The 280302-nt window shown below is 49.7% G+C and overlaps 10 protein-coding genes, 1 long non-coding RNA gene and 1 pseudogene across 35 annotated transcripts; 3 read left to right on the forward strand and 9 right to left on the reverse strand.

Moving 5' to 3' along the window:
• Positions 1-11452: 11452 nt before the first annotated feature.
• LOC132655370 (uncharacterized) lies at positions 11453-13681 on the reverse strand. Of its 2 annotated transcripts, XR_009593182.1 has the most exons (5): positions 13547-13681; positions 12981-13091; positions 12294-12445; positions 12031-12113; positions 11453-11930 (listed from the first exon to the last, which is right to left on the reverse strand). It is a non-coding gene; the product is annotated as an uncharacterized LOC132655370 (long non-coding RNA). The 2 variants fall into 2 exon arrangements; XR_009593181.1 differs by having other exon boundaries at positions 11453-12113.
• Positions 13682-26768: 13087 nt separating this feature from the next.
• Positions 26769-33947, forward strand: LOC110550326 (uncharacterized). 6 transcript variants are annotated; one of them, XM_060386315.1, is made up of 8 exons: positions 26769-27047; positions 27388-27510; positions 30418-30501; positions 31011-31099; positions 31496-31681; positions 32226-32363; positions 32481-32673; positions 33185-33947. In XM_060386315.1, exons 3-8 carry the CDS (start codon positions 30483-30485, stop codon positions 33466-33468), a joined length of 909 nt encoding a protein of 302 aa, XP_060242298.1. In that variant the 5' UTR covers positions 26769-27047; positions 27388-27510; positions 30418-30482; the 3' UTR covers positions 33469-33947. The 6 variants fall into 6 exon arrangements, with proteins under 6 accessions (XP_060242298.1, XP_021495813.2, XP_060242297.1 ...); XM_021640138.2 differs by lacking the exons at positions 26769-27047; positions 27388-27510 and adding an exon at positions 28285-28931; XM_060386314.1 differs by lacking the exons at positions 26769-27047; positions 27388-27510 and adding an exon at positions 28609-28714.
• A 2399-nt stretch (positions 33948-36346) lies between these two features.
• Positions 36347-41456, reverse strand: Tmem235 (transmembrane protein 235). The gene is made up of 4 exons (XM_021640505.2): positions 41143-41456; positions 39969-40049; positions 39288-39425; positions 36347-37700 (listed from the first exon to the last, which is right to left on the reverse strand). Exons 1-4 carry the CDS (start codon positions 41318-41320, stop codon positions 37459-37461), a joined length of 639 nt encoding a protein of 212 aa, XP_021496180.1. The 5' UTR covers positions 41321-41456; the 3' UTR covers positions 36347-37458.
• A 4523-nt stretch (positions 41457-45979) lies between these two features.
• On the reverse strand, positions 45980-53015 carry Birc5 (baculoviral IAP repeat containing 5). The gene is made up of 4 exons (XM_021640542.2): positions 52745-53015; positions 52240-52349; positions 48527-48644; positions 45980-46504 (listed from the first exon to the last, which is right to left on the reverse strand). The coding sequence occupies exons 1-4, from the start codon at positions 52853-52855 to the stop codon at positions 46415-46417; spliced, it is 429 nt and encodes a 142-aa protein (XP_021496217.1). The 5' UTR covers positions 52856-53015; the 3' UTR covers positions 45980-46414.
• An 8884-nt stretch (positions 53016-61899) lies between these two features.
• Positions 61900-74421, reverse strand: Afmid (arylformamidase). Of its 5 annotated transcripts, none has more exons than XM_021640168.2 (12): positions 74284-74404; positions 72966-72992; positions 72117-72207; positions 68298-68402; positions 68176-68224; positions 65693-65778; positions 65529-65601; positions 65304-65401; positions 64943-65021; positions 64720-64861; positions 64191-64295; positions 61900-62400 (listed from the first exon to the last, which is right to left on the reverse strand). In XM_021640168.2, the coding sequence occupies exons 3-12, from the start codon at positions 72163-72165 to the stop codon at positions 62368-62370; spliced, it is 819 nt and encodes a 272-aa protein (XP_021495843.1). In that variant the 5' UTR covers positions 72166-72207; positions 72966-72992; positions 74284-74404; the 3' UTR covers positions 61900-62367. The 5 variants fall into 5 exon arrangements, 3 of the variants coding, with proteins under 3 accessions (XP_021495843.1, XP_021495826.1, XP_021495852.1); XR_009592689.1 differs by lacking the exon at positions 72966-72992 and adding an exon at positions 62813-63002 and having other exon boundaries at positions 62258-62400; positions 74284-74421; XR_009592690.1 differs by lacking the exons at positions 61900-62400; positions 72966-72992 and adding exons at positions 62407-62559; positions 62813-63002 and having other exon boundaries at positions 74284-74421.
• Tk1 (thymidine kinase 1) lies at positions 74418-83197 on the forward strand. The gene is made up of 7 exons (XM_021640530.2): positions 74418-74600; positions 74683-74714; positions 75544-75654; positions 78762-78855; positions 81747-81836; positions 82401-82520; positions 82600-83197. The coding sequence occupies exons 1-7, from the start codon at positions 74535-74537 to the stop codon at positions 82783-82785; spliced, it is 699 nt and encodes a 232-aa protein (XP_021496205.1). The 5' UTR covers positions 74418-74534; the 3' UTR covers positions 82786-83197.
• A 1155-nt stretch (positions 83198-84352) lies between these two features.
• On the reverse strand, positions 84353-89127 carry Syngr2 (synaptogyrin 2). Its single transcript, XM_021640189.2, has 4 exons — positions 88974-89127; positions 86133-86370; positions 85661-85800; positions 84353-85573 (listed from the first exon to the last, which is right to left on the reverse strand). The coding sequence occupies exons 1-4, from the start codon at positions 89070-89072 to the stop codon at positions 85376-85378; spliced, it is 675 nt and encodes a 224-aa protein (XP_021495864.1). The 5' UTR covers positions 89073-89127; the 3' UTR covers positions 84353-85375.
• A 2284-nt stretch (positions 89128-91411) lies between these two features.
• On the reverse strand, positions 91412-98241 carry C7H17orf99 (chromosome 7 C17orf99 homolog). Its single transcript, XM_060386198.1, has 6 exons — positions 98205-98241; positions 97369-97401; positions 95127-95414; positions 92567-92836; positions 92314-92401; positions 91412-91619 (listed from the first exon to the last, which is right to left on the reverse strand). Exons 1-6 carry the CDS (start codon positions 98239-98241, stop codon positions 91613-91615), a joined length of 723 nt encoding a protein of 240 aa, XP_060242181.1. The 3' UTR covers positions 91412-91612.
• A 3477-nt stretch (positions 98242-101718) lies between these two features.
• Positions 101719-109519, reverse strand: Tmc8 (transmembrane channel like 8). Of its 3 annotated transcripts, XM_021640237.2 has the most exons (16): positions 109409-109519; positions 108686-108933; positions 108425-108573; positions 108059-108208; positions 107784-107869; positions 107106-107242; positions 106718-106865; positions 105620-105790; positions 105336-105475; positions 104352-104475; positions 104003-104100; positions 103688-103871; positions 103470-103600; positions 103228-103386; positions 102603-102681; positions 101719-102245 (listed from the first exon to the last, which is right to left on the reverse strand). In XM_021640237.2, exons 2-16 carry the CDS (start codon positions 108844-108846, stop codon positions 102000-102002), a joined length of 2163 nt encoding a protein of 720 aa, XP_021495912.1. In that variant the 5' UTR covers positions 108847-108933; positions 109409-109519; the 3' UTR covers positions 101719-101999. The 3 variants fall into 3 exon arrangements, with proteins under 3 accessions (XP_021495912.1, XP_021495886.1, XP_021495903.1); XM_021640211.2 differs by having other exon boundaries at positions 101719-102242; positions 103470-103871; XM_021640228.2 differs by having other exon boundaries at positions 103470-103871.
• A 436-nt stretch (positions 109520-109955) lies between these two features.
• On the forward strand, positions 109956-124432 carry Tmc6 (transmembrane channel like 6). Of its 10 annotated transcripts, none has more exons than XM_021640261.2 (20): positions 109956-110101; positions 112298-112436; positions 112535-112653; positions 112799-112894; positions 113213-113374; positions 114839-114944; positions 115066-115162; positions 115259-115516; positions 116103-116293; positions 116760-116904; positions 117219-117374; positions 117562-117713; positions 117807-117986; positions 119942-120037; positions 120195-120270; positions 121296-121429; positions 121519-121695; positions 121791-121869; positions 122938-123005; positions 124117-124432. In XM_021640261.2, the coding sequence occupies exons 2-20, from the start codon at positions 112381-112383 to the stop codon at positions 124217-124219; spliced, it is 2451 nt and encodes an 816-aa protein (XP_021495936.1). In that variant the 5' UTR covers positions 109956-110101; positions 112298-112380; the 3' UTR covers positions 124220-124432. The 10 variants fall into 10 exon arrangements, with proteins under 10 accessions (XP_021495936.1, XP_021495921.1, XP_021495974.1 ...); XM_021640246.2 differs by lacking the exon at positions 109956-110101 and adding an exon at positions 110860-111018; XM_021640299.2 differs by lacking the exon at positions 109956-110101 and adding an exon at positions 110860-111018 and having other exon boundaries at positions 112538-112653.
• A 2930-nt stretch (positions 124433-127362) lies between these two features.
• On the reverse strand, positions 127363-243430 carry Tnrc6c (trinucleotide repeat containing adaptor 6C). 4 transcript variants are annotated; one of them, XM_060386318.1, is made up of 22 exons: positions 242997-243428; positions 204364-204463; positions 203116-203137; positions 190211-190537; positions 178087-180678; positions 169327-169539; positions 164862-165028; positions 161922-162002; positions 159816-159873; positions 157303-157445; positions 155454-155603; positions 153877-154014; positions 149293-149412; positions 146217-146300; positions 145735-145975; positions 140945-141112; positions 137708-137899; positions 137128-137271; positions 132508-132702; positions 131535-131605; positions 130804-130943; positions 127363-130230 (listed from the first exon to the last, which is right to left on the reverse strand). In XM_060386318.1, the coding sequence occupies exons 1-22, from the start codon at positions 243065-243067 to the stop codon at positions 129870-129872; spliced, it is 5778 nt and encodes a 1925-aa protein (XP_060242301.1). In that variant the 5' UTR covers positions 243068-243428; the 3' UTR covers positions 127363-129869. The 4 variants fall into 4 exon arrangements, 3 of the variants coding, with proteins under 3 accessions (XP_060242301.1, XP_060242300.1, XP_060242302.1); XM_060386317.1 differs by having other exon boundaries at positions 155454-155627; XM_060386319.1 differs by lacking the exon at positions 155454-155603.
• On the reverse strand, positions 165903-166003 carry LOC132655493 (U6 spliceosomal RNA; annotated as a pseudogene).
• Positions 243431-280302: the final 36872 nt, after the last annotated feature.

Raw genomic sequence — 280302 nt, forward strand, 5'->3', positions numbered from 1 at the left:
AGCTGCTGGGCTCGGCAGGGTTAACTAACACCCCCCTGCTGTGGCCTTCGAAGTTGCCGCACCCCTTTGAAGCCAGCCCAGGAACCCCAATGGCCCAGCTGCCCTGCACCATCCCAGCAGGATGGAAAGAGAGAGGCTGCTTTTTCCGAGAAGGATGCTTCGGGCACTCTATTACGTCTATTATTTACGGTCAGTTTTAGGGACATGGAATTGCAGCTGTATTGTTGGGAGTAAATTTTATTTCCATGGCTTTAAAGCACGCAAAAAAAAAAAAAAAAAGGACACTAATTCCATTAGCAGCTGAATGTTGTCATAGTTCTGTAGAATGTAAATTTCCCTGTAATAACAACTGTGAAATACCAAGAACCTGTTGCAGCAAGATTGTTGGAAAATGACTGCTGGGTCCAAAACACAAACTATCATCCCGTGCATGGCTGCAAAAGGGTCCAAGGCTGGTGAGCACGGATGGGCTGTGTGAGTGACACAGAGCAGAGGTGATGGAAAGCCTTGTAGCCTTGTACTCTCTGATGGAGACTGAACGAACAATTCTCTGCTCAAGCTGTTCAGTCCTTGTTGGCTTTTCTTTGTTTTAGGGTGTGTGCACGTGTGTGATGCCTGTGTATACACCTGCACATATAGGCACCTAGGTGCACCTTGACAGGTGCATTTTTTTTTCTTTAGATGGGATCTCTACTCTGGCCTGGAAGCAAGTGAGTCTGGCCAGTGAGCCCCAGGAATCCTCCTGCCTCTGCCTCCCTAGCGCTGAGATTACAAGCATACATCATGCCTGGCTCTTTTGATGTGGATCCCGAGACTCGAAACCAGGTCTTCATGGGTGCAAGACAAGCACTGATCATCTCCCCAGCCCTGTTCTCTTTTGTTTCATTTAGACAGGATATTATGTAGCTCAAGCTAGCCTCCAATTGACCACAAAGCTAAGGCTGGTCCTCATCTCATGACCTTCCTGTCTCTACCTCCCAAGCTCTGGGATTAAAGCATGAGCTACTGGGCCTAGTATCTTGCTGAGATAAGGTCTTATGCTGTAGCCCAGGCTATCCTAGACTCATTAGACAGACCAGACTTGCCTATAACTCCTCCTGCCAATCCTCCAGCTTTAACTTCCTAGTGCTGGGATTATAGGGATGGGCCGCACACCATCCCTAGCTCTCTGTTTTATCTGTCTTTAGCCGTACTGGGGGTGGAACCCAGGGCCTCCTGCATATGTGACAAGCGCCCTAGTCCTGAGATAGACCCCCAGCCCTTGTCAGCCCAAGAGGACAATCACGAATGAAAGTCAGGCTGGGAACCAGGGAGGGAGGGAGGAAGAGTACCAGAGAGGAGCCAGGGTGCTCGGGTATGTGGAAGCTTCAGACAACAAATATGCTTTAATGGTGGCAATCGCATGTCTGAAATCTTAACTGGGACTTTTGGTTTTGGTCTGTTTGTCTTATTAGGCTTGGTGAGTTTAGGCTGTCCTGAGGAAGAAGGCTGGATCTCCAGGGAGCTCTTCCAGTGGCCCTAGTGGGACACTGGGGACCTTAACAGGGTCAGGAGACAAGGCAGGGCCTGGTTTACCCGGTTCCCTAGCAGAGTGTCGGCTTGCCTTCCTGTAACAAATATCTGAGACAGTCAGCAGATTGAGAGGAACCGTGCCTTGGTTAGGGTTTCTAGAGTGACCTGAAGGGCTTATCTTATACTTCAGGTAGCCTCCCTCACTGAGGGAATTCAGGACAGGAACGGAAGCCGGGCAGGAACCTGGAGGCAGGAGCTGAAGCAGACATACATAGCCCAGGGGTGACACCACCCACAGCTGAGCTGTGCCCGCCCACATCAGTCCTCAATCAAGGAAATGCACCCCCAGGCTTGTCTGAAACCAAGCCAGTGTAGGCCTTTCTCAGTGGAGGTTCCCTCAAATGACTCTAGCTTATGTCAGGTTGACATAAACTCACTGTAAAGAAGGTTGGTTTTGTTTCCTGGACCCAGAAGCTTCATCTGCAGTCCTTTGGCCCTGCTGCTTTCTGCTTTGTGAAGCCGGGACCATCACAGCGGGGAGCACGTGGCATTCTCTAAGATGCTCATGTTACCTGTGTGGCAGCTCACCAGCTCTCCCAGCACGTGGGAGGCGATAGGAAGACTACAAGCTCCAGGCAGGCAGGACTCTGCCTCAAAACAGCAGCAGCAACACCAACACCCAAAGCAAACAAACAAAAAAAACTTCACAAAACCCCAAATGGGATGCCAGAGAGAGGATCAGCAGTTCACAGTGCTTGCTGCACAATCATGCAGACTGGAATTCACACCCCACACACCAAGCAGGCCATCCTGCACAGAGCTGAACCCCAGCTCTGAGGAAGACAGCGGTGGGGGATTGCTAGGGCCTGCAGGCTTCCAGTGGCAGCCTCAGGCTCAGGGGAAAAGCCTACCTCGAAGGAACAGATGGGGGCCGGGCTCATCTGGGGCCCAGCACTCAGGAGGCAGAGGCAGGCGGATCTCTCTGAGTTCAAGGCCAGCCTGGTCTCCAACCCAAGTCCAGGACAGCCAAGGCTACACAGAGAAACCCTGTCTCAAAAAAACAGAAACAAAACAGAAAAAAAGAACAGATGGAAGACACCCCACGTCCTTCTCTGGTCTCTGCCTGCACTCAGCATGCACTCTTGAGTGTGTAACACAAACGTACAGACACAAATCAGTCTTCTTGTTGTTTTGAGGCCACAACTGGCCCGGAACCCATATAGACCCACATGTCTCTGCTTCTCGAGTCTGAGATTAAAGAACACGTGCCACCATGTTTGGCTAAATAAAACTTAAAACAGGGGCTAGGCATGCTTCTCAGTGGTTGAGTACTTTTCTGGAGCTGGTTATAAGATGTTGAAGACGGGGAGGTAGGCCCATCACAGGCCAGCCTAGGCCACACCCTTCCCGGAACTGAGGCAGCAGCATGTCGGAGAGGGGTCAAGTCCCAGCTCTACATTAAAATGCAGGTACACACCTATAATCCGGGTCTTCGGATGATCAGTGGTTCAGGGTCATCCTCTGCCATATAGCAAGTTACAGGCCAGCCTGGACTATGTAAAACTTCATCTTAAAAACAATCAATGAGGCGTCCGGGACGCAAACAGAGTGCTTCAAGAAACGATGGCAAGCTCAGCCTTGGCAGCTTGGGCTTGGCAGTTTGGGGCACGAGGGTCCTGCAAACCGGAGGCTACGGCTCAGCTGGGGCAGCATGGGCACCGTTGCTGGCTCCATCCGAGAAGCCAGCGGGGCCTTCGGAAAGAGGGCCGGCACTTCTGAGAGAAGACTAGAGAACTGGCCGCCCCAAAGAACCATCATGAAGATGAGAGAGAGCACCAGGCAAGGAGTATCGGAGGAGACTGGGTATCTGCAGAAACAAACTGAGCACCACAAGTAGCAGCTAAAATCCCTGAAGGAGAGTGATCATTCAATGCAGTCCCTCACAGAACGGCCTGTATCATTCCCCCCTTATACAGAGACTTAGTTTTGAGTGATTAAAATTTGGTCTGTGTGCTACTAACAGATAATAAAGTATCACTGGTAAAAACAAAAACAATGCACCAACAGCCAACAACTGTTCACATTATGCCTAATGTTAATGAGAGAAAAGGAAGAGGAAGAAGCTGGGGCCCCATGGTACCCCATGACCAGGAGCCCTCCAACTAGGTCCCATCTCCTATAGATCCTTCTCCCTTCCAATAACATCAAGCAGTGCATGGAGGGTAAGCCTTTGGGAATATTCCAGATTCCAAACTACAGCTTGGGAGCTTTGCGGGGGAGGGACAGGGATGGTGGAGTGCTAGCAAAGCCTCCCTTTATTTTGTGTTTTTTATGAGCCGGGATCTGGCTAACTTGCCTAGGTGGACATTAGCTTAGGCTCTCCTGCCTCACCCTCCTAGGCACTGAGGCCTGCCCATCAGGCCCGGCTCCTCCTCACTCCCAAGGCCTCGTCATTCCTTCCTCTTGCCTCCTCCTCCTGTGGAAGTTCAGACTCCACAGGCAGACGTCCTTTTTTGATTTGTTACGCTGGCCACCAGGAAAGCATGTGCAGGTATAATTTACTTGTCTGTGTGTTGGGAGTCACCTGCTACTGGTTCCCTGCATCCGGCCTATTGAGGCCTGGTTCTTTTTACCTCTCGGCATGCCTCAGGCTAGCCAGTCCTAGAGTTCCTTGCGGTCTTGTCTGCCATTGGCTGTAGGAGTACTGGGATCACAGAAGCGAAACATCTGTAATCTGCATCCTTTTGTGGGTGCTGGAGAAGAAATTTAGGTTGTGAGCCTTTCAGCAATGCTTTTACCAGCTGAGCTATCCCCCTGGCCCCCAAATATCTGCCAAATAAATGCATGCATGACGGAATGTTACCAGTAAGGATGGAATGAGCTAGCTGGTGAGAAGGAAGGAGGAAAAGTAGAAGGAGTAAGGAAATGAGGAAAACTCAGCTTGCTCTCGCTCAGCCGTGCGTGTTTGTAGCTTTGAGTGTCCCCTCTTCTACTCTGCGGTAGGAACTCTCAGCTCTACTTCTGATCCATTCTCCCGTGGGTGGTGAGCCCCTTTGCCAGCTGCACGGCCCCATGGGGATTTACCCCCTAAAAGCTGAATCCCCTGCATGGCTGCATGGATGATGGTGATGATGATGGTATTGACAGTGATGAAGGCGATGATGATAGTGGTGATGAAGATGGTGATTAGGTGGTATGTGATGGTGATGAAGGTGGTGCTCATGATGAAGATGGTAATGGTAACGATGATCATGATAAAGAGTGGTGACAATGGCTGTTGATGGTGATGAGTTTGGTGATGATAGAATGGTGGTGACTTCAGTGACTGGGTGGTCTTTTGTGTGTGGCTTGCTGGGGTAGGACTCCTCCATCTGCATATGCTTTGCATACTACTTTGCCTCCCTTCCTCTAGCCACAGCCTCAGTGGGAGACTGGATTCTGGACACGGTTCCCAGGTCTTACTTGTGTCTTCTCTGCTCTGTTTAATTGCTGCAGGAACTTAGGGTGGCAGGAAAGGCTGGGGTTTTTTTTGTTTTGTTTTTGTTTTTTTGTTGTTGTTGTTGTTTTTGTTTTTCAATGTGAAGCAGGGACAGAGTAAGCAAGGGTCTTGCCCTGCCAATACACTGAGGGTCACGATCTATGCTCCTAGCAAGAGGCAGAGAGCCCCTGGGAAGCCCCTGGAGAGAGGCTGGCCGGGTTGGGCCAGTCGGGTGGGGTATAAAGAGGACTGGCCCAGCACTCAGGCAGGGCTGACCATCCATCTAGACATCCTCCTGGAGACATCTTAGGGACTGAGTGAGGCAGGTCTGGAACTGATGTGGACATTCCCTCCTGTACTTCAGTGTTCCTCTTTCTGGAAAAGGTGGGCTTCCTGCTGGCCCTGGAACCCTGCCCAGAAGTCACCTGTGGGCCACAATGACTCTCTGCTCGTAAGTGGCTGCGCTGAGGGAAGTCCCAACTGCCTCTTGGGGTGAACTCTCCATGCCCTGGAGAAGAGAGAGAGAGGAGCTAGAGAGGAGACAGGAATGCCATCTTAGAGTACACCCTTGACCCCCCCCACCCTCCCACCCCCCAACACCAAGTGGGGGCCTGGGTAAGTCACCTGCCAGGAAAATGCACATTCACCCTCACAGCCTCAGACCACTGGAGTGGGCTCCTCAGAGACATCCCACCCCAGGCAGGCAAAGAGCCCAGTCAGCAGTTTAGAGCCAGGGCAGGTCGGGCTGGAGGTAGGCAGTTATTTGTGCAAGGTCCAGAGGGCATTGGGTGCCCCCGGCCCCTTATCGGATGGCACCAGTCCTGGCCTGAGGAGACCGATTCTCATTCCATTGGCTGCTAACAAAGACCTTCAGGTCAGCCCAGCTCTGAGTTCCTTCTTGTCTGCTGGGGTGGGGGAGGGCGAGGAAAGGGAGCAGGTGGGAGGCAGCACAGGGCCCAAGCTGCAGGCAGAAGTTGGCACCTTGGGCAACCCCTCCCCCACCCTGTTCTGTCATTACTGGAAGGGAGGAACCCTCCTGGGGTCTCGCTGAGCTGTCTGCTGGTAAGTCCCTTCCCCAGTGGCCCGTCAGCAACTCCCACAAGCCTGCTGTGCTGGTAGCCCCAGCCCGGCCCCCAGGCCTAGTCCTTGCTGCAGGTGGCTTTCTTGACGGGGAACCGGCAAAGGCCAGTAGCCTCTGCCTTTCTGCCCTGAACCTTCCTGATGCCAGGGGTTCCTGGGAAAGAGGGACTCTTCCTTAGATTTTCCAAACTCCACAAACAGGTGATTGTGTGAGCTGGGGAGCGGAGACAACTCCATCACCCTTCCCAGAAGGGAGGTAGCTCAATCTTAGGTGCTGCCTTTTTGCGGGGCAGGAAGCTCCCCTTCCCAAGAAGCCATCACCCCCAGGTAACCTAGTCTTTCCTGGCTCTACAGAATCTGAACTCCTCCCTTCAGTGTGAACCTTCCCAGCTTTGGGCAGGAGGAAGAGTCAAGTAGTGACCTGGAAATATCCATCTGACCCTAACAGGCACCTGTAGAACACTCAGCCGTCCACACCCTGGCCCTTCAGTGGACCTCAGGAGGTGAATAAAACAGTGGTGGTGGGGGGAACACTGGGCTCATAGCAGACTTCCAGCATGCCCTAGGGAGAATCCAGAGGACCGGGTGTCCAGACCTGGGGGGTTCTATGCTGAGCAGAACCCAGGGAGGCTGTCTGGATCAGCTTGTCCTGAGTCTGGAGCCCAGCAGTGAAGGGCAGGATTCCTCCTGAGCATCACCCAAAGGAGCAGGTAGAAGGCAGGTCCTTCCAGAGACCAGGGCAAGGGTCTGCCCTGCTCACTCAACTCTGGAACACTCCACTCCCAGGAGCGCCGTACAGAGTCCCAGACCTTTAACACGGGAGACATCAAAGATCCAAACAAGGTCTTCTGGGGCCACCAATCCTCCCAGTAACTGTGGTGCTGTGGTGACAGCTGCTGGGGTAGGGTTGCATGCAGACTCCCTCCACTAGAGCGCCCTCTGGTCCTGGGGCAGGCTGGCACTCAGCGGCCAGCAGGTTCCCAAGTTCCCGAGGGATCTCCAGTCCTCTGGGGTTTCTTCAGCCTGTGGGACAGGAGAAAATGGAGGGCACCAGTCAGGATGTGCTGCACTGCCTGAGGGCTGCTGGCCACCACCCAAACCCATTCCCTCTCCGAGAGTGGCGAGGGTGAGGCTGTCTCACCAGGGACAGGTTTCCCAGACTCACACATACAGCAACAGGAGTGGCCCTACACTAAATCTCCCCCTTGGAAACTGAGGACAAAGCCCTTTCCCACCCCAGCCCCTCCACCTCCATCATTTCTCCAAGGGATGAAGCAGTGACTGGAACAGACTCCAGACTGAGGTGGCAGGGTGCCACCTGGTCCCTGAAGGCAGAAGACCGGGAAGTCCCTCCCTGGGTATCCCAGAAAAGAGACTTCTCACAGACCACAGACTACCGTGGTCAATCAGGCCACTAAAGCCACCCTTGCCAGTACTAGCTCCAAGAAAGAGAAACCCACCTCAGACCAGCTCCAGCCAAAAGGAGGCTCATTGCACAGCCCAGGACACCCTTACCTACTAGGCCAGCTGCCATGAAAAACAAACACGGCGGACTGTCCGATGGCTCAAGTAGGTAAAGGCAATGATGGCCAAGCCTGACCAACTGAATGACCTCCCCAGGACCCATGCAATGGGAGGAGACTTCCACAAGCTGTCCTCTGACCTCCACGAATACAGCATGGTATACATGCACACGTAATAAATAAATGAATGAATATATAACTGTAACAAAAGAAAAAAAAAGGAAAGGAAAGCAAGAGCTGTGGCTGGGCTCAGTCTAGCGCGCATGAAGCTAGCGTTTCATAAACTGGGCCTGGTGACACCACCTGAAATCCCAGCACTTGGGAGGTGGAGGCTGGAGAGAATTTAAATTCATTCTTGGCAAGATACTTAGAGGCCAGCATAAGACCAAAGCAAAAACAAAGCAAACCTCTAGCCACAGAAAACAAGCGTTGGCACCGATATTGCCAGTCCTGGGACCTTTGTGTGCCTGCTTTGTTGGAGTGTGGAAGGTATGGCTGCTGTGGGAAGCCATGGCTGTGCTTCAGAGCGTGTGTACAGGCTCAGCATACAACCCAGCAATTCCACGCCAGCTGTCTGGAGCCGGGAGGCGCCCACCAACCCGTGAATGCACGTAGGAAATACGGTAGCCTGACAATGGGGTATGTCCCTCTGCCTTAAAGGGGAAGGTAGTTCCGACACAGGACAATGAGTTCAGTAAACCTGGGAAGATGCTATGTTCAAAATAAGCCAGTTGTGGACTGAGAGAGGTAGCTGAGTCCTTAAGGGCGCTTTCTGCCATGGCAGAGGACACAGGTTCGGTTCCCTGTTGGTGTACTTTTTAAACCATTTTATTTACGTTTCTTAATGCTTCTTCCTCCCTTCTCCACCCCAATGTCTTCCAACACCCCAACACGAGGAAGGAAAGGTTAGTGGGGATAAGGGGCATAGTTTTCCTCAGCTGCTTCCTGCTGTTTGGGTGGTCAGGTTCCTTAGGGCAAATCCAATCCTCATTTCAGAAGATTCCCTAACTTCTCCTAGTCATGTTGTATCAATAGCAACCAGGAGCAGCAGGAGGAGAGGGGGAAAAAGCATCAGCAGCCTTCTTCTTCCTCAGAGCCCCCTCCGTACTCTCTGCGCTCTGGCACTTATTCTCTCTCCAGAGTCCTCAGATTTAAACTATCTACAGCTGGCAAAGAGCGCCTCTCAGAGCCCGCACGAGGCAAATAGTCTGCTGCTGTGGACCATCTGAGTCAGTCCCACACCCCACACCTGGGATTAAAACAAAACCATGTTTACAGATCATAAACTGAAACGTCCGCAACAGTTCCCAGCGCCCTTGTGGCTGCTACAACTGTCTATAACTCTCACTTCCTCTTCTGAGCTCCCCAGGCCCCCGGCAGTCACACGGCACACATGCACACACATGGGGAAAACTCAAACATATAAAATAAAACAAATGGATCTGTACCAGTTTAAACTACTTGTGACAGGACAGAGGCTGTGGAGGTCCTTTTGTTTATGTTTTTTTTTTGTTTTTTTTTTTTTTTTTTGAGACTGAGGCTGGCCTTGAACTTCTAAAGCACTCACCTCAGCATCCTGAGTGCCGGGACTGCTAGCTGTGTGTGGTACTGGGGATTGAACCGGGACCCTGTGCATGCTGGGCAAGCAGTGAAGGCCCCAGCGCAGCCCATGTGAGGCCTCTCATACGCCTGAAGGAGTTAAACTGGCAGGAGCAGACGGTGAGGATGGTTGCTGAGAGCCGGGGAGCGCAAAATGGGGAGTTCCATTTCATGGGGACAGAGCTGTGCCTGGAAAAGACGAACGGCCAGGAGATGCATGGCAGTTACACAATTCAAATTACTTAATGCCCCTGAATTAGACACTTAAAAATGGTTAAAATGGCATGTTTTACCACAATTGAAAAAAGCTTAAAAATTACTTTACCAGGAAATGAAAGGCCGATTAGAGAAATATGGGGAAACATTAATAACCATGGAAATCAAATGGGGATTCCTTAAGTTTGCCGACAGTTCAGAACATTGTGCTGCTTTAGGTGAGGTGTCCCCTGGAGTCTGGGCCATTTGAATACTCGGTCCGTGTCCATCCCCTGCCCCCCGCCGCTGTTGGTGCTCTCTGGACAGTTTAGTAGGTGTGGCCTTGCTGAAGGAAGTTTGCCACTTGGTGGGCTTTGAGAATTTAAAGACTCACACCATCCCCAGTTCACACTCTGCTTCCCATTTATGGTTCAAGATGTGAGCTCTCGGCTGGTCCAGCTGCCGAGCCTGACTGTCACCCTTCCCTGCCCTGACTGGGACGGACTCCCCCCTTCTGGAACCACAGGCCAAATAAACCCTTCCTTCTGTAAGTTCCGTGGTTACGGTGTTTTGTCACAGCCATAGAAAAGAGATAACACAATGTTTTCACAATAAAAATTAAAGCTAGGGCTGGAGCCGAGCACTCCAGAAACGGAGGCAGGTGGATCTCTGTGTGAGTTCGAGGCCAGCCTGGTCTACACAGTAAGTTCCAGGACAGTAAGGACTAAGGGCTACAAGCAGAAACCCTGTCTCAAAACCAAACAAACAATAACAATACACACACACACATACACACACACACACACACACACACACACACACACACACACACACGCGGCTGGTGAGATGGCTCAGTGGGCAAAGATATTGTACGAATCTGATAACCCTAAGTTTGATCCCTAGAACCCACATAAAGGTGGAAGGAGAGAACCAACTCCACAGAGTTGGCCCCTGACGGCCACGTGTGCACACACATACATCAAGCACAATAAATAAAAGTCAGAGTAAAGAGAGTTGGCTTCTTTATTGCCTTGTGGAATGATGCGCCCTTACTCTGAAGTGCTCTTGAATGTTACTGTGTCTGCTATATGTGCGTGCGTGCGTGCGTGCGTGTGTGTGTGTGTGTGTGTGTGTGCACGGGCACGCGTGCATGTGTGGAAGCCAGCGGCTGATGTCAGGTGTCTGCCTGTAACGCCCTCCACCTTATTTTTCGAGACCAGGAGCTCACCACTTGGCCAGACGTCCACCCTGTGAGCTGCAGGACTAGGTTTGCACACACGTGCCCCTGCACCTGGGATCCAAACTCAAGCCCTCACGCGTGTGGCAGTCATCCCCGGCCCCAGCCCATCTTCCTCTAGAGACAGCCTTGGGTGGCCCAGGTGGAGCCAGGCGTGACCCTGAACTTCTGATCCTCGCCTCTCTACCCTCAGCACTCAAAGGGGAGGCAGCAGGAGGGCATCCCTGGCACGGCCCCACGCGGATGGTGGAGACGGATGCCAGGGCTTTGTGCATGCCAGGCAAGCGCTCCACCACTTGTTCCGAATCCACAGTCCTGGCTTTGAGCACGTCTCGGGACCCAGCCCTCGGGAGGCCAAGGGGAAAAGATGAGACATTCAAGCCCACCCTCAAGTGCACTGAGTGTCTGATGAGCACAAATGACACTGTACAGTGCCTGGATATCACAGGTAGTTCTTATCACCTGACCCTCCCATGGCCCCTGGGAACACGCCTACATTTTCTTTTTTCTTTTTAGTATTTAATTATTTTTATGTATATGAGTAATCTTTCTTCACACACACCCAGGAGAGTGAATCAGATCTCATTATAGATGGTTGTGAGCCACCATGTGGTTGCTGGGAATTGAACTCAGGACCTCCGGAAGAGCAGCCGGTGCTCTTAGCCACTGAGCCATCTCCCCAGCCCCAAAACTTTTTCTCACAACTGTTTGTTTGTTTTCGAGACACTGTTTCTCTGGGTAGCCTTGGCTATCCTGGCATTCACTGTGAAGACCAGGCTGGCTTTGAACTCACAAAGATCTGCCTGTGTCTGCCTCCTGGGCGCTGGCAGTAAAGGCATGTGTCTGTGTTTTCATTCTGTTTTTCTCTGGGTGCTGGGCACTGAAGCCAGGGCTGTGCATATGTGAAGCAGGGATTTTACCATTGAGCTGTCCACCAGCTTCTGGACAACTTTTGACTTTGTCCTGTCATCCTCAGAGGGGATGGATTCATGCGGAAGCATTTGATTGGTTGCTTTTGTCACACAGGGACAGAAGAGCCGAACACCTCTGTCAGGAGTGAAGGGTGGGCTGCACACAGCCCTGAGCTCCTGGCTGCCTCTGTTTCCCCTCGGGCACCTACTTCCTCCTTGACTCTCACCCCATGAATTCTGTGGGGCTGCCAAGCATCCTCAGGTTCCCAGTGCTCAGTTTCATCCATCTTGGGGAAGGCAGGCCTCTCTTTTTCAGCACCATTCGGGGCTTCGGAAGCTGGAGACCATCCAGTTACCACACCGATGTGCGTGCATGGGATGGGGGGTGAACAGTCCTAGAGGTGAGAAGAGGAGGGAGAGACTGACAGTCGGTGTCTCTACCCCAGTGTGGCCTCTGGCATGCATTTCAATCTTTCTGTCGGCGTGTTTACTAACTTGGTGGCTCAGCTAAGTCTCATCATGGAGGGCCTCGAGGACTGTTGGGGGTGGTGCCTGTGGTGCCTCTGGAGCCTCTGGAGCTGGGGAAGAAGAATAGAGAGGGCTGAGCAGCTGCCAGCTGGAGGGAGGGGGGACAGGATACAGACCCACATATCCAGAGGCTGCGACCACTGCCCCCTACCCCCCTTTCTGCAAGTACCCCCAACTGGCTGAACCCAAGAGAAAGCAGAGCACAGTCACAAGGCCCCATGGGAACCCACTCAGCACAGGGCGAGGAGGGCATGAGGAAGCATGGCAGGTGCCAGCACGTCCTGCCACCCAGGTTGTTAGGGTCAGAGCCTGGCTGGACCCGGGAAGCACCAACTAAGTAGGCTCAGTCTCCATGTCCCATCAGGCCAGTGAGCGAGACAAGCTGTGGGGAGAGCAGAGAAAAGAGATTTATTTATTCAGGGTGGGCATATTGGGAGGAGACACAAGCAGAACTTGTGACACCCCCCCCCCAAGCGCACCTGAAGGTCCTGGCGTGAGGTTTATGTGTAAACAGAGGGCAAGAGTTACCGGAGAGCTAAGCAGTCCTGGTCGGGCGGGGACTGGCTGGTGACCATGCCAGTTCCTCTCTCCTGTCGCTGCTCTAACAAGTTGCCATGACAGTGTGAAATCTCTTCCACAGCCTGTCCCTCTTCCTAGCATCTCTTGGGGAGATTCCAATTTCTTGGGGTTCATCATCTTAATAGTCTTTTAGCCAAAGGGAGGTGCATGAGTGTGTCTGCATGGAGTACCTTCCTTCCTGCCAGGACCTTTACTCAGACCCCGTCCCCTTATACTGTCCCCCAAGTGGCTGTGTCTATGCTTCATCTCAGCACAACATGTCAACATTGCCACTCCTGGCCGACCCCTGTGGTGTGGGTACTTTGGCTCTGTGAAAGGGGGCTAACTCATCCACTCACCTACGCACTCACTCATCCATCCAGTCCTCAACCAAGCCAGGGGCTGCCCTGAGTCTCTGCAAACCAGAATATCCCCACAGTGCTGGCTCTGTGAACAGGATCTATGGGGAGCTGTGGGAAGAATGAAATCAAATCAGTAAGCATGGGCCTGGCATGAACCTCCCAGCTCGGAGCAGGGGCTGTATGAAAGGAGAGCCACCACGGCTACTTCTCAGTCCAGGCTATCAGTCCCACCTCCTGGCAAGCCAGCCAGGCGCCACCCCGGCACTGTCCTGCCCTCCTCACCCACCCAAACTGTGTCCAGCTTCAGAGCTGTTTACACTCTGACCCTAGCTAGGAGGGCAGGAATGCTTGCTAGATTTCCAGTCTCTCCCTTCTTCCCAGAAAAGGGCTGGGACAGCGGGGGTGGGCTGGACTGGACAGTGGGAGCCAGCCTGGCCGTCCCCAGCATAGGTACTGCTCCCCAAGGGCTGACCCCAGCCTGTGCCTGGACTGCAAAGTTCTAGGGTGCACCCATCATGGGACAGACCAGACCCTCATTCCTCTTTCAGGGAACCCCAGCTCACCTTTGGGAAGACTTATGGGATAGACAGTGCTGCCTCCAGTACCAGAAGCGGGGTGCAGAGGGGTACAGACTGAGCGGGTTCAGCCTGCTCTGTCCCTTCCTGGAGGAGTGGGCAGGACGGACAAGAGGGTCAGGTCCCTGTCAAGCTGAGCATCTGACCCCAAGAGGGAGCAGAATTCGAATGAATGAAACGTCTGAGCATGCCCCAGCCGGGCCCACACAGGCGGCCAGTCCTTCCTTTATCATCCGCGGCAAGCATTTACAGTCAATAAGCGGCCTAATTAATTCCCTTCAAAGACCTCTCAATTACTCATCCGGCTACAGAGAACAATTAGAGCTTGCAGCAGCTCGCAGTGGAAGTGAGGCCCGCCAGAGCCGCAGATGGAGCCCCCTGGGCCTGCAGCCTCAGTGTCCCCAAGGGCCCCTTCCCTAACAGAGGCCTGGCCACGGGTCGCTGGGGCCCAGCAAGGTGGTGTCTTTGAGAAGTGTCATCCTCATCCTCAGCCCTGTAAGCAGCCAGCATCATCCCCCCCCCCAAGGCAGGGAAATCGGGGACCTCTGAGGTACCACAGCACACAGAAAAGCCAAACTCCAGGCTGTAGGGACCTTTCTGCCTCCAGGAAAAAGAATCTGAGCCGTGGGACAGGGGAGGAAGCCAGACAGGGACTGCGGCCCAGGCCAAGCTAGACCAAACCCACTGTCCCACTACAGCCGGGTCCTCGGAGGCTGGAGCATGGCTGCCAGTGGGCCCCAGAAAGGCCTCCCTGAGGCCCAGGGGGCTTGGCTAAGCCAAGGACAGCTTTGGCTTCCCTGCTCCAAGTTCCAGCCTTGCTCAAGTCGCTAGCCAGAACCATGTCCCTGCCCACCTTTACTCCTAGCCATGGCCCCCACTACTGGCTCCTGCTTCCCTTCCCCCCCAAACAACAGTCCCCGGCATATGCAGGGTTAACTCCCAGCGGCTCCGGCTGCCACGAGGGGGGTGGGGGCCGCAGGCGTGCCTGTCGGGAAGTATGGATCTCGGCAGTGGTTTTACTGGAAAAGCTGTAGCTGAAGGTGGGAGGGGGTCACCATGGCAACTTCTGGCTGTGGGAACAGGTTGGCTGGTGGGAACCAATTCTTCCAGGGGCCCAAGGGGACTTGGGTGGCCCTGGCTGCCCCAGGGACCCTACCCGGCCCCTTCCCTGTGGCTCAGCGAGGCAAGGAGGCCCTCCCTAACCTGGCATCACCGGTTTCCCCCCTCCCTCCAGCAAGGGCCTGCCGGGGATTCGGCCTCCAGCCTCCCTCTGAGAGCCCTACACCCCAGCTGCGAATCGATGCACCAATTACCAGGCTGGCAGGCCCCCCACCCGGAGCCACAGGGAATCTCCTGCCAGAAAGAGTTTTTCTCTAGGAGACAACAGCTCCCAAGCTGCAGGCGTGGGGGGGGGGGGATGTTCAATTTCAGGGAAGACTCCTGCCCTGGCCCCACACACCTGGAGGCTAGGGGGAACAGGGCAGGAGCTCACCCCACTCCGATCCCAGTGGTGGAAACTCAGGCTAAATCACCAATTGCCATTCCTTTCCATCTGACAGACAGAAATGGTGCGGTGCGTGAGCTGGGGCAGGTGTCCCCAGGGGCAGCTTCCAGGCCCACCCTGCCCTGCTCGCCCTCACTCCTTTGGGTTTGCTAGTAGCTGGTGGGATGAATGCTGTCCAGCTTCCTTTCCTGGGGGCGGGGCATCCTGGACCTCCCACCCAGACCCTCCTCAATGTCCCGCTCAGCAGCTGATGCAGCTGCAGACTCCTGAGGCCCGCTGGGTGCGGGCTCACAGACCCGGAGCTCTGGCTAAGGGTGCGTTGGTACAGCACACCCAGGCTGACCTCGAGGGTGGCACCGTTGGCTCCTGAAACCTCAGCAGCCCTAGGAGTCCAGGGGCAGGTGCCCGGCAAAGTCACTTCAGGAATCTCCAGGGGGGCTCCCCAAACCGGAGACCTGGCAGGGAAGGGTGGGCCACACCCACCGCACTCCATTAGTCCCAGTCCCTGGGGCCGCTGCTCGTAAATGGAATGACGTGAGCACCAACCCGAGTCTGTCATATGTCTGAGCCACATCTGCAACATAAACACGGTAAGACCTCTCCGGTTTCCAAGGGCTACACAGCATGAGGTACAAACAGGTAGCAAGGGTTTTGGAATGCAAGGTCTCGGTCCCCTCCCACGTTTGCCTTGGCTGGTTTGTTTGGACAAAACCTTGTTTGAGACAAACTGTAGCCCTGGCTGGAATTCCCTACACTGGGCAGCTGCGCCTCCATCTCGCACTCACAGAGAGCTGCCTCTCAAGTGCTGGGATTACAGGTGTGCACCACCATGCCAGCCCACTGGCTGGCCTTTTCGTTCTTTAAGATTCATCCATTTTTATACGCATGAGTGTCTTCGTGAATGTGTATCTGTGGACCGTGTGCGTGCCTGATACTCAAGAGGGGGATCAGACGGGAAGTGGGACTACAGACAGCAGACGGTTGTGGCACCATGCTGGGAACAGAGCCCAGGGCCCAGCAAGAGCAGCAAGTGCTTTAAAATATTTAATTTGTAATTATTATTATTTTTTTTTTCAAAACAGGGCTTCTCTGTGTAGCCCTGGCTGTCCTAGATCTCATTTTGTAGACCAGGCTGGGCTTGAACTCAGGGATCCGCCTGCCTCTGCCACCCGAGTGCTGGGTTAAAGGTTTGTGCCACCACCGGGCCTACCATTTCCTTTCTAAAGTTAAAGCATGGCCGGCTAATTTTCAGTTTTTAATGCATGTGCATTGTTTTGCCTGTATGTATGCACATTTACTCAATGTATCCCTGGTGCCCAGAAAGGGCACTGGATCCTCAGAACTGGAGTTACAGATGCTGTGAGCTGCCATGTGGGCGCTGGGAACCGACCCTTGGTCATCTGCATGAGCAGCCGGTGTGCTTAACTGGTGAGCCATCTCTTCAGCCCCTGGTTTAATTTTTGGAGATAGTGTTTCATTTTGCCTGAGCTATCCTAGAACACACTATGTAGCCCAGGCTAGCCTTAAACTCCCAAGCCTCTTGCCTCCACCTATCAAATGCCAGACTATAGGCATGCACCACCATCTCCTTTGGGCCTCGCGGTGGCTGGCTCCCGGTGCGGCTCTGGCCACCGAGCATACCCCAGGAGAGCTAATCCTTGGTGATAGCACCCTTCCCCCCTCAACCAAGGCGAAATGGGGGGTAAACCTGCCAGCTGTAGACTCCCGTGGTCACAACACGTACGTGTGGGGATTCCCAACATCAGTGCGCAGGATGGTCGACGCCCCCGCTGATGGGGTCCCTCTGTCTTGTTCCGCTGGGCCAGGCTGATCTGGGTGCTGCCTGGGCCTGTGCTCCTGTCTGTGTCCCGCCCCCTCGCCTACCGTGCACGATTGACTAGCTACGGAATCCCAGTAAAACATTTGGGAAGATAAGTGCCATGTATGAATAATTAAGACCACATGCATATTTGCCAACAACAACAACAACAAAAATAAAGAAAGAAATAAACCCCCATTCCGGGAATAGCTGCTCATGTGGGGCCCTAGGCAGGCTGTTCAGACCCTCCCCCAATGGACTCTACAGGGCAGAAGCTTCTATGACTCTACCCAAAGCCCCGGGGCCAGCTCAGAGAGAGCACAGAGAGGCTACCAGAGGGGACTGGTGCCCAGGGCTGGGGTCATAACACTAGAATACCCCTAGTCAAGGCTTCCCAAGCCGGCTGCCTAGAAGGCTCTAGAAAGTTGTTGGTTCCCAGTAAACACTTACCCAGGACGTGAGTAAACTGAACAATGACCTAGAGAGTCCAGGGCACTGTCCAGTTGTGGCCTGGCAGGAAGTCTGAGCCAGCTTTCAGAGGGACTCAGCTGCCTCCGCCTCTGCACTGTGTGCAAGGCTTGCTTCTGTGGTGTCCCTGCTTAGGAACCTGACATGGCCCAGCAGAAGTGAGCGGCTCTCCATGAGTTCGAGGCCAGCCAATGCTGCACAGAGATCCTGTCTCAAAGAACAAAGACAAACCGAGAGGGCCCCTGCTAACTGTAGGGGCTAATCCCCAATCTGTCCCAGGGCAAACACAGTGCCTATGCTCTGCCAACCTCATGACAGGGATCCTGCAGCCCTGTGAGGGGCATGGGACAAACAGCTGCCTCGGAATAAGCCAGGTGCAGGAGAGACCGGGAGAACGGGCAACCATGGGTGGCTCCCTGGAGGAAGAGTGGTATCTCTAAGATGGTGGTGATTCATCCAGGTACAGAGGGGAATGAGAGCTGGAGGATGTCCCCCCTCTCAGCAACGCCCCCTGCTGCCTGGCGCATAGCTGGCCACCCGCTGGGATACAGGGAAACCCAAACATCAGAGGCCCAGGTTCCAGGGCTGCCCTTGGAGCTTGTGGGCTGCTTCCTCTGCCTCCCTAGCCTGCTTCTTGATCAGTGAGAGTCACTGTTCTACCGCACAGAGCTCCCAGCCCTCATGTGATCTCCACCCTGTAACTGGAGATGAGGCCTTCTAAGCCCGCACCCAGCAGAGGTTAGGTGGCTGCTAGATGGGCTAAACTGTAAAGTTTGCTCCCAGCACCTTCCTCCCCAAAATGGCCGCTCACGTCTGTTTGCACCATTGCTGGGAATGCACCGCAGCCTCAGGGTTGCTCAGCACCCATGTGAGGAGGAATGCTCGGCCACGCAGCCTGCAGTCACCCATGCTTGGCCCAGCTTGCCTCTGGAATTCTGCCCTTCCCAGAAGCAGCTCTGCCTGAGGTCCCGAGGCCTCAATCACAGCAGGCGTCACTTCTGCATTCTGTCCTGTGCTGAGAAGACAAGTCCTGGGGTATGATCTTAGGGTCCCACAGCTCAGGTTCAGAGCTGCTTGGGCTTCTTTCTGCACCCAGCAGGGGCAATTCCCCACCACAGAGGGGGCCTCGCCTCTCTGCCCACATCACCTCCAGGTCACCTGCTCCATACTGTCTTCATCAAGCCAACCTGGAACTCTTCGTTACAGACAGCCCTCCAAATGCCTCAGAGAGAGGCCTTCCTCCAGCCTGGACACAGCAAACAGGTGCCAGGACTAGAAGGCACCAGACGTGGGGAACAGTGGCCTTCTTTCAAGCCTTAGGCTGCCAGACGATGCAACTACCTGCCAGTGAAAGCCAACACACACAGCCATGTGGGGCTGGCAAAGGCTTTTATCCCAGCGTTCAAGAGGCAGAGGCAGGAGGATCTCTGAGTTTGAGGACAGCCTGGGCTACAGAGCAAGTTCCGGAACAGCCAGGGATACACAGAGAAACCCTGTCTTAGAAAGAAAACCCAAACCGTACACATAGCAGTTTACAGGTGATGAGTCTCCGCAGGGAAGGAGTGCGTCCCGGATGGTACTCTTGCCTATAATTCTAGCACTTGGGAGTCTGAGGCAGGATGGCTGTGAGTTCTAGGCCAACCTGGTCTACAAAGTATGTGCCAGGCCAACCAGTGCTACACAGCAAGACCCTACCTCAAAGCAACAAAGGCCTTGTCCTCGAACAGCTCCAGGGACTGAACTGGTGTAGGCAGGGGATGAAGAAATGATAGACACAAAGACACACAGGCACACAGACGCAGAAGAGCAGGGATCCAGTGGATAGAGAAGCCCCAGGCTCTGGCACAGTGACCAATGTCTCTGCTGGTCCATCTAGGGACCAAGAGGTATGCCTAAAGTGACTTCCAGCAATGGCCACTGTCCATCCTCCACCAGACTGCCAGGAGAAGAGAGGTGGGATTTGTCTGTGGGAGGGAATGAACAGTATGGGAATAGGCTCTGTGGAGACAGGGAACAAATGGCTGGCTCCTTCTGACACCAGACTTCCTCCCCAAAGGGTAAAAGGCCAGCATATGGCAGCTCAAACTATGGAGAAAACGACTGATTGGAGAGCCTCCAGATGAGGTCTGTGGGAACCAGAACGCAGAAGGTGTTCAGTGCTCGGGAGGTATGGGACACGCAATGGGTGCTGGTGTACAGGAGGTGTGGGGCACGTGGGAGGTGTTCAGCACACAGTAGGTATGGGACACACAGTAGGTTTTTAGCACTTGGGTGGCATTACACGTGCCCTTCACTCGCAGTAACTGCACTGACCCATCGTGACTTGGAAGTGGCAGATGTGAACACCACCCCTAAGCTCCGGAAGATCCCAGCAGGAGCAGTGGTCACCGTGGGGTGGGTAGTTTTCCTACCGGTCCCAGGGCTGAAGGGCTGTGGGGCCAGCCACTGCCTAGCAACAGGCCGGTCTCATGCCACATGTTGGCCGTCTAGAAAAGACCAGGACAAGAACAGTTCCCACGGACTGTGTCTTGCTTCACACCACAGGGAAGTCCAGGCAGCCCTAAGTTGGGGACATCTGTGAGAACACTGCTCCTGAGCGAGGCAGGGCCTGCCTGTCCTAAGAACCGGGACTTAGGTAAGGGCTCACTGACAGTGGTTTTGTCCACAGTCTTCATGATCTGAGACGTCGAATGATTCTAGGGTCCTTGGGTGGCCTCCTGGGGTGGACAAGCCGGCCAGTCTGCATCTGCAGCAGAACCAAAGCCCCGAAGGCAGACTACACATGCATTCGTACTCATCTTCCAAACCTTCCCAGGCTTCCCCGCTGGGCTCTGGCCCCAGACTGCAGAAGCAGGGAATTCAGGGAACACAGGGGAAGGTCTTAAGACAGCCATGCCCTTTGGGTCCTCTGCCAAGAACACAGGGGCAGAGCCCACTCCTGCCCCCAGCACTGGGCCAGTGACTGTTGAGCCAAACTCGCCCTGCAGCTGGCCATCCTGCCCCAGAATCTGGCCCCTTTGTCCTCCTGCCTGAAGATCGGAAAGGACAGACCAGGGGCCCCAGAGGGGTGAGAAGCTTAGCAGGCAGGGTGCTGGCCCTGAACCTTGGTCCAGGCGCAGCAGCAGGAAGCTTGAGCGGCCTGGTGCCAGTAAATGAGATGCGAGAGATTAGAGGTCTTGCTGCCTGATCAGAAGGCGCCTGAAGTTAGAGACAAGTTCCTGGAAGAAGAAGGAAGTTGCACAGTAAATAATGTCAAACGCAGCACGGCCCAGGCCCCAGCTGACAGGAGCCAGGCTGCACTGTGAGCAGGGAGCTAGGAGGCAGGAGCCAAGCTGCACTAGCTAGTGAACTGGCCTGGAGGGAGGGGCAGGACTCCGGAGTGAGAAGCATCGCCCTGGGAAGGGACAGGTAGCAGGGAATGTGCAAAAGTATAGCCTGCTCAGCCACAGCCTGAGGCGCCTGGGGAGCTGGGTACCCTCATGGTCTCTAAGCCAGCAGGGATCAGGTGGGGCGCCTCCAGAACTCTGCAGGGGAGCTTGAGAGAGCTGCCCTCAACCCTGCAGCCTCCCGGGAGGCCCGAGTGGGGACTGCTGTCAAGTGCCCTATGCTCCGTCCTGTTCCAGCCCCAACCTGAGATTCTTGCAGGCTGCTTTCCAACCACACACAGGGGAAATACGCCCCCTGGATTTCCCAGGGTTCCCTCTGCTCCTCCAACCCTCTCTCTGCTGGGCTCCCACACTCCAAAGCTGCCCCTCAAGCTCCCTGGAGGCAGAGCCTGGCAGGGCCACCCAAGGGACCTCAAAGTAGCGGGACACAGTGGGGCACGCCTGTGGTCCCAACACCTAGGGAGGCATTGCTCTGTGAGTTTGAGGCCAGCCTGGCCTACAAAGTGAGTCCCATACAGCTAGAGCTACACAGAGAAACCCTGTCTCAAAAAACCAAACCAAACCAAACAAAAAAACAAGGGATCTCAAAGTGTGGATACTAGACATTGCAGTGCCAAAACATGTGGCCTCTGGGGTGGGAACAGAGCAGGAGGTGGTGAGGGTCATTTGAGCCTGGCTAGAGGGGCCACGGGGGTGAGATGGAGCTGGATCTTGGCAGGAAGTAAAGGCAGAATGGGACCATGAGCTGGTCATGACTGTGACATGTGCCCACTCCCTTGAGTGGAAGGAAGAGTAATGCATGACCACCTCCCCAGCTGGGCCGTGGGAGCATGCGGAGGGTGTGGTCTCCTCACCCGTGTGGCTGGCAAAGATGCTCCAAAGTGGCCGGTCTCAGTAGGGTCACCTCTCTCCTTCCCGTTCCTGTCATGGGCCAACAGGCAGAGCAGCGCCAAGGCTCTCCACCCTCAGAGCCCCTCCCACTCCCAGGAGTCCCTTCTTTAGAGGTCTACATCCGATCTCCTCACTCCTTGTCTGTGTGTCATGACTCTTCTTAGATGCGTGGCAACGAACCCAGAGGCTTCTGGCTCAGAGCAGTTGCGGTGACTGCAGACCGTCCAGCACCCTAGCTCACCAAGAGCCAAGAAGGTCTCCAGCACCTTATATGACCACATCGTCCACCCAGGCATTGGGGTGAGGCTCGCCCAGGCCATCTCCATCCCCCTGCACTGGTTCTGGTGTCCCTGGCCTCTACGGTCCTCTCAAGACCCTGGCCCTCTTCCAGACCCAGCTCAGCTGTTCCTTCTCTGGATCCAGTCCTCTCTGATCCCCACCCAGCTAGGGCAGAACATGATGGCCCCCTTGAAGTGCTTAGGGCAAGCGGAGGCTCCTAAGAGGGGACCAGACACCTTTCCCCCAAGCTACTAGTCCCCCACTGCAGAAGGTACATATGCACACACTCAAGATGCACACAGCACCACTTCCCCTTGCAGAGGATGATGGGTAGGAAGCTCTGCAAGAAGGCGGCGCTGAGGACAAGTTCTTAGAGCTAATCGCAATTGGGACTTGGTGGTGCACGATCTTTAATTCTGCACCAGAGAGGCAGAGGAGGGCAGATCTCAGCACCAGCCTGGTCTACATATGGGTTCCAGGGAGGTTCTCCTCCTGCCTGGGGGCTGTCTCCCACCATGTCACGAAGGCAGGAGAGACAAATGAGAGGAGGAGCATGCCTAGAATGGCTGGCGTGCGCTGTAGCGGGATCACACACCTGAGAGCCACTGCAGGGAGCTAGTTCAACTCAAATTCCAGAGAGCAAGGCTGTATAACCCCTGAGGACTCAGTGGGGGGCTCCAAGGATAGGCGCACTGGTTATAACTGGGCACTTCAAGGACGCTTGACTTGCATAAGCCTGCTCCTATCATATGAATGGGAACACAGCACCTAATTATCCTATAGGCGCAGGGAGGGGAGAGCTAGCAGGGAGCTGTGTCAGAGGCCTTATATCAAATGTGGTTAGGGGCATCTATGTCTAGAGACACTCTCCAGATGAACTCAGGCAGAGACAGGAGGCCCTACCTTAACACCGAGCTCAGAATGGCTATCCGGACTGGGAGGGGCGCAGCCTCAGACAGGATAGAGAGGGCTACGTAAAGAGATCTTATCTCAAAAAAATTAAATTAAACACCAAAAAATGTCAAAATAAATAAATAAATGCCATACAAGGGAAGAGCAAAGCCCAGAGAGAGGGGATCGGGCATACATTTCCCGGCTGGAGTAGGTTGCAACATACTATAAGCTAACCACTGAGTGGCTGGCCCTCAGGAAGGCAGGCCCTTCGCTTCAGGGGAGTCCAAACGGCCCAAACACAAAGCAAGGCCCTGCACGTCCCAAGGACACACAGACCGCATGCCTGCCTGCCCAGAGGGCTGGACTGAGTCTGATGACGCAAGTGTCATCCAGATAAACAGCAGCGGGGAAGTGGGAGCGCACACCGTTTCCATCCCTTGGGGAGATGGCTTACGAGGTAGCTGTGTGACTCACTGGTTCCACCCCAGGCCACAGGAGCAGAGGAACTCGGAGCCAGGAACCAGGACGCTCCCAGAAGCACCGACTCACGAAGCAAGCCCGACGCTACACGGCCGAGGGTTCCTTGAATGGAACTGTGCCGAGGGCCTGCAAGATGGTCCAGCAGGTAAAGGGGCTTGCTTCTAAGCCTGATGACTTGAGTTCAAGCCCCGGCACTTCTGGGGGGTGATAACTGACACCCGAGAGCTAAGGTCTGGAGTAAAAAGGGACATGGCCACCACAAAACAGGAAGGACAACCGAAAGGTGAGCAGGAAGATGCTTCCTAACCACAAGAATTCCACTTACACGGCTCAAAATCCAGCCACAGTCCACCGTACCCAGAGCCCTGCACATGTGCTGGCCAAACAGCAAGGAAAGCAGGTGGTGAGCGCAAAGGGGGAGAGAGGGGGGAGGAGAAGTTTCTGGAACCCCATGGTCCACTTTTTTTTCTTTTTCTTTAAAGACAGTGTTTCACTCTGTAACCCATGCTGACCTCAGACTCACGGCAATCCTGCTGCCTCAGCCACTGCCCCAGTACAGGGGATTACAGGCCCGAGCCACCACCACAGCCAGCTTCACAGTCCCCTTCCTGATGGGAGCGGCCACAACATGGAAGTTCATTTGCTGTTCGCATTTGTTTGTGATGACAGCGCACAGACGTGCTTCGTGTGCACATTTCATAGTTAGATGTCGTCACTGAGAGTCTGCTGAGCCCTGGGATCTGGCCGTGCCAACTCCCTCACAGCTGTGCTGAGGCGAGCTGATGAGGAGGGAATTGGCATTCTTGGGCTGGTAGGAACGGAAGCCCACTGCAGCCTGCCTGCACAGCAGGCCTTCCTGCTGCACCCCTCTTCTCCTCACTCCCCACCCTCGGGGCACAGCACCTGGTTTCCTGATATGTCTCAAGGCAAAAACAGCGGGGTCTCCCCATAGGGCACGCGTGCACAGGGACTTGGAGAAACTGCTTTCCCTTTTCCAACCCTCCATCGAGACAGGGAGCCTTGGCATGGGGGTGGGCTCTACGTGGGTCAAGTACTTGCCCCTGCGAAGCCCAGGCAGCACCCACCCTCTCCCAGCACCTGCCTTTACCCCTCCCCCATGCTGTAGTAGTGAGATCTCTGGTCTCCCAGGGTAGTAGGTCTGGCTTGAATGTGTGCCCCTCAGAGGGGTGGGCTGAGTGGATGGGAAGGACATTTCTCCCTGTGTGCTGGGGCCCAGCTGCTATCTCCAGCTCCAATCTGCTGCCTCTCTTTATCTCTGAGGGACCGCCTGGGTTCCCAGCAGCCTCGCCGCTGCTCACTTCCTGCCAGTGGCCCAGCATTACAGGAATACGCACACACAGCACACTGAACTAACGCAGCATGCGAGTGTGTGTGCGCACTTGTGCCCACACCAGCCTGGCCAGGTGCCAGGAAGTCACAGGTCCCCTCAGGGACAGCTGTCCCCCAGAAATCCTGGCCTGAGCTTCTTAAAACCCTCCCTTAAGTGTCAAAAGATGGCAAGGACAGGGCTGATCTTGCCATTCTCCAGACTGTCCTGGGAGGTGGGGCAGCACCTGCTCTCTGTGTGTATAGCCAAGGGCCCAAGATCAAGGGGCACTGGACCAAGTGTTTCTCTGCTGTCAGCCCCTGTCAGCCACACAGCTGCCACCAGGATGACATGACCTCAGGGACAAACATATAGACAGGTTGCCTCATGTGTCTCTTTCTCAGCTGCCATACAAGTCCCAGAATCGGGCCTGGGGCGAGGCTCACAGGGCACGACACAGAAAGCTCCAGGTTGGCCCTTTGTGCTGAGAGAATCAGCTACCCAGAGCAACTGATAGAAATGTGGGAGGAGAAGGGACTGTGTATATCTCAGAAAGATGGTCCACTTCTTCCCTTGTTGGGCTGGGCCAGGGGGCTACCTGGTGGAAGAGCATTTCAGTTGAGGTCACCAAGGACCTGTGATGCTGGCTGGGAGGGGGGAAGGGCCCAGGCAGAGGTGCTGGGGCTACAGGGGGAAGCAAGAAGCACACTTGGGGAACGGAATGTCACAAGGCAGAAAAGCTTGTTGTTGCTGCTGAAAAGCCCCCCCCTAGAGGGGGCTACATCAAGGGGCTGGGTCAGGGAGGAGGGGCTGGAGGGATGGCTCGGTGGGTAAAGGGTTAGTCTTGTAACCTGAGTGCCATCCCCAGCACCCGTGGAAAGCACTGTTATGGTGCCCGGCATTTGGAATGCCCACCTGAGGAGACAGAGACAGTGTGAGGCTGGATGGTTAACGAACCATCCTAATCAGTGAGTCCCACGTCCCAGGAAGAGAATAAGGTAGACGCACCAGAAGAACAACCCCTGAGGTCCTGAGGTCCACCTCTGGCCTCCATGCGCATGTGCACCTGCACAGAAGCACCCAAGAAAAGGGCCAATGATGGCGGCACTCAGGTCATCCTGCCCAGAGTACTGGCTGCAGGGAGAGGAGGAGACAACCAGCAAGGTGAGGTGACCCCATGACCTCTGCAGCAGGAACTCTCTGGTGCTAACAACTGCAGACAGGCCACAATTAGAGAAGAAGAGGGACAGGGTCAGCCTGGGGTCCAGGGACAAAGGGAGCTGGTGCTATAGGAGATTCCTTACCCTATCTAGGGAGGGTGGCTTGTCCCCCGCTGTCCCCAGCGATACAGTCTAGAGATGATTCAGTTAAAGGATTAAGAGGCCAGATAAATCTGGAGCACAGCAGGTATGGCTGTTCAGGTACCCGAGCAAGCCTCAGGTATGGCTAAGGAAAGCACACAACGTGTACACACAGAATCGTACACATATCCACCCTTAAACATGTACACGTATATACACATACTATATACTCATGCATGCACACAGAATCCATACAGATACATATGTGTGTACATATGTGCACACACACACACACACACACATGAGAGAGAGACAGACAGACAGACAGAGACATGCAACTGTCCTATTGCTCCCAGGAAGAATATACCTCAGTGGGGAGACTGGCCCGCTTGAGAGGGACAAAAGCTAATGGTCTAGCTATGTCACCTGTACGGGGGGAGGGGAGGAGTGGGGGGAGGGTGTCCTCAAGCCATGTGTCCTGTCCCCACTCTCCATGGCTGCTGAAGGCCTTGTAGTCTCTGAGAGGATTATAAGCAGGTGGCCATTCTCTGCTTCTGTCATCAAAGGGAGGTGCCTTGCTCTTTTGTCCCCTCTCTCCCCTGAGAGCTCCCATGGCTGCTCCCAGCCCATCCACCCCCCTTCCCATGGAGTCTTCGCTCCCGCCCCCCATTTCCCAGCAGAAGGGCTGGAGCCAGACAATGAGATAAGGGATTGTTTTCTAAGGACTGGAATTCGGGAACTAGGCAGAGCTTGTGGGTCAGGGCCAGAGCACCCCGTGGTTAGGAAGCAGGGAGCCTTTCTATTAGATGCAGGTCCCTGGAGCTCCAGGCCTGCTGGGTCTTGACCTCTACACCTTTTGAGTGTGGTTCTGCTAAGCTTATGGGAGAAGGGAAGAGTCCCTTAGAGAGCCCGCTTGTCCCTACAGGTGCCCTCTACGCTGCTCCTCCACACCTCACCTCTGCAGCCCCCTGGACTTCTGGCAGGGGACAGCAACTGACGTGATCAGTGTGTCCTCTACCCACATCACTCTCCCCTGTCTTCAAAAACTGATGCTTCCTCCAGGAAGCCTGCCTGGAGGCTGCTCATCCCACACACCACCTGCAGACACAGCAGGAGGAAGGCAGACAGATACACAGCAAGGTCAGTATATCCGAACGGTGCCTTGCTAGAATGGGGCCCCTCTCAGACCAGCCTGCTCCCAATAGACTCATATCAGAGAGGGAAGCAGCTGAGAAGCGCTGCGTTCCCAGCCCCCCTGGTCCTGGTAAGTCAGAGTGCACCCCACAATAGAAGCGCCAAGTTCTGGCGCTTTTGCAGCTCCAACATCCGGATAAACAGTAGAGCGCGCCACCAGCCAGGGACGGTCAGCTGCAGCCTCCCATCCTCACCATAGCTGGGCACCCTAACACAGCTACTGACTCATATCGAGGACTGGGCAGATTTCATTTTCCTTGCTATTGTTTGTTTGTTTTTGAAACAGAGTCTCACTCTAGTGCAAACTGGCCTGATGCTGGAAACTATCCTCAAGCCTCAGCCTCCCAAAGAACTGGGATTACAGGCCTGAGCCATCCCACCTACCTTTTGTAGGGGAATCAATGGAAGGGTAGGTGCTCTGTCACACGGCATTCTTGGGCATGACTTCCATGGAAGCATCTAGTCTGTCGAGGGCAATGGTGTAGGAAGGAGGGGCATTTCTAGATACCGCTGTGGTTCTTTTTCCCATTATGTCCTAGTAGGTTGTACCTCCAGCCCCTGCTCCTGTGATGCTAGCTCCAGGGTTTCCATCGCCCTCTTCTGGTCACAGTAGGTAACTACACTCATGTGCATATACTCCCCACCCTATACACATAATTTTAAAAGTTTTAAATTCTTTCCAACACCACCCCTTAGTTAGTTTTGTTGTTGTTGTTGTTGTTTTTGTTGTTTCTTTGTTTTTGAGACAGGCTCTCTCTATGTAGCCCTGGCTGTCCTCACTCACTCTGTAGACCAGGCTGGCCTCAAACTCAGAGATCTTCCTATCACTACCTCCAGAGTGCTGGGATTAAAGGTACAAACCACTACCACCCAGCTTAAAATTCTTTTTTCTAAACAGAGAGGCTGGAGATGTTTCCCATTTGGTAGCATGCTTGCCTAGCATGCACGAAGCCCTAGCACAGCATAAAAAAGGCATGGTGGCAGACACCTAAAATCCCAAGCAGGACGGTCCGAAGTTCGAGGTCAGCTAGGCTACTCCGTGAGTGCAGAACTGGTCTGGGATACAGAAGACCCTATTTCAAAAGAGAAAAATTAAAAAGACTCCGATGGTGGAATGCTACTCTTTACCAGCAACATGATTCCTGGACTTCAGATCATCGTCTGCAGCTTGTTTCCACCGGTGGAAAACAAGGATGTGAGGGGTGGAGAGATGGCTCAGCGGTTAGGATGGTACTGCTTACGAAGAGAATCTGAATTCCATTCCCAGCACCCGGGTTGTTTCCCAGAGTGGATGGGATGCTTAACTAAGTTAAGCGAGCATTGTCAGGTCCATGCTACAAGTCACCTGGACCGCAGCTGCATTTCCCCTTCAGCAAAGCAAGAAACTGTCATCCCAAATTCTCCTAGCCTGTGCAGGAATGAAACGAACTACAACTCCCAGCATGCTGCGGGGCTTGAAAAAAAAGTATAAACTTCCAGAGAGGACTACAATTCCCAGAGTGCTCCAGGACTGCCCAGCTCAGGTCCGTGCGGGGTCAGAAGAGTCCAGCTGCACGTATCTACTCCTGCTGGCACGGGAGAGACTGTCCACCGCGTTCCTACTGGCGAGGAAGGCGAGTGCCCCAGCCATGCTCTGCAGACTGGCCCGGACTGCTGTCCCAGGGCTCAAGGTGCCCTGTGCTCAGTGGTCTGGGAACTGGGCGGGGGTCCCAGCCCACGTGGTGGACCTGCGCAGCGACACTGTGACTCGGCCAGGCCCGGCCATGAGGCGAGCCATGGCCGAGGCGGCCGTAGGAGACGATGATTACGGCGAAGATCCCACGGTCCACGGTGAGCCGGGCGAATAGGCCCGGGGCAGGGGTCGTTGAGGTGACCCCTGGCGCTGTCCGCGGTGCTGACAGGAGGACAGCATGGACGCAGAGTGATGCCTTGCATCTGAAAAGGCAGCAGCAGGCCAAGTGGTGCGCTCTGCGTCCTTGCTGGTTCTCGGGGAGACCCTTGCTAATGCGGACCCCTGAGCGCCATACTGGACTTGAGGAGCCAGAATCTGCATTTTTAACAAGACCACCCTGTAATTTCTGTCTGCTGTCACCTAACTGCGCAGATGGAAGTTGTCCAGCCCTGCAAAGCCAGGCTCTGAGAGACCAGAGAAGAGCGCAAGGACCCACATAGAGAACAGGGAAGAACCAGGGTCTGAGGCAGGTCTGACTGCAGTGGCTTGTAACTACTCTCCTGCAGTCACTGACTTCACAGAGACAAAACCGACTGCAAAAAGAAAGCGCTTGCTGCACCTTCCCAGGGGCAGCATTTTATAACCCTAGGGAATGCTGTAAGGAGACAGCAAACCAAAGGCAACCCGGGCTCGAGAGTCACTGCTAAAGTAGACCTCGAGTGTTGCTGGGGTGTGTGCCGCTGCCGCCGGTTCAGAGATAAACCACAGATCACCACTTGACCCCTGGAGGCCTGTTTTTGGGCCCCGGGGTCACTGGGGGCTGATGAGGAATCTAGCGACAACAGGCTGCTACCAGGAACTTCAAAGATGCTGAGCTGCTCGGCAGGCACCTGGTGTAAACAGGTCACCACATCAAGGCTGGGAGGTGCTGGCCTTGACAGGAGTCTGAGGAGGGTGTCTTTTGAAAGGGGCGGGGGGGGGGGGTGCAGTTCTGGGAGGAGGAAAGAGCAGCGCTCACTGACCGATGAGTGGCTGCAGCCAGCCAGCGCTCAGGGTGCGGGAGACGCCTATGCCTTCACTCCAGCATTGGATATGGTGCCACAGAAAAGCCAGCACGGCTTTACACAGGCCGTTCCCTCACCCGCCAGCTGTACCCTTGATGCCCTGCCGCCTCCCCAGAGGCTCTTCTTCCGTGGTGAGGCAGAGAGGAAGTCTGCAGGGAAACCACAGGGCCTCACCTGCTGGGGCTGCTGGGAAAGAAAGAAAAACAGGTGTGAGGTCTGGGTGGGAAAGGGGGTGCAGACCACAAGAGAGTTTCGGTGGCCTGGGGCAGGAGATTGAGAGAAGCCTCCGGGTATGGCACGTGAGACCACAGAGGGCAAGGATGGCAGCTGGCCTCCGAGCCCCGCCCGTGGGGCCATGGGCTCCCATCTGAACAAATACACTGTTTTTTCTTCAGGGAGATGCCTAAGACAAGGTCTTGCTATGTCGTTCAGGCTGCCCTACAACTCAGTTATAGTCTTGTATTCCAGAGTATTGGAATCTGTCTATACCGCCACACCCAGAAACAAGTGCACATTGACCTGTGCCGGGTCCAGTGGCCCGGAGTAATGGCGGCGTTCTTGCTCTACCCTCCCCCCTCAGAACTGCAGGAAAAGGCTGCAAAGCTGCTCGGAGTGGAGCGGACCCTGTTTGTGCCCACCAACACCATGGCCAACCTCATCTCTGGTGAGCGTCCACCCCGCCCCTCTGAGCCGGGGTCTGTGGCACCGCTGGACACATTCCTGGATTTCTCTTGGGTGCAGCCAGTGGAGCACCTCGGCAGGTGGCAGTGAGGTCTGCACAGTCCCTGCCACTCCCTAGCTCTTCCTCCTGGCTGCTGGCCTTGCAGCCCTGGCCTGGGTTGTTCTCCACTGTGCTTGAGTCCTCAGCTTTCTGACAAGGTCCAGCTGCTGCTGGTGCCCTGGGCTGCCAGGCCCTGGGCACAGCATGCAGGAACTTCCTTGCTAGCCAGAGGGATCTGATGCAGGTTGGTGCCGAGCAAAACCACCCCTGAGCCGTATGGCACACCAGTCTTTCCAACGCGTGGCAGTGAGGTGTTTTGAGGGGTACTGTTTCCTAATCCACAGAGGCAGTCTGAGCTCACTGGGGGGCCTGGCTCAGCCTGGCCAAGCTGAGCAGGGGCAGAGGGACCTTCTGGACCCAGTTTCAAGTCCTGCCCTCCTCCCATGTCTCAGTGATGGGTCACTGCCGGCGCCGGGGTTCCCAGGTCATCCTTGGGCAGGAATGCCACCTCAACGTCTATGAGCAGGGCGGAGTGGCTCAGGTAAGGACCAGACACCACTCCCCTGGGGTTTTGGACATCCTCCAGGATGCTAAGGTAGGCCCTTGCTTCCCAGGCAGCAGGCTGGAACTGGGAGAGGGGGGAGACAGGATGGGGAACAGAAACTTGCAAGGGAGAGGGGATGGAGGGCTTGGGCCCAGATTTGCTCATCTGCCTTGGTGCATTACTGCCCCCTAGTGGACAAATAGCACACTAGCACTCCAGAGAGCAGCCAAAGGACAGCCGGCCTCTGAACAGAAAAGCAAGGGGCCAGCAGCCTCCTGAAGAGGCTCAGAGAGAAAGACTCTGGGTCCCAGGGGTGGTTCCTACTGCAGAGGAACCTCGCTACCAGAAGGTGACACCAGACCCACCTGATCCCGTGTCCTCTCCCACCTGCAGATCGCTGGGGTTCACTCCCACCCCCTCCCAGACCTGCCCCAAGGCACCCTGGACCTGAATGAGCTAGAGAGGGCACTGACTCGGGGCTTCGGGAGCGCCTACCATCCGGTCTGCGAGCTCGTGTGCCTGGAGAACACGCACAACATCGCAGGGGGCCGGGTCTTACCCATCGACTACCTCCGCCAAGTAGGCTCCCACCAGGCTGGGCCCCAGTGCCAGCATGCTCTTGGCCTCCTGTGTCCGCTGACCAGTCCTACCTCCAACACAGGCTCTGTGGGGCTGGAGAGATTGCCCAGGGGCTGAGAACAGTGCTCTTGCAGAGGACCTGAGTTTGGCAGGATCAAAACTGCCTGTGACTCTAGCTCCAGGGGACCCAGCAGCCTCTTCTGGCCTCCCTTGGGCGCACCACCACATGTGGCATATACCCACACGTACACATAAAATAAAAAGCGTTGAGACAACTGGAGAAGTGGCTTGGTGGCTCAAAGCACTTGCTGCTCTTCTAGAGGACCTGAATTTCATTCCCAGCACCCACACCAGGCAGCTCCCAACTGTAACTCCAGCTCCTGGGGAATCCAGTGCCACAACTATATCCATGTACAGACACGTCCTAGAATAATTAATAATAATATAAATATTTTTTAAAAAAGATGCCAAGCCCAGTGGCCCCTGGGAAACTCGCCCTGCCCACACCTGGCCCCACTGAACGCTGTCTGACCTTTGCCTCCAGGTGCGCCTGCTGGCCCATGCCCATGGAGCGCGGGTCCACCTGGACGGGGCGCGGCTGATGAACGCAGCTGTGGCTCTGCGTGTGCCTCCCGCCCATCTCGTGGAGCACTGTGACTCTGTGTCCTTCTGCTTCTCTAAGGTAGGCTGGCCTTCCAGAGCCTGCCACCCCTGCTGTCCTGGGCTGCAGCCTTCCCCCTCCCCCTCACAGGGGCAGGTTGTACAAGACGGCCCCAGGAGTTTCACCTCTCTCCCTTAGGGGCTTGGCGCACCAGTCGGGGCTGTGGTTGGGGGATCCAAAGACTTCATTGAGGAGGCCTGGCGCCTCCGAAAGGCCCTGGGTGGAGGCATGCGGCAGGCTGGAGTGCTAGCTGCGGCTGCCCTGGTGGGACTGGAGGAGTCCGAGGAGGTGCTGCCGAGGGACCATGAGAATGCGCGGAGATTCGCTGAAGGTGCCCGGACCAACCCCCACCCTCGCTCCCCTTTGCTCCCTCCTACCTGGGCCCAGATGTCCCCAGCAGGACCAGGGCCCCCACAGATCTGCACCCTAAGCCTCTAGCATGTGGAGAGTTAAAACTAAGCTTCTAGGATGAGCCCTGGGTCTTCCTGTCTCACCAGGCCCTCCTCCTCCTCCTCGGGGCACCCAGCACCAGGATGCAACCAGCAGAGTAAGGACCCAAGAAAGACTGGAGCCTCCAACTTGGGTCTTTTGTGCATTTTCTCAATTTTCATAACAGTCCTAGAATGTCCCCACTTGGAGCCCAGAGAAGTAGACCAGTTTGTTCACTAAGATACAGAGAGGAATAGCAGGATCCAGTCCATGTTCCAAACGCCACATCTTTCGGGGCCTGTTTCCCCAAAGCTAACTGGGCTGCCCTGCTGCCTTCCCTGGGGGTAGTTCTGGTGGTAGCCCATGGCTAAGCCCGAGGGTTGGGCTGTACTCACCATCGTGTCTGGCTCCAGGACTCCAAGAGCTGGCGTCACCCGTTTGCTCTGTGAACCCCGCCACCGTGGAGACCAACATGGTGCTGGTACACGTGGCTGGACTGCCCCCGACGGAGCTGTGCCAGCGCCTCCAGGCTGTGAGCGCGGAGGAGGTGGCACAGACTGGCCGTGCCGTGCGCGTGCTGCTGTTTCCCTGGACGGGACGGTCTGTGCGGGCCGTGTGGCACAGAGATGTGTCTGCTCAGGACACGGAACTGGCACTGAGGAAGTGGGAGTTCGTGCTGAGACAGTTGGAGCCCTGAGCTCAGGGGACCAGGGACCCCTGCCCTGGCTACGACTGAAGTGGGCAGTGAGCTGCACCAAGCCTGGTGAAGGCTGGTCGTCTCTGGAAGATGACATCATTCAGCCTCTGGTTCCCTCCAGTGGTGGCCTCATCCAGTCAGGAATAAGCAGACAGGATGGCATGAGATGCAACTGAATTATCCAGAGAAGGATGTGGATAAAGGGGACAGATCCTGGGGCTGGGAAGTGTAGCCTGATTGCCTACTGTGCACAAGCCCTGGGTTCAGTCTCCAACACTGTATAAACAGGTGTGTTGGCTCACATCTGGAATCCTAGCAGGGCGGAGGATGAGAAGTTCGAGGTCATTCTGAGCCACACAGAGAGTCTGATGCAAACCTGGGCTACAGGAGACCCTGTCTTCAAACAAACAGGTCCTTAGTGGCTGACATAATGGTGTTATCAGAGATGGGCTGTGAAATAAAGTATTGAAGGCCTTGTATTGGTTATTTTTCTGTGCTAGCTAAATACATGACAGAAAGCAACAGGTTCAACTTCTGGCACCCACACCGTGGCTCACAACCACCTGTAACTCCAGTTCCAGGGGCCCTGACGCCCTCCTCTGGCCTCCACTGTCACCAGGCATGCACATAATGCAGACATACATGCAGAGAAGATACTAATACACAAAAAATTAAAAATAATTTCAGTATTGGAACTGGAGAGGTTAGCAGTTATGGGCACTGGCTGCTCTTCTAGGGAACCTGGGTTCAATTCCCTGCACACACGTGGTGGCTCACAACCATCTGTAATTCCAGTTCCAGAGGACCTTATGCCCCACCTCCGGCCTGCACTGGCACCAGGCGCACACACAAAGTACACAGATACGCACACAAGCAAAAACATCCACACACATAAACTAGCATAAACCATACTCACGGATGCTTCATTCTGGAAGTACCAGCTCAGCTGTATGTCACTAAAACAGTCACCAAAAGCAGCCAACTTACTACAGAAACAGTTTCTCTTGGTTCCCAGTCTTGGAGGCTTCAGTCTGTGACTGGTGACCCTGAGGCTCTGTGTCCATGTGAGACAGAACATCATGGTGGAAGCGTTTGCCACGTGGACCTTTGGGGGACACCAGGATCTAAAGTGGCAGCCATCAAACGCTTCTGCGCTCAGCCTTCGAGAGGAGCCCAAGGGGAGACTGAGTGAAGCGAAAGTTCAGCAGAGAGCCCAGGTGGAGGTGGCGGGGAAGCCGCCAGAGCTAGCCTGCGCGGTTTGGTGGTGTGGGACCATCAAAGGGACGGGCAGACGGCTGTGTGGGGTGCACACGACTGTGTGGGGAGAGCAGTGCTCTTCCCCTTCCCCAGAGGTGTCTGGGGTCTAGTGCTTGAGGCTCCCACAGGCCGCAGAGCTTTTTTCCTGGGCCTGAGGTGGTAGAGCATGAAGCCAGTGCCTCCCTCCTGCTCGCCCATGCTGCCTTCTGGGGAGGGGCAGTGTGCACTGTGTTGTTGCCCACGGCTGCGGACGTAGCCTTCCCAGACAAGCCAGAGCCTTAAGCGGGCAGGAATGCCCCTCTAGCTCCAAGTTTCTGGCCTCAGGAACGGGAGGGTTGGCCGAAGCTGTGCTTGACCTTTCCTAACCAATGACTGCCCTGGGTGGGTCATCAGCCTCTTTGGTGGCCTGTCTGCAGTGTGCCCGGCTTTACCCCTGTGTGCCCAGGCAAGCCTCTCCTCACCCCAGCCTCAGCAGTGTGCCCCCCTAGCACCAGCGCTTGAGAGACTGAGGCAAGAGCTGTGAGGTGCTGTCTGCCTCTTCCTATGTATCCCTGGGTCAGCCCACACTTAGTGTGTCAGAAAGGGGCCTGAAGGGATACGGTCAGAATCTCCCCAGCATCTGAAGGCTGCTGCTAAAAACTATGGATGCTGGCTGAGGCGAAGTCTGCATCTGAGACACTGAGTCCTTATGGTTCAGGTTCTGGTGGTGGCATCAGAAGAGAAATGACTGGAGGCAGCCATGGCATGGCAGAGCAGAGTGTTTACAGGGAAGTGAGTTCAGAGGTAGTGAGCCCCGCACCGCGATGGGGCATCTTAGCTGGACCCACATTCGGCTGCAGGCCTGAGGCCCACGCATCCCCTGCCTGTGAGGCCTGGTTGCCACGGGGGCTGGCTCTTGTCCATGTGGGCAAGCTGCCCAGTAGTCTCTCGTTTACTGGATGTAAGGTACAGGGCACCACCGGAGCCTGCTGTCTGTTCTCATCGGCTCTGAGCCGCTAACTCCTCCCCGAGCGGCGATAACACTTGCCTGCCTTTCACCTGGGCCTCACAGCCCAGCTACCCAGTGAACCATGAAACAAGGCCTTGGGCCTGTTACCAAGGAGACTGGCCCATCAGAGCAGAGGCCTCAGCTGGTTCAGCAAGTCCCCTGCCTGGTCACATGCCCATGTACACAGGCACATGCCCTGAGGCAATGTGGAGGCCTTCACGGCCACTGCGTAGGTCTTCCCCAGGGTAGCCGGGAACCCTGATGCACCCACATTCTGTGGGCTAGCTCCCCACAGGCAGACACCTCAGCAAATGTTTCCTCTAGCCAGCCCAGGTCCTGTAGAGGCCCAAGGCTATCTCAGTCTCTGCACCTAGGAGGAAGGCAATTGTAGCTACAGGACATGACACTGTGATGGACACACACACACAAACACATGACACATGAGCGTGCGCTGGGGTGTGTTCACCCTTCTAATATAAGAAATGAGTATGTATTACCCGTTTTGAAGAATTCTAGGCTGGCCCTGGTGATGCACACCTCAGCCCGCTGGAAACTGAGGCAGGAGGCAACAATAGTGAGGCTTTGTCCCTGTGCCCACCCCACCATAAACAAACAAGCAAACAAACAGCTCTATGAGGAAAACACACACATCACAGATGATTTATTCAGACATTTGGCAGAACTCTTACATGGAATGGCTAAAGTTAGGATACAAATTAGAAGGGAGGTCTCCATCAGCTCCAGTCCTTTGCCCTCAGCGCGTCCCATTAAACCTTGCCAAGTGTCCCCTGATCCCCGGGGCTTCCCATATCCTCAGGAGCAATCAAAAGCGGCCTGGGGACACTGCGGGGACCAAGCCTTGAGAAGCGCTACCTTCCCTAGCGCATATCCCAAACTCAGGAATCAGGGCTGTCTGGGGCTTTGGGGTGCTGCACAGCCCCTAGCTTAGAGCCGTCTGCTCTCCAGTTACATAAACACGGAGTTCTCACCTGTGCTGTCCCAGGCTGCAGGCTCGGGCCTGTCAGCGGATGCGTCCATACCTGCAGATGAGCCGGGCCTCTATCCAGGCTACCCCGGGGGCTGGCCAGGCATGGCCCCAACTCAACCCAACAGTGGCAAGTCCCAGACACCCCCCTAGTTGCTGCAAAGAAGCAGCACCCGGCCAGCTGGGGCAGCAGCCTGCAGGAGGACAAGGACTGAGAACCGAAGGTCCGTCTTGCCTGGAAGCACTCAAGAAAGTGACCGTGAATGTAGGTTGTGCTCTCCCACCCGGCCTCAAGCCTCCTCCTCAACAACCTCCCCTTGGCAGGGGAAACAAAACAGAACCCAGGGTCCTGCCAAAGTGCAGTGATCCTGGACCTGCCACCTGTTCTCGGTTTTTGGCCTCGGTCTCCCACTCTACAGCACTGGGTGAGTGGTACCCATTGCCTAGATTGTGGGGGGACAGAGGGAGGGAAGCACTCGGCCAGTACCCAGCACGGAAGAGTGCTGCCTCAGCTCTGTCGGCTGGAGTGGGCTACATCCCCAGGGCACCCCCAGGCACCCAGAACCCTGAGGTGCCCCCGCCAGACTGTGCCATCAAGAGCACATGGGCTGTCTGGCTGGCTGCCTTCCTCATGTCCAGCTGGAGTAGAAATGAAGACTTCCCCAACACACCATCCCCAAGGCGCCTTCCCAGCCAGGATTCCAGCCAATGCCAGGGGTGCCTGAGCCTTCCTTCTCCCCACCAGCCGCCGCCCTGGGCCTCAGAGGATCACAGAGTGGGGCATCCCTGGGCGCTGACTCAGGCTGAGGAAGCGGGCAGCTGTGAGCAGGAGGGCACCACTGAGAGCCTCCGAGGCGCAGGAGCCCCAGGCCAGGGCCAGGGACCAGCCAAAGCTGATGTGCACAGCCTGCATGTGGCCCGCGCCATACAGGCGGGCTGTCTCCACGAAGGCCAGGTGTGAGTAGCTGACGTAGACGCTCAGCCCTGCCAGGGTCAGGGCACCTGGGGAGAGAGGCGCAGCAAGACCCTCAGCATGCAGCCCAGCACTGTCTCCCCGCCCCTCCCGGATACCTCCTCGTTTTTAGGACCAGCACTAAGAGTAGTGAATGCTAGTTTTGGGGGTGGAGTGGTAGGGGTTCCGATACAGTCCTCCACCCTGAGGCCTCCCCTGACAAAACCCCTTGCAAACGGTCCCAGGACTCGGTTATGCCAGAAGAGAGCACAGCTCTGCAGCCCACACTATCTGGCCTCCATCCACCCCAGCCCTTGGCAGTGTTGGGATGGGGGTGGGGGATGGATTTCTGACTGCCTGCAGCAAAGGCCACAGGTTCATCTGGGGAGGGTGTGAAGCAGAATCTAATGCATTGCACTCTGGAAGAGGTAGAGGCGGCGGTCAGCACCCACCGTGGAAGGAAGAACGGCCACTCTCTCAGGCCTGCCCAGGAGCCGACACAGGTGGCGCCCCCTCGCCTGCAGCGCCCAGCTCCCTGGCTGAGAGGAGACCTGCCTCTCAGCCTTAACCCTCTTGCTGTACACCTCCTGGCTGGTCCCCGCAGTGACAAATCCACATCCACTTGCCTCTCCTTCTCATATCCTGCCTCAGGGGACCGCAGTCCCTCCCGTCCTCCCCTCTGAGGGCAAAGTACCCTCTGCCCAGGAAGGTGGGGTCAGCCTCCCCGAGAAGCTGCCTTCTGGCTCTCTACCTGTGGTGGTATCTTCACTCCCAGAACAATGCAGAGGCTCCATGTCACCATGAAGTTCCCCAGTTATAACCCCATTACTGCTGACAGGCTTCCCTTGTCTTCTTAACTGGATTTTGCACTCACAGTCTCCCCAGTCAAGGCCACGGCAGATATTCTAATTGCCGAGATTTCATTCTCTGGGGACCTGGATCTGAATGTCTGCCTCATTAGTTAGTGGCTCTGGGTTCCCAGGCTCAGGCCCATCCCACTCCTAACAAAGGTCTCCCGAGGAGCCCAGTGTCTCCTGTAGGGCAGCAGGCTTGTCTGGGTAATCTCATCATTGTGGTCACAGCCATGAGAGCAGAACTGGCCCGAGACCAGGGAGCAGCACAAACCTGGCCCCAGCGATGAGGGCTGCTGAGGACTGACCCCTGCGTGACCACCTGCCCACCTTGGACAGGCAGCCCAGGGTGGCTGGAACAGACGGCATGGCCGGGCCGTGTCCTCTGGTTCCGGAAGCCTTGCCTTTCCAGCCTGCTGAGGTGGCCGTGAAGGGGGCTCTGCCTGGTGCTGTGGCTTCTCATAGCCTGGGATTGGGAAGTGAGAGCCGAGGACTTGCCCTGCCTGTCCGCTCTGTCTCAGCCTCTCACTTGGTATGAGGAGCAGATGGGGTGGAAACCCACACCCCTCTTTTTGCACCGTCTGCCCACAGAACTAGTCTGCAGTTATCGTGGAGACCCTCAAGTTTGCCTGGCCAAGATGCTCCACCCGGGTGCTCCTGTGTACCCAGGCCCCAGCCAGAAGCCGGGCCACTGGGCCAACCTTAGGGTTCCTTTGATGGTTGGGGGTGGGGTGGAGTGCACAATCTACAGTCCAAGATGACCCCCCCAGGGGATCTGTGACTCACCCCCCAGCAAGAAGTGGCAGCCAGTGAGGAGCAGCAGGGGGACGCTCTGGGACAGCGAGCTGAGCAGGCCGCAGACCCAGCCACACACGATGAGGATGAGGCTCAGAGGCAGGACCACCATGACCGTGCGGTGCAGCACTGTGGGGAGAGGGGCCTCAGGGCAGGCGGAGGGGCCTGCCTCCACGGAGGAGCCCAAGATAGCCTCGGCTTCCCCTGCTCAGGTCACCAGCGGGTCTGAGCAGAGGCCCACCTCCACCACAGTGGCTACTAGACCCTCCCATTGGCCGCCACCTCTTTCTGGTGCAGGCTTCCTGCAGCCAGGCTGAGGGAGGCTCTGCCAGTGCCCTCCCCACCCCACCCTCAGGCCTCTCAGGGGCAGCAGGCTGTCTATGGGTCAGTCCAAAAGGGGGGACTTGGGCCCCTGGAGATCTAGTCAGGCTCTGAGGTAGCTCACTCCCTCAGAGGCAAGGGTAGGCTCCACTGAAGAGCAGCTGAGCCCTGAAGACAGGGCTGGGGCTCCAGAATCTGGGATTCCATCTGGCGGTGAGGTCAGAGTGCTGTGATGGAAACGTCCTCTGGGTGCCGAGGCCTCAGAAGCAGTTTGGTGGGGCGGGGCTGAGGTGGCTGGGGCCCAGACCTGCCCGAAGCGTCAGGGACGGGTGGCAGCACCCCAGGACTTACAGAGGAGGTGCTGTATCGAGGGAGATGCTTCCAGGCTGTCACTGGCAAACGGGTCAATCAGGGGCATGCAGCTGTTCTGCCCTGAAAGCCGAGGTGCAGATGAGAGATGGGCAATATGGGTGGCACAGCCTTTGCATCCTGTCGGGACTTGGGGTCATGGCTGCAAATGGGACTAGAGAGAGACTAGGCCTCTCATTTAGTGGAGGGTCACAGAAGATCAGACCTACAAGGAAGTGAGTTTAAAATCTCCAACATTCAGAAATGCCCAGGTAGGGTCCCCAATAGAGATGTCACTCTCTGGAGCCTCCTGACTGACACTGTGTAGGCTTTCTGGTTCTTACACGAGCACAAGCACACATGCACCTACACACGCACATACACATGGGAGGTTTTTGCCAGGTAGATTCCGCCACAAGCACAGCATGCTTACACATACAAATGTCACAGCCCTGGGCACTCGTGCACACACACACACACGTACACACATGCATGCTTACAAACACAAGCTTTACAACCCCATGTGCTTACACACACATGCACACGCATACACATAAGCACATACAGACACACAATCATGCATTTATTCTTGCCTCTCACATTCATAGAATTCATATTCCCTGCCCCCCCCCCCCACAGTAGCATGTGCTCACACAAGGTCACACTCACACACACTGACACTGTGTTTCCAGGGAATCCCTCAGGCTGAGGCTGGTGACAAGGGGACTTGAGGGGCAGCAGGGAGCCCCTGGTCACTTGGATGAAGGGTTGAGGTCTTCTGGGGGGCCCAGCCATGCACACCTGTGCTTCCTGACCCTCCCCAGCCCCGTGGCCTCTCCTCCAGGAAGCAATCCGGGTCTCCCTGGCCCCTGGGCTGCAGAGGAAGAGCACACAGTGACCCCTGCCAGGCCCCAGAGGAAAGCACTCAGAACTTCAGGAAGCAGAGTGCCAGGCCGCACTACTCCCCAGCCACGGCCACGGTGGCAGCAGCCTGTCCCTCCACACCCCAGCCGTCACCCAGCAGTTTGAGGGGACACTGAAGAGGATGGAATGAGAGACCCCTGAGAAGCAGACCAAGATGCCGCAGAGACTCCAGCAGGAGGGGCTTAGAGCGGCAGGGGTTGGGAAACAGACAAGGGAGGGCAGGAGAACTCGGGAGTGTCTGGGCGCGGCTCACCTTCGCAGGTCCGCCAGAGCCCGGAATGCGAGTAGAAGTGCTGCGCGCGCCCCGGGCCGCCGGCGTCCGCCACCTCCAGGATGTACCAATAGTCGCTGGCCACCGCGGCTGCCAGCAGGGCGAAGCTGAGTAGGGCGCCCAGGGCTGCGCTCAGAAGCAACGCCGCCAGCGGAGCCATCGGGGCAAGGGCCGGGCAGCCCCGCACGGGATGCAGGGATGCCGGGCCGGGTGGAAAGCGGAGCTAGCGACTGGCTGCAGGGGGTGGCAGGGAGTTGGAGACAGGGGGAACTGTGGGCTGGGGGCAGACAGGGTTCCCGGACAGAACTGAAGCAGGCTAGTGAAGGTTGCGGCGGCGGCGGGAGGGGCGGGAGGCTCAGCAGGAGGGGGGCACGGGAGGGGTGTCGCTGCCAAGCAGGCTGGCTGGGAGCAGAGTTAGGTGGAGGGCAGGAGTGTGGGAGAGGCACTGTCCTAGGTTCTTCTGTGACCACTGCTTCCTCGAGCCAGCGGCCAAGTTCGCAAGGAAATCGGGGGTGGGGGTAGGGGGTGGGGGAGGAATCTCAAGTCGAGGCCGAATGGGAGACAGATGGGTTCAAATCCCAAGGTTGCCACAAACCAGTGGGCGCAAGCGTGAGCACCCTAGTGTTGGGGAGAGGATCAGAGGCCAGCCTGAGACTGCCGCCCACCTACCCACCCCCAGGATGTACAGCAGCAGCAGCCAGCAGCTGGACCACGGCACCAAGAGGTCCTAGGAGAACGCAGGGTGGGCAGACAGTCCCAGCTGGGCACATACAGGGACAGCTCAGAATGTGACACATGTCAGCTTGGGGTCCTGGTTTCTGTCGGTTTCCTGCAGCTGGGAGAAACAGCATTGCTTCTGTGTAACTCCCTTTGGGGGCACACATACAGAAGAACCCTGAGGACAGGAGTCTGATGCTAAAGGCTGAGAGGCAAAGGAGCCTCACCCAGGAGGAATCCAGGCAGCTGAAGCTGGGTGGGCTGGATTATAGTTTGGAGAACAGGGTGTGGAGGGGCGGCTCTGAACCACTGGCCCTGGGGTGAGCAGAGCCTGAAGAGAAGGGCCAGGGATGGTCTTTCTTTAATTTTGAAGTTTTGACGCTCAGGCCAGCCACGCCTTCACTGGGATTGTTTGGGTCTCTCTATATATATAAAATATTATATATATATAATATATATATATAATATTTCTCTCTGCTAAGCTCTTGGCTCGAGGAATATAGTCTGGAGATAAAAGCAATCTTAGCAAAGTTATTAAGACAATATTTCAAGTGGAATTCAGAGCAGAGTTCTTCCAGTATTTTATGAGCTGTTCTATCCATATGTGCACCAAGCCATGCCCAGCCGCATCTGCTGTGTGACAACCCCTCCAGCTGGCACTGTCCTGCACACACCCCTGCTCTGGAACCAGGTGGTAGGCGGCAGCCCAATCACCTGGGAAAGACTAAGAACCCAATGTGTGCTCAGAGAGCTGCAGCCCTCCCAAGACAGGAGGAAGCAGAAGGGAGACCCTCCCACCCCAAACTCTGCTTACAGCTAAGGAACAACCCCAGATCACACAAACTTGAGGTCACCTGGCAGTTACCCTATGCCACAACAGCAGCCTTGCTTCTGTTAAAGACTCCATGTGTAGAAACATGAACCGACATGCTGGCCGGGTCCTGTCTCCCTCCCGCTGAGGCCCCTGCCCTTGAGCTGGCTTGCAAAGATTCACGCTCCTGTGCAGCTCAGGCAGGTGCACTGCTGCTGTTAGGGCAGGCAGCAGCCATGCCCCAGACCACTGCTACCCTGGGGAAGTACAGCAGGAGGCATCCACGCCAGCTCTGCACTCATCCCGGCAAGCTCCCGCTGAGCAGCCTATCATTTTCAACCCTGGGTTCTGAGCAGCTCAAGGTGCTGATTACATTGTCCTCTGGGCAGCAGGTGCTGGTCCCTGGGGAATGGCACTAATGGATTCTGCCAGGGTACGGTCTCCGATGGACCCAAAGACTAAGAGGTGCTGCTTTAGAACCACCTAGTAGTCATTACACGTTGCCTCATCAGTATGTAAGCCATGTCAGGCCGGCTGAGTGCCTATCTCTGCAGGAGCTCTTCAAAGCCAGCATAACCCATCACCACAGACACTGGGTCTGGGGGAAGACGGTCAGCTCCTGAGTGACAGGAGCAAGTCTGTATCCAAGCTGCTCTTCTTCAACTAGGTCACATCTGCAGCCGGACAGGAGTCCATTTCTGTGGCAGCCATGTGGTTGATGAGCCTCCTGCTCCGAGCTAACTGCCTCCAGCCTGAGTCTGGGGAGGCAGCTGGAACTGTCGGCCAAATTATCCTCCAGCAGTTGGGCATCAGCTAGCTGACAGCTAATTTTACTGAGCTTGGCAAACGGCCTCCCACGGAAGATGAGCCTCCCTCAAATTACTGTCTAGCATGTCCATTCATCTACCCAGCATGAGGGACGAAGCTGGCTAAGCCCACAGATGCAAGGCAAGAAACAGCATTCTAAAGGGCTCTCCAGAGTTGGAGGGCACTGGCTACACACACATAGCTTTTCATCTTGAACAAAACATGGCTGCAGCCAAGCCAGTTCACACGCTAAGGAAGCACTGAACCGGGTGTCCATTTAAGACACGTGACCATAAGCTTGGTGCGCTGGCGTGTGCCTGTAATCCCAGCAGAGTCAAGGCCAGCCTGGTCTACAGAGTGAGTTCAGGACAGCCACGCTACACAGAGAAACCCTGTCTCAAGGGTGTGTGTGGGGGAAGACATGTGACAACCAGGGACCAGTAGTAACTGGAATAGCAGTTGGTCCTGAAGCAAGTGGAACCAGCCACCAAGCCAGGGCTTTGCTGTGGGAAAGAAGCTCCCATCCACATGGCCCCACCCCCTGCCACCAGACTGCTTGTGCAATGACCAGAAGGCACACCTCTCTCCTGCCCCTGCACTGGCCCTTGCTAGTCCAGCTGTCAGCTTCGGACAGGAACTCGGATGGCAGAAGGTTCAGTGGTGGCTCTTCCTGTTGCTCTGACACACTTACCCAGGCCCCTTGCTGGCATTTTACCTTCTCGGGGTGCTGGTCACAGTGCCAGTTCAGAATGCACTCACTAACATCACCGCTTTGGTGACTATGGGGCAACCAGTCGCGGGGGCTCAAACCCAGTTTGGTCCCTCCCTGTTGAAGCCTGGCAAGCCCCACAGACTGAGCCGAGAGGCAGGGAACTCGCGACTGTGCTGGCTCCCGACTTTATTCAGAGCGGTGTTTGCTCTCACTGTGTGGAGGCTGGGGTGGAGCTGGCCACCGGCCACGCTGGTCTGTTTGTATAGATGTCCTGTCACCTGGGCTCAGATGCTCCTGCTGGTGCTTGCCTGTGGCCTTGACCAGCTATGCAGACACAGGTCCTTGTCTCTCACAGCCATGTCTGCTTGGCTGCGCTCTCCTCTAAGTGGCCCGCTTTCTCTGATTTCTGTGTGGTGAGGTGGGACTGGAGACAAAGATCCAGCTCCTAATGACGCCGTGGTTCCCTTATATTACCTGAATTACTATTGCACAGAGCTGTCCTAAGCCCTCAGAGAGGCCACCAGAATGTTTTGGGTGGTTCTGGAGGCATTCTGGAGATAGCCGGGCCCCAGATGTCCAGAGAAGCTCCTGCAATGGCCTCCCAGGAGACAACCAAGTGAGCGAGGCGAACACACCACTGCTGCAAAGAAAAGCACAGTAGCCTGAGTGCTTTATGCATGACTCAGAGTGAGCCGGGGCCTTGCTGAGCTGCTGCAGAACTGGTACTGCCGTGGTTTCCCAGCAGTGGGTCACTCAGCCTGGCTGGAAGCCTTGGCAGGTCACTAGGCCGCCATTTCTAACACGGGTTCTGAAGGTCTTATTGGCTTCCTGTGCTGATCCTCCTGGAGTCAGTGATGTTGGGAACCCTGGCATGGCGGAACAGAGCAGACCTGCCTGGACGCTGGTGGAAGTTGCTTAAGCTCAGCCTATCCGCACGCTCTGCATGAATAGGCACAACTCTTAGCCCAGGCTGCCTTACTTCTGTCATTTCAGCCACAGGGTGGGCTGTGCTTTTTCCTGTGCTTGCAGGACAGTCACATGGTTTCCTGAGCAGGGGGTCAAATAGCCTAGCCTCACCTCAACCTCTATTTGCACAGCTTAGGATAACCTTGAACCCCTGATCCTTCACTCTCCAAAGTTCTGAGATTGTCAATATGTGCACCTCAGCTGGTGCCTTAGATTATCCTGATGTTGTGATAATGGCCCCTGAGGAAAGCGCTTGGAGGAGCAGCTCACTGTGGCTCACAGTTCAAGGTGCTGTCCACCATGAAGCCAGTGAAGCCAGTGAACCCAGGGAGTCGGCATTGTGGGCATGAAGCTGCTGGTCACAGTCAGGAAACAATGCGGAATGAATGCTGATGCTCAGCTCTCCATTAGCTCTCCTGAGACGCCACCTCAAGTAATGCAACCAAAACAGGTCCCCAAAGGCCATGGCCAAGGTGAGTCTAGACTGTCAAGCTGACAACACTGTCTATCCCAGTTGCCATGGGGGGCGTGTTGTAATCCCAGTGTCTTGTCACTGCTGTTCAACTCTGCGGTGCATGCTGGGACTGAAGATCAGACGCCACTGAGTCTATGACCTCCTAACATAAAACAAACAGCACAGGGCGCAGTGGCACAAGCCAGTGTCTCAGCACCCGGGAGGTGCAGGCAGCAGATCAAGTTCAAGACCAGCCTTGGCTATACAGAGCTCCAGATCAGCCTGGACCACAGGAGACCTTTCTCAAAAAACCACACAAACCATCTCCCCAAGACAGAAAGAGCTCATGGTGCACTCTTTAGAGGATTTTATTCTGTTTCCCGCAGTAGGAAGACTTGCCTCACAAGGACAGATGAATTATCGGTGCCAACATGAAACACGGCCACAGCGCACGGGATGAGTCAGCTGCCAGGTATGGAGACATGAAGAGCAGAAACGCCTTACAGAGGCACCCCCCCCCAACAGGTCTGTGACAGGACACTGCCCTCCTCACCCACTCCTTTCCGCACTGCATAAGTCCTGGTCACAACAGTGCAAAGCCACAAAACTAAGAGACGTAGCCACACAGGCTGAGCCACTTTCAAGCAAAAACAAAATATTCGATACAGAGTTTTAAAATACCATTGTCTCCTCCTCTAAGACACTGCTAAGAAGCCCAGGCTGGGCACGCTGGGACACGTGGCTTAGATGCAGCACATCACTCAGGTCCAGGTTCCCCAGCAAAGGCTCACAACAAGGCAGCCATCTTTTCAATGGAGCAGCGGACGGTCTTTGAAGTTTCTTGGAATTCTTTCAGCTTGCTGTTGGACTCCTTTGCCTGGAATGATGAATGGACACAACGGGGCTGGGTGTGGCCCAGAAGGGGGGCTTGCCTAGAGAGTGTGACACTCTAGTTTTTATCACCATCATGACAAAATGACAATAATCATTAAAAGGGAAGTTACCATTTTTTTATTCCTGGGAACAGAACTTAGGCCTCAAGCATAATAAGCAAACACTCTTACCAAGCATAAGCTGCAACTTCTCTCTTTTTTTTTTTTTTAAACTGGACTCATGTAGCCCAGTGCAGCCTTTATCTTTTAATTCTCCTTCAGCCAGACAAATTAGCTGGTATTGCACTCTAGGACTGTACCTATGCCACCAAGCCACAGATAGAGAATGTAACTTAAAAATAATAAATTGACAAGAAAAAAGCCTCTGAAAAATGGCTCCTCATGACAGGCACTCCACAGACTCAAGAGCGTCAACCTTAAAAACATTCAGGAATGCTGGGCTGTAACAGCACACAGCTTTAATCCTAGCACTCAGGGCACAGAGGCAGGCGGATCTCTGAGTTTGAAGCCAGCTGAGTCTATAGGGCGAGTTCCAGGACAGCCAGAGCTAAACAGAGGAACCCCATCTCAAAAGAAAGGAAGGAAGGAAGGAACAAAGGAAGACCCCAACAAACAAACAAATAAACAAACAAACAAAACAAACCATTCAGAGGGCTGGGGAGGGCTTAGCAGTTATGAGCCCTGGGTACGACAGGCACAGTGGTGCACACCTTTAATACCAGCGCTCAGGGAGGTAGAGGCAGGCCAATTACTGTGAGTTCGATTCTAGCCTGCTCTACAAAGCAAGTCTAGGATAGCCAAAGTTACAGAGAAACCCTATCTTGTAAAAAAAACCACACACACACACAAAAAATTAATTAAAAAAAAAGAAAAAAGAAAAAAGAAAAAAAGCACTGGTGGTCTTCCAGAGGGCCTGGGTTTGATTCTCAGCACCTACATGCTGGTTCACAACTGTAGGTAGCTCCAGTTCTAGGCGATCCAATGCCCTCTTCTGACCTTCACAGCAAATTGCTCAATACACATAAAATAAAGTATAAATAAAAAACTTTATTGAAAACACATTCGGGCCATGCATGGTAGTACATGCTTTTATATTCCAGCACTTGGGAAAGCAGAGGCAGGAGGATTTCTGTGAGCTGAGGCCAGTCTGGTCCACATAGTGAGTTCCAGTGCAGTCAGGGCTACACAGAGAAACCCTGTCTCAAAAAAGTCAGGGAGTGGTGTTTGCAGGTGAGTCTGGAGGATGGTTCCAAAGTGAGGATAAACATGGAGTAGTGCCTCTCTCCCTTGACTCTGCACCCAACCTTCCATTAAATGTTTATTGAACCCTATCTCTGCTTATAAAAAAAAAAACAAAAAACAAAAAAACAAAAATACTGTGTAATGAGGACTTTGAGCAGCAGGATATCTGCACATGCTCCGATCCAACACCTTCTTCACTGCTTCAGCACCCCTCTTCCTGCCGACAAACCATCATCCTCAGCAGCAGACAGTTATTTCACAATGAACCCAACAAAGGAACAAAACTTACAAGCTGAAGAGAAATCTTGATAAAGAAGCAGGCCCTAGTCTCTGCCTTGAAACACAGAGAACAGGGCCAACCTAACTGCTCTTGCTTGGCTGCACGGGAGCTGCCTCCTTGTGGACTCATGATGCCACTAGCCTTCCCAATTAACTCCATGTGACAAGGGGCAAAGCTCAGTGGCACCTCTACTTCAGTCAATACTCTCTATTGCACGTTCCCAAACCTCTACCCACATGGCTGCGACCCTGGGGGCTCAGCCTGTGACAGGGCTTGTCGCCTATCATGCTTGCCCTGCAGGCCTCCTTAGGAACCACCGTCCCTGAAAGGACAGGTCTTCACTGCACAGCCCCAAGCCACACTCCAGGTCAGCCCTGTCTGGCCTCTAACCCCACAAGTTCCCCATGTGGAGGGCACTTCCCTTGGCAGGTCCCCTGGGGCTTCTGGAGGACTGCCCTCAGTCCTTATTCTCAATCATACATACAATTTTGTTCTTGGCTCTTTCTTTGTCCAGTTTCAGAAATTCACTGAGGGTTAGTTCTTCAACCTTCTTCTTGACAGCAATGAAGGCACACCCAGGTGAGTGCTTTTTATGCTCCTCTCTAGAAAAATCAATAGACCAACATGTCAAAAAGCCATGGCTTGAGCCGGGCCTGGTGGTGCACGCCTGTAATCCCAGCAATTGGGGAAGCAAAGGCAGACAGATCTCTGAATTTGAGATCAGTTGGGTCTACAGAATGAGTCCAAGACAACCAAGGCCACACAGAGAAACCCTGTCACAAAAAAAGGAAATAAAACAAAAACTGTGGCTACTCATAACCTATAGCCTGTCTCCCATTACCATGGCTGTCTCTTGCCACACGCTGCTCTGCATTGCAAGCAAGGCATCAGACCCAAATGTCCCAGGAGCACCGCATACAGCCTATCTCTCTGCTATGTCTTCCCCATCCTTGTGATTAGAATATTTTTCTGGAGGCCTTTAGTAAGCTATAGGGAAGGTTGCATAATTTTTTGTTTGTCTGTTTTGTTTTTCCAGACAGGGTTTCTCTGTGTAGCCCTGGCTGTCTTAGAGCTCACTCCATAGACTAGGCTAGCCAAAAAATTTAGAGATCCACCTGCCTGCATGCACCACTACTGCCACCGAGCCCTGGAGTGGTTTTAATGAAAATGCCCCATAGGCTCATAGGGAATGGTGCTTTTGGAGGTGTGGCCTGGTTGGAGAAAGTATGGCACTGAGGGTGATGTTTCAGATGTTCAAGCTAGGCCTAGTGTCTCACTCTCTTCCTGCCGCCTGCTGATATGGATGTAGAATTCTCAGCTACCTCACCAGCACCATGTCTGCCTGCCTGCTGACCTGCTTCCGGCCATGATGATAATGGACTAAACCTCTGAACTGTAAGCCAGCCCCAGATAAATGCTTTCCTGTATAAGAGTTAATGTGATCACGGTGTCTCTTCACAACAAAAGAAACCCTAACTAAGGCTAGGCAGTGGTGGCACACACCTTTAATCCCAGGACTCAGGAGGCAGAGGCAGGTGGAACTCTAAGTTCAAGGCCAGCCTGGTCTAAAGTGTGAGTTCCAGGGAAGCCAGAGCTATAAAGAGAAACCCTATCTCAAAAACCAAACTAACAAAAAAGGAAACCCTATGATGCACCATAGGATTGGAGAGATGGCTCAGCAGTTAAGAGCACTGGATGCTCTTCCAGAGGACCTGAGTTCAATTCCCACACCCACCTATAATGTGATCTGGTGCCCTCTTCTGGCATGGAAGTGTACACACAGATAGAGCACTCATCTACATAAAATAAAATCTTAAAAAATAGGACACACCCATACACAAAACATCTAAAATTAAACTCATAGGAATTGCATGTCAGATCCTTTTAAAATCTGAGCCACCAGGATGGCTCAGCAGCTAAAGATGCTTGTCACTAAGCCTGACAGCCTGAGTTCCATCCTAGAACCTACATAGCAGAAAAAGACAAGACAGACAGACAGAAAGGTCTAATTTCTAGAAGTTGCCTCTCAACCTCCCCATAGACATATAAATGTGCATACAAGTGATGCAAGTGCATGTGTGTGCCCACGCACACGCGCACGCGCGCGCGCACACACACACACACGCACGCACGCACGCACGCACACGCACACGCACACACACACCCTCTCTCTAATAAAAAAAAAAGTTTTAAATCCTCAAAGAAACTGAGAGAAAATGCTTCATTTCATTTTACAGGAATGCTGATATAATGTCACCACAGATTCAGAACAAGGCTGAATTGGACAGGTTACTCTGGTGACTTTGCTGACTCACATTCCTCTGCAAGAAGAATATTCTTGAATCTGGGATGTCACTGCAGCTGGCCAGGACAGGTGAGAACACAGCCATACGTGTTCATGTGTTCTGTGTTTATGTGTACCACGTGTGTGCTTAGTGCTTGCAGAAGCCAGAAGGGGGCTCAGACCCTCTGACACTGGAGTTAAATGTAGTTGATTGTTAGGCAGTGGGTGGGGGCAAGAATCAAACCTGGGTCTTCTGTAAAAGCAACAAGTCCTCTTAACCATTGAGCCAGCTCTCCAGCACCATTACCTTTGACATGAACCTACCATAACACTTCAAGAATACCAACATTGCTGGGCGGTGGTGGTGCCCACCTTTAATTCCAGTACTCTGGAGGCAGAGGCAGGCAGATCTCTGTTAGTTTAAGACTACAAAGCAAGTCCAGGACAGCAAAGGCTACACAAAGAAACCCTGTCTTGAAAAAACAAAACAACAAACAAACAAACAAAACCACTGATATTTCTCACTGACCACCACACCATCCTCTTTAAGATCTAGACACCAAAACCACATTCAGGATTAAAAGCTGCAGCCCCCTCTTACCAGAAGAGAAACAATTTCTCTGGGTGAGAAAATTGAGGCTGTGGAAGCAGTCACTTTTGTCAGGGGGGAAAAAGGTGAGAAAACACAGAAAGGCATTACCGAAAGGCAGATATAGTGACCTGACTGAATACACACAGAGCTGTGTTGTTTTTTTGTCCACACATGTAACATCAGCACTCAGGAGGGAGTAGTGGGAGGCTCAGCCTGGGCTACATGATGAGGCTCTGCATCAAAAAAGTAAGGGCCAGAGATATGGCTCAGTGGTTGGAATCTTGCCCCCATGTACAAGGCCCTATTTAATCTCCAAGAAAAATAAAAACCAAACAAATATCTTGAAGAACAAAATCCAAAGTAATGGATAAAGCAAAGACTTTAAAAAGTTATTTTTATTTTTGCAGTGTGTGGATTACATTTCAGTAGAGATGTTTTTAAAGAATCACAAGCAGGGGCCATTGAGGTGGCTCCGCAGGTGAGGATGTTTTCTGCCAAAGCTGCTCACCTGAGTTCAATTCCAGGAACCCACACAGTAGCAGAGAGTTGACTCCCCTAAGCTGTCCTGACAGCCACACCCACCAGGACACCCACATGAAAACACACACAAAATAAAAACATAAATAGATGGGTGGGGGTGGCGCACACCTCTCATCCCAGCCCTTGTGAGTTTGGGGGCAGCCTGGTTTACAGAGCAAGGTCCAGGACAACCAAGACCACACAGAGAAACCCTGTCTCGAAAAAACCAACCAACCAATTACAGTAAAAATAAAAGCATAAAATAATAATAATATTAAAAAATTGGGGTTGGAGATAGTGGTTAGGAGCCCTTGGTGCTCTTCCACAGAACCTGACCTCAATTCCCGGCACCCCACGTGAGGGCTCTCTTAACTTACTATAAATAACTCCACTCCTAGGGATGGACATCCACACCCATGGCAGAAATAAAGACACACATGTGCACATTAACAACAACAAAAATCTAAAAGTCTCAGGCAGTGGCACACACCTTTAATCTCAGTACTCAGGACGCAGAGGCAGGTGGATCTCTGAATTTGAGGGCAGCTTGGTCTACAGAGGGAGTTCCAAGACAGCCAGGGCTACACAGGGAAACACTGTCTCAATACAAACCAAACAAACCTCAGACAAAACCATGCATGTTGGCAGCACCCACGAAATTGAGACAGAAATTGAGAATTCAAGACCAGTCTGAGCTATATAACAAGTTCAAGACCAGTCTGGAACCCCAGTTCAACCCAAAAGGTTCCCAGTGGAACTAGGGCACCAGGAAACCCACTGACAGTAGCCTGCAGGGACTTACATAGGGTTGTCATCTGGTTCCCAGCCTTCCAACTCCTTAAAGCAGAAAAAACACTGGGCCAAGTCAGGCTCATTCTCCGTAGGGCAGTGGATGAAGCCAGCCTCCGCCATCTGAAAATGACAGCTCGTGAGCAGAACCAACAGTCTGACCTTAATCCTATCTTTCCCGAAGGTCGTTCCGGGCCGAGAGGTGGGGCTGCCTCTCTAGGGGTAGTGGGAAGAGACCGGGTCTACAGGGCCTAACAACAGTGGGGCTACCAGCCTTAGTGGTTCGGGTAGAAGGATGGGGAGAAGTGGGGTGGCCTCGTGGAGGACAATGCAGTCCTTCCTTGTCCTGAGCAGAGCAAGGCAGCCTAGCTAACAGGGCTCTAACAGAGAGTGAGGGGTTTCTGATCCCGGGGGCCACACTAAGGCCCCGGGTGGAGTCGCCCCGGGTGGAGTCGCTCTGGAGCTGGGGCGGAAACGTCTGTGTACCGACACTGAAGTGCGAGAAGGGGCGGACTCACCTGCTCTGGGGTGCAGGAGCAGCCCTCCTCGAAGGGCCAGTTTTTGTAGGTGGAGATGCGGTGCTCCAGGAGATACAGCTGCCAGGTCGGGGGCAGCGCCGGGGCCCCCATGATGCTGCCGTCACACCCCCAGCCAACACGGCCAAGAACGCGATTCAAAACCCGCGGACGGTGGAGTGCCGTAGAGCATGCCGGGAGCGCCCCGCCTCCAGATCCTCGCCCGCGGCCTTCTGGGAGTAGGCGTCGACCGGGAAGCGCCGCGTAGGCCACGCCCTCTGCTAAATTTCCAGCCGCATTCTGGGAGTGGACCGCGCGGGGCGAGCCGGGAAAGCCCCGCCCTAGGAGCTTCCGCGCGTAGCCTTCTGGGAGTGGCGGGCGCAGGGCGTGCTGGGAGTTGTGTCCCTGCTGCGGTTTCTCCTAGCTGTACTGTTTGAGATTGGACAGGAGCAGCTCAACTGCCTCCCAGAAGACGAGCAGAGTGGCCCAGGGTGGCGGACTGGCCTGGGGCGCCTCTGTTCAGCCTGTCGGCTTAAAGTCCCACTTGCTCTGCGGGTTTTTGTATTTTTCTGCAGCAGACTTGCCCGCTTCAGGGTTTGCAGGCTCTGGCTAGCCCCACCCAGCTGATAACAGTAGTTGGGGACACTATTAGGAAGACCTGGGAGACCCTCTTCCCTGCAGCCACCATCCTTCCTGCAGACAGACACCCTGGGATGGAGGTGGGGTCTGTATGTCTCGAAGCTGGAAAAGAATGGGATTCTCTCTCTGAGACCATCGGCCTGGCTCAGACTGAAGGGAAGCAGCTGTACACCTCCAGGGAGTCCAGGAGCAGATGTTGCTTCCTGGATGTGAATGCTGGCTGAACCTGGTGCTGCTGAGGCAGCTTTGCAGTGGGCCCGGTTACAGCGTCTCTGCTCGTCAGGCCGCCAGTGGTTGCTGAGGCTTTGAAAAACCTTCACACCGCACAGCACAGCAGACAGCAGGCTGGGCATGTCCCGAGGCCCAGCCCTGGTTGACGTTACAAACGAGTATCCAGATATTTTGGGAGTATCCAGATATTTTGGGTTGGTCTTAAGTTAATCTCCATAAACTCCCTGCCAGTGGCCCTCACAGACTGTGAGGAAGAACAGGACCCCCATAGTTAGGACCAGGCAGCTGAAACAAGGTTTTTGTCAAGTCCCAGAGAAATATGAGACAAATATCACTCAGTACCTGTGGCTCCTCCAAGCACTTCTTGCCCGCCCCTACCCAAAACCTCTCCAGCCCAGGGCTTGAGCTTTTCTCTTCATAATCCAGCCGTTTCAACCTCTCTCTCTTCTTTCTAGGTTCCCCTCTCTTGCCAGCTCTCATCTCTCCTCTCATGGCTCGGTTCAGACAGGACTCTTCTAGGTACCGCTGGCTATGCTTTCCCTCTTACCTACAATAAAACCCTTCTTTACCACCATACCTTGGAGTGGTCATGTCCTCATTTTCAAAGGTCTCAAGCATTTCTGTTTATCAATAGACTTAATTTTTTTTTTTTGAAATAGCCATAATTGTGTGTACTGTGACTCCTGGCTTACATTGTCTTGAGCCAGTCCTGCACAAGACAGCTAAGATTCCCTTTCTGCCTAACTTTACAGTAGTGATTTTGTCTTTTGAGTCTCCAACACGGTAGGTGTTCTGGCTAATTTTATGTCAGTTTGACACAGGCTACAGTCATTTGAGAAGGGAAAAAATGCCAACTCACAAAATTCCTCCATAAGATTTTGTACTGTAGACAAGACAAAATATAGAGCATTTTCTTAATTAGTAATTTATGTAGAAGGGCCCAGTTTATTGTGGGTGGTGCCATCCCTGGGCTGCTGGCCCTGGTTCCTATAAGAAAGCAGGCTGAGCAAACAGTAAGCAGCACCCTCCATGGCCTCTGCATCAGCACCTGCCTCCAGGTTCCTGCTCTGTTTGAGTCTCTGCCTTGACTTCCTCCAGCGATGGACTGTGGATAAGGAAGTGTAAGCCACCTAAATCCTTTCCTCTTCAACTTTCTTTTGGTCATGGTGTTTCCTCACAGCCATAGTGACCCTGACTAAGACAGCAGGTTCTTTGTTTTATGGATTTTTTTCCTGCTTTAGCATCTTAAGTGCTGGATCCTCTGTCCTAGCCTGCTTCAACCCTCAGCCTTTGCTGAGGTGTCAACACCTACAGGGACTGGCAGGTTTGAGACACAGGTAAAAGGTTTAGTAGCAAAGACAACACTCTGTCCTTCCAAAGTATTGCCATCCAATCCCAGCCACTTGGAACGTTTGTGCTTCTGTATAAACCCTGGATTTTTAAGTAGTTGACAAGAGAGCCCCATTCTAATCAATACTGTGATGATGCAACCAGTTTTAGGATCATAAAATATTCATGTTAGAAATACACGTTCAGGCCACCAGGTCCAGCCCAACTTTTCAGCAATCTGCCCCTCTATTACAAAATATCGTTCACGGCACAGTGAAAAGCCAGGCAACAGGGTCAGTCAGCACTCCAATGGGCAGCTCTAACTGGACTCAGTAATCTACAGGAGAAAAGAAAAAAGCCACAGTGGCTGGGCAAGTGCTGTGCACCTAGGAGGCAGAGGCAGGTGGAACTCTGTGAGTTCAAGTCCAGCCTGCTCTACAGAATGAGTTCCAGGACAGCTAGAGCTACACAGTAAAACCCTGTCTTGAAAAACCAGAAAGAGAGAGAGAGAGAGAGGCCACCCTGGTCTACATATTGAATTTCAGGCTACATATTAAATAGCCAGAGCTACATAGTGAGAGCCTGTCACAAAATAAGTAAATAAACAAACTACAACAAAATGTTGTCTTTTGACGATTACATGTGCAGCCAGCAGGAGGATGTACAGATAAGACATGAAAAAATATATAATTTACAAAAATAGTTACTGGAAAAAATTTAAAAGATGGCTCACTAGCTCCTGAATATATATATTTTAAGTTATAGGTGAGCCGGGCAGTGGTGGCACACGTCTTTAATCCCAGCACTTGGGAGGCAGAGGCAGGTGGATCTCTGTGAGTTCAAGACCAGCCTGCTCTACAGATCTGAGCTCCAGGATAGTCAAGGATATACAGAGAAACTCAGCCATGAAAAGTTAAAAAAAAAAAAGCTATATGAATGTTCTGCTAGCATGTATGCATGTTAACCACCTGTGTGTCTTGTTTCCCATGGAGGTCGAAAGGATTCTTAGCCCTGGAAAGGGTTAAGAATGTTTGTGAGTCACGTGTGTGCTGGGACCTCAACCGGGATCCTCCAGAAAAGAAATAGGAGCCGTTAACCACTGACCATGTGTGTAGACACTGCATTCTTTCCCTTGCTCATGCTTTTCTTCCACGTATGTGTGTGAGAGAGTTTTGGGTTTTGTTTTTTTGTTTTGTTTTGTTGTTGTTTGAGACAGGTCTCTCTACATAGCCCAGGCTGGAACTCACTACCTAAAGCAGGAGGAGATCCACCTGCCTCTGCCTCCTTAGTGCTGGGATTCAAGGTGTGCGCCACCTCCACGCCTGTCTAGAGAGTTTCATGGTAAACTATTTGTAATGTTTCAGATGCACTTTAAACACAAACAGTTGAATGCCCCGGAACACACTGACATTGCTGTACGACTGTTGCCATCTCCTGCAGATTTTTTTTATCTTCAATTGACACTGTCTCCTTGAACACTGACTACCCATTTTATTAAAACTTGCTGTAGTTAATAATACTGATTTAATTCACAGATCAGCTTGGGGTTTTCCCCCATTTTCCTTCCTTTCTTTTCTCTTTCTTTTGTTTTTGGTAGGGAAAGGGCAGGTTGATACAGAGGCTTGCTGTGTAGCCTAGGCCTGCCTCAAACTCTATTTTTCTGCCTCAGCCCCCCTAGTGCTACAACTATAGGCCTTCATTATCCTGCCCAGCTGGAGTCAAAAGGAAAAAAAAAAAATCCTAGTCAGAGTCTCATGTGGCCTGGGCCGACCTTACACTGTGATCCTCCTGCCTCATCTCCCAGATGCCCGGGTTACAGGCGTGCAGCACACCTGGGTCGCGCAGCACTGGGCTTGAACGCAGGGCCTCCTGCCTGCCAGCCAGACACTCTCCCAACCGAGCCAGGTCAGATGTGTGTGCCCGCATGCGGGATTTGTTTCTATGTGTGTGAGAGAGCGCTGCATGCAATGTACGCATGTGAAGGCCAGAGGAGAACAATTGGTGTCATACTCTTCCATTCTCCACCTTATTCCCTTGAGACAGCCTCTCACCGAACCTGAAGCTAGGCTGGCAACCAGGAAGCTCCAGGAATTCTCCTGTCTCTACCATCATGGTGCTGGGTTCACAGATACACACGTGGCCATGCCCGGTCTTTAACGTGGGTACTGGGGAGTCAAACTCAGGAAAGAACCCAGAAGTGTTCTTACTCACTCCCTGAGCCATCTCCTCAGCTGAGTCAAATCTTATCAGCACCACAATTTAGTATCGAAATTTCTCCAATTTTTATTTATTTTAGCAAAACATTTGCTATGTGCAGTGTCCCCGTTACTGAATAAGTTTTATTAATCTCTACCAGCAATTACCACTCTGAGTTGGGTAGGAAGCCGGCAGACTGGGTTTATTTCTCAGCTTAATTATGAAAATTATAAGGAATTTTATGAAACAGAGCTGGGAGAGGAAAATGCAGAGATTAACAGACAGACAACAGGGCAAGGCAGTTCTGGCATCATCATTCAGGCCACTTTGTTTGATATCCTGAGAGTCCCTGCTTTCTAAAAACACTGAATAGTGTCACAGCAATGTCACAACACTTTGAGTTAAAGTGTTTGGATCTAGCCAGGCATGGTAGTGCATGCCTGTAATCCCAGCACTCAGGGACACAGAGGCAGGTGGATCTCTGTGAGTTCAAGGCCAACCTGGTCTACAAAGTGAGTTTAGGACAGCCAAAGCTACACAGAAACCCTGTCTCAAACAAACAAACAAATAAACAAACAAACAAAAAGCCTTTGGATCTCTGCCCATGGGAGTGTGAAATAACCGAGCAGCTTGTAATTTGTGTCTACCCAAAAGGGGCTCAAGTCTTCCACAGCGACTGCTTAGTCTCCCTCTTACTGGCCAGGCCTTCCCGTCCTTGCATCTCTGCCCCACCCTGCTTATTCCATAGCCAGCTCTGAGCAACCCAGCCTTTGCCAGCTAAGGCAACGGGACCTGCCTCCTCAGCTGTCTGTTGACTCACCTGTTCCTGCTCTAGCAGGCTGTTTGACGGGTAAGTGGACACTCAGAGCTCCTGGAAGAACTCTGGAAAGTCCCTGAGTCCAGGTGAAAGCAGATCCTGGAGTTAATGTATAGGCAGCTACTGGATTCCAGGCAACCAAACAGGTCTAAGGAGGCCCTGGCTTCCCAGCTGGAGCCAGAGAGCCACGGCAGGGCCTTACCTCTGAAAACCAAACACAACCCAAATAACCAAAATCCCTGACTTCTCCACACAAAGGGCCGGTGGCCAGGGCAGGAGAGCTGCCTCTCCAGGAGACACGCCTTCTGTAGCCTGGGTGACAAGCAGGGCCACTTCGGAACCAGGAAAAAGCGTTAGCAAGGAGGGGCCTAGTCACCAGCCAACTTTCTAACCTTTTCAAAGCAAGGAGACCAAGTAATGATAACTCCTTCAGTCTACTAAAAAATTCCATTAAAAAAAATCTAAAGAAAAAGCTAAATAAAACAAGATAGCCGGTTGCCTTGCCTGCTGTAACAGGCCGTGGAGAGGTGAAGGAAAATGACCACCCTGCCCCATGAGGAAGGTGAGAGGTCTCCTGGCCTTAGCCCCATGCCAGGACACTGACTTCTTTCAACCAATAACTGCTTTGTGTGTGGGGAAGGCAGTAATTTTTAAAAGTTAAATCTTTGATTTTTAAAAACTACTGGTTGTTATTATTAATGTGTTTGTGTGTGTGATGTGAGCATGTGTGTGTGTACACATCTCTGTGTGTGACTTTGAATGTGCTGTGATGTGAGTGTATGTGTGCATGTATGGTGTGTGATGTGTGGGCAGGTGTGTGTGTGTGATTTTTGTGATGTGAGTGGGCGTGTGAGATGTATGCATGCGATGTGTGTAGTTTGTGCATTCGTGTATGGTGTGTGTGCATGCGTCTGTGTGTGTGTGTGTGTGTGTGTGTGTGTGCATGCGTGTGTAGCACCTGTGTGGAAGTCAGAACAATTCCTGAGAGATGGTTGAACGTCTCACTTCTGTGGCCTCGAGGGTGGTGTCACTCGGATGTTCAGTGTTCAGTGAATTAGGATGGTGTTCTGTTCCTGTGAACCCACTGTGAGCTGATCCCGAGTCTAAGACACACTTGGTAAGTCTGGCCTCCCCAACATCCTGGCTTAGCCCAGCCGACCTCAAAGCCACTCAGAAAGCCAGATGGCGGGGGGGGGGGGGGGGGGGCTGGAGAGACGACTTCCTCTTCTGGAGGTGAGTTCTGTTCCCAGCACCCGTGCCAGGCAGGCTACTGTGTAGCCCAGACTGGCTTCAGTCTGGCTCATTAGGCCTCAGTCTCCCCAGTGGCAGGATTACAGGCAGGCACTACCATGCTTAGCTGTAAGGGCACAGTTTCGCATGCCTGTGATCCCAGGGTTGGAAGAGGCAGGTGGATCTCTGTGAGTTCGAGGCCAGTCTGGTCCACAAAGCGAGTCCAGGACAGTCAGGGCTACACAGAGAAAAGCAAAACAAAACCAAAAACAAGATGTGTGGCTGGAGAGGAATCTATGCCAGCTGAGTCTGTGGGTACCGATGGAGACCAGAAGATAATGCCTGGAGTCGGAGTGACATAGGGAGTTCCAGGCCATCATGAGCTACATAAGACCTTGTCTCAAATAATGAAACAATAACAAAAGAATCTGCTCAGAGTCCTGCTGCCAGACTACAGTTAGGCCAGGTCACAAGCACAAAGCCTGTTTGATAACACAACAGTGAATGTAATTAACAAATGTTGGAAGTGAAAATCAAGGGAGCTGTATGGTTCTGCTATGGAGCTGTTCATACTTCGTTTTTCTGTGGAGCCCAGACTAGACTTGAACTCATGGCAATGCCTCTGCCTCAGCTTTGCTCACTGTGGAGATTCTTGACTGCTAGGGACTCAGAGAGCAGCACAGGCCGTGGAGAGGCCAGCACTGAGATGATAGGGCCCTCTGGGGACCTAGGACACATACTTCCTGGCCTTTGGAGATGAGAGCCAGCCGCCTCATGCCCTGAGCCTCCACCAGAGTGGACTCCCTTTCTTCAAACTGAGTTATAACACACTCTGCCTCTCTCCCTCCAGTCGCTTCTTTCTGAGAGTTTAGTCCCAGGAGTGAGAAAAGTAACTGAATCAAACACCTGAAGTCAGGAGGGACCCAGCAGAGCGGAAGACCGAAGCACAGAGAAAGGCCTTCCCCGGGGCTGGGTGGATTCGGCAAGGACCCCACCTGCTGCGGAGGACAAGGGCTACCATGGCAGGGCCACGTTCCAAGGCAGCTTATTTGTGGCCGCTGCAATTTGAAGGTTTATATAAAAGATCTATTTGTATTTTGAATTATGTTGCACAGAGAGAGGTCTGAGCTCCTGGGACTTCAGACACAGGCAATTGTGAGCGGCCTGATATGGGCCCCGGGGCTAGAATTCGGGTCTGCAAGAGTGAAAGGTGCTCCTAGCTACAAAGCCAGCTCTCCAGTCCTGATATTTGGATTTTTCTAGGTTGCTGTCATGTAGTTATTTCCTCTACATTGAGACATTCGCTCCAATAGCCAGAAGACTCAAAGGCTCAGCTCAGAGCCATACAGGAGCTGCAAAGCCTGGTTCCGAGCTTATAAAACCAGTCAATGCCGAGACATGACCAGACCACAGGCGGTAGCTCTGGGAACGAAGTTCTGTGTGTGGCCACCCATGCTGCAAGGGCTTTTTAGGGACACAGCTGCCTCGAGTCAACCATGCTGTGAGCAATTAACCCCCTGGGGCAGTGGACTTGGTGGAACAGCTTCTTCGGCTGCTGTTGGCGCCCTTTCTGGGTAATGCCCATTCATATCACCTCAGGAAGTCATGTGATCCAACTGGTGCCTGAACAAGGACAGACCTGACAAGTAGAGAGGCAGAGCCAGTTGCGTGGTCCCCAGTGTGTGACAAGAGGCAACTGAGGCTTAGCTTGTCTGAGCACAAAAAGAACTCGCTCACACATGAGAATGATGGTGAGGTACAGAGCACACGGATGCTCCAGTCTCTGCGAGCCTCCATGGTCGCCTCTGCCCCAAGCTCCTGCCTTGGCTTCCTTGAGGAGAAATTATAAAGTGTAAGATGACATAACTGTTTCCTTCCCAAGCTGCCTTTGGCCATGGTGTTTACTAGCGTAACATAAAAGCAATCTAGACACAGAGAACCATATTGTAAATCAGAGGTGTGCTACCGAGCCCTTTCTGGTCTGAAGACCCTCGTGCCTCTCAAGCGCTGGGACTGCTGGCATGCCCCACCTTGTCGAGCGAAGCGGCTATTTTGGAAGGACCAGTGGCTGGGGGTGAGCGGCAGGAGTGGGCGTTAGGGCTGGCGGAGCCTGCTGCACACAGGCGGCCTCTCTAAGGAGATCCTTGTGTTAGTTCATACAGCAGCCATGAACATGGGCTGTTTTTATTGCCGCCACCGCAAACGGTGGGTGTGTATGCTACGGCACACATACGCATGGCAGTCAAAAGACAAACGGGGGAGTTGGTTGTTCCCTTCCATATGGGTTCCCAGGACCAAACACAGGTTGTCAGGCTTGATGTCAGGCACCCTGACAGGCTGAGCCATCTCGCCAGCTTTTTTCTTTTTAAAAATTGATTAATTAATTAATTCACTTTACATCCTGATCATAGCCCCCTCCCTCCAGCTTTTTTCTCTTTGAGACAGGGTTTTGCTATGTAACCCAGACTGGCTTTGAACTCACAAGCAATCCTCCTGCCTCAGTGCTGGGATTCAGGTATAAACCACCACACTGGGCATGACTGTCTCTCCCTTTTTCTTTCCTCCTCCTCCTCCTTTTCAAGACAGGGTTTCTCTGTGTAGCGTTGGCTATCTGAGACTCGCTCTGTAGACCAGGTTGGCCTCAAACTTACAGAGATCCACCTGCCTCTTGTCTCCTGAGTGCTGGAATTAAAGGCGTGGGCCACCACTGCCAGGCTCCTTTTCTCTTTCTTTTATTTTTTTCCTTGTTAATAGCGGGGATTGAACCCAGGATCCTATGCATGTTTGCAAGCATTCCACCATTATGCTACATCTCCCCTCCCTGCCCCGTGCTTGGTTGGTCTGTTTGTCTTTCTTCATTCCTTCTGCCAAACCCACCCTCTTTTGTAGGAGGAGCTGCAGCCCAGGCCCCAGCCAGTCCACCCTGATGCTGCTAACTGGCTCAGAAAGCAAGCCAGCTGATTGTCATGCCCAGGCCGTGGGGCCGACGTGGCCGGGTGGTGGCTCTGTGCATCTCCCAGTCCCAATCTGTGGGCTTTCCCTGGAGCTCCATCCGGGTGGGGATGAGGATGACATGGAGGTTGACACAGCAAGGAGAAGGTGCCAGGTGGACAGACAAGCCAGTGTTGGGTAGAAGATCACCTCTTCCCTGGAGGCTCTTTGAGGTGCACACAGGGAGGTGTGCTCACAGCGCCTGGAACATTGTTTTCAAAATGATCTGCAGGAGAAGAGAAGACAGGAACACCCAGGAATGGATGGCTACCCAAATAAGAAACAACTGTGGGTGCCAGGCGTGGTGGCGCACACCTCTGATCCCAGTGCTTGGAGGAAGAGGCAGGCGGGTGGATCTCTGAGTTCTGGTCTACGGAGTAAAACCCTGTTTCAAAATGAATAGGCAAATAAATAAATAGACAAAGAAGTGAAAGCTAGTCCAGTAATCCCAGCTACTCAGGATGCTGAGGCAGAAAGATTACAAGTTCAAAACCTAAATGGAACGGCTCAGAGGGCAAAGGCACTTGCCACCGAGCCTGACTGCCTAAGTCAGAGCCCACAGGAAAGGTGGGTGCAGGGCACACTTCTCAGTCCAGTGCTGGGGTGAGAGGCAAGATAGATGGATCCCCGGAACTCACTGGCCAGCGGGGTAAGACCAAATGACTCCAGGTGCAGGGAGATGCCCTGTGTCCAAAGGAGGGCAGCTGGGCCGTGGTGGTGCGTGCCTTTCATCCCAGCACTCGGGAGGCAGAGGCAGGCAGATCTCTTTGAGTTCAAGGCCAGCCTGCTCTACAGAGTCCAGGACAGCCAAGGCTACACAGAGAAACCCTGTCTTGAAAAAAAGAAATAAAAAGTCAAGTGACTGCTGAGGAAGATACCTCATGTCACTTCTGGACTCTACATATGAGCGCGCGCGCTCATGCACGCACACATGCACGCACACGCACACAAGCATATACGGCACACACACACACACGTACATGTTTACATACTCCCAGGTTCAAGTTGTTCAATTCCTGGCACCCAAAAATAAAACCAAAATAGTCAGGTGTCCCTTTCCTACTAACAAGGGAGAAAAAGAAAGATTTTTTCTTTCGAGTTTCTCTGTGTAGCCCTGATTGTCCTGGACTTGCTAGACCAGGCTAGGCTTAAACAGAGCTCTGCCTGCCTCTGCCTCTCACGTGCTGGGATTAAAGGCATGTGTTACCACACCCAGCTTTATCCTTTGACTTTTAAAGAGAACTATTTAGCATATGTCCGCACTTGCCCCTGTGTGGAGGTCAGAGGACAACTTGGAGGAGCTGGTTCTCTCCTCCTGCCACTTTGTCATGGGATCAAACTCAGGATCTCAGGCCCTTTTCCCAACAAGCCATCTTGCCAGCCCTAAAGTTGTAACAAGCCTGATGTGGTTGTACACGCCTCTAATCTCAGCACTCGGGAGACTGAGGCAGGAGGATCACCACAAGTTTGAGGTTAGCCTGATCTATATAGTGGGTCCCAGTCCAGCCTCAGCTGCACAGTGAGACACTTGTCTCAAAAACACATAGAGGGTTGTAATAAACTCTAGCCACAGTCCTTTGGTGGTGCACTGGCTCTGGCTTTCACCTGTGCCCCTGGACACAAGCCAGCGTCTCTCCTCTGCTCTTGCCACCCTGGCCATGGCCATGTGTAGCTCCTCCCAGGCAGACCCCACCCCACCGTGGGGAGAAGTGGGCTACAGGAAGCCTGAGATACATCTGCCTCCGACGTCAGGGGCCAGGGCCCCAACCTTCTGGTTGCTGAGGTAAGCCAGCCCCTTCAATGTAGCCTTCCTCCATCTTAGGACTGTCTGCTTACAAGGCTGTTGGAGCCAGTCGGCCAGGCGTGCGGCGCACACCTCTGATCCCGGTGCTTGGGAGGCAGAGGCAGGCCTGGTCTACAGAGTGAGTTCCAGGACAGCCAGGGCTGGCGTGGAGCTGCTGGGGCGGGGTGGGAGGGAGGAGAGTAGACTAGGGAGGCTATGACGACGAACCTCACCTGGGTGAGCACGTCATCCTCCCTCGTCAGATTCTCTATGATGTCAAAGTGATCCACACCAGGCAGCTGCTGGAAGGAGGCCTCGCATCCGACTCGGCGCAGTGTCTGCACAGAAATAAGGGGACAGGCATGAAAGAGGCTGGGAGGAGGGTCTCTCAGTGTCTGGCTGGTTCATTTGCATGCATCTGTCTAGTGAGAGAAAATGTGTCTATTTGTCACAGTCCTGGGGATTACAGCGGAGCCTTGCTCACACTTAGCAAGAACAGTACCACTGAGTTACACCCCAACCTTTCTTTTATTTTTAATTTTGAAACAGGGTCTTTCTAGGTTCTTCAGGTCTTACTAGCCTTCAGCTCACTTTACAGCATGCTCTCACTTCATGATCCTCCTGCCTCAGCCCTGGGAGTAACAGGAATTACTTGTGTGCAACACCAAGCCCAGCTCCTTTGGGCAGAGTGATGACAAGAAAGATAAGGTCACATGACACTCAACCCCGGAGGCCACAAGTTAGATGTTGGCTTGGCAGTACCTCACAGAACTCCCTGGACTGTCGGTGGAATTCTGGAGAGTCGTGCTGAGCCACAAGCACCAGCACAGGGCAGGCTGGCCCCACAGGCCATGCAGGAGCCACCTCCAAGCGTAGCTGTGGACTGTTCCTCTGAGCATCTTCCCTGGGGTGGGATAGTGGAGAGGTCAGGACAGCAGGAGACAGGCCTTGGGTGGGTGCTGGAGATGGAGGGCAGACGACTCACAGAGTCATGTGCAGTGGAGCATTCTGGGACGTAGATATGAGGGGCTCTAGATCATAGATCCCACTCACCAGGAGAAAGCCTGTGAAGGAGAAGAGCTCAGGCCAGGGACCAGGCCCAGCAAGATGGACCCGCCCACCCTCCAGGCCAGAGAGGAAGACCAGGATTTCGGGCAGAGGACAAAGAAGGGTTTGAGGCCTCCAGGTCAGCACTCAGGTTAACAGCCTTTCAACCAGCTGCTCAATCCTCCACCCCTCCAGACAGCAGAAGGGCTGCCTGGCCAGGCCCCGTGCCCACAGAAACGTTACAGATTAGATGCCAGCCTGGGCTACCTGAGATTCTGTTTTGGCAAACAGTAAGAAACCTTGGAGGTTGGGTGTGACACCATGCTTGGTCCAACTGGCCAGGAGCATCATGGCAGCCAAATGAGCTCCTGCAGAGTGTCCACAGAGGTAGATTCCCCTGGGGCAGACACAGAGCCACATCACTCCACCTCCCTAAGGCGGCAGAAGTCCTCCATGTGCGCACAAGTCTGGCTCCACAGACCCGCCCCTCCCCTCGCCCGCCAAGAGCCCGCAGTGATACCTACTGATTGCTTGGATACCGCCTCTGCAGAAACACCACGCTGCGAGCCACCTGCTCTACCATCAGGTCCAGCGTGCCTGAGCAGAGCAGACAGCCGGGTTCGGACCCATCAGGGATTCTAGCCACACAAGGCTTTGGCCCCCAAATCTCCAGGGACCACCCTGTTACCTTTGGGTGCAATGTCGTAGGCCACTATCACCACAACCATGCCCTGTGCGGTCAGCGGGTTCACCATGAAGGCTGAGTCATCTTTGCTGTGGAGAGACAAAGGCAAGGGGTGGGGGGATGGCAGTGGCTGCAGAGCTGGCTCACGGGTGAAGAGCACCGTTACTCTTCCAGGACAGAGGTTCAATCCTCAGTTCCCTCCCAAACAGCTGTCACTCCAGCTGTTCTCCTAGCTCTGCGTGTACCAGGCACTCACCTGGTACACATACATACATGCGGGCAAAACATCCATACACACAAAATAATATAGTAATAAGAATAAAGAGTAAAAAAATACAGGAAGCTTGAAACACATACTTGGGAAAGAGAGGCTGGAGAATCAGGAGTCCAAGGTCATCCTCAGCTACTTAGTGAGTTTGAGGCTAGTCTCAGCTACACGAGACCCAGTCTCAAAAACCACAAACAACATAAAATGAAAGATAGAGAAGTGACAACTGGAGGCAACTGGAGCGACGCTGGCTCACTGACGTCCTGGTCACACACCCCCGGGCAGCTAACCTATGCACACAGAACACTGTGTACTGAGGGAAAAGAACAGGCTGTCCTCAGAACGAACTTTAATCTCTGGGCCGGCTCCCTCCCTTGGAAAACAGAGACACTCACGCTCCCTCTCTCTGCAAGCTGTGAGGCTTAGAGACTGAAAGTAAAGAGTCTTAAATGGAATAAATGCAGCAGCTGGATAAGCTGGAAAAAAGAAAAAGACGAGCGTGCGGGGGTGGGATGGGTCCCTGATGGCACCTCTGAAGGATGGCCCGGGGAGCAGTGGCACTCTTCCAGACCCAAACACCCTTCTCAGCTCAGGGACACCAACTGCACGTCGCAGTATGTGTGTGTAAACACGCACGCTCCGTTTCAGTGTCCCAGCCTGGCCTCGAACTCCCTGTGTAGCCGAGGATAGCCCTGCTTCTGAGTGCTGGGATCACAGGTGGGTGCCACCACACTTGGTTTTATTCAGCGCCAGCAATGGAACACAGGGTCAGTGCAGAGCACAGGCACTCCAATGACCGAGCCACATCCCGAGCTCTTGCTTTGTGTCTCCTCAGACAAGGCTGGCCTCAAACGTGCAGTAATCCTCCTGCCTCAGCTTCTCTACTCTTACTTCCCAAAGCACAGAACCCTCCGTTTGGTCCCAGCAAACCTGGGTAGTCAGTCACTCTGAGGTTGCTTTGAGAAGCAAATTGTTAAAACACATTTCTCCGTGGAGGGAGAGAACTGAACTGTTTCCTGAAAACCTATTTCCAAATCCTGTGCCCCAGAGCTCAGGATGCGATCTTACCTGGAAACAGAGTCTCTGTTCACTTGTAGATAATCCTGATCTACTTAGAAGCTGTTTTGGGGTGGTGGGCAGGAGAGACAGCTCAGTGGTGAAGAGCAATGGCTCTTGCAGAGGACCTGAGTTCAGCTCCCTGCACCCGCACAGCAGTTCACAATCACCTGTAACTCCAGTTCCAGGAGATCTGATGCCCTCTTCTGGCCTCCTTGGGCACTGCACGCATGCAGTACACACACATGCACACAGACTCACACACAAATAAATTTAAGTATTTTAGCACTGTATGTGTGCGCTTGACATGTATGTTGGGTGGTGCACAGCACACGTGGAGGTCAGGGGATTATGATGGGGAGTTGGTTCTCTCCTTCCACCTTTACGTGAGTTCTAGGGATTGAACTCATGTCACCAGGCTGGCATGGTAAGCACCTTTACCCACTGAGCCAATTTACCAACTTGAAGTTGACAATCTTGAGCTCATTTAACAAGGCATAGGGACATGTAAATGTAAGACAGTGCCTTTTTAAAAAGGTTTACTGCCAGGTGGGGGTGCACACCTTTAATCCCAGCACTAGGGAGGCAGAGTTCAAGGATCTCTGAGTTCAAGGCCAGCCCGGTCTCCAGAGCAAATTCCAGGGCAGCCAGGGCTACACAGAGAAACCCTGTCTCAGAAACCCAAAGAGAAAGGAAGAAAAGGATTTATTATTTATTTTTATGTCTATGTGCATGTATCTGTGCATATGAGTGCAGTTCCTGTGGTGCCCAACAGAGGGTGCCATATCCCTCAACCGCAGGACTGAGTTTGGGAACCAAACTCAAGTCCTCTGGGAGAACAGCCAAGTGCTCTAAAACCCTAAACTGAGTCACGTGTCCAACCCTAAACTGGTGTCTTTATGAGGAGGGAGAGCTCTGGGACCAGACATCAGTGGCCATGTGAAGATGAAAGCAGAAGCTGGAGACAGGCGAGCTAAGGAGCACCCAGCAGAAGCAGAGTGCCCCCTCACCACCCAGCCTAGCCCTGGAGCACCTCCATTCTGACTTCCTGCCCCACAGTCGTGAGATGCCATGCTTCTCCTCTTGCAGGCTGGACCACGAGGTAGCATGTCACAGCAGCTCCAGAACACCCATGTGGGGAGAGTCAGTTACCCCCACTCACCTTCCACTCTGCCAGTATCCTCCATGAATGAACAGGAAGAGCGGGAAAGCTGTAACGAAGGTAGGTGGTGTTGATGAGCTGGACTCCCGGAGGCCTCACAGGGGACCCCCTGCTCATCTCACCCTCAGAATCCTCATCAGGAAAGTAGATATCCATCCTCTCCCCTTCGCCATCTCCATAGGGGACATCCAGCTGGTTCCTCCTGGTGGTCCGGGCCTTCTGGGTGGCTGCAGAGGCAGACAAGCCCTTATCAGTTAAGCCCAGGTATAGTGAGTTCTAGCAGCCTTGTCCATCCTGTGCTGACCCTGGGAGCAAGCGTCTACCGGAAGAGTAACTTGTGGGTCAGAGGGGAGGCACGCTTGCCACAGGAGGGCACTGCTAGTGCCCTGCACAGGAGCTCCCAGCAAGGGAGAAGTGTGTGCCTCGGGGTCAGTCAAAAGCCGGGGCTTCATCAAGAATCCCGACTGCCTGCCTGGCTGGATTGGATTTACTTGGTGCCAAAGCCACACTTTTGCTCTCCTTTGAGAAGCAACAGAAACAAAGCCGCCATGTGGTGGCTGCAAGCCCATGTAAATCTCAGTCACAACACCACTGACCTGAGGCGAACAAGTGGCAACCCTCTCTACTCTTCCTGCTTCTCCCTGGACGCCTGTGGCCACCATCGTGGGCAGCAAGGACAGCAGTGGACACAAAGATGAGGGATGAGGTGATGTAGACCCTCCCCCTCCAAGTGTGAATACCACCCAGCCTCTGGACTCTGAACCCCTAGGTAGGAACACAGGAGGGCTTTAGCAAGACACCCCAGAATAAACCTGGCAACAGAGCAAGAATTGGACTTTAATTATTCATAACTCAAAGTGTCAACACTCTTGCAGACAAAGCCCCACATTCTAGAGGTCACAGCATGGAGCTAACCTGAGGGCTGTGCTAGCAGCCTAATAGTGGAAGTGGAGGCCGGAAGCCATTCAGGACAGGGAGCTGGTCGGCAGGAGGCTGAAACCAGAGCTCAGAACAGGCTCTAGACATGGAAGCAAGCATGCCTGTGTCCTTCTGTAACCTCCAGATGCCAATATTATTATAATATTAACAACAATTAATGATGTTGATTATTAATTAATATTAATATACCATTATATAATATGTACTAAAATATTGGTTTATTATCATCATCATTATTATTGAGGCTGGTGTTTTGCAAGCCTTTGTTATCTTCACCCTAATTACAAAGCGTACTAATCAGCCAAGGGGGAGCACTTGTTGTCAATCATCAAGCCCCATCAAGCACACACACACACACACACACACACACAGAGATGATTGGCCCTTGAAGAGTAAAGGCATGTCTGAGCCACAGGGAGAAGGAACTGCCCCAAGCCCCAAGTGAGGGCACCTCCCAGATAAGCCCAGGCTGCTGATATATCTCCTAGCCCAGCCAGAAGATAAGTGGCTTTTGGGCGTGGCTCAGCTGAGCCCTAACACAGCCTCTCAGCTTTGCACAACAGAGATCCCAGGAGGAATTCAGACAAACCCCTGCATAGAGGAAAAGAAAAGAAATCTTTAAAGAACATAGTTGTCAAGCTGGGCATGGTGGCTCACGCCTTTAATCCCAGCAGAGGCAGGTGGATCTATGAGGCCAGCCTGGTCTACAGAGTGAGTCCAGGACAGCCAGGGCTACAGAGAAACCCTGTCTCAACAAGGCAACCAGCAGCGCAGCTGTTTCCTTCTCCTCTATCCTTGCAGGGAGGTTTTCTGAGTTATCAGGACAATGGTTTTCGTTTTCCTCCAGCACCATCTGTTTGCATTCCTCTTCTATCTCCTTTGTCAGGACGAGGTAGCCTGAGGCTCATGGGCAGCTCCAAGGAAGCCTTGGGATAGCCTAGAGACTCAGCTGAGAGTTTCTGGTTAGTAGCTGATCTCATCTGTGGGCAAATGGTACTCGCCTGTCATACACAGGCAGAGAGAGATATCTAACAACTCAATAATTAAGGGCAATATTTTAATGCAATAGTATGTTTGAGATTTTTTGTTTGTCTGTTTGTTTTTTGAGACAGAGTTTCTCTGTGTAGCCCTGGCTGTCCTGGAACTCACTCTCTAGACCTGACTGGCCTCAAACTCAGAGATCCTCCTGCCTCTGCCTCCTAAGTGCTGTGATTATAGGGGTATACCACCACCACCCAGCAGCCGTTTGTTTGATCTGGTTTGCTTGTTTGTTTCTGAGACTGGGTGTCATGTAGCCATTACCACTGAGGGAGGATGGGTTGCGGGTGCATGCCACCATGCCCTGCCAGCTCAGTACATCTAGAAATGACAATATGGGGCCAGTGAGATGGCCACCTGCTGCCGGCAATGCCCAACAGCCTCAATTTTATCCCACACGGTGAGAGGACAGACTCGTGTGTGTCCTTCTGGCCTCCGTATGCACTTGTGGCACACATGCCCCCCCCAGACAAAATAATCTCACACTGTAAAAAAGTAATATAAATTTTTTAAAAAGTCATTTAAAAAATGCTGGGGGCTTAGGGTTTGGCTCAGTTGGTGAATGAGCTCGCCTCTCGAGCACAGAGGAAGACAGCGGAAAGAAAGCTGAGGTCCGGTCTTCCTAGGATGCAGTCTCACTACGTATCCCTGGCCGGCCTTGAACTTCCGCCTAGGCCACACTGGCTGTGTGCTCACACAGGTCTGCCTGAGGGGGTGCACCACCCGAGACAGCCCAGCTAGCATTTCCTGAGAGCTGACCAATGAGCGAGCAGCGGCCTACTCTGAGCTCTGGCCTTCGGCTGGTGACTTCCCTCCTCCCTGGGCTGTTTTTTTTTTTTTTTTCTCCCTCCAGACAAGACAGTTCAGCCTCTTGCTCTGAGCAGACAGCTAGCTGCCTCCACAGCTCATTCCTCTTTAAGGCAGCTTCCCACACCACGTGGACGCCTCACCAAGGACTGTAGTCTTGGCACAGCAATTTAACACTCTGGGGCAGAGGGAGGCCTCACAGGCACACAGACCCAAGCTCTGAATGCTTTAAAGGAAACAGGGCTTAAAGTCCCTTCTCTCTCCATCTCCCCTCCTTCTCCCTCTATCCTTTTAGTCACGGTCTCCTGTATCCCAGTCTGGTGTGAATCCATGACATAATGGAGGATGACCTTGAACTTGTGTTCTGCCTCACTGGTGCTAGACTCACAGGCATGTACTACCACGCCAGGTTTACTCCACAGGGAGAACTGACCCAGGGCCCTGTGCATGCTGGGAGAGGCCCACCTGGCACATCCTTCTCCAGCACCTTAGTTGCTTTCCATGCATAGCAATGATGTGGGCATAGTGAGTGGCACCTGTAATCCCAGCACTTGGGAGGCAGAGGCAAGCAGATCTCTGAGTTCAAGGCCAGCCTGGTCTACAGAATGAGTTCCAGGACAGCCAGGGGTACATAGAGAAATCTTGTCTTGAAGAACAAAAACAAACAAAAAAACTTACAAAATAATAGCAACAATATTCTGCTTTCCTTTTTCTTTTCTGTCCCCCTAGAGCAGTGGTTTGCAACCTTCCTAATGCTGTGACCTTTTAACATAGTTCAAATTGCCGTGACCCCAACCATAAAATTATTTTTGTTGCTACTTCATAACTGTAATTTTGCTAGTTATGAATCTAGTTATGAATCGCCACATAAATATCTGACATTTCCCATGGTCTTAGGCCACCTATGAAAGGGTCTTTCAACCCCGAAGGGGTCGCGACCCACACGTTGAGAACAGTGGCTTTAGAGCTTGCCTCCCTTGGCCAGCGAGGAGGGGAGCCTGGGTGAGGGCCAAGCTCTTCTGCTCCAGCTACATTCCCACCTCCCTCCAGCAGAGCCTTCCCCAAGCGCCTGGTATAAGAGAGGTGGCTCTCCACTTAGGGGTGCAGCCCCTCCCCCACCCCGATAAGTGGCGGTGTCCAGGGAGGTCCCACAGTACCCTGGCTTCCTATCTGCACGAAGGTCCCGACGACTTTGTCTGCTTCCATGCGGACGACCCATCTGCTGGGCGAGTACTGCTTCTCCAGCTCCTGCGGGCAAGTCAGGGCTCTGTGAGGCCCCTCTCAGCGGGGTGTGACCACCCGCCCCAACACACAGCTTCCTTCAAGCCCTTTCAGCTCAACTCTCCACCCCCTCTACTAGCTGTCCCCGATTCAATATTTCAGCAGAGCACCTAAGGTGCCCTCAGATTTGTGGCAAATGGGTGCCCCAGCGGCAGCCATGCCTTGAACCCGCCAACAGCCTTAATGAGGGATGAGGTTTGTAAAGGTGTCCAGTGGATGGCAATGGCACTGCGGTGGGGGCACGTTCCACAGAGAGGCAGACCACGGGGAGGCGGGCAGTATTCCCATCACAGGCAGAAACTGGGTCAAGGGGACAGAGGTGAGAAGAAGCCCAAGGTCAGTTTCCAAATGCAGCCAGAAGGCTAGAGCACGGGGATGGGCAGGCTGAGCAGCTGTGTGTCACTGAGGTGCGGTGACACACAGCTGCAATCCCAGCACTCTGGAGGCTGAGGCAGGAGCAAGGCAACTGAGAATGGTGTAGAACACAGCCAGTTCCTGGGAGCCAGGGCTACAGAGTGAGGCTCTGCCAGTAAGTTCACAGTGAGGATACAGCTCAACAGCAGGGCGCTTGGCCAGCAAGTGTGAGGTGCTGGGAAATGGTAAGATGCCACATTTAACACAAAGGAGACAGATAAATTACAGCCAAGGGGCCTACGCCAACATCATAAGACTCTTGAAGACTGTCTCACACAAAGGCCTGACGGCCATCAGCCTTCATCACTTACTGGCTGCCTGTAACCTCCGTCTCCTCACTGGTCGAACGTGGGTGCAGCCGCCGTACAGGGTTCAAAGGGAGAAAAAACACAATGTATGCCGTTGAACACAGCTGCACAGCTGCCTCCTGCTGAATGTATTCCTGCTCACCCTTTGGAGCTATTGAACCCTCTTGTTCAGGTCAGCACCTGCTGGACGCTTGGACGCTAGAGCTCCATTTGGCACGGGAGTGCTGCTGTCATCTTTTTGTTGTTGTTGTTTTGAGGCAGTGTCTCTTGTAACTGTGTAGCTGCCTCAACAGTGCAGAGATTATAGATGTGTGCCCAAGTATTTTTATTTATCTATTTATTTATTTCTTTATTTTAGTGTGCTTGTGATCCCTCAGACTGTCCTGGAGCTGGGAGTAGCTCGCTGTCTGACATGGGTGCTGGAAATCCCACTCAGGTTCTCTGGAGGCGCGATGTGGGCTCAACAGCTAAGCCATCCCTCTAGCCCTTTGCTGCCGGTTTTACTACTAGGATTTATGACTGATAGTTTTTTTTGTTTGTTTGTTTGGTTTTTCCGGACAGGGTTTCTCTGTGTAGCCCTGGATGTGCTGGAAATCTATCTCTCTGTAGACCAGGCTGGCCAAACTCAAGAGCCTGCCTCTGCCTTCCGTGTGCTGGGGTTAAAGGCATGTGTCACCACCAGACTGAGAGCTGTGGGAAGAGGAACCACCACACCGTATCCCTAATTTTCAACAGATTCTCAGTGATGCCTGTGACCAAAACAAAGAAGCTTGTTTAACTAGTGCGAGCTAACCAGCCAAGAAATTATAACGGAGTAGTAGTGATAGCAAGTGACATAATGTGTGGTCGTACTTTGTGTGTGCAGCCGGTAACCCTTGCTACAGCCCATGGCAGAGTAATCAAACACAAAATCCGGAATGCAGGGAATGCTTCTGGGCATGCTTGGTGTGGGCCATAAGCATTTTTAGCTGGAAATAAATGAAAATTCTGAAGACATACAATACTGTCTGTCCCTGAAGGTGCCTGCCTTGCTTGGCGACACACAGCAGGGATCCCCAGCCTTGGCATCTTTCCAACTTTACATAAATACAGACCCACATTGCAAGACCTCAGAATAAGGTCCAAACCCTCAGCCCCTTATTTCTGCCTAAGTTTTCGCTGTCTTTAAAACCAGGCTAACAGGCTAAACCTGATCTACAAAGTGAAAGTGAAGAAATCTGGCGCTCAGGGCTTGGAAATCTGGCACGTGGGCACCCGAAGGGGTGGTCTGAGCGCCTTGCTAAACTTCCATTCGGGGTTCTGGGCGCTGCCCCACACCTACCTCCGCAGACAGGGCCTTCCAGGGTGCCTCGCCAGCGCCAGCGGAATGCACCGTGAGGAGCGCCATGGCTCGGTCGGTCTAGGAAACAGGACAGTGAGGCTGGATTTTCCTAGGAACTGGGGCGGGGTCTGGGGCGAGGCTTGTCGGTTGCGAGGCTTGTCGGTTGCGAGCGATTGGTCGAAGACAGGAAAGCGCGCAAAGTCGAACGCTTTCTATCTACAGACCCCGCAGTTAAGGTTTGCTCAGCCGCCATGAATTACATCAATCTGCCCACCGTGCTGCCCAGCTCCCCCAGCAAGACCCGGGGGCAGATCCAGGTGCGGGGTCCGGCCTGCGGAGGCGGGGGCTGGGTGCTCTGGGATATACGAGGGGGGACCCCTAAGGTGCCTTCTCTCCTAGGTGATCCTCGGGCCCATGTTCTCAGGAAAAAGGTAATGAATGGGGTATTCGGGCGGGTGGGCCTCCTCCTCTCTGCAGACTGTGGTTCTTCTCTCCCGCCTTCCCCTTCTCTCAGAAGTCTAAGTGCAAGCCCCGCCTGACCTCTGCGAGCCTTCCCGCCCAAATTCTTGTTTCCTGGACTGCTGCCCGCCTCCCGCCTAGCCCCTTCTCCCAGAGAACTATCCTTGCTTAGGAGGATCACATTGGGGTACCATTGAAACCCAGCTCACATCCCCAGGAGCCCACAGGGCTCCCACATGTGCCCCCTGGGGTTTGGGCGATGGGTGGGCACCTTTTCCGAGACAGTGTCCTCACTCATCTCACTGCGAGCTTTCCCGAAGCCACGGAGCTAAATTTCCTCAGAGGTGAGGGTCTGACCTCTGCGAGTCCTTCCCGGAGTAAGTTCCCCACAGCTCGGAGTTTCTTTGTTTTATTTTGGGGGAGTATTTTAGTTTTGCTTTGTTTTTTGACTCAGCGTCTTTCTATGTGGCCAGGCTGGTCTCAAACCCAATAGATCCTCTTGCCTCTGCCTCCTGAGTGCTGGGATGAAAGGGGTGCCCCGTTAAGCCAGGCACCCCTACTATTCTTGAGTGGCCTGGTGTCACCCGAGTTTTGACCCTTGCTCCGAGGCCCAAGCTCGAGATCTGGGGCCCAGAAGCAAGCTCTTTGGCGCTTTTCTAAAAGGCTTTGTGAAGTTCATTCATGAAACTGACAGCTGGGGAGCAAACCTTGGTTAAGGGGTGCGGTTCGGATACCCGCCGCTAGGTGGTAGCAGCTACCCGCCTTCGGCTCGGGCCTCAGCTGCCCTGGTCACTCTTGCAGCACGGAACTGATGAGGAGGGTCCGACGCTTCCAGATAGCCCAGAACAAGTGCCTGGTCATCAAGTATGCCAAAGACACACGCTACAGCAGCAGCTTCTCCACGCACGATCGGTCAGTCCTGCCCCCTCGATCCTGTCCCTGGGAAACCCCGTCAGGCCCGGGGCATACTGTCACTTCTACCGGGGGCTGGGTCTGCAAGAGCTGGAGAAGGCTGCTACTGACCTCTAACGGACGGGAACAAGTGCTCAAAACTTAAGATGACCTGTCCCCAAATGTCCATTGTGCCCCCTGTGGCTGGGAGAACCTGGGTTCTACTTGGGCAGAGTCTGCAGCCATCTTCATTGATTACATAGATTTTTTTTTTCCTCCTGTTAAGTTGGCTCCCTGCCGTCAGGTGGCTGTCACCGTTATCGGCCCCAGCACTGGCCAAAGGTTGAGAGTTCAGGAAAGTGATTTGGTGTTAAGTTTGGGGATTTGAAGCCTGAGGCACTCTCTCCTGGGTGTCCTGGACTTAACCCCAGAGGCAAAGCCCAGCCACGAGGCTGGAGCTGCACCCCAGGATTGCTGTGGGCTGGTGGCCCAGAACAGCCTGGTGACACAGAACAGGAAGTGGAGTCAAGTGTGCTTGCCGCCAGCACACTTTACTTCTTTGTAACTGTGGTGTCCCCCAGAGAGTGGCAGTGTCTGGGCCACAGCCAGCCTCTTGCCTGTCCTCCCTCTGGTCTGCTCTGCTTGGGCATGGAGGAAGGGATTTAAAATGCATGAGCAGTGTGTTACAATCTTTGGTTGGATTTGGGTGTTTTTTTTTTGTGTGTGGGGGGGTAGTTGCAGGACACACGTGCCTGAGCACATGTGCTCAGAGGACAGCCTCAGGTTCTAAACTCTTTGGTCAGGCTTTTTTGAGACAGGATCTCTCTACAGAGCTCTGGCTGTCCTGGAACTCACTCTGTAGACCAGACTGACCTTGAATTCCGAGCTCCACCTGCCTCTGCCTCCCAAATGCTGGGGTTAAAAGTGTGTGACCACATGCCTGGCCTTCATTGTGCCTTCACAGGAAGCTCTTTACCCATTAAGACAACTCAGCCTTGTTTTTGATTTGGTTGTTTTAGAATGTTTTCATTTGTTTGTATGGGTGTTTTGCCTGCTTGTAGGTCTGCATAGCATTTGTTCACCTGGTGCCCTGGGAGGCCAGAAGACACCAGGTTCCTCAGATCAGGCTTATAGATGGTTGTAAGCTGGGCATTGAACCAAGGTCCTTTGCAAGAATTACAAATAACCTCATGTCTTCAGCCTGTTTGTTGAGACGTGGTCTCTTAATGTAGCCTAGGTGGGCCCTGTGACTCCCTCTTCCTCTGGGATTACAGGCGAGCAGCACCATATCCTGCTCCCCACTTCAGCCGGATTAAGGGCTAGGATTACAGATCCACTCTGCCACGCATAACCTCCCACATCTCAAGAGTGTGAGGTAGAGATCCAGGCGGTGCTTAGATTTGTGTGAATGCCACTGTGTTTTGCAAAAGTGCTTTTTCTGAGTTTGTTTCTGAAAGTGAGGTAGAAGGAAACAAAAGGAAACAGCACAGGGAAGACGCTGTCCACTCCAGCATTCCACTCCTTAGAAAGCAGAGAGGGTGGTTCCCGAGTCCTTTAATGGTGTTCTGGAGTGCATGCAAACTGGCCCTCAGGGGCCTGGCTGGGCTTTTCCTTGCTGGGAAGCCGTCTGTGTGGCTGGGAAGTGGGGGCTTCACGTCCTGGCTGGGCCAGCAGATAGGCGAGTGATATGGAGAGTCCTTTAACATGGAGGGGCTTTCCAGAGGGTCACTCTGCTGCCTGGCTTCTGGACACTGAGAGCAGGACACCCTTCATTCCAGTGCTGTTCGTTCTTAGGCTATCGCAGGCATGCCACAGCTCTGTCTTGTTGTGTTTGTGGGCTGGAGAGATGGCTCTGTGACTAAGAGCGCTTGCTCTTGCCAAGCACCGAGATTCAGTTCCCAGTACCCACGTGGTAGCTCACAACCATCAGTGACTCCAGTTCCAGAGGACCTAACACCCTCTCTGACCTCTGGGGGCACCGGCACACATGACACGCACACATACATGCAGGAAAACTGCTAAACACACAACTAAAAATAGTTTGTTGTTTTGTTTTTTTGAGACAGAGTTTCTCTGTGTGGCCTGGACTCGCTTTGTAGACCAGGCTGGCCTCGAATTCACAGATAGACTCCTGCTTCTACCTCCCCTAGCGCTGGGATTATAGTTGTGTGCCACTATACCCAGATACAACTATTAAAAGAAATTTTTTTTTAAACTTGCCAGGTGTAGTGGCACATACCTTCAATTCCAGCACTTGGTAGGCAGAGGCGGACAGAGCTCTTGCTCTGGGGCCAGCCTGGTCTATGGAGACCCTGTCTCAAATGGATTATTTTGCTCTGTCTTTTGGCACCAGGGGTAGAACCCTCTGGCATGAGCCACCAGGTACCCTGGCACTGGGCTACAAATGATATTTTCTGCTGGCAGTGACATAGGTCAGTATTATCCTGTTTATTTATTTATTTTGAATTTTAAAAGAAATAAAAATATGGGGTTAGTTGCTCAGAGTATTGTGGGCCAAGGGGACTGACCCTGGCATGGAGGCTCAGCGGTTGAGGGCATACGTGCCTGATTCCTTTTTTTTCGGGGTGTTTTTGTTTTGTTTCTTGGAGGGGTGTTGTTCTTTTTGTTTTTATTGGTGTGTGTTTGCTTTAGAAGCATTTCCTAGCCTGGGCTGACTTGGAACTCCCTTTCCCTGAGCTGGGTGCTCCGGTGTGTGTGCATTCCCATGCTCACTTTAGGCAATCAGTTTGAACCCTGTGTCCTTGGCCTGCTGAAGTAGTCCTTTCCTCCTGTTCTCAGAGGCCCGGCCAGACTCCTTGGCCTGGCGACCCATTCGTTGCCCCCTGTTCCCTGTTCTAACCATAGAGCTTTCTTTCTTTTAAAATAAGGTAAGCATTGAAGAAGCTTTGGAGTCTTGGTTGAGCTTTCTAGCAGACACTGCTAATTCTCAATTGAGGGAGGTAACCTGTATTAACTGGTTTTCTGAACAAGGCCCTTTATTCCCCGTCCCTCCTACATGGATGAAAACACCAGAGGCTGCCCCGCCCAACCACGGTGGCACCCCTGCATCTGGGGCCTAGGGATGCTCTAGCCCCGGCCTTGCTCATCTTCTGGCCTTCTCTTCCCAGGAACACCATGGACGCCCTGCCGGCCTGTCTGCTCCGAGATGTAACCCAGGAGGCACTGAGTGTGGCTGTCATTGGCATCGATGAAGGGCAGTTTGTAAGTTAGCTTGAAGCATAACCCTCTATCCCTCTGGTCCTTCCTTCATCTTTTGGGGAAGTCAGGAAGTTAACTTGTCTTCAGTGGCTGGGATTTGCTGTGGCTCTCTGGTTGTCCACTACTCTCACACTCTAAGCCAGGCTGGTCAGGTTTGGAAGGAAGGGGTCCTGATCTGCAACATGGGCATGCCTGTCTCCCCTCAGCCCCACTCCAACCCCTGAGAGAATGAGGCAGCTGCAGCTGTGATGCCCTTTGGGTATAAGTCCTACCCCCGTGTGCCAGCCCTCCTTTCCCGTGCTCTGTGACAGCTCTGGATTTCATTCCCAGAGGCGGAATGAGGCTGACGGGGTGTCTCCCTGTGAGGTGTCGGAATGAGGCTGACGGGGTGTCTCCCTGTGAGGTGTACATCCCCGCTCTTGCCTCTGTCTATCCACCTAGACATGCCAGATCTGTTTTGTCCTCAGAGGCAGGCCTGGAGCATCACGGCTATGCAGACATTGTCCAGATGGAGTGCAGCGTCTCTCCCCAAGCCGGCAGCTGTGCCTGCTTATTAGCTTTGCTCTCCTGGCATTCAGAGGCCCAGTCAGCCTCCCTAGACACCATGTTCCTTTCTTAGTCCTTTTTGCTTAAGAGTCTGGTACCCAGGTCTGACACCAGCCTCCCAGTGGCCTCAGTCCTGCCCTCATCCTAACCTATAGGAAAGATTTATTTCTATTCCTCTCACCTTATGGCTAAGAAAAACTAATTCATTTAGTGGATGTTTTGATTTCTGGGTCGGGGTCTTGCTCTGTGGTCTGGGCTGGATTAGAACTCAGCCTCCTGAATTCTGAGACTGGTCATGGCCCCCAGCTTCAGTGAATTCACAATGCACAGTATACAAACTCCATAGTTCTTCCATTCTGCCCAGCCTCGACCCTGCTCCTTACAAAACTCAAGATCTCCCCATTGCAAAAGAAAGGGACCTCCCTTCCTGTGTCCTTCCTGGACAGTGGGTAGAGGGTCGTTCACGGGCCCTGGAGCCACAGCTGAAGATCTGGGCCTCCCCTATGTTCACTCACCAGCACCAGGGCCCAGAGGCCTCTTGGCAAGAGTAGAAGCTATGCATCAAGAAGTTTGTTTCCTTTCTGTTTGATACAAGTAGAGACAGGCACAGTCTACAACATATTAGGAACGCACTAGAAAAAGGAAGCTTGCTACATCAGCATCTGTGGTGCAGCGAACACTGGGAATGCCCTGCAGGTTCTGTATCATGGGTTCCTAAAACCTGCTTCAGGGCAAACACCAATCATGGACTGGTTGGACTCTCAGAGGGGGAGAGGGCCCCTTTGGGTCCTTTGGCAGAAGGGCTGGGGCCTGGCTTTGTGGGAGGGGCCTGGAAAGAGGGCGGGGCCTGTCTGCTTCCTTCTGGCGGAGACTGTACCTATGTTTTGTCCGTGTTCAGACAAAACTGGGGAAGAGGGTCTTTATTCATGGGGGTCAGGGTGCCTTGCCTGATGTTAGCCCAAGAGACTATGTTCAGCCAGTGCCAGGACTCTGGTGAGTGCCAGCCCAGCCTGAACGCTTCTAATTATATACGTGTGTTTTTATAGAGCAGGCCATGTCACACGCTGTGACTATTGTGGGAATGGCTGAGTCCAGGGACCAATCACATCCATTCCAAGTCTCTGCCCTTTGACTGTGGCCTTCTAGGTCTGGGGACAAAACTGGAGCTTCTAGCTCACCTATGTTGGTAGACTACAACTGGGAGGGAGAGGGGAAAGGGGAAGATAGAACATTGGTTGTGTGTGGGCTATTTGTTAAAAAAAAAAAAAAAAGGTCTGAAGAACCAGGCAGTGGTAGGGCTCAGCCCTCTGAAGGCTGAAGCAGAAGATTACTTCAAGCCCCAGGACAGCCTGGGCTCCACAGTAACAACCAATCAAAGACAAGAAACAAAAGGATGGAGAGGCAATCCTGTCAGTGAGGCCCTAGCTCAGCAAGCAGTTTGTGTCCCTACCTAGGACCCCTGTAAAATGCTGGGTATGGCCACCTATCCAGCACCCCAGTGCTCCAGAGGCAGAGGCAGGGAGGGCCCTGGAGCTCCCTGTCCTCAGTGAGAGACCAGTCTCAAAATCAAGGTGGAAAAACCAGGCTCTGGAGCACGTGCCTTTTTTAATCTTAGAACCTGAGAGGCAGAGGAAGATCTCTGAGTTCAAGGCTAACCTGGTCCACTTAGCAAATTCCAGGCCAGCCAGGACTCCACAAAGCAAGGCAAGACCTTGTCTCCAAAACGAAAAAGAAACAACCAAGGTGAAGAACTAAGGAGAATGCCCTGTGTTCTACCCTGTTGACCATTCCAGCCTGCTCTGAAATCTGCTTTAAAACTGAGCTGTGTTTACCTTCTAAGGCCGCCCTAACAGCACTCAACAAAAACTTTAATAAAGCACGGAACTTTGTTCAGTGACAGCTCTAGAAGGAAGAAACCCATGATTGATTAGAAGCGTTGGCAGAGCCAGTTCCTTCAAAGGACTGTGGGGGAAAGTTCTAGCCTGGTGGTTCTCAACCTTCCTAGTGCTACCACCATTAAATTCTTTTCATTGCTACTTCATAACTGTAATTTTGCTACTGTTATAATCATAAGGTAAATATCTGATATCAAGGATCTGATAATGCAACCCCTGTGAAAGGGCTGTTCAACCTAGGGGGTCATGACCCACAGGGTGAGAACTGCCAGTCTAGCCTCTCCTGTCAGGTGCTGGTAAGCCTGGGTAGCAGAGGGCAGGCCGGCGGGATGTTTCACAGGAATGGCAGCATCCTGGTCTCCAGCTCTGGGCTGATCTCCATGTTCAGATCCACCAGGATCTTCATGAGGCCCTTGTTCGGTAGCTCATTTCTTCCTCTGCCAACTTTCCCAGTTCCCAGACATTGTGGAGTTCTGTGAGCTGATGGCCAATTCGGGCAAGACAGTGATTGTGGCAGCATTGGATGGAACCTTCCAGAGAAAAGTAAGTTTCCCAACTCGGATCTGAGAGGGGGTAGGGCTCCCGAGGAGCATGAGACATTACCCACGGTCCCCCCAGAAGTAGATGTGTTCAGAACAGAAGGTATTGGCTGATGGGTGCTCTGAACTGGCCAAGAGGTAGAGAGCAGGAGGGTGTGGCTCTCTGGGAAGGCAGGGTCAGGATGATACAGCCTGAATCACAGGGTTTAAGAGAGAAGTGTTGGGGCAGGGGAGCTCGGGCTGTGACATGCTTGCCTTGCAAGGCACTTAGGCCTGCCTTCCATCCTCAAAGCCCTCTTAAATGCCAGGCGTAGTGGTGTACATTTATTACTCACCGCTGGAAGGCAGAGACAGGTCGATCCTAGCTCACCAGCAAGCCAGCCTAGCCTAGCGGCAAGCTCCAAGCCAGTGAGAAACCCTGTTACCAAAAACACCAAGGTGGCAGGGCTGGAGAAACAGCACCTCAGGGTGCTGTGCGCTCTGGCCTCCACACGTGCACATGTGAACACAGGCAGAAAAGGAACCTGCCTGGCCAAGTGACCAAACACACCTGCCGTCCTGTGTGTAGGCTTTTGGTAGCATCTTGAACCTGGTGCCCCTGGCCGAGAGCGTGGTGAAGCTGACAGCCGTGTGTATGGAGTGCTTCCGAGAAGCCGCCTACACCAAGAGGCTGGGCCTGGAGAAGGAGGTACGTCCCTAAGCTTCCATCCACGGAGAGGGGCGGGCTTGGGCTTCCTAGGCCCGCCCTCAGACACCCCTCTCACCAGGTGGAGGTGATTGGCGGAGCAGACAAGTACCACTCCGTGTGCCGCCTGTGCTACTTCAAGAAGTCCCCGCAGCGGGCTGGACCAAACAAAGAGAACTGCCCGGTGCTCGGACAGCCCGGAGAGGCCTCGGCGGTCAGGAAGCTCTTTGCCCCTCAGCAAGTCCTACAGCACAATTCTGTCAACTGAGGGCACCTGGGGCCTGCCAGCTCCTGCCCCAGGTAGGACTCTCAGAGCGCGCGGAGAGGAGCGGGGCCTGCCATTCCTGACAGTGGGCCCTGGACAGATCTTACGAGGTGGCTAGGGTCTGACCTTCAGCCAGAGGTGGAGACTGAGTGACATGACCTTGTGACATTGTGGTGCTAGCTTTTTCTGCTTGGTGGCTTTTCACGGCTGGGTTTCATTTTCAGCCCTCCCTTTGTGCTGCAGCCTGACCTCAGCTAACATAATGGCGCCCAAAGCCGGTCTCTCATGAGGGTAGCAATGGTCTTGTTCTGCTCAGAGTCCCAGCCCCATGACTCAGCTCTTAGTAAGCCAAGAGAATATGTTTCTTGGCTACAATGAACAAAACGAACAATTAATATTAAAGTTTATTTCTTGATGTGAATGTGTTTCTTTTAAATCTGGGTTTCCCCCAAATCTTGCAGCCGGCATCCACATGACTTGAGGGCAGAGATTTCTTCCCACGTCTTTTTGTCATACTCATGGTTTCTCTACCCCACCACCCAAGAGGAACAGTCATCCACCTTTTTTTCTGGTTGGTTTCAGGACAAAAATGGAAAAGGAACCAGCTGGAACCAGTGTTTCTAGCCGACACTGGGAGGTCAAGTTTGTGAAACAGGCATTTGATAGCTTGAGTTGAGAAAACAGTTCAAATACACTTTGCAAAGTGAGGTGGAGCAACCCCCTTGGGTCTAAGACCTGGGTCTAAGACATGCCGGTTTATCCCTGGCTGTGCCCAGCTTGCCAGCCATCTAACTCATGAACTGCTTCAAGGCATGCTCTCCAGGGGAGGCCTACAGCTCAGAGCCTAGGTGGAGGGCCCTGTTAGTTTATGCTTCAGATTTTGGAAGACACTGTCAGGGCCTGCAATTGACAGTCTCATCATTGCACAAAAGCCAGTGACTGCCTCAGGCACACTGCTTCCTGATGGAGATGGGTCCCCTCCCTGCCATGTCCCCAGAAGGCGTCAAGAGGGCCAGAGTCAGCCTTTCCCCGCTGTGCCCTTCAGTCTGGAAAGGTCTGTCCTAGAGGAGCCATTCAGAGGGGCAGCACCCAGGGGCCCCAGACAGGCAGCTGACCCCTGGCAAGCTGCCCAGAACAATCCATCTTATTTACTAGCTGACACAGTGGCTATTTTAGGATGTAGTAGAGGGCAGTGTGAAGAATGAGACCCCAAGGGGAAGCTGCCACCCCAAGTTCAAAGTACATTTCCATCTGGGCATGATGGTTTCACTGCTAGCACTCCAGGGCAGCCTGAGCTACACAGTGAGAACCTGCTCTAGTCAAGCATGTACCATAGGCCTGTGCTTCAGAGGCTAGCCTGGGCTATGGAGACACTCTTTGAAAGTCTGGGAGCTAGCTCAGTTGCCTAGCCTGAGGGCCAGGGTTTAAGACCAAACACTTGGGTAGAAGTGTGGGGGCTGGGGGGGGCCAGAGGGCCATCCTTAGCTGTATATGTTTGAGGCCTTGTCTTAAAACAATTCCAATCAAAGTGTATTTCTACCCTGAACCTGAGGCGCCACCAAAGACAACACACTGAGAAAACCGTTTATTCCATCTCCAAATTAGTCTACAGAACCTGAGGGAGGGGTGTCCCCACCACGCCTCTAATACATTCAGTGCTGGGGTCCCTGCTCTCCCCACTAGAGGCTAACAGCCGCTGGGGAGATATTTACATAAAGCTGGGTGTTAGCTCCAGGCAAAGCCCCTCCCTCTTGCCAGGGGTGGGAGCAAGAAGGAGTTATATGTAGCCCCCTGCCTGCTCCACAGCTGTCGTCAGGCAGCCTCGAGACAGTTGGCACAGTGGTGACCCCAGAAGACACAGCAGTGAGTTAGAGCCCGGCCGAGGCTGGGCAGTGAACCTGAGTGTGGAGGAGGGGAGCCTGAGCACTCCAAGAAGGCAGGTGCGAGGATCCCCAGCCTTGTCTTTGGATTAAAAAAAAGGGGGGGGGGGTTGGGGCTCCCATGGCCTCCAGCCAAGGGGAAACTGGCATGTGTTGAAAACAGTGTCTAGCAGGCACTTGCTTCTGGCTCTGAGATGGGTTCGGGGTTATTAAAAGCAACAAGGAACTGAGCACATAGCTGGATGGTAGCACTGGTTAAGCAAATTCAAGACCCTGGGTACCATCCCCAGTACTGGGGTGGGGGAGTAAAAAGATCTAGTAAAGACCCTCTCCTAAAAATAAATGCCCCTGAACGGCGGGGCAGTGGCAGCGCACACCTTTGATCCCAGCACTCGGGAGCAGAGGCAGGTGGGTCTCTGTTGGGTTGGAGACCAGCCTGGTCTACAGTGCGAGTTCCAGGACAGCCAGGACTACACAGAGAAACCTTGTCTAAGGGTGAAAAGATGCCCTTGAGGATTGGGTAGGTGGTGGTGAAGCCCCTCTGGGCACAGGCACTTCAGGTTTGCTCTGTCTGGCTGCAGCTGGGATACAGAAGGCATGGACTCTGGCTGTCAACGGTAACAGGCAAGAAACTGCAGTTCCAAGCAGCAAGCCTTGAGAGAAGTTCAGGGTAGGTGCCCCCGAGCACCCTTCCCGCCTCTGCCCCTGGCAGCTCAGTACACAGGGGGAGGCTGGTAGCCCTCAGTGGTCTCCGCGCTCTGGGTGAAGGGCGGCTGCTGGTAGTTTTCCACGGAGGCACTGGGGTAGGAGGCATAGGCCGTGTTGGGGTCCGGGGTGGGGTCCGCGTAGTTCTGCATGAAGGCGTCCACTCCAGCCTTGTAGCGCTGGTAGGCCAGGGAAGCCAGAACACCCTGTGGGGGAGACCCAAGGTGTGGGCGGGGCAGGGTGGCCTTAGCCTTCACCCAAGCCTCCAGAGCCACCGTGGGCAGCCCACCTACCCAGGAAAAGATGGAGAAGAAGCTGAAGGTGATGGCTGCCCTTGCTGAGTCTGCTCCCACCCGCACATCTTCAAGGCTGGTGGCTGCCCACTGGTTGGTCAGAAAGCAGAAGCCAACAAACCACAGGAAAGTCCAGAGAGCTAAGGAGACAAGGAAGGAAGAGTTGGCCCTGGGCAGATGGGATTCCAGGGACCAGGAGGGACTCAGAAGGACTCTCCCAAGGCCTTGGGCTGTGCAACCTACAGAAGCAGGGGAAGTGAGGGGTAAGGGGTCAGCTAGGTAGGATGGATGAATCCAGAAACCTGAAGCCATGCCTCACCCTTGAGTTTCTGAAGTCAAATGCCTATGTGCCAACCCAGGGTACAGGGGGACCTAGGGCAAGGCTCAGGTAAGGTTCATGGCCCTGTGCTACCACTGGCAACCCCTCCCAACAGCACCAAGGTCTCCCAGTGTACCGGTGCTACAGGCATACCTGAGAAGAGCAGGTCACCCACGACCAGATACTTGCGGTCAGTGGCATTGCTTATCTGGGAGAAAAAGGCATCCACCACGAGGAAGAAGGCCGAGGCCAGAAAGGCCAGCACCCCGATGGCGCTGCCGTAGCGGCAGGCATCCTCATTCTTGTTGAACACACAGTATAACTGATCAGATGTGTGTGTGTTGATGTAGCCCTCGCCGAAGATGCAGGAGAACACGATCAAGGCCAAGACCTGAGGGGAGAGGAGCCACAGGCAAATGCAGGCGCCTGTGGGCCGGACCCTGTACAAACTCCTCTGAGGGCCCAGAGATGAGAGTCCTAGCAGGGTATCAGGATGCCACTTGTCTGCTGCTGTCTCCTGAGATGCTGTTTCAATCCTTTCTGGACTTCTAGGACTAAGGTGACAGGCAGATGTGCCCAGGGCATTATTAGAGCAGGTCCTCACCACCAGGGGCTGGGGACAGGATGGGCTATTGTGGGAAGGGACTATCCCCAAGTGCCTGACTACAGTGTATTCTCATTCAGGCTGTGACTAAGCACAAATAGCAATCCACCATTTTGAATGAGATTTGGGGTTTGTTTGTTTAGAGACAGGGTTTCTCTGTGTAGCCTTGGCTGTCCTGCATTCATTCACTTTGTAGACCAGGCTGGCCTTGAATTCACAGATATCCACCTGCCTCTGCCTCCCAGAATGCTGGGATTACAGGCATACATCACCATGCCCAGTGAGATTTGGTTTTTTTTAAAAGAGGGGATGCGGTTGTTTGTTTATTTGTTTGTTTTGGGTGGAGGGGGTCCCCTTTATCTTAGGCTGGACTTGAACTCTGTGTAACACAGGATGATCCTGACTCCTGCCTCCACCTCCCAGATGCTAGAATTATAACCATGTGCTGCCATGCCCACACCCTATCCCATCCTCATTCCTGGCTATTTAAACCTAGAGCCTCACATAAGCTACACAAGGACAACAACAACCTACCGTTCTCAGCCTTAGGGTGCGTGTGTGTGTGTGTGTGCGTGCACCTGTGTGTGACAGAGAGACAGACAGACACAGAGTGTTCTGTTTTTGTTTTTGGAGGGAGGGTCTCACTAGACCAGTGCTGGTTGTCCTGGAGTTCGGTGGACCCTCTGCCTCTGCCTCCAGAGGAGGAGGCTGGCGTTGAAGGCCTGTGCCAGCACACCTGCTCCTTCTTGTAGTGTTAAGATGGGGTCTCACACTGGAGAGCCGCTCCACGGTTAAGAGCACTGGCTGCTCTTGCAGAGGACCTGAGTTTGGTTCCCAGCACCCACATGGTAGCTCAGAGCCACCTATAACTCCAGTCCTGGGGGACAGGACTACCACCTTCTGACCTCTGTGGATACCAGGCACAGGGTGCACCTTCTCACACACAGGCGAACACACACATAAGATAAAAACGAGTAAATACAAATAGGAAAGCCAGGATCGCACTTCTGGTTCCAGCTGGCCTGAAATCCTCCTGCCTCAACCTCCTCAGTGATGGAGATTACAGGTGTGAGCTACCACATCCCATTTGAATGACTCTTACACAAAATGAGCCCTAAAACTCAAGAGCGAAAACTCAGGAGCTTCATCCAACCCCGTCCCCAACACTCTGCTCTAAGTCAACTCTACAGCCTCAAACAGCATCTTCTAGGCCTGCAACAGCAGCCCTAGCCCCTCCAAGCCCTAGTGCAGGCCACTCCCCAGCTGGTCAGCCTTCTCTCTACAAGGACTTGCTTCTTGGGCACGCTGGCCCCTCCCCTCCAGGGAGGGGAGGTTCCCCATAGAACAAGGTTCAGAACCGCAGGCCTGTGAGCCAGGGCGGAGGTGGGAAGCTAACCAGCTTGAGGAACTGTCTACGGTTTGGGAAACAGCCCCTTCGGAATCGTGCTCGTCATCTCGGCTCCTCCGCACACCTGAAGGCCACTGCCAGGTTCACATCAACGCGGCAGACGCGGTCTGTGGGCACCCAGCTGCCTCCGGACTCGCCCGGCCAGAGCTATTCGGCCCCAGGACGCTCTCAGCAGGGCTGCGGAACTGGCTGTCGCAAGCCCCGCCCCCACACGGAGATGAAGCCGGAACTCCTGCACCCGGCCAGAGGCTGGGTCAGGACTCCTGGCACTGCCACCCTGACTGACAGGGTACAACCCCAGACGGAGTCTAACCACACTCCACCGCTAGGCTGGGAGGCCCCGGGAAGCCATGGTACCTCCAAGGCTCCAAGCCCAGATACCAGGCGGCAGGAGGCCCACCCTCCATCTGACAGCTAACGTCTCAGCTCCTAGTGTTTTCGTCCCAAGAGACGGACACGCCTGGTACTAGAGGGCTTGCCCCGCTTCTAGGGAGGGAGTACATTCTGGTCGGCGGACCTGCTGCTAGCCTCTGAGGGGGAAGGAAACCCTACTTCAGGGAGCCAGGCCAACCCCCTACCTTGCACCCCACGTGGCTTCAGAAAGTCCCTTCCCGGTGAATTCCCTACGCTGGGAACTCCGGCTTGCAGGCCACCTGCTGTGGCGTCCCCCGGTCCCTCCCACTGCCAGCAGGGCGACAGGCCTGCGTCCCCGGGATACCTCAGGGACATCCCGGACAGAGCGGCCCGGAGGAGTGCGACGGGGCCCGGACCCGAGTGGGGGAGACAAGGTCCGGAGCCGCAGTGGGACAGGCGACAGGACGCACGGCCTGGAGGGGACAGGGACGCGGAGGGGCGCGGGACCCCGTGCTCTCCGCCAGGCCCGGGACGCCCGGCCGCCGCCACCTGCCGCGCTCCGAGGCCGGCGGCCCACGCGGCCCGGTGGCTGGGGCTCGCGGCCCCGGGTCCTCCCTGGCCGACTCACCATGCTCACGACGCGCGTCACCACCTGCGGCTGCGACAAGAAGCGCCGCAGGTCGAAGGAGCCGCCCGCGTTGGCCGCACCGTAGGCCCCGCTCTCCATGTTGCCGTCGCCGCCGAGCCGCGGATGGCCGGGAACTAGCCGGATCGCCCCGCCCCGCCCCGCCCACGTGGGCGTGGCCAGCCCCTGACAGGGGAGTGGCCAGTCGTTGACAGAGGGCGTGGCCAGCCGCCGGGGAGTTGCTGCCGAGTTCCCCTCTGTACCTGCAATGGTGGCAGGTGGCAGGAACTTGGAGCTGCGCCTGCGGCGCTAGGGTGGGGCAGGGGAAGTCTGTCCTGCTTAACCTCAACCAGGAAGGATCAGAGTCTCAGAAGAGACTCCTTGGCCGCCCCCCTTAACACTAACACAGTGCCCCGATGAAGATCCTCTCCCGGAAGCTCTCCAGACACCCGCATCCCACCAATCCTCGCCTCATTCTGCTCCAGACCAAAGGACTGGGACATGAGTTCTTGCCTAGGTCCCGGACGCCAGCCTCTGGACTATAGTAGTAAATAAGTACAGCCCCACCATACTCCTCTCTCTGAAGCACAGCCTAGGAAGGGGTAAAGGACCAAGCCCTTTACCCGCTATTTCTGGACCTGAGGGGCAGAGTCCAGGACTTCTCGAGATAGCAAGATAATGCACCACAAAGCACCTGGTGGTTATCTCAGGAGCAGAAGGAGGGCAGGAGGAGTTCAAGGCCAGCCTGAGCTATCTGAGATCCTGCCTCAAAACAGACACACACCACACAGAGAAGTGTAATTTTAAAAATGAAAACCAGATCATTAGTTCATAGACCCCAGCACCCCACCCCACCCCATCCCCCACCCAAAAGTAATATCTAGAAAGGGAATCAGCAATCAGCGTGAAGGGAATGACTCTGAAGGGGTTGTGTGTCAACCCAGGGGCCACACACTGACTGTCAAGAGGCCTCTGGACACCCTGGCATGGACAATACCCATGTGTTTCAGAGGCAGACATGGCTGTTGGGTGGAGGGGCCTGAGAAGTGACTGAGCAAGACACAACATGGAGTCAGGACAAGGCAGCATTACGGTGTAGTCACCTCAGTGGGCAGGGAGTAATGAGGACAGAGTCACCTCAGTAATGGGGGCCGGGGGTGGACAGTAAGGCAGTTGAGGCAGAAACTTTGCCCGGGAGAGAGACAGAGTAGGCCAAGAGGGTCTGGGCCTTTTAACTGCCTATCTGCACACTTACCCAGATGGTGACAAGCTGTTGCTGGGTGGGCGCAGGGCTGCTCTTCCTTTCTACCTTCTAAAACCTGCACACGCAACGCAGTGAGTGTTTGATGAGGGAGTCGAGACTGGCAGGGCTCTCCCACACCTCCTCCCCTCCTTTCTCTTTCATCTGTTTTTTCTACACAGAAACCCTGTCTCGAAAAACAAACAACCCCCATGTGTTTCTATTTAATTGTTCTGTTCCTGGGGTGGCTGAAGGAGGCACAGGGCACGGCACACGTGATGAAGAGGACACCCTGTAAGAGAGGTGGCCTCCCTTCACAATGGGGGTCCCTGGGATGGAACTCTAAGACTTGGCAGCAAACACCTTAACTCATCTTACAGACCCCTTTTTGAGGTTTTTTGTTTTATTTTATTTTGAGACAGGGTCTCACTATGTAGCCTAGCTGTCCTGGAACTCACTGTATAGACCAGGCTGGCCTCGAACTCACAGAGGTCCTCCTGCTTCTGTCTCCCAAGTGCTGGAATCAAAGGTGTGTGCCATCACATCTAGCTAGATGGCTCAAAGATTAAGAGCACTGGCTGTTCTTCCCCAGGGCTGGGTTTGATTCCCAGCACCCACACGGCAGCTCACAACTGTGTGTAATTCCAGTTCCAGGGAATCTGACACACAGACATACATGCAGGCAGAACACCAGTGTACATAAAATAAAAATAAATAACTTATTTTTTTTTTCAGGACAGGGTTTCTCTTTGTAGCCGTGGCTGTCCTAGACTCACTTTGTAGAACAGGCTGGCCTGGAACTCACAGAGATCCGCCTGCCTTTGCCTCCCGAGTGCTGGGATTACAGGCGAGTGCCATAGTACCTGGCTTAGCAGCTCAATTTTTATTTTTATGTATGTATTTGTTTAACTCTTTGAGACCAGACTCATGTACCAAGACTGACCTAGAACTCCTGCTGACCCTCCTGCTGCACCTCCTTGGGTCTGGGATTATAGGTATGAGCCACCCCACACAGAAACCTGTTACTGTTGCCAGATTGTTGATGACCCCACTTCTTCAGTTATGCAACCCCATATGGGGTCGTGACCAGAAGTTTAAGAAGCTGGGCCCAGGGCATCAAAGAGCAGGCACACCCACTCAGTTACTCGTATTTTTTTCTTGTTGCAAGAGCCTCTCACGAACAGCCACTCATCCATCAGGAATCCCCCACACAATACAATTTTACTCCCTTGGGCCCCATTCACACTAATGCTCCAGACTTCTGGACCCCTTTTGGGGTATACTACTTTTGGTACCCCGATCTGCTCCCCCTTTTCCTGCCCCCATCCCCCAGGTTCCCTTTTGCTCCATTGGCGGGTTCTTGAATAGGGCAGGAAGGCAACCCCATGGTTCTGTCTTCCGGTCACAACCTGAGGAGAAGGGAGTTAACAGTGCAGGTCAGGCAGACTCAGCCAAGCGCATCAGTAAGCTCACTCACCCGGCTAAGTGCACTGACTCACGTAGAGGCCACTCGCTGCTCCCTGGCCACATGGTCAGCAGAGCTAGGCCGCTGGGCCCATTTTATAGAGGAAAACAATGAGTCTCAGAGAGGTCGGGTGCTCTCCCATGAGTCTGGAGAATGAACCATAAGGTCCAGCAGGCGCCAAGCTGAGATGGTCAAGGAGACAGAAGCAGCCACCACCCACAGGCCACAAGTGTGTGCATAGGCATCTACGGTGCCTGGAGCCTGACCACATGAAGGCCCTGGCTACTGTGCAGCTCAGAGGCTTGGGAGAGGGACCTGGGAGGCCTCAGCTCTGCAGAAAGACTCCCAGTGGGACTGCCGTGGAGGGCAGACCTCCTGGCCCATCCTGGAGGCCCCATGAGACCCATAGGGAAATCCCCCACCAGGTGTCACCTGGGAGGCATGGTTGGGGTGGGGGTGGGGTAACGAACTTGCTAGAGCCTGCAGGCCTTTGGCTTTAATAAGCAGCTTCAAGTTGGGCCCTTGTCGTACCCTGATGGCAACCCAGTCTCACAAGACTAACCTGCTGTTCCCACCCAGGGCACTGGCTGCTTACAGAGGTGGTCAGCCACCCGCCACAGCAAACTCCCATGGCTTACCTGGCCGAGCTCAGCATCCCAGAGCTAATGACTGCAATGGAGACAAGGCTACCAGCCAGGATGCAGGTGGCTGCCAGGGGCAGCTTCTCTGTGTGTGTGTTAAGGAGGCTGGGTCAGGCTTCTGCTGGGCAAGGGGCAAGAAAGGCCTGCGGCAGCCCTTGGGCCTGTTCTGCACTGGGCAGTGGCCTGGTTCTGCTGTTCCCCGCCCTTACCGCCTCCCTAGACAAGGCTGTAGACCCCACTCCAAGCTCACCTGGGAGCAGCAGGACGCGGGTGCTGCTATCGACACTGATGCTGTTGGCAGCCTCGCAGTGGAACCAGCCCGAGGTCTGGGACAGCAGGACGGAGAAGTTGGCAGGTTTCCCATGGACTGGCCTTTGCTGGGAGTGGACATGCCCGTCATCCCCCACCAAGCGGTAGGTGATGGGTGGACTGCCTGAGGATGCCACGCAGGAGAACGCCACAGTGGGGCCTGAGTCACCATGGTACAGGGTGTAGCCAGTCTGCAGCTGAGACACAGGCTCTGACGGGTGCAAAAGGGTAGCATAGGTGTGATGGGAAAACTTTTCACAGTCATGATAAGTTCTCCCCCTTAGCTTGGGAGGTGGGGTTGGCGCACACCTTTAAGCCCAGCACACGGAAGGCAGAGACAGGCATATCACTGAGTTCCAGGACAGGTAGGATACACAGAGAAACCCTATCTTCAAAAACAAAAACAAAAATTCTCCTACTTATATGTCAAAGGAACCCGAAGACTTAGCTGTGACTGCCTCTTCCTCCCCCAGGCAGCCTGCCGGAGTGCCTTCCGCACATGCCTAGGCTTCCAGACTGCTTGTAGTATACACTATACAATTTCATCTTTATGATGCATTTAAAGAAATTCTTTTGTTGTTGCTGCTGCTTTTGAAACAGGGTCTCTCTACATGGCTCTGGCTGTCCTTGAACTCACTATGTAGACCAGGCTGGCCTTGATCACAGAGATCCGCCTGCCTCTGCCTCCTGAGGGCTGGGATTGAAGGCATGCACCTGGCACTGTTGAGTAATTTTTAAAGTTGTTTTGGACTAACCTCTTGTGGGGACCAGTTCTAAAAATAAAGATGGAGTCACAAGAGCTAAGTCCCACATCACCAAGCAACACTGAGCAGTTTATCTGAGAAGACAGAGAGAGCGGTCAGCTTTCCCAGGCAGCTTGCTTTCCGTTTAAGTTCATAAATAGTGAGCTGATGGGACATGGCAAAAAGTGCCTGAAATCCTAGCTCTCAAGGCTCTGGGGCAGAAAATAACAAATGAATGAATGAATATATAAATCCAGGAGCTGGAGAGATGACTTAGCCGTTAAGAGTGCTTACTGCAGCCAGGCAGTGGTGGTGCACCCCTTTAATCCCAGCGCTCAGGAGGCAGAGGCAGGCAGGTCTCTGAGTTCGAGGCCAGCCTGGTCTACAGAGTGAATTCCAGGACAGGCTAGTCTACACAGAGAAACCCTGTCTCAAAGAAACAAAGCAGAACAAAACAATAAAATACTTGCTGTCTCGAGGAGCCCCGGTTTGGTTCTCAGAACCCACTTGGTGGCTGAGAGTGGTTTATAACTCCAGTCCCATGGGCTCTGATGTTGACATCCGGCCTCCACATCACTGCACATATGTGCTGCACAGACAAACAGGCAAAACACTCATACATATAAAGTAAAAATCAATCTTTAAGCTAGGCTAGCTGTGCAGCCCAGTGATTAGGTGCTCGTCTGGCCCGACACACCTCCAGCTCAGGGATTAAGGGTGAGAGCTCTGAAGCAGGATGGCAGTGTTAGCTCTTGGTGTAAGGAAACTCCTTCAGGACAAGAGCTGACTCTTAGAAGAATCAGGGTGCTGGAGTTTCAGCCAGACGATCTGAGCCCCGCTCCTGACTGGCAGCTAGCTGTCCTCTGCCTGGTCTCCGCCTCACTGGTGCAGACCACAACCTCCCACAAGCCTTGCAAAGTGCCCGGGGTGGCCCTGTTATCACCTTGTTTCACACGCAAAGCAACGGAGGCCCAGATGTTGAGAGACCTGTCCACAGCCCCACAGCCAGCTCGTGCGGCGACCCCAGCCTTCCAGCTGCTGGGCCTCAGACCCTGTGCGGGTTTTTGTTTGTTTTTGTTTTTCTGAGACAGGGTTTCTCTGTGTAGGCCTGGCTGTCCTGGAACTCACTTTTGTAGACCAGGCTGCCCTCGAACTCAGAGATCTACCTCCTCCACTCCCCAAGTGCTGAAATTAAAGGTGTGCACCACAACCGCCAGGCCCTGCGTGCCCTCTTTTAGGCTCTCTAAAAAACCCCTTGGTGTTTTTAAGGGGTAGGCATGCTGGACCCACAGAGGCTAGCAACACTTTCTTGTTCCTAGTAACAAGGGAGTGGCAGCTGGGGCAGAAAGGGAAGAAAGAAAGGCCTGGAGTGGGTAGTGTGAGGGTGGAACCAGATGTGGCCACTTGCAGGTTGTCAAGCAAGGCCCTCAACCTCAAGAGAACTTCAGTTTCCACGGTGACAGTGGAGGACCTGATGGAGGGCCTCCCTGGGGTTGTGGACGAGATAGACAACAGCAGGGCCTTGATTACCAGCCCCACCTCAGGCCGCACTGTGCCTTCTGGCTCTTGCCTGGAGACTGTCCTCGGTCACCATAGCACAGCCACCTACCTTCTGTCACCACTTTGCTGCCTTCTTCTTCTCTCTCCTCTAGTGTCCCCATCTCCAAGTCCACCATTCCTCCCCCAGAACCTCCATTGACCTACATTCCACCCACCTCACCAGCTGGCACCCCACCCCCACCCCCAACCCATACTCACTGGCCCACAGCTCCCAGTACATCTGTAGCCTGGTGCTGGGCCCGTAGGTGCCCAAGGTCGAGGCTGCCTGGCAGGAGTAGGTGAGCAGGTCTGGGTTGGGCTTGAGTGTGATGTTGATGTTGAAGGAGGCTGGCTTGTGGTCACTCACAACCCTTCTCCTCACCAGGACACCTTGGCTGGCCATGAGAGAGTAAGTGACGGGCCGGGGCGCCTCGGGGATGTCACAGGTTATAAGCACGTGACGGCTCTGAGGATAAACGTCCAGCACTTTGTAGGCTATGGTGATGTCTGGGAGGCGAGCCAGCCAGGGAAAGAGAGAAATGAGATGGATCAGACACCTCAGAGAAACTCTGGTTTAAGTCCTGCAAAAAAGTTCGATAACTGGAACTCCACAGAAGGCTCGGTGCTCAAGAGCACTTCCAGAGGGCTTGGGGTTTGGTTCTCATCCAGTCAGCTCACAAATGCCTGCAGCTGCAGGTCGCAGGGGCTGACAAGCTCTTCCATGGCTTTTGGTAAATATCATTAAGTCAGGGGAATTTTTTTTTTTTTTTTTAAATCAAGCTAGATTTTCAGTTTGAGATTCTGGACCTAATGATAGTATCTGACAGGAGTTCTGGCAGCTTAATCTTTGGGGACAACAGATCTCATCAGGGTACAAAGAAGGTGTCAGGCTGGACTCTGCCTCCCTGGGAGAATGAGTTCAAGGCCAAACTGTGGTTACATTTTGTTTGTTTGTTTGTTTGTTTGTTTGTTTCCCTCCTTCCTTCATGAAGGGCGAAGAGCTTGGTTTGTACAAGTGAAAAGCCAGCCAGGCCCTCTCATGTCCATTTTGGTGGCCGGGAATAAAGGCATGAGAAAGTATGGTTTGCTTCCATAGGAGAAAATAAGAAAGGTCTCTCTCCACAGTGAGCCTGCTGCGGTGATGGCTGCTGTGGTGTTATTGTTGGTTGGCTGACTGGGTTTCATTTTTTTGAGACAGGGTTTCTCTGTGTAGTCCCTCTAGCTGTCCTGGAATCCACTGTGTAGACCAGGCTGGGCTGGAACTCACAGAGATCCTCCTGCCTCTGCCTCCTGAGTGCTGAGACTGACAAAGGTGTGCAACCAGAACTGACACCCCCTCCCTCTGTTTAAAGACAGGGTCTCACTGTAGCCCAGGCTAGGCTCCACCTTGCTGAGGATGACCTTGCACCTTCCATCACCCACAGATGCTCTTAATTCTAACAGCCTGGAGCCCTCATTCCCTCTTTCCCGAGGGGAGGCTGGGTTTCCTTTTTGTACCTGGTTTTAGCCTGAGGAGTCCCAGAACAGTGCTAACAACCAAACATCTGCCAAGAGGATTTGTGAGGGAGAAAGAGATCAGCTTTCTAGAAGCTTCCCTCAGCAGGACCCCATCAGCAGAGCTGAGCAGAGGCCATGGGTTGAGGGGGCAGGAAGGCAGGATAGCCTCTGCCCAGGTACTTTCCTGAGACCCAGCCGCCAGCTCTCTTTTTAGCTGTGACACTAATAAACTTTTTCTTTTTTTACAGAAAATGAGGAAATGGTAGTTTGGTCTGTGCCTCATCCGAGCGAGAGCTGTGTCAGCGCCACCCTGAACCCTCCCCTAAGCAGAACAGAAGGGGATGCCCAGGCAGGGACGCAAGGTGGAAGACTAGACAGAGCTGCTGGCCTCCACCCGGCATCTCTCTCTCTCTCTCTCTCTCTCTCTCTCTCTCTCTCTCTCTCTCTCTCTCACACACACACACACACACACACACAGACACACAAACACAGAGAGAGAGAGAGAGAGTGAGAGAGCGAACACTCACTCTCAGCTGCTTCCAGAGCAAAGCAGCTTAGTCTCTAAGTTCCCTGAAGATCCCTGGCTCCCTCACCACCGTCCTCCTCTCCTGAGGCCTCCCCCCAACCATAAGCGCACACTAGAATCCCCTCGCCTTCTCTGGATCCCATCCATCAGGCACAGCTGCAGGGCTCGGAACAGGTGCCCTCTGCTCCCCATGAGGACCTGGGCCCTGTGACCTGAACAAAGCTGAGAATCCCTCCCCACCTCCAAACTCCTTTCTCCATGTGCCCTAGAGGTCCCAGAACGGTCCCATCAAGCCCTGCAGAGGTGGAGGCCGGAATTACCCATCTGGGTCCTCACCCTCAATAACCTCCTTCCAGCCAAGGCACGCGCCACAGGTGCGCAGCTCCAGGTGAGGCATCCCCAGCTGGACCCTTTCCCTGCAGCATGGGGGCTACTCACCTTCTGTCTGCTCCTCTGAGAAGCCACAGGCAGCTGTAAAAGAGGAGAGGGGTGAGGGAGGCTGGAGAGGAGGGAGACGGCCCAGACAGCTTCCTGCGCAGGCTGATTCCTCATGTGAGGCGGCAGGGACCAGTCAGCTCTCTCCTGCACTCCAGGCTGGCTTTGAACTCACTATGTACCTGAGGGTGGCCTGGGAATCCTGATCTTCCTGTCTCCACTTCCTGAGTGCTGAGATCATCTGTGTGTACCATCAGCCCAGTTTAGTCTCTTTTGCAGTCTCACCTTTGGAATGCCCACTAGAGTTCGTGGGAATCGGGGCTGGGGAGATGGCTCAGTGAGGAAAGCGCAGACTGAGGACCTAGGTTTAAGGTCCCAGTATCCACCAAAAATGCTGGGCATGTGCTCCAGTGTTAGGGGAGCAGGTAGAGAAAGGTGAATTTCTGGGGCTCGCTGGCTACTCCAGCTGAAACAGCAAGCGTCAGGCTAGTGAGAGCCTTTGCCTCAGAAAACGTGAGGAAGTGATTGAGGAGGACACCGGACCTTAATGTCGGGCTTCCATTTACATTCACATTGGCAAGTCACACACTCACACTATACACCCTCCCACCCCTACACACACCCAGTGGAATCATTAAATGGCAGATGATACCGCAACAAGGTCACATATGCACAGGCTGTAGCGTCGACACCTTGCTCAGAGCCTCCTACACTCTCCCTCTCTCCCTCTGGCTTCCAGGCTGTCACACCTTGGGTTTCTCTGTCCTGGACTCTCTAACACTCCTCTCCCTGAGCCTGCTTCCTCTGGGCTCTCCCCATGATCTCTGCAGGAGACTCACCCAGAACAGTCAGGAAGAGCAGCTGAAGAAGTCCCATGCCTCCGTGAACCGATGCTGTACCGGCCTCCAGCTCAGGCTGCCGACAGCTTCCTAGCCTGGTCTCTCCACCCTAAGGCCCCTGGATGCTCCTTGGGTGGCTGTCTGCAGCTAGGAGATAACTTGAAGGTTGTGGCTATCCAGGGGGGCCCCGTACCCTGGAGGGCCGGCTTGGGGATGTCTGTGCCCTCCCCCTGTAGGGAGTAAGGTTGTGCCTGCTGAGTTTGGGACAGAGGATTATCCTGGGCATCTGTGAGGGTCTAATGCCAACACAAGTGCTTTCTTTGTCAGGATGACTAGGTGAGTCAGTGGGTTCCCGAAAAGGGGCAGGGAGGAGAGGCCCTTTGGCCCACGTCATCACTGATGAGGCATCTACCATAGCTGCTGCGTTGCTTGTCTCCACGTTAGACCTCAGGCGGGATGAGGCTCTCCTCACCCGAGAGTGTGAGCCCTGTGTCTTGTCCTTAAAGGAGTCTGGAGAAGGGCAAGGCCGTCCACTAAGGACCTGGACCCAGTCTAACCTGGACAAGGCATAGTTGGCCATGCCACCAACAGTGCTGTGGCCTGGGCAGTGCAGGCCCTTCTAACCCTAGGGCTGGACCCACAGGGCCTGAGGGACACGGAGAGTCAAAGAAGCAGGTGAGATGGGTACTAGAACATGCTACCCCTTGGGAGGCCATGCATATCTGCCCACCGATGTGGCTGGACTTCTGTGGAGCAGCCTGTAGCTTTCTGAGCAGGCTTAGTGACTGCTCAGGAAGCACCCACTCAGGCAGTTTCTTCACAGCTGAGGTCCCCCGCTGTCAGGTCACAGCTCCACAGAGCCTGCCTGGCAAGTGTACCGAACCCCTGGCCCAGCCCTGCCCTCTAGGAAGGCCACCCGAGGCTGGTCCCCTCTTGCCATTCTTGGGGGAATCTACAGAAGCCTGGCACGCCCACCTCTGTAAGTTTCTCCAATTGGAACTGTGGGAAGGGGAGAGCAGTTTGACTAAAGTCCCCACAAAATTCCTTTTCTTCAAAAAAATTTTTTTTATATTTAAAATTTTGTATTTTACAAACAGGTGTGTGTGCTTGAGTACATACGTGTCCACCACGTGTGTACAGGGGCCCATGGCAATCAGAAAAAGGTGCTGGATCCCCTGGCACTGGAGTTACAGGTGGTTGTGAGCCAACGTGTGAGTGCTGGGAACTGATCCAGGTCCTCTGCCAGCGCTCTGCAAGCGCTCCTGCTGGCTGCGCCATCTCTCCACCCCTTATTTATTTACTGTTGAGACAGGTTCTCACTAATGTGGCCTTGGGCTAGCCAGGCAGACACATCATTTCCGGTGGTGCCCGTCATCTAAGCCCCGGGCCATGCGGCAGACATTGCTTCAGCCACCTCTTTCCGGCGGCTGCCCAACCCTTCTCAGACGCTGCCTGCCAATCCCTGCCCATGCCCTTTCTCCTGAGCCCCCCTCCCTTGTCTTCTGGTTGGCAGCAGCAGGTCTCAAGTCCCCGGCCCGCCCCTCCCGCCCGTCCCGCTTGGGTCTTTTGAGCACACCTTCAGAATTTCTCGTTCAGGTTTATGGTAATGTTATTTTTAGGTGATTTTTATTTTTTGTTTGTTTGAGGCAGGGTCTCACTTTGTAGGTTGTCCTGGAGTCCACTAAATGGACCAGGCCTGAATTTGAACCTACAGAGGCCCACCTACCTGCCTCCAGAGTGCTGAGACTAAAGGAATGCCACCATGCCTGGCCATTTTTTGAATATATTTGATATAAATTCTACCTTGTGCCCTGGCTGGCCTGTAACTCACTATGTAGACCAGGCTAGCCTCAAAATTACGGCTATCCTGCTGCCTCTGCCTCCTGAGGAATGGGGTTCCATGCATGTGCCACTGTGCTGTGCACTAGTTTTGTTTTTGAGATAAGGTCTTGCTGTGTAGTCTAGGCTGACCTCAACCTCATAATCCTCCTGCCTCAGCTTCCCAAGTGTTTGACTAACAGGTGTGAGCCATCAGCCTCGTTGGAAAAAAAAAAAAAAAGAGAATAAATGAAGACCCACAAATGAACCAAGAAGACAGCACTATTGCTGGCCCTTAGAGCTCATGATCTAGAAGAGTGGGCTGAGGAATCTGTGTCCAACCTGTTCCCAGGTGACTGTGCAGCTGCAGCTGCTGCCCTAAAAGCTGCTCATCTTCCCCTGGACGGTTTGTGGTTTGTGAGCACTCAAGCCTGCCTGTGTCCCTCCGAGTCTCGTTGCCCCAGGGACAGGACCCTGTAACCCTGCCCTGCCCCATCTGTGGCCCGAGGAATAGGGTCACCTCCTACTACATGTCTCAAAGCGTGGACCTGCACATGCCTCTGAAACCCTGGCATTTAGAAGCATTTAAGGGGTGTGTGATTACAGATCGGAGGGAGAGGTCATGTGATGGACAGACAAGCAAGGCAAGGTCAGCCACAGGAGGGCCTGAACTGGCCAGGTCTTCAGTGGTCAGCCGAGAAGACTCCAGCCTCCCTGACAGAAATCCAGGCAGGCCCTGCAGGCTGGGGTGAAGTGGAGGCAGGAGGAGCAGGATCTCCTGGCCAGCACTGGCTCCAAGAGCCCCAAGCATCTCTTGGGGTTCTCCCTGACCCCCTGTAGCAGTTCAGAACCTAGCTGCTTGCACCTGCATGCTTTAAAATGTCCCCATGGAACCTGGAGCATGACTTTAACCCCAGCACTTGGGAGGCAGAGGCAGGAGGATCTCTGTGAGTTTGAGGCCAGCCTAGTCTGCATAGTGAGTCCAGGACAGTCAGGGTTATGCAGGGAGACTCTGTCTTGAATCAGACAACAAAGAACCCAAAACACCAACCAAAATCTCGATACAAAAACTGTCCCTGGGCCTGGCTATATCTGGATCAGTCAGTAGGCTCTGTTAGCTTCTGAACTTTATAGCAATTTCCTTCAGTGCTGTGGGTTCAAAGTCACTGCAGCAGGAGATGGGGGTATTGTGAAGAGTCTCAGGCAGAGCTCCAGGTCACACCCCTGCCCTGCCTTTGTTACCCCCAGGAACATATACCCTCCTGGGGTCACCTCCCACAGCACACCCTCCACAGGTGTCGAAGTGCAGGAACCTGCCACTGGGACCCTGGCAGGGGGTGCACTTTCACCCCTCAAGGACTCCAAGCCGGCTCACAGGGACGGCTCAGAGAACTGTGTTCTACAGACGTGTGGCCATGGACCCTGATCTGATCTCCCTGAGAGATTCAACTTCAGCAAGCCACTCTCCGACGGAGTGGCCCCAGAGCCCCGCCCTGGTTTAGTGTGGCTTTGGAGCTCACTGTCTGGTTCAAGCCTGGCTGCTGCTGAGTGCACAGGCAGGTGGGCCTAAAGCCGGTGGTACAATGTGGGGGTCCAGGTATGTTATGGACCAGCTCTTGCATCTTGCAGCATCATGGAGAGCGGTATACAAACATTTCTAACAGCAACCCGTTCCCAAGAAATTTGAGTGTCTCAAAAAAAAAAGTACATTTATAAATCGCATCTTTAACTTAATATACACACTATTATGTACACTATAAAACACTCAAAACATTTGAAGGGATGAGATACAAATAAAACGGAGGTAGAGATTCTCACATTCTTCCTGCTGACCTGAGGATGTGGCCCGCTTTGGTGAACCTGACACAGGCCCAGTACGCAGTGGTTCCGCAGGCCAGATGTTGTGGGGTAAGGAGGTGGGGGTGCAGGAGGCCCTGGAGGAAGCTGCGGCAGGGCCAGGGGAGGTGGGGGCGGGCGCTACAGCTCTGTGTGGCTGGGGAAGTGAAATCTGGAGGCGGGAACCGAGGCACCAGAGCTTGAGGAGCTCAGCCTGGTGGAGGGTCCCAGCCGGGGTGTCCGGGGACCAGGTGAGCCTGGGCACGGGAACCCCGGGCAGAAGGACCGTGGACGCGAAGCTCGAGAGTGAGGGGACTCGGGCTCCGGGCTCAGCTCCGGCAGCAACCGCGACAGGTCGTCCACCAGGTGCCACTTCTCCTGGACCTGCTGCAGGAGAAGCGAGAGGCGGAAGTCTGCTTGACACAAGCCAGAAACCACGCCCACAAAACAACCTGAGGTCACGCCCCCGCCAGGACTTGGTCTCAAAGCAGGCCACCTCGAAGCCCCGCCCCTAACCTAGGAAGCAACGCGGCCCCGCCCCCAACACATCCTACCCGGGACTCAAAACGCGCCCATGACCTACGGCTTTGCTTCAACTCAAGGCCACGCCTCCACCAAAGTCGGCTGTCTCGTCACAGGAGCCGAGGTGTCTTGACACCCGCCACAGGGGAAAAACCCACACCCTCCCCAGCCCCGTCCTCCGGTCTGGTACACGCTCCTCAAGGCCGCAGTGGAGCCACTCACCCACGTCAGTTGCTTGCGCAGCCCATGGATAGCTCTGGCGTTCGCCCGGGACTGGGAGATGCACACAGTCAGAACCAGGCTAAAGCAGACAGGACTCCAGTCAGTCACCTCGAAGGCCACGGGCATCCCCACCTGACTTTCTTGACCCGCCCCTCGTCTCTCTCTTTGAGATAGTCTTGTCACGTAGCTCAGGCTGGCCTGGAGCTCACTCTGTATGGAGGGTGGCCTCAGATTCACAGCAATCCTCCTGCCTCGGGCTCCTGAGTGCTGGGCTAGCAGCCGCGCACCAGCACACCAGCTCTGCTGTCTCAGTCTCAGAGCTCCGAGCACACTGCTTTGTCTTTCCCCTTCTTCCCACAGCAGCTCACTCTGCATCTTCTGGCGCCTCAAGACCGGTTCACCAGGGCTGTGTTTCCTCAGTGGCCATGCAGTCCTCATGGCCTCTTAGGAGCACAGAGGTGCCTAAAGTATGACCCCAGGTCACGTCTCTTTGTATCTTTGAGCCCCCGTTTCCCTGGTTCCTGCACCCCAGTACTCTGTCTAGATATCCTCAGACGTACACCACCCTTGGGAAAGGAAGGAGACCCCTGGGGTTTCTCCCTCCGTCCCTGCTGTCTAGACTCACCTGAGCAGGATAAGGAGGGGGAAGCTGAAGGCATGGGAGCCAAGGTAGTGGAGGGCACGCTGGCCAGGGAGCGGAAGCTGGAGGGCCACCAGCTCCGGTACCACCTGCCAGGGGGCCGAATAGTTGGTGAAGAGGCCGCAGTCCCAGGAGGAGTGGGTGCTGTAGAGATGGGAGTGGGCAGGGTTGTCAGAGCCTGCGGTGGGAGTGGCTGGACCAGCCTCCCAGCCGAAGGCCTCCATCACCTGCTGATGACGTAGGCCAGAGGAGCAGCAGCCAAGAGCAAGCCGAAGAGCAGGACCAGTTGGAAGAAGAAAGTGGTGCTGGACGCTCGGAAAAGCCTTGGGGATACCCTGGAGTTCCTCAGGAGGGTGTACTGGAGGTGCGGGTAACAGGGCTTACCCGAGTGTTCTGTGATGAAGCGCTCAGGATGCGCAGGGGCTGCCTGTCCCAACCCCCTCACCTTCTTGATGTAGAAGGTGAGAAACAGGAAGACACTGTTAAGCAGCGGGAGCAGGGGGCAGTAGAAGAGGCCCATCCAGGTGATGGTCTGTGCAGCCACGATGTCCAGCACATTCTTGGGCACCAGGAACTCCTCCCGGTCCAGCCAAGTCCAGAACCGGTCTGAGAAGCGCTCCACTAGCAGCCTGGGGTAGGGGGGTCTGGGTACACTCCAGGTACGCGAGACACACGGACCTCACTCACTCGTGGGGGCACCCCTGGCTCACGCATGGCTGTGGCCTCCAGCCGCCCCCTGGGGCGTCCCCAGGCAGCTCACCTCCGGGGCAGGCTGACCAGGAAGGCGAAGGCCACGGTGAGCAGGAAGTTGAAGATGGTTAATTTGTATAACTCTTCGCCCACCGAGTTCTCCCAGCACTGCAGTGCAGAGCGAGGAGACCCATCGTTATCCTTGGGGTCCTCCAGGGGCTCTTCCCTTGCTTGCCGGGGGTGGGGCTGGCGGTGGGCTGGCGGCTAGGGCGGGTCTCCGAGGATGCCCAAGCCGGGAGGGCTCCAGCACATCCCGAGTGTGTTCGGGGCGCCCCCTGGGGGCACGGCGTGGCATGGCAGCGCCGCCTCCAGCTACTCCCTAGGAGGCTTTTGCGGGAAGGGGCGGGGCTGCCGCTCACCCGGTAGTCGCAGGCGTCGTACCCGTAGCGCTCGCAGCTGGTCTTGTTCCTGCCTATGCAAAGCACAGTCTGGCCCAGGGAGAAGGAGAACATCCCCAAACTGGCCAGCTTCAGCACCACGCACCTGCGGGAGGGGCAGGCGTCACACGAGGGATGCCACAGAGGGTCGGTCCGGTCTATCCGGAGCACAGAGTGGACCGGGTCCGAGATGCCGGTTCCCGTTCCGGGCTCTGCGCCTCTCTCAGAGCTCAGCGTCCTTCCGGAAGGCCCGGTTCATCTCCCGCCAGTGTTTCTCAAAATGCGGAATGATTCACGCGGAATGGGTCGTGTTTCTCAATTACAGTTTGGGAAATACTGCACCAGCCAGCCGCCCTCTCTCCCAGCTTTACGGTCTATTCAGATGAGTCCCGCAAGAGAAACACTGCACCTTCCTGTGTCCTCAGAGCCTCAGTTCGGACACCTTCATTCTTTTTTATTTACTATGCAGCCTGGCTGGCCTGGAACTCACTATGTAGGCCTGGCCTCAGACTTGAAACTGCCTGCTTCTGTCTCCAGAGTGCTGGAATTAATGGTGTGCACCATCATGCCCAGCTGTTTTTTCAGACAGGGTTTCTCTATATAGCCCTGGCTGTCCTGGACCTCACTCTGTAGACGAGGCTGGCCCTCAAATTCACAGAGATCCACCTGCCTCTGCCTCCCAAGTGCTAGGAATAAAGGCGTGTGCCACCACTACCACTTGGCAAATAGTCAGGTTTTTTAAAGTGTTCACAGCTGGGTCTTGACTCCCCAAGGCCAAAGAGCACCCCCACCCCTCTGAATGGGCCCCTGTTTGGTGCGGTGTGAGGGCTCCCTTCAGGGGAGGCCTCAGACACAGGTCCCTGAGGCTGAATGGTCCAGAAGCACCGCCCACCTCCCCTCTGGTGGTGTACCAGAGACTCTCAGTTCAGGACCTGGGACCACAATGCTGCACCCCCAGATGCTCACCAGATGAGGGTGAGGTTGACCTCGGTGCTAGGAGAATAGTCCTCCAGCTGGACCAGCACTGTGAACAGTTGGGGACCCAGGAAGTTGACCAGGGAGATGACTCCAGGGGGCAGGTACTGGAGCACCAGAAAAAGGGACTCCTATGGGGAAAAGGAGGGGAGGTCAGAGTTCCAAAGACGCTGCTCACATGCAGGGCCTTGACCTGAGCCTCCACTTTCTCATCTGCAAAGTGGAGTCACCTGGCTCCTCCCACAGCTCCCACCAGAAAAGCAGCACACACACACCTCCTTGTTGTCCTGTGAGTACTTAGTGGCCCAGAAGATGGCGCTGATGGCCCCGACCACAAGGAGTGCAAAGAGGATGTTGGTTCGAAGGTAGGTGAGCAGATGGCAGGCCTTCTGGGCCCGCGTCCGCTGTTGAGCCAGCTCCAGGCGGTGGCCCTCTTCCAGCTCCACCTGGAGGCAGGAGGGGAGGGCCCTGAAGGTCTGCACGCCCACACCCACCCTGTCACCAGCCACCACTAATCACACACTCCCTCACTCAGATCCACACTCATGCAGGTGTGTGTGTGCGTGTGAATGCCACAGTGCTCACATGGAGGTCAGAGCACAACTCTCAGGAGCTGGCTCTTTCCCTCACCATGTGGGTTCCAGAGATAAGCATCAAGCTGGCAGTCTCCACAGCAAGGCCCTTTACCTGAAGAGCCATCCTGCCAACCCCTCGCTGATGGCACAGGGTCTGGTCGCACAACCCCGGCTGGCCTAGCACTTACGCAATGGTAGCCTAGGTTAGCCCACAAACTCCTGCCTCAGCCTCCCGAGTGCTAGGATCAGACAAGTACATCGTACCTAGACACACTTATCTATTTATTTATTTTAAGACAGGGCCTCACTATGTAGCCCTGGCTGACCTGGAAATCACAGAGATCCTCCTGCCTCTGCCTTCCAAGTGCTGGGATGAAAGATGTGCACCACACTTTCTTATAACATTTACATGTTCTCATACCCAGCTGGTTCACGCTGGCACCTGGTCACCCTTGCTCAGAGTCACACACTGAGCCAATCACATTTGTCCTCATTTAAATACACTGTCCCATCACTCTGGGAGACAGAGGTTGGCTGATGTCTGTGAGTTTGAGGCCAGCCTGGTCTACAAAGCAAATCCCAGGTAGCCAAGGCTACACAGAGAAACCCTGTCTCAAAAAAAAAAAAAAAAAAAAAAAACCAAACCAAAACCAAACCAAACAAACAAACAAACACAAAACAAAAAACTCCTGAAAACAGTCACAATGCGTTCACACCCTGCATACAGACTTACACACTCACACGGCCCAGCACCCTCTACTTTCATCACCACACATGTGCACTCTGCCTGGCACACACCTTCAGTTCATTGCTGATTTCGTGCTTCTTGATGGTGGCGGCTTCCCGAACCCGGATGCAGAAGTCCCAGGAGGAGAACACTTTGGCACTGAGGGGGGCCCTGTAGCCCTGACCCAGGAGCGACTGCTGTGGAAACCCCTCTGCCATCCTGGAGGAGGGGGAGGACTGCTGTGGGGGTTCCTCCACTCTCGGCAGGGGCTTGGCCGGGATTCTGGCCTCTGAAAGTTGGGGCGGGGATCTCTGTTCTTGGGTGCCAGCCTTGCTGTACAGAGGCCAAGCTGGGGGACCAGGATGAGCCTTGCTGCACAGAGATCTATCTGCCACCTGAGGGTCTCCTTGCCCTGGGAGGGACGGCCAAGGATGGAGGGGAAATGGGGTCTTCCCTCACCGCCGCAGCGTCCCGCAGAAGCAGAGGAGCAGGCAGACCATGGGGCTAAGGAGGTAGGCCAGGCGGATGCTGTATGCTGAGCTGCCCTCTGGCCCTGCCCGATAGGCGCCGTAGAAGAGATAGGTGTTGTTGAAGGCCTGGGGACACACGAGGGCACGTGAATGCAGGCCAGTGCTGGGCCCTGTTCTAAGGGCTTCCTGGCCTAATGATACCCCTGTTTTACAGACACCCAGAGAAGCTAGGTGTCCTGCCAAAGGTGGGGCAGATTTGGATCCAGGACTCAAGACACTGGCTCAGGGGTCTCCAGGGATTGGGGGGTGCTTCCCCTGCCCCCAACCCAGACAGGGTTTCCCTGTGTAGCCCTGCTGTCCTGGAACTCATCCTATAGACCAGGCTGGCCTCAAACTCAAGAGCTCTGCCTGCTTCTGCTGGAGTTAAAGATGTGTGCCACCACGCCTAGTGGGAAGTGCTTATCTTAGAGGCCCGGGCACTTTCCCCCATTTTTCTCTTGCTCCAAGCTGGGTTCTATGGGTCAGCTATAGGGAACCCTATGTCTGGCCTGGCTGGCCTGTGTAAGGCTCTTCTTTAAAAGCTAAAATGTCTCTTGAGGAGCAGGGGTCCTTTCAGACTGGAGTCGCCCAGATGCCCCAGAGCATAGCCAGTGGAGACCTCACTCACCCTGCCAGTTAAAATATTCCACAGTGGGTTGTGGAACCTTGGAATGCCACTCTGGGGCAGGTGGCTGCCAGAGCACTGGAGGTCCGCTGAGGAGGAAGAGAACAGCATCACGTGACCCTCTATCGTCCAACCCCATTGCCCCTACCCCACCACTGAGGCTGTCTGATATTGTGTTGGGAGGCATCCACGCAGATCTTGTCAAGGAGAGTCCAGGGCTAGCCCATGCAGCATGCCCAGGCTGAGGCCCACAAGGTCAGGGCAATCCCAGCACTCACTCAGATTCAGGGCAGGGCCCGGCTCAGGGGGGCGGAGCCAGAGCAGGGGCCACAGCACCAAGCAGGCGGTCAGCAACAGGGTCAGCAGGTTGAGCAGCAGCAGGAAGCGGAGGAAAGTGAAGTAGGACTGGATACCGGTCCCGAAGAGGCCTATGGCGGGGGAAAAGTGGAGGACCACGTTGAGAACCCCAGGGTTGTGGAATGCGTGTGAGTGTGTGTGGGGCAACCCAGGGCCATATTAGCGAGGTCCCTCCACGGTCCCCAGAGGGCTGTCACCCACCTAGGTGTGCAAGGGAGGGATCCAAGGGGTGTACATGCAGGGGCTGACTAGGGAGGTGGGAAGTGAGGGTCGGCACGGGATCCTACCCCCGATTTCGTAGAGAGCTCCCTCCCAGAGCCCGAAGCCACGGGCCAGCCGCTGCGCCGCCTCGGTCAGGTGCTGTCGCGCCACCTTCGACCTGCGGTGCCACCGCTGCCGGCAGGAGGTCTTCATCCCCTCGGGCTCCCGCAGTTCCCTGCAGGACCGTGGGGATGGGGGCGCCCTTGAGTCACACACCGGGCAGGTGCGTCCCCGGGCGCTCCCCCGCCCCCAGCTCAGCTCGGCCGGCGTATCCGAGCAGCACCCACCGGATGAAGCGCTTGTCAGCCATGGCGTAGGGCAGCGTCCGCAGCGGCTCCCGGGAGGCGCACAGCCGCTCCACCTCTTGCTCCCACAGCTCGTCGGCTGCCGCCTGGGGTTCAGGCCTTCGGGGAGCCGGCCCCGACGCCACCGACCACTGGCGAAACATCCCGGTGGGCGCGGCGCGGGACAGGCAGGCAGGATCCTGGCTCGCAGGCCGAACGAGGGGGGCCGGGCCGTGAGCTTCGCCTTGGCCCTGCCAATGCCCACAGGTGAAAAGAAGCCTGCTGGGGTCGGAGCCGGGGCCGTGCCATGCCACCCGCAAAGACACACGACCGAAGCCCGCCAAACGCGGTGAAGGGCCTCCGGGATGTGAGCAGAGAGAAGCCACAGACAAGGCAAAAGGCCGGCTGTCATGAATCTTAAGCTTTGGGGGGGGGACGCAATTGCCGCTCTTTTCCAGAGCTGATTGGCTTCTTAGGAAGTCACCCCGTCCTGAACCCCGACAGCTCCTAGCACCCCGCTTCCCGCAACACCCCAGCTTTGGATGGGCTAGGGCCCCACTCTGTGTTCCTTCACGTCCAGCCTGGGTCTTCTCTGGTCTTAAGGGACCCAGAATAGGAGGCGTGGCTACATCCCCACTCGTGAGAAAAGGCGAACCCCCCAAGCTGCCCGGGGAGGAAGCCCTCTACAGCCCTCGCCTTAATTCTTTGCCCTCTCACCGTTCTTACCTCCACACCACAAGAAGGGGCAGTGACCAAGCTCCCCGAGTAGACCCCTCCTGTGACCAGCTCCCGCACACCAGGCTGGGCTGTGAGGGAGTGGGGTTGGGGTCACGTGACAGGAACCCCCGCGGGGGGGGGGGCACAGCGTCTCCTCCACTCCACCCACTCCCGCCTTCCCCGGCAGTTTCCTCTGCTTCTGGGGTACATTTCCTGCACAGCAGGGCACAGGTGAGACCCGGTGGGCGCTCACCAGGCCCAACCTGTTTTTCTGCAGTCCTGCTCCTGCCAGACCCCTTCCCAGCCTCCTTATCTGTCCTCCTCAGTCGCCCCAGCACTGCCGGCTCTCTAGAACCCTGGAGTACCTTTGCTGTTATTTCAAGACAGGCTCTCGCTATGTAGCCTTGACTGTCTTGGAACTCACTATGAAGACCAGCCTGGCCTTGAACTCTCGATACTCTCCAAAGCTAGGATTAAAGGCCTGTGCGCTGGCTGTGCCTGGCCGGCAGGTTATTTCTGAACTTCCCGCCTTCATTCAGGAACTGCCCTCCCTATTTCTGGGGCCTGGCCAGGGTCTGGCGCCAAGCCCAGCCTAAGTGCTTAGGAAGCGGCTCCGGTCACGTCATTCACGACTAGAGTCATCTTGGCACCAACCCTTCCTCCTTGTTCACCTCTTCTAAGGCCTCATCAGCTCAGCTCAGTGTAAGTGCAAGGAGTCAGCCCTCCAGAGGCTGGGGAGGGCCGGGTCTGCAGGCCAAGACGCCTGGTGCCAAGACTTGGTAAGCCCACCCAGCCACCCAGGAGCAGCTGCGAAGGGCTGTCATCACCCCTCCCCTCCCTGAGCGAGAGGACCCTGTTATCTCAGGCTTCACCACATCCTGTGCCACACGCGTTGCGCATGTGTGTGTGTGTGTTTATCTTTCCCTTCTAGTAGTCATCCTGTCAAATGGGGGAAGGGGCTTCTCAGAACATTCTAGTAGCCTAGGCCCCTGCTCCAGCTGGTGACACCTGCAGGCTGGTGAAACTCAGTTTCCTCATCTGTGAAATTGAAAGGTCACTGACTATGTCTCGGTCAGAGAAAGGCCGGTGACTGGCACAGCGCTTGGGACAATGGCTACCGGAAGCAGCTTAACTCTAGCTTTAAGAACAGACACCACGCCCAGGGCGGAGGGGGCAGAAACTCTATTCCTCAGCCAGAGATCAGGGGCCAGTTAACCGAGGCTGGGAGGAGGGGATTACACAATCCCGCGTGGGAAGGTTTGGGGCTGGTGAGTGACCCCAGGACCTGGGCGGGCATGGAACCGTCCCGTTTTGGGTTGTATACATCCAAATATTCTGACGCACCACCCACTTAGCTCAGACTTGAGGGTGGAGTGCCGGGGTGGAGTCCGAAGCTGGCGGGCACAGGGCAATGTTTTGGATGGGCGGGGCGGGCCGCAGGCGGGCTCAGGTCATGTGACCTTCCGGGCCCGCTGCCACGTGAGCGGGTGGTTGGGGCTACCGCCAGCTGCCAGTCTGGGAACTATCAGAGATCACCCCGAGTACCCCTAATTACTGTCTGATAACTCTCCTGGTGGTGGAGCTGAGGCTGAGGTTCCCCGCGGCGTGTGCGCGCACAGGTGAGCCGCTTAGGGGCGCGGGATTCCTCCAGCTGGGCGCCTGGACCGGGGTCCAGGGTGGCAGCTCCGGTGTGGGAGCGGCTGACGGGTTGGGTGCAGGTTCCTGGAAACCGCCGCTCCCGGCCTCGTCCTATCTGGCTCGGGACGCAGGATGGTGCGCCCCGGAACTGCCCGCCCCTGGACGGCCCCAGGAGGGACTGCAGACCTGGGGCCCAGGCAGATCCGGAGTCCCGGCCCTTAGCCTCGGGAGCACCCCCAGCCCCTTGTGGAGAAGAGGTGTGGGCCGGCCTGTGGCCTCGAGCCTGAGAAGTACTGTGGCCTGGGAGGGGACCCAGGAATTGAGAGGGCACCACCTCTCCTGGCTGCCTTCCATCCGGGCGGGGTCACCTCCGGCCGGCCCCGGGGCTGGCCTCTGCTTGCTTGGGCTCCGCTGCAGCGCAGGCGGGGGCGTGCCGGGTGCTAATCGGGGTTGCGTAGGGGGCTCTCGGTCGTCGGGGGAGCTCCGGAAACCTGCGAGTTCCCTAGGCGAAGGCGGGCAGGGAGGATCGGTGGACAGGGCTGGGCTTGCCTCCTAGGGGCAAACCTTCCGGAGTCAGGTGATTGGTTGCTCTTTCCGCCGCGCACTCACTTAGGGCCTCGGGCCAGGAGGACAATAAGCCCCTAACAACGCTCCGGTTGCAACTGTGCCCGGCCACAGAGCTGGACAAAGGGAGCTTGTGTAAGCTCCGCTTCCTCCTCCAGCCTTCAGCTGCGTTGGAAATGTAGGAAGTCAGTCTCACGAGGACCTTGGGGCACCGAGGCCCGAGTGTTGGGAGTGGGTTTCAGGGAGCCGAATTGTCGACGCTGCTCCGCAGCTCCGGGGGTAGGGCTTTGCGGCTGCACTTCCTGCGAGAGAAAACAGTGGGGTCATAGGGCAGGCGCAGGGAAGTCCTTTGAGCGTCCTGGCCTCTTCTCTAAAACGGATGAAGCTCTTAGGGCCACGCCTGGGAACAACCCTGAAAGGGGTAGTGTTCACAGTCCTCTCCCATTTTCCCAGGGGCAGCGGCATCTAGGAAACCAAAGGGGGAGGGGGGCTGCAGCCGCACCCTTCCTTCCTCATTTCTTCCATCCCCACAGCCAGCCACTGGTGGGAATGCTATTTGGGGCCACCATGGGTTTAGTTGCGGGGAGGGGCAGGGTAGGAATTTCTGTAGTGTGTGTGTGTGTGTGTCTCTGTGTCTTAAGTATGGGCCCCCCGGGATTGGGTACCAGGCACTGAAAGCTGGTTTTGTCCCAACAGATGGGCCGTGTGGGGTTCCATAACCTGTATCCGGTCTCTGAGCTCCCCTAGGTCTGCAAAAGGTCTGAGGGTATACCACAGCCATGACTCAGCCACTGGCTTTAGCCCTGGATGTCCCAGAGACCACAGGGGATGAAGAGTAAGTACCCTGGGGCTGGTGGTCTTGGTTTGTGTCACCCGGCCTTCCGGAAGTGGGAGAGGCGTGGAGCATGGATTCCCACACTCACTCCTCCCTAGTAGCCCGGAGCCCAGCCCCTATGAAGAGAGTGAGGTCCACGACTCCTTCCACCAGCTCATCCAAGAACAGAGCCTTCGGGTGGCTGAGGAGGGGCTGGAGCTAAGGCCCTTGGCTCCGGGTAAGCACCTGACCTGGCCTTCAGGCCTGCACTTCGACCTGGTGTGGGCAGGACATCGGAACACTGCCCTTGGATGGTCCAGGCTCCGGGTGGGCATGGGTGGGCTGGCTGAGACAGGGGTCTGCAGCGTCTCCATCATCTCCAGGCAGAGGTTACCAGACCCTCCCAAGGCCCGAAGGCGGCCCTGTCTACAGCACGGCCACTCTCCGCATCTTGGCTAGCATGCCCAGCCGTACCATTGGTGAGTGGGGCCCTCTGCCCTTGTGCTGCCCTTCACCCCAGCCTGGGTGTCTGAGTGCGCTCCTCTGGGCTCCCAGCCTTCCTGTTGCTGGGCCCTGAAGCCCAGAATATCCTGGGGCCACTCCTACCCTTGCTGGATTCTAAACATGACTGCAGTTGTCACAGGGCTAAAAACAGGCTCTTGGGTTTCTGGTAAAGGGGTTTCCCCCAGTCTCAGGAAGGGCTGAGGGACAGGGAGGCCTGGTGCTGAGAACTTGGCAGAGGGGTGTGAGGCCAGTCCTGTTCCTGCCCTCTTCTACCCTGCCACCTGTTCCCCAAGGTCGGAGCCGTGGTGCCATCATCTCCCAATACTACAACCGCACACTGAGGCTGCGGCGGCGCAGGAACAGCCGGCCCCTGCTGGGGAGTGTGACCCGCTCTGCCCGGCCCAGCCTTCGCCTGTATGACCTGGAACTGGACCCCACGATCCTGGAGGAGGATGGTGAGTGGGTGACCAGCAGCCAGAGAGCCCCTCTCTCCAGCTGCCTGAGGGCTGCCCAGCTGTGGGCCCCCTCTAGAGGAGCCCTGCATATCAAACCAGAGTGGCACAGGTCTGCAGGGCAGGCACACCGCCGCCCTCAATCCCTCACTCAGTGCCTCTCTCCTACGCTGGTCGGTGGAGCCAGTCATGGTGTAGCTCTTCCTGCTGGGTGAGACAAACACGAGCTGAGTGGAAGGGCGAGCAGGAGACTGAAGGGCAGGTACAAGCGCTAGAGAGCACACTGGGAGAGCAGCCCAGCCTGCTGCTCCAGGGTGACTTCCTGGAGAAAGTGACCAAGGCTCTCAGGCTGGAGCAACAGGGGTGAGCCCAAGGCTCCTGGTGATGGGCACGAGCGGGTTGGAGTGGCTTGGCTTCTGAATTCAGTTGACTGTTCCCGTGTCTTCTTTCACTCAGCCACCTGGCCGGGTCCAGCTTCTGGAAGGCCTGCTCTCCCGTGCTCCTTCCTCCTCTCCCCACAACTTCCCTATCTGTGGTGGACCCAGTGGACTTCCAGTACTAGGCAAATGCTCTGTCAAGGGCCTGGAGACAGGGTCACGGCCTGCTCAGGCTGGCCTGGACCTCTGGTCCTCCTGCCTCTGCAGATTATTTATCTGTAATTTGGGAGTTAAGACACTAACCCCACCCTCATGAGGTGGTCCTAAAGATGAAGGTGGGGTCTGCCTTTATTTGTGGGGCCGGAAATGTGGTAACAGTTTCTCTTCCTGTTGCTGTGATGAATGCCCTGCTAAAAGCAACAAAGGGACACAGGTCTTACGGTGGCTTACAGTACTAATGACAGTCCAGTGTGCCAGTGTGGTGGGCCTTAAAGCCGCTGGTCCTGTGGCATCCACAGTGACGGAGAATGGATGGTTGCTGGGGGCTCTTCCTACCCCCCAGGATTCCCCGTCCAGTGTTATGACGGGTCTTCCCACATTGATTAAAATAATCAACATGATCCCTCACAGGCCTGCCCAGGGATTAGATTCTGTCAAGTTGACAACAGTAGCATCACGGCTGACCTGTTGCTTTGCACATCTGTGGTGACAGGACTAGGATCTCTAGGATGAGGGAGAACGCCACTGGTTCCTGACCCTCTTTATGCTGAGCTCTAGGGTTACCTAGGTCAGGTGCCCCGAGAAGTGTGGTGTGGGTGGGTGGCTGCCCTGACCCCCCCCCGGGCCTCAAGGATGTCAGGGTCTGCTGGGGCCTGGGGAAGGGGCTCCTGGGCTTCATAGAAGAGTGAGGGGAGGGGGCTGTTGGAGGACGGTCTGGACCGTTAGCCTGGGTCTGGCTTTGACTGTAAGGGCAGAGGAGAACCATGTGGGTGGCTCTCTGAGGGCCGGGCAGGGCTGGTGGCTGTCAGAGCCCTGGTCAGTGTACAGCAGGAAGGATGCTGGCACTGAGGCACTTTCTTCCTCTGGGCAGAGAAGCGGAGCCTGCTGGTGAAGGAGCTTCAGGGCCTGTCGGCGGCCCAGAGGGACCATGTGATCCGGAACATGCCCCTGAGCCTGGGTGAGAAGCGCTGGCTGCGGTGAGTTGCTCCATGGCCTCAGTTGGCCTTCCTGCGTCCTGGGTGGGTGAGGGCATCAGGGACGGCCACATTCCTCTATGCTTCAGGCTTTTATGTTCTAGACATTGTCTCTGTTCCCCAGAGAGAAAAGTTGGAGCCCAAAGGGAAAGCGGAGGGGCCAGCAGGGCCCACATGGGGCCTTGTCCTGCTGCAGCTGGCTCAGATACACCTGCATACTGGTAGGGGCTCCAAGTCGTGAGCTCACCTGCTGGGGATGTGGGTGCCTGGGGTTGAGGACACCCCACCCTAAGGCTGTCCTTCATCTGTCCCTGCAGGCTCTGCACAGCCTGGGGCTGTCGCTGCTCTCAGGCCTGTATGCTGCCAGGCCGTGGCGCTATGCTCTGAAGCAGATCGGTGGCCAGTTTGGCTCCAGCGTCCTCTCCTACTTCCTCTTCCTCAAGACCCTGTTGGCCTTCAACACACTGATGTTGCTACCTCTGCTGGCCTTCCTCGTGGGTGTGCAGGCTGCCTTCCCACCTGACCCGTCAGGCCCCGTCCCTGCCTTCTCTGGTCTGGAACTCCTCACAGGCGGGGTGAGGCCTTCAGCTCCTGCCTTGGCTGTCTGTGCCTGTCTCATCCCAGTTTCCCTAGTGGGCTCCTGCTTGTTCCTAGGTGTCCCTGGGGATGGCTTTCCCTTCTTCTGGAGGCCTGAGAATGGGCTAGGGCAGTGATTCTTAACCTGTGGGTCACAACACCCCGTTTTGGGCTTGCGTATCGAATATCCTGTGAAGCAGATATTTACATTATGATTCATAACAGTTGTAAGATTACAGTTACTGGGCTGGAGAGATGGCTCAGAGGTTAAGAGCACTGTCTGCTCTTCCAGAGGTCCTGAGTTCAATTCCCAGCAACCACATTGTGGCTCACAACCATCTATAGTGAGATCTGGTGCCCTCTTCTGGCCTGCAGGTGTACATGCAGACAGAATACTGTATACATAATAAATAAATCTTTTTAAAAAATTATAGCTAAGAAGTAGCAATGAAATAATTTTATGGTTGGGGGTCACCACACCATGAGGAACTGTCTTAATGGGTCCCAGCATTAGGAAAGTTGAGAACCGCTGGGCTGGGGGAGGAGAGGAAGGAGGACCCCTGACTCCATTCTTTCTCCTGACAGGGCCGGTTCACACACACGGTCATGTACTATGGCTACTACAGTAACGCCACGCTGAGCCAGTTGTGTGCCTCCCCGAGAGAAGGGGCCCCGTGCAGTCCCAGGCTGGGCAGCCTGCCCTATAGCATGCCGCTGGCATACCTGTTCACCGTGGGGGCTGCCTTCTTCTTCATCTGCATTATTCTGGTATACAGGTAAGCTCAGCAGGGAGCACGTTCTTCCGTCCGCTGGGCCTCCGTCTGTCCAGCGCCTTGTCTGCCCACCCACCTCTCCGTCCCCTCATATCTGCCTGCCCATGTTCCCATTGAGCCATCTGTCTGCCCACCCACCCACTTGCCTGTCTACCTGTTTGTCCTGATTAGTCTTCTGTGCATGTATCTGCTCATTGTTCCGCTCACACCTGTCCATGCATCGATCTCATCAACCTGCCTCTCCATCTGTGCCCCACTTACCCATCTAACCATTCCTGCACCCCCTGTTAGTGTTTCTTCTGCCAGTCTGTCTACCCATCTGGCCATCCACCCTGCCCACTAACCTGCTTGCAGTCCATTTTTCCATCCGTCTCTCCATTTATCCATCTGTCCATCTACTCACTCATCCACCTATCTGTCTGCCCACCCCTCCATTGTTCACCTCCGGCTTGTCTCTGCTGCTCCCTAGCATGTCCCACTCCTTCGGGGAGAGCTACCGGGTTGGCAGTACCAAGGGCATCCACGCCCTTACTGTCTTCTGCTCCTGGGACTACAAGGTGACTCAGAAGTGGGCCTCCCGTGTCCAGCAGGACAGCATCTGCACTCAGCTGAAGGTAAACTCCCTGCCGCACACATGGCCACCCAGCCTCTGCAGGCCTGGCCTGGATCCTCTTGGGATCAGATGGTCAGATCTGCGTGGTGAGCGTCTGCCGGCTGGTCCTGAGGTTCTGGGCTGTGGTGGTCTTCCCCTCCCAGTGACCGGGAGGTCCAGTGCTCCTGCACCTGTCACTTCTGTGGCATCAGCCCCTGCTCCAGGGACACAAAAGAGCTGGAGTTCCAGCTGCTCCAGTGTGCTGAGGTGTCGGCCAGGAAGAGGAGCTGGCTCTGCTCAGGGACCCCTTTCTGGGGGCCTTTTTCCCCCGTGCAGGAGCTGCTGGCCGAATGGCAGCTGCGGACGCGCCCTCGGAGTACATGCGGGCAGCTGCGACAGGTTGTCGTTCTAGGTCTGGGATGGCTGCTGTGTCTGGGGTCCACGCTGGGCTGTGCAGTGGCTGTCCTCACCTTCTCAGAGGTCATGGTTCAGGTAAGGCAAGGGACCCCATAGCCCCATGGTTCTCACACTCCTCCTCGCTTCCTGGGTGGCTGGGACCAAGGCCTGGGGCGAGCCGTGCTCCAGGAATGGTGTGACCTTCCGTGCCCCTCCCACGGGATGGCCACAGTGAATGTGTCTCAGTAAACCTTTTCTGACTGTACCCTCTGTGTTCTCATAGAGACCTGCTGCTGGCAGCCAGGGGGTGGAGCTACTGGCCCTGCCCCTGGTGGTCAGTGTCCTCAACCTGGGTGCCTCCTACCTGTTCCGTGGTCTGGCTGCCCTGGAGCAGCATGACTCCCCTGTGTTGGAGGTGTACATGGCCATCTGCAGGTGTGTGGCTGGGAGCATGGGCTGCTGGGTAGGGCTCCTGGCCGTGTCTGTTGTCTGGTGTCCCCTGAGCCACCAGGACCTCTTCCTGTACAGGAACCTCATCCTGAAGATGGCCATCCTGGGTGTGCTCTGCTACCACTGGCTGGGCCGCAGGGTGGAAGCCCTGCAGGGCCGTTGCTGGGAGGACTTCGTGGGCCAGGAACTGTACCGCTTCATGGTCGTGGACTTCATCTTCGCGCTTTTGGACTCCCTTTTCGGCGAGTTGGTATGGAGGTGAGGAGGCTTCTCCTGGCTTTCCCTCCAGTCGTCTGGGCTCCTGGTACCCACCTAGGTCAGTCAGGAAGGGACAGGTGGGGTAGGGTTGGGGTGTGCTGGGCTACTCCTGCCAGCCTGTGAGAGCTTCTTAGATGGGGGGAGACAGGATTCGGGTAGTTTCGGATTGGAAAGTTGATTCAGTGTTGCTCATAGGCAGAGGAAGAGAGAGGAGGGGATGTCTTTAAAGTGTTATGGGTGGGTCCTGTGGGTGGTAGTTCTTTGAAGCCTTCTGTGTTTTCTATGAGATTACATGGGTTTAATGACAGTTGAACAGTAAGATATTATTTTTTAAACTTTTTTTTTCTTTTTGGCTTTGGAGATAGAGTTTCTCTATGTAGCCTTGGCTGTCCTTGCTTTGTAGATGAGGCTGGCCTTGAACTCACAGAGGTCTGCCTGCCTCTGGCTCCCAAGTACTGGGATTAAAGGTGTACCTCACCACGCCCGGCTTCAAACTTTTCTTATACATTTTTTTTTTTAATTGGGTGTGTTTTTGTGTATGTGTGTGCGCACATGTGTGCTGTGAATGTGGAGCTCAGTGGTCTAAGTGGGTCCTGGGGATTGAACTCAGGTCATTAGGTTTGGCACACCTTTGAGCCATTTTACCGACTCCCCCCCACATTTGAGGTCAATCTTGATGAGTTGCCTAACCTCACCTTAAACTTCCGGTCCTCCTGCCGCATCAAGATTCTGAATAGCTGAGATTGCAGACCTATGCCACCTAACCCAGAAGTCCTTTTCTGTTAGTTTGTTTTTCAAGACAGGGTTTTTCCGTGTAGCCCTGGTGTTCTGGAACTCACTGTGTAAACCAAGATGGCCTCAAACTCACAGAGACCAACCTGGACTCACTTTGTAGACCAGACTGGCCTCAAAGATCCACCCGCCTCTGCCTTCCAGAGTGCTGGGATTACAGGTGTGCACCACCACGCCTGGCTTTTTTTTTCCTCTCAGTTTTTCAAGGCATCATTTCTCAAGGTGTAGTTTTTCAAGGTGTAGCCTTGGCTGTCATGACTCACTTTGTAGACCAGGCTGTCAAACTCAAAATGATCCCCCTGCCTTTGCCTCTCTAAGTGCTGGGATTAAATGCATGCGTGCACCAACAACATTCCCAGCTGTTTTGAGACAGACAATGTAATCCCAGCTGGCCTGGAACTCCCTACACAGACCAAGCTGGCCTCGAACACACAGAAACCTGCTTGCCTTTGCCTCCCGAATGCTGCTGAGACTAGAGGCGTGTGCCACCATGCCCTGCACCTCTTGGTTTCTTGACACATGATCTCACCATGAAGTATAGGCTGGCCCTGGCCTCCTGAGTGCTGGGAAAAAGTAAGGTTTTTATTATTATTATTATTATTATTATTATTTTTTTTTTTTTTTGAGACAGAATCCTGGCTGCCCTGGGGCTCACTATGTAGTCCTGGCTTGCCTTACTCTCATAATCCTGCTGTCTCAGCTTTCTGAGTGCCGGCATTTCCTTGCTCATTCCGTTTGTATTTTATCATTTATTTGCAGTGTGTGTGCTGGTGATGGTGGAGACTGTAAGAGGGAGTCAGATAGCCCTTCACAACCCACAGCTGGAGTTACAAGCAATTTTGAGCTACCTTGATGAGGGTGTTGGGAATTGAACTCAGGTCGTTTGGAAGGACAGCTGGTGCTCTTAAGCACTGAGCTGCCTCTGCAGCCCCTCCGGGCCGATTCTCTTCTTGTTTTGTTCTGTCTTAAGGCAGTACAGCCCTTGATGCTGTGTTGAGCTTGGTGTCTCTTACAGGACAGGCTCAGAGGCCTGTCTGCAGCGACAGCCCCCAGGCCCAGGTGGGGGCCCACCGTCTCTCCTGACACTTGCTGGGTGCCAGCTTGCAATGGTGCTGTGGGGATGAGGGTCTCCCTGCTCATTTCTCAGGGGCTCCTCTGTCCAGGCTCATCTCAGAGAAGAAGCTCAGGAGGAGGCAGAAGCCCGAGTTTGACATTGCGAGGAATGTTCTGGACCTGATTTATGGGCAGACACTGACGTGGTGAGGGTTTCCCATCTGCTTCCCTCTGGCCGCCAGCCAGTACCTTTAGCCTCTGGGCCACAGCTGCCTTCTTTTGGTTCTGGGTGGGAGAGGGGTGTGGCTGGGTGACTCTCAGGGTTGGGAGAATGCTCACTGGCCCTGCCTCTGCCCTCCCCAGGCTGGGCGTCCTGTTCTCACCGCTCCTGCCCGCAGTGCAGATTCTCAGGCTGCTCCTCCTCTTCCATGTCAAGAAGGTAACAAGAGCTACGCAGTGGCGGTGGTGGCGCACACCTTCAATCCCGGCAGCCGGGAGGCGGAGGCAGGCAGTCTCTGAGTTCAAGGCCAGCCTGGTCTACATAGCAAGTTCCAGGGCAGTCAAGGCTACTGAGGGTGGGCTTACTGCCTTGGGGCCCTCCCTGATATTCCTGTTTTAGGTAGGCTGGAGACATTGGCTGCTTCTCACATCTCTTGGGAGTGACTCTGGCTCTCTCTCAGTTGGTGTGCTCAGGGCCTGATGGCCAGGACCTTTATTTACTGTGGCTCTGGGCCCACCTCTGGTCCTCCCTCAGCTCTACACTGGGTTGGGGCGGGGGTGTAGTCACTGGGCTGATGACGTGTGGGAATCATAGGTCGAGAGTGGCATGGCTCAGCCAATGCAGTTCAAAGGAACTGAGAGGACCAGTTCCTTTGCCCCGGCTTGCTGCCTTTTATTGCCTCCTGTGGAGGAAGCTCTTAGCTCAGCTGGCTCTTTCTGGACTCTGTTCCAGCTTCTCCCAGAGTCTTTTCACCATAGGTGTTGGTACCCGCTAGGGTGAGGGGAGCCCGGTCTCTGTCCTGTCCTGGGTTCTGGCTTGGGGCCTGGCTGCAGGCTCAGCTCTTGCCTGCCTGCCCCTTTCGTCCTTCTTTGTGTTGTATTTATTGCTGCTGTCACCAGGGGCCTGACAGATGGAGTGTAAGGGGAAAAGGAGTTAATTTTGGCTCACGTAGAGGGTGCAGTCCATCATGAAGGGGCAGGCACGGCAGCAGGAGAAAGAGGCATCCTCAGTCAGGAAGCGGAGAGCAGCGCTGGTGCTCAGCTCCCTCTCTGCTTTTTCTGTAGCTCAGGACCCCATCTGGTGGGATGGTGGTGCCCAGAGGTTTGCCTACCGGCTGGTGCTGGACCCTGTCAAGTTGATAAACACTGTTAACCATACTTTTAGAGCACCAGTGTGGTGGAAGGGAGCTTGGGGGCAGGGCGTGGTGGTCTTGGCAGAGTGCAAATCATTGCTTTTGTCCCCAGGCGAGCCTGATGGCTAACTGCCAGGCGCCTCGACGACATTGGATGGCCTCACACATGAGCACCGTCTTCCTCACCCTGCTCTGCTTCCCGTCATTCCTGGGTGCAGCTGTTTTCCTCTGCTATGCCGTCTGGCAGTGAGTGGAGGCCTGTTCTCCAGGTTGGGGTTACGCACCTTGTCCTGGCTGAGAGTGGGACTTACGGTTCCGGTCCCTCTCTTCTCCAGGGTGAGGCCCTCAAGCACCTGTGGCCCCTTCCGGACTCTGAATACCATGTACGAGGCAGGCACAGTCTGGGTGCGTCGCCTGGAGCGTGCCGGCCCTGGGGCCTCCTGGCTGCCCTGGCTGCACCGCTTCCTGGTGGAGAACACGTTCTTCCTTTTTCTGGTGTCGGCCCTGCTGCTGTGAGTTCTGCAGGTGGCGGGGGTGGCCTGAGGTGGTGCCCCGTGCTTTCCCTGGCCCTGCCGTCGGCCTCAAGCTTGAGCCTCCATCTCCTCAGGGCTGTCATCTACCTCAACATCCAGGTGGTGAAAGGCCAACGCAAGGTCATCTGCCTGCTCAAGGAACAGATCCGGAATGTGAGTGGTAGCCTGTGCGTTTTCTGGGTCCACTCATCTGTGCACCTCGCTGTGGGCTTCCCTGTGTTCCATCTATTGTTTTTGGAGATAAGCGTTTCACTCTAGCCCAGGCTAGCCTGTTAGATTTTTGATCCACATCTTATGCGGTGCTATTGCGTCAGGGGCCTCCTGTATGCTAGGCAAGCACTGTCTTGTACCAGCCAAGCTACATTTTCAACCTGCTTTTCATTTTTAACTGTGTGTGGAGTTGGTTCTCCCACTTCTTTATGGGTTCTGGGGAGCTTTTCTGTGGATCCATCTGACAGCCCTGGTCTTTGACATAGGGCCTTACTTTGTAGCTCAGGCTCACCTTAATCTCAAAGTGATCCTCTTGTCTCAGCTGCTTGAGTACTAGAGTTAGCGTGAGACAACTTCTGTGTGACTGGGATTACGCAGAGAGCAAGCATGAAGTGGCCAGGCCTTCCTGGCCTGCTGCCTGGTTTTGTGTGGGACACACTGTGGGCTCAGACTGTAAAGTGCTAGGTGTCGCTCGGGGCCTGTGTGCAGACATAGGCAGTCTGTCTGTCAGAAGGGTCAGGACTGAAAACATTAAGGTGATAGTGTATACCTGTAATCCCAGCAACACTTGGGGGCTGGTCCAGGGTCATCCTCAGTTACATGATGAAACCCTTTCTCAAGGGAGAAAGAGCGGGTGTAGTAGAGGAGGGATAGACTTGTCTGGGGCAGAGACAGAGCTAGTTTGAAATTGGATTTGGCTGGCTCATAGGCCTTCACAGTGAGGAAGGCCTATGATTCCATCCTTACCTGATTACTAGGCTTAGATCCACAAGTATGTTCATGTCTGAGTTTCTCTTTCCCTTTTTTTTTTTTTTTTTTGAGACATGGGCCTCACATGTAGCTTTGGCTAGCCTAGAATTTGGTAGAGACCAGGCTATCCTCACAGAGATCCTCCTGCCTCTGCCTCCTCACTGGAATCAAAGATGTGGGCCCAAGCCCCTCTTGGCGTTGCACTGGGGTGGAGGGATGGACAGCTTCTGTCTGCTCATGCTTGTGCTTTGGCCTTTCTAGGAGGGAGAGGACAAGATCTTCCTGATCAACAAGCTTCACTCTGTTTATGAAGAGGAGGGAAGGAGCAGGTGATGGTGGAGGCCTCTGTGAAGGGGCTGGGGAGGAAGGAGGGTGGGTGGAAAGAGGCACTCTCGTTTCAATGGTGCTCCCTTAGTGAGGCACCGCTGGGCTCCAGGAGTCAGCTTCTGGCTTGCCTCACCCTCTGCTTCAGTGTCTGTCACCTCAGTTAAAGCTGGGGTGGTGGCTTGCCGAGATGCAGGGTTTGCAGTCAAGACAGCCTGGGCAGGATGAAGAGCCACATTCAGGCACCACTGAGGCAGGCCAGCTTTATTTTTTTATTTAAACACTTAAGAAAAATTGTGTGTATGGGTGGTGTTTTGCTTGTGTGTCTGTCTGTGCAGCACGTGTGCTTGTGGAGGTCAGAGGGCACTGGGTCCCCTGGAACTGGAGTTATGCTGCTGTGTGGGTGCTTCGAATTGAAGCAGGGTTCTCTGAAGAGCAACAAGTGCCCTTAAGTTCTGAGCCCTCTCTCCATTCCCACAGACCAGTTTTACAACCTTGACAACAGAAGATTCTCTCTGCTAAGTGGCGCACAACCACCAGGTTACAGTGCACGCGCGCGCGCACACACACACACACACACACACACGTGCAGGTCCAAACCCTCCCAACCCCCCCAGCAAGCTGAGGCTTGTCCCCTCAGGTCATGTCTGCAGGTCCCCTCTGCAGATCACAGTGAGGGCGATGCCCTGCACTGAACGCATCTCAGAACATCCAGTTCTTGGGTTCTGCTACCTGGCCAGGGACACAAGGGCAGGTGCCCTTGTAGACTGCAGTTGTGGGGGTCTTGACTCCCATCTGATCCTCACAGCTGGTGTATGTACTGTGCTCCTTTAGCCCATACTGAGGACAGGTGTTTACTGAGGCCCAGAAGGCTGCCGATATCCCAAAGCTGTGGACCACGGAGTGGCTGGTGTATGTGGCCCAGCAGCTCTCCCAAGCCCCTGGAACGTCCTCCCTGGTGGTCTTCACGCTACTCTGCCAGCTTGGTCTTCATTCACCGCGCCGTGGGCCCTGACATGTATTATCTGGGACTCAGTGTGTCCGCTGAGCCACCAGCCAAGTAGGTTGCAGGGGCTTTGATGTTGGTTGGGTCACCTTGATTTTCCTTTTTGGCAGGTGTGGCAGAACCCAGGAGGGTACCATACCACCTGCCCTGCCTGTGGATGGAGGGAACAGAAAGGAGCCTTGCACCGCCACTCAGGACATGGCAGTGGAGTGACTTTACATGGGGGGGGGGGCGCCCTCCACTCGCTTTTTTTATTTTTTTGATCTACACAGCCCTAGCTGTTTTTAACTATGTAGACCAGGCTGGCCCTGAACCCATATTCACCTGCCTCTGCCTCCCAGGTGCAAGAACCAAAGGCTTGCGATATTCTGCCTGGCTTTCCCTTCCCCAACTTTGTATTATTCTGATTAAATGGGTTTTGCAACACTGGTTTGTGTTTTGGGACGAGCTTGTGAGCCACCCCTGCCAGGTGCTTGGTGTTTGGTGCTACTCAGCCTTCCATGGGAAGCTTGGGCTAAAAGGAGGCTTGCCCTCTGCTGTGGCCACATTCTCCTGAGCAGGATGAGAGGTCTATCAGTGGTGATGCTGTGTGGACAAAAGAGGGCACATTTAGGGAAGGACTCACAAGAGATGACGTGACACTTGGGGTGAGAAGCAGCGCGGTGGAGGGGCTGCTGTTGGATGGTGTTGGGTGAGATGCCCCGTGTGGGCTGAGCCTCAGGAGCTTCACGGAAACCCTAACCAGCCACAGCACCCTCCAGGTCTGGACGGCCTTCACCAGCTGCACTTGTCGGCAAGTCACCCTGAGCTGCGGCACGCCAGCAGGGCCGGCCCCACCCTTCCCCATTTGCTAGTGGGGACGGAGCCCCTGCTGGTCCTGTGCCACCCGAGGCCATAACAAGCTCCTGTGGCATGAAAAGCTGCTGCCATCACTGTCTCAGCACAAGAATTCCTAAGCCTGCCACAGCTGGCCTGGGCTGGCTAGAGCTCTGTGTCCAGGTTTGAGTACTGGCTACATGCCTGTGGGTACTCCACATTTCTTGACCAGCGTGGGGTCTGCATTAAATGAAGACAACAGTGGTTGACGACTTTACTGTCCTCTGGAGCCCAGTTCTGTCTCACAAGGTTAGGACACACCACTGAAGGGAAAGACAGCCCAGGGTGTGTCATGCGTGGCACCAGCAGCACTGGGTTCTGTGAGCCCAGGCCTGGAGTGCTCCCAACACAAGCTGCTGCAGAGCTGCAGAGGCATGCAGCACCTGCGATGGCCATGCTTTTTGTCTCCTGACCTTGGGCTAGGGCTCCCAGGCTCCTCTGAGTGCTTAGCGCCTCTACTGCAGAGCCACCTCCATCAGTGTTCTGTAGGCATAGGTAGGGAGGGGAGGGAGGGCTAGCTGCCAACTTGGAGAGTACACGGCATTTCACACTGAATACAAAACACTAGCCCCCCACCCCACTTTTGGGGTGGAGTCTTGTGCAGCCCATGTTGGTCATGGATGGCCTTGAAATCCTGATCCTCTTGCCTGCACCTCCCTGATGCTGACATTATAGGCATGCATCACTAGGCCTGTTACCGCCACTTCTTGGCCTTGGCTGAACAAGGGCCTTGAAACCACCTGTACTTGGGGCTACCCCAGAATATCCTGAATGAGTACATCAGCCTAGCACAACAATTCTAGAAGTTTCTGGGTGATTCTAAGAGACCAAGGCAGAGGAATGCTCTGGCTGCCATCTAGCATCATCTGTCACATGCAGACACTTAAGCTGAAGGCTGCTCACAGGATGGGGTTGGCAGGCCTTGGGCCAGGCATACTTCCCTTACTGCCGCCAGGAGACAAGACTGTGAGGATGCCTCTATCAGCGGTGACTCCCTGAGAAGCACTGGCACCCAAGGGAACACCTCACCCTGGCCTTCTGGGTCTCTTTAAAGTACTGTGGCTGCAAAGAAGCTTCCCGGAATACCCCTTGTCTCCAGGGTCTTCCTGCTTCACTCAGCCCCACCAGGCCACAGGAGTTCCCACCGTGTCTTATGCCCTGGTCAGGGGCTTGCCCACCTCTGCTGGCTTCCTCTGCCATCCCACCACCTTGACTGGGGGCCCTGCCTTCTGCCTTCATTGTGCCAGTCTTGTCAGCACAGTGCGGGTAACAAGGCAGGTCCAAACCTCCTGCATCCTGGATCCCTGACATCAGGCCTATTTCATTCAATCCAGTCCCATGAGGCCCTTTCTGCTGGCCCTCATCATTCTGTTCCTTACTGTTAAAATCCAACACAGTCTCAATGGCCAGGGCAGGTGGCATGAAACCTACTGTTCACTCCCTGGATGTCTCCGAGGCAATGGGATGTCGAAAACAGTATTTCACAGATGCAAGACCCTGGCCAGATCCTCTAAGCCACGGCTTTTTGACCCACAGATGCCGAGAACACCTGTGCAAGGCCAGCTGCTAGCCTGGCCTTGCTCTGCTCTTCCGCTGAAGCTCTGGCCAGCAGAGCTAGAGGCTGCTGGAAGGCCAAGGGCAGCTTGACATTCTGAGTCTCATTCTCCATCTGGTCTTTGATTTCCTATGGGGCCAGGGCCCCTCCGGTGATCTCCTTGGCTGAGCTAGCAGCTCCCCTTCTTTCCCAGGGGTTGCCTGTGGTAGGACAGGGCTCATCCTTAGGACATGGTGGCTCAGCATTAGAGGGTGAAAGCTGACCTAGTGTTTTTACGTCCAGTGACACCCACGAGCCCGCCGACAGTTCTGCTGCTTTGTGCATGTTATCAGCATGTTTTTAGGGGAGAGATCAATGAAGCACACACTCGGGAAGCACACTATTGCCTTGTCTGAGTTGGGGTCTTGCCGCTTTGCACGCTTTGGTCTTGAGCCTGTGGACTCAGGCGGTGCTGCTCCTCAGTCTCCCGAGTGCTGGGCCTACAGGAACGTCCCACTCCATCTTTCCCGACAGTGCTGGGGGTGGAACCCAGGGCCTTATGCCTGCACATAGACTCTACCACCGAGCTATATCCCAGCTTCTCCATTTTTTTTTTAAATGCCCACACTGGGCATGTAAGTGCCCAGTCGTGGTGGTCCTAGGAAAACCTGCAGCCCCAGGCTCCACCTGTTGCTGGCCTGGGCAACATTGGTCTTCAGATGCATCCAATTCAGTCAGACCAGGACTTGGAAGCGTATTGCCTTCCAGTGGCTATTGAAAGGATCCACATATTCTCAGCAAAGCCCAGGAGCAAAGGCTACAACTCCAAGCCAAACAGCCAAGACGGCGAGTTTCACCAGAAATGAACACACACCCAGCAGAGACATAGTATGCCGTCTCCACACCAAAGCATGGGCCTTTCACAGATGAAAGACACAGCAATATGTGAACAGCCAAGAAAAACTGCAGTTTATTAAGACTCAACGAAGCGCTGTATTTTGAAAGCAGCCTCCAGTGCGCGTCCAACCACATTCCAGGAGGAGGGCATTTTAAGTGCCACAAACTTTTAATCTTAGAGTCACAGACATTTTAAATTCGAAAGGTTCAAAAAGGAAAAAAGGGGAGAAAAGGGGGGAAAAAAACCCACAAAAACTGAAAACATCCTTTACTTCCATCCCCAGTTTTAAAACATTAGGAGTTTTTCTACAACTCAGTGCTAAACGGCAGCATGGCGAGCTGAACACCTGGGGGCACACGCACGCACACGCACATATTTGATATACATATTTGGGTATACATACATCAAATATCTAGGACGCACGTAATGGCGACGAGATGCAGTCACTCTGCGGAGGGCCGTTCTGTGGGATACATGACGAAACTCGAACAAGTCTTGAACCCAGTTGTGCATAGTTCATGATCCTCTAGAAAACCAGCGTTTCTCTGCAATCTTGCAGGACGTGCTTTCTTTTTGTTTTGATAAAACCATTAAAAAGCTAATTAAAAAATGTAATGCACAAGTTTCCTGACCACATAGGCAGGGAGTACAATGTTCATATATTTTTTTAAAACATACTTGAGGGTGTGTTATTTCATTGTCTTTCTTCCTTGCAAAACAATCAAAACATTGATCATCTTTAAAACATAAAGCAATTTTTAATATATAAAGCACTCTTCAAACATCTATTTCTTTTGAGTCCATTATTTGGTAAATATGTAACTGCTACACATTAGAGATTAGGTATTTTTCTTCTTTGTGTGTGTGTTTTTTTCTTTTCCTTTTTTTTTTCTTTTTTTCTTTTTTTTTAAATAACATCTTCAGTGCTAGGAGTTGGGTTTAAAAATACATGAAATGGTGTGGAACTGCCCTCTGGAGCCCTGGCTTTCCTGAGAGCGAGCCGGCATGTGCAAGACAGAGATCACAATGCCTCATCACCTTGAGGAAGGGGTGAAGACAATCAACAGAGTCCGCGATGGCTGGAGGGGAGCAGCATGTCCCGTCCCAGAGCGCTGAAGCAACACATCTGTATTCTGAAAATAGGTTTTTGTTTGCTTGCTTGCTTGGTTTTGTTTTTTAATGATCAAAGTCTTTTTTTTTTTATTCCTTTTAAAATTTTTAAATTTTTTTTTAAAAGTTTTATTTTAAAGTCTGAAGGAGAAAAAAACGTCTGTAAACAGGTGGGAGCCCAAACCACGGCTCCTCCAAAGCAGTCACAACCCACGTCCAAGTGCCTGTCCCGTTCCTTGCGGGACACCCATTCTCTACAAGGATCTATGGCCACAGTTCAACAACAGTTTTGTTTTTCTCTTTAACTTTATATTCCAGATGGGAAATGGTGCAATACTCTGGTAATAATCTTCTTGCATTAGTCCACAATGAAAAGCTGCTAAAGGTAGATAGACATATTATTTCTCCAGAGATATACACTGTAACTTTAAATGCAATAACAGAGTCCTTGAGTAAACATTTACACATGAATTGTCGCCAGCCCTGTCCTGTGAATTCTCTTTACTGTTCAGGATTAGCTATAGGAAGGGCAGGGACACCTCAGTGCAAAGTTAGAAGCGAGTAACAACAATGAGAACATCTGACCAATGCGCAAAAAAAAAAAAAAAAAAAAAAAAGCATATACGGAATAAAAGGGAAACCCACAGTTAAATCCCTCACACGCTCTCAAACACAAGCACACAGTAAGCGCCAACTGTGCAAGAGCACGCGCATACAGTTCCACACGCGCATGCACACGCACGCACACGCACGCACACGTAGGCTATAAACGTAGACATTTCCTAGAGCCTGTTTCTGTGCACGGATGTCAACGTGGAAGTGTTCACATTTCGGTATTGGCCTGCTGGGTTCAAGTATTTGCATGTTTGATATGTCTTTTTTTTTTTTTTAACTTTTAAAAAATATTTTTTTGGGATAAAAAAAAATGACATGAAAAAGTAATGAAACAAGGGTAATGTGCATAGGCAGCTCCAGGGGGACAGAGAGCACTGGCCACGCCCTCAGCTCTGTGCCCGCACAGCGCAGCGCCTGTCCCACCCGCCCGCCGCCTCTGGTAATGTGCATAATCATCACAGGCTCACTTTAAATAGGCTTCAAGTCTCCCCCCACCCCACCATAAAATAACCCTTTCCAGCCCACAATCTGAAAAGTGCCCTTCATGATAGAACTATTCTAAGCAGCTTTTATACTTAAAACTCAAAATGACAACACACCGTACAAACATAAGACGACATAAAATAAAAAGCTATGAGGAACATCCTGTCATTAGCACGTGACACTGACCAAACGCAGCCCGCACTGTCTTCAACAGTTCACAAGGGCTGAGGCCAAGGTTCATCTTCAGAACTGGACAGAGGTACTCGAAGGGGCAGCTTGTCCATCAGGTGGAGCCTCGGAGCTTGGCCTGGCATGGTCAGCTCTCTTCTCCCCACTGACTGTGACCCCTAGATGGACTCGCCGCTGAGCAGGTCCCCTGGCAGCAGAGTGTTGAGAGGCGTGGGGCTGCCGATCACCCTGGCATCGTCGGCACTGGGAGGGCCCCAGAGACTGCTGGAATACTGGGGCACCCCACCCCACAGCAGCTCACTGCTGCCTTTCCCACTCAGGCATGGGGTGTTCCAGTGGGCAGTGTCGCTGCGCACTAGGCCATGGGTGCTCCCCGAGGTGCCCAGCCTGGGCTGGCTGGCCCCACTGCTGGACTGCCAGCTGGAGGTGGGTGGGAGGGCTTGGCCTTGGGCCAGGAACCGGTTCACTTCTTCTTCACCAGCAAATTCAGCCAAGATGGTGGTGTTTCCCAGTACACACCTAGAAGGCAAGAGGCTGGGTAAGTGTATCACTCTTACTTCTGAGTTTGTGCTACCAGGAAAGACAGACAAAAGGATCATGTCACAAGCTACCATGACCTAACCCATGTGGACTGCTTGTTTAAATGTGCTATGCAATGGGGGCTCAGCTGTCAAGCCCCACACCTCAGGTGACACTGCAGAGGGAGGACTCTTGTACTCTGCATGGACAGCACCCTCAAGGGGGCAGTGGGCTGCTGTAAGCAACTCTGGAGTCTGGGTGGGTACTGGACTCTCTAGGCGACACACAGACAGACAGACAGACAGACAGACAGACACAAATACAGTGACTGCATGAAGACACAGGGAGGATGGCTGCCTACACACAGAAGAAGTGGGCCTCAGGAGGAGCCAAATCTGTCCATACTTTGACCTTGGACTTCCAGGCTCCAGAGCTGGGAAAGGCACAGTTCTTCTGATCAAAGCACTACCTGTAGTGCAGTGTTGGGGTGCCACAGCACTCCCTCCCTCCACCTAACACACTACTGGACACTTGTGGCTACTTGGCAGTGTGAGGGGCTGAGGCATAGCATACATGTGCAGAGACTTTTGGGCCTTGGCGGCTTCTTCCTTGGAGCTGTAACGGACCACAGCATTGCCTTGGGTCAGATTCAGGTGGAATGTGATGAGGGGCCCATGCTGCAAACACAGCGTCCGCAGTGTAGAACCATCGATCTGAGGAGGAAGCAAAGGGGGGATGTGACCCTGCAGGCTCTGGCTGGGCTCTGCAGCAACAGCACGGACACTGGATGCACTGTATACTACAACTATTTCCTTGACAGGCTCACGACTGCAACGGACACTGAAAGTTCCTCGGTGGCCAGGCAGCTCAAGTGTAGGCTATTACACTTATACTAGCCAGAGGGAAGGGCCAAACTCCCATTCTGGGTTCTGCAGCTTGCAAAAGGCACAGCAGCAGCCTGGCAGCCTTGCAGTGATAAGCTAGTTCTGTGCCAGAGAATGGTTAAAGAAGCTGATCATATAGTTGAGGTGGCCAAACTCCCTGAAAGGTGTGTTTCTAAGATGTTTATGTTTTCAGCTTCAGAAGGGCAAACGAACCACCAGGAACATGGCTGAGAGAAGTATGTGGCTGTACTTGCCCACACTTACCTGTATTTACACTTGCTTCTGCCACTCTGGGCCCTGAGGGAAGATGCCTGACACACACAGTTACCTGCTCCAAGGGCAAAGTAGGCACCTTCCTGACCACAAGCAGCTACCCACTGGTATGATATGCCGCCCCTACATAGCAGCCAGCACCTGTACCTGGGGTGTGAGGTTGCGCAGAACGAGCCAGCTGCTTGTTCTTCCTGAGGGGTCAGTACTCCATGCAGAACCTGTGTGACAAGCCCACAGGATAAGAACTCAGTCGACAGGCCATATTTCTAGTCTGACTTAAAATAATTAGTCAGCTCTAGTCTTTTGACCCTGTGGAAGCCATGGCACCTTTCGATACACCCAATCTCATAATCACCGCAGAGTCCATCCGTGGCCCATGAAAACCCTGACTTCCCAGCAGGCCTGTCTTCTTCTATGTTGGGTTGTGGGGAAGACGGCAGATCTGACAAGAACCTGAGAATCACCTGCAAAGTTCTATTCTCTACTTTGTTCTGCCCCAACCCTCACTTAGAATCAACACACCTGGACTTCTGCTTAATGAAGTGAAGCAGATGTGGCAGGGCAGGGCTGCCACTAAAAGCCTGGGGTGCTGCGCTGAGAGCCAGCAGCTGACTGGAGCCTGGGTGCTTTTCTCCTATGTAGCAGAGGAGCCCAGTGACCGCAAGCGCTCGGTGGAGGGACTCTATAGGGCTGTACATTTCCAAGGTGCCTTAGTTTTTGGTCTGGAAAACCCTTATGTTTCCATGGAACCTTGTAGAGAAATTAAGACCTCTGTGCTGGGTGAGATGGGTAGGAAGCCTAGAATGGCTGAATGGCCTTTTTGAGGATACAGTACATGAAGTAGATATGTCCAATGGCCTGCCCTGTATAAGACACTCCATCTCTTTACTTTTTTTTTGAGACAGGGTTTCTCTGTATAGCCTTGGCTGTCCTGGAACTCACTTTGTAGCCCAGGCTGGCATCAAACTCACAGAGATCCGCCTGCCTCTGTCCAACTCTTTCTTAAGGTCCCAGGCTTCCGGGGTCTGATGAGAGGCACAGGATAGAAGAGGCACATTTCCCTGAATCACATGTAGAGCAGCTATGAGCGCCCTTCTCCGCAGGAGGCGGCAGTGCTTACCCGAGGAGTAGGAGCTGGTCCAGCCAAGGGGGCTGGTGCCCCAGGTGGAGGAAGGCTTGGGATTGGCTAAGCCTGGAGGTGGCCTGGTGGGCGCAGTAGTGTTTCTGGGTACCTTCCACAGCTCATGAGACAGAGAGGCTTGCGTGTGAGAGGCTGGGCCTGAGGACCATGTTGATTTAATGTCAGACAGTTTACCTAGGAGAGAAACAGAGAATGGGCTTGTGCACAGCCAGAGAAATGACTACAGCTTGGGAAGCTGGCAGGGTAACTGCAGATGGGAGAAAACAACAGCCACAAAGCACCATGGCGCTTCTGACTCATGCTGGGTGACCTCCCTGCCTCACCTCCTGGGCTGATGGACTGCTGACTGTGCTACTGCACCCAGCTTTACTCTCTTCTACTTTCTGGTTAAAGATACTGTGTGTGCCCTGTGTAGACTCTGCTGAACTGCTGACACTTCATCGGTTGGCTAACATTTGCTGTGAAGAAATGTTTTGAAGTTTAATCTTTTTTTAACTTGTTAAAACTTTTGTTTGTTTGATTGAGGTAGGATCTTCTTCTGTAGCCCAGTCTGGCCTTGAGTTTGTAGTAATCCTCTGCTTCTGCCTCCCATGTGCTAGGATTACAGGTGTGTGTCACCAGGCCTGACTGATTTGGTGTTGGGATTGGAAGCCAGGGCTCAGAGAATGCTAGGCAAGTACCCTGTCCACTGGGCCACACCACCAGCCCTCTCTAGTTCAGACTTTAATCATCATCAGCTGTGCTGAAACGGTCACGTCAGAAGCATAGCCTACACATGTGCTTCCTGTGCAATCTCTAGGAGCATTAGTCCCCTGTCAGAGAATGCTCCTTCTGACAGACACTTCTGCCACAGCCACTGTCTAGCTATAGACATGGATGTCTCCACTGCTTCTGGACTGAGATGCAGCACCAGGCATGCTGGCTGGGGAGGCAGTTATTGGAACTCTTTGGGAGAAACACAAAAGCAACGACCACCATGGGCCCCAGATCCTTTATCTGCCAATGCTTGCCATCATCCCCTGTGTGTTCCTGAGACACTGCAATACAAATATGCCCCATTCCCTTGTCATACATAGACCAGCACACTATTTGTGTGTCAACACACACTACAAATACTGTAAACCAAATGCTATCAAGAAAGGTGATCTTTATTTTGCCTATTTCTTTAGCTACCTCCCACTGGAAGTATAAAAGGTGTAAATATACTTCTTTTTCAACATTAGTAAGAGTGAAAACAATCTAGTGGCACCAGCTTTGTTTTTTAACGTGGTGCTGAGCTACATCAACACTGCTTTCTTCCCCAGGCTCAGAGTGTTACAGGAATGCTCCAGGAAGAGAGGCTTCAGAACTATCTTCCTGCAGCAGCTCTGTGCAGCAAGGTGCACCACAGCAGTTTAACAATCTGGACGAGGTTTGGTGAAATACAGGTTTGTCCACAAATCTAAGATAGTGTGCACACATCTCCTTTTTCTTTTTGTTTTTTTGAGACAGGGTTTCTCTGTGTAACCTTGGCTGTCCTGAACTTACTTTGTAGACCAGGCTGTCCTTGAATTCACAGAGATCTGCCGAGTTCCTCTGCCCTCCAACTGCTGGGATTAAAGCTTTACGCTAAAGCTGGATTAAAGGCGGGATTCCATGTCTGGCTATGCAGACATCTTCTTAAGAAAGTTTTTACACAACCTGTTGTGGTGACACATATCTTCAGAGGCAGATGCAGGTCAATCTCTTGTGAGTCTGAGGCCAGCTAACAGGGCTACATAGAAAAACCCTAAAATAATTTAATAACAAAGACTTCTCTCTATTTCACTAGAAGACGTGTTCTACGTGTAGGAGCTGTGAGGTGAGGTCTGTGGTGTCCTAAGAGCACTTCAGACACATGAGAGGAGAGTGGGACATGAGTACCCTGAGGAGCTGGGTTTCGCAGTGGGTCCTGGCCCTTCAACCTCAAGCCCAGGTAGGCACACATCTACGCTGCTGCCTGCTGTGCACTTCCAGAGCCTCACAAGGTCATCTTGTTGCTGTGGGAGAAGGGGGAAGCTGACCTACTTATGTGGGACCTACATATCGTGTGGCCTTCGTCACCCCAGGAGACATGACCACCTCCATTCTGCATGTAAGGACACATATTCCTACTGCTGAACTGGTCAAGGCCATGCCTGCCTTCATCACACATGGCCTCCCTGTCCATGAGGAGCAATGGACCAACAAGAAAAGCTGAGGCCTGCCCAGGTTTTGTTTAGGGAGAGAAAGGAAAAGCTACCTGCAGGCCGAGAGGCCAATTCATACCTCCAGCACTGGACGGTGAGGCAATGCTGCTGAAAGAGCCACTGCGGCCAGAGGCACTGAGTGGTCAGGCATTCTGAGAAGATGGTGGGGAGATCCCTGTAGAACCAAACATGCACTAAGATGGGATGGTCGGCATCAAGTGAGCAGTGACTGGGGTACAAGGAGCTCCAGCATGATACAGCATAGGAGAAAGACAGGGCTGTACCTCTTAGCTCCTGGGAAAGCTGACAATAAGCCTTCCTGAAAGTTTTAGAAAACCAAAGAAACATGGGTAGGAACCACCTGAGGTGGGTAAGTCACAGGAAGAGAACCACTGATAAGACAGCTAAAACACCATGGCATGATGCTGAAGATCACAGGGATTTTCCCTCTGAAAAGGATAAGAATTTAAAAATAAGGCAATTCTTATTCTTTTAAAGCTCAAACAAAAGACACAAAATTAAAAAAATAAAAAATCCAGACTCGTTAGTATAAACCTTGGTATACGTAAAAGCAAGAACTTTTCTGGTCCTAGTTCTTAGTCCCACTTCCCTCAGGGACCTGGGGTAGCGAGGAGGCATCTGTCCCAATCACTGTGGACACCCAGAGCCATCGCCTTCTACTCTGAGAGAGCCTTGTTCCTGCACCTAGAGAGCATGTGGGCACTGGGCTACCCTTAAGACACCTGTCTTCTCCACGGTGTGGTTTGGTTCTCACCATGCCTCTTTTTCAAGTCTGTAAACAAATCAAGACCCTGTGGGAAAACAAGGATGGGAATGGTCGCAGATCTGTTGGAAGCAGGCAGAAGAGCTCCTCCAACTGAGATTCAGGCACAGCTGGACTATTATGCCCACCAACACACAGAGTCTATGGCTAAGCCATAGTCTCCAGCTCAGTCAACTGCACCAGTGTGCAAGCTCTGACCTCTCCTGACAGTAACTCCTCTGCACTGAGTCTTCAGTTGTATAAGATATCTGCTCTACCAACACTCCTAAGCTATTATTCAGCCCACTAACGTCATCAGTCTAAGATCACAAGACGGGTGCTGGTTTGGTTTGAACGTGTGAGAAATGTGTCTAAATCCTATGTTTATGTTTTCTAGCTTTGTAGTATGGTTTCCTATACTCTCGTGTCTCACAGAAGCTGTGCCAAAAACATCATCAAGACAAAGCAGGAAAACAGACTAAAGCTAGCAGTGGTGGAGTTTGCCTTCAACACACCTTTAATCCTAGCACTCTGAAGGCAGGGGCAGGGGGATTCTCCGAGCCTGATGCCAGCCTGGTCTATTTGGTGTGTTTTAGGATGATACTGTAAGATCTTGTCTCAAAAAAAGTAAAAAAGACTGGAGAGATGAGCGAAGGCTCAATTTCCTTCCAGTTTAAAGAGAATTCAACAAAAAAACAAACAACCCTTGTCATAAAAGGCTAATAGCTAAAGCTGTGACTGCCTAACACAACAATTAAAAAAAAATGATATGAACTACTTGCTGGTTAAAAATTCTTCATCCACAGAGGGTCACTGTGATGGCTTGATTAAGAATGGTCTCCATAGACACAAGTATTTGAATGCTTGGCCCACAGGGAGTGGCACTATTAGGAAGTGTGGCCTTGCTGGAGGAAGTGTGTCACTGTGGAGGTGAGCTTTGAGGTCTCTTATGTTCAAGCTACAATCAGTGTGACTCTCGGCCTTTCCCTTCTGATCAAGATGTAGAATTCTCAGGTCCTTCTCCAGCACCATGTCTGCCTGCATACTGCCATACTTCCCACCATGGCATAAAGGGCTAAAGATCCAAGCTGTAAGCCAGCCTCAATTAAATGCTTTCCTTTACAAGAGCTGCCATGGTCATGGTGTCTCTTCACAGCAATAAAACCCACAGTCATTTGTTTTGTGTCTATGGGTTAGGAACAGTCTCTGCAAACGTCCAGAATCTGAAGCACATGTGTTAGGCCAGTCAACATAAGCACACACCTTGTCAGTCTTCCCACAGGTTTTGCCTTTCATTTTCTGATGCCACAGTGGTCAGGTGAACAAAACACGTACTGACTATGTCTGATGCCATACCTGCCTCACAGCTACAAGGTCAGATGATGCCTCTACAGGGGCCGGGAGACCGGCTCATAGAAGGCAAGGTGACAGCCCTACACAACTCCAGCACCCCCCTCCCTTTTGTTTGTTTGTTTGTTTTTGAGACAGGATTTCTCTGTGTAACAAGACCTGGTTGCCCTGGATTCACTTTGTAGACCAGGCTGGCCTTGAACACACACAGATCCGCCTGCCTCTGCCTCCCTGAGTGCTGGGATCAGAGGCGTGTGGCACCACCGCCTGGCTTCTCACCTCCACTCTTAAGAAGGTAGCGGTTGACATCCTGGATGGTGGTGTTGATGGTAGGTCCAGTGGGGACGCTTCCAGGAGTGGCATCAGGGTCATTCTCGGGATCAATGCTCTGAAGGCCTTTCCACGGAACTCCAGGGTGGAACTCTGTTCATGGAGACCAAAATGAGGCTGCGCACTGGAGCACCTTCACCTGTCTCATGACGGTTAAAACTCGTTTTCCACATTTGTAGGAATTTGAAAAGTCTGACAGTCAGGTTCAGAGGTATTCTTTGGTTAGATACAAGGCATCAGATCAGTTATTCTTTTGGAACAAACTAGAAACAGCTACCACATGCCAGTACCAGGTGGGAGCTGGTGTCCCTTGTCACTCCTGCTGGTCACTGGTAGGCCTAACCTACCTTAAACTGGGAAGCTGCACAGCAATGTTTGACACCATGTACCCCACAAAATCTCGACAGAAACCCCAAAGCTCTAGACTTGATGCTTGCAGGACCCACAGTGCAGATTCAGGCTCCCTCAGTTCTAATTGCTCTCCTAGGCTTGGGGCATACTTGAATCTACCACTTGAATGCAGTCTTACCTGGGGGCCAGCTAATGCTGGAGCCATTTGAGATTTTATCGCTGTCAGATTTGGCACGTGACCAGCTATGGGGAACAGCTACAGGAGGACTGGCTGGTGACTCACTGTTCTGGATTAACTCGTACCGGCCATAGGAGTCATCAATGGAGGACTTACCTGGAGGCCCGATGCTTAGACCTCCAGGGATAGCACCTACAGAACAGGAACCAGGAATACAGTGAGCGCTGACAAAGATGAGCATGCACATAATGCAACCACCTTCCCTTCCAGGCCCAGATGCTCGCCCCTGGCAGTTACAGGCCTGTCAGCCTTGAGCTGTACACGAGTCTTTAAGGACTGTGTCAGTGAGCCCAAACATGGTCTTTGGATGACTAACTCATCTATGCTAGGCCAACCCTGAGGGACACCAAGTTTATCAATCACACATCATTGTTATTGTTGGTTTCCCCCTCTGACACAGGGTTTCTCTGTGTAGCCCTGGCTGTCCTGGTCTTTTCTCTGTAAATCATGTTGGCCTCCTCAAATTCAAAGAGAACCACCTGCCTCTGGCCCCTGAGTACTGGGATTAAAGGTGCACACCACCACCACCATCCAGCCTGTACCATTATTATTATTATTTTCAGTGCTGGGGACCAAATCCAAGGCTTCATACAGGCTAAGTAAGCACTTCACTACTGAGCTTTGTTTTTTCAGATGGTGTCATCCAGTCCAGACTGGCCTTTAACTCCCTATGTCATCAAGAATGACCCCAAACTCCTGATCTTCCTATCTCCACCTCCCCAAATGCTGGGATTATAGGTGTATGCCACTATGAACTGCTTTAGTTGCTAAGCTGGAAGGTCTTACATACCTCAGACTGGCCCTTGACCTTATGTTTAAGGGTGACCTTCCTGATTGCCTCTGTGCTGAGACCACAGGCACGTGCCACCAAGCTTGGTTTAGTGGTGCTGCACATTTTACCCCAGGTTCCTTGCCTCCTAGACAAGCACTCTAACACCTGAGCTAATGCCCCAGTCCAGAAACTTACAACAGCTTTGATTTGTGTATATGCCCATGTGCATGCACAGAGTTCAGAAGCCATCAGGCCTCCTGATCTATCCCGGACTTCCTTGAGACAGGTCTCTCAGTGAGCCTGGAGCCAGGCTGCTGGCCAGCAAGCTGCAGCTAACCTCCCACCTGCTCCTGGAACCTGGGGGTTACAGGCATATGTGACTACACTGAATCTGAGGACTTGAACTCAGGTTATTATGCTGTGTGGCAAGTGCTCTGATCTGCTGAGCCACCTCACTAGTGACACCCTCCCCACCTTTTTATTTTTAAAATTTGTCTTTATTTGTATTTTATGAATGTTTTGCCTACATGTACATCTGTTTACCACGTGTGCCTGGTCCTTGTGGAAGTCAGAAGAGGACATCAGATCCCCTGGAATAGGAGTTATAGGCAGCTGTAAGCTAATATTTGGTTGCTGGGAATCAAACCCAGGTCCTCTGAAAGCAGCCAGTGCTATGAACCTCTGAGCCGTCTCTACAGGACACCTACCCCCCCTTTCAAAGAGACTTGTCCAAGCAGGTTTGAACACTTGGGATCAAGAGATTCTACTGTCCTGGTCTCTTAGGTAACCAAATTCATATCACATTATCAGTGAATAAGAATAAATTTTTATTTATTTATTTATAAAGACAAGCTCTTTTTGCAGCCCCGGCCGTCCTGGAACTCACTCTATAGGCCACACTCTAAACTCAGGGATCTGCCTGCCTCTGCCTCCAAGAGCTAAGATTAAAGGCATGTGCCACCACACACATTTTGTGCTTCTGGTTATAAACATAAGACTCTTGAACTATCATTGACTGTTACACCCCTAGCCACATTAAAAATCTTATTTAAGAAAAACATATGTTTGGAGATAGGCCACACAGAAAACAGGCTGACCTCCAACTTGTAAGTAGCCAAGGATGACTTGAAATTCCTGCTCCTCCTGCCTCTACCTCCCAACTGCTGGGGTTACGGAACAGCTCCTATCCTTCCAATCTGGAAATGTTAAACCTTGGGAAGCTGTATATCATAAGTCTTTCTGGGTATAAAATATGAGTTTTCCTGGTTAGTGATCATGTTTGCTGGCTGTCTATGTTCTCCCTCCCCTTTCTGCAGGGGTTTCCCTACTATGCAAGAACAAAGTAGGCACTGATTTATACAAAGTAAAACAACTATGATGGTGCCAGGTAAAGGGCCCAGATGTCACATGGAGATTTTCTTGCTAAATTAACCATTAGGGTCTCCCCCCCCTTTTAGATTACTTTATATCAAGAGAAAACTATATACCCTATTACATTTCTTTTGTTCCTTTCTGCTTCTGGGGATAAAACTCAGGACCTCAAGAATGTAAGACTAGTACCCAGCCATTGAATCAAGGTCACTGAAGGCCAGGTTAGTGCCCCTGTCACTGAGCCACACCCTAGCCCATTCTGGGCCAATATGATGATTAAGAGTTTTGTTTCTTTTTTTTTTTTTTTTTTTTAAATAGCCTTTATTTTTTTTTTAAACTTATTTATTTATTATTTATACACTGTTCTGCCTACATGTGTGCCTGTGTACCAGAAGAGGGCACCAGACCTCATTATAGATGGTTGTGAGCCACCATGTGGTTGCTGGGAATTGAACTCAGGACCTTTGGAAGAACAACCAGTATTCTTAACCTCTGAGCCACCTCTCCAGCCTAAGAGTTTTGTTTCTTTCTCCTTTCTATTTGATTATTTTTGTGTTTTACTTGTTTGAAAGGTGATTCTTCTTCAAAGCACTATCTTTTGACATTAAGAAAAAAAAATCTTAATTATGTATTTGTATCCATGTGTGAGTATATATATGAGAGTGTAGGTATCCATAGAGGCCATGGAGCTTCAGTTTCAAGCAGTTGTAAGCCGCCCAACATGGGTGATAGAACTTGTCTTCTGCAAGAGCAATACTGCTCTTACCTGCTGAGCCATCTCTCCAGGACTCAGCAGGCTCTTTTTGTTGGCAGATAAGGAGTTAACTAAAGAGCACTGGGCTCTGACCTATCCTTTCAATGATCTGTAGGTTTGGAGCTAAGATCTAATGGTTAGCTTGCAGGTACTCCTTTTCTTCTGTTCTTGGAGCTGCATTCATAGAAGCACATAGAATGGACATGATAGTTCAGGCTACCCTGTCAATAAGTCAATTGCAACCCTCTGCTGACCAGGAATTTGGTGAGGGCATACATACCATGCTTGCTAGGATTCTGGTCCAGGGGAGAAGCAGCACTAGACAAGTTACCCATGGAGTTGGGATGTGTCCACTGAGGCAGGCGTGACTGGGACTGAGACGGGTCCTTCACAGACAAACCACTGCTCATGTCTATGCTGTTGACATTCATGTTTGGGTTCAATCCAGCTGAAAACACAGACATTGTTAGTATTTGTCTCTCCCCTGGAAGATTTTGCTCTGAGAGCCCTCTTGGAGAGGTAGACTCTTCCCTCAGGTAGAGTCACACACTTCCATTTTAATTCCACACTCTGCCCCTACAGATTTTTTTATTTTGAGACAAGGTCTCACCCTTGTAGTTCCTAGCTGACCTGGAACTCACTATGTAGACCAGGCTGGCTTCCAACTCACAGAACATAGTCTATCTGTCTCTGGCTCTAGCCATGTGCCACCATGCTCACACCCTCTCCTCTTTCTGAGATAAAATTTTAATCTGTAGGCTCTAATGTGTACCTTCTCACTTTAGGCTCCCAAATGCTGAAATTATAGGCATACACCTCGTTCAACTGTAATTTTTTTTATTATTATATATACAATGTTCTGCCTACATGTACACCCGAACACCAGAAGAGGACACCAGATCTCACTATAGATGGGTGTTAGCCACCATGTCGTTGCTGGGAATTGAACTCAGGACCTTTGGATGAGCAAGCAGTGCTCTTAATCTCTGAGCCATCTCTCCATGCCCCTCAACTGTAATTTTTTAAATTATTGTTTTTTTAGATTTTACTTATTTTATCAATGAGTGTTCTATTTGCGCGTGCACCTGCAGGCCAGAAGAAGGCTTCATATTTGAGTATAGATGGTTTTAAGCCACCATGTGGTTGCTGGGAATTGAATTTAGGACCTCTGGAGGAGCAGACAGTGCTCTTATCATCTGAACCATTTCTCCAGTTTTTTGAGACAGAATCTCAGTGTGGCCTAGGCTTACTGCATAGTCCAGGTGTACCTCAAACTCATGGCAACCCGCCTGCTTCAGCTTCTCAAGCTCTAGGATGATTACACGCGCTGCTAGCTGCCTCATCAAAAAAACAAAACAAAACAAAAAAAACCTCCTCTTTTTTTTCTTTTTTCAAGACAGGCTTTCTCTGTGTACCCGTCTGCCCTGGAACTTGCTCTGTAGACCAGGCTGGCCTCAAACTCCCAGAGATCTACCTGCCTCTGCCTCCCAAGTGTTGGGATTAAAGGAATGTGCCACCACCACCTGGCTTTAGCTATAAATTTTAATGCTGATAAAAAATGTTTTTTCTTCGTTACATACTTTCAAATATTTTTAATATTTTAATTTTAATATAATTTTAAAATTCAAATTACTTTATTTATGTATGTATGTATGTATGTATGTATGTATGTATGTATGTGTGAATGTATATGTATGGGTGTTTTTTGTATCAGTTGCATGCCTGGTGCCCACAGAGGCTAGAAAAAGGAGTCAGATACCCTGTAACTCGTACTACAGACAGTTGTGAGCCACCAAATAGGTACTGGAAATCAAGCCCAGTCCTCTGGAAGAACAGCCAGTGCTCTTACCCACTGAGTACTGCTCTAGCCAAGTTGGGAGTGGGCCAGACACTCAGCAGGAAGCAGCAGGCAACAGCAGAGAGGCCGGCTTTTCCTCCCTCTCTGATGTGAGCTCCTGTGGGATCCTATGCGGCCTCTTGACACTCGTGTGCCCACTGCAAAACCCCAATGTCATGGCAGAGGAAACTCTATCACTCAAGCAGAATCAATATTGTGGTTCTAAGTTTTAGAGCAGAAGCTGTGAACTCAAACAGCCATGATAGCATGTGGGTGGGAGATGCAAGAAGGCCAGTGGGCCTGAGGGCCCGTTCTAAGGCAAACCGAACAGGCTCTGTCCTGCCCAAATAAAGTGGTGCTACTGCCACGTGGAAAGCCGGCTCTGTGCGCCCACCTGGATTTTTCCACCCGTTTTGTTTCTGAGACAAGGTCTCTCCATGTCCCTGTCCCAGAAAATTACATAGACCAGGCTATCCTGGAACTCAAGGACATCTGTCTGCCTCTTCCTCCAGAGTGCTGAGATTAAAGATGTGTGTCATGACAATGGGCATGCATCCCATTTTTGCTCAACAACTGAAGTGTTTATACAGAGTCACATACTTATGAGCAGAACATCTATGTAAATCTGATGCTGCCCAGGCACTGCCTTCTCTCAGCCTCTGCTGTCTAGCCTTCACTCCCTTACACACATCTGCCAGGTAAAGCAGCAACAAGGCTGCCAAGGCCCTCTCATGGGACCGTCCCTGAGCACTGCAGGGCTCCTCTCTGCTGTATCCTGTTATCTGGAAACTTTTTCATTACTCAAAAACTTTTACCTATTTGTCTGGGACTCAATTAAAAGTTTTAATCTTATGTTTTTTGTTTGTTTGTTTTGAGGGAGGGTTCTTGGTACATGACCTGGTTGGTCTGGTATTTGCTATAACCCAGGCTAATCTTGAACTAATAGCAATCAGCTCCTTAATGTTGAGATCACAGGTATATTTATCTTTAGCTTATCACGGTGGTAGCAGTGAACCTTACTTCTTGAGAGCTCTTTTTTTGTTTGTTTGTGTGTTTGTTTTTTTTCCAAGACAGGGTTGCTCTGGTTGCCCTGGAACTCGCTCTATAGACCAGGCTGTCCTTGAACTCAGAGATCTGTCTCCTAAGTGCTAGGACTAAAAATGTGTGCCTCTTGGGCTGGAGAGATGGCTCAGAGGTTAAGAACACTGGCTGAACCTTAACCTAAAGGTCCTGAGTTCAATTCCCAGCAACCACATGGTGGCTCACAACCATCTGTAGTGAAATCTGATGCGCAGGCACCCAAGCAGGCAGAATGCTGTATAAATAATAAATAAATTAAAAAAAAAAAAAAAAGTGTGCCTCCTCCACTTGGCTCTTGACAGCTCTTGGCTCTTGACAGCCACTGGGGTTACTGTTCCTGTGGACACCATCAAATCCAGCAGGCAAGAAATACTGCAGCCTGGACGGTCTGAATGAAAAAAGGGGACAGAACCCAGAGCGACATGGATAGGGTCTCCTACCATAGGCTGCTACCAAAAAGCTGCTCTTCAGCATCTGTGCTGTTACAGAGAAAAGGCAAGAGCCATCAAGACAGACCATTTTGCAGGCAAAGTTTTCTATACCTAATGAGATGATCATTTTAAATGTTATATCTTAGATACTAAATATAACTATACTTTCAACAGTTTGACATTTTTATCAGAATAAATCTATCTAATTTCAAAGATTCACTGCACGAGGTAATTCCTAGAGGTAAAAGTCTATGCAGGTCAGAGGGTAGGAACACCAGGTCTAAGATATTGTGGGATGGTGAATGGAGTAGAGTCTGCTCTCAACAACCATCCTAGAATAGAACTCACCATAAAGCTGTCATATGAGATTACTGTTACAAACCACACACACACACACACACACACAGACACACATGGAGACACACATGCATGCCCGTACACTTCATTTTATTGAGCAGGAATTCTGCAAGCCAGGCTGGCCTGGAACCTAAGGCTACCTAACTGGCTCAACAGCTCTATTACCAGGATCACAAGTGTGAACCACCATGTCCAAATTTACATATTATTAATTCATGTAAGCTCATGTAATCTTTAAAAGAACACTGTGTGATACTCCTTCACAGAGACAGGAAAGTTGCTGCAAAGAGCAACCAGGAGGTCTAAGTTGTAAGTCAGGTCTTGCCAAGGGACAGTTGTGCTTCTTCCAGTAAGGGGACAATGATGGACAGGACAATAATGGAGGATACACTATAGCTTAGTAGTCTTCAGCTTCATTATATAGGCATAACACATTTATTACATATCAGGTAGGAAGACAAGACATACCATTCTCTGTAAAAATATGTACTAGCATTCTAAAGAGGGAGGTAAGCCACGGCAACTAATTCAATGCCATCCAGCTGGCCTTTGCTCCTTTGGGGATGGCTATTTGAAGCTACTATTCCTCTTGCCCCATGTCCATAGATTCTGCCAGCTATCAGCAACATTCTTGAAATCCCTCTCCTAGCTCCTGGTGACATTTCTCCCCAGCTGGTAGCAGAAGGTCTCCAGCATTAAGCTTGTTCTGACAGGTCGGGCAGTAACCACACACCTGTACTATAGAAGTGCGTATCAGCCACCACCCTTACAGATAGTCTGTATCATCAGTCTGAACATCACTGGCCAGATAGACAAACTCCTCTCAATAACTGAGGCTGGAGGACTGAGGCTAGAAAAGAATAGTAGAGACTTGTAATTTCAGTACTTGAGAGGTGGAGGCTTAGAATTTTAGTTAGCTTGGGCTATAGTTTGAGATGGTGTCTCAAAGAAAAACCAAAAACAAAACCAGTAAAGATGATAAACCAGAAGAACTGAAAGGACTTTGTTGCAACAGAGGATTTTCGTAAGCACTATTCCTTAGCCACAGGCACCAGGGATCAAACTAGGCCCTGTTGTATAATTCAGGCTAGTCATGAACTCATACTGTCCTGCTCTGCTTCCCAAGTGCTTGAATTACAGGTAAGTGTACCGCATTATCTTGGTACTAGTGAAACTTGTGCTATGCTCAAGGCAGTGCTGTGCCCTCAAGAAGAAGCCCTGAGAGGTCCACTCTTGGATTCTGCCTCTGACGTGCTATCTCAGTACTGCCTGCTATTTTGCCTACTGCACAGCTTCCTGGTTATCACAGGAGGTACTCAAGAACACCTCTACCTGGTGTAGCTTTTCAATCCACAGAAGACTCACCAAGAGGATAAGGAGCAAAGGTGTTGGGTGAAGACTGCTGCTCTTTGGTCTGCAGGTCGGGAAGGCCGGGAGCCTGGGGATGAGGGGGGAAGCTATCCATGGCCGATTTGCCTGCAGAGGGGTGCAGAGACAGGTGCGGCGGGGGTGGCGGAGGTGGAGGCTGCTTCACAAGCAGGGCCTGGGCCAGCTGGCGCTGGTGCTGCTGGATCTGCTGCTGCAGGTTAGTGATTGTGCGCGCAACCTGGTGGAGACACAGATGCTCGTACATGTTAGCCAGGCTGAGGCAGATCTACAGACTGAGGATAGTCATAGCTCAGCCACTGCCAGCTGGGCCAGCTTCGTCCCAAACTTAGTTGGTCCCAGGACTTTCCAAAGCAGATGTTCAACTGGAGAAAAGCTAATACCAAGCTAAGATACATCCACTGGGGTTTCTTCTACTAGAATTAGACGTAATGGTAAAAGTCAGTCTGAACAACACTCACTTGCTGCTCCTGTTGTCTCATGGGTCCGGAAACATTCCGCTGGGCCTGTAACATCTGCTGCTGGATTTGTAAACGTTGGTATGCCTGTTGATAGAAAAGTTGGAGCATTATAAGAAGGCTGTCAAAACACATGATTCAGTCGCCTTTACATTCGGAAAAAAAATTCTTAGAATGATCTAGATTAAAGGCTAGATTGGCTAGACAATGTGGCAGAACACTACATTGCAAGCATAAGGTTATTGAGTAATTCAAATCCCCTTTTCTGGTTGTAATCCTTGTTCTGAGAATCTCTTGTCTCAATGTTGTATAAACACTATTCCCCAATTGTCCCTTAGTATCCCAATAAGGAAGCTTGCAGTCAATGGATGAGCAGTACAGAGAACAGGGCTAGACATCTGCCAGCCAGTGGAGGAGGAGTTAGAGGAGGAAGTAGGGGATTCAGCCACAGGCAGATGTCTAGGAGGGAGCAGGAGAGAGAGCTCATCAAGAAAACCTACAAAGTGCAAGTATCTCCGGGATGTACACTGGGAGGAAGCCAGATTAGCTTAGAAGATTAAGAATAGAGTAGTAACTGCTCAGTTCTTGTGTTGCAAAGCTTGTTTAAGTAATATAAAAGAATCTCAATTTTTTTTTGTGTGTGTGATAGCCAGGGTAAGAGAGAAACTGAGAAACAAAACACAGTTGTATAAAATAACTTTAATACTACAGAGCTCTATCTGGTCAGCGCATGAAGCAGCTCTGAAGCACTTGGATGGCCATCTCCTGGACAGACTGGGTAAAATGAGGACAATACTCTGTGCTTATGCAGAGCTTCTTGTTTGATTATATCAAAATGTTGGCTGAATAATGACTATTTTTCTGTACAACACATATTTTGAGAGACTTCTTGGCTAGAGGACTCCTGTAGCTGCTTCCAAATGAAACAGTCCTGGATTCACAAAAGCCCTCAGTGAGGTTACACAGGGAGCCAACTGCTGCTTGGAGGAGATTACTGTGTGCAGCTGCCTGCAAGCTGTGCAGGGAGCTCAGGATGCAGCTTTTGTGAACTGCCACCTGTCCTGGGGTAGCTTTTCAGTGGTAGAGCTGCTCAGGGGCCCACACTGGGTAAGTAACTCCAATAAACTCACTGCTTCACCAATCTAGAGTCAGGTGCAACTCTTTCTTTCAGTTTTTGTTGGGGCCCATTTGATCCCATACAGAACCAGATAGAAGTGTACTACACTGCTAAACTCCTCGTTAGTTCTAGATAAGGTTTTCACGTAAGTTCTAAAACTGTAGCAAGTAATAAACTTCATTTCTCTAATTTTTCCCTAAGAAAAATTTGTGGCCAGAATACACTAGGTGCAGACAGCCTTTTTTTTTTTTTCTTCCCATTTCACACCACATAGAAACCCTGCTGGGAAATACAGTGTGTGTGCCAGCCCCTAACTCAGTTCTGGCCTGTGATAGTGCAGCAAGCTCTGCAGCATCAACGAGACAAAGTGTGCAGCTTCCAGTCCTGGGTGCACTCACCTCCTGCTACTGTTGTCAGTCCAGGACTGACTTCCTAAGTGTGTTGCCCACTTCAGGGAGGCCTCTCTGCAGGGCCATAAGCATGTGACTCCCTAGTTAGGAGTCTAGAGACAGCCTGAGGGTGAGGCCACAAGATGCCTAAGTCCAGAGGCCTGTGCCCTTGAGGCTAGCAAGGACACACCTGTCTCTGGGACACTTGCTTTGTCCTGCTCCCTTGAATGTCAGACCCTTGCATTTCCTAGACATGTGCCTAAAAAACAACTGGTGCCAGGGATGCTTTTTAGAAGCAAAGGTCTTTGGGTAGCCTCATGCCTGGCCTTCCTCATTTCTTTTGCTTCCTTCGACTCATTTCCCAGGCAACAAAGTTCCAAGGTTAAGACTTGTATACAGCATTGGACGTATGACAGGAGTCTACCGCAGAAGGCATCTGAAAGACTCTACCTTGCAGTGTTTCAAAACAGATACTAAGACTCATAAACCTTCGGCAGAAGGGGAGTTAGCATGACCTGGAAAGGATAGGAGCTCCACAAGGACCAAATATATCTGGGCACAGGGGTCTTTTTTGAGACTGACACTCCACCAAGGACCATGTAAGGATATAACCTAGAACCTTTGCTCAGATGAAGCCCGTGGTAGCTCTGTAACCAATTGGTTTCCAATAGTGAGGGGAACAAGGACTATTTCTGACAGGAACTCAATGGCAGGCTCTTTGACCTCCCCATCCCCCAAGGGAGGAGCAGTCCTGCTAGGCCACAGAGGAGGACTTTGCAGCCAGTCCTGAAGATACCTGATAAAACAGGGTCAGATGAAAGGGGAGGAGGTCCTCCCCAATAAGTGGACTTGGAAAGGGGCAGGGAGGAGATGAGGGAGGGAGGTGGGATTGGGAGGGAATAAGGGAGTGGGATACAGCTTGGATACAGAGTTAATAGAATGTAACTAATAATAAAAATAAATAAATTAAATTAAAAAAAAAAAGACTTGCATACAGATCAGATGAGCAGATACTGAAGAAGGAATGGCACACTGGTACTTGAGTAGAGATGAATCCACTATGTGGCAGGGAAACAATGACCGCATTTAATAGCAGAAACTTGAGAATTAAGAATTCCTGTATGTTAAATTACACAGCTTTTGAGAACTCCCGGGTCATGCGGCTTTTCTCTGACTCAGGCTCTGTGTTGGTTAAGTTTGAAAGAGGCCAAAGTAAGTGCTTCTGGCATGGCAGCAACTTTTCTCCTCTATGACCCACGATGGTATTGTATATACCACGCTTGGGAGAAGTGAGAAAATACTCACCCATGCGGTGTTTTGTGTCCTGTGGCTCAGAGGAGAAACTCTGAGAGATCAAAGGGACAGGTTATAGATCTGTGAGACCATGAACAGGAAGGGGCTAAGACATCTGCAGAGCTTAGAAACAATATCCTTGGGCAAAAACCTTCCTAATTCATCAACAGTCACAAGACACAGTCTGATGTGGAAAACTGTGACAGCAGCTTCTCCTATTAGGTGTTTCTGCTGCTGCTGAGATGAGGTCTTAGCTCTAGACTGCAACCATTCCACTTACCAGCTGCAGCTGATAGAGCTGGTTCAACATCGTCATATGCTGAGGGTTAATTGGCGAGGTTAATAGTGCAGGGCTGAGACCAATGTTTTTTGCTGCAAACTGCAAAAGCTGTGCTTGAACCTATTGAATAGAAAACATATTATTAACCACCATCTCTATGTCTGTGTACCTTTGTTTCTGTACTCAAACTGGTTAACTAACAATTTTACTTAATTGACAGCTGAACTTGAGAGGCCATTAGAATATTTTATGGACATTTAAACATTAGCAATTAACATGGTCAGAATATGGAAGACAGAAACTCTTTTTAAACTACTGTTTTTTTCAGTTGGGTGTGGTGTCACATGCCTTTAATTCCAGCATTAGGGAGGCAGAGGCAGGCAGATATGTCAGTTTGAGGCCAGCCAGGTTTGCTGAGTGAGTTCCAGGACATTCAGATCTATATGGAGAAACCCTGTCTTCATAAACAGATAATTTTTTTTTCTTTCTTGAGACAGGATCTTACGTAGTTCAGGCTATGTAGTGTGTGGCCTTGAACTCCTCCTGATCCTTTTGCCTTTACCTGCTGAATTCTGGGATTACAGGCAAGAGCGACCAATGCCAAGGCAGTTTCTAGAAGATTTCTTCTTTTAAGTACTTTAGCTGTATATTTGCTTTCCATGGCTTGTTTATCAGAGGTAACTTTATGTCCTGCTAAAGGGAAACTCTAAGGTCTGCAGGAGACAAGATATTAATCCATCTAACTGCTGCCTTAGCAGGAGGAAGGTACAGATAGTCTCCACAGGAGTCTCTACATCCTAATACATTTAACTATTTTTCTACCAAGTTCCAGCCATCTCAACTCACTGTGTAGACCTATTGTTTCTCACATGTCAACACCGTCTTTCTATGCGCTAGGCACAGGATATATGTTCCCCATTTCCCTATGCTGAAACACTCACAAATGTGGGAGTCAGAAGAAGTGGGAATCTTGGCAGGGGATGGAGAGATGGCTCAGTGGTTTAAAGTAACTTTTGCTCTTAGTCTCGGTAGCCACAGGGTAGCTTACAACTACCTGTAAGTAACTCAAGTTCCTAGGCTTTAGATACCTTCTTCTGACCTCTTTTTGTATCAGGCACACACATGGTACACATGTACACATGCAGGCAAAACACTCATATACCTAAAACTAACTAACTAACTAACTAACTAACTAACTGACCAACCAGAGGTGGGAATTTGGGGGAGGTGACTAGGTTATGAGGGCTCTGTCCTGAGTGGGATTAGTGCCATTAACAATGATGCCCAGGGAAGCTTGCTGCTTTGCTCAACCCTCTGGATGTATAGAAGTTGCCCTTTAGGATGTATAAGCCCTCCACATTACCAAACCTTCTGGATCCTTGCTCTTGGACTTGCAGCCTTAAGAACTACAAGCTACTTATTACTCATTTCAACAAACTGCACAGCAATTTAAATTTAACTTTGCAAGTGATGGTAGTTGAAGGACTAGCATGCTCTCTTTTAAAACAAATAGAGTTCTTCAGAAATCCCAAGAATCTTTTTGGTAATAGTGGTCTTATAAAAGTAGCTTGTCTCTGTCAGCAGAGTAATAGTAAGGTGGGGCTTCAGGGCACTCTTACTCTTTCCAGGCAGGGGCCCGTGATTATACATTGACTAGAGTACTGGTTACCTCAGGTCAAGACATTATCAATATGAACTAACTGATTACTAATTTTCTTAATGAGGGATAAAGAATGTCATTCTGTGGGAGGCAGAGGCAGGTGGAGTTCATTCCTGTGAACTCTCTGTGGGTTCAAGGCCATCCAAGTCTACAGAGAGAGTTCCAGGACAGCCAGAGATACACAGAGAAACCCTGTCATAACAAACAAAAACAAAAAGAGCATTAAGTAATTAAAAATAATCCAAAGGCTAAAATTATTGTTCTATAAGTAAACAGTGCCAATGTGAAAAAAGTTGATAGATCTAGTGCTACTTTCTTTACTTCTGCTCAACCTTTAAGACTCTCTATCAGGGGGCTGGAGAGATGGCTCAGAGGTTAAGAGCACTGACTGCTCTTACAGAGGGCCTGGGTTCAGTTTCCAGTACCCGTATGGCAGATCACAACTGTCTACAACTCCAAGATCTGACACCTTATAGACATGCAAGTGGGCAAAACACCAACGCACATAAAAAAAAAAATCTCTATCAGTCTTTAGAATGCCATGATAGTCCTAAGGGTACAGTAGTGGCACACATACCTTGGTGGACACCAACAAATCTCTAAGTGTACTTAAGGCCCATTCAACAAGTGAAAAATTGTGCCTGGTACTGGAAACTAGCCAATTACCCAGTAAATGGCCTCTCCACCAACATAACGAATTGAACTGAGTCAAATTCAGAGTAAAAAAGGTAGGTTTACTGAGGGCAGATCTCAGAGAGTTCACTAACCTCACAGGAGGGCCTCAGTGAAGTTGAAAGGCTGGGCTGGGGTAGGAGTTTCTTAAAGGGGAGAGGGAGGGAGTGACAATTGTGATGGTGAGGTACTGGGGTTACAGCTTTACTTGGTAAGTTTAGGGTCCTGTAGGTGGGTCTTGGGTCCAGAGGTCACTTTGGAATCTGGAGCTAGGAGCTGGCTTTGTCCAGTGTCTTGCAAAAGCTTTTGCAAGTGTGGGCTACTGGTCAAAAGGGAAGGGCGGGGACCTCTTGACTTTGTCCCCAAACCTGCAGCCTAACACCCGGAACTGGTGAAGTCATGAATCTTGGAGCACCTACAACCTATACTTTACTAAATCAGCATAATTCCTAACTAGAGACATTTGCCCACATACCACAAGTGCGTGTAGTCCTCACCCCTCATCAGTGGACTGTCTCTTTTCAACAGACTCAAGACCATTACAGAAAAGCACAATGGATCAAAACTTAAACTGTGGAGCACAGTCCCAACTACTATGTCTGCAATGTACTTCCTGCACCTAGGGCTCAGGGATCACTGCAGAGGAGGCTGGAGGTTGAAAGAGCCAGACAAACAAGAAGTTTGGTGTCAGTGTGAGGCTGTCTCTGAGAGTGTCAGAGCAACTACACACATGCAGCCTCATCAACATGGCTGCCTACATATGAACAAGGACAACAGACATGCTGCTGTGCAAAGGGAAAGATCATGAGGCTTCAGCTTTAGACAAAGAACTACAGACAAGGAATGCTGAGAGTAGAAGAAAAAGTTTTCCCCAGGGAAAGATACAACAATTAGTTATACAATACCAAATGGTTAGTCTTGAAAACACACATACAAGTAACATTATAGAAAATGAGCAGGTTATATTTATATAAAATTAAGATTTTACACACACACATACATACACAACCACCAACCAATAACAACAACAAAGAAAAAGAGGCCAAAAATTTGTGTGATTTTTTTTTTTTTTTTAAACAGGATCTTGCTCCTGGCTGGTCTTGAATTCACAGAGACCCTCCTACTACTCTCATCTTTGCTCTCATTCACAGGTAAGAGGCCATACCTGTGAATGAAAGCAAAGGTAGAGGGAGGAAAGTGAAGAGAGTAAATAATGTAATCCAAAACACACACACACATCTCAAAATTCCTGATGCACACCATTAATCCCAGCACTTGGAAGGTGGAGGCAGAAGCAGATGGATCTCTGTCAGACCAGCCTGGTCTACAAAGAGCACGTCTGGTTTTCAAAAAGGAACAAACACACAGTGCTGTCTAGTTTCATGTCAACTTGATACAAGCTAGAGTCCATCAGAGAAGAAGGAGACTGAGTTGAGAAAAAAAAAAAAGCCTCCATGTTGACAAGACTGGAGGGCATTTTCTAAATTAGTGATTGGTGGGGACGGAGGACTCAACCCACTGTGGGTGGGGTCAGCCCTGGGCTGGTGGTCCTGCATGAGCAGGCTGAACATGCCACAGGGAACAGACTTAAGTAAGCAGCACCCTCCGTGGCCTCTGCATCAGCTCCTGTCTCCAGGGTCCTGTCTTATTTTCTTTTAATGATCAACAGTGATTTGGAAGCAAAAGCCAAATAGACCCTTTTTTTCCCCAACTTGTCTTTGGTCATCATGTTTCATAATAGCAATGATAACCCTAACTAGGACATAAACAACAGTAAAACAACCCCCCCCCCCCCAAAAAAAATATCTTACCAGGCAAAAAAGATCAGCTCATAAATACTAAACATAATCCCCAATCTGCAGCACACATATACACAATGGAGACAGAATTTCTCTGTGTAGCCCTGGCTGTCCTGGAACTCTGCAGACCAGGCTGGCCTTGAACTCAGAGATCTGCCTGCCTCTGCCTCTCCATTGCTGAAATTAAAGGCATGTGCCATCATGCCTGGTACACACACATGCACGCGCACACCCACACCTACACCCACTCTCTCTCTTACATACAATTCCAACTGCTGTCTCACTAAAGTATCACTTGTCCTGGTGGTCTTCTTAATGTTCTGTACCAATAGCAATCACTTGTTTTCATTCTCAATAACGTAGGAATACTATCAGGTTTATCACAGTAATTTCCTCAAGCCAGATCTAGATAAACACCATATCAAGCAGTGTGTAAGGCTTATTGGGTCAGACCTGAGGGGATAGAAACTGAGGCACTTGAGCGCGGAGGCTGGGCTGGGAGGAATTAAGAGGCTGCACTGGCGGCTGCTGCATGGTCCTGGCTTGTGCTGCTCCGCTATTGCCAAACACACCCAGATTGCCACTCGGGATCTGTAGGAGACAGAACAGCTGTTAGGAGGTGGGGTAGGCAGGCTGGGGACGGGTGAAGTGATAGGTTTCCTACTATGAATGTCAAGGTTTCTATTGTTTCCTGCCCCTTCAACCTGGTCCCTAAGTGCACTTTGGATGAACGCTGCTTCTACAGGTTATGGAGGATAGAGAAGTCAGCTTACGGAGCTGCCTACCATTTTAAATCGCAGGACACACACATTAACAGTGGGTTTTAAAGTGTCCCCAAACAAGGCTGCCACAGTTAAAGAGATAATTAAGAATGTTTAAAAAATAACAGTAATAAGATATGGTCTGGGTGGCCGGAGAGATGGCTCAGCAGTTAAGAGCACTGTTCTGCTCTTCCAGAGGTCCTGAGTTCAATTTCCAGCAACCACATGGTGGCTCACATCTATGTGATCTGATGCCCTCTCTGTCATGTAGGCATACATGCAGATAGATTGCTCATGTGTATAAATAAATAAATCTTTTAGAAAAATGACCTCCTTGGTTTAAAACAAACAAACAAACAAACAAACAAACAAACAACCCTATGGTCTGGGTGACACATTTCCTTCCCCAAAGGCTGTGTGCAGTCAGGCAGAGAGAGCGTGTGGTGATCACTGGTGAGCAGGCAGAAAAGTCATAGTGTAGTGGGAAATTCGGCAGTTACTCCAACAAACCCTGAGGCTGAATCAGTCAGCAAAGTCCAATCAGTTAACCTGGTATCCAATATAGCACTATGCTTGGGTGTGTTCTCCACACTGGCCCAAGCCAGCTGGCTGACAGGTTGGAGCACAATGCTTACCTCTGTTGGAAAACTGAGAGGCAATGAACAGCAGAGCCTGCTAAGTAAGTCTATGCCGTGCTGCTGACACACTAGAGTTCAAACTTGCTGCTAAGCTTCACCAAGGAGCTGCTAAGAGCCAACAGGTCCACAACAATCCTGTAGGGACCACAGGCACTCTAGGGACCATTCAGTCTCTTCACAGGCTCTCAGGTCTCTGAGGTTCTTTCCTGGGACCTCTCATACAGAGCATGAAAGGGAAAAGCAGCAAGAGGCTCTGCAAATTTCACAGAAGTCCCTTCTGTTTCTGGGGAGAGGGACCTCATGGTGAAGACCAGTTACTAACACCCCAGCACTTCAATCACTGCAAGTCAGTATGGAGTGCAGAGAAGAGAGCAAATATACTCCACTTTTGTTCAGTGTAGAAACAACCTGGAAACAATACTATAGTGCGGCTAAGTATCAAGAACTGTCACTCAGTTTTGAGCTTCCATGAACACTTCAAGGGGAGTTCTGAGAGGATTTCAGTAGCTTTGCATATTCCCTTATATTCTAAGATCACAGTATAAACTGAAATAGTAGTTTATTGTCTAAGGGTATGAAGAGTCATGAGAACAAATGCAGGTCACTGCCTGCTGTTTCCCAACAGCCTTACCTGTCTAGAAGAGTTCAAGTTTTGCATGCCCAGCCCTGAGGCAATCCCACCCAGGGCCTGATTGGGGAGTGCACTGTTGGAAAGGGGGAGCTTCAGGCTTGGGGAAGGCAAAAACGGTGAAGTCGTGGGCTCTTCCACGAGGCCGCCATCCTGATTGGAGAAAGAAAGGGTGAGCTGTGTGCAGTGTCCGCCAGCACGCAGAGCACCAAACAGTTTCCCACGGAAACAGTGGGGGGCGAGGAGATGGATGGATTAAAAAATTGAACGATAAAAAAAAAATGTGTGGATAATGACGGAATGGAGGGCATGGGCAAAAGGAAGAGGAAAAAAGAAAGAGAGAAACAGGATTAAGATGCTGCTTTTGTTAAGACACTGACAAGCACATACTTCAGTTTCTAGCATTCTCCCCACTCTACTGCCCTGGCCTGGCTGGTGTGGGGAAGGGACAGACACAGCAGCAAGTCTAGTCTGCAGATTCCAAGAGCACAACTCCTTAGGGAGTCCAGCTTCCACCTTCGCTTACTTAGGGAGTATGTAAAAAGAAAATGCAACTGACTTCAGTTGTACTGAGGTTCCACGAAGTGCCAGGCTCTGCAAATCTAGCCTCTTCTCTAGCAGCACAACCTACAGCAGGTCAGTCCACACTTTACAGAGAGCCCACTCTGCACTTCCTAACTGCACTTCCAGATTCAGCAAACAAAAGAAGAACTAGAACCCTCAACTCGAGGCTGTGGAAGGAGAACAACGCGCATGAGGAACTTGAGAGAAATCATTTTTAGTGGAAATGTACTCCTGACACAAGCCACAGCTAGTCTGTCTGTGCAGAAGATGAGGAGACTCTGGGAGCAGCACGTCCTGTTGAGGTGTCAGGGGCCCTTCCTGGAACAGAACTTGGATGGAGTCTGAGCTCCAGTGCATGGAAGGCAAGGAATCCACCACTTAGCTAACATCCCCAGAAATTTTCCCTTTACTTGGAGGCAGGGTCTTGTTCATAATATAATGTGGCTGTTGAACTTCAGATTCCCCTGCCTCAGTTTCTTGAGAAGCTGGGAACTACAGGTTAGTGTTACCAAGCCCCCTTTTTTTTTAAATTTTTTTTGTCTTTTCTTGCTTCAGTTTTATTTTCAGTATTGAAGTTGAATTAATATGATGTTTTCTCTTTTTAGAGTTCCACCACTCTGAAGAAGGGATACCCTCCAATGAAACACTCATGGAGGACAGAGCTTTGACTGGACTTAACGCATGTAGGGAGATTCTCACAGGTATTGAATGTGGCCACTGACAAGAAGGGCCGGCTAGACATAGGTGCCAAACCCCACCACTGTTTTTTTTTTTTGGAGACGATTTCTCTGTGTAGCCCTGGGGTGTCTTAGAACCCACTCCGTAGACCAGGCTGGCCTCGAACTCAGAATCCGCCTGCCTCTGCCTACCAAGTGCTGGGATTAAAGGTGTGCACCACCACCACCCAGCTTACCACTCTTTTTCTAAGGTTAAAGCTGCTATGTATCATTTCCAATGGGAAGAACTGAGTATTCCAAGCAAGAGAGAAAAATGTGTTGACTCTGGCTTACTGTATAGCTGAGCAGAAAAACTGTCAAGTTCACACACTAACAAGGAGTCAGTGCTCAATTCCAGCATTTCCCACTCCGTGTGATACTGTATGTAACGCATGCAACAGTACCTCTGAGGTAAACTTTTTTTTTTTAATTAAACATTCTTACACGTTAGAAAAATAGAGGTAAAAACCACTTAACGTCAAAACTTTGCATCTGACTTACATTAAGGACACACCTCAAATAAAAAGTCTTTTTGTTGGAGGCAGAACTAAGATAGCTGCCTAGATCCCTACCTTGTCAAGGAAGGTGGGGCGGTCCATGGAAGACTCTTTGGAGATTGGTGGGCGGCAGCCGAGGGGTTTGGTGACCATTCCATTGTAGTCGGTCATTCCCAGTCCACGTTTGTCCATGTCCACCTTCTTTTCCAGCAGAGCACCTGGGGGACAACATACAGAGCAACACTGAAAACAAATGAGCACAGAATAGGTGGCAGCAATGGCCTCGGGAAGAAGGATGTCGCTGGCTGCTAGCAAGAAGCAGGGGCATCATGAGCCTGAGCTGCTCCCCCACCCCAGGACCTGCCTGCACACCTATGATGGGCCCCTGCTTAAGCTGCTCCTGTCCATTATGGCCACACTGCTCTCTGCTAGCCCCTAGGGAGCTCAGCCATCCATCATCCTCTCTCTTGGGATGAACTCCTCTGCTCCCCAGGTCTTCATGAACTTGCTTTCCTCCTCCAAGCCACCATCATCCTAAGGTCTTTCCAATGACGTGGCCTGAGAAAACTCCCCACTCATGGCCAGTCCATTCACTGCCTCTTGGGGGAAGCTTTTGGCCTAGTGAGCTGTGTCTGGGTTACTTTAATTGTACTACAAAAGTCTAAGCAGTTGGACATCACTGCTTCAACCTTCTTGTTTTCCCTGCCTTACAGTATGCACAGCATGTATTGGCATTTTTACATAACATACTATTGTCTGTTCCCATCATACATAGATTCTATACTCGCTCATGTGGCCCCTAAGCTTGTCACTTGTGGACCCCTGTAAGTTAGTAAAAACACTTTTGCCAATGTGCAATTGGCAAAAACACATTTTGAGAAATGTGCAATTCACATCAGACAAAGCAGTGTTCTGCATTCTTACTAGACCGTACAATGAAAAGGGTCTGTGGTGCATTTAGTGCTACATTCTCCAGAGCTGTGTGGTTTCTGTTGATTATGGAGTTAAAAATGGCCCCTAATGTAGTGCTATGTGGCATTCTTACTGCAAGAAAGCTGGCTGTGCCTTGCAGTGCCAGGTCATTTTCTTTCAGGTGTGAGCTGCATCACTGTGGCTTGTGAGTTGGTACTAGCAAATCCCAGCAGAGAAATCAAGGAGGAAAGGATTTCACTGGTGAAGCTGCACACGAGGTGCTGAAGGCAACATCCAAGGCATGACTAGAGCTACCGACAGGTAAACAAGCAGGCGCACTGACACTGCAGTATGGCTCAGCAACAAAGGTGCTCACTCTGCATGTTTGGTAACCTCAGTCTGATCCCCAGAATCCAAGTAAAAGTTGAAGCTGAAAACTAACTCCACAGGAGTTGTCCTCTGACCCCCACACATGTGCCTACACACACTTCATGCACACACACAATTAAAATATGCATAATGGACAGTACAGCTGGGAATCTGGGTACAAAAAAATTGCAACCACATTACCCCCTGTCAGAAGACACTATGTTCTGACTAATTCACATTTTATTACAAAAACATGTTAAAGTGTTCTGAAACACATACAATAAGGATATGTGTGGTTAACAGGCTTGTGGGGGCCTCCGTGGGGTCAACCCAGAAGAGAGCTCTGTATTGGTTAAGGTAATGCTAGTACTGGCTTTAGAAAATGGATGGCCTCCACAGAGATCTGCTTGCTTCTGTATCCTGAGTGTTGGGATTAAAGACATACTCTTCCACACCCAGCTAAAGATAAACTACAGTTTACAGAAAATTGTTACAAAAATAATTTTTCAGTAGCTCAAGAACTTGTTACTTGTTCCCTGATACTTCTGGCACTGTGTCTGCCGGACTGTTGCAGGCCGAGAATGGATGGGCGTGCTCAGGCGGGCCTGGGATGTTAGCACTACACAATGCAGATGAACAAGGCTAATCTTACCTGTCAACTGTACTGGATTGAAAAGCCTACGTTAGAACAGCAAATCTCTGTGTGTCCATGAGAGTGGTCTCAGACACAATCTAAGATGAGGAATGCATTACTTCCTCTATGAATTCATAATATGACGATATAACTAGAAGATAGTAAAATAGACAGGGCCTAGTGGGGAAAGCAGGTCACTAGTGTGTGTCCTTGGGGCTGTATTTTTCCCAAACCCCTTCCTGCATTTCTCTATAGGAAGTGAAGAAGATTGTTCACCGCATGTTCTTGTCACCAGGAGGTTCTTGCCAAAGTGCAAAGGGCCAATGACTATGGACTGAATTTTCTGAAACTGTCAGCCAAAAGAAATAGTTCTTCCCTTTAAGTTGTTTTTGCCAGAACAACAAGAAGAGCTAAACACAATCCATTTATTTGTTGAAGTACTAGCAAAAAAAGGAACAAAAGGCAAATATACTGCCAATACGGCACTGGCCACTACTCTCCATCGCTCACCTGTCCTTAGACACTTGCCATATGAGTGGTGTGTCCTGTGGATGCTCTTTTCCTGAGCCTGACTTGTTTACCCTCCTCCAAGTTTAACAATGACTATAAGCAAATGGTTCTACAAAGCAAAACTTCCCCAGAGACACCTGGGAACAGATGCCCTATCACTTACTCATGGCCTGGTCAAGGTTCATACTGTTGCTCTTCAAGGCCTCTTCAGCTGGCTCTCTCTGGGGGTGGGAGAGACAAAGCAGACCTCTTATTAGCAGTGTGCAGAGACAGACAACCAGAGTAATTCCTGAACATCTCAGCACTCCAGCAGAGGAAGCGGCTACTAGTATTAGTTTTTGGAACTGGAAATGTTTTCTTCTTCTGTTGAGGTCAGACACTATCTTTTTATCTTAAAGATAAGGTTTCACCAGGCATGGTGGCTTATCTATATGTAGACCCTGCCTTTGCCTTTTGAGTGCTATAGAGATGATATCGTGTAGACAGAAAACACTTGTAGCTAACTAAAAATTATTGTACTGTGCCTAGAAGGGAGAGTCAGGAACTTGCATTTAGCTGGACACTGTAGCTCATCTCAGCAGACAGCTCTCTATGCATTTGAGACCTAATGTCTCTACACAGTGACATCTTGTCTCAAAAAGGAAGAAAACTTGTACTTAAAATCCTAGAAATGCGTGGGGTTCCAGGAAGTCTGTAAGCATCCGACACTGCTTTCTGTACAGCACTGAGCAGTGACAATTCTGAAGAGCTGCAGAGGGGTGGACTCTCCACATGCAGGTCCCTGTCTTATCTGCCACTGAGTGCCAGGACATATGGAACATCAACCTTTTGTTGATGCCAGCCTCTATCATTTAAACTTTCGCCCAAGAAAGAAAAAGGAATCAGATCAGATTCATGCTGGTAACTGTCAACAGACTAACTTCTGAAGAAAATCAAAGTTGCTTGCTAGGGGCTGGAGAAATGGCTCAGCAGGTAACAGCTACAACCATTCCTGCAAAGGAGCACAGTTCAGTTCCCAGCTTCACACTCTGTGGCTTACCAATGCCTGCAGCAACTGCAATCCCAAGAAAGCTGACATGTTGTTCTCTGGCCTCTGCAGGCACCACATTCATAACATACAACCCCCCCCCCCACATGCATACACACGAGGGCATGGCTGCTCTTCAAGAGGACCTGGGGTAGATTCCCAGCCCCAACATGGTAGCTCACAACAGTATGTGACTCCAGCTTAAAAAGACCGTCTGACCTCCGAAGGCAGCAGACACACACGTCTGGGATACAGATATAAAGCAGACAAATACCACATACATAAACAAATTAATGAATCAAAAAATAAAAATAAGGGCTGGAGATATGGCTCAGAGGTTAACAGAGCTTACTGCTTTTGCAGAGGACTTGGGTTCAGTTTCCAACACCCACAATGTGGCTCATAGCCATATGTAATTCCAGTTCCAGGTGATCCCGCATCCATTTCTGGTCTTTGTAGGCTCATAAACTCATATAGGCTCACACACATGTACATAAATTTAAAAATAAGTTAAATATCCGAAACAAATTAAAAAAAAAAAAAAAAAGGAAAGAAAACCAAAGCTGTTGGCGGTGGAGCATGCTATGATGCCCACTACAATATTTTCTGGACCTTCTAGGGCGAGGTTCCATAGGCCTGCTTAGCATACACAGTACCAGCGTAAGGTGCGAGGCCATTCTGGACCTTGTCTGTTTTAGGCACGTATACAGTGACTGAGTGATAGATGCACACAGGAGCAAGGACTTGGCAGGGAATTGTGAAGAGCCTAGTCTGCTCTCTGGCTGCTATCACCTGACCTGAGAACTGAGAGGCTGAGGTGTATCTTCAGGGGACATCTGGGACACCTGAGCTTTGAACCTGGGAGTCATCCGACTTGGTAGGCTGCTGTGGGGAGCTGTGATGCTTAACTGTACTCAGCTTCTTGCTGGATCTTTTCACTTAACTACATAAGAAATGAAACTCACTTGTAATTAATTATAAATCATAAGGAAATATGAAATTGTCTAAGTCTATGGAAATTACAAGTCATACATAGTCTTTTATTTAGGAAAAGGCATTCTTAATGGAATTGTGTGATTCTTTGCTGTATTTAAGGACCAGGCCAAATGGAACTCAACAAAGAATTAGATAAGTGCCTTCATCTGCAAAGCATCTCTGCCTCATCACACAGCAGACTCTCTAGGGAGTGCTTTTGGGTTGTCCATGTGAATAGTGGGGCAGGAACATCAGGATGCCAGTTACCGGGAAGCCCATGTCTGTGAGTTGTTTGATCAGCCGGCTCATGATCCAGGCCTCATCCTGCTTGCCAGGTGTCTTCATGCCCTGGAACAGAATGGGCCAGGAGTTACTTTTAACGTGTCTTAGAAATAGGTGCCAGCACCTGGTGGTAGTGACACACGTCTTTAATGCCAGCACTCAGGAGGCACAAGCAGGAAGAATCTCTGAGTTCAAGGCCAGCTAGTTTACAGAGCAAGTTCTAGGATAGATAGCCAGAGCTACACAGAGAAAACCTGTCTCAAAAAACAAACAAACAAAAAACAATTCAAAAACAAAACAGAAATGAACCAGAGAGATGCCTCAGCAGTTAGAAGCAGTTAGAAATGAGTATTCGTGCAAACACCCATACTCAGAAAGAAAGAAAGAAAGAAAGAAAGAAAGAAAGAAAGAAAGAAAAGAAAAAAGAGAAAGAAAAGAAAAAAGAGAAAGAAAAGAAAGAGAGAAAGAAAAGGGTGATAGGACAAGCTCAGTGACTGCAACTACAGAATCAGTGAATTAACACTGAACTGTGCTATTCCTCCAAGGCCCACATCATCTGGTAGGTAACACTGTGGGTACATTTGCAGGCTGGTTAATGCGTGTCATTTATGGGTTAACAAAAAGCAGGTAACAGTTTCTCTTTTTATACAGTTACTTGTGTCATCACAGTATCATATCTGTGGGTCACAAGGAATGCCTCTGACGCTCAGCACTGGCATTTACCAAAGACAACGCGTCTTGCCCTTGTATAAGATTTATTTTCAACAATGACAAAATGCAGCTGTCTTGTTCCAATGAGATGAAAGAGCCACATGGGAGAGTTAGAGTAAGCCTGTTGCTTTTACTAGCTTTCCGTCCTTATCCATACTCTGGCCTTAGGTGAGAGGAAAGGAACATGAAGGAAGATGTTAAAGAGAGGAGAAAGGCAACCACAGACAAAGGACAGCCCAGGGGCAGGGGCACAAAGGGTGCTACAAGAACCAGGCATCTAAGACCAAACAAAAACCACACTAAAAAACCCACTCTTCTTTTGAAGAATCCTCTTCAGCATGTTTGCTTTCCTCTTTCCTCATTTCCTTTCCCTCTGTTTTCTTCCCTCCCTCTCTTCCTGTTGAGACAGGGTCTCAAGCAGCCTAGGCTGGTTTTAAACTTGCTTTATAGCAGAGGATGAATCTGAACTCCTGACCCTTCAGTCTTCACTGCCCAAGCATGGGATTACAGCTGTGCACCACACTCTCTCCCCTCGGGCCTGCGGTAAAGCCAGGAGGCATTCTGAGCCCTGGCAGGCAGCTCACCTGGAAGGCCTGCCAGGCCCAGACCCTATTTCTATTGTTTACTACTCTCAGATTTCAGGTCCTGTGGCAACCGGATCGCCCAGCCTCACTGCAAAACAACTTCTCTTCGTATCTGCAATCATTTCTACCTCTTATCAACAGACAGGCTGATTTCAGTTTTAGGTTCTGCTTGGTGCTTAATAAAAGCTTTTAAAAAAAACTTTAAAAAAATCACAATAAATTCATAATTCTAAATTACAAAAGAGATAAAGTGAAAAAGTCCTCCACACTATCCTGTCTGTTCAGATCCTGATCTCTCCAAGAAGTCTTTCTTTGAAGATTCTTATCTCTATATCCAGAGAGAAAATGTGGCACAGTGTATGGAAGCTGCTGCATGTGCACACAATGATTTCCCCTTTCATCTTCCTACAAATTGGTGGCCTGTGCGCCATACTGTTCTCTCTACTTTGCCTTTTCACTAGACAACATCGTTGGTATCTTTGTAAGAATAGATCAAGTGTTTCGCTCCTCACAGTAGGCATCTAAGACCAGTAGGATGTGTAGACAGATTCTAACTGGCTGAGGCACTAAAGCACACTCACTTTCATGTCTGACGACAACTATGTCACTACAGAACTACAAGTGCCCATGGCAAGGGCAGTGCTGTCAATAGGCACGAGTGCACAACTGCCAGCAGGTGCAGTGGGAGCTGGTGCCCTCAGCCCAGGGGACACATCAATGGGCTTCATTTACTTTCCTGCTCTCACCAGGACAGCTGAGCAGCCCAGCTACTAGCGGTGACTAGTCAACGTCTGGATTTCTGGGGGTCTGAGATGAGAAACAGTACCTCACCTTTTGTTCAAGTGGCCTTCCGAGAATTGGGATAGCCGTCCTCTTATATGCTGGACAGCAGCTTGCATTCTCTTCCCATCACCTCATCATTTTTACATTCTTTGCTCATTTTCCTTTGGACTATTAGATACTTTTAAATGTCAGGGAGATCAGCTTTTTCTATGATGTAAATGATATTCCCCCTAACTTCTCCTTCATAGTCTCCTGGCTTTAATTAATTAGGGTGTTACCTGTTACATACGGCTTTTATGATTTTGTTGTAGTCCATACACTACCTCACTCCCCCCAAAAAACTTGAAAAAGAATTTTATTTTTCAAGACAGGGTTTCTCTGTGTGGCCTTGGCTATCCTGGAGCTCGCTCTGTAGACCAGGCTGGCCTCAATCTCACAGAGATCTGCCTGTCTCTGCCAGAGTGCTTGAGCTTAAGGGGTGTGCCACCACCCCTCAGTAAAAAAGACAAATTTTTGTTAATATGAAAACAGTTGTTTTTTTTTTGTTGTTTTGTTTTGTTTTTTTTTTTTTTTTGTTTTACGAGACTGGGTTTCTGTGTAGCCATGGCTGCTTCGGAACTTACTCTGTAGACCAGGCTACCCTCAAACTCACAGAGATCGGCCTGCAAGTACTAGGATTAAAGGCATGCACCACCATGCCCAGTCGTGAAAATAGTTTTGATCTTGCCAATGTAGCATAGAAGAGATGAGAGTCTCAAGACTACCAGAGGGAGTTCTGCTTTCCCAGCAAGCACTAGGCCTGCCTAGCCTACAGGACAGGCCTCCTGGCCTCCCCAGCAGCACCTACCTTCTGAAGTCCTTTTTTTGAGGCATTGCCCCAGGAGGAGCAGGAGGAGCTGCTTTCTTGGGAGGCAGCATTATTCCACATGTCCCCGTCCTCATCCTCCCACTGGCTGGTGCCCAGGTTCATTTCGTCCCCACCACTGCCCCAGCCTTCTTGCATAGATTTGGAAGCTGGAAGACAGCAGACAGGAACTAGTCAGACTTACCTTCCCTGACAAGAAACCCCGTGTCACCATAACAAAAGAGGGGTAGGGAAAACAGAGACTATATTATCTTTTAGCTATTTTCTTTTTTCTCTTAGACAGGTATAAGATACATGTGTAATGTTTTTCTTCGTAACTCCAGCTGTGCTGTTTCAGACTTCCTCCATAAACCACACATCAGTTGGACACACTGGTATTCTAAAAGAAGTCCTGAGAGATTACAGGGGAGGTAGCAGTCTCTTCATAGCATGAAAATGCCACTCAAACGTGGACTCAAGATGGGGGGGTGCTCAAAGAGACTACCGAATTTTCTTTCTCCTCTTAAAAAAACAAAACAAAAAAACTAGTTTTTTTTTTTTTGTGTGTGTGTCAAAGCTACCTCTCATTGTTTTTCTTCTCACGTGGAAGCAGGTTGTTAAAGGCTGGAGAGAAGCTCAACAGTTAGGAACACTTCCTGATCTTCTAGAGGACCTGAGTTTGGTTCCCAGAATCCAAGCTCAAAACTCACAATTGCAATTTAAAAATCACCTCCAGGATCTCTCTCTCTCTCTCTGTCTCTGTCTTTCTCAGAGGGCACCTGCATACATCTGGCATACATTCAACATAAATATAAACTCATGAACATATTAAATATACACACATCTTTTGTTTTCTTGTTTTGTTTTTTTGAGACAGGGTTTCTCTGTATAACATCCCTGGCTACCCTTGGAACTTGCCTTGTAGACCAGGCTGGCCTCAAACTCACAGAGAGATCTGCTTGCCTCTGCCTCCTGAGTGCTTGGACTAAAGGTGTACACCACCACACCTGGCTAACTTTTTTTTTTTTTTTTTAAGAGGACACTGACAATTTGGAATGCTTCACAAATTTGCACGTCATCCTTGCGCAGGGGCCATGCTAATCTTCTCTGTATCCAATTTTGTCTGAGAACAAAAGCTAAAAGTAATAGACTGCCTCAAAACAACACCCATATTTTGACATCCAGAATTTATTTTTTTCTCTAGATTTTTAACCAAAATTAACAAGAATGGAATAAGAATTTCCATAACAGTGGCCATATGAACCATATATCCACTTTCAGCAAAGCAGTAAAATAGAAAATGTTGCATTTAGGTGGATCTCTGTGAATATGAGGCCAGCCTGGTCTACAATAAAAATAAAAATAAAAATAAAAATAAAAATAAAAATAAAAATAAAAAAAGGAGAAAGTTCCCTTTTAGATATCAGGACAAAGTACTTTAATGTCAGCTCTTGGGAAGCAGAGACAGCAGGAGCTCTGTGAGTTTGAGACCAGCTCAATCTACAGATTAAGTTCCAGGCCAACCAGGGCAATATAGTGAGAATCTGCCTCAAATAAATCAACTAATTAATCAATCAATCAACTAATCAATCAAGCAGCCTAAGACACACATCTAACAACAAATAACAAAAGCAGAACAATTGCAACCATGGAATAGTTCTTTGTTGGTATAATGTTCTTTTGGAATGTATACAATTTACCCTACTATCTGGCTTCAATCAGACATTGCATTGTGATGTTTATTCTAAGCATCACCTGTCTCAAGTTTGTGTAAAGATGGCACCATTTGTTCTCTGTATTGTCAATAAAACAACCAGCCAATGCTGTACAATGGAGAGAATAGAATAGGGTGGGATATCCTGGTCTGGAGGGAAGAGAGGGAAGTGAAGGAAGGAGAGGAGAGAGATGGGCAGAATAGGACTTTGAACCACAAGGGGAGATGAACCGGACCTAAGATATGACTAAAAGCAAGCATAATGGGTGAAATCTGAATGGTAGGAAACTATGTGGGCTTGGAGGTTTAGGACGGAGTAACTATTGCCCAGCATTGTGCTCTAGGTTAATTAAAAAAATCCTAGTTTCTGTGTGATGATTTGGGTATACAGCAGGTTTAGGAATAACCACTCCTTAACTAAAAGGTAAATCAATAATATTAATAACCCACCACAGTTCTCTTTCAGAACAGAAGTGTAACCCAGGGCCTTACAAAACACTAAGCAAATCTGCTCTACTATCAGGCTGCAGCCTGTGCTCACCTTTGCTCCGTGCTTTTAGGTACAGATATGAATACCCAAAACATAATTTTATTTTCAAGATAAAAGCAAAACAAGAAATGTCCCATTACTATAGTTTCAAAACCTAATTCCAAGAAGAAACCAATGCCATCACTTACTCAACTTGTTTGGTGAAAAGAATTGATGTGGGTGGGTATAAGATGTTTCACATGGTTGAAGGTTTATCACTATAATGCTTGGTACCACAATGTTTCAGATTTCAGACTAAGATATATCAGAAACCAGAAAGTAATTTATATTTCATATATAATTTATATGTATTGCCTAAAGAAAATTTTATTTATTATCTGCAGTTCTAGGGGCTGAGTTTGGGTAGAGTCTGTTCAAGCTAGGCAACTACCCAGCCACATGAAGGGAACTTAAAGACTGTGTGTGTTTGTGTTATCAGGACCCCAGACAAGCCAGTCAAGTACTCTGCCACTGAGCCAACAGCCTGGTGGTGGCGGCAGTAATACCAACAATAGTTATTAATAACAGTGTTGTTTCAGACTTTCGCTACATAGCCTTAGCTGCACGGCTGCCCTAGACCTCACTGTATAGACCAGATCGGCGTCAACTCCTCATGCTTCTGCTGAGATGGAAGGCGTATGATAGCACGCCAGGCTCAGCCTGGTGATTTTATATAGTAGTTTTAAGTGCTGTGTGGTGGTTTCCCCAGATGTGCTACCATGCTCAGGAGTACCCCAGTCTCCAGAGCTGTAAGAAATAAGGTTCTTCTTTTTTTTTTTTATTAATATTTTAACTTCCTTATACACGGTTTTTACATTTTTTTTCTTTTACAGAATTTTTATTTTAGCTTTTCCATGTCCATATAGTTACAATTTACCTTTAAAAAAATTTTAATGTTGGTTTATTTACTTTGTATCCCAGCTGTAGCCCCCTCCCTCATTTCCTCCCAATCCCACCCTCCCTCCCTCCCTCATCTCCTTCCTGCCCCTCTCAAAGTCCACTGATAGGGGAGGTCTTCCTCCCCTTCCATCTGACCCTAGCTTATCAGGTCTCATCAGGACTGGTTGCAATGTACATTTTAGTCTGCCTAGAACTGTGATACAACACATGAAGTTAAATGTAGCATTTTCTACTTGGGAGTGTCATGTTGTTTAAAAGTACCAAATTTTAGAGCATTCTGGATGTCATAAAAACGAATCTTCTGTGGGTTTTATTTTTTTTTTTATTTTGAGACAGGGCCTGAATATGTAGCTATGGCTGGCCTAGAACTCACAGAGATCTTCCTGTGTCTGCCTCCGGAGAGCTGGTATTAAAGGTGTGCACTATCACACCCCAGCATATAGGAACTTAATCAAAATACATGTTCTTCTTTGAAAAATAAATACAAATACTGCTTTACAGTCTTGGTTTAAGGTTTAAATTGTATGTTTAAAGGTACCGAGGAAAAGCATTCTAACACTTAGCATGCTAAGGTATCAGCTTCAATTTCCAGCATCACTCCCCTCCAAAAGCTAAATTAAAAAATTGTGTTTAAAAGAAAAGCATGCTCAACTGGGTTTTGGTGCATGCCTTTAATCCCAGCAAAGTCCCAGGAGGCAAAGACAGGTGGGTCTCTGAGTTTGAGGCTAGCATGGTCTACAGAGTTCTAGGCCAGATAGGGTTCGTGCACATGTGCGAGTGTGCGCACACACACACACACAAACACACACACAAACCCTCTGTAAAATAAGAAAGGAAGAAAGAAAAAATGAAAAAGTATGTTCTAAAATTCATTGAAAAATACCCCTGTAAACAGAATACTCAAAAGTATTTTATTTACTTTGTTCACGTGTGTAACACATATAAATGATTTTGTGTGTGTACATGTATGTTACATGCACATAAATCTATGGATTCACACCCTATGTGTGTGCATGTGAAGGGCAAAGGAATGTGTCAGGTGTCTATCACTTCCTAGCTCATTTCCTTAAGACATGTTCTCCCAATAAATCTGAAGCTAGACATTTTGGATATGCTAGCTGGCCAGGGAGCTCCCAGGATGCACCTGTCTCTGTTCTGCCATGCTGGGGTTACAGGTATGTAGCCTGGCTGGCTTCTTATTTAAGTGCTGGAGATTTGGACTCAGGACTTTTACTTGCAAAACAAATAACTGTACTTGTTGGTTTATCCCCCAGCCCCATGAACCGTCTCCTAACTGTTCTCTGGGCACAGATGGTCTTGCTTACCTGGTTTGCACAGGGCTGGGGCAGCAGCAGGAGCGCTGGCTCTTCCAAATGGCACCACTGGCTCAGCAGGATGATCCCATCCACTGCTACTACTGGGAGGCTTCCCCCATGCTGCTGTGCCATTGTCGACCAGGGTGGAAGGGGAAGATGGCTCTCCCCATGAGTTCTCAGCCTTGGTGTGGACACTGGGCATTTCTCCCCAGCCCGATGAAACTGAGAAAGGGGGAGAATGCAAGTGAAACTGAGAAGTCATGCTGTCACATTCCAAATCACCTCAAACCCTCATCACTCTGCATTTCCAAGGAGCCCTGCCTCTGCTGACAGTGATAAGGGCAGGGCCTAGTACCTGCACACTCCAGAGTACACTAGCTTGGAGATACCTGGAGGGAAGAGAACACAGGATATGGCCAGTTTTAAACTGTCTGACCTCAGCATGCTATTATTATCTCAATTGTGTAAGTTGTTAATTTTCTTACTAACAATAGTATAGAATTGATTCCCATGATATTTTTTCTCATCAGTACCCTGATTAATGACAAGGTCATAGAGGCATGAATCATTTAAATTACAAGCTCTCTGTGGAGCAACGGTTTAAGCAAACTGTCAACAATAACTAGGTAAGTTATACCAATCAGTTACTGCTGGCAACTGCTCCCAGTAATTACTCAGAAAGCAGTAACCAGAACTGGGAAGCATTTTACAAACTTAAGGGGCAATTAAATGAACAAAATTCTCACAGCTGACAATGTGTTATGATAACCAACCAGCAGAAAAGTAACGAGTCAGCAGCTGAGAGAGCAGTGACTCTCCTGATCTGGCATTCCTCCATTCTATGTCTCTGAAGGCCATTTTACAAGATATAACAGATTAATTAAGTTAAAACTAAGAATAGTCAGACCATAGTAATCACTTAATCTATTTTTGTAGAAAGTTTGGTTCCTGTTAAAAATCAATAGAAAATCCTACAAAACATTTGTATATAACAAAAGATTCGCCAGTTTCACATTTCAAAGCCTTGAGGACAAGTGGAAGAATACTTGCTGACTCGCAAACCAAGCAAGCTTTTCCTGGGCTCATCTCTGGCAACCTTCACACAGACCCAGGGTTTAGCCTTTAAAAGAAACGTCACAAACTGAAACATACTAAATTCTGGGGCAGAGCAAGCACTTATAGACAATAATTTTAAGTGCACAGCATTAAAATAATGTCCACCCCTTAAGTGTTATTGCTACAGTAATCCCGACATCTTTTGGTTAAAAAGTTGGATTGATCAGGACGACCAACCTTTCTTTATTTGCATCTAAAACATTGATATTAAAATGAGGAAAACTGTCCTCAGGCCTGAAGGAGGAAGCTCAGTGGGATAGGTCGCAACACCCATGAGGCTCTTGTCATTTCATCCTATGCATCCAAAATCACCTCCCACCCACCCACCAGAAACCCAAACAAACAGTCCCCCTGAAACATCCAAATATTATCTCTTTTTTTTTTTTCTTGCAAAAACAGTTTTTCTTCTTCTGTGTCTATGTATGTCTGTGTCTATGTTTGCCTTCATGGGATTTCTGGGGACTACACAGTATTTCCAAACTGTGCTGTTAACCATTCACTTTTAAATGAAGGCCCTGAAGTGGAAGCCTGTGTATGGTGGTCACAGGCTTTCATATTTAGGCACCCTTCCCACTTCTGTAGCAGATCCACCAATCTCCATCGCCCTACAAAATACAGGAAAGCAAAATCCTCCCATCATACCCATATCCACGAAAGTACAAATAATTCAAATCGCTTTTCTGTTAAAAACTATTGCTGAAAATGGAACATCTCTGGCTGGCTCGTGGAAGCTAATTTTAGAGTCACTGTGTTAAAAGAGCAGAGCTGTCACAGTGTCATACTGATTCACACTGAAGAACAGTAAAGAAAGTTTCTAGGATGGAGGTCTTGAAGCTTGAAGCAAGGACACTGTTCTCTAGCTTTTGCTTTTTTTTCCTTTTAAGATTTATTTATTATTTATAGTGTTCTGCCTGCAAGCCAGAAGAGGGCACCATATCTCATTATAGATGGTTGTTAGCCATCTATAATGATGAGCCAGTACTCTTAACCTCTGAGCCATCTCTTCAGCCCTGCTTTTGCTCCTCTTAAGACTTATAAAATCACCAATCACTGACCTAGGCAGAAGCCTTTTCCATGATTAACTCACATAAGCCCAGTCTTTATAGAACCTTATAATATTTGTGTCTGAAAAGTGTGGTTTGGAACAAGTACCAGGGAACCCAAATGCAAAGTCAAGCTTGCAGTTAGATTCAGCCTTTCCTGACCACAGCCTCCTGATGAGTGGCCTCACACCTGCTTCAGCTACCTCAGGTGACCCGAGGAAGTAAGCACAGGCTGTCAGCAAGATGCAGTACTCTTGAATAAGCTCAAGAGAGCTCCCCCCTTGCTCAGACTTGAAGACTTTCACATGGAGCTAATGTTTTGCTCTGGTACCACGTCTACAGGGTCCAGGAGAAGTGTGACAGAGTGAGACTTCAGTGTTGGCAACAGCTCGGTTTCCATAAGCCCATGGAGTTCACTGATCTTGCTTAGATCAGCTTTATGCTGCCTTCCACATGTACCTTTCTTCCAACACCAATTGGTCCTCCAAAACTGATCAGACCACTTAGGTGAAACTAAAATGCTCAGGGATGAAACAAACAGCCAGGCATAGTGGTGACAGCCTGTAATTCCAACACTGGAGTGGAGGCAGGAAGATCTCTGCAGGTTCAAGGCCAGCCTGTATTATACCCAAAACAACCACCAAGAAATCAATATACCCATACCTATACCAGCAAAACAAAACCTAACCCAATCCAGGACTCACAGCTGCACTCTGAGATGTAGCTACACTGAGGACCTGGACCCTGAACAGTTATGTTGTTATTTACTGCTGCTTCCTGTGTGTCCGCAAGTAATTTCCTGCCCTAGAACACCCATCTCCAAGTATACTAGATAATGAGGCTGCCTGGCATTCTTCAGAATCTGCTTTAACCCCTTAGCAACAAATAAACACTGCCTTTACTCTTTCTTGTTCTCAGCCACTTCCCACTAGCAGAAGAGTCCTTCTGCAAAGCAGCATCCTGGTTCCAGGACGATGTAACAGCCCCAGGTTCTGACAGCCAGCCTGACTGATAAGCAATTAGGTACTGTCACCAGGAGAAAACACTGTGAAGTGCAGTACAGTTCAGTGACTTGGCATACTGTGTTAGCATAGCTTGTGCGCACTCCACAAGAAATTGGGAATCTGATGAAATACCACGCACAGGGACACTTCTTCAGGCTCTTACTGCTGTTCTAACCCCACGGTGGGGCTGGGACTGGATTAGGTCCAAAACAGCCAAGTTAGTCAAACTACAAAGAATCCCCTAATAGACACAAGGTTTCATGGAGACTCCCAGAAAACTGATAAAATGTAAAACAGGGCAAAACTACCTTATAACATTTACCCCCGTAAGACTAAACACACAAAATTATGTTAATGAAGAAACTGTATTTTTCTAAGACAGGAGCAATTAATACTTCCCTGTTAATGACTAGCAATTTAAAAACCATCTTACATCCACACTCTGATATCAACAGGAATTACAGAAAACCAGGAGAGGTCAACAGCAAAGCAGAAAAATATCTACAAAACACCAAGTTTATCAATAGCAAAAACTTGGTCAACCACTAAAAATGAAAGCTTTTTTTCTAGAATGAAAGATCTCAGCAGAGCCATGAAAATCTTGTGCCCCAGCCTGTCTGACCCAGCTTGGCAGCTGCTGTGGCTGTCAGCCAGCAGTCTGTGTGGAATCCTGTTTGTTACTTCTCTGGGGTTAAAGCACAGCATCACCTAACAAGCTTGCAAATACACAGGGTCTCATTACTTGCGATTCTTAGGTGGCTTGCTTTAGGGCCAAGATCGGAATATCACAGGCAGTGTGGGGCAAAGCGTGGCCATGCTGTTCCAGCGGGAGAAGAAGAGAGTGATATTGTAATGACACTGTCACCTGCTATACCACACACTAAACCTGGCCATTTCTATATAGGGGCTGACCAGATGGAAACAAACAAACAAACAAACAACATAATTTTGTCTTTGTTAATGGTCTCAAACTCACAGCAGCCTCTATGATACTGCTGTAACTCTAAGAATGTGCAGATCCCAGAAGTTGGAGGGGACACAGGGACTGGAAAGCAAATTCCTCTCTTGGAAGGAGTAGTCTTAATACTTTCTCTGCTTTTAAATTTGGTAGTCATGTATGTGTTGGTAAAACATAGTTAAACGGTGAGCTCTTGTAATCCCAGCACTGGAAAGACAGGAAGATCCAATCTAGACAAATTGGTAAGCTCTAGGCCAACAAGTCACTGCCTCTCTTAGGTGTTCTTTAGGATGACGAGAGGTTGTCCTCCAGTCTCCATGTGCATGTGTGTACATTTACATACAGCTGCATGCATCATGAACATATATGGTGGTACCTACTTATGCTATGAGAGCCATAGTGGTGCCCCCTCCCCCTTTTAGAGACAGGGTTTCACTATGTAATTCCAGCTGTCCTGGAGCTCACTATGTGGACCTGATTGGCCCCAAAGTTAGAGATTCTCCTGCCTCTGCCTCCCGAGCCCTGTAACTGGGAACTTTTGTCTAGTGCTCAAAGTCCTAGTGCTGAGGCGCTCTGGGCTGCTGCAAGTGTGTGAGTGGGAACACAGCCCTTCATTCTAGTAGAAAGGAGCCACATGACAACATGTGTCTTACCTTTCAGGCTTCTGACAGACAGTACTATCTTTTTTACTAAAAATGCTGATTTACAGAAAAATATCCCAACTGGGAATATTTCTGAGTCTAGGTACAATCTGTTACTTAGACCTTTCATTCAGGGACAAGCAAGTGCATGCAGACCCATCCAGGATTCCTCTGTGGTAGGTGATATTAGAAGGTGTAGTCAAATGTCAAGCGTAGCAGACATGCCAGGGAGAATGCGCAGGGTAGTGACATGTAAATGAGCATACCAGGGACACTCCTCCTACCCCAGCTGCAGAATGCTCACAATGAAGCCCAGCAGATGCTCAATGCCCGGGTTTCATACTTATCCATGGCACGGCCTCCTTGAGCTCTCCTGCCATCACCCTCTCTCATGTCACATACAGACTTCACCTGGTTTGGCCCTCACTGGCCTGTAGGCCCCACAGGGCAGGGGCTTGGCTGTTTTGCTACCTTCCGTGACTCTAGCACAAACACTGCCTTACTCAGAGTAGGCCCCATGTGGGTAAATGACCATTCTATTCATTATTGGGTACATCACTGCCGGCAGCCCTTTGAGCAGTCAGCATCTGTCCCATTCTCTACACAGACATCACATTTCTGCTCTCATACATTTTTTTCCCCTCATGGCTAGTATTGGTGCCCTCAAGCTCTTTGTCACTGAGATGGCCTGGCTGGGCACTTGCCCTTTACCTCTTCCATAGGTTGCAGTGTGGGTCATCTTCCCTAACAAAGAGAGGGACCTCTCTATTTGCATCCACACTCTTCTCTACACCCCCCCTTTCTATTGGCTTTTAAATGTGCTCAGTTCTGTCACTTTCTCTGTAGGGATGGGGATTGAACCCAAAGAAAGGCCTTCAGCATGTTAGAAAAATATTTGTTCATTGACCTACAAGCCCTAGCCTCTAAGAAATTTTTTTGTTGACCATAACTACTTAGTCACAGTTACTCTGTATCTTCACCTAACTGTGCTGAGAGCTCATCTTCCACAGCTTGGTATCATGTCCCCTCTCCCCCCAATTTCCTGCCTCCTGTGGTCACGAAATGCCAGCAAGAACATCAATACCTGTGACTTACTCCGGCTCTGAGCCACTTCTTTGCTTTCCCAGCCACTGTTCCTTTTAGGTGCCCCTTCATTTTTATCACGCCACTATCCCTCCAGGCTGAAATCACCTGCTTCGCCTGTTTCCCTGTGTGGATTCCCACTGATCCATTTTTTTTTCTAGTCAGAACAACCAGTGATACAAAAAAAAAAAAAATAATAATAATAATCTTAGAACTGTTTCATGTTTCTTGGGGCCTCTAGATACAGTCAGATGCCTACAAAGGCCTCACCTGCCCTTGGGCCTCTATTCAGGTTGCTTATTGCCGTAAGGCCTTCCTTATGATGTCTAACCACTCAAGAATCTCTACCTGCTCTTCCCATTTGTCCCCTGTACACACCATGGAATGAAAGCAAAGAGCATGCAACTGTTTCTGGTAACAAGGATACTACTGATTGTCCACTCAGTTCTTGTTCTGATTGACCAAGGATGGTGTTTTAAGGCAATAGCCTCACTTTTTTTTTTTTTTTTTAAGAAATTACAGTTGTTTACTTTTGAGGGGATGGGGAACTGTGGAGTACTAGTGGTAGTCAGAGAACAACCTGTGGGAATTGGCCCTCTCCTTCCACTATGTAGGTCTCAGCGATCAAACTCATGTCAAGGCTTAGAGGCAGGCACCTTTACCTGCCGAGCCATCTCAAGGCCACTTAAGCAGTTTACATGTGGCAGTCAAGCAGCACTCAGCACCTACTCTAATAGCCTCTTTAAGCTTCTAGCAAGGCCACAAGTGGAAGTGACACTCTTGCACACTAGGCTTAGGATGACTGAGGAAACCTTGCCTAGGTAGGAGGACCTCCTCCTCCTGTCTTTTATGGCACACTGAAATTCAGGAAGAGCCTGTAGAGATAGGACAGTGGGTAAAGTGGCTGACATACAATCAAGAGGACTATAGTTTAGGCCTTTGTGTAAACCCAGTGCTCAGAAGCTGGAGGAGTCCATGGAGCAAGCTGTCTAGGTGGGCTACTTGAACTGTGAGCCTCAATATATAAGGTGGAAAGTGATTGAAGAAGACACCTATTATCAACCTCTGACCTGTTAAGTAATAGCGTAGATGTATGCCCATCCGCTCACATGTCCATGTGAACATGAACATGCACACAAGCATACTATACACATACCCCTAAAAACTCCAACAAAAATTACCCCACCCCCACTACAAAACAGGAAGGAAAAGCTAAAACCAGAGGAGGGCTCTACACCTGGGATCTACAGACACTTGTGGAAGAGCAGTCCTCAGGGCAGAGGAGCTTCACTAAGAAGCAGACTTGAAGCTTGATTCGAGAGCAGCATATGGCATGGCTCAGAGTGCAGCTCTAGAGTGAGGGGCTACAGTCTCTGCTAATTGCACAGCAAGGCACACATTTATAGCAAGGACATCAGCTCTGGGCGCAGCATCCATAAGTTCATAGCTTCCCAGAAGACCATTAAAACCACGAGGAATTACAACTGCAGGAAATTGCTGTGATAAATGAGGAAAGCTCCTGAAGAGTGGGTGGACAGACAGACTATCCTCAGTCAGCTGCTTCTAGTTCTGAAGTATTGTCTCAAGGACAGAATTTTAAGTGCATCTGATTCAGGGCCTGGCTGTCTAAGGAAGAAGAGCACGATGCAAGGAAGTCAACCTGTGAGGCAGGACCTCTGGATACTTTTAGCTCCTTGCTTGTGTCTGAGTTTTCGGAACACAGCTGTGCCATGAGTTGGGACAGTGCTCCCTGGGAGGGAGCACTGTCACTTGGTGAGTATTCTCATGACTCACTTGGGCTGACTTCATGCTCAGAGCACAGTACTTTACGCCATGGGCCAGTATTCCAGTTAGCAATCTAGAGCTCTTGCTGGCTCTCCAAAGTCCACTGCACTCTACCTGTGTCACCCACATTTTAACACGGGGCTCCTGTTCTCTTACAACTACTCAAGCTGTCTGTGGCTCTGGTTGAATTATCCCGGAATCTTCTTTTCCACTTTCACAGAGCAGAAAACTCCAAACATAAGTCTTAGTCTGACTTTACAATTTGTCTTTCAAATGAAATAAAAATGGCTTATGTAATGACTCATATTTTACAGGGTATAGAACTTTTAAAATTACCACTGAAGCAGCTTTGCTGCAGATTCATCATCTTAAACCAGATTCTCTGGGAGTGACAGCCCATCCCATTAAGAGCCAAGGAAAGTCAGGGCTGAACCACTTGGTTTATCTAGCAATAAAGACATCTTGCAAAGGGACATGTACTAACACGAGGGGTCCCAGACTTCTCTGAAGGGGACTATGCTTCTTTTCTCCCATGTATCATCAGTCATGCAAAGGCTGGATTATGCTTTGGGGCAGACCCAGACTACCTGCATAGTACAAGGCAGAAGAATAAGCTTGGGGAGCCCCGCAGGGCAGAAGAATGAGCTTGGGGAGCCCCGCAGGGCAGAAGAATGAGCTTATACTTGATTGAGGAGGTGACCACAATCAAGTAACACTTGAACTGGGAAAAGGCCAAGGAAATGCACAGAATCCCTAACAAGTGATTTAGGTAGTCAGGAAAGAATATAGCTGCATGGCAAAGGACTTCACAGTTGCTTCTATAAAAGAATGTCAACTGCCCAAAGGTTCCATGACTGACAAGGAACGCAGAGTACAGCACAGTGAAATGCAAGTTCAAGACAAAATTGGCCTGTGTTTGCAGGGATGATGATGAAAAGGCCCAAACTGGCTTGGAAATCCTGGCATCACTGAGCATACCCGCACTTCTCTTCCTCGGGAAATTACTGGAGAATTTTGCTTTGTTTCTTCCCTTAGAAAACGGCTACACTACTTAGTCATTTGCTATTGGAGTGCCAGTCCACTCCACACACAGACACAGAGAACACACCAGTGGCATGACCACAGGGCCCCCAGCATACCTGGCCCAAGCAGTGGTGACCGATTCAGCTGAGTGCCAGCCTGGTGTGAAGGCGGCGTCTCGGCCCGGTGTGTAGTGCTGCTCGAGGTGGGGGTCGTGGGGGTGGCAGGGGTTGTGGTACTGCTCTGGATGACTGGATTGTTTCTGTCCCACATGTTTACAGTTTTATTGTTGTAAGTGCTTGGGTCCCCCCAAGCTGAGGTACCATCATCGATTTCCATTTTGCGTCGGATGGAGGGTGGGGAAGGCTCCTCCCAGCCAGTTGCCTCATTGTCCTTCTGCTTGACTGGCAGTGGTCCCCCAATCCACCCTGTCCCGGTCTGCTTAACAGATGCAGCTCCGCCCCAGTTACTCACATTGTTATCTTGGGGCTTGTGAGCCCAGTTCTGCTGGGGACCAGGCTTGAGAGACTCTCCCCAGTTTGTACCTGGATTCACCTTAGCGTTTGTGCCACTGCCCCAGCCACTGGTCCCACATCTCGTGGCATCATTCCAACCAGACCCTGACCTATTACCATCAGCATCCCATCCAGATCCATTTTTCTTCCCATCCCCTAGATGCCCAAGGGCAGATGATGAATCTGCCCAATCTCCTGCTCCTGCGCTCCAGGCTGGGTTTGCTCTTTGTCCATCTCCCCAGTTTTGGGATTTGGGTTTCTGAGGCTCACCCCAGGTGGGTGGTTTGTCCTCCTGGTTTACGGTCCCACTCCAAGCATGGCCACTCTTGGTGGCAGCAGCATTGTTAACAGCAGTAGAGCTTATCGAGTCCCCCCAAACTCCTGGGCCACTTGGCGCTTTGTTGTTGCTGTCTCCCCAGCTTGTGTTTGCTGGCACGGCGGCAGGTGGTGAGCTGACCCACCCCGATACTGAAGAGGTATTTGTACTGTTCATGATGGACCCATCACTCTTCCCCCCTGAGTTTGAAGGCTGAGTAGCTGCACTACCCCAGGCCTCTGTCCCATTGTCATTTTTCCTTTCAGACCTAGGGGACTCTTCAAATTCCCAGGCAGTGTTTTGCTTTACAGGAGTCTGTCCCCAACCAGTATTAGACAGAACTCTTGGGTCAAGATCATTCCTTGGCAGCTGGATGTGCCCTGGGTCTAGAACCCCTTTGTCTCGCCTCCTGCCCTCTCCTGTTCCTTCCCTCCCAGTGCTTCCTTCATTGTGATTGCCAGACCCATCGCTGCTTCCTTCACTTGCTGAAGTTCCAGAAGATGCGGCTTTGGCCCATGAGTTCATGTGTTCACTGCCAGGCTGCAACACAGGTGTCTGGCTGGCAGCACTGGGACTGTCCCACCCTGTTGATCCTTTCCCATTGATGTCACTACTGGAATGCTGGTTTGGGGGTTTCCCCCACTCCCCATTCACACCATTAGAAGAACTCCGGCTGGGGTGGCCCCAAGCTCCTGAATGGATATTACCAATGCCACTGTTGCCACTACCCCTTCCCCAGGCAAGGATGCCAGGACCTGCAGGAGGCCCTGAGTCCCAGGCACTCCCTCCATCCCCTTCCTTTTGCACAGCGCTGTTGGATCCATTCTGTTTAGCACTTAATGCTGAGTTCACAGTGTCTCCATTCCCCTGATTGAACCCAGAATTGTTATTTCCTGTGGCAGGGTTCCCAGGGGACAGTCCCCAAACAGAACTGCCCATTCCTTCCCCACCACTCCCACTGCTTTGAGAGACTGATGATCCGTTAGCACCAGGAAGGCCTTGTAGGTGGGGCGGGATGATGGCCCCCATACCAACAGCCATGCCCCAGTTTGGCAGTCCATTAGTCTGCATTGCATTGATAGGGTTTGGTGAAGAGTTCATGGGGTTAGTGTTACTTGGTCCATCAGTGTTAAGGTTCTGAGGTTGTACGCTGAAAGACACATTCTGAGAAGCGGCTGTCTGTGCTTCTGTGCTCTCTTGGGGCAGCAAGTTTCCCCAGGCACCTAGGGTGCCCACTGGGTTCCCATTCTGGCTGCCCATATTCTGACCTATGGCACTGACTGGACTGCAAATACTGGAAGGGTTGCCTGTTGCCACAGTTCCTTCATGCCCAAGTACAGGCCAGGCAGCTGGGTTGGCATTAGGATTAAGGTTGAGATTAATGCCCGAATTGGAGTTGGAAGCACCCCAACAATTTTGACTTCTCCCATCTCCAATCATGTTGTCCATTTTTCCATCTCCACCACCAACAGAGCAGTGAGCCAGGCCAGAGCTGGAGCCTACACCCCACACTCTGGCCATGCCTCCGTTCCCATTGGTTCCACCTGCCCCAAGGGCACTCTGATTAGAAGGACTTTGGACGAGTGCGCCATTGGTGCCATTATTGCCATTTGTCTTCGTGGGATGTCCTGTGAAGCTGCCTTGGGCGCTCCCTGTAGCCATGCTACTGTTCTCTGAGCCACAGTTGGAGGCAGAGTCAGTGTCGGTAGGACATTCTGAGGCAGATTCAGTCTCTGTTACTGGGATGGACGGCCACACCTCCTGATCAGTCCTGTCTATTATCACTTTATCCCAGCTGCAGTTAGCTTCACTTCTGTAAGAAGGCTGCTGTCCCCAGTGGGAATTTTCATAATGATCTGCCAATCCACTGTGACCAAGATCTGAAAAAAGATGAAAAAAACTCAAAATTAGATTCTCCTCCCATTTGCCAATGAATCAATTAAGAACTAGTTTCTGGAGGAAAACTAGCTTTTTACCTCAAGCTCTCAGTTTGAATGATGGATGCTAAGAAAAGGGGCCATGGGTATGGCTCAGTGGTAGAGCACTTACTTGCCTAGCACAGCTAAGGTCCTGGGTTCCATCCTAGCACTATAAACAATAATAACAAACACAAAAAACCCACAAAACAAACAAACAAACAAAACAAAAACCAACCAACCAAACAACAACAAAACAAAAACTCCAAACAAATCCCTTAAAGCTCTGTATAGTTTCTTAACAGCTATACTGATGACATTATGCTAATTGGACTATATATTGGAGGTAGCAACCAAAATTCAAGAACCTTATACCTCAGTGAAATTCTTGTAATCTAATAATGGTGTGGGGCATGCAGAGACACTTATTCCAAAGTGAAGGATAAGTTATTAGACCTGGCTCCTCCCACCACCAAGAAAGAAGCACAACACTTATTAGGCTGATTTGGATTCTGGGGACAGCACATTCCTCACCTGGATGTGTTACTCTGGCCCCTATTCCAAGTGACTTGGAAAGCTGCTAGCTTTGAGTATTTCCTGTCCAGGAGAAGTTTTTTTTTTTTTTTTTTTAACAGGCCCAGACTCCTATGCAGGCTGCTCTATATTTGGACTGTATGATCTAGCAGAGCCTACAGTACCTCAAGTATCAGTGGCAGATAAGGATGCTGCCTGAAGCCTTTGGCAGGCTTCTCTATATGAATCACAGGAGACATATTTGGGATTTTGGAGCAAGGCTCTATCCTCAGCTCTAGACAACTAATCTCCCATTGAAAGAGAGCTCTTGGCCTGCTATTAGGCCTTACTGGAAACTGAACGTTTGACAATGGGCCACTAAGTTATGCGACTAGAGCTGCTCATTATGAGGTAAGTATTATCTGACCCAAGTCATACAGTAGGATGTCCACAGCAGCAATCCATTATCAAATGGAAGTGGCAAATATGTGATCGGGCCCGAGCAGGTCCTGAAGGCACAAGCTAGTTTCATAAAGAAGTTGCCCAAATGCCTATAGTGCCTCCTCCTGTTACAATGTCATCTTCTGCCAAGTATGTGCCTACAGTCACGTGCTCTATGACTGGCTGACTGAGGACGAGAAGACCAGGATCTGCTTTACTGATGGCTCTGCATGTCATGCAGGGACCACTCTCAAGTGGACAGCTGAAGCATTACAGACCCTTTCTGGGAGAGCTCTGAGAGATGCCAATGAGGAAAATCTTCACAGCGGGCAGAACTTTGGTCAGTACCCAGTCAGTCATGTTTTCTTTGGAAGAAGAAATAGTCAGATGTGCAATGGAATGGTTGGATGGTAAGTCAGGGTCTTGGAAAAAGCATGACTGAAAAACTGGTGAGAAAGACATCTGGTGAAGAAGTATTTGGCTAGGCCCCTCCAAATGGGTGAAGGATGTTTTGTGTCCCTGACCCAAAGGTGACTTCAGTGGAGGAGAAGCTCAAATCAAGCAGGGAGCAAGACACATTCTGTGGAGAGTCAGCCACTTTTCCTAGCCACCCCTGTCATTACCCAATGGACCCATCAACAATGTGGCCAGGGTGGCAGAGATGGGGGTTATGCTTGACAACATGGACTTCCACTCACCTACACTGACCTGGCTACAACTGTTGCTGAGTGCCAGATCTGTCAACAGCAGAAACCAACACAGAGCCCCAGATATAACAACATTCCCCAGTGTTAGCAGCAGCATCCTCGTGGCAGGATGATTACATTGGAACACTTCTTCTGTGGAAAGGGCAACACTTTGTTCTTACCGGAGTAGATACTTATTCTGGTTATAGATTTGCCTTTCCTGCATGTGATGCTTCTGTCAAAACAACCATCTGTGAACATATCCACCACCATGGTATTCCATACAGTGTTGCTTCTGAGCAAGGAATTATCTCATAGCCAGAGAAGGGTGACAGTGGACCCATGATCATGGAATCCACTGGTCATACCATGTTCCTCACCATCCTGAAGCAGCTGACCTGATAGAAAGATGAAATGGTTTTTTGAAGACACAGTCGTAGCTGTGTCAATTAGGTGGCAGCAGCCTGAGCGCTGGGGCAGCATTCTCTAGAAGGTGGTATATGCTTTGAATCAGTGTCCAATATCTGGTATAGTTATTCCCACAGTCAGGATCCAGGGGTTCAGGAATCAAGGGAGATGGTAAATGGAATAGTCCCACTCACTATCACTAGTGACTCATGAGGAAAATTTTGCTTCCTGTTCCCATGACCTTAAGTTCTGCTGGTCTAGAGGTTTTTGTTCCAGAGATCAGAGTGCTTCTGCCAGCAGCCACACAAACATGCCATTGAACTGGTAGTTCAGACTTCCCCCTGGCCCTTAAGTCAAAAGGCTATAAAGGGAATAAACAGTGCTTTGAGCAGTTATTGATCCAGATTACCAAAGGGAAATTGGATTGCTTCTCCACAGCAGAGGTAAGAAAGATTATATCTGGAGATCCTTTAGGGGTGAATCTTGGTGCTACCATGTCCTGTGATTAAAATCAACAATAAACTACAACAACCTAACCCAGACAGGATAACAAAGGGTACACACACTTTGGGAGTGACAGTATGGGTTTTCTCTTTCAGGGAGAACCAAGACCTGCTGGGGTGCTTGCTGAGGGTGGAGGAAATGCAGAATGGGAAGTACAAGAAGATAGTTGTAAATAATACCTGAGGCCATGTGACCAGTTGCAGAAACAAGGATTATAACTGATGAAAGTTTTTGTCATATTTTGTTAAGAATGTGTTTGTACAGATATTTGTGTTTCCTTTACTCAATTTCTTTATTGTGTAATATAACAATTAAGAAATATCACTGGTTATCATATTTAAGTTTTGAGATATCTAAAGAATGTCCTTCAAGGGAGGTTGCTACCTTTTCTAAAATTTCTAATGTGTCTGTGATTGTACAAGGGATAGTTTATTATGTTATGACCTAGTTAAATACAGAATGCATTTGTGATTGTATGTGAGGTAGCTGTACCATGTGAGACATGATTATGATTGGGTTATTGTTTTTATTTGGGATGACATGAGGTATGACATGAGGTATGACTGTGGTAAATTGACAATGGTGTGCTTGTGGTGGGCTCTTCTTGGTTATTAACATGACTGAATACGGAATTAACTAAAACCCAAGTAGGTGGGAACACCTGTGAGGGACTTTTTCTTAATTAAATAATTTGAAATGGGAGGACTCACTTGTATTTTATTTATTTATACAGTGTTCTTCCTCCATGTGTGCCTATACACCAGAACAGGGCACCAGATGGTTTTGAGCCACCACCATGTGGTTGCTGGGAATTGAACTCAGGACCTTTGGAAGAGCAACCAGTGCTCTTAGCCATCTCTCCAGTACGGAGGACTCACTTTTAATCCCAGATCTTTGAGGTGGAACTATCCACCTTTAATCTGGGTCACACCTTCTGTGGATAGCCTATATAAAGGATAGGGAAGAAGTAAACTGTTCTCTTTGCTTTGCTTGTTCTCACTAGCAAGTCCATTCATTCCTTCACTGGCACTGGAGCCTACTTCTTTGGAATGCTGGTGTATACAGCAAACCAACTAAGACATCCAGCCTGGTGGACTGAACAACTACTGGAATCTTGGAGCTTCTATTGGTAGACAGCCACTGCTAGGTTCTAATAAATCTCACACAATGATTTTCATTCCTTAAGTTCTGTTCCTCTAGAGAATCTTGACTAATACACTCAGCTAATTTTAATGGAGCTAAGAAAGAGTCGAGGCCATGTGAAGAACTGTCACAATCTCTGGAAAGAACACACCAGCCTTTGAAAACAGAGAGCTTTGTTGCCTGAAGAATCATAGTTAGGAGTGGTGGGACATGCATGGAATCTCAGCATCTGCGTCCGCAGGCACTTCAGATTTTTCTGTGTAGCACAAGGACTGTCTCCTTCCTTCATTTCTTTCCTTCCTTCTTTCCCTAACCCTAACCCCTGCCTCCCTTCTCTCAGATTTCTTTAATTTTACCTATAGAGACATTTTGCCAGCATGTGTATATGTGTACCACATGTGTGCATGGTGCCTATGGAAGGTGTCTGATCTCTGAAACTGGAATTGTGGATGGCTGTAAGCTGCAAGAACAAAGTGTTCTTAAGCACTGAGCCGTCTCTCCAGCCCACAGGGAGTTTCAATGGCTAAAGTAATACCTGTCCGATGTATATCATGGCTGAGAGTTGATAAGTGAGAATCTTGTTTCCAATATCACACACTTAACAGTACTCTGAAGAATTTCCATACATGCCAACTTAAGTGTATCTCACAAACAAACCCTATACATTTTGAACATAAAGAAGGGGAGGGAGGTGGGGTGACTAGCTGAAGTCTGGAACCCCTAAGTAGTAAGGGACTGAAGAACCAAAACATGGCTTATATCTTCTATAAATAGGAGTCTATATAAAAATCTAAGCACCATAACTATCTTAAGTGATTAAATAAAAAAGGATTAAATAACAGCAGGAAGGGAAAAGCTTTCCTCTTGACTCTTAAATATCCAAATGTTGCCATGTGAGAATAGAACTTTCTAGGTGAAGTAGTTACTACAGACCCCCCAAAGCTACAGTGGGCAAAGTGTGATTATGTTATATCAGTCAGAGAGGAAAAGTGGGACAGTGTGCTGAATGCTTTAACTGGCATTCACACTGACAGGAAAGGCATTTGTTCTTTATCACCACGCGTCTCTTAACTGAATTACAAAGTAATAAATCACAAATCGTAGAGAGCAGTCCCTGGTGACTTCAACAGCTGACTATGTCTGTTCCTGAATATTTACTAAGAGCACAGATTCCCTGCTAACTGGTTTTCGGGGACAGGGTACATAGTATAGTGGTCTGCAGCTCTTGAGAGCCTCCCTATCTACATGTAAGAATCGAAGGGAGGAAGTACTTTCTGTTCTAAATTCCATCGATGGAGGGGCAGAATCTCTTACATCTCATCTGTTGGCTGCTACAAGCCCAGGTAATCAATAACTTGGAACCAAGCAAAGATGTGCTATAAACAATAACCTGTATAAAAGAATAGTTTTTCCCTTGTGTTTCTGTGCAAGTGATGACTTCTCAAGGTTGAGAAGATGAAGATACAGTAAGGAAATGACGTAGGGAGGGTGCGCCTGCCTGGATCCCCTGGTTGCAGGATAGGGAGTTGCCACATACACTGCTGGGGAGAAGCAGCTACTGCAGGCTCAGGGTCTGTTCTGTCTCTCTTTAGGGCTGAGGAAATACCTGCCCACCTCCCAGGAGCTGCAGCCTCTGGCATCTGGGCTCTTGACTGAAACATGTCAGCCAGCTCTTGTGCAGTTGCAAGTTTGCTCCCAGCCAGCCTGGCTCAAGCTACTCATAGGCACCAACCGTGCCAATGTGGAGTAGACCTGAAGACACTTTTGTCACCTTGAGTAGTGGCCTATCCATCCCTTTCCAGTGGAAGTGGAGGCATCCATGGGCAGGTCCTTTAAGCTTTGATAATCTAATCATAGCTGACACTAAACTGATCTTCCCTTTTAAATTCTCAATTGTGAAGAACATTTTACTTCAAGACCCAGTGACAATTAGCACCAGAGCCACAGCCCTCTTTCTATTCTTTGAAAGCTAGCCAAAAGAATAACGGCATGTTGCCTATTGTCTGAATTCAAATAAACTGGTATCCCCAACCACCTTGTTTTACATTCCCCCAGCTCTCCTCTTTCAGCCCCTTAGCACCTGTAGACCCGCACTGTAATTAATATTCTATGCACGGTCTGTATGTAAACTGGCATGAGCTCAACCTCTTACTTTCCTGCCTTAACCCAAAAAGTGTGTGAGAAGCACACACTAGTCAGAGCTTCTGTTCATAAATGTACAAAGTAGACATGACTACAATACACTCTTCTGTCTAAAGGCAGAAGGAACATGTTTAAAAAATTTTTTAAAGAAAAGGTTGTAGTAGAGCATGTGATGACACATGCCTTTAATCCTAGCACTTGGGAGGCAGAGGCAGGCAGATCTCTGAGTTCAAAGCCAGACTGGTTTACAGAGTGAGTTCCAGGACATCCAGAACTACACAGAGAACCCCTGTCTTAAAAAAAAAAAAAAAAAAAAAAAGCAAAAGAAAAGAAGAAGAAAAAAAGTTCTCAAGTGCTTCAAGCTGGAATTATCCTGAATCCTTGCAAAACCAGTGTCTGTAGAGAAAACATGACAGTGTGCTTCTTTAGAAACACAGCACTGTGTGAGCCCACCCTGCCCAGGTCAGCGCTTATGGTCCATGTCTTCAGTTTTGCCAGCCTTCTCTGTGCCAATGGCTCTGGCTAAGGCTGAGGTCTCCCCTCAGGTACTTCCTGAGCCCTTTGAGAGTGTTTCTAGGCTCCTGTCACTTGTCACTGGGCACACTTATTTGAGAGCCCAATTTCCATGAGGGAAGACACCTACAAATTATATGTAAACTGCAGGCAAAGAATTAATAAGTTTTGATGCTTAAAAACAGAACTTTGAATTGGTAGATCATTATAAAAGTGTACTTCTGCTCTAAACCCAAGTTTCTTTGCCACCTCATACTACTGAGCATTACAAATACCCAGAGGTAACAACAACAACACTAATAATGCTTACTACTTTTTACGACTGGGTTCTATCTACTACGTAGCCCTGACTGAAACTTGTTATGTAGACCAGGCTGGCCTCAAACTCAGAGATCCACCTGCCTCTAACTCTAACACAGTGCTGGGATTAAAATCATGCACTATCACACTTGGCCAGAACTTATTTTTGCATGTTGGTATCAGAAATCTTGGTCATCCTACAAAATGGGATAAATGTTGACACCAGTAAGCTTCATATAACAATGCATAATATATAATGTCTCAACACAGGGGGATGATGGAACCTGGAATCTGGAAGGAAAAATATATTTTACTGTTCTCCAGAGACCTGCTGCCTAGCAAGCATATAACTGGTCCTCAGCCATGAGCTGTCCAAGACAGGGCATGTAGGTCAATGGAAGAGTGCTTACTTAGTATCCACAAGGTCGTGGGTTCCATTTCTAGCACTGAAGTAAAAACAACAAATAAGCACAGCCAGGCTGTCTGAGAGCATCATGAAACAGGACTAAGGTCGTAACTGCTTCACAGAGGCCATGATCAGATGCTTTTGCGTCTGATCCATAATCACTTGCCTGTTGCTTCTAGCGCTGTGGAACAGAAGGCACCCACTGAGCAGGAGCCTGCAGGAAACATTCCCACACTGAAGCAGCTAGCCTACTGAGCCCTTCAAATGCTGACAAATCCTACCACTGGTCCTCAACAGAGCCTTCACCTATTCACACGCCTGCCTCTGCCTCCCTGAGTGCTGGGATTACAGGAGCCTCCTCTCTTCTAATCAAAGCTTTAACATCTTGTTCCCTGTTGGGCTAACAATAGTTGTACTATTTATTGGGTGCTTTTTACCATTTGCTGATCTAAATGCTAAGTACTAATTCTTCAGTCCTCTCTAGACTTAGAAACCACCACAGGCAACTTGTGAGTTGTGAGCTTGAGGACAGCCTGGTCTACAAAGCAAGTCCAGGACAGCCAAGGCTACACAGAGAAATCATGTCTCCAAAAAAAGAAGTGTCTGTGGGTTGGGGGTGGGGTAGACAGAGAGATGGCTCAGAGGTTAAGAGCACTGGCTGCTCTTCCAAAGGTCCTGAGTTCAATTCCCAGCAACCACATGGTGGCTCACACCCACCTATAATGAGATTTGGTGCTTTCTTCTGGTGTGCAGGTGTACATGCAGGCAGAACACTGTACACATAATAAATAAGTCTTAAAAAAAAAAGAAGTGGGGAGGCAGAAAGAGGAGGAGAGAAAACAAGAAAAATTAAGTTTTGATATAAGCAGAAAATTTATTATCCCTGTGGAATACACTGGAATGTACTAACAGAATCTAACCTACATCTGGTTTTAGTATATCGTTTGAACCATGAAGAGACGCACCTACATACTCAACTCTAGGACAGCCGACATTCTAAGTCACAACTTGTTACATACAAGTCACAGATGTGAGAAAGTACGACTGCACTGTGAGACAGAGGTGTCGCTAAGACTGAGAGTTAAAAAAAACTGCTTCATAACTGCTTCAAAGATGGATATATTTTTACTAGACAGTCTCAGTAGCCCTTCTACACAATTGTCTTTCACATTTGCTGAATGGCTGTTACAGGCACGGTGATGCAGAGAGCGAATCTGAAGCCGGTCTTCAGAATCTACCAAAGGAAGAAGGAACCTTTCCACCCGACAGAGTCCCAAATGGAGTCGTGGCAGCGATGGTCTAGAAGGTGAGTCTGGCCTGGCTCTGCCACAGCCACTCACCTAAAATTCTTGTGGTTATTCTACAACACTGTGTCACTCTAGCAATGCCCACCACAGCCAACTCAACCTCTGTGGAATAGTGTTTTAGTCAGAACGGAAGGGGAAGGGAACAAATTCTGGAGACTTGAGTGGCGGCAGACCAGGCCTCTCCTTTTAAATGAGGAGTGAAGCACTAGTTGGTGGCATAACCAGTACTGCTAGATTTTGACCCGCAGCCATTCTACTAAGTCAGTCATACAGCAGCTAGTTCTGACACTCCACAGGCTACTTTCAACTTAGCTGAGAGGTGAGACTCTAATAAACTCATCACGAAAAGATGCAAGTCACACGGCACAGCAGTGCACTGCAGACTAGTACATCACAGCTCCAAAGGGAGTGACAGAGACAGGCACAAGAATTCTTGAATAGAGAGAAAAATTAAGTTTTGATATAAGCAGAAACGGTGGAATGGTAGCTCTTCCCATGGCCCTCTAGGGGAAAACTAAGCACGACCACCGTTCTGAGATGGCCAGGACAGAAAGCAGGCCATGGAGAGGACAGTGAGGACCAAACATAGCTACGGTGGCAGAAAAACTGAGTTTAGACATTAGCAATATGGCAGGTATCTGGGGGGGAGGGGGACTGCTGAGTCAGTGAGGTGATAGAAGATCTAGTTGGCAGCACTGCCAGACATTGCTGGAAAAAAGAGAAAGTACAAAATAGATGTGTTTGTTGGTGAGTCAAGAACCACTTTCTCATTTATACTCATTATATAGACTGATCTGAACTTTCAGATTTTTTTTAATCCACAAAGTGAGTTATAGTCTATACAATGTGTGTGTGTTGTATGGTGATCAGGCAAGTATCTAGATATGCTCGCCACCCTGTGTGAGTTTTTATTTTTGAGACGGGTCTCACTATGGTGCACAGGCTAGCATCAAGTTCTAGGACACAAGAGGTCCTCTCACCTCAGCCTGAGTAATGGGGACCATAAGCACATGGGAAAAAAGCCTTAGGACTGGGGGAGCAGTGCAACAGCCAAGCACCTTCCTAGCAAGTACAAGGCCCTGGCCCTAACCCTAACACCAAAGAAAAAAAGTTCCATTCTCCATGGTTCTTACCTGGTTGGAGTTTGCTGGGATGTTGCTGTGCCCCAGCTCCAGGGAGGGGAGGAGGGCTGGCCCCTGTAGGTCCAGCAGCCTGTGCTGGGCTTACACTGGCCAGAGTCCCTGTGGGCAATGGCTGGCCTCTCTTTAACAGCTGCTTCTGTTCTTGCTGGCGAAATCGTGGAGGCACCTCCCGAGGCAGGTAACGGGACGCAGCTGGCTGCTGGCCACAGGCAGATGCACGTTTGCCATTGCTGCTGCTAGAGATAGTGCTGGTGGAAGTACTGGTACTGGTACCGGCAGGTTGAGGCTGGCTTGAACAGGTCTTAGTAAGTTCTGGCACTGAAAAGACCCAAAGGAAAAAATGACCCAAAGCTTCAGTAACATCTTAAAACTCCAATCTAACACAGCCCCCGAGGAGGCACTGCTCTTGTTTAGTGCATATGTGCATCGACCACCCAAGTGAACGTAAGTGTGAGCATCCATGTGACTGCTGATGGTGACAATACAGTCCTCTGCATCCTGGGTTATAGCAATGATGGAGTGAGCACTATGGGGTCTCAGAGTTGCCATTTACGGAGACCATACCTTCAACACTTCTGGGCCCTGCCATAGACGTATGGATAAGGATGCAGGTAGCCTACATTACCAACACTAACACGTGTGAAAATGCAAAAGACAATTTGTGTCAGGTGCAAAAGCTCTGACCCTCACTACTCAGATCCACCTTCATCTTGACTGTGAATCACTATCCAAAATATCTAGAGGTAAAGTTTCTACCTAGTTAGTTTGTAAATGCTTTTCCTTTTGCAGCTGAATAAAAGCTTTGCACCAACAAGTTAAGAAACAATTCCAGGTATCTTATTCTTATGTGCTGAAGTGTTCTGCCTATATGTGCAGCATTTGTATATCCATGGAGGCCAGAAGAGGGTACCAGATCCCCTGGAACCAGAGTTACAGACGGCTGTGTGCTGCTGTGTGGGTGCTGAGAGTAGAACCTGGATCCTTTGGAAGAGAAGCAATGTGCTTGATTGCAGACACATCTCTCCAGCCATTTCAGGTATCTCTCTCAGGTACAAGCAAGCCCTCTCGAGTCACAATTACTGTAAGACAACATCAGGCTCTGTAAGCTACCTCTCCTTTTTGTTAGCAGCTCTAATCAGCCTGAGGTTTGGTCTTCCAGCAGACTCCTTTTTACTTTTTTGTTTTGTTTTTTGAGACAGGGTTTCTCTGTGTAGCCTTGGCTGTTCTGGACTCACTTCGTAGACCAGGCTGGCCTGGAAGAACTCACAGTGATCCGCCTGCCTCTGCCCCCCTGAGTGCTGGGATTACAGGTGTGTGCCACCACGCCCGGCTCCAGCATGGACTCCATTGTCTGGTAGCCAGTACACTGTCTGTGCCCTCAGGACTTTTCTATCTTTCTGTCACCTGTGCTTATCAAGTAAACCACTGAACGAACCCTCTCTCTATAGGAACCAGACTAAGACTCTCAGTGTGCCCTTTGTAGAGCAATGCCCTGCCCTCAGGGCTTCCCACTAGCCCTGTGTGTTCCTGCATCAACAACCCATCCAAAGGCCTTTGATGTCAGCACCTCTACTGTATTAGCTTCTTATTCCCACAAGATAAATCTGACTTTACTCTGCAGACAAAAATAAAAGCAACTAGGCAAAACACGACCAACACACTGTTCTTTGTGCTACATATCTGTTAACTCTCATTTAAGAATAAGACTGTGGGGCTGGAGAGATGGCTCAGAGGTTAAGAGCACTGGCTGTTCTTCCAGAGGTCATGAGTTCAATTCCCAGCAACCACATGGTGGCTCACAACCATCTATAATGAGATCTGGTGCCCTCTTCTGGCATGCAGGTCTACATACAGATAAGACATTGTACATATAATAAATAAATAAAATCTTAAAAAAAAAAAAAAAAAAAAAAGACTGTGTAGTCTCTCATTGTGTGACACATTTTTCCAATGCGGACATCACACAGAAGTGCTGTTTGTTTACTTTTTCTTCTTTTTTCTTAGTGGCATGTGTGCACTTGGTGGGTCTCAGGATCAGTGGCTGGGAAAGAAGAAAGACCGATGGTACTTTTGTGTGCCATGAATTTTCTACCCATGACTCTCCAGAGCAGAAACAAAGACGTACAGATTGGGTATTAGATTAACCTGTTTTATAGAGGTTTACATATTTTCTAGGTTTAGTAGAGCAGATACCAATCTTTCAAAAGGAAAGAGTTTAAAAGCCACAGAGATGGCCAAGCCAACAACAACACAGCCCCCGGATCAGAGCCAGAAGCCATGTATTTAACTACAGGCCCAGAGCTCTCCTACTATATCACTCCTGTTCTTTTTTTTTTTTTTTTTTTTAAAGATTTATTATTTATACAACATTCTGCCTGCACACCAGATCTTACTATAGAGGGTTGTGAGCCACCATGTGGGTGCTGGGAATTGAACTCGGGACCTTTGGAAGAGCAGCCAGTGCTCTTAACCTCTGAGCCATCTCTCCAGTCCCCACCACTCCTGTTCTTATAAAAGACAAGGGGCAGGAACTAGACAAAAGGACAAATTCAAAGCCATTTTTTTTTTTTTTTTTTGTTAAACCCATTACAAAAAGAGGAATTCACACTAAGCAAGCAAATGCTGCAAGTTTGTCACTTTTATTTTCAGTCTAAGCCACCAAAATCTAAGTCATGAATACAGAACATTCAGTTCTGCCATGTTGCTTGTCTGATGATATCCAGGAAGGGTCCCTTTCCCCTTGATAACTGCTACCAGGAGAGAATAAAGATTGGCAGAACCTCAAAGAACGCTTTCCACAGCTTTAAAGGATGGGAAAAAGAAAGAAAAGAATGCATGACAGAGGCCAGTTAAATAGTTATCATCCAGGCCTTTACAGGAGAAGTTTGCTGTTTACTGGTACAGGAACAGAAACTACTAGACTACTGAACACATAAGACCTCCAGAAAAGGACTGTAGCCATACATCCCCATGTCTCCTGCCCATATCACTTCAAAGCATACAAATGATTTTGAATAAACATAAACACCCCTCCCCAGTGTACTTTGCTGTGAAGATGTTGTTCGTTGTCACAGAATGAAAGGGGCAGTGATGTTTTAATAGAGAAAGCCACAGGAAATACCACATTAAGAGGCTCCTATTCTCTCTACCCAGTAGTGAGTTCCAGGCACAAGAGAGCCACACTCACCAGGCTGGTCAGGAAAAGCATCCCATCTCTTACCATTCTTTGGGTCTTTCACACTAATGGACTCCAAATTTTTGTTCTCAATCATGTTCTGGGCTATTCAAGAGTGGGCACCTTCTCTCACAGCCTCCTCTCTGAAGCAAACACAACCAGTGCTGCCTTCAGCCCCGAGTTCAGGCTTTATCTTCAGCTGTCAGCTACATAGGGACACTTGGAAGTCATTTTCCTTCTAAAGGAAGATAGCCAAGAGTGGAGCAACAAGTCCCTGGGGATGAGCTGAGTGTCTCTTTCTGTAGGAGAGCACTGAGGTACAACCTATCAATTTCTTACCCAACCGAAGCAACCATCGTAATAATGGTAACCACACAAGGCCACTGAATGGTAAATGTACTAACTGAGATGTGCTGTGAGTATAAGACAGAGACGATCATCAAGACCAGGTGTGCTGACATGAGCCTAAAGTGAAGGCAATCAAGGTAATCTCAGGTACATAGCAAGTTTAAGGCTGGCCCAAACTACATGAGACCATGACTCAATCAAAACAAAACACAAAGCCCAGATTGGCTTCTCATTCCCGGGTGATCCTTTGCTTCAGCCACCTATATAGCTATAGGTGTATGTTATCGTTGTAGGCTAAATTGAATTTCTTCTCTCTTTTCTTCCGCCTTCTCTTTTCTCTCCTCTTCTTCTCTCCCTCCTGAGGACCAAAACCAGGGCCTCACACACATTCAGCATGCACTCCATTACTGAGGTACACTCTTGGCCTTTGCATTATGTTTCCGTTGGACAGTACTGATCCAGAAAATGGAAACATGCTCCTTAGAAAGAGAAGTCTGAGCAGGTTTCTCAGAAATATATTACACATAAGAATTTGTTTTCTTAAAGGTCACAGGCTGTTTCAGGTGACAGATTCCACTTACAACTCTGTACTCCACACTGATGTACTAGCATAGTGTCTCCCAAATGGAAAAATATCATTTAGTATATGTTACGCTAACTAAAAGCCTGGGGTCCTGGAGAGTAATGTGAACATGCTGAGTTCTTGATCAGCATGTTTATTCTCCAGCTGCCTGAAGTGTTAACACCTTGGGATGGTCATTTGGGACCCAAAGAAAGAAGAGATGACTGGACAAGGAAAAGAGTGAGGTAGGCAGCCAACAATCCTGAGCAGGGTGCACTGCTCCTGGGCTTCTTTACATGATGTACTGATGAAGTGTCTGGTTTAAGCCAGTTTGTTTTGGTTCCCTGTTTTTTTAGACATCTAAAGTTCTGCCTCTATTCCTGCCCCAAGATATAGGGTGTCAAGACAATACTGCCATCCTCTTCTTCAGACAAACATATTTAAGGCCACATTACAAAAGAACAGTTTACATATAAAAAGCTTTCAGCAAGCTAAAAATTTTAGTTTCACATTTTCTAAAGTGAGGGCGACACCTGCTGGCATAAGAAAGCAACAATCTCTGAAACGTTCCAGAAGTAATTTTGTTTTCTTCGGCAGTTGATCCAGCAACATTTGAGTCCACAGGGTTGAGTCCTCCACAGACCAGGCTGAAGAAGATCAGGTGTCACTTGGGAAACCTTTCCAAAGGTTCAGTCTCAGCATCTCTATCTAAGAGCCCAAGGACAAGAACTGTGCCTCTTCTTTCCAGTCACAACTATGCTCTTTTGCTCCCTGGCCTTCATGTGGTGCCAGCATCCTCTCTGCTGGGCTGTTGTAACCTATTTAGAGTCTGGCCTTCAGCCTGGCTTCCAGCTCGCTAGCGCTGCTATGGTGTCAGAGACAGGATGGTACCTACTGCCTACCCATTCCTTCCTACATTCCACTGCTACAGAGTTTTCAATGTAGCATGCATGGTCAAACTACTGCCACTGCTTAAGACACACTCAGATCACCTCTCCTGTGTCTTTCTTTGCCTTGTGGTCTTCTGAGGAAGGTGTTTCATTTGCTCAACAGACATATGAATGTATTTATCCAATTGTTGTCCTAGGGCTGCAGGGCAGATGGCAGCTAGAGGCCGTATGTGTGATCCAGTGGGCATGAGAAGCAATATTTGGAGTTATATTCTGTCCCAATGCATTAACAGTTACTCTGAAATGATATTAAAATTAAATTGCTATTCTTAATAATAGTGCCCTAGATAACATTAACGCTAAATGTAAAGTTATTTTAATAATGGTTACTAACAATAGGAATTATTTCATTCAAAAGAAGATAAGGTTGGAAACTATGTTATGTTAAAGCCGAGTGAGCTTTAGTACAGCATTAAAACCTGCTGGCCTTTCTGAACTCTTATTCATGTCAGTTTCCACTAAGGCACATACTGGGCAGACAAGCAAGGATGCAGAAAGCTTTCCAGTGCCTGCAGTGCTCTCCTGCCCCTCCTTTTCACACAGCTGCATTCTCTGGGACAGACAGAGCTTCCTCCATCTCAGAAAGGGGCTTAAGTATACCTGGGTCTCAGTTCTTCCAGGACATGGATATGCTGAATACACCTTCGATAGAGCAGTGTGATGCATTATCTTTAATAAACTGGTGAATTGTGAAAAGAGCTAAAATCTTTGTCTATTTTTAGCAAATGTAGAATTGTGCAATCTGCCAGAAGAGGGGGCCCGTGTCAAATCACTGAAAACAGTGAGTGAAGCTGGTGAGGGAGAAAGGAAGGCCCCATTGCAGCAGGCCAGGACCTTGTGGCCTTGATCACATGCTCTCCTCTGCCAGCTCCTCGGGTGCTGTGCCAACCTTCTGTTTGATTCTAGAAAATGTTGTACCACCCAGCCTTAAGCCCAGCAAAGCCTGTTCCCTCTGTGGAGGGTCCTAACTTCTCTCCCCTCTCTCATCCAGGCTTATTAAGTTCTAGTCACCTTTCAGCTCTCAGTTCAGGACTTCTCATGGATTCCTTCCATAACTCCCTGCCTACTTCAGTTTCCCTTGCCCTCTGCCCTCTGCCCTCTGTTCTCATCCAACCATGTTACTGTCTTGCTCAATAGCCACTGCAGTTACCAAAGACACATGGAGCTGTCTATATGGTTGCAATCTACATCCATACTCCATCAGACACTGGGGCCCATAAGGAAAAATTGTTTTCTTTCCTCTCTGTGACAGGGTCCTCCATGTAGCCTTGGCTGTCCCAAAACTCATTATGTGGACCAGGCTGGCCCAGCACTACAGAGATCTACTTGCCTCTGCCTCCCAAGCTGGGATTAAATGTGTGAGCCACTATGTCCCACTCTCTCATTTATTTTTAAAAGCAGATAATCTTCTAGTCCTTAAAGGGACAGAAATACTTAAAGATGACTACCTGTAAATCTTTTAGATAGAAAATATGACTTAAGTAAATCACATCATCCAGAAATTTTATTGCATTTACTTCCTTATGTATTCAACTTTCTAGTAAACTATTTGTGAGAACAAGAAACTTACCTAGAGCATCTTTCCAATAGGTCTTTATTAACCTTTTAAGTTAGCGAATGAGCTAACTAGTAAATTCCAGTAGCAGAATGTGACTAATGCAAGCTTGTACTGTGCAAGAATGTCATCATCTTTCAACGTTACCAAGTAACTACAAGTCCAGAAAGAGGGCAGTGACAGAGACATCAGGCAGACAGGAGACAGTGCTAACTCTTTCTGTGCAGCGCAAGCAGACAGCTGAGAATCACAAGTAAGCGAGGTAAAGACAGGCGGCTGACCCTACTCAAGGATGATGCATAGTAAGCGAGGTAAAGACAGGCGCTGACCCTACTCAAGGATGATGCATAGTAAGCGAGGTAAAGACAGGCTGCTGACCCTACTCAAGGATGATGCATAGTAAGCGAGGTAAAGACAGGTGGCTGACCCTACTCAAGGATGATGCATGGCTGACAAGTAAGGGTATGAGAACAATGTTCAACACTGTCCTGTAGAGTTTTATGTTACCTTGACACAGCTAAAGTCATCTGAGGAGAGGGAATCTCAATCAAGAAAACGCCCCCATAAGATCAGGCTGTAGGCAAGAGTATAGGGCACGGTACTTTTTTGTTTGTTTTTGTTTGAGACAGGGTTTCTCTGTGTAGCCTTGGCTGTCCTAGATTCACTCTGTAGACCAGGCTGGCCTCAAACTCACAGAGATCCACCTGCCTCTATCTCCGAAAGTGCTGGGATTACAGGCTTGTGCCATGACACCTGGCTTAGGGCATGTTTTTAATTAGTGATTGTCAGGAGTAAGGGAGGAGGAGGTAGCCCACTGTGGGTGGAGTCATTCCTGGGCTAATGATCTGGGGTTCTTTAAGAAAACAGGCTGAGCAAGTCATAAAGCGCAAGCCAGTAAGCAGCACCCCTCCATGGCCTCTGCATCAGCTCCTGCTCTGTTTGAGTGACTGTTCTGACTTCCTTCGATGATGAACAGTGCTGTGGAAGTGTAAGCCAAATAAACTCTTTTCTCCCTTTTTTTTTTGGTCATGGTGTTTCATCAAGGCAATAGAAACTCTAAGTAAGACAAACACTACTAATTATTAGGAACCATAAACAAGGCCTAAACCATGTGCTGGTGGAACGTGGAACTATGAAACAGTACAATCACTTTGAAAAACAGTTTGCAGCCTCTTGAAAAAAAAATTAGTATAATATTCTCTTTCATTTACTCAAGAAAGTACAGTTATATACCATTCCAAGACCTGGACGTGAATGTTCCTAAAAGCTGAAGAACAGAAACAACTCAAATGCGCAGGAGCAGGTGAATGGTATGCAAGCTCTTGGTATGCCTTGCACAATGAAACCCTAACCAGCAAGAAGGAATGAACCAGCAACACATGAACGAATCCCCAAGTACTCTCCTGAACTGAGTACAATGGCATATGATTCCATTGATAATTTATTATCCAGGGAAGTTAATTCTATGGCAGAAGCAGGCCAGTGTTTGCTCAGGGCAGGTGGCCAAGAAGGAGACAAGAAGGAATGGAAGTGAAGGGGAACAGAGAAACTGTTAGGAATTGCCTGGTGTCATTTTGATAGTGGTGATAATTTCACAGGGGCACAGATTCTAACATGTAGCAAACTGCAATTTACTGCATTTCAATTATAACTTAAAAAGCTATTAGACACACACACACATACACACAAAAAGGACAAATGGGGCTTTCAAATTATCAGATTCTTTCTCAGAAAGCAGACTTCCAGCTCCCTTTTAGAATTAAGAACTATAATTTCCTAATCTCAGAAACTACCTTTGTGGTTAAAGTTTCAGTGACCAGTCAGACCAAACAGAGAGATGTCCTGAGCAGATGCTGTACAGGGACCTGGAATAATTACTACTTGCTGGACCTATGGCCATGATTTTCTTTAAAATTTAGAATAGGAACTTACATATCCATGTAGCTGCCTAGAGTTTGGATTTTAGCAGTATGTTTTTATGTTTTAAAACAGCCTATGTACTTAAAGACACCTTAAGTCTTAACACATTTCCCTTGGTTACTATGGTGAAAGTCAACACAATTATTATCTCTGCCCCCCAGGTTGAAGAGAATTTAAAAATTCCCATAAACAGAGAACAACAGAGAGAAATCCAACAATCAAGATCCTAAAAGATGTTCCGCCTAAAGGGTCCTTCACATAATCTTGTTGGAAAACCATAAAGTTTCAACAGCCTAAGTTCCTTCCGCCAGCGAGCAGTTACGCAGCCTGTCTCCAGGTGCTGTGTGGTAGCAGAAACAGCACACAACTGACAAGCGGAGACCAGTGTTCTAACTCTGCCACTTCCTAGTTGTAGAACTTGCATAAACCACTTATCTCCTTAGGATGGCATCGCCTCACTCAACACTGGAAAATCCTGACAGAGCCTTCTACTCCAAGATTTTATTAATCTTGCAACAGGCAAACAAAGTGTCACACACCACAAAGCACTTTGCTGAGGCCACTGAACAGTCTTTTAGCTGTAAGCCTTGATAAGCCGCAGCCTCAAAATGTGTGGCGCAGTCAGAAGGAAACGAGTGTATGTCTGAAATTTTTGGCAATTTTATTTACTGCCAAACTCAGGGAAACAGATCTGATATTTATCAATACTAGTTGTTGATTATTATATTCAGAGGACTCAGACAGCCCTGGCTACCCTAGTTACATAGAGGTGCCACCTACTCAGTGAATGTGGAATGGAATTCTCATTACTATTCATCTCTATACCATAATGCTAGGACAACACTCATATTCGAGCATTCTTCACTCATGTTGATAAAAAGCTTTTGTGTTTTGGGTGAGGTGCATGTAACCTGTGACTCTGAAACCTAACTCCCAGCCCATGCACTGAGAGGATATGGTTTTGGAAGGTTTACAGTGACTTTAATAAAGCACCGACAAGGCTTTCTGAGAAGTAGCTATAACAATGTGAACACGTCAGTCCCACACTCACCACCAAGATCCTAACTCAGTAATCTCATCAAAGGAGCCATAACTGAATAACAGAGTACTTGTGTTCATAGATGATCTGACTAACTTTGAGCTTTTCAATCGGAAAACTTACTTACTTATTTCATGAACATAAAAAAATTAAGCTCGGGCGCTGGAGTGATGGCTCAGAGGTTAATAGCACTGGCTGTTCTTCCAAAGGTCATGAGTTCAATTCCCAGCAACCACACAGTGGCTCATAATCATCTATAGTGAGATCTGGTGCCCTATTCTGGCCTGCAGGTGTACATGCAGGCAGAATACTGTATAAATAATAAAATTTCAAAAATTAAACTAAAATCAATCATGAGTGGCACCATGTGACTGTGGTTAATTCTGCTATCTACCTCCCAAATCAACCCATGAAAAAGCCCAGAAAACAATGTAGAAAATTGAGGCTCACAAAGTTCATATAATAAAACTATTATTACCATACCCAAATTAAGGGTAAGGGCCTAGATAAAGAGATTGCTGCTATTTGGACACCGGTTACTGAACAAGGCAGAAGCAACACCCAAGTTGACACTGTTTCACTACAGGATCTTATCTACTCCACCCCAGCACTTCTGTCATGAGGTCACTCAGGACCTCACTGGGGCAGGAGACTTGGGTATTTAGCTGCCCTTCTTTAGTCACTAATGCAAAGATAATGTGCAGGAGAATTTAACAGGATGATTCTGTATGTGAACAGGCTGCCAGGAAGGCTTTTAAATGGCTTAATGCTTAGGCATGAGGGGAGTATAAATTGTGGAAAGCAGTGGATTCTGCGTACTTACATGAATACATAATGAGATGTAAAGGAAAGCTAATAAATATTAACTGGAAAATAGCTTAGGGTGGAGAAGTTTCTCTTAGGATTGTTTGTTCATGTGTTTGTGTGTGTATGTACAAGTGTGTGCATGGGAGTGCAGAGAGGCTAGAAATAACACTGGTGTCTTCTATCGTTTTCTACCTAACTTTTTGAGAAAAGCTCTCTTGATGAACTTAGAGCTCAGCAATTGGCAGAACTAGACCAGAAAGTGCCAGGAACCTTTCTGCCTCCATATCCCCAGAGAGGGATATGCCACCTCACCCAGCATTATGCAATCCCAGCACTTGGGAGGCAGAGGAAGAAGAATCACTATGAGTTCGAGGCCAGCCTGGTCTACAAAGTGAGTCCAGGAGAGCAAAGGCTACACAGAGAAACCCTTTCTTGAAAAGCCAAAAAAAAAAGGGGGGGGGGGAGGGGAGGAAGCAGGGCTCCTTCTGGTACAACTTCAAGGCATGATGTCAGAAAAAGGTGTTCCACAACTCATCTACTTGGCCTGATCTTTAAAACAAGAATGAGACTTCCACAAAGAAATCACAGGCCAGGACTTGAAAAAACAGCCAGGTGCTGGAGAGATGGTTAAAGGACACTGGATGCTTTTACCAGAGGACCAGGTTTTGATTCATAGTATGCACACGGCAGCTCACAACTATCTATAACTCTTGTTCCAGGGGACTGCACATGCTCTTTTCCAGCCTTTGCAGACATACATATATGCGCAATGCCCAAACACATAAAATAAAAATAAATGCATCTTTTTTTTTAAAGAAAAGCTAGCTAATGTTGATCTCTATTTTAGTTATAATTTTACAAAGCAGACTTTCTAGAAAGCACACTTTCAAATTAGAAGGGAGAGAGAAGTGGCCAGAGGCCAGACAGAGGCGGGGAGGGGGCTCCTAAGACCCACCCCTGCTGGAGGGCTGCTGCTCTCTGAAGGCCTTCCTGACATGCACTGTTCTGAAGCCCACTGGCCGCAGATAGGAGGTGGGCAAGGGTCTCCTGTGTGATGTCCCAGACTCTCCTTGCTTGGTAGCTAACTTTGTAGCTTCAGATCACTGGTCCTGGCAATAACAACAGCAACAAGGAGAATCATCAATGCCAGGGCCTAGAACAGGGTGAGCACAAAGGCAGTAGCTAAGTGAAAGTTCTGGGGAAAAGGTAGGGAAGAGGCAGATGCATCCCCTGCACCATACTGCCAGGCCATGACAGGGAAGCAACAGAGAACTAGCAGGTTATAAACATATCTCATCACTGAATCAGGCTGTGTCTTAACGCCAGCACCTATGAGTGTGTGCTTGTTCTTAATCATCAGCAAGTCCCTATTGTGTCAGGTATGACGTGGCAGGCTTGGGGTTCTCTGAGCTCGCTTTGAACCTGCACCTGCAGCACACCTCGCATGCCTGAGGCACAATGACAGCTACCTGTGTTTCTACTATTAAGACAACAGGCAAGGAAGCTCTGGAAAGAAACCTCTCACACGGCAGTAACAAAGAAGCAGACTCTGTTGCCAGGAAATACCTAGCAGTAAAAAAATTTCAAGCTTTAAAAACATGTACTCTTAGCTGGGCAAGATGACACAGGCCTGTAATCCCAGCACTCAGGGAGGCAGAGGCAGGTGGACCTCTGTGAGTTTGAGGCCAGCCTGGTCTAAAAAGTGAGTCTAGGACAGCCAGGGCTACACAGAGAAACCCTGTCTTGAAAAACAAAACAAAACAAAAAAAAAAGTTTTGAGTCTTTTTATTTCTGAATTCAATCCTTATTGAAAATTGAAAATCCTTATTGAAAACCAACAAGAAATTGAAAAATTTGTTTAAAACACAGGTAACATTTTCTAGGCAGTTTTATATTAACATAATGACAATGAAATGAACAATAAATATATACACCAGTCATAAATGAAGAGCTTCACAATGTATAATAAAAGTAAAAATCATAAACAAAATCAATCAAACAAACAAACAAACAAACAAAAGAATCTAGTTGCCAGGCAGTGATAGGCAGGTCTTTAATCCTAGTATTCAGGAGAGGAGGCAAAGGCAGTTAGGTCTCTGTGAGTTCAAGGCCAGCCTGGTCTACAAAGTGAGTTCCAGGACAGCCAGGGCTGTTATGCAGAGAAATCCTGTTTCGAAAAATCAAAAAGTAGAGTCAAAAACAAAGATCCTTTGTTTTTAATCATCAATTATCAGTTAAAGTAAGCTTCAAAGGCTGGAGAGATGGCTCAGCGGTTAACAGCATTTGATGCTCTTGCAGAGGACCTGGGTTCAACTGTGAGTCAGTCAGATGATGGCTCACAACCATCTTAATTCCATTTCTAGGGGATCCAAGGCCCTCTTCTGACCTTTGTGGACACTGCATATACTTAGTGCACAAACACACATGTAGGTAAAACACCCATTAACATAAATTTTACAAGTCACCTCATTGCAAAGTTTGATACTGCTATAAAAAGTATGCCCCTTACAAAACACGTTATTACAAACAAATTAACTCACCTTTGGTTTTTTGATCAGCAGCCTGAAAAAAAAAAAATCAGAAACTCTTTAGAAACAGTTGTGTGGAATGCACACATTAATAAACATTAACGAGAGTTTATAAGCAGACTTAATTATTTTAGGTTTTTTTTTTCCCCCTTTTTTTTAATTTCTTTGAGACACGGGGCCCTGACTATCCTGGAACTCATTGCGCAGATCAGGCTGGCCTCAAATACAGAGATCTGCCTGCCTCGGCCTCTTGAGTGTTGGGACTAAAACTTTTAATTCTTGAAAATTTAAAAGAAAGCCTTTTATTCAGCTAATTTACTAGTGAGAAAAATCATGCTGTGACTACATGACAGTGTTAAGTTTTTATGGCCAAAAAAAAAAAAAAAAAAAGTTTTTATGGAGGCCATCTGAGCTCTCTATCTGCCCCAGGCTAGAAGGGATTGTTCAAACCACCAGGCACATTACATAGGTGAAAACAAAGATAGATATATAATTGGTTATTTTACATGCAACAAAATGGAAATATAACTGTAAGGTTTAAAGACCGTTTTTAGTTATGTGTATGTGTGCATCTCTGTGTGCGTGACTGTGCAGGTAAATGCAGGTTCCCAAAGGATCCAGAACAGGGTGTTGGATATCCTGGAGCTGGAGTTATACGTGGCTGGGGACCTTTTGATGAAAGTATGGGGACTGAACTTGGGTCCTCTGGAAAAGCGGCAAATATTCTTAACTCTCGAGTCATCTCTCCAGACTGGTTTATAGAACTTCTTGTTTTTCAAGACAGGGTTTCTCTGTGTAGCCTTGCCTGTCCTGGAACTCAATTTGTAGTCTAGGCTGGCCTCAAACTCACAGAGATCCCCCTGCCTCTGTCTCCTGAGTGCTGAGATTAAAGGTGTGCACCATCACACCAAGAGTTATTTCTAGCTTTTCTAATGCTGTCAGTTTCATGGTCCTTCCTGATGCCTTAGATGGGGCTGCTCTGAGCTAGACATAGCCCACTCTCAGGAGGAGGCATGAACATGCATTATACATTAACTATACAGCCCCTGGAAACATGGCTTCAGTATGTCTGGCTCTTTAGAAAAGACATTTTGCAGCTGGCATCCCATACTCATTTCACTAGCCAAGTATCTATTATTTACTGATAACACACTTTAGTGTATTGATTTAAAACAACAACAGAACCAAGCTTGGCCATGAGATAGCTATGTTAACGCAGAGATGACATACAAGGGCACAAAAGATGGAACTCTAGCAAACCTTTTTCTGAGCACCTTCCTTCTTTTTCTTGTCTTCCTGCTTTTTCTTTTTCTTTTCTTCCATCAAACGTTCCTCTTCTTGTGTTTCCTGTTCCTTTACCCTATAAAATATTTAAAAAGCGGTATTAGTATGATGACCACTTTAAAGCCAACTAAGAAATGAAAAAACAACCAGGCCTGGTGAGGAAGGAGAATCACAACTGTTGGTTCTGACTGGCGTGGGTTTTGCTTGGATCCTCCAAAAACAAAGGGAGCTCGAAGTGCTTCCTGCTGCTCACTCAGCCAATCTGTGCACTGCTCCGTGCGTGCACCAGCCTTCCAGTGGGGGCTCCCTGTTAAGACAGGGCTTCACATACTGGTCACTGGTGGCGCACACCTTTGATCCCAGCACTCGGGGGGCAGAGGGCAGAGGGATCTCTGTGAGTTTGAGGCCATCCTAGACTACAAATTGAGTTCTGGGATAGCCAAGGCTACACAGAGAAACCCTGTCTTGAAAAACAAAAAGTTCTATAAACCAGTCTGGAGAGATGGCAGAGGGCAGGTAGACTGCAGTGAATTCGAGCAAGTTCCAGGACAGCCAAGGCTACACAAGGGAGACTCTGTCTCAAAAAAGACAGGGTTTCACCAGCTTAAGGCCCAAACTACTTTCTATAGTTGATTCTTTTTTTGTTTGTTTGTTTGTTTGTTGAGACAAGGTCTCAGTATGTGGCCCTGGGTGGCCTGGAATTCATTATATAGACAAGACTGGCCTCAAACTCTGAGATCCCTGCCTGCCCCTGGCTCCTGAGTGCTAGCACTAAAGTCAATCCTTTTATCACAGCTTATTCCTTGAATGAAATACAGCCATTTATACCACTGTAAGGTTTCTATATCCCTAATGGATCTAACACAGGGTGACAGGTATATTCCACAGATGAACTGGAGAAATAATGTGCCCAAAAGTCTCAGCCAAGCATTGTTTACCCATGCAGAGATGCTGCTTCGTGTTTAATAATTTTGTATTTTATATGCAACTATACATGTAAGAAATATCAACAACAAAATACTATCATAATAAAACCAATTTAAATTGATAAGGTGGGGTATCTGTGAATATTCCTCCCATAAAAGTGATTCCTCAGTCTTTGGTTTCAGATCAGAATTAACTTGGAAAGCTTAAGAACTTCCAAGACCAAGGTTGCTGCAACCCATCTGGATAAAATCTTTGTGACAGGACTATGGCATCAGCAGTAAGTATTTAAAGCTTCCGGAGGACTCCAGAATCTGTCCATATTATGAACTTTGAGAAATGACTATTTGTGATCTTAGAAATACTCTGCAGGAACGTTTTCATGGTAAAAGATGTGTTCCATGCTATTTGCATGCACAGCATTCTGGGTATAGGCAGTCTTCAGTGTGACCAAGTATGCTACAACCATGCAGCTTCAGCTATATCTAAGTAGAAAACAAAACAAAACAAAACAAAACAAGCCCACAGTGGCTGCCTGCTGCTACAGTCAGGTTTTCTTAATTTATAGCACACTGAGACCCTTAAATTATCTTCAGAGAGGAATGTAATAAAGCAGGTAGGTAGGGGCTCTGCATTACAGAAGTATTCAACAGAAGAAGGAATAAAATGATTTCTGTTTAATTCTATTCATCTGCAAATTAAAGTAACAAAGGCCAGCTACTCTTCAGCCCAGGTGAGTGCTTTCTTTTCCAACTGCTCATGTTTACATGCCAAAGAGCACCAGCAGCAATCACTTCTACCTCCAACTCCTACTGTTCAGCTGTTACTTTTCATTATTAATTTAAAAAGCCAACAGCTAATCACACTTTTATTTTATAGCATAATGCATGCCCACGGGAAAACTCATAAAGATGAAAAGAAAGCTTCCTTTTCCTGTGTCATCTCAGAAGCAATGTAAGCTGGAAGTTTCTTGGGTATCCTTATGAATACTCTTTATGGGACTGGGGTTCAGTGGCAAAGCACTTGAGCCAGCACATATATAACACTCCGTTCGACCCCTGGGTCACCATCCTCCACAAAAGCAGCAGCTGCAGCTCCAGCTGGTGACATGGTGGTGTGCCCCTGCAAATCCCAGAAAGCAGGAGTGTCTTGAAACTGAGGCCAGCCTCAAAAAACAAAACAAAGTAACAACAAAACTGAACCATATCTTGTGCATACATAAGCTAGTGGAGGTCAGAAGACTGTCTGTCTGATCTCCAGAAACTGGAGTTTCAGATGGTTTTGACCTACAATGCCGGTGCTGGGCTGAACCCAGCAAGACCAAGCACTCTTGACTGCTGAGCTCTATATTGAACACCTGATGCTCTCATTTTGATTTGATTCAGACTGATCGAGTAGGAAGAGGACACAGATTGAGCACAAGAACTGCTGACATCCTTACCCATCCTGCACTGTTCATTCAAATGTTTTAATTCAGTTATCCCATGATGGGCCAGCCCTTTAATCCCAGCACTTGGGAGCCAGAGGCAGGTCTTTAGTTCTCTGTGAGTTCCAGAACAGCCAGAACTACACAGTGAGACCCTATCTGGGTAGGGGTGGGGTGCAGGGAGAAAGGAGGCTGGAGCGATAGCTCAGCAATTAAGAGTAATTAAGCTGGCTGTACTTGTAATGACCCAGGTTTGATTCCTAGCATCCAGTACTACATAATTGTTTTATAACTCCAGTCCTAGGGAATCTGATACCTTCTTCTGGCCTCTGTGGTCACTGTATGCACATAGACATACATAAAACCAAAACACCTATACAAACAAAATAAAAATAAAGGAAAAGAGAATAAAAATAAAGGTAAAAAGAACAAAGAAACAGGGTTGCAGATTTTCTAGAAACTGTGCAATCTCCCTTTTTGTTAGACTGGTGGCATGGCAGGGTCTAACATATCAGGTTGGGAATTAATTTGAAGGCCTCATACTGCTGCATCTCAATACACAGTCCTTGTCAGAAGGACTATTAAATCACTGAGTATTAAATCATCTTCAGGTCACATGCTGCTGTTTTAAGGCAGAGACATTTGTGTCTTGTGCACCTGAGTTATGAAACTTCATGAAATGGACCTCAGTGGTTTTTGTGCCACTATTCATGCTCAGCATTTGGTATATGTATATTTTCAAACCAGTAAATTTAATCTTATCTCTTTATTTTGTGTGTGTGCATGTATGTGCACACTCTCAAGCGAATGTGTGTGTGTGTGTGTGTTTGGCTTTCTTAGGTCCTCCAACCCTAAGGACACTTAATAACGGACGTAACTTTCCTCTCGACTGCTTTTCTACAGCACTTTGTTAATGTTGTGCAGATGGAAAGCCTCTCATGGCTGGCTGTTTCCTACAGAATCATGTCTGTCTTGTCTTCCCTTGGAGTCTCTAATCTGAGGAGCTTTGTGTGCATGGCAACATTTATTTCACTGTGGATTCTTATCTTAGATCAGTCAAGGAGCTGTCTGCTGTGCTAGACAGAGCAGCCTCAAAAGCCAATCCCATTGTTTTCCCCTGGTTACCATGCACTTGATCTAGCATTAGGTACTAGATTTAGCCGCCTAGAACTGCCTCACTGTTGGAGTTGTCCTGGACTGTCCTTGATCCGGACCATAACTTCCTACCCTTATTCTTATTTCTACTGTACCTGTTCTTGACCCTCATTGAAACTTCTATTTCCTGACTCTTCCATGTCCTTCCAAGCTGTTGTCATTACTTGCCTTCCTAAAGACATTAAAATCTCAGGACAATCTTGTATGTTCACTAATCCGGTCTCACGAAAAAGAAAGGACTGATGAAAAACACGCTACTTGTGGGAGGCAACACACTAAGGAATAAGGGACGGATTAATTTAACATACATTTGTGGCCAATAGCTTTGCATGTGCTCTGGAACTCCAGCCACAAACAAGGCAATGCACACACTCAAGGACACACACATTTAAATGACTAGCAAGTCACTGTCATCAACACAGCTCTCAGCCAGATAGTGAGGGTAGCAAAGAAAGTACCTGCAAGGCCTAGGGTGCAGGCCTTCAGGACAGCCAAGGGAACAGTATGTTCCTGGCTTTAAAATAGCTTCCTCTGTCTTCTGGGCTGTTGGTGGCATACTCCTCTCCTGTCTCTCTGGCCCCAAGAAAAATCTAGAACCATTTAAAGCTTTTGTGTCCCCCAACCCCTTTTTGGTATCTAATCGCAGCTAATGCTTACAAAGGAATAATCTTCCATGAGTACAGTCTTCTCTGATATAATTAGTAAGCAATAATTAGTAAGTTGCTATCTCTTTTGGGTTTAGCGTGAACTTGGAAAGATTTCTGGACCCATGGGACGGTTTTGTAAAAAAGCTGGCATGTACTGATTAAATGAGGAGTAAAACTTTTTTAATTTTTTAACATATGGGTTCCTATCTTTGTGTGTAGGTGCACATGCAGCACATGTGTGTGATGTTTCAGGAGGCTGAGAAGAAGCCGTTCTCACTCTCTCTCCATTTTCTATTTTGAAGCAGGGTGTCTGGCTGAACCTGGAGCTCAATGTTTTGGCTAGTCTGGTTATCCGGCTTGCTCTTGCTCCAGAAAATTTCTGTTACCACTCCTGTACTAGAATTACAGGCCCTTCCTCCGGAGCCATCTCCAGTCCTAGAATGTCATTTATTTATTTAAAAATTCACTTAATAGACAGGGACTCAGTATGTAACTGGTTGGGAACTTGCTTTGGAGACCAGGCTATCCTTGAACTCAGACATGAGAGGTAGTCTGCTTCCACCTCCTTAGTGCTAGGACTAAAGGCATGAACCACCATGCCTAGCTTGGTACAATCTTTATCATTACAATCTTTATTAAAGAGGTACAATCTTTATTTCTGATTTCCTTGATCTTGACCTAACTCACCCTTTTTATTCTGTCCATAACTCTCATGCTCTTGTGTATTTCCCTCACCTCCAGACAGCCCAACAACCAAGTCTCTAGAAGGCAAGAAGAAGCATCTCCTCTGAGGTGGAGGAAGGGTAACAAGATTGACAGGCTTCTCTTGAGTATAAGAGAGACAACCTGTGACTTGCTTCTAACCATTAGAATACGACAAAGGTCAATGTCACTTCCCTCACTATGTGACAGAAACTTTGTTCAAGCAGAATGACTTTAAAGTCTTCCTCTTGATTAGGGGCTTTGAAGACACAACTTACTGTAAATCTTATTACTGCAAGGAACTAAATTTGGCCCATGGAAGACTGAGGACTTACCCTTCCCCACAGGAGTCTTCAGGGAAAGCTCTGCCTTGACTTAGGCCCCTAACTCTCAGAAGGTGTGAAACACTGAAAGGGTAGGTATTGCTGTAAGCCAACAAGTTCACAAACTTGTTACTCATCTTAAAAAATAAAGTGAGTTAGGACTTCCGAGGCTGACCAAAAAGAAAGAGAGCCCAGACTCTCTTTCTTGCTGACTTACAATGACAGAACTCAAAGTATAATAAAATAAAAAATAAATGCAAATACTGTGGAGTAAGCACACCATGTGCACTCTCCATAGAGCGGCTGAAATTTAGAAACTCAACCTGTACAGAGGCTTTCTCATTTCTTTCTTCTCTCAAGTTCTGATGAGGGTTTAGGTTGCTCTCAGAGCTGGGCTATGGTAGGGGTGGCCCAGTCAGCTAAAGTGGCCAGAAATCTAGTTTTCTTGGTGGAAAAATAAAAGGGGCTCCTAGGAGCTAGTTAGGATGGAATGATGCCTGGGAGGAATAAGCTGGGGAGAGGGGATTCTCCCAGTTCTGGTAGTAGCTGTCACAGCCTAGGGCTAACCTCTAGTTCCACTGTACCCAATGGACACAAACAGCACGGCAAGGCTGTGAGAGAAGAACAGTGCAAGGTCAACACCCCTCCAAGTCTCACACCCACTCCCCAGTGCCAAATGAGCCAGCCCTAAGTAGTGAGTGGAGGCCTGGAGTGCAGGCTGACCTGGAGCCTGTGCCCACAGAATGGAATGGTCTAGCGCCAACTGTGACTTTTACTTTAGAATGTGGAGAAGAGTCAGAGATCTGAACAGTGGCACTCCAGCTTTCCAAAGGAACCCGGCTTACTTCAATTTGCTGCTAAGATGGGCTTCAGATCCAAGATTCACTTGTCAAGTTTTACTACTATGGCCCAAACAAAGAAGGCAGATCCCAGCAGGAACCTCCGTTTATCTGACCTACAAAACAATGCCCCCTGCTGCCCACCTTAGATAAACATCTGTCCCAGGATTGTTTCCTGGACACTGACTGGTCCCACATTCTCCTGTGTTCAGGTGATACTCTGTTGTGTAGCTTTTTTAAACCACAGAACAACTGGTTTTCATTTTTGCTGGCTTTCCTCTGTAAATATGGTGACCACCTACACATGTCACACCCTCTCCCCCACTGGTAACTGCTCCTCCATTTTCTGTACAGAGCCACTTCAATCCAAAGTCCTTGACGAGCAATAGCATCAGCGATGCACCGTGTGTGTGTGTGTGTGTGTGTGTGTGTGTGTGTGTGTGCATATAGCTAATCACCTGGGCTACAGTGCTTGGACTCAGGGAAGACTTGACCCAATGAACATCCAGAACGACAGGCTGGAAGCTGTGGTGGGCTTCTCTCAGCCAGAGATCCCAAAATGAAGGCAACCCTGAGGAAGAAGCCAAGAAACAGGAAGCTGACCTCTGCCTGTAGTGGGACCTAAGTCCAGAACTAACTGAGCTATTGCACAAAGCCTGCTCTCTAAGCTAGGGGAAGAGCTTGAGCTACACCAGACAGTTAAGATAGAAAGGCAGCAGGGAACATATGTGCATTTCTGACTGTCCCCTGTCCAACAGGGAGAAGTGCCCAGGTTCTCTGGGTGCCTGCTGGTTTCTCCTTTGGGCAATTCTTGCAGCTACCTCTACCTAACCAAAGTTCATTTTTGTTCTCCCCTAAATTACTGTTATTTTCTAGCACATATAACTTAAGAACATCCCAAACAAAACAAAAAACAAACAAGCAAAACAAAAAAGTGCTATCAACAGTCTATGTATTTAATTTAGGCTTGCCCAGAAACACTAAGTACTGACCAGATGCAGCATCATTAACTACAGTTTACCTTAAAAGCAATCACATCCAGTAAACATTTGACCACTAAAAAGTTATCTTGGTATTACTGTATTAACATGCCCAATTCTATGTGTTCATGCATGAAGGCCAGAGGTGTTTTCTTCTATCATTTTCTACTTTTTTTTTTTTTTTTTTTTTTTTTGAGATAGGGTCTCTGAATCTGACTGGCTGGCCAGCAAGGCCCAAGGATCTACCTCTCTCCTCTCATTGGGTTACAGATGCATGCCACTATGCATAGCTTTTATGTGGGTGCTGGGAATCTGAAGTTGGGTCCTATGCTTTCATGGCAGGCACTCTACTGACAGTCATTTATTTACCCAGGCTGGTGTCATCTGTTTCTGTTTGGTTGTTTTTGAGATAATATGTTCAGAGAGACGCTTGCCTCTGCCTCCTGAGTACTGTGATTAAATGCACCACCACACCTGGCCTCTAGCCTCAAAGTTTAAAACCACAGTATAAATTTAATAGCACTCCATTTTCTTTTCTTTTCTTTTTTTAAGATTTATTTATTATGTATACAATGATCTATCTGCATATATACCTGCAGGCCAGAAGAGGGCACCAGATCTCATTACAGATGGTTGTGAGCCACCATGTGGTTGCTGGGAATGGAAATCATGATCTCTGGAAGAGCAGCTAGCGCTCTTAACCTCTGAGCCATCTTTCCAGCCCTCCATTTTCACACACACACACATATATATATATATATATATATGTCAAATATGCTTTAATAGAAAGAAAACCCAACTAATTTTTGAGAGCCAGCAACCTCTGTTGCCTTATCCTGCTGTGTATGCAACAGTGGTTGGTTATTAACAATGACAAGATCTCACTGCTTGCTGGGAAATGTGACAGCATGCACTGTATACCATGACCAGCGCTTCTATCTTCTGAGATATTTGGGTATGAGGAACTGGCTGGTTATTCATTTACTACCCACAGTATCAACTTCTGCCTCTTGTTTGCTCGTGAAAATGGATCTGTGATATTTAACTACTTTTCCTTCACCAGCTAGTACGAGGTCCACCTTCTCTGGCAGAGGGCAGGGCACCGGAGGGAAGCAGGAGGGCAAGTTTATCTCCCACCTGAGTGCTCCTGCAAGCACACACAAATAGGAGCTCCTAGGAACTGCTTTCATAGTGGATGGTAGCTTTCTGGAAAGTTGGGTCCATTCGGCAGACACCTCAGTGACTTCTTTGCCACACCCTTTCCAGTGAGGTAGGGCCTCAGGTCTGGGAACTCTTGGAGGATGCTCATCTTCCCAGTACTAACCCTTACTACACTTACTAACTCTTCAGGCCTGTTTTCTCTTGACTGATAGAAAAACCTGCAATGACAGCTTATCTCAAAGCCTGCCAATTAACTGGAGAGTTTAAAGATACTATCACACCAATAAACAAATTCACAGATGTGTTTAAATGGTGAATAAAGTCACCATTTATAAAGTGAATAAAGTAGTTTTGTATAAAACTACTAACTGAACTTAACTATCATCACATAAAACTGGAATCTCAGGCCAATAGGCAGAGTGAAAACAGCACTATTGAATTTATGTCATTCTACGCTCTAAAACTCAGGATAGAGGTGGTTTTAGGAAAGGCTCACGCTTCACGACTGTGAAAGAAAAAGGACAAAGCCCAGCACCAGAGCCGCAGGCCAATCACTGAAGTGATGAAGCAAGCCTGCAGCAAGCCAACATGGAAACTATAGACCGCCAGTCATCTGTCTCCAGGGGACCTGACTATTCAAAGCTCCTGCAATTCTGTGAACTAGAGGGCTGTTAACACAGACATCCTGCTTCAAGAGTCATTAAGCTAGCTTGTGTTCAAGTTGGATTCTAATTTGGGAGAGGCAGGAGGCAGACAAGACCTGGGCAGAAATAGCTTGATGACAATCTACGCAAAGGAAAAATCAAATATAAAAAGGGATGATACCACCCTCCACCCCGTGCCTTAATCTAGAAACATTTAAACCTGAGGGCTTGTCTTAAAAACAGGCAAAGGTATATGTTTGATAAGCAAATTAAGTTGATAGATATTTGCCTAATAATTTTATAATGAAACTTAACAATAGAAAACGTTTCTGTGACTAATGATAACTGCAGAAAAAAAAAAAACCTTACTACTAAAAATATTTACTGATAGTTTCCACTGGAACTGTGAAGTGTAAAAACTATTTCAAGAAATATTTGAAAAGTACTTGTTAAAATATTAATTATTTTATATTCCACAGAGATTCGGATCAGAGGAGGAAAAAAAGTCTGAATAGTGATCTAGAGCAGTGGTTCTCAACTTGAGAACCCTTTGAGGTTCAAACGACTTTCACAGGTGTCACATCAGATACTTAAATTATGATTCACAACAGTAGCAAAATTACAGTTATGAAATAGCAACAAAAATAATGTTATGGTTGGAGATCACCATAACATGAGGAACTGTATTAAAAGATTGCAGCATCAGGAAGGTTGAGAGCCACTGGGGTAGAGGAAGCATGCAAGAAATAGTGAGATCTGTTCTTTAGTCATTTGTTCAAACACAAGGCCATATACTCTTTAACTAGACCTAACAGATGAGACCAGAGAACCTCCCGTTTTGTAAAGAGTTTCCTGCCACCAACTGATGTTTCTGCTCCCCAAACTCCTTTCCAGAAATCAATGCTTTAAAGTGACAGCATTAATACTGGTTGGAGTATATGATCCCTGCAGGGACCATGTAACTGACACCAACACAAAAAAAGCAAATGTTCTGTTATTCTCATAAAATCAACATATTACCAGCTGGTCATATCACACCCACAAGGGAGCATCGAATCCATGTGGGCTGCTCATTCCCTTTCTCCAGTGGCACACAGTGAACAAAGCCTAGCACTTCAGTTCCTCCTAAGTGCGATTAAGAAGTTTAAATTGTCATTGTGACTGAAATTTCCTAAGCGGCACTAACATAAGTGAGGAGCTTCAGGAAAATCTAGACAAAAGTATAATCTCTGTAAATGAAGGAGAGTCACTCTCCAAATCATGCATAGGGGGCTGGAGTGATGGCTCAGTGGTTAAGGACACTTTCTGCTCTTCCAGAGAACCTGGGTTCAAATCCCAACACCCACTTGGCAGCCCACAACTATCTGTAACTCTAAGATCTGACACTCTCAGACATACAGACAGGCAAAATACCAATGCACATAAAATAAAGGTAAATAAAAATTTAAAAAGATTTTAAAGAGCATGCATAGGAGTCAAACTTTGTTTCTACATAGATATCCAAGATTTTTAAAAAAACCTTAAAGAACACAATGGCAGTCTTCACTTCACAAAACTGGTTTGGGCTGCACACAGCACCTAGGGCCCCAGATCCTGCTGCTTACCACCAGCACTGTGCTTGTCACCAGCCACCAGCTCCACGCTCCCTAATGTCCCCTCAATGCCACCTGTGAGCTCCTCTCCTGTCAAGATACTCTCTTCAAGGCAACAAACTATGACTGTGCTAAAGACACAGATGCCAAGAAACAGGTGTGCTAAGGTCTCTGTGGGAAAGAACTCCAGTGGACGCAGCTTCCTGAGCGGGAAGTCTTCAGCTTGACTCTCTGAGCCTGCCTGCATTGTCCTCTTGAAGGCCTGGTTCCTGTCTTCATGGAGTCTGTCAGCACAACCATTCAAACAATGGGGTCCTGAATGAGATCTCAAAAATTTTAGATCTACACAGCTTTATGTCTCTGAGGTAAAGTATAAAAACTTGGGCTGGAGGGTGGGGATTTAGCTCAGTTGTAGAGTGCTTGCCTAGCAAGCATAAGGCCCTGGGTTCCATCCTCAGCTGGGGGGTGGGGGGGAGAGAAAACTTGGGCTGGAGCTGGAGCTCAGTTGGTAAAGCATCTGCCCTGCGTTTAATCCCCAGAGCCATGTAACACTGGGTAGTGATACATTCCTATAATCCCAGCACCTCAGAGATAGAGGCAGAACAATAAAAATAGTCAAGGTTGCCCTCTGCTACATAGTGACTTCAGGCCAGTCTGGTCTACATGACCCTGCCTAGAAAAAAAATTATGAAAAAATTTCCTGGGCCAGCAAGATGGCTCAGCAGGTGCAGGTGGACTACTGCAAAACCTGGACCATATCCAGTCCCAGAAACTCACCTGGCGGGGGCTGGAGAAATGGCTCAGAGGTTAAGAACATTGCTCGTTCTTCCAAAGGTCCTGAGTTCAATTCCTAGCAACCACATGGTGGCTCACAACCATCTATAATGTGATCTGGTGCCCTCTTTTAGTGTGCTATATAAATAATAAACAAACAAGTCTTGAAAAAAAGAAACCTACCTGGTGGAAGCCATTCTGTGACCTCCACCTGAATACTGTGGCATGTATACCTGCATACAAAATACCTTATTTAAACACAATATAAACAGGATCAGATGAATGGGGAGGAGGTCCCCCCTATCAGTGGACTTGGAAAGGGGCACGGTGGAGATGAGGGAGGGAGGGAGGGACTGGGAGGGAATGAGGGATCGGGACACTGCTGGGATACAGAGTTAATAAAATGTAACTGATAAAAACAAAAAAATTCCAAAAAATATTTTCTCAAAAACTAATGTCATTACCTCACTGCTATTTATCTCCACACACACGTACCATTAAATAAAATTTAAATATGCAGCACCCAACCAGTGAGCTCCAACAACAAAGGGCAATGGTATTTCAAGTTCCACTACGTGAGCTGATTCCACTGTGAAATGTACACTAGAGCAACTGTGTCAAGATGCTAATTCTTACTGAATCTACAGTGCTTGGGCAAAAGCAAAACAAAGCAAAGGCTGGAGGGAGATGTATATGTGTGTTTCTAATGGGGCAGTGGCTGAAAGTTCAGCAGTAATCCCCAGTGAGAGGAGATATTCTGAGGCTCAATGATGCAGTGAGAGAATAAATAGCTCCTAGACACTTCTACCTGGCATGAGGTCAGAGGGACACAGTAAACCACCATCCTAATTTATATTCTCAGGAATGTTATGGTCAGCTGGGCAAGGTGGCACACGCCTGTAATCCTAGCATTCTGGGAGGCAGAGACTGGTGGAGTTTGAAGCCAGCCTGGTCTACAAAGTGAGTCCAGGACAGCCAAGGCTGCACAGAGAAACCCTGTCTGGAAAAACCAAACGAATGTTATGGTCACTGGGCTGAAGAGAAGGCTCAGTGGTTAAGAACATGTGCCATTCCTACAGAGGGCAAAGGTTCAGTTCCCAGCAGCAATGTCAGGTAGCTCACAAATGCTTGAAACGGGGTCACCTGGACTCAAACACATAATTAAATACAACTTAGCTGTTTTCATGTTATTTATTTATTATTTTTATGTATATGGGTATTTTGTGTGTATGTCTATGCACCTCATTAGTGCAGTACCCAAAGAGGCCAGAAGAGGGTTATCAGATTCCTTGGGGCTGGAGTTACAGATGGTTGTAAACAGGCATGTGGGTGCTGAGAATCACAAACTCCCGTCCTTTGGAAGAGCAGACACACAGACTTTTCGAACAGAACCTCACTACATAACCCTGATAGTCTAGAACTTGCTATGTAGACCAGGCTGGCCTTGAATTCCCAGGGATTTATCTGCCTCTGCCTTCTGAGTACTGGATTTAAAGGTGTGCATACCATATTTGGCCTTAAGATACTTTTTTTTTTTTTAAGGGACATGCTGCATTTGCTTTAGGAATTATTCTAAAAACAAAAAATAAAACCTCATAGTTATCACAAATTTTCATGTAAATCCTCTTAACCATGCCTTACAAACAGAAATATTAAAGACAATATAGTATTTTGATGGTTGAGACAGTCTACAGCTTAGTTAAATCCCAGTTTTGTGCCAGTGTTTCTATTCTACAATGTTTATTACTGGCTCTCACTGTATCTATAGCTTCCTCTGTGCTTTTTCACCACCTGAAGGGAGGCCTCACAAGCTGACTCCTGAAAAAGCTCAGCACATTACTTAACTGCTTGTCTCTAAACACTTTGATGATGTTTTCCTAGCTGAGCACCAATGCTTGTTTCAAAACTTCCTCATAAATATACAACGTTATTTTTTAGTCTTTGCTAATCTGATAAAAAATACTATTTCTATGGCTTTAACTCACAACCTGTATTTGTTAACCCACATATATTCATTTTCCTGAGGGCTCCTCGTCTTTGTGAAACATGGTCTTGGGCTGGAGAGAATGCTCAACGATTAAGAGCACAGTCTGTTCTCCCAGAGGTCCTGAGTTCAGTTCCCAGCAGCCATCTATAATGAGAGCTAGTGCCCACTTCTGGCATGCAGGTGCACATGCAGATAGAGTACTTACAAATAAATAAATGAATAAGTCTTTAAAATTTTTAAAAAAGAAAAAGAAACATAGTCTTAGTCCATATCTCTGGCTACCATAGACCATGCTGACCTTAAACTGGTAGCAAAGCTCTTGCCTTGGCTAGTGGATTTCTCGTCATCAATTTCTATGAGTTTATACATGTATTAAGGACCTTTTCTGGGATGAGGGTGGGGGCTACAGCTGGGATACAAAGTGAATAAATTGTAATAAATGAAAATTATATTAAAAAAGAACCTTTTCTGTACTTAAGTTTACTTTTTATTTTTTTACTTTCAGATGTTTTAAATTCTTGTAAAATGTCACAACAATTTTTATGAGATTTTCATGTGCAGAAATTTTGCTATCTTATTTTTCTATTTTTCCTCAATTATTTTCTTTGACACAGATAGTACTTTAAAGTCAGCCACATCGGATCTCAACACTAGGCTTTACTGTTCCTTCTTAGGCAGCCGAGAGTACCTGGACATCAGGTGGGGGCACAGGACTGAAAACCCTTTCTCTGTGACCCTGACTCTTGCTCCCTAATGAACTCACATAACAAGCCTCCACTCGCCCTGCACACTTTTGTGAGGTCCCACCAACATTCCAGTTTCATAAAACTGTAGTTACTGCTACTATTTCCCGGTAACATTTTCTTTATTCTTTGATCCTTTCAAGTGAAATTTACAAAATGTTTTTAAAAGAAAACGTTATGTAGGGATGAGGAGGTGGCTCAGCAGGGAAAAGTTCTTGCCACTTAAACCCAGTGACCTGAGTTCAGTCCCAGGAACACACAGTGAAAGGACAGAACCAACTCCCTAAAGTTGTCTTGTGACCACCACACATGCATCATCATCACACACACACACACACACACAGGCACACCTGCTGTTTCTTACACACAGTATCTTTTTTAAACTTTAGATAATTTTTTAAATAGGTGCAATAGTCCATGTCATCAGTCCCAGCCCTCATGAGCCTAGTCTACCTTCGATCCCAGCACGTGGAAGGCAGAGGCAGGCAGATCTCTAAGTCCTGGTCTACTGCATAAGTTCTAGGACAACCAAGGCTACACTGAGGGGGCAAAAAAAAAAAAATTAAAAAATTAAAATTAAAAAAAAAAACCTGTCTAAAAAAAAAAGAAAGAATGAATGAGTGAGAGTAAATGAACGAATGAGTACAAATAAAAAATAACCCCAGCACCCAGGAGGTAGAGGCAGGTCCACCCTTCTGGAATACATAGTAACACTTCAGCTCAAAAAAGCCCAAACCCAGAAGTGCCTTAAACCTAAATTAATTAAACTGAAAGCTCTGTAGGATTTACTTTTCATATTTATCAACACTTCTCCATTGCTTTCTTTCCTCCTTAAACGACACTGTCATTAGGTGACAGCATGGTCCATGCCCACACCTTCTACCAGTGAGCTATACACCCCTTCATTTCCTTCACATACACTTTTTGAACACAGTAAATTCAAATGTCTGTTAAATGATTTTAATATGTTTTTATGTATAGGACCAAATATTACATGTACTGCCTAAATGGTGCACATTCAGTAAAGCTACCTCCTTACCTATTTTCATTTTTCCTTTAAAAACTAGCTAACTAGGGTTAGAAAGATGACTCAGTAGTTAAGAGGCATTTGCTGTTCTTGCAGAAGACCCAGGTTCAGTTCTTAGCATTTACTTAGCTGCCTGTAACTCCAGTTCCAGAGGATCTGATGCCTCTTTCAAGCACACACAGGCGCACGAATGCAGCCACATGCACTCTTGTGCACGTGCTTGCACACACATACACGCAGAATAAATACAACAGCTAAACTCTAAGGTGCTGTTTCTGACTTTTCAATCAGTAAATTATAACTATCTTTTCACTTCCTTATTTATATTTTGTGTTGGGGGGGCACAAATCTAGGATCACTCCAAAGGTCTTGGCCCCTGGTGCATATAAACCTTCTTCTAGATAGTCAAACACCAAGCTAGGTTCAATTTCCAAAAGATGTGCAGCTGTTATTTATGTTCCTAATCAGCTGACTTCAACACAGAGGAGCTACCCACCTAGACCTGAGCTAATCACAAGACTCTTTAAATCTGGGTTTTGCAAGCAGAGGCAGAGGATAAAATGCTAAGCATGATGAGGATTTAACACAGTTGCTGATTTGAAGATGGAAGATGTAAGAATGTAAGATGGAAGATGTAAGAATGTAAGAAGCATTTCTGACAGCCAGAAAGGAAATAAAGATCTACAACCTGAAGGAATTGAATTTTGCTAGCAACAAGGATGAGCTAGCAAGCAGAATCTTCTAGAGGCCCCATCTGCAAACTTTGCTGGGCCATCACCCCTGATAGTCCCCTGGCCTACAGGACTGCAACCTAAGAATCACTGCTTTTTAACCTCTAAGCTGTGCTCACTTGCTATAGCACAACAGAAAAACCAGTAAACCTGCCTTGTTTAACTGCCCTGCTCTTTGAAAGCAATGCTGAGGACTAAGCAGAAACACTATTCAGGATCTTTTGTATTTTGGAGACAGGGTCTTGCTTTGTACCCCTGGCTGGCCTGGATCTGGCTATGTGACCAGTCCAGGCTGGGATTAAAGGCATGTGCCACCACACCTAGTCCTGTTCAGGAGTTGCGGTAGTCAGAAACAGTTGGGAGTCAGAGGTCATCCAGTAATTGTTAGAACACAGTAGATCTACTACAGAGACTTGTTAACTATTCAGAGGAGGATATATATGTCTTAAGAGGGGTAAAAGAGGGGCTGGAATGATGGCTCAGGGGTTAAGGACACTGTCTGCTCTTCCAAACGACCCCGGGTTCAATTCCCAGCACCCACATGGCAGCTCATTACAGTCTATAATTTTAGAGATCTGACATCTTGACGATAATGCATATAAAATAAAAGTAAATAAATAATTTTTAAAAAGCAGGGTAAAAGAGGTCATGAAAGGACAAAGCACAAGGACAGATATTCACTACCTACAACATGAACATGTGTCTGTGAACCGGGAAGGGGCTATGCGCAGAACACCGGCCCCTCTGCAGGACTGAAGAGGCTGTGGCGCCATAGAGCACACAGCTCTGCAGTCAGTCCATGATGAAGGATTCCAGCTCAGGACACGTATCTGAGCTGGTCCACAGAGAACCTTGTAAGTAAGCAGAGACTTCATGGGAGTGTGGGGAGCTTCTTTGTAAGTGCCAGAATGAGCACCCCACAAGCTCTTCTAGTAGCTTCATCAGAAGCAAGAACACTAAAAGCAAGGAAGGAAGTCTCCTCTGTCCCTCTTTTTTTCTCCACTGTGCCTTCACTGCCCTTTACGGAGGCCTAATACGAAACAAGCTAGCTACTGTGAAATGTTCATGGTACTGGCTGCATTAAAAGCAGGGCAGATTTACCAAACTGGGATCTTACAGGCTGACTATTGGCAGTCTATCCCCTTTGCTGTTGGCTTCTACACACCCTGAACGAACATGCATTTGAACTCACATAAAGCATCAAAACGTTTCTACCCAATGGTGTGCTGACCTTCTCTTTCCTAGATAAGGAGCTGACTTAATTACACATTACAGTTCAATCACAATTCCACGGAACAGTCTCTTCTCTACAAACAAAACTGCTGAACTAGCTTCCAAATTTATGTACATAAAATATGGGGGATAGAAGAGAAAGAAAAGTTCTGCCTTGTTTCCAGGCCACAAGCAGTGTACCTAGCTTCCTCTCCTACCATCCAGCCCACGTTTCCTTTGCCCTCCATCAGAACGTCAGCTGGCCAGGGTTCTCCCATTGACAGGATGACTCAACAAAGGATGCAGCAGTGTGCCATCACCCTCAGCAGAGTTCTACTACATATCCCAAGGAGTAAGTCCCTAATTAGAGAGCCCCTGCCTCACTGCACAGCCCCACATCTATCTCTCAGTTACCAGGACTAAATCTTCCAGGCAGAGCAATGTTTCTTCTGCTTTGCGGGTCACCGGCATAAAGAGTTGTAGGGGGTGCTGTCTTTATCTTCCAGCTCAGCAAAACTGCTCTGTGACCTCTGGCAGAGGTGTTTATTTCAAATCCTAGCTCAGTTCAAAGCTGCTAGGATCACAAAAAGACGTTCTGGGTGAACTATGAGGTAGAACGAGTGGGGCCGCTTTACCATTACTAGAGCACTGAGAGCACAGGGACACAGAATCTACCTTTTCCTCCTCTGACACTGTTGACTTTTGGGAAAGGAGGGTGTGTGTGTGATCATGCTGCTCCTTCTGAACTTGCCCTACCTAGTCTCTTTTTTCTTTTACTCTCGCCTCAATTTTCTGAGCAGTTACTATCCTATTTCTCTCCTCTCTCCACCATTAGCACCAATAAATGCTCTTTCTGGTTTTTCGCAACTTGAAGTTCCATTTAAAAAAAAAATCATGTCCTGCAGAAAATATAGAGTGCCATCTTCCTTTTCATTTCCTATGAGGATAGTACATAGCTTCTCTATTCTAGATGCTAGGAAGTTAACTCATCAGAGACAACAGATGACTTAGCATAGAGATCTTAGGCATCACAGAATGGGTGGTTTAAATAACATGCCTCAGTGTTAGAGGTAGAGGTGACAAGATCAGGGAGCAAGCATGACAGGGCTATGGTAAGGACCTCTTCTTGGCTTGTAGATGTGCCCACTGGTGAAGAGCAGAGGGAAAGAAGCAAGCTCTCTTACGCCCTTCTCACAGGGACATGCAGACCATAGGCTCACACAGACAACGCATGAGCCATGGACTTACCAAACCCCAACAAGCCACTGTTCACTAAAGGCAGCACGGCATCACCAAAGTCTAATACAAACTCCAGGAACCACACAACACTTTAAACTGTTTCCGGTGCTCTGTGCCTGCCCCTTGCTATTTTTTGCTATCCTACAGTTAGTGGCACTTCAGACTGTCTTACTTATTTAGCCTCTTCAGTGCTCTTCACTTTTTTTTTTTTCTATGCTTCCACTGAGGAAAAAAATTTCCTTCTACACAAAGAAACTTCTTTGCAATTCTTTCACCATGGGTTTGCTGGTGGCAAAGTCTCTCAGCTTTTCTCTTTGACTGTCTGGAAGCATGTACAGTCTTTCTTCATTTTTAAAAGGCAATCTGATACAGGTTTCTAGGCTGGCAGATGTTTTCTCAGGCCACTCTACAACTCCACTGTCCTCTGATTTGTTTGCTCTACAAGGTAAATCTTCAATCTTTATTATTGATCCTTTGAAGGTAATGTGCCTTCCTCTTTCTTCGGCTGGTTGAGACAGCATCTCACTATGTTACCCAGTTGACCTGAACTCCTGGGCTCAGTTGTCCTTTGGCCTCTACCTCCTGAGCAGCCGAGAGTACAAGTGTGTTCCAGTGTACCTGGCTTGCTCCCCTAGGTATATCAATGTCAAGCTTTTGGTTTTCTTCTGTCCACTTCCACCCCCATTCTGGACAGATCTACAGTGATTCTTTTTTTTAAACATCCCATTTAGGACTAAGAGCTGCTTTCCTTTTTTTAACTGATATTATTATTATTATTATTATATTCCCTCATTTTCTCTGTATTTTTACTCCTGCATGCCAGAAGAGGGCATCAGATCCCAGTATAATGGTTGTGAGCCACCATGTGGTTGTCAGGAATCAAACTCAGGACCTTTGAAAGAACAGGCAGTGTTCTTAACCTATGAGCCATCTCTCCAGCCCTACAGTGATTCTTAACTCTTTAAATTTTGGGCTGACAATCGAAAATATTAATGATTTAAAAAAATCGATTTATTTATTTTTATGTGTATAGTGTTTAGCCTCCATGTATGTTTTTGCACCACATACATGCAGTGCTTGTGGAGGTCAGAACTGGGCATCAGGGTCCTTGAACTTGAGTTACAGGTGGTTGTGAAGTACCGTGTGTGATGGGTCATCTGGAAGAGCAGCTAGGGCTCTTAACCACTAACCTACCTTTCTAGTCTCAATAATGTTTTTTGTTTATTTGTTTGTTTTTAGCATAGCTCCTCCTATTCTTTGCCCTTTCTTTTTGAGATTTCAATTATAAGTATTTTACACTCTTATTTTATAGGTTATTTACTTCTGGAGTATTTTTGTTTTTCTTTTATTTTCACTTCCATCCTGCTGTCTCATGGCTGAGGTAATGCAGAATTTCTTCTGGCCTATCTTTCATTCACTAACTCAAGTCCTCCTGTAAATTTTCTAATCTGAGCAATTATATATTTAAATCCTAAAATTTCTATATAATAACCTCATAGTTTTCATTTTTTTGCTGAATTTTCCATTTGTCACAACTCATTAGCCATTTAATTGACACCTATTTAAGGTCCCCACCTGACAAGACTAACATCTGGATCTCTATGGGTGAGGTTACTGCCTGCCTTTACTCTTTATGGTTGTCTAATATATTTCATGTTTGGCTAACTGTTGCTCTTACGTGTGAAAAGTTGTAGATTTTGCAAGCTTCTGGACAAGGTTACCTTCCTCTAGAAAGTGTAATTGTTTTGATAGGCATTTAAGACTAGGGTGATTCACTTAATCAATTCCAACTGTTTCGAAAATTTCAGGTTTACCCTATTTTCTGAATGTAAAAATGTCATGTCCCCTTCACCTCCCCATCCCAAAGACAATTTCCAACCAAAGCTGGACTGTTTGTAGGGTCCTCCCTTCTCTGTCATCCTCAAACCACAGCTTGTAAGCCCAGGTTTGTGTGTCTGCTATAACTTTCTTCAATGTCTCAATTTTGCCTTTCTGTTCCTCCCTTCGGTCAGTGCATGTAGTTGGCAAGTGCCTTTGAAGGGTCACATGATACCAGGAGTTTCTTTGTCTCCTTAAAACAGCTTCTCTTACATAGGTACACATTCTGGCACTTCAACCTCCACACAGTGGTACAACCATGCACCTGCCTTTCCATCTTTGGCAGAGGGCTAGTCTGCCCAACCCAGAGGAAGCAGAAATCCGAAAGGAAACGGGCTTTTATGGTAATTATCTCCAGCAAGTAACAAGACAGATTTTCTCACTTGACCTGCTACAGTACTAGAACATCAGTAGAGTTCTTTGTAGTCCAAAGGCAAACCTTTCTTAATAGTCTTTTGTTTCTTTTTCTGGGCTGTGATGGAACCCAGGGTTCCCACCCATGCTAGGCCAGTGTTTCTATCACTAAGACATGGGCCCAGCCTACAGTTTTAGTATGTGATTGCATTTCTCAAATTCTCTTTATGTGTCAGATTTTAAAGAAATAGGCTAGGCAATGGTAGCACACACCTTTAATCCCAGCACTCAAGAAGGCAGAGGCAGGTAGAGCTCTGTGAATTCAAGGCCAGCATGGTCTACAGACTGGTTTTCAGGACAGTCAGTGTGTTACACACAAAAACTCTGTCCAAAAAAAAAAAAAAAAGGCCAGGCAGTGGTGGCACACATCTTTAATCCCAGCACTCAGGAGGCAAAGGCAAGCTGATCTCTGAGCTCTGAGTTAGAAGCCAGCCTGGTCTACAGAGTGAGTTCCAGAAAAGCCATGGCTCTACAGACAAACCCCATCTTGGGAAGGGTGCGGGGAGAGAACTAAATATCAATACTAGAGCCAGCGCAATAGCTCAGTGGGTAAAAGCACTTGCTACATATACCTAACACCTGATTCCATAGCATTGCCCTTCGGCTTCCATACAGGTGTCACAGCACATGCAAAACACACACACACACACACACACACACACACACACACACACGAACACTCTCTCGCTCTCTCTCTCTCTCTCTCTCTCTCTCACACACACACACACACACACACAAACACCAAACTCCACACAGAGAGCAGAGGAAGAAAGAGAGGGAGAGGGGGGAGAGAGACTAATGACTAATATTGATGAATTATTATTTTTGATTAACTATGATGGCTATTCTTGGTTGTCACCTTGATTACATCTGGAATTAACTAAAACCCAAATGGCTGGGCACATCTGTGAGGGATGTTTTGTTTTGTTTTCTTAATTAAATCATTTGAAGTGGAAGACCCACTTTTAATACAGATCTTTGCTCTTCTTTCACTAGCAGGTCTATTCCTTCACTGCCCTACTTCTTCGGGATTCCAGTGTACACTGAAGACCAGCTGAGACATCCAGCCTCATGGACTGCACAACTACAGGATTCTTGGACCTTCTGGTTTGTAGGCAGCCACTGCTGGACCATCTGGACCACAGTCTATAAGCCATTCTAATAAATGCTCCCCCCTAGAGAGAAAGAGAAAGAGAGATATTCTATAAGTTCTGTTCCTTTAGAGAACCCTGACTAATACACTAAGCTTTACAAAAAAACAAAATCTGTATTGTGGCTATCATTTTTCATTTTTTGTTCATAACTAAACTAGTTTTCACAAAATAAGTTAGACAACCATTCTTAAGTTTGTAGGTGGCTTACCCAAAAATACATGAACAGGTAGGCAATTCTGAAAAGGAGAAACTTAAAGTTCATTTATTTGCATGTTTGGCTGTCTTTTGATGCCAGAAACTGGGCTCAGGCATTGCATATGTTAAGTGTGAGCCTTAACTATGAGCTAAACCCCCATTCCCTAGCAAAGAAGTTATTTTAGCAACTTTCTTCTTTGTTCTGGTTAAGCTTTTGGATTCTAAAGAAGACTGAGTACTTGAAAAGTGGAGATCATGCCTAACACAAAGTTAAAGTCAATAAACATTTATTTCCTTCCTACTAAAAAGTTGCCTTAAAAATAGGGAAGGAGGGTGTTTGCAGAGATGCCTCAGCAGTTAAGAGCAATAGCTGCTCTTCCAGAGGACCTGGGTTCAATTCCTAGTATCCACATGGCAGTTCACAACATCTGTAACTTCAGTTCCAGGGACTCCAATGCCCTCTCCTGGCCTCCACAGGTAAAACATTCATCGTACAAACACACACACACACACACACACACACACACACACACACACACACACATAAATCTAGGGCTGGGACAATGGCTCAGTGGTCAAAAGTACTTGTTGCTCTTGCAGTGAACCAAGGTTCAGTTCCTAACACCCATGTTGTGATTCAGTCATTCATAACTATAGTTCCAAAGGATCAGACCATGTTTTCTAAACTCCAGGGGCATCAGGCACACATGTGGTGAACATACATACAGGAAGGCCAAACACTCATGCATATTAAATGAACAAATCTTTAAAAAGAAAGGCTTGTTTTACATTGTGCATGTTTGCCTGCCATATATATGTGTGTGTACTATTTGTGTGCCTGGTACACATGAAAGCCAGAAGAGGGTGTTGGATCTTTTGGAACTGGAATTACAGATGGACTTGGGCCAACATGTGGGTGCTGAGAACTGAACTTAAGTTCTCTGCAAGAGCAGCCAGTGCTCTTAACTGCTAAGCCATCTCTCTAAGCCCCCAAAAGTTAATTTTTTAAAAGCCTAGTGTGATAGGATATACCTATAATTCTAGTACTCAAGAAGCAAGCAGGAAGTTTGAGGATTTGAGGTAAGCCTGAGCTATGTAATGAGACCCTACCACAACTAAAACAAAACACAACACCCCAAACTCATCAACAAGCTCAGTAATAGAGTACTTGACTAGCAGGAGCAGGCCCTGGGTTCCATCTTCAGCACCACCATATTTTTTTTAAAGGGTTTTTGTTGTTGTTGTTGTTTTGTTTTTTTAACTAGCCATTAAAAACTAGTTTATGATTCTAAGATAGGGAGTTGCTCTGTCATGATCCCAAACGTTATAATTCTGAAGACTGGGAATCTAGAAAAAAACTCAGTGGAACTGAAATGAGATGTTATTGCTCACTGTATCCCGCAAAGCTCAAGGAACTGCTGTTACCAGTGTAAGTCATCATGAAGCTCCAAAGCATGATTATTCAGGGTTTAATCACCCGAGCAGTATTTACCAAGTGCCTATTGTGAGACAATAAGCTAAAGTTTAATTAAACACAAATCCTGCCTACCAGATTAATAATCTAAAAGATACAAATCTATGATCATTATAAAGAATAGAAAATCGAGGTACCCCAAGAAAGACACTGAAACACATGCTAACAGTTTATGCCAACTGAATGCTGCTGAGTGTCAACACCATGGAAAGTATTCTAGTTCTCCCCTTCCACACATCCCTACACAGAGACATAAAAATACATACATGTACACACGAGTGCACATATGAGCATACACACAGCAACTACGCATTTTCAGGTATCTTATTCAATGCTGAAGTACCCAACCACCACATCACAGAGACTGAGTGTATATGAGGCAGGTTTGTAGTACTTCTCAAACCCTGCCTGGGTTCTCTGTGAATGCAGGAAGTAAAACTAACTAACACTGCAGAACACATCCTAATTTTTTTTTTTTGGGGGGGGGGAGATTAGGCTTTTGGTGTTTCAAGACAGAGTTCCTCTGTATAGCTCTGGCTGTCCTGGACTTGCTTTGTGGACCAGGCTGGCCTCAATCTCACAGAGATCCACCTGCCTCTGGAATAATTTTATATTTAAGCATTTGTGGATTTTTTTTCAGGGTAAAGAAACTTCCTTCCCCACCTTACAAATTATACTAATCAATTACTATGGTCATGTTCATGAGAGGGTTAAAGTAATAATCACTCTGTAGACTTGAATTACTTCTTTGAACTTACAGTAATGCATACACAAGTAGGTAATTACAGAGCAGAGGAGTGATGGAGAAACAGTCTTCATGCATCTTTGTGCTGTGTGGTAAGCACACACACACTGCACAGGTACATTATTAAGCATCTCCTCCAGCTGAGATAGCAAAGGCACCCAGAAATTAAGCCAAAGTCACCTCACAAGTGACATATCTAGGAAAACAAACCAGAAGTGACATTCTCAAGACCATGCTTGACAGTGGTTGTCAGAAACTGGTATCAACTGATCAGAAAGAGAAATAAGGATAAGGTGAAGTTTTCATACCTATTCTCCCTAAGTTAAAGGAGTATGCTGGAAGACAGTATCTAAAACACTTAACCTTGACCATCATCTTGACAAGAACTACAGTCACCTGGGAGACAAACTCCTGGGATGCCTGTAGGGTGTTTTCAGGGAAGTTTAACTGGAGAAGACTGATGGGGGGTGTGGGGGGGGAGCTCGAGACAGAGACAAAGAGAGAGAGATATTGAGATCTCATGGGCTGGGATCCTGGACTGAAAGGCACCAGCTGAGCACCAGCATTCTGTCCAACTGAAGATGCAACGTGCCCAACCAGCAGACTCATGTTTCCACTGCCATGATGCCTTCACCATGATGAAGATGTATTTATTATGTATTTTTTATGTATTATTATGTATTTATTATGTATTATTATGTATTTTTAAAGATGTATTTATTATGTATACAGTGTTCTCTCTGCATGTGCACCTGCACGCCAGAAGAGGGCATGAGACCTGATTCTAGATGGTCGTGAGCCACCCTACGGTTGTTGGGAATTGAACTCAGGACCTCTGGAAGAGCAGCCAGCACTCTTAACCTCTGAGCCATCTCTCCAGGGCACCCCCACCCCCACGATGAACTCTTAATAAACTCTTCTTTCCTAAAATGCCTTTACCAGGCATTTCGTCACAGCAACAAGAACAGTAACTAATCTACTATTCTCCTGGCCCAACCCCATCTTTTTGCGTGACAGTACACTCTATTTTACAAAGTAATGGTAAAGACTGTATGCGGTTTCTATTCAAATGTCTCACAGGCCAAGGCTAAACGACAGCCACCAATAGCAGCTGAGCATAGTGGTGCACGCCTTTGATCCCAGCACTTGGGAGGCAGAGGCAGGCAGACCTGTGGGAGTTTGAGGCCAGCCTGCTCTACACAGTCAGGACAGCCGGAGCAACACAATGAGACCCTGGCTTGAAAAAGAAAGAAAACAACAAAACATAACAAAAAAAAAAAAAAAAAAAAGAAAGAAAAGAAAAGAAAGAAAACGATCACATTAACTTTCATTTTGTCAAAATTTTACTTGTGTACAAAACTCCAAACTCTCAAAATCACAATGTTTTTCTATATTCTCATATTCGTCTTCTCTCCCTCCCTCCTTTCCTCTATGCCACAGTCTGGCCTCAAACTTACAGCAATCCTTTGGCCTCAGCCTTCCAAGTTTCGGATGACAGGGGTGAGCTAGCACATATGTATTTATATTTTCAAAACAACATTTTAGCTGCACATGGTGGCACATGCCTGTAATTCAGTACTTGGTAGGCCGAGGTGTATGAATTTATATTCATATTATTTATATTCAGCCTGGACTGTACAAGAGCCTATGTCAGAAACACAGAAAAACAGATTTACTCACAAAAGGATAAATATCTGAGATGATTACTTTGCTAGAAGAATGAAAGATTTTAACATTTCAGCTGTACACAGCTGCTTTTATAAGATAGACTGCTGTGTCCCAATCATGTCAACCTAACTAGACCTGAAATCAACTAAGAAACATGGCACCCTGAAGTGGGTCTGTGAGGGCATTAACTGAAGGAGGAGTTCCTCTTCCAGAGTGAAGGTGTCTGGCCCAAAGGTCCCCAAGGAAGCAGTGCTCTTTTCTTGCTGTCTTTACTGCTTGCTGGGCGTGTGCGTCTGTCTGTCATCCTGCTAACATCTTGCACCACTATCAGACCACTATCAGCTTTTCTGAGCTGTAACATGGAATGAAGACTGGCAGGGCCTCAGGAAGCTTCCAGATCTTAAGCACCAGATTGGGGCACTATTGAGGCACCCATCTTTGAAACTGTGGAGCTAACAAGAGCTTAGCTCCAGGGTGTATAGACAGCCACTACTGAACTGCCCACTCCCTGTAGGAATCCAAAACTCTTCTTTTATACTATGCAGCAATCACATATCCTATCAGGCCTGTTTTTGGAGAGAAGCCTGACTAAACAAGTGACCTCCCCCTCCTCCACTGTCTTTCCAGGGAGACCCAACTTTTAAGACATTGCTTCTTCCTTCCACCCACACAATTCAAAACTGCATCTCAACACACAGTTATTATCCTGATTGTGCAGATGATTTTACAAGTGCTACTTATCAAAATATACTGACTAGCATATTTTAAATATGTACAGACTAATTTATGAAGAAAAAAAACCTCTTAGTATATATGCTAAACAAAAAGAAAAACTCAGTGGGGCAGTGGTAGCACCTGCCTTTAATCCCAGCACTTGGGAGGCAAAGGCTGATCCATCTCTGAGTTCGAGGCCAGCCTGGTCTACAGAGCTACTTCCAGGACAGCCAGGGTTACACACAGAGAAACCCTGTCTCTGGGGGGGAGGGGAGGGGAGGGGAGGGGAGGGGAGGGGAGGGGAGGGGAGGGGAAAGGGAAAAAGGGAAAGGGAAAAAGGAAAAGGGAAAAAGGGAAAGGGAAAAAGGGAAAGGGATAAAAAAAAAGAAAACCTCAGGAGGAAAAGAAGGTTCCAGCCTCTTGATAAGCATTATTTTTATCACCTCAGGGTCTGCAGCTGTAGAATGTACACCAGCCACTGAAGAATGTATTTGCTCATCTTCCTTGGGCTTGTATTTCCATTTTACCAACTTAGTAATTTTTAACTTTTCTTTGGTTTCTAGCAAGAAGACCACCATTTGAAAGAATGTTTGTCAACTAAAATGCTTTACAAGTTTTCTTTTTTTGACATTTGCCTATGCACAGAGGCACAGGACTAGTTTCTCTAGACTGAAAACTGAGCTTGGCATAGCAAGCCACACTACTTCTTTGTTTCTCAGTTTTCTCTGCAGAGCAATGCCATTTCTTCTCTGTCTGTCTGTTGTTCAGTGCTAGGGACGGAAAAGAAAGCCTTCTGCAGGCTAGGAAAGCACTATCCCACTGCCTAGAGCTATACTTTAAATAGTTTACCTAGTTAAGACTGATGTTGGAAATACAGCAGGTAAGCTAGAGATGATGCTTGTTAATAACACTGTCACTTCGAGAATCACCATGACCTTGACCATACAGGACAAACAACAATGCTAATGCCAACCTAAAACTATGCAAAACACAAAGTCTTCCATACTTTTAGCAAAACACCACATGTCAGAAATAAAAGCATTATCAATTTTAGTATGGACCAAAGCTCTGATGTATAAGACCATCTTTCTCTCAGTCTGAAGACCCTTAGTAAATTTTCAGAGTTGTATAGTCACAATGATAAGGATTTAGAACATTATTTCCCAAAGAGCCCCTGTGCCCATTTTTAGTCAACACCTTCTCATGTTAGCCTCAGACAACCACCGGTATACCTTAAGTTCCTGCGGATTTGCCCTTTCTGAAGCCATCATAGATGTGAATTCCAGCTTCTTTACTTCATATATATTTTTGTCTGTTTTACAGTGAAGTGATGGAATCCACCTCAGGCAAGTACTTTTACACTGGGCAACATCACGTCACAGTATATTCTAGGATTGGATTACTGATGTTGCTGCTCAGTGAATGAATGAATGAATGAACAAATGAATGAATGAGAGAGACAGAGTCTCAGTGCTGGCTTGGCACTGGCTATATGGACTAGGCTAGCCTGGCATTCATAGACATCCATCTGCCTTTGCTTCCTGAGTGCTGGGATTAAAGGCAGGCACCACCTCACCATACCTGGTTCCGTGACTTCTAATTATTGAGCAGCACCCCAAAGCACACACCACACTTTACACACTTCCCAGTGGACAGTCACCTGACTGTCTTTTGGCGGCCATTCCAACAGGTGTGAAGCAGTGCCTCACTGTGGTTCCCAGCACTTCCCCAATGTCTAGGGCATGCCAGCCATCTGATGAGAGGTCTGTTCAATTCTATTTTAAAGTGGGGTATTTTGCTACTACCTTATGATGGCTTGTTTTTTGTTTTTTTTTTCCAGGCATGGGACATGTCTTTAATCCCAGCACTTTGGAGGCAGAAACAGGCAGATCTCTGTAAATTCAAGGCCACCCAGGTATGCATAATGAGACACAGTCTCAAAACAAAACAAAACAAACAAACAAAAAACACAAAAAAATATTCTTACTATTTTGCCCAGGCTGGTTGGTCTCAAACTTCTGGGCTCAAGTGATCTTCCTGCTTTTATACCAATTTCAACTACTTAACATTTGTGCCTCTATTAAAATCACAGCAGCAAACTAAAAAAGTAAACCCTAGCCAAATAAAGAAACAAAAGACAACTTGCTTATCCAAAGTCAGATGTATGATTCTCTCTACGTGGTAAGACTTTGAGGCTTACAATACTACATTCCTATGAACTTCTGTGTTAAAGAACCAAAAGAAAGACACACTGCTGTAGAAAAATGGGTCAAGTGAGGGAAATTGCTTTCCCACTGAGATTTGAGATTGAATAGGAAGTGGCTGAATTAGACAGAAGAAAGGCAGGCATCACCCATTCATACATGGCTTTTGTATATCAAAGGCTCGGCTTCCTTTGCACTTAGCCCATTAACTAAAGCATTCCAGTTTCAAGGTGACACAGATTCTTCCTCCTCCTTTTTCTTCACAGCAATGTCTCCCCCTTTTCATAAGTTATATTAAAACTAGAATCTTTAAACAGACTTGAATTTTTCAGTAAAATTAATTTTCAAATAATGCTCTAAGAAAAACCTGCTGCTGCAGCAGAATAAAAATAACCCACACGTTCTACTTACGAAGGACCTGCCTGAGCCATCTTGATGCCACAGTCAGGAATCTGGGGAAGGACATTTACACTAGGGTTTTCACACGTGAGTACTGTTTCTTCTACACACATCAAAGGCGTTTCATTTAGAGCCCCAAATGACACTGACTGGGGCTGTCAACTTCCAGCCTCATTAGAGACATATGTACCACTGGTTAAGAAATCTTTTATGAATAGGCCAGATACTTCAGATCAAATATGGAGTATCAAAGATCCCCTAGATGTTAAGACTGATAAAAATCACTCAGTCAGCCTGAATGAGAAAGTGTCACAGAGCCACGGAGGTGGGGCGAACTGAAGATAGGTAAGCCAGGCCTCTTCTCTCATCTATGTAGAGAATAAACAAGGTAATTCACTTAGCGATTTCAACTTGGCACTGACAAGCACTCCTTAGCTAGTGCCACTGTGGCACTGGGAATCCTTTCCTGGGCTGCACTTCTTGGCTTAACAGAGTGCACACTGCTCCTGCACCCAGGGTTCCTTTACTCTATCGCTAATGTGCAGAACTTCAGGAGCGCTAAAGAGAAAGGATGTGGGGATAATAAACTTCACAAGGGAAGCCAATGAGAATTTTGAGTATATCTGCGGGTTGAATTCTGAAACTTATGTGTGTTAAGACTAATTTAAGATTCACTTAGAAAAATCACAAGTCAGAAAATAAATATTATTTGGTCTTAGGATTTACCAAATCAAAGTTCTACCACCCCAGGTTAAATAGATACATGGAGGCTATTTAAATAACTATATCTAGGGAGTGGGAGTATAGCTCAGTGGGACACCCTTGCTTAGCAGGCATGAGACTCTCAATTGGGTTCTCAGAATCACAAACATGAGTGAATGAATAACTACATGTAAAATTTTTGATAAGACTAGTTAAGAGGCAATAAAACCCTTATTAAGTGAACAATAAGCTTCACATATATGTTAATCAGGTGACTCAGCTTGGCCAGAGTGACTCCTTCCTTGGACTGTTTTCAATGGGCTTGTATCTAAAGACAACAGTCCAATTATTAGTATTATTGTTATTATTTATCAAACCTAAAATTTTAACGTCTGTGACAAATACCATGTGCTGTACTTTCTCGATTTTACTGGGGACATTCACTGACAGTGCCAGGGCCTCGGAAAAAAGGAGCTATCCATTCCTCTAGGTACCCACACAAAATCGTGATGCGAGGATCTCCACAATGTCCACTGAGGTGGACTCCATATCCTTCTGCTATTCCTCCCAACTAGGCTGAGTAGCTGAAAGCTCAGTCATTATCTTCAGAGGCTAAAAGCTGAGCAACAGCATCAGTCACCAACTCCTGTCTTTCCCTCATGATGCTGTGGAAGCAGCATCTCTGAATAGAGGACTCAGAGCTGAAACTACTTATTTATAGATTGGTACTGTGCACAGAGAAACGTCTCCAGTAACCAGGTGTAGCAATGACCCTGAAAATACAGTTTTAAGATTTACTGTTATTACTGTGTGGGCATGCAGCATGTGCACAGGTGGCTGTGGGGCCCCCTGGAGTGCCGGGCTGCGGGGAACAGAACTCTGCTCCTCGGCAAGGGCACTCAGTGGTCTTAACCGTTGAGCCATCTCCCCAGCCCCTGGAAATTTTTATCTTAATATTTACAAAACATCATAGCTGTTATAGGAAGATGAACAAGTCATTCCTCCTAACAAGTAACTCGAGCCTAATAAAGACACGGCCACTAATGAAGACACTGGCACTAATGTACAACCAGATAAGTGCAATATTTAATGTTAAGTACAACGATGGCTAAGATTCTCCTCACCTGTCTGTGGAAAATGAAAAACAAATTTAACCTGTTTTAAAGTTTCTCAAGCAGAATGTGGTGGTATACCTGTAATCCCAGCACTCAAGAAGCTGAGGCAGAACAACAGTGAGTTCAAGGCTAGCCTGAGCTACATAGTAAGACCCTGTTTAAAAAACAAAACAAAACAAAACAACAACAACAAAACAACAAATAAAGCTTCCCCATTCTATTCTAAAGGAATAAAAAAAGAAAAAGCTTATTTTGTTTTTTACTTTTTTGTCTTTGTTAAACAAGAATCTATTGTTCCTTAAGTTTATAAAAGTTATGTTTGTCTAACTTAAAAAAATGTTGTAACTCAAAGGGGGCAAAAACAACAAAACTACCAATGTAGCTATATGGTAATATTTTTGTGATAACACAACCTTTCTTCTGTGCAACTATGAAAATGTTTGCTTTTTCTTTCTTTTGGCCAATATTCCATGTCTACAGGGTTAAAAGTCTATCTTGGGATGCTATGTAAGTGGTCAGTTTCTTATAGTAGGACACTCAGAAAACTTGCTTTCACTGAGAGTATTCACCATAATTAACAGCAGAATTCCACTCTCACATGGCTGACTGCATGCCTGGGTTTTGCTCTGATCCCAGTTTCTACCTCAGGACAAAAACTCACACAATAAGCTCTCTTGCCATAACCACATCTACCAAGGAGGACATTTCTACAGGATACACCCCACAACAGAGCAGCAAGCCAAGCGACTTGCCTCTTAGAATTCCTTTCTTCTGACACCCACAGCAACCCTGTGTGTTTTGTCCTACAAATTCTTAGCACCTCTTAGTTCCATCCCATCATTGTGCAGCCCTGGCCACCTGTCTCACACAGCCAGTCACACACACTGCCCATAATTTGAACACTTACGTCTGTTCAAGGGATGCTCCCCATCCACCACTGTTCATGTCAAGCCCATCAACAACCACCAATAGTGTTCAAGCAGGCAAACAATGATGGTTCTACCCAATACCAACACAAAACTAACAACATAAAACTAACACAAACTCACCAACACGAACGCTAAGTCCCAGTGCTCACTTAAGTTGTTAAGAACTCTGAGCCCCTTTGTGTCTCAGCTATGATGTCCCCTAAAACTGTTTTGCCCATTGTCTCCTTGCAGAGTTCTCAATTTCATCCAAGGAAGTTCCATCTTTCAGGACCAAGACTTTTCAAACCAAGTTTTGTGTGTCCACACCATTACCCCATCAAGCCACTTTCTCTTCTGACTGACTGGTGGGCATGCCCTCAGCCTTTCCCAAAAGTAGTTGCCTTGAACTACAGCTTAGTCCGGAGAGGCTAAGTTGTGACTGATGGTCAGGGAAGACTGGGAAATACTGGACTTCTCTAAGCGTCTGTCTTGAAACTCACCTTTTCAAAGAAGATAAGGGAAGTATAGGACTACCCAAGTATATACCACCATAGATTTTTGCCAAATTTCCATATGTGCATGTGGCTGCCTCCAAACCTTTCTTGATTGTTCTCTCTTTGTTGTCTTTGTTAAACAAGAATCTATTGTTCCTTAAGTTTATAAAAGTTATGTTTGTCTAACTTAAAAAAATGTTGTAACTCAAAGGGGGCAAAAACAACAAAACTACCAATGTAGCTATATGGTAATATTTTTGTGATAACACAACCTTTCTTCTGTGCAACTATGAAAATGTTTGCTTTTTCTTTCTTTTGGCCAATATTCCATGTCCACAGGGTTAAAAGTCTATCTTGGGATGCTATGTAAGTGGTCAGTTTCTTATAGTAGGACACTCAGAAAACTTGCTTTCATTGAGAGTATTCACCATAATTAACAGCAGAATTCCACTCTCACATGGCTGACTGCATGCCTGGGTTTTGCTCTGATCCCAGTTTCTACCCCAGGACAAAAACTCACACAATAAGCTCTCCATCACCAGCAGGTCAATCCCAAAAAGTCCATTCTTCCACTGTGGCAGCGCACACAGAAGGCGGCATCAGGGCCAAGGATAAGCCCTGGCTTTGGAGGGCCTGAGGCACATGTCACAGCTGCCTGACAGCCAACAACACCATCTACACCAGCCAAGTCCCCTCACATCCATACTTGACCAGAGTAGCCACACTTATTAGCTAACACAAAGAAGGTGCTCTAAAAGCATGCTGCAGGATGGGTGGATCACCATGCAAAGGAAGTGAGATTAAGAGGCTATGTTAAAAGCTACACTATTCCCATCTGTAAGGGCATGCACCCCTCTCCCACAGCTTCCGAAGAACTTTGTTGTTGATCTCTTGCCTCAACAAGAATGTAATCCGTGAGCCCTTAACTGCCAGCCCCCATCTGCAGATCTAGTTTAATTTCTGCTGGCTATTCTAACTTGGGTTCTCCTTCTTAGTTCAAAGAATAATTAAAAAGAAATGATCTTTGGGAATAAAAAGTATACAATATCTTTGCCAGGGTCAATCCAAGAAAGTGATGTTTGTTTGTTTGTTTGTTTCTTTCTTTCTTTTTTGGGGCGGGTTTTTCGAGACAGGGTTTCTCTATATAGCCCTAGCTGTCCTGGACTCATTTTGTAGACCAGGCTGGCCTCTAACTCACAGAGGTCCTCCTGCCTCTGCCTCTGCCTCACTGAGTGCTGGGAATACAGGCGTGCATAACTGTGCCCGGCTCAGGCAAATGAGTTTTTGCTGTGAAAGATTTTAGTTTTACCTATCAGTACACACAGAGTATGGCATGCACAGCATACATTCCCAAGAACCACTCTGCCATGAATGTCCATTTGTGTCAGTCTTGTCAAAAGACTACACATGATGGCAAAGGACTTCACGAGGGATAGTTTTCTGGCTGCTGAGAATAACCTGACTCAATGCTGTGATACAGCTCAAGCCTTCTGAAGAAGGATGCATGACTATATAAAGAATATTCTTGCCAGGCAGTGGTGGCACACACCTCTAATCCCAGCACTTGGGAGGCAGTAGTGCAGGCGGATGAATCTCTATGAATTTGAGGCCAGCCTAGTCCACAGAGCAAGTTAGTTCCAGGACAGCCAGGGCTACATAGAAAAACCCTGTCTCAAAAAAACCAAAAGAATATTCTCTGCCAAAAGGTCTAAAGAAGGAAGACTGAAGGCTCCCAGGGGATCATTTATTATACAAAAAGGTGATGCCTACAAAGAATGCTATCAGCTTCAATGATAATGAGCTGACAATTAAAAAAAATTGTTGTGGCAGAAAGGTTTATGAAGAGGCAAAATGGAAAGTAAAGCCCGTCAGACCAACCCAGCCTGTGCCCCGGGGAAGAGTCTCCCAAAGGACTCCTCAGCCTTGTGACTGCGCATGGCCAGGTGATCTCGTGTTTGTAATAGGAAAGATGTGTTACAACAAATAGCCCAAAAAGGGGGGGGGGGGAGTTATGGTAACAACTCCATATTCTAATTTCTAGAGAAGCATTTATATTCATTGGTCTGCAAGAGGCATATATTCCAGAAGCCACATTCTTAGCCAGTCTTCATCACAACTGAATCACAGCTGAGACTCTGAGAGCCACGAGTTCACATGAGCAAGAAGGCTGCTTTCCTGCTGTTGTGGCGTGGTACAGCTGTGAAAGGCAGGCTCAGGAGAGTGTGCACACTGTCGGAGCTGCCTCAGGGATGTTTCATGGCTGGGTGCCCAGATTGTCTAGCTCTGCACACAGCTCTGTAGTGTTTTGAGGGCTACAGGGGAGGAATGCATTCTTAAATTAACAAACAGCCCTCCCTCCCTGCATAGCTTCTTCATCCTCTCAAAGCCTCTTAGGCCAAGGAAAGAAGTCACGTTTAGTGTAATTCCAAAAATGTCCCAAAGTGTATGGAGCTGCACAGCACTTTGAACACAAAACATCATTATGTCGAAGTGGAGGATGAAAAATAAACCAAACACGCTCTGGGCATTTACCTGTTTCACATCACTTACATGGGTTCTCTGCAAGGTTATAGGTATTTCTTAAGTAATTATATTTCTGAAAAACTACGTATAACCTGAAAATTTATCAATGAGAATATATTTATGTGTTAAAGTCTATTTTTAAAGGTATATTATTTTATAAGAAACACTCTCCTCACAACAGCTCGAGTATTTAAAAGCCAATTTGTAAAAATTTAATTTGCCTAATCAAACTGGCTTAAAGAAAGTAACTGTAAAATTCTATCCTCTAAATGGTAACAATGGTTCACAATGATGCTCCTCTTTCCTTATTCAAAGCTAGGATGTCTTCAAATAAGGTGATTAAGATGGTAAGTATCTTTAAGGCCCCTTCACTGAAGCCACTTATCCTGACAGAGGCCTTCATCACCTGCTCATCTCTCAAGAGACTTTCCTCCTACTCACCTACCACACACAGCAAGACCCTTTGAAAGAAAGCCAGAATAAAAGGTAAAGCCTATCTGACTGTCTCAAAGAAATTTTAGTCAAAGGAATCCAAACCCAACCAGACAAAAATGTCACCTGGCTTAGTTCCGGGTGACAAGAGCACACAATTATTGCATTAAAGGCCACTGCTTAACAAAAAGGTGGCAGCAATGAGGAGGAACACTGTCCTTTAAAGTTTCAAATAGTCTCCAAATGACTTGGCTACTTTTTAGCCAATGATGTCAAATGAAACAATGCACTTCACTTCAGCATAACCAGCATTCAACTACTTATTCCAAAATGCCAAGTTGAAAAGCATAAATATAAACTTGTTACAAAGTCCTTTTACTAAGGACTATATCTGCCACTTGTGACAACACAGCACTAACCATAAAGAGGACCAGCATTTACTAGAGCCCCAACCACCACCAAAACATTTAAACCCCAAGAATGCAAAGTGGAATTAAGAGTAACCCTTTGCCACTCTCAGGGTCTAAGCTTTGATACCTTATTAAATCGTGGGGCAAAGTCTTTTCAGTATGAGTAAACAAAGTCTCAGCTATTCAGATCCACCCCATGAACAATAAAATCAGTTCTGTCAGTATAACAGAATCCTACATTTTAAAAGCCTCATTTTGTATAATTTTTCTCAATAAAAGCATCTTAGTGGGTGCCACAACTGAACCGTCCAAAGCAAGGTTCACCTCTTCTGTTCTGGAAAAATGTCATTTTCTTCAAGGTGCCCTCTGCCAGCCAAGTTCAACTGGCTTGGGATGTCTTATCTAACTCAGCCTCTCACTTTGTAAGGAAGAAAGTCTGCAATCCAGAAATATAATTGTCAGCACCTCCACACAGTTCAAACTGTCCCCTCAAGTCACTCGAGGGACATTTTCAGGGTGTCAACTAATTCACATAGTCACTCCAAAGAACGACAGCAAAGTGCATAAAGTAACAGCCTACACAGTCAGGGGCCATTCAGAGATGTGGTCATGAACGTACTGGCTTTGCTGGCTAACGTGCACACCAGGCACCCAGAAAACCACCACCCGGAACCGGGGTAACACAATGGGCGCAAACCAGCCAGGAGACCCCGACGTGCAATTCCCTGAAGATGCCCAAGCTGGCCATCAACGGAGCACCATTTTGAGTTTCGAATCTACGCTTCACGCCGAGAAGGCAAGGAGCAGACCACTCAAATGGAGGTTTTCATCTGGTGAAGGCAAAGGTTGGAGACAACTCAACTAATTACACGCGGAGGCACCCGCACTGTCAGCTGTCTCAGAACGCCATAGGTGCAGCCCGGCTCCGCCGGCTCCTCCTCCCCGGGCTCCCGCACAGCATCCCAGCACCATCCTTCATCAGGATTCCTCCAGCTACGCGCAGCGCGCGCGCCAACCGTCTCCTCGCCCGGCCAACGCACGGGCGGTGGGGGGTGGGGTAGGGGACAGCTTCAGGTCCACATCTGCAGGTTTTAACTGCTACGATCGCATTCGCTACGTTTCACCTACTTGGCGAAGGCGCCGACCAAGCATCCCTAAGAGCAGAGGCGGCGTCGGGGCGCTCGCGTATCCTTATGTGTTAATGCGGCCGGGGAGGCTGCAGTGGCGGCGGCGGCGGCGGCGGCGCGTCTTCCTCGCCCGCAGCACTCCGCAGTCCGTTTGCAACACCGTTACACATAGATCCACCTCATCTCACAACTGCAGGGGGCCCTCGGGGTCGCGAACGGCTCGCCAAACGACGCCACAGTGCGGATCGGTGTATGCCACCCTTCGGAAACGCACGGGCTGCAGGGGACCGTGCAAGGAGAGCCGGTCTCATCCTCCGCAGCAGTGTAAAAAGACAGAGCCGGCGCGGGAGGGACGGCTCAACGTCCGAGCCCCGGGTGCCCCATCATCCCCACGCCGCACGCCCGGCCCGGCGCTCGCTGCCCGCGCCTCTCCTCCCGCCCGTCAAGCCCCGGCCGGCGTCGCACGCGGGTCGCTCGGGGCCGCCGCGCTCCGGCTCGGCCGAACAAAGGGCCCGAAGACCTCGGGGCGCAGCGGCGGCGGCGCTCTCACCTGGGCTCCGTCCCCGGCGGCGGCTCCGCGGGGCTCCGGCGGCGCGGGCCTGGCGGTGGAGAGGTCGCTCTCGGCCGCCCGGGGCCCTCGGGGGCGCTCCGGCGGCGGGGGCCCGCTCAGCGCCGGCGCCGCGGGATCGAGTCCGGGCGCGGGCGGCGGGTGGGCGGCGGCACGTCCCGGCAGGTCCAGGTCCAGTGCCCGCGACGCCGCGACGCGCCCCGCTCCTCGGTGTCGGCGGGCCGCGGCTCGGGACGCAGCCCGGGGAGGAGGCGGCGACGGCGGCGGGCGGCTGGGCGCGGGGCCGCTCCGCTCCCTCCGCCTCAGGCTCCGGCTCCGGCTCGGGCGGGCCCGCGGCGGCGGCGGCGGGAGTGCGACGGCGCGGGAACGGCCTGTCACGGGGGCGGCCGGGGCGGCCCGGCAGCTCTCAGGGCTGCAAGGCGACGCGGACGGCGACGGCGGCTGAGGCTCCCGGGGCCGTCGCGCTGAGGTGCGGAGCTGCCACCGCGGCCATCTTGTTGCTCTAACTGACAAGAACCCCCCCTCCCCCCGCTCCAGCCAGACGCGGCGCTCGCGCCCTCGGCCCCGCCCCGCGTGGGCCTCCAACAGGAAGTCGTACCGGCCCCCCGGCACGTGACTCCCACCGTATCTGCATACCGGAGGGCAAGATGGCCAATCAGCGCCCTGCTTCTGAGCTCCGCCTCCAGGCACCACTGCAGAGCCCATTGGTTCGTCCCGGAAAGACCACGCCTCCTTTTTCGCCCTTAATACCCGCCCGCGCTGTGGTGGCCCAGTCCGCGCGGGGAGCGCGCGGGGGTGCGAGCTGCGCGCTCTGTACGAGCGTCGGACGCGCGCTTGTCTTGGAGCTGGCCTTCCTTCCCGGTCAGTGCGTAGAGCCGTGCGGAACGCTCCCCGTGGCCGCTTGCCCTCCGGCTTCTGGGCACTGTGGCTCCGCGCTGGCGAGCCCACCGAAGGGGCGCAGCCTCAGTTCTACGCGGCCGCCAGCTTCTCCGGTCCTGCGCCCCGCGGCGTCCCGGCTTGGCGCGGCGTTTTCGCCCGGCGGCGCTGGCCCTTTGCGTGCGGCGCCTAGAAACCTGGCACACGCACCGGCGCGCGTCCGGCCCGTGCCGTGCACACGCCCTGCACCTCCCCACGGTGCACACACGTACGTGCGCGGGCCGCGGCCTGCAAGCTCGCTGCGCGCTCCTGGCAGCTGCCTCCTTGCCCCCTCCTTCTTTCGGCGGCTCCCCCGGGAGTGCCCCGCTGCGAGCCAAACAATCCCGGCCGCCAAACGGCCCCCCCGGGGAGGCCTGCAGCCCCCGCAGCTCCCGCACCCCGCCGCGCCGCGCCGCGCACGGGACCTGCCCACCCCGAGGCTCTGGGCTCGGACCGCTACACACCCCGCGTCTCCTTCCTGGCTCTCGGTAGCCCGCGGTGGTCCTCCATTCCTTGGCTCCTCCTCGGTGTGCATAGTAATCCGTGCTGGGTAAGGTCCGGCGCCGTGTGCGCTCCAAACAGTCCCCTTCAAGTTTCGGTTCAAGACACGGGAAGATTTTGAAGGCTCGTGTTTTCCATTTTCATGGAAGGTCGTGGAAGGAGCCTAGTTCCTCTCCGCTCCCCACCCCCAACTCTCCTGCTCTGGAAGATCGGCGATGATTCTGAAAGTTGCCGGTGCTGTGAGAGGCCATTCCCTGTCTGTGACTCCCCGGCTGGAGAAGACACGACGCTCTGGTACCTTCACGACGCAGTTCTGCTGCCGCCAGCGTCATGCTTTGAAATGTTTGTGGATGAAAGGGACACAACAGACTCCCTGCTCTCGTTTCCCTTCACTCCTTTCTTCTTTCTGCTATATTTTAAGCCCTCGAATCGTCAGATTTCACTTACTCTCCGAAGGCATCTTCAAACGTCTGTTGTGTTGTGTATCGCCCATCCTGAAAATCCACATCCCCTAGAAAGATCTGAGGGCAGACGTGGCTCACACAGAGACTTCTGCCTTTTCTGTTCAGTATTTTATTGACTTCAGTTTAATTCTTGACTGCTGAGAACCTGCATCTTTTGTGTCTCTCAAAAGTACAGATATTATCACATGATTCAGGAAGAAGCACAAATAGCATTCTGCAGATACATAGCATGTACTAGGTAGATTCCTAAATCTACGAGGAGCCCAGGGTCTGGGTGGAACAACACTGTAAACTTCAGTTATTGGAATATTGAACCAAAATGACATCATTTAGCATTTGTCCTTGCTGTTGGCTTTGTGATCATGACCTTTCCGCACCTCCAGGTTCCTTTGTGATGGGCCCCTCCCCTCGAGCACAGTAAGAACCTCTTCCTTCCTTAGCTCCCAAAGACCCGCAGAAAAGGTGGGATGTGTTTGTTAATGCAAAATTAGAGTCTAGTTTGGCGTGTGGACCTGTGGTAGAATATTTGAGGAGTGGGAGTGTGGCTTAGTGGTAGAGTGCTCCCCCAGCGCGTTCAAAGCACTGGGCTCATTCTCCAGTGTTGGTGTAGACACACACACACATAAATGCACACATGTGAAAAGTTTAAAAGCCAGGCTTAGTAGTATATATCAGTAATTTCAGTGCTGAGAAGGCAGAAACAGATTCCGGGGGCTCATTACACAGTCTGCCTAGTTTACTTGGCAAGTTTCAGGCCAGTGAGAGACCCTGTCTCAAAAAAACCAGGTGGCTGGTCATTGTGACACACACCTTTAATCTCAGCACTCAGGACAAAGAGACTTCTGAATTCAGGACCAGCCTGGTTTTTATGTAGAGAGCTCCAGGCCAGCCAAGGATACAGAGTGAGACAAAAACAAAATGAAGGCAGGTGATGTCTGAGGTTCTCTGGCCTCCACACACATGTGCAAACACGTGAATATGCACATACGATACACGAAGGAAGGTGTTCAGGAAGGTAGCCTGACTCTTGACATCTTCCCAGAGGCCCTACAGCCTGAGTCTTGAGGGAGGCTAGGGGGCAGTAATAGAAGCTGATGGAAGGTAGCCTGACTCTTAGACATCTTCCCAGAGGCCCTACAGCCTGAGTCTTGAGGGAGGCTAGGGGGCAGTAATAGAAGCTGATGGAAAGACCCTGGAAAGAGAAGCAAGCTGCAGGGAAACCCAGAGTACAGAGGCATAGGCCTGCAACAGCTCAGGAACCGGCAGGAGGCAAAGCACAGAGAGCAGCTCAGGCTGCTGAAGACAAAGCAGTGCTTTGGATTGCTGGGAAATTGGCAGGTGACTGGAGCAGAAGGACCAGGTGAACAGTGAGAGTGCCGGACAGGAGCCCCATGTGGCCAGGAACTAACCAAATGGAAGTCCCCAGCATGGCGGTAGAGGTCAGGCAGAGGAAATGAGTCGTGCTTAGACTCTGGAGCACTTCGGGAGGGTTACATGTATGTAAGGGAGATGAGCTGAGGCAGAAGCCATGGAGAACAGCCTTGGATATGCTCAGGTCTGTTCTCAAAGACTCTGGGGAGAGATACAGAACCTAAGATGACTGGCAAGTTACAATGAGGAGGTCATCCACACAGGGTCCTGAGTACTTCAGAGAGTCATTTACCTGAGCCCTGCGATGATGGGCAGGTAGCTTAGGGGTACTGCCATGTCTTTGGTTCAGTTCTGACAAAGTGGTGATTTGGTGTGCCCAGGAAAGAGATAAGGAGGTCCAGGCTGCAGGCTTTCTTTTAGAGCAAGGAGAGAGATTTGCTGGCAGCCAGGAGGCTTCCGTGGGCTTCTTTGCAGCTTCGGTACTCATGGTTAAAACCAGTGGCAAACCAGGAATGGACCTTTATGTCACACCTGAGAACTCTCATTTTTGCTATCTGAACTCACTCTAGGCCAGCCCCTCTGTTCCTAACACTCACTGAGCCAGTATTAGCAAGAACTCACACAGACCAAAACTAAATAGGCATGTCAAGCTGGCCAGTCTGCCGGCCTGAACTGTTGACAGTCTGCACCAGACAGGGTGTGGTGAATACAGAGACAGTTTTGGGCTCTTTGTTCTCTGTTTCGTCCATTGCCCCTTTCCCCTTTTTCCTTTCGGAGTCAGGCTGCAGCGGAGCTCACTGTGGAGCTCAAACTCACGGCAATCTTTTTACCTCACCCTTTTGAGCTCTGGGGTTATAGGCATGCCTGTGTGGGTTTTTGTTGTTTGTTGTTGTTGCTTGTTTGGTTGGTTGTGGAGAGGCAAAACCTTGGTTATGTAACTCAAGCTAGCTTTGCACTCTTGGTCCTCCTTGCCTCAGCCTGAGTGCTGGGCTTGTAGGTGAATGCCTCCATGTCCATCCCTACTTTCACATTTGTAAAGAATGTCACAACAGGGGATGGCTCTTGTCTTAGTGAGGGTTGGTCACTATTGCTGTGATGAAACACCATGACCAAAGCAAGTAGGAAAACCTTTCTGTGCCTGTGCGTCCACACCAGCCCTGGTTCTTCTAGGCTACCTCCTCCCAGCCTCTAGTGTTCTTGTCTCTCAGATAAATGAAATTTTAGCTTTAGAAGTTAGGGTGAACTTTCTAAACAGGTAAAATAAGCACATATAGTGAATGGGTTATCCCTTAGATGAGGAGGAAATGCAGAACAGGGAGCTGGGCTGGAAGCAGAGCACGAGCAGCCAGCAGGCTGGGCTGGAGGGGCCGCGCAGAGAGCACTCATGTCTCTAGCATCACAGGAAGGAAAATTGGAGGGCCGCCAAGTTAGAACTCTACCACTGCAGGTTTGGGGTAGGGAGGCGACGTAAGCAAAGCTGTACTAAGTGATGGCTTTCTAGGCTGCACCGTGATAGACTGGATCGGAGGGAAGGTCATATAGCTGTTCAAACAATTGGCCATTCATTCATTCATTCATCATTCATTTGTTCTATCAGCTATCTCCCTCCCATTTTCATCTGACCCCTGATGACTGCTTGTCTCTCTCCCCCACCTCAGGCTTTAGCCTCCCTCTTCCAATTGCCATCCTGTTCCAGCACTGGTACAGTGCCTGGCACGCAGTAGGTATTTTAATAACTACTTGTTGAGGGAAGAACAAAATGAGTGGGATGACAGCAACTATAAAAGGGATAAAAACCATGTGGCCCCTGGTGGAGGATAGGCCATGAGGGCCACTGTTACTCCCGGTGATGGGCTCGTGAGAACCATGGCTCTGGGAACAGCAGTGGAAGGACGTGGTGGAGAATGGTTTACGTTCCTCAGATATCTCACTGTGACTCTGCTACTAACACCCACCCAAGGAAGACTCAGCCCTAAGAGACATCCCTGCTTGCCTTTTGCAGCTACTGCTTCAATACAATGTGTGTAAATACATATGCATGTATAAATAGACATAAGTATGTATATATACATTTATGTAGTATTGCATATGCATAAATACTTCTATAGTGATCATACATTACGAAGTGCCATGTGTTTCCTACCTATTGTCACACTCCTCTAAAAGACAGAGGTAGAGAGCATGCTATTGATCAGCTTTGTTTCAGAGAACAGGCCAAAGGTTCACTTATTTTTATGTGCGGTTTTGTCTGCATGTATGTGTGTGCATTACATGTCTGCTTGGTACCCTCAGAAGCCAGAAGAGGATATCAGAACTGGAGTCACGGAAGGTTGGGCTCTGCTGAAGGGATGCTGAGAAGGGATGCAGTAGTTGACTAATGAGAGGAACAGGGCCAAAACCCTCATGGCTTGTTGTAGCTGCCCAGGTCCCGCCTTCAAGCAGTTGGTGGGCTGGGAAAAGGGAGCAGGTTTTCCAGGAGCCAGTCACACCATGTGCCAGTCTTCTGGGTTGTGAGTGTGTACTGCATCATAATCAGCAAGGGACACGTCTCATCCTTACATCACTGAGGAGGTGCCCCGTGTCCCTTCTAGAATGCAGTCTTTGTTTTGGAACCATGACTGAGATCTGCCCTGCGGGAACAGGCTTCAAGCGCCAGTACCCTTTGGAGAGGAGATGACAATTGCTCCATCTGCTGAGGGCTTGGTCTGCCTCTCAGGGGCACGGTTGAGTTCCCTACACACTTGCTCCCTGCCGTGTGGATCCCAGCAACCCAGACATGTATATCTGCTGTGTGCTCATGCAAGTGTGCATGCAATGTGGCTGACCAGGGGAAGGGGAAAGAAAAACCCAAGCCCAGTGACATTCAGAGGTTGCCAGGCTTCTAAATTTGGAATCCAGTGTGATCTGGAGTCAGCCGGCGGTGCTGAGTGTTCGTCTCAAAGAGCCTGGGCAGGGTTCCTAGTGGCTAGCTGTCGGACCATGGGCGTAGCAGAACACTGGGCCTAGGGGGAGGCTAGATAACGAAGCTCACACCCCATCTTCTCACCATAGTGACCACTTGTTTATTTGGTTTTATTCTTTCCAAATAAAAAGTAATATCTTCCATGAAATAATGTAGAAAATATAGAAAGTTGGAAAGGTGGACAATGGTCCATTGTCCCCAGTCCTGAAAGATGCCTATGTTCACAATGAAGAATGTTTCCAGTTGGGTGTGGTGGTATGTTAGTGAGGAGGCAAGAGGGTTAGGAGTTAAAAGCCAGCCAGCCAAATATATGTATATTCACATATATATCTATGAGTGAGACTGTTCATACATACATATCTTCAGACTGGGCTACATGAAAGCCTCTTTCTAAAAACAAATAAGCTTCTGGTGGTGGCATATGCCTTTGATTCCATCACCCAGGAAGCAGGGGCAGGCAGAGGTTAGCTTGGTCTACATAATGAGTTCCAGGCTGGGCAGGACTACCTTAAGACTGTCACCTTCCAGACTCACCTTGGTGTAGTTTTTAGGAACTATAGAAATACGGCCAGGGCAGTGTCTCAGGGGTTAAACATTTGCGTGCCAAGCAAGAGGACTAGAGTTTGGATTCCCAGCCCCCATTTAACTGTGGTGGACATGACAGCCCACCCGTAATCCCAACCCTTGGAAGGCAGAGACAAAGGCTCCTAAGAACAAGGTGGCTAGCTAGAATCGCTCAGTCACTGTGCTCCGGGTTTGGTGAAGGACCCTGCTTCAGGAAGGGGAGATACCCGGCATCTTCACATGCCCACATATGTGTCACACATAGACACACCTCAAAACAGGGAAATACAACACAAATTGTTTTGAACACTGTGGGGAAGAGGAATTTGTTGAAATAGTTCATGGGCTGGAGAGATGACTCACCAGTTAGGAGCACTTAGTGCTCTGGCAGAGGATCAGAGTTCAGCTCCCAGCACCCACATGGCAGCTCACAACTGTCTGTAACTCCAGTTCCAGGGGATTTAGTACCCTCTTCTGGCCTCTGTGTGCTCCTGCACACATGATGCACACACACAAATATCTTTTAAAAAAGCAACGTTTTCACATTGAAGTCTTTCGCAGTAGTATAATAACTTTATGTAAAACATTTGCATAGCAGGCCTATTGTTTTGCTCAACGGCTTTGCAATTGCTTACATAATGAACTTGCTTTCAGATGTGAAACCTGCTATGTGAATGCCAAGTCCTTCTCTCTGGGACCTGGGAGAATGATGCCATGGAGTGATGCTAACATCCCATAGCCATAGTGTTGTCTTCTGAGGGGTCAACACTGTTTTCCCACAATATGCTGGGGGAAAACAGCTCCCTTTACTTTTCTCCATCTGTTTAACGGTCAATTTTACCCCCAAAGAGCAGGCTGTAGTTTTAGTGAGGACTGTTTATTCAAGAGACTCTTACTTCTGTTAGCCCTCTTGTTCAATGCAGGAAAAAGAAATGAGTCAGCTTTCTTGAAAGGAGTTAGGTAGAAACAGTTCTAAAAATATAATATATACAGTGGAAAGCAACTGAGGAAGGCACCTGATGGCAACTTGTGACCTCCAAGCAGGAGTACACAGGTGTACACACACAGCACTGCCCAGAAGACACATTGTAGGTGCTACTATTTAACTACTTATTTATTTATTTATTTTTGGCTTTTTGAGACAGGTTTTCTCTATGGAGCCTTGGCTGTCCTGGACTCCCTTTGTAGACCAAGCTGGCCTTGAACTCACAACAATCCGCCTTCCTCTACCTCCCTGAGTGCTGGGATTACAGGCGTGTGCCACCACACCTGTAATCCCATGGCACTTTTTAACTATTTTATTTGGGGTTCCTTAAGCCTCTACCTCCCTTCCAACCCCCCAGCCTAGGTAGGAGAGAAAGAAGGTTAGAAGGGACAGGGGCGTAGACCTCTTTAGACTTAGTTCTGGCTGGTTAGGGTTGTTGGCTTCTTTAGGAAAATACCAATCTCAGTTATCAGGATGCCCAGCAGTTCAGCAATGGCAAAGGGCAAACGCAGAATGGACAAGCAGCTTTCTTTCTCCTCTGTCTCCTTGAAGCCTTAGCCTTCTTACACTGCCTCTCATGTTTATGCCTCTCCGTGAGTCCTCAGAATTAAACTTTCTCCAGCTGGTGAGGGTCACACCCCTCTCCGAGCCACATGAAGCAGTTATCAGCTGTGGCTAAATGAGGGCCTGATACCCCACACTTGGGATTAAAATGAAAACATATTTACATAACATAACTGAGTTTTTTAAAGAAACCCAAAACTTCCACCGCAACACACCAGGCAACTTTAGGGACAGTTTGCCCTGGGAGGACGGCAGCCCGTGAAGACCCCACGTGATGCTGTCAGGGTTCTGTCAGGGGACCGTCACTGGAGCGATGGCACGGGACTTAGAGATGAGCCCTGTGCCACCCTAGCTGCTCAAAGCAGAACAGGGGAAAAGGCCTCTCCAGACCTTGACGGATCAACTCAGACTCCTTTGCCCCAAGACTCATGTGGGAAAGATCCACTGGGGCACAAGCAGGCCTTTGTGAGTTCGTGTCAGACATGGCTCCTAACTGGCAGCCTCTACAATGGGCCTCTGTGTTTGATCCCAGCAGACAGGCGAGATCTGCTGCAATGGCACGTGTTTTAACGTTAAAATAAATAAATAAAGCACCAGACCTGACATTTCAGCAGAGTTCTCTTTGGAGAATCATGTACTTATCACTAAAGACCTTGTTATACATTGTCCTCATGGCTGTGAGGACATCCTTGGGCCACCTGGAAGGCTGCTGTCTCTTTTGTAGCCTTCCTGCCTGCACTGCATGCCATGGATGGAGAGCAGTGGCTGTCAGCACGGGCGTGTGTGTGTGTGTGTGTGTGTGTGTGTGTGCCCTGGGCTGGGATGGAGAGCAGTGGCTGTCAGCACGGGTGTGTGTGTGTGTGTGTCCTGGGCTGGTCTGCCACCAAAACTGAGGACTCCAAGCCCAAGAGCTCCCAGGAAGGAGGGATTCCCTGTCCAGCCAGCAGCGGGCTCAGCAAGGCTTAACACGTAGGGCTTTTGTGAGAGGTTCCTGAGGCTGTTGATGAAGGACCTGCTAAGAGAACACTGCCTGAGCCAGGGAGCTCTTCCACCTGCTTGCAGCGGAAATGAGGCATGAAGTTTTCAGGCACACTCAGAGTTCCAGCAGCCCTCTCCTTTGCATCGCAACTCTGACCACCAGTGGAAAGCAGAGAGGGTAGCTAGGCCAGCGACTGAGCCTTGTCATATCTAAGTCAGAGAGAGAGACATAGAGAGAGAGTGGGAGGAAAAGAGAAAGAGGACAGAAAGAGAAGAAAGAGAGAGAGGAGAGAGAGAGAGACTAATGAGCTGATCCAACTGATTCTATGGTTGTGAGGCTGGTACCTATTAGGCCTGTTGGCTGGAGACCAGGGATGAGCTGATGTTGTCATCTTGAGTGCCAAGGCTGTTTGAGGCAGAGTTCTTTCTTTATCAAAGAACCCTGGGCTGCTTTCTTTTAAGCCCTCCAACTGAATGGCTGAGGTCTGCTGCATCACACGGAGCCCACTGATTTAAATACTACTCACACCTGGCCAGGGGATGTAGCTCAGCTGGTAGAGCGCTTGCTTAGCAGCCACAAGAACCTGGGTTTGCTCCCTCACACCCCATAAACAGGCTGTTCTTGGTGGCACATGCCTTTAACCTCAGCACTCGGGAAGTGGAGGCAGTCGCACCAGACGTTCAAAGCCATCCTTGGCTACATACACAGTGAGTTCACTGTAATACGTACTATGGATATGTGTGATAAGTGGTGTTTAGCCAGACAACTAAGTGCCACTCTCTGGCCGAGTCACAGTCACATGAAACTAAGGAGGGCAGCCTCCATAGTGCATAGGGAGGCACACTACAGACGGCCACTCAGCGTTTGTGGACGCTACAAGTGGTGAGCAGGCGCTTTCTCTGCGGCGTCTACTCTGGCTGGTGCCCCACACGCTTGAAGCTGTGACTTGGCCGTTTTGTGTCCAGAGCCTAGAGAAGAAAGAGCCTCACACACAGCAGGCACTCAGGAAATCTCTGAGGAATAGGTGAATGGAAGGATAGCAATGCTCGCAGGCTGAGCCTGAAACCGCTCAGGAGATGCTTCCGTGTGTGCGGAGCCATGTGAGGTGGCGCAGGTCCGAGCCTGCTGGCACACAAGGCTGGCACAGCTAGCTTACATCACCTCATGAGTACTTTTATCACTGCGGTTGTTGTTGTGTTGCAGACTTTGCCTCCCACACAGCAGCCATGAGACTTGCTGGGAGCTGGGACCATTCCAGTCAGCACAGACCAACCAGCTCCATAAAGTGCTAGGTGACGGAACAAATCAGTCAACAACTTCGTTCCTAATCCCTCACGAAGTTTGGCAGCTTCCAATGGCCGTTTCAGCCACTGCTTCTTACTGCTCTCCACAGGAGCAAGCGCACACCCGTGGTGCTGGGAGCTCCTGCTGCTGTCCCTTCGTAGTGACCAGTACTTTGTGCTGCCAGTTGCTTTCTGTCTTGAGCCTGGGGTGGGGGTAGGGGTGAAGAGCAGGCTTTCATCAGGGTCTCGGCGCAGCTCCCTAAATCAGGTAGAGGGCAGGACCTCTTGTGCTTCTGAGGGATTTATGGACCCCCACCCACGGTTCCTGGCATTTCACAGTAACTTAGATCTATTAGATGACTGTTTGGAGAGAGATTAAAATAATGAAGGTGAGAAGAGAGCCAGGCTCTGTCCTGTCGTAGCTCTATCAATTATGCCCTGTGGTTTAGGGAGATGTCATCCCAGCCCATTAAGGGAAGTGTCAGAGAGGCTGAGAGCGGGTGTCTGAAGAGAGTCTGAGGAGGATAGCCATGCTCTCTGGGGAGATTATCCCTGAGAGCACCAGGCTGGGGCTGGGCGCCTTTGAAATGCCAAGACCAAATATCTTCCCCCCTCATAGAGCTTCCAGAAGGACAAGAAAGAGGGGGGGCTGAGGAAGTCCTGAGAAGTGAGGTGACCGTGATGGTGGCCTTGACATCTTCATTTCCATTTGAGTCTTTACAATGTTTTAAATGTATTAGTTTTTGTGTTTTTTGTTTTTTGGGTTTTTTTTTTTTGCTGCGTGTGTGTGTGTGTGTGTGTGTTAGGTATCCTCAGAGGCCAGAAGATGATGTTGTATCTCTTGGAAAGCAGTTGTGAACTGCCCAGTGTTGCTGCAAGAGCAGCAAGCACTCTTAACCACTGAGGCATTTCTCTGGTCTCCCAGTTTAGACTTTGAAAATACTTCAGGTTGCATTTTTAGAACAGCACATTGAGCTGGGGCAATGTCTCAGTTGGTAAAAAACAAAAAACAAAAAAAAAAAAAACCCATCTTGCTATATATATAAAAATAAAATAATAATATAAACAATAAGCTAAGAATATTAAAATAGCCTTTTACAAAACAATTACAGGTTAATGCCCCTCATTTCAATGTATTATCATGCAGCTCTTACAGGTTTACAAAGCTGTAGGCGAGGAGAGGAAGAAGAGGGCTCCATGGGTAAAGGCACTTGTAATGATCACATGGTAAGAGAAGGTGCTTGCTATGCTATGTACATTTGTGCACACACACACAATAAATAAATAAACGTCTAAAAAAGAAACAATCCATGAAACATACATAGTAGGGCGGGCTTCTTAAATGTTTGCAAGCCTTACTTACCTAGAAATTTCTACGCAATTTCTCAGATATATAAAATAGGTACAGGGTAGGGCTGGAGACGTGGTTCAGTAGTTAAGAGCACTTGCTGATTATGCAGAGGACCCTGGTTTAGTTCTCGGCACCTACGGGGCTCACAACTGTCTGCCTCTCTGGTTCCAGGTGATCAGATGCCCTCTTCTGGGCACTGCATGTACACGGTACACAGACATAGATACAGGCAAATACATACAATTTTTAAAAACTTTAAAAATTAGAAATAAATAAAATAGGTACACTAATCAAATATCTACTTAAAGTAAACTCCAGACAAATGCATTTGGAACGCATAATTTTATTACTTATTTTAAATGTATTTGCTTTATGTGTATGGGTGTTTTACCTCCATGCACATTTGCTGTATCTGCGCATATAGAAGAAGCTAGACGAGCCTCTGCAAATGCTAGCACTTGTTGTCTCTGTGTGGTGAGATTATTTGTAACTGTTTTTATTACTATATATCTTTAAAGATGCTTATTATTATTGTGTGTGTGGTCCAAAACTGCAAGCAAAGACCCTCTTTCTCTGTGGAAGCCGATTATCTCGGGTGTAGCAGGGAGTCTTCCAAGCAAGACAGCCACATTCAGGACTGGGTTCAAGTAAGGCATGTAGGTTGGCGTGCCATCCCTACAGACGTCCTAGTTCCTGACCCAGGTGTCACTCAAGGGGAGCTGCAGAGCAACCATGTCTGGGGCCGGGGTGATGGTGCTAGATGGGCTGTGAGGTGGGATTCTGGCCACGCCTGCACCAGATTGTTCCAGTTAAGTTAACTGAGGTGGGAGATTCCTCTTAACTGTGGGTGGGGCAGCCCCTGGGTGAGAATCGTGACTTTTTGGCCTGACTGTGGATGCAATGTGGCCAGTCACTCCAAGCTCTCTGGGTGCTGGCTTCCTGCAGCGGTGGACCACACACTTCAGCTGAGAACCAGAACGAACCCCCTTTTTTCTTTGTCAGAGTACTTTACCACGGCAATGGGGAAATAAACCAAGATGGGCAGGAAGAGGAGGGAGCCACCAAAAGGAAGGGTGGGGGAGGAACAAGGCCACCGTGCCCGGGAATCGAGGCGGGAGAACATTCCAGAACTGAGTCATAAACTCCACCACACGCTCTGGGATGAAAAGGATGGGGGTGTTGGCTGGATTAAGTAGGCAGTTGGGCTTGGCAGTGACCGTCACCAGAGTAAAGATAGAAGGTGAGTTGGGAGCCATTTTTAATCACTCACTCTGGCTCTAGCCCTGTTAGATTTATTCAGCAAGCTTCAAAGCAGCAGAGCTGGGAGGATATTGATCTGTTCTAACCGCACGCCACGTTGGTCTCGCCTGGGTGGCTGCCATTCCGTCAGGGCAGCCCTCAGCAGGAGCTCCCCATGGCCACTTCATTTCTCTCTCTCTTCTTCCTTCTCCTCTACTTTGCGGTCTCTGCCTGATACCCCTCACTGGATCGGAAGTCCAGGCTTTCTATCTCCTCTGCCCAGTCATTGGCTGTGCAGCTTTCAATAATCATCACAACGCCCATGTCCTGACTCCAACCTGGTCTCGGGGCACTGATGTCAGCATCTGACTACACAGTGCAACAGACCAGCCCCAGCGCTAGAGAGCTTTAATGATGAGGTAGTGGGAGTGGCTTCCACTAAGCCTTGACACTAGTGCTAGAGGAGACTTTGGGGGATACCTGTGATGTAAGTGTCCTGTATTTTTTGGAATTGCTGCTTTTTTGCTAGTTTGTTTTGTTTTGAGACAATGTCTAACTGTGTAGCTATGGCTGGCCCAGGACTCAACTATGTAGACCAGGCTGGCCTTGAACTCAGACATCTGCCTGCCTCTGCTTCCCAGGTGCTGGGATTAAAAACATGGGCCACCATACCCAGCCTTGCTTTCTGTTTTGAAATGATAGGGTCTTGTTTAATTGCCCACACTAATCTTAAATTGCTGGGTGTTCAGGATCACCATAGTATTGCATTTACTCAGAGAGAATTGGTTTCACTAGTGGGAGACTACATTGAATACAAACAGTCAGATGAATAGGAGGATAAGCTGTGTGCCACACTGGGTCACATGACCTGCGGTTCAGGAGGAGGTCATTCTGCTCACGCCGGGCAGCTGCATGGATGTTCACCACCTGTCCTTCAAGAATGGTGGTGCAGTCTGGGTGCAAGGTGCAGGTCAGTAAATCCAGCATTGGAAAAGAGAATTGGGCCGATATCTGAGTTCAAGGCTAATCTGCTATACGTGAGTTCTAGGCCAGCCAGTGCTACATAGTGAGCACTGTCTAAAAATAAGCAAGCAAACAAACAACAAACAAGAGGCCCATGAAACTGGCTCACTGGGTAAAGTCACCTGCAGCCAAGCTTGACCATCTGAGTTTGGTCCCCAGGACCCCCATGGTGGAAGGAGAGGACCAATTTTCAAAATTATCCTTTGACCTCCACACACACACACACACACACACACACACACACACACACACGTGCACGCACGCACGCACACATACACACACCACTGTGGTATGTGTGCAGTCGTCTGCCCACATGCACAAAATTTACAAACTGAATTTAAAATGCAGGTGGTGGTGACACAGGCCTTTAATCCCAGCACCCAGGAGGCAGAGGAAGGCAGATCTCTGAGTCTGAGGCCAGCCTGGCTTACAGAGTCAGTTACAGGACAGCCAAGGCTACACAGACAAACCCTGTCTCAAAAAACGTGGGGTGGGGAGAGGGAGATAACCCATGCTTGGATAAAAAGGCTTTAAAAAAGCAAAATAAGCAACAACAGCAACAGAAAACCAAAAAGAATGAAGGAATAGGGCCCAGCTACAACTGAAAATGTGTTGGGCCAATGAACACTGTTCTCTATGTTCAGGCGCTGGGAGAGACCATGGAGGAAGAGAAATGGCCATGCTCTTCCTCACCCAGCACCCTACCAGCCTGCTCACCTTAAGGCCATCCATGCTGAGTGTTGTGTTGTGCCCATGGACAGCCAGTCCTGAACCCCAGGTTTGCTCCCTGGTGTCAAGACCCAGGGAAGCAAAAGGTTTGGAGGAGAAGGGCTGCTGCATAGAGGCAGACGCCCGGAACTGGGTAAGGACCCCCAGAAGTGCCCACGTCCTCCGTGCGCTGGAACTGGAAATCTGCCTGAAGCTTGCATATGACTGCAGTGCCTGCCTCCATCCTGAACTGCTGGAACGAACATCAAAAGTGGGGGTGGGGACAGCTGAGGCCAAAAGCAAATCCAGAGCTTACTGTGCGTTTCAGAGCGAGCTTGGAAGTTTGCGCTCTACAAGCTCAGATCCTGCAATTTGGGTTCAAGTAGGGAGGTGTTCCAGAGGGAGAAGGGGTGTCTAGCTTTCTTTTTGCTTCCAGTAAAACAGTAATTGCGATAGAAACATCAGTCAATAAATAAATAAGTAAATAATGAATAAACCATCAAATACTGCCTCGCATTTCCACTGACAGTAGGAATAGAAGGTTTGAACAGATCATCAAAAATAATAAGGGTTGTGCCGAGGGAGGCAGGGAGAGCACGCTGCACTTGACTGATACTGCCATGGGGTATGGGGGCCGGTCCCTAGGTAAGAAACAGGCAGAAGCTGGGCGGGTTGGGTTGATATGAAGGGAGGAGCAGGGAGGCCTTCCAATGACTGAGCCCCAGCAAGATCTGGGCTTTACAAACTCCGAGTCAGTCTCCTGAGGGATGAGGTGAAGTGTCTGGTTTTATTGAAAATTGGACTGTGTGAAAGAGGGTCAAATTAAGGGACCTTTCTCAGCAGTTACCTGAGGGACCTCTTCTCTCTAATTACTAAGATTGTGCGGTTAAAATGAGCCCCATTGTTCTGCTTGCTTCGGAAAAGGCAGCCTTCCCTCAGAAGGCTCCCAAACGCAAAGCACCAAGCTTATCTGCTCTTGTCTGAAGTGGCTCATCTACATGGAGAGCAAGGAAACAGAGGTTTGTCAGGTTAATTGCTACCGATGGAGAAAAAGTAATAATAATAAAATAAAACAATCTACCAACCTGCTGGGGAAAATACACTGGGAAATAGACACATAAGACTTTTTAAAATAATTGTAAAAAATGATGAGAGAGAGAGAGGGAGGGTGGGGGCGGGGCGTGTATAGCAAGGTTTGAGTCTAAGAGTCAACAGACAACTTGGAAGGTGTCCGTTTCCTCCTCCATCATGCGAGTTCTTGGGATTGAACTCAGGTTGTCAGGGTTGGCCAAAAGCACCTTTATTTTGCCTGCTAAGCCATCTTAGTGGCCATACATAAAACTACAAATAAATTGGCCAGGTGGTGGATGGTGCACCCCTTTAACCCCAGCAGAGGCAGGAAGATCGCTGAGTTCAAGGCCAGCCTGGTCTATAGAGCAAGGTCCAGGACCATCTTGAGAAACAAACAAACAAAAACCCTGCAAATAAATAAAAAATTGGATTAGAAACTTTGCTTTCTGTGAGTTGAAGTGGTTAAAGGTGTAGAAAGCAGGACGGTCAATGCTGAGCGACCCTGGGAGCTAGCTCACATCCCAGGTGCCTGTGGAGAAAGCTGGATTCTGCGCTGTAGCCCCAGTGTTCAGAATCCTGGGAGACTGGAGGCAGAGCTCACAGGTAGGTGGCTCTCCACCTCATTGAATCAGGGTCTCACCAGGAATCTGCCTGTTTTCATCGTCCCCAGCTGTGCGGCTACAGGTGTGCTTTGCAGCATCTGGATTAAAAAAGTGTTTTTATTTTATGTGTATGTATGTATGTATGTATGTATGTACGTGTGTGTGTGCGTGTGCACGTGCCTGGGTGTGTACATGTGTGTACCACCTGTGTGTGGGAGCCCATGGAGGTCAGAAGGACCAGATCCTCTGGAACTAGAGTTACACACCGGAGTGAGCTGCCACGGACTTGAACCTGGGTCCTCTGAAAGAGCAGCCATCTCTCCATCTCCAGAGATGGGGCCTCAGGACTCAGGTTCTCTTGCTTCCTCAGAAGGCACTTTGTAAACTGAGCCAACTCTTTAGCCCCCATCAACTTGTTTTGATGGTAATAATAATTATAAAATGAAAATGCATCTTCAGGTGTGCCCCACGTCTCTCTCCTCATCACCCATGCTGTCTCACTACTCCTCTCCTTTTCTCCCTCTTAGTCCTCCTCACAGTTTTGGAATACAGAAGGAACGCTTGGCTTAAGCCAGGAGGGGTGCTGAGAGCCTTCAGGAAACACTGGTTCACATTCATTTAGCAGAATAATCCCAGCTTTCCTGCGGCCACATCCTGCCATCTGAGCTCCCGCCCCTGGGGAGCAGCGGCCCAGCAGTGAGAGCTTGACTTTGGTGTCCCCGCCCCTGTGTGATTCCTCACTGCTTCACCCCAGCCCACGGGGTACCCTGAAGCCCTTCCCTCCCAGGACAGTGGTGAGAAAACCCTATTTTCTAAGGCAGTGGAGAGCGGTGAGGGAGATGGTGTGCAGCAGAGAGCCACGGAGCAGGCTGAATGTGCAGTGACTGCTGGGGCTGGGGAGATGGCCCCGTGGTTAAGATGGCCCAACAGCTATTCTTCCAGGGGAGCAGAGTTTAATTCCCCGACTCATGTGGCAGTTCATGTGTAGTTCCAGTTCCAGGTGGTCCAGTGTGTTATTCTGGCCACTTCAGGCACTGTGTGCATGTGGTATACAGACAGACAGACAGGCAAGCAGGCAGAACACCCACACACATAAAATAAAAAATGAAGGAGAAAAAATACTCAGCTCCTCTCTCTCTCTCTCACTCTGTGTGTGTGTGTGTGTGTGTGTGTGTGTGTGTGTGTGTGTGTGTATGTGTAGCCCTGGCTGTCCTGGAACTCTGTAGCCTGGCATGTGCCACCACATCTGGCTTCTGCAAAGCTTTTGCCATGAACTGAGACTACCTCCTGGCTGGCTGAGACTAGAGCTGTGTGATATCACGGCGGTGTTTCAGACTTGCAAATGGATCCTTCAAATACGGAGAAAACAGGTTTTCTTTCCATTGTCACTCAAGGTGGCAGGAACCTGGTGTATTCTCCATGTGACGAAGCCCACTGAAGTCAGAATCAGGAAGAATGCAAGGTTCTCCATGCCATGGGATCTTAGCCTGGCTCCAAAGGCTACATCACCACAACCTTAACGCAGGACCAGAGAGTCAGAGGTCCTTGCGGGCTCTGCAGCAAACAAGAGAAGTGGGTTTCAGTCTAGTAGGCACTCCGAGAACATCTAAGCTGCCTTGCTTTCCTCCCTGGCTCCCTTCCTTTTCCAAGGCATGGCCCCCAGAAAGAGCATGTGAGAAAGAAAAGAAGCAGAGTGCACGAGGGAGCAATCTTGGCTGTGTGAGCCAAGGGTAGGCCAGGTGGACATGCTCCAGCTTCCTAGCTTCACCCTAAACCATCAGTGTCAAGGACACAGAGAGCAGATGTTCCCAGAAAAGCACTATTCTGGCTTTCCTTCTGGGTTCTAGCCTAAGAACGGCCCCTCCTTCACTGCCTCTCCAACGCTAGAGGGCTGGGCACCTACAGGGAAGCTGTGAGGCGGTGCTCAGCCCTAGGGATTTTACAGAGCCTCTCAAAGGCCCTGAAGGCCACAGCTGACCCAGACTCCTTTCTGCTCCCACAACTGGTGAAGAAACTAGTCTAAACAAAAAATGCCTGGATATTTTCTGGGGTCTAATGCAAAGGGGGTACACTTGCCCTTACCCTTCTAGTCAGCTGAGCAAGCTTGGGTGGGACCGGCTCCTGAGAAGTCATGGCCCCAAACCCGTCTCTCTCCACATGGCTCTGGAACAGAAAGACCCGGGGACTTTGAGAAAAATTTATAAGAGGGTAAAAGCCAGACTCTTTCATCCTGTGTTTGTGGTACCCCATTTCTCCTTTGTAGCCAAGTCTGCCTCAGGGCAGCCCTGAGTGTGAGAGAGACAGACATAACAGACAGTGGAGGGGGTGTGTGCTGAGTGTTCGTATGTGAGTGTGAGTCAGAGGGAATGTGTGTGTGTCTGTACATGTGCCCATGCCCAGCAAAAGCACTTCCCAGGCAGAAGCAACCCTCAAGAGAGCGAGAGCGTGCCCCTGTGTTCTCTTTTCCAATGACCCCCGTAAGTGTGTAACAAATAGTTAAGAGCCCATTTAGCTTTTATGCCTCAGATTCACGGTATTCATTCCAGTTAATTACGGTGATTTAAAAACATCTGCATTTACTGAAGGCCCCTCTTCCCTGTTCTCAGTGAACTGCCCCCCCCCCCCCGTTTTCTCTTCAGGCTGGATGATGAGTGGAGTAGAGCCATGGCATGTTTGCAGGGCGAGGCTTCAGCAGGCTGGAGGGAGAGACTGGGATGGGCCAGAGAGTGGGGTCAGGTAAGAGGTGTGACAGCAGAGGGGTAGGGCAGGCCTTCTCCCCAGCAGAGAAATCTTGCGCTGCGTAGAGCCAAAGAAAGCGAATACATTCAGAGTCCTTCATGAATTTGGGGACTTGGGACAGTTCGCTGACAAGAGAGGAGATGCGGTCAGTCAAGAGGGCTTTATGCTTTTTCAGGCATCTCCCTTTGCTTAGGGTAGAGGCTGGAAGGAGGCAGGAGACAGATGATGGGGATGGGGCATTCAGAGTCAAGCTCAAAGTGGTACACAGGCCGGGTCTGGAGCCTACTCCCCCCCACCCATGTGTTCGTGTGTGTGTGTGTGTGTGTGTGTGTGTGTGTGTGTTTGTATGTCAAGCTCAAAGTGGTACACAGGCCGGGTCTGGAGCCTACCCCCTCACCCCCGTGTGTTCCTGTGTGTGTGTGTGTGTGTGTGTGTGTGTGTGGGAAGGCCAGAGGTCAACGTCCACCTTGTTTTTTGAGGCAGGGTCTCTCACTGAATCTGGTGCTCACCAGTTTGGCTAGACTGCCCCAGGAAGGCTGGGCTTACAGGCACTCATCCCTGAGCCAGCTTTTACGTGGGCACTGGTGTGTTTGTTCCTGGGAGCTCTTGGTAATGACTAGCAGTCAACAGACACCAGGGTCACAGTTCAGGCTACTATTCCCCAGCAGCCCACGACACAGCAAGAACCACTGTGAGCCAAAGCTGGCACGTAGCAAAGGTTCGAGAAACAGGCCTTGAAGTGACGATAGTAAATGTTTGAGGGAAATAGAGGCCAAAGAGAGGCATATGTTCTCAGCACCAAGACGGCAATTCAACTCCCAACACTGCCAAAAGATTTGAAGTCTTTCCAGAATCGAATGTGTGTTGGTTCTGTCAGGGCCTCAGGGACACACAGCTTAGCTTGCCTGCCAGCAGCCCGAGGAGGCCTCTTCCCCTAGGGACACCACTCAGATAAAGCCAGGTCCTTCTACCACAGAAAAGAACTTGAGGACAAGCCAACAGGAAGCAAAGCCAGTTTATTAGGCAGAGTTAAAGACTGTCCGTGCCTTAGATTTAAGGGTACAGTCTACTTCCAAGCCATGAGTGTGTGCTTCTCAAAAGAGTCCTCAAGATATGAGTCTCTAAAATGGTTTTATATGTAATTCTGCGACTCACTAAATTACGTTGCACAAAGGATGGAATTTACATGGGGACATGTACATCTTTAATCCCAGCACTCAGTGGGCAGAGGCAAAAGGGTCTATATAGTGAGTTCCAGGCCATCCAGGGAGATCCAGGCGAAACATGAATAAGTAAAGGTTAAAAATTAGGTAACATTTCAGGGCTGGAGAGATGGTTGGTAGCTGGGGAGTCTGCTGCCCTTACAGAGGACCTAAATTCAATTCCCAGTACCCAAGTCGATGGCTCACAACTGTGGAAGTCACATGCACATTCCCCCTCCCATGTACTCAGGAGCAAAAATCAAAATTAAAATAGAGAATTAAGCCAAGCAGTGGCACAGGCCTTTAATCCCAGCACTTGAAAGGCAGAGGCAGGCGGATCTCTGAGTTCAAAGACAGCAAGAGCTAGACAGAGAAACCCCATCTCAAAACACCAAACAAACAAACAAGGCAACATTCTAAAAAGGCATGTGCTACCGCCACCCGGCTATTTCTTTTAGCTTGGCCTGGAGTGCTGTCTCAGCATTTAAGAGTTCCCTCTCACTGCCTCTGCACAGGACCTGAGTTCCCAGCCTCCTCAAGATGGAGTAATATTGCCCAGAACTCCAACTTCAGGAGACCCAGTACTCTCCACTGGCCTTTCAGGTGTCTGCACACAAGTGCTCACACACACACACACACACACACACACAATTTTCTTGGAAGTGGGAGAGTAAAGAAGTTTTCTGAGGTGCATTGTTTGGGAAGAGAGGACTGTGGGCACAGTTAAACTCAGCTGCAAACACTGTGGTCCTAAGTAGGCATAATTCACTTTTCAAATGAAATGTGTTTTTAGATTGTATTTGTTAGTGTGTATGCACATTTCTTTCTGTGTGTGTGCATGTGTGTCACTGCACTGGTTTGGAGCTCAGAGGGCAACTTTGTGGCTTTTATATGGTTTTTTTTTCTTTAATAATATGTTTTTATTTTATGTGCATTGGTGTTTTGCCTACATGTGTGTCTGTGTGAGGGTGTCAGATGTTGGAGCTACAGGCAGTTGTGAGCTGCCGTGTGGTTGCTGGGAACTGAACCAGGGTCCTCTTGACGAAGAGCCAGTGTTCTTAACGGCTGAGCCATTGCTCCAGCCCCCTTGTTTGTTATTCTTAACATCCATGTTTGAGAAGTCTTTGGGCTTCTCTCTATAGGTGATTTTGGCTTTTTCAGTTATGTTAAAGCTTCTTTTCTCTTTTAAAATTACATTCATTGACTTACTTTGTGGGAGCCAGTTCTCTCTTCCCACCATGTGCGTCCCAGAGATGGGAATCCAGCCTTCAGGCTTGGAGGCAAGCATGAGAGCCATCTTGAAGATTCATGTTGAAATATCTTGACTTTCATTCAGCGGGGAAGGCAAAGTAGTTCCCCGGGGAATTCCCTCTCCTCCCTTCAGTGGGGGAAATGCTTGTCGCTTCCCACCTTGGAGCAGGCTGTAAGCAGGGCAGGGCTAGGAAGGGTGAGATTCACCAGCCCAGTTTACCATGACTGGCCAGCGGCTGGCCAGGTGGAGCAGCCCCCGGGACTCAGGAAGGGTTCCCGGTCTGTCACTGTAGACTGTAACTTCCTGGCGCTTGGTGTGGAACACTTGAGTCTTGCCCCGAGTGTGACGCTCTCAAGATGAGGAGTCCCAAACAGGAGAGGGTGGGGCGGTCTGTGCTGGCAATGTCACAGTCTCAGGGATGCTATCCCTTCATCAGCCATTTCTACAGCGGTGGGAGGGGGCCAAGCAGCATGTTCATTCTCGCTGGAATACCAGCAAGCCTGACGCTTCCCTGCTCTGTGCCTGATGGGTGAATCCAGGCACCTTGGAGCTCTGCTGACATCATGGAAAATCTTAGCTGCACGGCCGCAGAGCGCACCCTTGCCAATTAGCAGGGAAGCCCACGGAGGAAAGAGTATGAGGTTTCAAATTATCCCTGCGGGAGACAAAGGGCCATTGCCTGCTGCCTGAGAGAGGCCGTTCTGTGCACAGCCTGGGCAGCCCACATCCACGATGGCACCAGGCCAGGCAGGAGGAGGTGGGGGCGGGGAGCTGCCTTTGTTTGTCTCAGGCACCTGTGCCCCGGTGGAGCTACCTGGATGTGGGGGGGGGGGGGAGGATGACAGAGGTGGGGGATCTTGCTGGAGAGTGGAAGTGACAAATGTCTCCCACTGGGAACCCTGCCTGCCATCCTGCAGTATCATTCATCTCAGCTGCCAGCAATTTGCATTCCAACAGGGTGGGGGCTACTCCTGCCCACTGGTCCCTCCATCCCACCCAGTTCCCACTCCAGCCCAATTTACGGTGGGGTCCTGGCCCAGGTGACCCCTGGAGTGGCCCCTAAAGGCTTTAAATGACTCCTCAAGGGGCACTACTGGAAGTCTCTACCTCTCCCAAAAAGCCTCTGGTAAAAGGCCACAGCTGTAGTTGTTCAGCGCTGGGGAGGCTTCAGAGGGAGGATTGCTGAGTTCCAGGGCAGCCTGAGTTATGCCTGGAGACATTTTCCCTTTAATCAAACTAAATAGGCCAAAGCTTGGTGAGGGGACTCAGTGGGTAAAGCCAGATGACCCCTGTCAGGACCCATGTGGTAGAAGAGGATGGTCCTCTGACCTCCACAGGTGTGCTATGGCAATGCACAAAGGTTAGGCAAAGACCCTTTCTAATTGAGGGATTGGGCTTGGGAAAGATGCTCAGGATAATGACATGGTGAGATATCCTTTGGATGTACCAAGAAGCCTTTGTCTTTGGGGTGAGTGTGTGTGTGTGTGTGTGTGTGTGTGTGTGTGTGTGTGTGATGAAGGCTTTCCTGGGCAGGCACAGCGTGCAGGCTGCTTTCTGGCAAGGCCTGCCCATGCATCCTGTGGCCCTGCAGGCTCCCTGTTCCCAGAGTCTCTGTTTTTTACCCTGAAAGCTACCACCTGCAGTCTGGAGCACTGGGGAGAAGGGAGCTGGGTTGTGGTGAATGTGGTGATGTGCATTCTTCAGAGGGAAAAGCCAGGCAGTGATGCTGGGCAGAGTGGCCTGTTGTCCTGCTCTCCTTGCTTCTGCTTTCTGGTGACTGACGGCATCCTTCCACAGGCCTGGCACATGCCTGAAGATGTGCAGATGCCCCAACCCACAGGGCTGCTCAAAGGCAAGTGTCCCATGACAGGAGCTCCTGGTTGAGGCCTGTCCCTGTGAGGCCTGTGTGTGGGATCTAAGAGGTGGTGGCCTCAGCAGGGCTGTCAGGGAGGCTGGGCTTAGCAGGCCGGGTGCTCTGGGAAGAAGGGGCTGCTGGGACATCAGCTCATCCTTCCCACTGCTCCCTTGCAAATTGTTCTGTGTGGGGCAGAGGGAGATCCCTGCTTCTTTCTGCTCCTGGAGGCCTTGGGCCTTCTCATGAAATTCCCTCCTCTCCTGCCCCTCTGCCCACGTGTTCCCTCATGAGAGCCCCCAGAGACCCACCACTGACCTGGATGTTCCCCCTAGGCCCCTGACAACCAAGGGCCAGATGAAAACCTAGCTTTTGAGCCAAGAGAACGCCCTTCCTTCTTCCTGGACTAGCGTGGTACGGGGGCAGGCATGGGAGCTGTCTGTTCCACGTGCCGGCAATGAGAACAGGCAGTACTGGGAGCGAGTTTCAAAACAATAATAAAACCCATGGAAAGCTAGTCTGCTCTTTATTAAATGCCAAACACCTTGGTACTGAATAAGTCTGATTGACACCAGTTGTTTACACGGAAGTATGTTGTGTCGCTGTGGAGTGCTAATGTATAATGTAAGCTTCAAATTAGCACACTTTAAAAATTATGTATCTTGGCCCCTGACACTGGAATGGCTGCTTGCATTCATCTGGAAAGTAATTTCTTGTGGTTTGAGACTGTTCAGGATTGTCCTACTCACTTTAAAAAAAAAATGTTGATGCTGGAGAAACGGCTCAATGGTGAAGAGCACTTGCTGCTTTTGCAAAGGACAAGAATTTGGTTCCCAGCACTCATCCTGGGAAAATCGTAACTCCAGCTTCAAAGGACCTGACACTCTTCTGGGGTTCATGGGCACCTACACTCATGTTCACACACACACACACACACACACACACACACACACACACACACACTATAAAATAGCCAGCATGTGGCTCACTCCTTTAATCTCAACACCGGGGAGGCAGAGGCAGGTGGATCTCTATGAGTTCCAGGGCAGCCTGGTCTGTACAGCAAGCTCTAGGCTGGCCAGGGATGCACAGCAAGACCACTTTTCAAAAACAAAATGAAACAAATATTTAAAACATTTGTTTATTTGTGTGTGCACGTGTCACCTATGTGTGTACCCCTGCAGGCTCGAGCACGCTCAGGTGTGCACACAGAAGTCAGGGGACAGCTTTCGGGAGTTGGTTCTCCCGTCCACCTTACCAGCGAAGGGTCTCTTGTTGTTTCTGCCCTGTGCTGTGAAGCCGGGGCTGGCCCAGGAGATTCCAGCCATCCTCCCGTCTCTGTCTCCCGTCTTGCTGTAGGAGGACTGGGATCACGGATGTGTACCACTGCGTCCACTTTGTCCATGGGTTCCTGGGATTGAACGCAGGACGTCGGGTTTATGTAGCCAGAGGCTTTTCCTCAGCCACATTCCCCTGCAGCTAGACGGCAGGGCGGAAGTGACCTACGACAGCGCAGTGCTGGCTGAAGCAGCAGAGCTTGGCTCAGATCCCATCAATCTGCGCAGCACACATAGTCTTTATGTCTGTTTCAACTTTAAAACAACGGAACAGCATGAACTGTGGCGAGGAATATTTATGTTTGGTAAATGCAAATTTTAGTGCACGCATGAGATATTTTATTGAATTTGATTATTTAAATGAAAATTTATTCTTCTATTAAAATTATTGTTAAAAAAAGTCACAAATCAAAGAAAGAGTAGCTGTGACACAGTTTGCCATTGTATTTGTTCCCTACAGCTTCTGTATTGAATTATCAAAAGCTTGGTCACTGAGATAATAAAATTTATTATCTCCTGGTGCTAAAGGCTAGGGTGTCTCTTGGAGCAGGGCTAGGAGTGTAACACTGTGCATGCTAGGTGAGAATCCAGTACCAATCCACTGCCTGGCCCCTCAGAAGAAAGAAAATGAAGGTTTCATGAACCCCGAGGCTCTACGGTGAACCCTGACCCCCCTTTGCCTGCCTTCCCTGGCTCATGACCCCATCCTCTCTCCTTACTACAGTCTCAGCTTGTGATAGCGCCCAGTCTACACAAGAACTTTCCATGTTCCTGGGTGACCTCCCATTGTCAAATCCTCAACTTAATGTATACATATATTTTGTTTTAATTGTGTACATACACGCGTGAGTGCAGGTGCCTGAGGATTCCAGAAGGGGGTGTTTGGTCCCCTAGAGCTAGAGGTACAGGCAGCTGTGAGCTGCCCAATGTGGGTGTTGCAAACCAAATTCAGGCCCTCTGCAAGAACAGTATGCACTCTTAATTGCTGGGCTATCTCTCCAGCCCCAAATCTTCAACTTTAATCATATACACAGAGTTCTCTTTTCCATATAGGCAGCATCGAGGGCGGTAGAAATAGGACCCATATTTCTCTGGGGTTGTTGTTCAGTCTATTAATCATGTTGTTGTGTTAGAGGGAGGTTGTTATGCGACAAAACTTATCTTGCGGAAATGCAACACACACATCTGCTCAGCCCAGATAGGGATCCCAGGACAGACTGGAGTACGGTCACCACCAAAGGCCAACTTGGCGAACCGATGGGTTTTGCTGGGGTTACTTACAGGAGCAGAAATGACTCAAAGACAGCTTTATCACCAAAGCCCACCCCAGCATGGGTGACAGCTTACAGAATCTGGGAACCTGGAGCACACTGCACAGCCTGAAGGCTGCTAGACTGGTTGGAGAGTCTTTTCAAAGTGATTCTGGCCTAAACTTCTTCTAGGCAGCTCAGCTGGTTTTTGCTTCTTCCAGTTGGCTAGTCTGGTCTCAAAAGTCCTCTTTCCAATTTATCTTCCATTCCTGTGAGTAGGACTCTCAGCTTTTATTGCTTATTCTGGCAGGGAGACACGTAGTGAATCTGCTTAGTTTCAGGGACTTCCTGAATATATTTTGAGTTGCTTACCTCTCTGTTTAAGTTCTGCTGTGAAGGATAAAATATCTCATTCAACCTCAGAGAAAACTGTTACCCAACAGAGATCAAAATATAGTCTAGGCCAATGATTCTCAACCTTCCTAATGCTGGGATCCTTTAATCCAGTTCAGCCAGCTGGCAGCAGGGCAATACTGTAAACTCTCAAAGCCCACCTCCGACCTCCATCAAGGCTCCACATTCCAAAAGCTCCAGAACCTCCCCATTAACACCATACCAAGTGTACAGATACATGCACCAATGGAGGACATTTCTCATTCAAACTACCATACTCCACACCTTTTTTGTCTTTATTTTTTAAAAAGACACAGTCTCTCACTGAACCTCGAGCTCCTGATTGAGCTGGGCTGGGCAGCCAGTGAGCTTTGAGATTTCTCTGTCTCCCAGACACCAGAATGATGATAACGGATATCTACCACTGTGCCTGGCTTTTTACACAGGTAAAAACGGGATCAGAACTCAGATCCTCAAGCTTAAGCAGCAACCACTTACCAACTCATTCACCCCCTCCCCCTGGCCCACAATGCATCTCTCTGAACAACCTGCTACAGGATGATGTAAGCTCTAGAGCGGGCTATGGTTTGGACACGGTTTGAGGGTGCCCTCCAATGGCGCTTGAGATAGGAGCTCGGTCCTCACTGGGATGATGTTGGGAAGCGGGGCTTGGCGGAGGTCGTTGCTCATCCCTTCCCATGCTCTGGCCACCTGTCTCCACACGGGATCTCTTTTTACACACTGACCACCATGATATCCCCTGCCGTGCGGTGATGTAGCCAAGGAGACCTTCCCAGGGCAGAGGCTGTGCTGTCAGACTTCCGGCCTCCCAAGCACTTAGGAGGCTGAGACAGGAGGATCGTGAGTCCAGGGCCAGCCTGTCGCAAACAACAAGCAAACAGCACCCCCGAGGCAAAACCAAACTTGTGACCTAAATAAATTTTTCTTTATATTTTTACCTGGCATCAGATATTTTGTTATAGTAACAGAAAACTGTCTAATACAAGTTGTGCAACAGTCAGGGAAGTTCTCTAGCTAGGGGACTTGAGCAGTGAATCAGATGCATTTGGCTGGGGGCCTGGCTGTGTTTATCAGTCTTACTCACAGAATACAGGCCCCTGGAAGACAGACCTTTGTCTTGGCCAACCAGGGTCATTTTCCTGCAGGGACTTCAGGATGTGGAAAGACCCTGTGTCCATTTAATGAATGGTACCTTGTTAGGTTGAATCCTTCTCTGAGAAGTAAAAATGAAGAGTTCTCACCAGGTGCAATGGTGTACGCCTTTAATTCTAGCACCCGGGAGGCTGAGGTAGGCAGATCTTTGTGAGTTTGAGGCCAGCTTGGTCTACATAGTAGACTCTAGATCATCCAGAGCTACATAGTAAGACCCAGAGAAAACAAAACTTTAGGGCTCTCTAGGGAAGACTGTACCAACAGGCCACATAGTGGAATGGCTTATTTCCACCCTGCTTATTATAGGAGGCTGCTCCTTTTTACCTTTCAGGAGTTCCCCAGAGATTCTCAGAACCCAGTGTCCGAGTGTGGCTTGCATGTAATCTCTGAGTGGTTCTGTGTGGAGGGTTCAACGAGGTTCCTTGGATGGTTCACTCAGTGTTTAGCTGAGACCCTTTCTAACGACTGTGAAGACTCTGCAGTGGATCACATGAGAGTGGCTCCCATTGGCTCAGATATTTGAATACTTGGTTCCCAGTTGTTGGAACTGTTTGGGAAGGATGGGGGTGTGACCTTGATGGAGGAGGTGTGTCATGGATGATAGCTTTGAGGTTTCAAAAGCCTGCTGCCATCTCCAACGTGCTCTTTGCCTCCTTCTGCTTGTGGATCAAGATGTGAGCGCTCAGCTGTTCCTGCTGCCTGGCCGTTGCTTCTCTGTCATGGACTGCAACCCTCTGCAACTATAACCCTAGCACTTTCTTTATTATTTGTCTTGCTCAGAGTGTTTTATGTTTACGATGTACTAAACGTAGTTAGTACATCCACCTTGGAGGTGGTCACTCCAAAATCACTGGAGCTGGAAGACCTCCATTTGGACTTCTAAGAGCTCTTTCCCCTGAAGTGGGCAGGTCTCCCTAGCTCTACCCTCTGGAGGGAGGCCAAGGGTCAGGGCAGGCAGCCATTCATCCCTCATACCAGCCAGGCGTGATGGGGTGTTCTCTCTATTTTCAGACAAATTCTGGTCTCCAGGCAGCTCCAGCCTGGGCCTGAGAATTGTCTGAGAGTCACTCAAATAGTTATTTTTCTTGGCTGTGCTGGGAGAAACTGGGCTTTTTACTGTGATCCAGACTTCAGTTTACAATCTTCCTGGCTCTAATGGGAACAAAACAGGTGTGGTAGGAAGAGGAGGGGAGAGCTTACAAGAAAGAATGCAAAGCACAGGCTGGACGTCTGCCGTTCATACATGCAGCAGCAGGCTGGGCTTCGTAAAGTTCAAGAAGCCCCTGGCCCTGAGCTGCATCCCCAGCACCTGTGCCAAAAAGCCAGGTGCGGTGGCACACGCCTGCAGTCCCAGGACTGGGAAGGCTGAGACGGCAGGTCCCTGGGTCTTGCTGACCAGCCAGCGCAGCCCATCTGATAAGTTGTAGTCCAGTGAGAGAGCCATTGTCAAAACGCAAGGTTCTGTTTGAAGTTTGACACCTCAGGTTGTCCTGTGACCTCTACATGTTAGGGGCGCACACACATGCACACACATACACTCAGTATCAACCCAGGGTTGAGGCAGGGAGTCTCAGAAAGAGCACATGAGTTACCTAAGGACACGCTCAAGACAGCCAGACACAGCTGGGAGGAAATGCCGGTGAGCAAGATCCATCCCGAAAAGGACATAAATTATGGCTGAGTTTCCACCCCAGCATTCTGACCACACAAAGCAGGAGAACAAAGCAGAGGCACACTTTCAAATGTCAGCGCTCTGCTTCTCCGTGGAGCTTACGACTTTGTTATTTGTTCTGCACGGGCTGGGGCATGTGGTTTGCTGCTTTTGGCAGAGCCGTGCACTTCTGGCCACTGTCCTGCTGGGCTCCACACAGCGCTGCCCATGGCCATTGGCGTGGCTTATCTCGGAGTGTGACGGAGAGGGGGAGAGAATGTGCTCTTCTCCTTCTTCCTTTAAAATGTGCCTCTCCTGTAATCATGGCAGACCAGGGAGAAAGCGTCCCAAAGGCTGAAGCAGGGGGACTCATGCCTGGGTTGGCCCCACCAGCTGAGAACTGCTGGGCATCCCCATGGGGCACGCTGGTAACAGGCCTGGTGTGGTGCTGGTGCTGGTGCTGGTGCTGGTGCTGGTGAGGCGGAGACAGAGGATTCCTGGGGCTTGCTGACTAGGAGCCCAATCCACTTGGCAGATTCCCAAGCTGGTGGAAGGTGCCTGAGGGAAACACTGGAGACAGTCCCGGTCCTCTGGTCTCCTCGTACATTTGCACCTACGTGAGTGTATGCACCTGCACACACATGCCCCCCTCCCACACACATTTATTTGCCTCTCCCCCTCCCCAAATGTCTGTGGTCAGTTGCTGGGTGTCTCCATCTGTGTGTGAAGCCTGGGCCTGGCTTCCTGGAGCCCCGGGTGCTCCTCTGCAGGCGTGGGGAAGAGGCATGTGAGGCACAGCGCCAAATCCGACTGCCACAGCCTGGCCATATTTCATGTTGATTTCCGCCTAGCTTCCTTCTGCTTTCCGGATGGGAAATTCAGACAGTGGTCTGAGCTTTCTAAGAAGCTTCAGTTCCACATCTTTAAAATCAAGATGGATGAGGCACGCTCTGCTCACAGATTTTGGCCCACAAGAGGATGTGCAGGGATCAGACAGATGGCCCTGGGGTCACGCACAGCTTCTCCAGCGCCACAGCCGTGTTGGGAGGAGGCTCCCTCCAGCCTCAAGCTCAGCTGGCTTCTATCGCTGCCTGTATGCTTTTCAGCCTGGCCTTGGCCCCACTCATTACAAGACAGCGTTTGGAGGGAGCTCTGCTGTACATGTTTAAACCACACACCCACGCAAGGGCCATGCACACTCAATTTCTGTAGAGGAAAGGAGTCCTGCTTAATTGATTTTCTTAAAAAGTCTATTATGTTGCTGTGAGCCTATTGATTCACAGCCCATGAAGGTAATGAAGCAGCCTGGTGATCAATAAGGCCAAAGAATGTCTTGGTCCATGTCCACTGGGCTCATTCTCAGGGGGTGGTAGGGGTGATGACGAGGAGCAGGGGAGTTGGGGTGTGGCCACCTTCATGCCCCAGCCGGCCTGCGCTGAGTGATGGCAGAGATTTATTCCTGTCGGTTTAAACATAACCAATGAAACTCTGGTGACTCCTCTTGAAAGCCGTGAGGAATAGCGTCAGGGGGGATGGGTGTGTTGGGAGGGGAGGGGAGAGAGAAAGAGAGAGAGAGGCATTTTGAACCATAGTGCTTGGTTCTTCCCTTAGCCACACACTCATGGAGAGAGAGAGAGAGAGAGGCATTTTGAACCATAGTGCTTGGTTCTTCCCTTAGCCACACACTCATATTTTGCTGTTCAGCAACCATGCTGGCTCCCCTTTCATTTATACCTGTCCCCCACGCTGCAATTCTGGTTGCTTTCACAAGTCTTAGAAGGTTTTTCTGTCTTGGTCGTGAATACAAAGTGCAGGTAGCTGCAGCAGAGGGCCGATAGCGCTGATAGGCCCGCTCTGCTATCTTATCCTCAAGAAATAATAATGTCGGCCAAGATAAGAGCCCTGCAATAACACTCTCCCCTCAGTCAAGGATATGTGCCAACACAGCCTCTGCTGTCTCCTGCAGGGAGAAAGCTCCCTGCGCTTGGGAAGTAATCTTGGGTGCTGTTAATTCCAGAATTTATCATTTGCATTTTGCCCTGAAACCATAGGCTACTGCTGGGCACAGATGCACGATGGTCCTGCCAAATTGAATTGATCTGGGGCCACATGTGTTTTTTGTTTTTTTTTTTGGGGGGGGTGTTGGGGTGGCTGTGTTGACCCTCTTTCCCCTCTGATGGTGTTGCTTAGGTTGCTGGCTGGGTGGGAGTGGGGGGGGGGGGTGAAAGCCTCCAGGCAGCAGGAGTGTGAAACACTTTGCTGAGGGACACTGTGACCCGGGGGTGGGGGCAGCCATGGAGGAGGGAAGTGACCAGCTGAGCAGCTATCCTTAGCTACAGTGCAGAACCACTCTTCTTAGCATTTTCTTCCTCCCTCCCTCCCTCCCTCCCTCCCTCCCTCCCTCTTCTCCTCCCTCCCTCTTCTCCTCCCTCCCTCCTTTCTTCCCACCCTCCTTTCCTCCCTCCCTCCCTTCCTTCCTCTCTCTCTTTTTCTCTCTTTTCCTGTATAATTGTATGTGTTCTAGTTTATGGGTGATTGTACATATGCACAGAGGTGCACACATGGAGGCCAGAGGTCAGCATCAGGTGCCTTCCCTAGTTGATTTCCACCTTAGAGTCTCCCGTTGGACCCTGAGCCTGCTGAATTGGCTAGACCAGCTGGCCAGTGAGCTCTGGGGATCTGCCTGTCTCCACCTCCTGGCGCTGATGTTACAGCACACATGCCCTGGGTGCTGGAGAGCCGCATGCCAGCCCACATGCTTGTGCTTGGGTGGCAGGATGGATGGCTTATCCTGGACTTGAGCTTCGGGCCTCTGAGGGGAGAGGACCTCAGTTGAGGAGCTACGTCCAGCAGATTGGCCAGTGGGTGTGTCTTGATTGTTGACTACTGTGAGGGCCCAGCCCACTGTGGGTGGCGCCACCCCTGGGCGGTGGGCTTTGGTACAGAAGGTGATTGAGCCAGCCAGGAGGAGCCAAGCCAGCCAGCAGGGCTCTTTCAAGGTCTGTGCTTCAGTTTCTGCTCCAGGTTCCTGCCTTGGCTCCCTGTCTGGTGGGATGTATTATGAAATAAACCTTTTCTACTCCAAGTTGTGTTTTAGTCGTGGTGTTTATTACATCATCAGAAGGCAAACTAGGACAGATGGCAAGTGCTTTATTGACTGAGCCTCCTCTTTAGTCTCTGGCTTTGTTTCCGGTCTCACTGTGCAGCGGAAGCTGGCCTAGAGTGTACTATGTAACTCAGGCTGGGCTCGAACTCACAATCCTCCTTCTTCAGCCTCCCACATTCTGGGATTATATGTGTGCAACCATGCCTAACTCTTAGCACCTCTTTCCCTGCACACACAAAATAATGATGACAGTAATAGTGACTGACGCAATGGGCAAGCTTTGCTCGAGTCTTGCATGATACAGCTCATTGAATCACCATGAGAAACAGCCTGCTGGAGGGGGAGGGTGCTATTCTCCCATTTCACAGATGAAACTGGGGTGGGCTCTGGACGGTCCCCAAGGTAGGTGACCAGTACGTAAACTATGCATCCTGAGCAGGGTATGGAATTTGACTCTCCTTCCCTGGTTCCTCAGACTGGAGGCAGACTGCCGGATTGGCACCACCCAGTGACTTGATGAGTGAGGGGAGGGGGAGGGAAGGTTTTACTTTACTATGTCTTTTAAAAAGCCCATTGTCATAGAAGCATGCAAATGGTCATTAAAAAGTTCCGTGTGAGCTGGGCGGTGGTGGTGCAGGCCTTTAATCCCAGCACTCAGGAAGCAGAGGCAGGTGGATCTCTGAGTTGGGAACTAGCCTGGTCTACAGAGTGAGTTCCAGGACAGTCAGGGCTACACAGAGAAACCCTGTCTCAAAAAACAAAACAAAACCAACCAACCAACCAAACAAACAAAAGTTCCATGTGTATGTCTCCCAGTAGGTCAAATGGACCTGCTGTGCAGGGCAGTGTGGGGGCTGGACAGCTGCAGAGCAACTGAGCATGGGCAGTTATGCTTTCAGTGACAGGGAGCCTCTATCCTGGAGCAGCACCTCCATCCGGGTGCTCTAGCCTCTTCTGGACTGGATCTCTCCAACCTTAGAAACAGAAACCCATAGCCTGGGGGAGACCTAGCAGCCATCTCTTCCTATTGCATCCAAGGCCAGCTTGGTGTAGAGATGTGTGGGGGAGCCCTGGGGTTGCAAGCTGGGGAGACATAGCATAAGGAGGTGGTGAGGGAAAGCAAGCAGAGGACTCTTGAAGAGCAGAGGCTTCTGGGTCTCAGCCGTGTTCCTAACAGGGCAAGGAGCACGACACCTTCTGCCCCGAGGGGTCTGACCCCCACGGTGTGTATTCACACTCTTGGGTGAGGTCTGGGGAGCAGTAGTGGGTGAGCCACTCCGTCTTCCCATGGTACTGGTCAGCAGTACCCGCTTTGTGTGTTGGCAGAGCCTGCTGGCCCTGAGTGGTCCCTACCTTAGGGCTGGGCACTGAGCTGTCTACAGCTGTCTCTGGTTGGGGCTGAGCCCCTATGGGAGGCCAGTGGTCGGGCAGAGTTACCGTTTCCCACATCAGAGCTCACCCATCTTCTTGTCTCAGTAGGGTGGACATCACCTCTCTACCCTATAGACAGATGGGGAACGAATGTTCGGAGGGTGAAGGTGCTTGTTTGGGAAAGTGCAGATGGGTTGGGGCTTCTGACCTGTAGAGAAACTTCTCTGACCTGGCCTGGCTTCCCACTGTTTGCAGCTTCTGGTAATGTTTTGGAAGGTTGTAAAAGCTTTATGAGGTAGTGGAGGAAGTGGCTGGAGGAAGAGGCTCTCTGGGGGAGCCGATCTTGAGATGGATAGCCCATATAATGTTTATTATTAGCCCTAAGGGTTATCACTATGGTATCAGCTAACCTGCTGTCACAAATAATAAGACATAGACACCTGTTAGATTTTATAATTGCCTTCTTTACCTTGGGCCAGGCAGATATTTTATCTACGCTGTCTCAATATCCTCACCTTCCATCTCCCAGCCCCCATCCAATGCCATCCGCCTTAATCATCCTCATCTGGTCTACCTCCCAACCATAATCCCATGGTACTTGCTTGTATTCTTGAACCCAGTGCCATTGTATGGGTGTTTTGCCGGTGTGTATTTATGTGTACCACTTTCATGCCTGGTACCTGCAAAGCCAGAAGAAGGCACCGGATTATAGATGGTTGTGAGCCACCACGTGGGTGCTGCTAACTGAATCCAGAGCTCCCGGAAGAGCAGCCAGTGCTCTTAACTGCTAAGCCATCTTAAACATTACATCTTGTTTAATGTAACGTGAGCACATGCTGCGTGTGTCCAGGGGCCCATGGAAGGCACGAGAGGGTGTCAGAGCCCTGGGAGCTGGAGTAACAGGAGGGTGAGAAGCCCTGTGTGGGGAATTGGAACCCGTCTTGGGTCCTCTTAACTGCTGAGCCATCTCTCTAGCTCCTTAGTTTGACGCTTGCTGAATATTTGGTCACAACAATGAGAAAAGTAACTAACACAGCCTGTATATTCATATCTACACACATATTCATGTATTTATACCCACACATATATCTACATCCTTAGCTAAGCAGTATGTAGATCTCCACGCACATGTGGATATTTATATCTATACAAACATAGATAGAGTATTTATATATATGCACATATATTTATATCTACCTAAATACACAGCCATATATATGCACATGTATTTTATCTACCTACGCACATATGTACTGTTATCTTATATTGCCTATATTTTTATATCTGTCTAAACACACATATACAGATATGCATGCCTATGTAAACACACGTGTGCACATATGTTTATATCTATACACAATCATGCATGCAGGCACACATGAGCTCATTTTGTTTCTTCCTCCTTGGCTAGGGTATTGGAGGGATTTTTTTCTCCATAGGACGACATCACAGTAATTTACAAAGCTATGCTTTCCCCCCCTCTAAATTCTTTCATTCTACCATGGGAGACTTGGGGATCAAACTCAAGTCGACAGGCTTGGGGACACTGAGCCCTCTTCAGCCCCCGCTTCAGCCTCTTGAATGGCGGAGTTACAGCCGCTCACCAGGAGGCTGATTCTGGGGCCACTCTCACCTGTAGAGTGAGAGTGACCCTGGCCTGGCCTGCCTCCCAGTGGCCCCTGAGAGGCTCCTGCCAGTTGTGTCTGGCCTCCCCTTGTGCCTGAAGCACAAGGAATCTCTGACATGCCAAACTGGGAAATGGATGGGAGAATCTGGAAGATGCTAAACCTGACCCGCACCTACGAGGTTTAAAAATATGGTAATGCAATTAGCCGCCTCGGCAGTGTAATGAAGCCGCTCTGAAGCGCTGATAAAACACCACGGAAGGAACGCTCAAGAGGCTCTTCAAAGTCCCCCCAAATATGAAGTGTGTCCTCACAGAGGAAGCAGCAATCTAGCCTCCTTTCTTCAGGCTTCGAGATTAATTAGGGCTTATTTAGTGCATGAATGAGGGAACAAACGAACCCTTGGATTGAAAGCACTGAGACCGATATTTTAGATTTTTTTTTAACAATTACATTTCTGTCATAAAAGTCTTCATTAGCTACCAGTACCAGCGGGCTTTGAATTTGGGGAGGGAGGGCGCCCCCCCCCGCCCCGCCACAGAGGCCCTCCTGACAAAAGGCCTTTCTTCGTAAGGCTCAGCTCCGGCGCTGGTCTGGGTTCCTGGGCAGTGTCGGCATTCCACCTGCCCCCTGGAGACTGAGTGTGGAACAGGGATGGTAAACAGCTGAGGTGGGAAAGGAAGGGTGTACCCACCTCCCTGGAGGACAAACGGAGATGGGGAGGCGGGGATGCTGCAGACATGACTGTAAAGTGCTTGCTCGCACGCACAGGGGCCTGAGTTCAAGCCTCAAAACAAGTCAGGTGTGACAGTGGGTGATTTAGGCTTGAGGAACAATATCTAAAGTTGTCCTGTGGCCTATAAACACACACACACACACACTCACACTCATACACACTCACACACACTCACTCACTAAAAAGGGGCATGGCTAGGGAGATGGCTCAGTGGCTAGGAGTACATACCTTTCTTGCACAGGGCCTGAGTTCTCAGCACCCACGGCAGGCGGCTACTTATAACTGCTCTGTGGAAAACAAGACCTTCTTTTGGACTCCACCGTGAAGACCTGATGACCTCTCCTCCCCACAATGACCACATGGGTGAGACAGGACCAACAGCACTGGCCACGGTCAACCAAGGTGCTGACCCCACCATGCTAGGTGGGAGAACTGCAGTAGTAAGGAAAGCTGCAGTCTCCTGGCGCCCACGGCCTTGCAGCCCGGGGCTGACCTCCTGGATAGACACAGCTCCGGATCTGCCGCAGTCAGCTGGGTATCAGCGCCATCCCTGTAACAGCTCGGTGACCTCAAAGGCATTGCCAACATTTTCGTACTAAACTAAGCCTGTTCTTGTCTCTCTTCCTGCATCTGGAAATTGGGGACAGGCTTCTGTGACCACCATGTCACACCGTGGCCACCAGATTGCTCTCCATGAGTCCCGCCACCTTGGTGTGTCCGCGTGGTCCTCTCCCCGGAGTCGAGGTGGGACTGTGCCTGATCAAATGGGCACGGTTACTGTAAGGCTGTTTCAGAGGACTGGCAGTCCAGACTTTGACGGCAGCTTCAAGAGACTCCGAAATGGAGGGGCTGGCCAGACAGCACCTGGACCCCTGAGCCCTATTTCGTTTTAAGCCTGTGCCCTTTGGATCGTTTATTACAAAGTACCTGGGAGCTAGTCAGCACTCGTGGGAGGGTTAAGACAAAATGGTGTGCTGTGGTACCACCAGAGCAGCCACTCTGGTGAGCTTCCTCCGTGCTGAATAGCAAGGCTGACACCAGGAAGTGGTGTCTGAGAGGTGGGACTTGAGCGGGCTACCCGGATGACACTCCAGCCCCATGACATCTTGCTGGGTGATAATGGAGAAATGGTCTAACTACCATGTGCCCAAGTTTCCTGCTTGCAGTGGTGCTAGCCCCTTCTTTTTCTCACAGAGGGAATAAAGCAACTACCTAACTAAACCCTCACCCTATGGTTCCGGATAGATCCCAGCTCCCAGGACAGCCTGTGAGTCGGCCACATGACTGTTCTGCAGATGGGTAAATGGAAGCCCTGAGAAATTAATAGGAAGCATAAGGTCATGTGGCTAATGAGAAGGCCTTCACTGTCTCTGCTTCCTGTGGCGTGGGCGGGGCTTCCGCAGATCCCCTGTCGGAGCACCCTCCCAGAGCCTGGGCAGCGTGCTTCCCGGTCTTCTGTTGCTTCTTTATTTGGCTTTGTGCAGCTCAGAACTGACCTGGCCTGGGAAGTGCATTATTTTTTGTATTAATTTTCCAGTTGCTGATAAAATGCCCCCAACAAATGGAACTCAGGGAAGGAGAGGGTTATTTGGCTCACAGTTCAAGGGTGCAGTCCACCACAGTGGAGAGGACAGGGCCTCAGGAGTGTGAGCTGGTGCTCATCTCTGTCTCTCCTTTTTATTCAGTCTAGGATGCCAGCCCTGAGGAGTGTGTGGTAGCTGACTCTGTCAGGCTGATAATATTAACCATCACACGCTCCCTCTCTTTCCCCTCATAGGCATGGGTTTTGAGCTGTGCACCCAGGGGGCTGGGCTGGCAGCTTTTGGCCCAGGTGGTCCCACAGTGAAGCCAGAAGCAAGCTGTGGGCAGGAGGGTGACAGGGAATGTGCACTTGAGCTGACGTCTGTCCTGCCATCTTGTGCAGAACAGTTTCCAGCTTATACTCCCTTCGCAGGAGTCTTTGTTTGTGGCTAGTGATGGCATCCTCATTTTCAAGCCTGTGTTAATTAGTTCTAAAAGCACATGAGGTGTAGGTCTTAATCTGCCTGGTTGCCATGATCATGTACCACAGGCTGGCTGGTACTCTGAAAGCACACACTCTGATGCCTCCTAGCGTGGAGGGAGGAGGCAGCTGTGTGCTGTTTCCTCTCATAAGGTTACTAGCGTTCTGAGGGCCAGCCCTGGTTACTTTTCCTGATGAGGTGGCAAAGGCAACTTAAGGCAGAAGGATTTATTCCCAGGCATAGGCTGAGGGTCCAGTCCTGGTGTGGTGGCAACTGTTACACAACTTAGCATGTGTAGCATCTGTAGGCAGGAAGCAGGGGAGATGACTCTCCCCTCACTGTCTCCTTGCTATTCAATGCAGGTGCGCAGCCGGTGGAACGGTGCCACCCCTGTTCAGGGGACGCCTTCCTAC

The sequence above is a fragment of the Meriones unguiculatus genome, chromosome 7 (assembly GCF_030254825.1).
Source record: "Meriones unguiculatus strain TT.TT164.6M chromosome 7, Bangor_MerUng_6.1, whole genome shotgun sequence".
NCBI lineage: Eukaryota > Metazoa > Chordata > Mammalia > Rodentia > Muridae > Meriones > Meriones unguiculatus.

What these genes read in the sequence shown, in the direction of transcription:
- LOC110550326 (XM_021640138.2), top strand. Translation starts at nt 28,433, where the DNA reads ATGCTACAAGTCACCTGGACCGCAGCTGCATTTCCCCTTCAGCAAAGC. An exon ending in CATGGCCAACCTCATCTCTG is followed by an intron (nt 30,502 to 31,010) that starts GTGAGCGTCCAC and finishes CCCATGTCTCAG; the next exon opens with TGATGGGTCACTGCCGGCGC. An exon ending in TGCGCGGAGATTCGCTGAAG is followed by an intron (nt 32,674 to 33,184) that starts GTGCCCGGACCA and finishes GTCTGGCTCCAG; the next exon opens with GACTCCAAGAGCTGGCGTCA.
- Tmem235 (XM_021640505.2), bottom strand. Translation starts at nt 41,320, where the DNA reads ATGGCTCCGCTGGCGGCGTTGCTTCTGAGCGCAGCCCTGGGCGCCCTA. An exon ending in CTCGATACAGCACCTCCTCT is followed by an intron (nt 39,426 to 39,968) that starts GTAAGTCCTGGG and finishes CTCTCCCCACAG; the next exon opens with TGCTGCACCGCACGGTCATG. An exon ending in CTGCCACTTCTTGCTGGGGG is followed by an intron (nt 37,701 to 39,287) that starts GTGAGTCACAGA and finishes CTCTCTCCCCAG; the next exon opens with GTGCCCTGACCCTGGCAGGG.
- Birc5 (XM_021640542.2), bottom strand. Translation starts at nt 52,855, where the DNA reads ATGGGGGCCCCGGCGCTGCCCCCGACCTGGCAGCTGTATCTCCTGGAG. An exon ending in GAACCAGATGACAACCCTAT is followed by an intron (nt 48,645 to 52,239) that starts GTAAGTCCCTGC and finishes TGATTTTTCTAG; the next exon opens with AGAGGAGCATAAAAAGCACT. An exon ending in AAAGAGCCAAGAACAAAATT is followed by an intron (nt 46,505 to 48,526) that starts GTATGTATGATT and finishes TCATCATTCCAG; the next exon opens with GCAAAGGAGTCCAACAGCAA.
- Afmid (XM_021640151.2), bottom strand. Translation starts at nt 74,349, where the DNA reads ATGGCGCTCCTCACGGTGCATTCCGCTGGCGCTGGCGAGGCACCCTGG. An exon ending in CGTGCAGATAGGAAGCCAGG is followed by an intron (nt 68,403 to 72,116) that starts GTACTGTGGGAC and finishes CTGCCTCTGCAG; the next exon opens with CCACCCAGAAGGCCCGGACC. An exon ending in CTACGACATTGCACCCAAAG is followed by an intron (nt 65,602 to 65,692) that starts GTAACAGGGTGG and finishes TGCTCTGCTCAG; the next exon opens with GCACGCTGGACCTGATGGTA.
- Tk1 (XM_021640530.2), top strand. Translation starts at nt 74,535, where the DNA reads ATGAATTACATCAATCTGCCCACCGTGCTGCCCAGCTCCCCCAGCAAG. An exon ending in CCCATGTTCTCAGGAAAAAG is followed by an intron (nt 74,715 to 75,543) that starts GTAATGAATGGG and finishes TCACTCTTGCAG; the next exon opens with CACGGAACTGATGAGGAGGG. An exon ending in AGCTTCTCCACGCACGATCG is followed by an intron (nt 75,655 to 78,761) that starts GTCAGTCCTGCC and finishes TTCTCTTCCCAG; the next exon opens with GAACACCATGGACGCCCTGC.
- Syngr2 (XM_021640189.2), bottom strand. Translation starts at nt 89,072, where the DNA reads ATGGAGAGCGGGGCCTACGGTGCGGCCAACGCGGGCGGCTCCTTCGAC. An exon ending in TGACGCGCGTCGTGAGCATG is followed by an intron (nt 86,371 to 88,973) that starts GTGAGTCGGCCA and finishes CTCTCCCCTCAG; the next exon opens with GTCTTGGCCTTGATCGTGTT. An exon ending in GGGTGACCTGCTCTTCTCAG is followed by an intron (nt 85,801 to 86,132) that starts GTATGCCTGTAG and finishes TTGTCTCCTTAG; the next exon opens with CTCTCTGGACTTTCCTGTGG.
- C7H17orf99 (XM_060386198.1), bottom strand. Translation starts at nt 98,241, where the DNA reads ATGGGACTTCTTCAGCTGCTCTTCCTGACTGTTCTGG. An exon ending in GCTCTTCCTGACTGTTCTGG is followed by an intron (nt 97,402 to 98,204) that starts GTGAGTCTCCTG and finishes CCTCTTTTACAG; the next exon opens with CTGCCTGTGGCTTCTCAGAG. An exon ending in GTACTGGGAGCTGTGGGCCA is followed by an intron (nt 92,837 to 95,126) that starts GTGAGTATGGGT and finishes TGCACCCGTCAG; the next exon opens with AGCCTGTGTCTCAGCTGCAG.
- Tmc8 (XM_021640228.2), bottom strand. Translation starts at nt 108,846, where the DNA reads ATGTTTCGCCAGTGGTCGGTGGCGTCGGGGCCGGCTCCCCGAAGGCCT. An exon ending in AGCTCTCTACGAAATCGGGG is followed by an intron (nt 108,209 to 108,424) that starts GTAGGATCCCGT and finishes CCCCCGCCATAG; the next exon opens with GCCTCTTCGGGACCGGTATC. An exon ending in CCCCTCCTTATCCTGCTCAG is followed by an intron (nt 102,682 to 103,227) that starts GTGAGTCTAGAC and finishes TGTCTGCTTTAG; the next exon opens with CCTGGTTCTGACTGTGTGCA.
- Tmc6 (XM_021640261.2), top strand. Translation starts at nt 112,381, where the DNA reads ATGACTCAGCCACTGGCTTTAGCCCTGGATGTCCCAGAGACCACAGGG. An exon ending in GTGTACATGGCCATCTGCAG is followed by an intron (nt 117,714 to 117,806) that starts GTGTGTGGCTGG and finishes CTTCCTGTACAG; the next exon opens with GAACCTCATCCTGAAGATGG. An exon ending in CTCTGCTATGCCGTCTGGCA is followed by an intron (nt 121,430 to 121,518) that starts GTGAGTGGAGGC and finishes TCTCTTCTCCAG; the next exon opens with GGTGAGGCCCTCAAGCACCT.
- Tnrc6c (XM_060386317.1), bottom strand. Translation starts at nt 243,067, where the DNA reads ATGCACACCGAGGAGGAGCCAAGGAATGGAGGACCACCGCGGGCTACC. An exon ending in TCCCAGCAAACTCCAACCAG is followed by an intron (nt 180,679 to 190,210) that starts GTAAGAACCATG and finishes ATCTTTTTTCAG; the next exon opens with ATCTTGGTCACAGTGGATTG. An exon ending in AGCTCTATCAGCTGCAGCTG is followed by an intron (nt 146,301 to 149,292) that starts GTAAGTGGAATG and finishes TTCTATCAACAG; the next exon opens with GCATACCAACGTTTACAAAT.